We start from the raw sequence: 259,672 nt of genomic DNA, 5'->3' as shown, positions 1-259,672 counted from the left end.
ATATATTCCCTATGAGAGAGAGAGAGAGAGAGAGAGAGAGAGAGAGAGAGAGAGAGAATGCATTAGGAATTTCGGTAAAAATGTATAGCATGTTTACATCATCTGTCAAATAAATTAACTAAGCGGGCAATACATGTTATTTTAATGCATGTGATATAATTCAAGGGCACAAAAACGTTTAATATGCTGTTGGATTCTTGATTTCTGGCAGACGGGATTGGGTAGTACAATTTTCGTTCAGACTAGAACTTTTCCCCTTTCACCTGAAGATACTTTTCTTTACAACTAATATAATGGACATCATGGTGATAGTGAGGATTGCCATAAATCAAAGCAAGGCTATCTTTATCAAGAAGTTTGAATACCGGAATTGTTTGTCCGAAACTGAATCTACCCCCACCCGCAAGATTAAATAGTTTAATGGCAGCTTGCGTAGGTTGAGAGAGAGAGAGAGAGAGAGAGAGAGAGAGAGAGTCAGTCTAGCCAATCTGGTAAAACATGTTGAGAATTGACGAACTGCTTATACAAAATAGTTCACTCAATCCATACATTATTATAGCCGTCAAGCTAGGAAGAATATTTTCACTGGCACGCCTATGTGGTACTCTCTGTTCCACTCGCAGACACTTTATTTCCGGTCAAATCATAGCTGAATCATGATTCTTGTGTGGCGTATCTTTGAAGAGCAGTTAGACTAAAATCTAGGTACTTGTTTGTCTTCAGTTTAAAAAGAGACCATAAACCATGGGAGGAGGGGTTTGAGTGAGGTTATGGGGGCTAACAAATTGAAAAAATGCGAATATTTATAATAAATTACAACACTTGGTCGTTGTTCTTTTGTGTGTGTGCAGTACTTGTTTTTCTTTTGGGGAGTTGTTTTTTGCATGTTTTTTGTTGTTACAGGTGCTTTTCAACGTTTTATGTTGTCAAGAACAACACTGCAGGTCTGACTATGTCTAAACAACTCCTAAACTAAACCAACATTAATAAATGAAACATGAAACTGTGTACATAAATCAGCAATCTTACTCCGTGATCTGACAAGTTTTTAGCACACAGGTAGACTAATCGTGTACGGTAAAATACGATTCAAGGCTAGAGTACATCTACCTAAAAATTACTTCATGAACATTTCAAAAGAATACGTCGGACTACAATATTATGTGAGAAGTTGCCTCTGTCAGTAAAATATATCTGTACAGGTGCGTTTAACGGTATTATTTTGTAAAGAAACCGTGCCGTTTACTGAGGAAGGCTTTTAGCTGAAATACACAAACCCATGTATTGAAGTTTGAGTTATGTATTATAACTGAAAGATGCATTCACATAGTTTACACAGAACAAATGCAAATATTCTGCTGTAGCATACTTTATGACCGATTCACAAACAAGCAAAAACTCCCCAAAAACCTAAGGAAAGAACAAGGTACTGAAAAGGCAAAACAAAAGAAAATGCAGAAAGAAAGAAAAGAAGAAATAGACAAGAAAATGAAAGAAAACTTAATACAAAAAAATAATCAGTATACTCAAGCATCATTATCTTTGTAATCATCTGGCAGTATTTCAGCTCATCGATGTGGTTGGTATCATTATACAAACCTATCCTGCAGAGTACATTTTACGTCAGTCAATTACACCTACCCACCCAAACAGACTGATCTATAGTCATGCTTCTCGGAGCAAACAACGACAAATACAAATTAGTATAGGGTCTACCATCCACTAGGAAAACGTCCCTATATAATCATTATTCCCCAGGTAAATTATTCCCCAAGTCAATTATACTATACCGTATTTACCACTCACCCCCTACATTTCTTTTGAAGATAATCAACCATAAGGGTAAAAACAGATGGCAACCAAAGGTTAAGTGTGAAACGTGAATTACATTGTACGTCAGAACGTTATGTGTCAATGCATAGTTTAGGAATTACCTTGTATTTTGTAACATTGTGTTACAACGCATAGTTTAGGAATTACCTTGTATTTGTTAACATTGTTACAATGCGTATTTTTAATAATTACCGTGTATTTCGTAACATTGTATTACAATACACAATTTAGGAATTGCCGTGTATTTTGAACCATTGTGATACAATACATGTTTTAGGAAGTACCTTGTATTTGTTAACATTATGTTACAATGCGTATTTTTTATAATTGCCGTCTATTTCGTAACATTGTGTTACAATACATAATTTAGGAATTGACGTGTATTTTGAGCCATTGTGATACAATACATAGTTCAGGAAGTACCTCGTATTTCATAACATTATGTTATAATGCATAGTTTAGGATTTACATTTTAGGTCATAACCGTATCTTATATTCAAACTCAGTAAGGCGTCAAGAGACGGTGCCGGACAAAGGATAATGCAATAACACATCTGAAGTAGAAAGCTACCTTAGGGGCAAATAATCATTACTCTTTTTTTTCACCTGTGAAGTTTTATCTAGGTGAAATCTTACGGGGGTGAGCTTGAGGTAGGAAAGGCTGAATTTAAAGCTACCCTTCGATAAAGCTCTGTATTTGTATTTAAAGGACATACTGGCACGGGTTGGAGCATAGTTTTCTATTCAGAAAGAAAACACAACGCTGACATGTGGGAATGGCTAGCTTATGATAATATTTATCCCTAGACAAAATATTTTGTTTTCCCAATGGGTAAAGATAGCCGTGAGGAAAATTGGCTCTCTGACACCAGTCAACAAAGTATGTCACTAATGAGACACATTCTCATGAGGATGTCATCAATGGTACTAAATCTGAAAAAAGGAACTATTTTTTCTGAGAAAATAAATGCCAGGCCACACCCACGTTGCATGGATGAAGCAGCACTGAAAGCCCACGTACGTTTGCCTAAAAATAATTCAAATGAACATTTCGAGCACAGGTTTAAGACAAGTTAGATCTCGATAAGTTAATGAAAAAAAGGAGAAAAGAAAACAAGATGTCTTGCTAGTTGTTTATGTCAGGAAAATATTATAGGTGCACAAGTTTCTAGTCACACTGGGATATGTGCTATATCTTGATAAGGCTTTTATATCATAATATACGAGCCCCGGTATTGAAGTTTTACCTTATATGTTGTAATTGCTGGGTAGATTTAAATAGTTTACCTATGGGATGTGTACATATTCTCAAAAATAAACAATTGCTTTTAAATCAATACCAAGAATGCACAAATCTAACTATTTCATCCTCGACGTTTCTCAATTTTCCTTCTCCTCCTTCTCTTCGACTTTATCTAGACTCCTTTCTTCTTCCACTTTCTCTAGACTCCTTTCTTCTTCCACTTTCTCTAGACTCCTTTCTTCTTCCACTTTCTCTAGACTCCTTTCTTCTTCCACTTTCTCTAGACTTCTTTCTTCTTCCACTTTTTCTAGACTCCTTTCTTCTTCCACTTTCTCTAGACTCCTTTCTTCTTCCACTTTCTCTAGACTCCTTTCTTCTTCCACTTTCTCTAGACTTCTTTCTTTTTCCACTTTCTCTAGACTCCTTTCTTCTTCCACTTTCTTTAGACTCCTTTCTTCTTCCGCTTTCTCTAGACTCCTTTTCCTCTTTTTCAACTTCTCTACCACGCCAACTCTTCTGTCACCTTCAACTGTCTCAGCTACAGCGTCAATCCCGTATCCAACTCTTGAAGAATCGAGACCCAATGGAACCTGAAGTTCTGTGTCCCCTAAAAAGCTTCCTTTTCAAAGCTTTGTCTTTCCTTAGAATCTACCTCTAAGTTTTGTCGCCAAATTACGAGTGGCTAGTAGTGAAGGGGGCCACCATAGGGACAATGGGAATTAGCATTACAGACCCCCCCCCGGGCCAGTATAGGGACTATGTAAATTTAACATGGTAAAAATTGCTGGGCCACTATAGGGACAATGGAATTTAACATGGGAATAGATTTTGGGCTTGTTTAGGGACAAGGAGAATTTAACATGGGAGAAAAAAACTACTTTAGAGACAAGGGAAATTAACATGGGAAATAGATTTTGGGCTTGTTTAGGGACAAGGGGAATTTAACATGGGAGAAAAAAACTACTTTAGGGACAAGGGAAATTTAACATGGGATTTTTTTTAAAAAAAAATTTTTAAAAAAAGGTGTAGGCAATGGAAAGTCAAACTCTTTTCGAGACCTATGAGTGGCCCTGAAAAGGGCCTTTGGGTTTCTTCTGCTTCTAATTTCTTCTATTTCTCCACCAACTTCTTATTTTCTGTCCTACACTCTTTCTCTTCTTTGCTTTCTTTTCTTCCTTTTTTTCTCTCTTCTTTCTTCTTCTCCTCCTCTTCTTTCTTCCTGTTCTCATTTTCTTCTTCTTTTTCAATTTTTTCATTCCATGCTCTTATCCTTATCATTTCCTCTTCATCCTCCTTCTCCTCCTTTATTTCTTTCATCACAGCACTTATCATTTCCTTTACTTTTCTTAAGTTGTTACGCTCCATCTTCACTCGATGGGGGCTATAAGAATAGTGATCCTCGTTTAACCTCACTAACATTTGCTCCATCATACCCAAATTGTCCAGGACGTCTTGCAATGTTTTCATTTTATCAAGCTGGTTCGAAGCCATCTTCTTTTTTATTCTTTGTAGAATGGTTTGAACGACGAATACTGTGGGTTCTTAAAGTGAAAGCGCGGACGTGATGGAAAACATCCCCCTAAAACATAAAATTGATATTACCTAGATCATAACATCCCCTACTTTTCTCATTTCATATGATCTACTATCCACATACGTGAAGCATCAATAAACAAACCCCTAATCTACTATTTACACACGCAAAGCATTAAAATGAAACCCAAATCTACTATCCATACAAACCTACGTCAGCGCTTACAAACACAAACACAAACACTATACAAAAAAGAGTCAGTGTTTATATTCACACTACTCTACCTACACACATTGGCAAATCGATTGTTATTTCTTTTCTAAAGGTTTTGGTAGCCCTGAAAAGGGCTGTTTGTTTTTTTTTGAACTCCATGACACCTGGTTAATGATGGCACCTTCCAGGCCTGGCACCACACACACATCTTCTTCCCCAGTCTCTTTTCACTTTTTTGGGGGGAAGAGCAGAGGCGGGAAAAGTGGCTTCAGAATCCCAATTTTCTGTCTCTGGGATTCTGAAATTTCCTCTCTCCTCTTCTTTGTTTCTTCTCTCCTCCTCTTCTTTGTTTCTTCTCTCCTCCTCTTTCATCCTTCCCTCTTCTACTAGGGCCTCTGCAGCCAGCTCATTCACTATACGCCTGGCATATTCCAGGTGTACATGAAGTTCAAGCAGTTTTGCTAGTCTGGTGTTCATTCTCTTGATCAATCAACAAGGGTAGCTAGACTGCCGAACGAGTTTCAATTTATACTAAAAGCGCGGACGTGATGGAAAACATCCCCCAAAACATAAAATTGATATTACCTAGATCATAACCTATCAAACGCGCGCACCTAAAGGAAACACTCACTCACTTTTTTATACTGTCCATCACTATTCTAAAAAGTTTCATTAATCACTTCAATATACTATTCACATACGCAAAGCAATCCAATCAGACCCCAAATCTACTCTCCTCACACCTCAAACAGCCAAATACATGATCTTAATCTACTATCCACACACACGTACGTGAGCACTTACAAACACACAATCATAAACACAAACACATACACTCACACTATAAAAAAGAGTCAGTGTTTATATTCACACTACTCAACATACACACATTGGCAAATCGATTGTTATTTCTTTTCTAGAGTATTGGGTAGCCCTGAAAAGGGCTGTCTTTTTGTTTGCTATGGCAATCTTTTAGTTTCTAAGAATGCGACGTCCTCTGAGGATAGATTTTCTGACGATAGGTCTGCTTCTTCGGAAAGAGAAGAAGAACTCTTTGGTGTCGATACGACAATTGACAAAGCCTCTGTCAGGTTCAGGTTGTTGTTGCTGCTGCTGCTGCTGCTGTTGTTGCTATTGCTGCTGTCTCTGAAGTCTGTACTTCTCTGTCCATTCTTCTTTCTCCCTGTTCACTTCTTCTCTGAAGAGCTCTTCTATCAGGTCTTCAGTGACTTTTAACATTCTCACATTCTCTATCTCTTCTGGCTTCGGTATCAGACTGTGTCTGACCCTATGCAAATTCACGTAGGCTTCATTTAGCTTAGCTAGTTTGGAGCACATCTTCGTAGGAGAATGAGTCGACAACGGATGGTTAGACTGTAAACTACCCCGGCTTTAAAGTCAAAGCGTGGACGCGAAGGAAAACATCCCTCTACGGTTTTTGAGCCGGAACGTTCAATGAGTGTCATGAGAGAGATAGAGAAAAGTCAAAGAGCATGAATCAAAATTCTTATAGCCAAACAAACCACAAATGCATTTTTTTTTCAAAACACAACATTTTTTATTCAAAATCACTTAACACTAACCAACAACAACTCTAACATTTTTTGACAATAATCCAACAATATAACATCAAACATTTTTTTCAAATGGCAAACATTTTTTTTCAATTAACACTCTACCTTAAACGGGGCTGACAACGTTGTGAATGAAATTGTGATTTCCACTGTTGGAAATCATTAGGCCATTGATGGACACTACGTTTCCTAGCTTGAGACAAAAGATAAGCATAATGGTCACAAAACCATTGATCTACTTTCACATCGTTTATAGAAGAAGAACGAGGATCAAAATGAGTCACTAAATGTTCTAAGGAATAGCCCAGGCTACGATGATGCAGAAAATACACACAATATTGTCCACACACCAAGGAATCTGTGCCTTGTAATTTCACATTATTGAATCGGGTGATCTGAGCATTTCTTCTCATAAAGTCGATGATATCGTCTTCCAAAGGAGGCAATCCGTACGAATCGAAATATTCCACACATCCTTCTTGAGGAAAGTAAACGGCTACCCAGTGGGTTCCTGGGAGATGACTGTCGTCCGTGTTGATCACATAAGCTAGATGGTCTTGAGGTTTGCGATGAGGGAATTCATCTTTAGCACAGACGACAGGATTCCAAGAAGCCGTATACGAACTGTGGTTCAAAAGGTAATAAAGTTCCCAGGTATCCATTTTTTGTCTGTTTTTTTTTCTTCTTTACAGGTAATAATAAGTCATCAATTCGATCCTGACTTTTTGCTTGAAAATGTCTGACAAATAACCGTTTCTTCGTTTCGTCTCCTCACTTTGATTCAGGAGAGCTTCGATACGATTGATCTCTTGAGTGGTTAATGGTGGACAAGAATGTTCACGCAAGTCTTTATACCACTGGTGCAACACGACTTCGTCCGAGATGAAACTCCAAGCTTCGTCCAGATACTCGTCCAATTTTTCTTCTTGTCTCAGCATCAGGCATTTATCGTGTTGAATTTGACTGGGATGATCGTTTTGACATCCATAGCAATCTTTCTTGATCAATTCCGTCATTTTTTCGACCAAGTGTTTGGCAAAACAGGAGACTAAATGGGCTTCTTGTTCTGGCCATCTCGACTTCATCATGACAACTTCTTCGTCTTTGTCTTGGGATTCTCCTTCCACGGTCTCCTCACATTCCATGTCCAAAGTTTCTCCACTAGGTAAAGAGGGATAACAGTCTTCCATTGCTTCTAATAGTCTAGAATGACTTCTCTCAAACTGTTGATTTCTATCGTATTATCGAATTCTGCATACAGGATGACGTTCACTGTCTCTTTCACTTCTTCTGCAAACTGAAGTTCCACGCCAATCTGGCCGGATTTTATAGGGTGGAAATGTCCCTCGTCACTGCCTTGGTCTGAAGTGAAATCGAAAGCCCACAAAGCATAGCCCCCTGCGTAATCGTCGTACGTAATGCTGTGACTGGTGTTGGTCCCTAACTGGCCGGTGGCTTCGTACAGGGACAAGTACGATCTCAAGTAATTCATCTTCGTGTCACTAAAGTCAGGTTCGAAAAGTCTGGTACACAAGGTCTTGCCATTGCGACTGACTTCGATTTTCTTCACCTTAAAGTGTTTAAACTTAAAAGGATTTTTAGTGAAGGCTCCGTTGAAGGCTGAATTCTTGACCATACCAATGATTAAACGTTTGGGTAACTGTCCTTGAAACAGATGATCTTCGAATGGAATATTTTGTCCCAAATCTCCTTTTATAGCAATGTTGACCGTGTTCAAATACGACTTGCTGACAGGCAAATAGTGAGGATGTACAAATTCGCGGTGGACGTGATAAGTGTTTCCACCTTCCTCGTCAGTGACTGTGGCAGAATCCACTTTGAAAGGAATGACACGCAGTAACGGCACGGAGGTGTGTCCCACCACGTTGTACTCCACCACATCGGAGTACACAAACATCAAATGCAGTCCCTGATTCAGTTCTACCGGGAAACGAAAATACCTTGCAAAATGCCCGTTGTTGTCAATGTCTGCTTTCTCAATTTTTTTGGAGTGCTTATCCGTGACCAAATTGAGGTCTCCACCCAAAATGTCATACAATTCAGGGCAAAATTTAATACGTATACTTTTTTCCTCACTTTCAAATTTGATGAGTAGACGGTGAGACAGTTTGTGGTACTCAATGGTGTCACGTTGTTTTAGTCCGGTCAGAACTTTGTCAAATGTTGCATAGAATTTGTCAGCGATGGCCTCCACCAGATGTTGACCACTAAAATAATGGCCTGAGTTAATTTTAAAGTGATAAACGTAAAAAGGAGGAGAAGTGTCACTGCTGCTGCAAGGTATTGGGGTCTTGGGAAGTGATTTATGTTGAGAAGTGGTCGTCATGGTTTGCTGCACTGTTGGGTCCAGAATTTCGACGTCAAAAGTGTTTTGAGTTTCATTGATGTTTTTGATTTGTGTTGGGTAAATCATTTCTACCAAAGCCACTTCCCAACGGGCTTCGTGATCTAATGGGATGGCCTGAGGTAATTTGGCCGTGTAACAGCACAACGTGTTGTGGGGAAACACCTCCATGGAACTGTCACTGGGTAAGGTTAAGTAAAATTGGTTTTGGTGACTCATAATTCCAGAGTTCTGTGGCTGAGGGGTTACTGGACGTCAGAGGCGTGTCTCCGCCCAAAATGGGGTTCTGGTTGTGGTTGTTGTTGGAGTGGTGACTGGCACTGGCACTGGACACAAGGTTTCCGTGGTTCCCGTTCGAAGAGAATTTCAGGGAGGGATTGGGAAGCAGGTAACCGATGCAACTGCTCAATAAAATGGTCCACAATTGTTTGTCTCCTTGTTGCAAACTCAAATTGGCAATGGCTGCCCCGATGACACAATACACCACAAAGATTTGGCAGAAAAAGACGATTTGCGTTTTAGGCACACGTTCTCCACACCACACCCACAAGGGTTGTTTTTGTAAATCTTGCACAGAAGAATTGGGTGAAGGAGTGGTCGACGTAGCTGCGTCTGTGTGAAAGGGCATGATGGTCACTTCTTTTTATAGTCGATGACTTGCGAAGCGTCGATCCAAGAATCAAAACTGGGTGGATATCCTTTCCAACGTACTTTGACTTCTTTGACACGTCGTTTGCCCACTTTACGGGTTCTGCGTTCGAGAATGCTTTCGATGTCGTACACGTCGTCTTCTTTTTTGGTGACACGTTGTAACTCGGGCAAGTAAAACGTTCCTTTGAGCACTTCTCCGTTCATGTCTTCCAATTTATAGACGGCAGGATGACGGCCATGCACTCGTCCAGTGACACGAAACAATTCGGTCGTCCAGTTAGGTAAGTAACCTTTGTCGAAAGTGCGTTTGGTTTTGCCAATGCGCACCCAATCTCCTACGGTCAACTCTCCACTTTTCTTGGGGACAGCCCTCGTCGGGGGCGTACCAAACAGGCGCTCAAACACCAACACTTCGTTGTCGGGAGTCACTTCTTGCGGGGCACGTCCAATGCTTCGATGGTAAGATTGGTTGTACGCTTGCACCAGGTGCGGTAAGATGTCGATGTACTTCAGAGTGTGGTGATGCGTAAAATATTTCCACATGCGTTCTTTCAAAGTGCGTTGAAAACGTTCCACGATGCTGGCTTTGGTTTCGGGATTCTCGGTGGTAAAAAAATGAATGTCACGTTTCTTTAATTCTTTTTGGAAAGCTTGGTCCAGAAATTCGGTACCTTTGTCCGTTTGCCATCGAAGAGGGTGACGACCGCTTTGTTTCAACACCCGTTGCAGGGCTCGCACTAACTCGCTGCTCGATTTGGAAATCAAGGGCACGACCCAGGCAAATTTGGAAAAGACGTCGATGACACAAAACAAATATTTGTAGCCACGATTGCAGCTGGCCAAATGAGAGACATCGGCTAAGTCGGCTTGCCATTGATGATCGATGCCTTCCACTCGGGTGCGACTTCTGGAAAACTTGCGTCGAATGGGTTTGTGTAAAGTGTAGGTAGCTTGTTCTTGTAACCATCGTTGCACTTGAGGTAAACTGAGACTTTTCAGTCGCGTTTTGGCAGCACGATACAATTTTTGAACTCCTGCGTAACCTGCAGGATGGGAGGGATCGTAGTAAATGCTGGCTAAGACTTTTTCCATTTTTTTGTGTTTGTTTGTGTGTTAATAGGTCACCCACTCTTCGGTGATGCTTCTTTGGGTGGGTCGAAAGGGTGGTTTAGAAACGGATTTACGTGTCCGATGGGCTACGGGAGTAGAAGTCGAAGGTAGTGGTGTTGGAGGTGGCAATCAAATGGCTTTGGTCTTCTTTTCTTTTTCACTTCTGGTTTCCCTTCTTTCTTTTTCACTTCTGTCGAAGGAGGAGTGGACATCATCTTTTTAACCCAAGCTTTCATTTCTTCTCGTTGTTGTATGGGGATGCAAGGATGCTGCAATCTTACTCGAAATGGGAGCTGCTGACGGTGTTTGAAACACTTCTCGCATCTCTTCTTCCTCAGGTCTTCGTGGGGTAGCATCTCTGGTGACCGGTGGGGATGGCAATAGTGGTGGTGGTGGTGGTGGTAGTGATGATGGTGCTGGAGTTTTCATCAAGGTCTTAAATTCTTTCAGAGTGGGTAGAGCTGTTTCGTCTAAAGCTTTCTGGTGAGAGAGTTGCAGTCGTTGCAAAGGTTGACCGTACTTTTGCGATTTTTCTGTTTCGGACAAATCTTGGCGATCCATCAAGGACTGCAATTCGTGTTGTAACTGGGACATCTCGCTCAAAGTGGGATTGGGAGGTAAATGCGGGGTGCGTTGTTCTTGCCAACGATGGTATTCTATCCATCGTTTGTAAGGCACTAAAGCTAGTTTTCGTCCTTCCATGGGGTTGTCAGGGGTCGATTCTGAGATCTTGGGGCTTCCGAAGGCCTTTTTATCTTGCTCCCACCAGTCCTCCCAACATGGTTCCTAAGACTCCTTTCAGTAAGGGGCCTAACAAGAGGGGTAAAATGCCTCCACGTTGGACCAACATCTTCTTCTTTTGACGAATGGGAATTTTCTTTTGAACTATTTGGCGAAGAACGTCACGATGTTTGCCTAAGCATTGTTTCTGGTGTTTGGACAAAGGGATCGTGCCTTTCAAGAGTTCAAACAACATTCCCACACGGTATCGATGACCTCTTTGGAGGCTGATTGAATGAGTTTTTTTCGTAGAGGTGGAGAAGCTTTGGACAGGACAGATAACATGTCCCCATGTTTGACTAAACGAGGAGGCAGTCCTTTTCTTTTCTTTCCTTGGGGTTGTTTAGAAGAGGGATGTCTTCTGGAGGGTGACATCTTCAGGAGCACCAAAACACTGATACCTCCGACTTGGTCACAGGCCTTATTTATACTGGAACGCGTCGCCACTGATTGTCTTTACGTCGTATCAACTTCAGGACAGGCATGACACGTCGTGCAGGGGTACGCAACGGACTAAATCGAGCCAGTTCTTGCTTGGACAAATCCAGTAAACTTTGTAACATGCCCGATCTTTCTTCGACTTTGATTTTGGGAGAAGGTACTTTGTGAGCAGCAGCCACTGTCACTAAATTGGAGGGTCCTGCCACTGGGGAAGTTCTTGGGGTCATCAACGGAGAAGTTCTTGGTGTGATCAACGTCTCCAAGTACTCTTCAGTTCTTGGTGTCATCAACGGAGAAGTGGATGAACGTGAGGCTGCCGGAGACGCAGTCACCGCCGTGGCAGGTCGTGGTTTGCGAGTGTAAGGTTGCGTCCTGGCCGAAGTGCCTCTCTTGCGACTAGTTTTCTTCTGTGGGCTTTTCTTTTTCTGGGGACTTTTTCTCTGTTTCTTTTTTTGGGGGGCTTCTTTTCTTTTTCCGGGATGGTGTCTGGTAAGAGGAGGGTCCCGCCACTGGAGAAGTTCTCCTTGGGGACCTGGTCTTTTTCTTCTTCTTGGAGCTTCGTTTGACTTTTTTCTTGGGGAGAAGTTTGGGGGCATTAGGATCCCATCTTAAGAGAGAGCGAATGATGACCCCTCCTAGAGTACCGCTCCCTCCAGGTTTCAAAATGATTTGTTTTTCGGTTTGAGTGTCGATGCGGGGATCGGCCAGTTGGGTCAAAGCGACTTTGTTTCGATCAAAAAAGCGTTTGGTTTGATGAGGAATCTGAATGATTCCTTGGAATAATTGGCGTGCCGTCACCGTGAACGATCGTAAGACTTCTTTGAGACTAGCTTCTAAGACACGAGCTCGTATTTGTGGATTTTTTCTCGACTGATGCCATACAAGGCACGAATCAATTTGACGGGAAGATGCAACTGAAGGGACATCATGTTCAAAATGTGTGTGAGACAGACGAAAAGGGTCTGAGGTTTTTATAGATTTTTTTGTGGAGTGAAATTAAGTCGAGGACGGAGACGTGTACATGACAGGCTCTCCGTCTTGGCACCAGTGGTGAAACAAGTGGGTACGAAATCGCAAATCATCGGGGGGCGTAGGTTTCAAATCGACGAGTAAATAGGCGTGTGGAGTTTGAGTGGCATCGTCGTACGCCTGAGTCAGCCAAGGCGTTCCTAACTGTTTGGCTAAGACTTGCACTTGCGATTTATATCGAGGGCTTTTAAACAAGACCACGTAATGCGCATTGAGACCGATGGTGCGATGGGCTTTACCTTGTTGAAACAAATTTTGGGTGATGTAAATGACACTGGCATTACGGTGATGCCCTTTGCGCGTGAACCATAGTTTAATTTCTTCTTCGTCTTCTCCTAACATGTCATCAAAAATGACCAAATGGGTTTGACGGGAGTCAGAGACGATGCCGTCGTCTTCTTTAGGAATGCCTTCCACAAACACGATGGAATCCCCTTGACTTTCTCGCAAGAGGCTGTACGCCGATTGCCACTCTTTGTAACACCACACGATGCGTTGAGGTGGACGATCGATCAAATGATGTTTATGTTCGATCAAACGTTTGACGAATTCGGTTTTGCCTGAACCGCTAGGTCCGGCAATGAGCATGTTAAAGGGATGGCGAAGATACAAAGCCTCCCAACTGGCATGATCTAAGTGTTCGTCGATGACTTTGACAGTGGAGGAAGAGGGAGCAGAGACAGCAGAAGTAGCCATAGTGTCAGGAATGTCACTTGTGACACGAAAACAAACAAGCCGAGAGTTTATATACTTTTTTCAGAACACGTTTATTGAATGTTTTAAACATGAATACGAATGACAAAAATACATAAAAGCCAAAGGCTTAAGTATAACGATAAAAGGCACATGCAAATCATTAACGTGGAATAAAAACAAGTGTCTGTACAACATGTTTTGGGTAAAGTTCTGACCCGTTCTATAGGGGGTAAGGTCACACAAGTGTCCTCCCGAAAGGGTCTTTCAGGCCTGTCCACGACAGTCCTGTCCTGGGTGACGGGTTCTTCTGGCACCGTCACTAACACTGGTTGCAAAGTAACTTTTTTCCTTGAACAACTCTCGTGCATACTGGGCCACTTCTTGGGTCCAAGCGTCAAAATCCCATTTTTTCCAGGCACGGACATCTGTCCAATGGGGGTGTAAGTCACAAGCTACACACACATCTTCATACACGTCTTGGGTAGCCAAAAGTTGACGAATCTTCTTTTTCCCGTAGAGGTCGAGAAGTATCCAGATGAAATCGTAAGGCTTTGAGCAAAAGGAGGCTCTTGTGAACATTTAAAGGCACCACTTTCATGTTGAATGGGTGGTAAGTACTGTTTATAAAGAGTCCACAAGGAATCGGCTGGTAAACGAAATCCCAGAAAACAAGTCACTAAGACACACACCACTTGTCGACCCAAATTGAATGGATACAGTTCTTGTAATAATCGATGGTAATGATCCACGGTTTGAATATGGTCATTGAGTTCCTTCCGCGGAATCTGTTCAATTACATGCGATAAAAGTCGTGGCATGACTGCCTGTTTTTATAGTCTCTCTGTTTCGGAAAAATACACGACATGTACTTTCTAGCCAGAGATCTTCGTTCTCCAGTGGGGGATTTAAATGTTGCATACTGTAACCGAAACGTCAGAGTTCGTTTAGAAGTTACCTCTTCCGCTAAGTAGATTCCACGTAAAATATGTCGGTAATCCTTTACCTTGTCTTCCTCAATGCGTTGCACTAAGTGAATCTCGAAGTAACCAAAATGATCAACACGTGGATCATCGGGGGCCTGGAAGTATTGAACAAGGTCTGGCCACTGAAACAATTTCTGACGAATCAGTTCTCTTGTACCATTCAGGTACCAGTGGTTAAAAATCTGGTGAAGTAACGGATGCAACTGTTCCTTACGTTTCACTTGTGTTTTGACCAGCTCTCGGTAAATGCGTTCTCTCAACTCCACAGGCAAAGCACGAATGTTCTCTTGTAAAGTATCCATGAATAGTTCAGTCCGTACAATTCACAATCTTCTCCTAGAGCAAAAGTAATCCACATAGTGATTAATTTCTGACCACTGCCATTCAGGGTAACGTCCAAGAATGTCACTGAACTCTTTTGATGTAAACGGTCTAGAGTAATACAATAGGACGAATGCACACTTGACCCAAATAAATCTAACACACTGGTTGACTTTTTTCACTTTCCTCTTGTGAATTTCTCTGCACAAAAGTTCTACAGTGACCCACTGAGATTTCACTCTGGCAAACCCCTGCCAAACTTCCTTGTAAATCTTCTCTTGTAGTTCTTTAGGTAATGATTCAATATCGTTTTTGAAATGAAGTTTAAATACTGGTCTCGGTGATGTCCAACATTTGACTCCTAGCCAAACTGGTTTCTTCTTCGTCAACGACATGGTAAGTTACTTTAATGTTTCGGTCCCACTAAGGGTAAGTAATGACAATTCGGTGACCATCGAGCATGTTCTACGTAGGCCGAATCTTACGGTTCCCAGTGGTGAAGTGACACACCGCAACTGAAGCACTTGACTTTATCTCCTTCGCCCAAGTAGAACAATCCGGCTCTGGCTAATTCTTCGGGGGTCGGTCCTTCCAGATACTTAGACCATTTTCCTTTGAACGATTGAAGACGATTTTCAAAGTCGCAGTATTCCGACAAACGCACAGGAAACGAATATTCGCCTTTCACAGGTTCGTTTCGATGAGGGTTCGGTGACATGGACAGGAGTTTGCTCAGAGCTGGATGACATCCGTAGGGGGGTAGACGTGAAGGTGAACATCCACCTTTAAAACGAAACCCAGTAAAATGTCCAAGAGGACGAACGGCATCGCTTTCGCATCCCTCAGGTTTGGCACGCGCAGCATCACTTTCCATGATAGGGGTAGTGAGAACAAAGTTCCCATGATGCTTTACGGCATCGCTAAGGTCACAACGTACAGCATCGTACCCATCGCAAGACTCACAATCGCATTCCACTTCCGAAGCCCCACACTTGAATTGTGCCTTTCTAAACTTGTTTTGTGTTTCTCTGAAAGTATTCATCTTGTTCGCTTGGTCTTGGTAGTCACAATGAACTATCGATCTTGACCATAGTCCCTTTTTAAACTAGTCGCAATGCAGTCTCAAGCTTGTACATCGTTCCTTTTTTATGTTTTTTATGTCTAGTTTTGGAAGGTACCGTCTCTAAGGTGCCGCCATCATTGTACCGTAGTGTCATGGGTGGAAAGGCCATAGAAAGGTAAGGACAGTGCGGAGACCATCGAGTATGTTCCAGAATAGCTGAATCTTTGTAGATACATAGATCCATTCGTAACTTCAGTCCGCAAGCGAAACACTGTACTTCGTATCCCAATCCTGACTCAGGTCCCAAGTAGACAAATCCTGTTCTAGCTAAAATATGCGAAGAAGGTAATCCTTTCCTATCCGTAGGCCATGCTTGAAACGTGTCCAATTGACGGGCACAATCACAATAGTCAGGCAAAACACCGGAAAATGGTAGGCTTTGAACTTGGAGTTCTCATCGGGTTTCTCACTCGATTCTTGCTGTGGCGAAGTCATCCTTCTGCTGGGTGGCTATCCGCTTACAATCAATGTTTTATACCAACATGTCCATACGGCAAAGTAAAGTGGTTGGGCAGTCGCACTCGCTTCTGGTACACGATTTGATAGACTTTTTCCAAGGGTCGACTGACGATGTGGTGAGTGGGTAAACGTACAATCTTGTTCGGTTGATAGGTGGTCACTTTAAAGTGTTCATCCTCTCCAGATTGCAAGGCTTCTTTCAATACCCCAAAGTTGACCACACGACTGGTACGATAATTCAGAGTCAGTCCTTTCACTTTGCGCTTCGTGTGCACTTCTCCTTGTTTGTCCCGGTATTCGTAGCCGTAATTGTTTGGACCGCCACTGACAAAACTTAGAATCTTGTCGTCAGGATGCTCGTCTGTCCAGGCTCCTAAACGGTCTCCTTCGATGTCAGGGTGCTGTTGACTTGGGTGATGGATGTAAATGCAACTGTCCGTGTCAAAGTACAGGACGCGTTCCCCTAACAGTTCTAAAGCTTCGTACAATTTTAAGCGAGCATGGGCTGTCACGTAAGCCGCAATGATGACATTTCCAAAAGGGTCGTCTTGTACAAAGTCCAGATCTTCTTCGTAATTGACCAAGATCAAATCCTCACGAACGACGTCCACGTGTTTTATGTATTTGGTTTTGTCGTGAATCATCTGGAAGTAGCGGGAAGTTTCTGTCAAATATTCCGTCTTGGGTAAACACGGGCGTTGTGCCATTTTACCCCACAAGCAATTTAACATCACTTTGGCAAACGATCACCTGCCTTCGTTTTTCTCGATGTGGTCTAAAGAGATGCCTTCTTGTTCATAGTATTTCTCTTTGAATTTTATTTGGTCTTCGGGAGTGTGACACCAGGACGGATAGCCGCTGGCTTCTTGCTTCAGTTTCAAAAAGGCATCCTCGTAGTCGGCTAAAATGCCTTTCTGACTGGGGTCACCCTTGTGGTATTGTTGTGTCTTGGGAAAGTGATAAATTTCGTACACTTCTAACAGTTGGTATCCCATGTCCAGAGCTTTGAACAATTCTAGGCTGACCCAGGTTCCCGTCAAAGCCCGTTCTTCCTAGGTGTGCTGACAAGGCTGATCTTGGTTGCACGTTTCGGCACAAGTATGGCACAAAGGAAACATCAGTTTGCCTTGGCAATGGTGAGGTAGCACGGGATGGTACAAGTTAGTGGGAGGCAAGACTTTGCACTTGATCAGACCTTCGTATTGTCGAATGTTTTTCAGGTCGATGTGTTCCGTCAACATTTGTGGGTGTCCTGCAGGAAAGCGACAATATTTGCACACGTAGGGATACAGCGAACACACGTCCAAGTATTTGATTTCTTCTCCTTTCTCTTCGTCGGCTTGGTACAGCAAACAGGTGGCATTGGTCCTTCCTCCGTACAAACTATCCCTCGGGTTCAGCGGGTCCATGAACTGGTAACTTTCCACGATGCGTTTAAACTCGGGATCGGTTTTCAAACGGTGATCGTACTCGTGTTCCCACATTTCCACCACTTGGTTTCCTTGCTGTTCTAACTTTAGGCGTCGCTGACAAGTGGCCTGGTACAAGTCTTCCATGGTTCGTTGTAAAAACTGATTTTTAGTGCCACGGTCAGGGTAACAGACGGGACATCCGTGAAATAAGCAACCGTTAAACTCGTACACGATCTTGGGCTTTTCTAAGTCCCAGCCATCGACCGAATGCGTTCCGATGGTCTTTTCGCCTCCTTTGTTGCGGGCATGCTGAATCCATTTGTCGCACAAGTAATATAACCAGCGTAGGTCTTTGACCGAGTATTGACGTTTGACATAGTTGGTAGTTTGAGGACTGATGACAGCCACGGTGTTTTCAGGCATGAATCTTTGCCGGTACACTAAGGAACACGCTTTGGCAATGGTGCAAGCTTCTTTCAAAGGATCGACCCCTCCGTGTTCCATGAACAGTTCTCGAAATTTTCCACAGCAACGTAGTAAAATGTCCACGTCGGAACAACAATACTTTAACATTTCTTCCTGAAAGTCGAAAGGGTCCAAGGCGTGAGCCTGGTACCAAGCGTAGAAAGCTTCTCGTTGTTCGGTACACATGTTGTCAGGGTCGTAATAGTGAGCCTCAGGCAAATGGGGCAGAACGACGTGTTGATTGGCTTCCGTATTGAAAAAGTGTGGAAAGTACCCTTTAGCCATTTCTGTCATTCCAAATGTTTTAGGCATTCGACTCAAAGGCATGGCCAAATAGCTCATCGAATCTTTAAACTGTACTTGTCCCACTTGAATGAAAATGATTTTGGCTCCGTTCAAATTGACTTTAGGACGCTCAGTGCCTTGTTCCGTATAGTATCTCAAAAGAAACTGTTCATCGTATCCGGAGAAATTATGAGCCATCACCGTGGCATGACGATGACAATCTCCGTAACGTTCGATGTCATCTTGGCTCCAAGTCTTGTCGATGGGGTCTAAGGCCCATTGGGCGAAATCGGCTAGCGTGTTCGGTACCCGAAAGATTTTTTCACGTCCTCCAGGAATCTTGCTGCAGTGAGGGCAATGACTGAAGATAGGTTCTTGAATGCACTTCTCGCACGCTCGATGAGCCACGCAGAAATTAGGAATGTGAATGCCGGTCTCTTGCATGCATTCGAAATCGAAAAAGATGAAATTGCCTTTCTTCTTGTGTCCATCCTCTTTCTCTGGTGGGGGTTGGTATTTTTGCAAGTAGCATTCGTGTTCAAAGTCCACGATGTGGTGACAAATGTGACGTTTTTTCTTTCCTGAACATACGTGTGCCTTGGCATTATTGGTACGTAGGCCTTGTCCACACGTGGGGCACAATCTCAGCAGTTGACAAGCACATTTCTGTTGTGAACCTTGCGTCTTCAAATGTTGTTGGTAACAGGTAGGACTGACAAACGTGCGCAGACAAGTTGAACAATGCACTGGTCCTTCGCTCAGACAGGGTGGAGAGGCCAAACATCCTGAGCATTTCAATCCGCAATGCTTGTGTTGCTCTCGATTATTATAACCATGGTCACATTTCGCACAGTAATATCTGTATCCCAGGAATCCGGTGATACTGGTAATGGTATCGAAATGGTCATCGTGATAATAGACATGAATGTATTTTCCATCCTTAAAGTCTTTCCCTGGAAACAACAGAGGCCCACGCACTTCTTGATGGTACACTTTCAAGGTGTAGCGTGGAGCTAGGTTATCTTGCAATTTTTGCATCTCAGGAATGCCACAGGGTGTGTCTTTGGACAGTCCGGCTTGTTGTAACAGGAGTTCTGCTTCATTTCGTTGTTTGGCTCGGTCCGATTTTCGAATATTCTCCCAGGCTCTTTTCCATTCTACCGTGTCGTTTTTGTTGGCATAGGTTCGTCCCACCACGATAGCCCTGACTAAACACATCTGGTCTTGAGGGTTGTAAATTTGGACGAGGCTACGCTTAACGCTGCGAAGCTCGTTCACCAATAACATCTTTTTGCGTCCAGTCCCTTGAGGAGGAGAGACGTGGGTCATGTCCAGTGTGGCTTTTCCATCGGTGATGTCAAACTGGTCATTGGATTGTTGTACGTGTTGAATTTTGTCCATGACTTTGGAAGCGGTCAATTCTGCAGGGGTGCTAAACTCGATCCAAACAGGGGATTTCAAACCGTCGTGTTGTATGGAGAGTCTCAAGCGATCGTCTTCTTTGGGTTGACATTGTCGCTTGAGTGTGGTGAGCAAAGAATCCCACACCCCGGTGATGAACCCTTCTGCTTTCTCTAACGGTACTTCAGCCTTGAAATCTTTAAACTTCACCGTGTATTTGTAAGCCGTGGTTCTAAATTTTCTAGAGGAGCGCTTTTCCGTCTCTCGAATGGAATAGTACTTTTCAGGGTTGACTAAGGGTGGTGAACTTTGTTTAGAGGGTTCGGATTCTGGTTCACTCATGTCCTCTTCAAAATTACTAGCATGAATTTGTGCCAAGACTTCAGCTCTGGTACGAGGCGATAGATCACGTTTCTGCCTCTTATTTCTTCTTCTTCTTTCTTCTCAAATGAATTGGATCGTTTCATCTTGAGTGCAAAACGTCAAATGACTAAAGTTTAAACACCATAGACTAATTTATAGTCATGGCAGACCAGCGTATATAAAAGGGTGTGTGTCTTGTCCTTTCACTATTCATTTCACTCTCAAACCGAGCACAACGATGGATAAGACTAGCCAAATCGAACGTTTCATCAGAGCTTTGCGAAGGGTCATTAGAAAATTCTCTTCAGACCAGTCGACGGACTACTCTCCTTCCTTTCGAGATAAAAGTCAAGATACTTGCTATATCTGTCAAAAGAAAGGGCATTGGTCTTCAGAGTGTCCAGACCGTCAAAAAAGAAAAACAGGGGCTAGAAAAGACAAACGTCAAGATACCTGTTATTATTGTCAAGGAAAAGGACATTGGTCTCCAGATTGCCCAAAAAAGAAACAAGAGGAGTCAGAAGAAAAGAGGGATTATTCCGAAGAAGAGAGGGATTCTTCAGAAGAAAGCAGCCAGGTAAAGAAAAGGAAACAGGAGAAGAAAAGAAGAAGCAAAGAAAGTGAAGAGGAAGAGGAGGAAAAGACTGTGACGGTGAAGAAATTTAAAAAACAGAGAGACTAAAAAATGAGACAGAAGGAGTGTAAGAACTTTTTTAAAGTGTTCTGTTGTGAATTGTGAATTGGATTGTAACTATTGATAAAATAATAAATTAATTATATAAGGTAAGTGTCTTTGAGTTTTGATTTTGAATAAGAAGCTACACTTACGCACTCATATATACGTACTATAGGGGTTAAATAGTTTTTTTTGTTGATTTTTGATTTATTGGCAATTGAAAGTCTATCTCTTTTCGAGAGACGTGGGTGGCCCTGAAAAGGGCCTTTGGTTTTTGGTGTAGGGGTGAGTTTAAGCAATCAACTTTAACTGCCTTAAGCCTTTGCCACGGCCAAGGCCTACTTCTGGACTGCGTACTGTTGATGATGATGATTTGGTTGAAATCACTAAGGGTGGTACGGTAGGCTTAGTCACAGGGTTGGAGTGTTTAGCTCGGGAAGGTCGTATTCTCTTCGGTCGTAATAAAGAAGTCTGATACATTTGTTTCAGACTTCTTAACTCCGCTAAAATGTCCAACAGTACCGTGACCGTTTGATTTTCACCCTCTTGTTTCTTTGCTGCTACTTCTTCTTCTTGTTGTTTTTTTCTTACCTCTTCTTCCTGCTGCTGTTGCTGTAGGAGAAAAGCTTGTTCCGCTTCCTTTTGTCGTTGTATAAATTTCTCCAATTCTTCTTTCTGTCTCTGTCTAAAATTCTCCAATTGCGGTAATGAAGGTGACGAAGGTTCCGGAACAAATTCTTGCGAGGTAAGAAAATCCACAAAATCCCAATTTACCTCTTCTGAAAGTAAGTCCGGGTTCCCTTGGGTGGTCTCCACTGCTGGTGCACCCCAATGGATCGTTTTCTGAGTTTCCGTCATGTTGAATCACTGTCGCATAGATTGACTGCACACAGGCGCTAGCGAATCTATATAGACCACGTGACGTCACAGACTGCTCTCTTCGGATTGGATGCGGGCTGACTGAATTTTGTAAAGCGTGTTTGGATTGGTCAACAAACTCAATCCGTTTCAATCCTACCTCTACCTATAAATAAGTGCAGTTCACTGCATTGATTCACCTGTTCTCGGTGCCTCAAGATGTGGACCGATGTGCAATCTTCTACGCTTGTGTCTTCAATGATGTTCCGGACGGACATACCCGTGTATGTCCGATCCAAGTGGACAGTTGTCCACAGGACAGACACCAGTCTGTGGATCGTAGGATCTACGTAGAAAGACAAGGATGCCTCAAAAGAGTCATGATTTACGGTCCTACAGTGAGACGCAGCCTAAGGACAAGAAGAAGACCAATGCGGTGCCCTTTATGTTAATGGATACATTAACATAAACCCAAAGGCCCTTTTCAGGGCCACTCATAGGTCTCGAAAAGAGATTCACTTTCCATTGCCTACCCCTTTTAAAAAAAATTTTTTTATAAAAAAATCCCATGTTAAATTCCCCTTGTCCCTAAAGTAGTTTTTTTCTCCCATGTTAAATTCCCCTTGTCCCTAAACAAGCCCAAAATCTATTTCCCATGTTAATTTCCCTTGTCCCTAAAGTAGTTTTTTCTCCCATGTTAAATTCCCCTTGTCCCTAAACAAGCCCAAAATCTATTCCCATGTTAAATTCCATTGACCCTATAGTGGCCCAGCAATTTTTACCATGTTAAATTTACATAGTCCCTATAGTGGCCCGGGGGGGGGGGGGGGCGGTCTGTAATGCTAATTCCCACTGTCCCTATGGTGGCCCCCTTCACTACTGTGGCTTCTTCTCGTAGTAACCCTATTGATCTGCAATCCCTGTAGGCGAGTGTCAAATTTTCTCTTATGAGTTCTGAAAATTATCATTCGGGTCTCAATTATAATCACACACCCATCTCCATTTCGATTGGATATCGATGTGAACCGATCCTATCAAAAGTAGCGGACAATGTCCATCCAGCTGTATGTCAACGTGGGGACGGTTAAGAATACGCCCTGTTCACCACGTGGACTTCTTTTTGATCTTTGGACTAACTTTTAACACCTACGTGTGATAGCTGCAAGAGTTCAAAACTAGCCCTCGGTAATCTTTAGATATCAAACACAAGGCCGCGGTAATATTTCCAAAACAGGTAGATTATAGCTTATACATGACTTCATAGCTGCAGCTTAGCAAACGTGGCAATGACCATATGACTAATTTGACTTTCGTAGACAGGTGTTCAATGCAGTTATATGATCTTATAATAGAATATGCTTTTTTGACAATCCAATGTTTTCTTGTACATATTTCTATTTCTGATGATATTTCGAATAGATGGTTTTAGCTCGATAATCTTTAGACTTTTTGTTTGATGTTTTATTCTCGATAATCTTTAGACTTTTTGTTTGATGTTTTATTTGTAATATTTCTATTCTTTTAATTAAGAAGGATTACATAAAATTTTGGAAGCTGTTTTTAAATGTCATTGAATTCTAATCCCTTGGGTCATTTGGAAAGTGTTCCAGAACTCTTTTTAATCTTTTTTTTTCTGGAAGAAATGTTTGTTTCGTCAATCAGTCTTATGAGCTTCATTATTGCTTAACATGGGATATTATGACACTCATCGCCCACCGTATGTTCTAAACTAAAGGAGTTTTCAGTATTTTAGCAGGTAACTAAAGGAGCATTGTGCATGAATAAATACTAGGCTCAGGTACGAGAAGCCATAATTACTTCGCACAAACACGCCAAACAAAAATTCAAGGTGACCGAGGTGTCAATCTCACCAGTTATATAGAAGTGTTTAAAAGAATTGTCAGTATCATATTATATAGTTCAGCTGATTGTGTAATAACAATACCATTATTTTTATATGCACTGGGACGCTCATTGATAAAAATTCGATTGAACTCCTTTGTGGTTAGATGTTACCATGTATATTATTAATTCTTGTGATGTATATATGTACCTAAATAATGTAAGCAATTAGCATATACTGTGTAGTAGTGTAAGTTGTGATATGCGGAGAAAAACACATCAAAGGAATACGTAAGGAAATAAATATTGAGAAGAGAAACACAATTTGACTAATATCAATATATACAAAAAGGAAATGAAAATGAAGAAATTAAATGTTATGTATAAATAGAAAAAACTAAAAACTAATATATATATATATATATATATATATATATATATATATATATATATATATATATATATATATATACATACATACATACATACATACATACATACATACATACATACATATATATATACTCTGCGCATCGGCTAATTCTACGCAAGATACGTCGTTTCTGTAAGCATTGGATCACGTGCTACTTTGGGTCAAAGATACATTTCGTATCAAGAAAGAACGATCATACTTTAATTAAGAAAAGTGATGTTCATAAAGTGTATAAAAATATCATACAATTCAACTCGAAATGCATATGAAAATATGATTTCTATATGTCAATCTGAAGACTCACTGCATGACCTTCTTAAACCTGAATCATACATATAAATATATTATATAAAAGATGGAAATGTATACCTTACAAAATTCTGCATCTGAATCCAAGTTTCCAATTTTGCAAAAAGTTGTCCCACACGTACAATATCGTCTGCTACCCAACGTGTGAACTTCCGCTAAAATGACATTCTCAAGAAATTCCACGTCGTATAGTCTGTTTCTAAATTCTTTAATAATTCTTCCTTATAAACAAGACTTCCTAAACACATTACATCCTATTCATTGTTGTTTCCCTTCCACATAATAGCTTATTTTTTATAAATGTTTGAACTTTACTAAAAAAATGTTCAAGATTGGTTTAGTTTGCTTAATATCTCTTGCCATTTATTGGCATTGTTACGTCAAATTTTGAAAAACTAGATATAAACCTTACCTAATTACTTGACTGAACAGCTGACAGAAACAATCCAAAGTAATCTATTTCATTTCTATAGACCGATGGATAAACATTACATTTTTTCAAAGCTGAGCGCAGAATAGGCGGACATATCGCGAGTCATGCAAAAGTACAGGGGTGGTATCCCGTGTGTCAAAAATTAATATTATTTTGAACAGAATATTTTGGTGACGACTGTCTCTTTTCAAATGGTAAGCATTGCAGTATTTTATTTTTGTCAATATATATTCTCATCTAGGTGAACAGGTGATCATCTTGCCTTCACTCCCTAACCTTTATTTCCTCGACAATGAGCACGTACCCCATGAAGGATTGAAGAATGTCGCAAGCATAGGCTTTCGTTTGCAGCATACACCCGCAAGATAGTCCAGCAATTAACTCACATCAAATACACATCAATTCCTATTCAAATTACAGAAATCACTACCTGCTAAACATACACCACATAGAGTGAAAAGTGATATCCTCACATTATACATAAACATGCATGATAAAATAAACTGAAATGACATATTGGGAAAGAATAGAATCCTGCAAAGAAGATTGTTTATAATTCGTTATCGTAGTAAGGTTCAAACATGAGTTGGCGGGTTACGGCAAAAATCTCTTCGGCTGTACGTTCCAATCTCTATATTTCCTCGACTACATGGTAAAAATATTGAAAAAATATATTAGGAAATAATACTATCATAGAAATTTTAGAATTTGCAATTCGTTCGAGACAGAGATTCGAGCCCGGGTTCGCAGATTGGGGCAACAATCACCTTCCATGAGAGACTAACCCCATAACCCAATCGACGAAGCGTATATACAAAAAAGGATAGAATATAGTCACTGGTATGGGCTTTGGTGTGTAGCAGACACACTGACAAGAGGACCCTGCGATAAACTCATAACACATTAACTCCGGATTAATATCTCACACGTCAAGGCATATACAGATTAATATTGGTAGGTACAATTATAAACCAGAGAGAGTGGACAGTGTTATCATAGGATCCTACATGAGGATGTTTGATAGTATAGAGTGCATTCATGTACTTTAAAGGATTATTATCAGACAGGGTAGAAAACTTAGAATTCTCTCCTTGCTAAGATTTGAACGCGGGTAGACTTGTTGAAGCAATTGTCATCTTCCCTGCATGCGCAAGCCCCTACACCACATCCCCGAAATAGGATGAAACACAGTCGCTTGTAAAAGTATGATTTTTCATCTAATGCATTGTCACTCGAGATTCCTATGACGGAAACAAGGAATATAGACGCTAATAGAGATAGGTAGAAATATACACTAGACAGAGTGGAGAGTGATATCCTGGACCCTACATGAGTGTCCGTGATATATCGAAATTATATAAGAAAAGTGATATTTTCATACAGGTTATACAATTTTTAATTCGTTCCCTTCTACAATTTGAAGTCAGTTCAGCGGGTTACGTCAACTGTTATCTTGCCTACACGAACCAAACAGTGCACTCCCTCGCCCATGCGCACATCCTTCGAAACGGACGGAAAGTAGTCGCTTGTATACGCATCGGTTTAGAGCAGACACATCCGCAAAGCAACCATTAATTTATCGCGCATCTATTATGCAGTCACTCTGGATTCCTATGACAGATATTAAGGCATATATACATTAGCAGGGTATGGTATAAATATACGACGGAGTCGGAAGTGTTTTCCTTGGAACCTGCAATATAAAGTGAAATTATATGTTTGGAACACATATTAAAATACATGTTAGAATATGTTTGATTAGTTCCTGAGAATGAATAATACTTTAGAGTGAAATGATGCATTGATAAAGAATATTTTCATAACGCTAAGGTTATTTTTAATTCATTCCCTTCTGAAATTTGAATCCGGGTAGCCGGGTTACGGCAACAACTGCGTTCCCTGCATGCACAAAAAGATATTCGCCTTGACTAGAGCATGCATACATACCAGGAAGAGATGGCTTATCATCAATGATACAAGCATCCCTGCTTAGCAGACACAAGAGTATGACAACCCAGCAATTAACTTTAATTCACATTCATTTTGGATTGCTATGACCGAACCAAGGTGTGTATGTACGAATATACACCAGATTGGGTGGAATTAGCAATTCCTGGATATTATACGGGGATATGTGCAAATATAAAGTGAAATCATATATTACAAGTGTATTTACAATATACGAATAAGACGATTTGAATTATAGAAATTATAATTTAAATCTAAAATAATGTTTAACATAATTGACAGTTTGTATCAATCATACCCAACATATAACATTTAAATTCCACGCCCAAAAGAATGTTATTAGTAATGAATGGGGGCAATATACGAACAATGGGGGCTTATAAATGGTTATATCAAATTTAAAGGGAATTTAACATGGATAGGTCTATTTACGGACAAAGGAAATTTAACATAGAGAATTGCGTCTGTATACGGATAATAGGAATTGACGTCACGGTACTGGACACTGGCATCAATGTTGCAAGTAGCTGACCTCAGTCGGGTAGAACGGTGTGGCAAGGGGCTGACCTGAATACATGTTCCTCAAGGGACAAATAGTGACATAGAAAGAGACAGAGACATAATACACTAACGTAGATTGATGTCACGTAGATTGATGAACATCAATCTATCACACATACAAATCGTCAAACATTTCAGGCAATAGAGTATAGATATCTTTTCGAGACAATGGAGTGGTCCTGAAAATGGCCTTTAAGTTTTTTCCTCTTCTAAATTCTGTCTTGTCTTTTTCTTTGCCACCAATGTCTTATTTTCTCCACTACATTCTAGTTCTTCCTATCTTCTTCTCGTCCTTTTCATTCTCCTCATTCTCCTTCTCCTCTCTTTTTGTCTACCCATATCACCTGCCAAACAAATCCATAGTGAGGATAGTGGTAACCTAAACTAAATTTTATGCAAAACAACACACTAATACCATACTTTTTGTGTTTAGGGACATGGTTTGTTTTGCTAAAATAAAAAATAAAAACATATGCAAACACAAACACAAACGTACGCGTGCATACGAACAAACATACACACATAAACGTATGCGCGTACACATGCAAACACATACACACAAACGTAAATGCGCACACATACACACACAGACAAATGTACTCGCTGACACACACACAAAGGTATGCTTCTGCAGGGACAAGGTTTTTTGTTAAGATAAAAAACAAACACGCTCAAACGTACGCGCGCACACATACACACCAACGCGAACACACAAGCGTACGAGCGCACACAGACACAAACACACACACATAATTATATGATTGGCAACTTGATTAGTCTCTTTTTTCTAGTGATCTGGTTAGCTCTGAGAAGGGCTGCTTTTTATACACCAAATACCCCTTTTAATGCTGACACCTTCCAGGTACTACACACGCATCGTCTACTCCAATCATTGTCCCAAAGAATGCTTGCGATTGAAGGCACAGATGGTTGTTGAGTGGCCTCATCATTCCAGTTTTGAGTGATAGTGAATAATTGTTTTCTCTGTCTTCTCCTATGCCAGACCCGGTGATGAGGTCTATTCGGATCCCACTCCTGCCGCTGTCTTTCCAACTCATCCTCCCAGTTTTCTGCCTGGGGGACAGCGGGTCTTGGTAGCTGTGGCTGTGGTTGACGTGGTGGTGGTACTGGTAGTGGTAGACGATGTGTTGGTGTCCTCACCTCAGGCTTGACCTCACACACTGGCCAAGAACACCCATCTATATGCTTGCGTGGAATGGAAATTGACACAGTAGGCAAATTCAAAGACATCGATATCATTACAGAGAAAGAACCAAACCACAATGTAGGATTCAACGACCGACGAAACCAAATCAATGATGGGCAGAGTTTAGAACTGATGGATCGTTTGCTTTTGAACATGTGGCTACAAAGAAGTATTTACTCAACGGGGTTGATGTCCGCTTGAGACTGAATCACAGCAGTACCGCATTCCATTTGATGGCTGATGCTGCCAGTTACAAAACAGTCATCGAAGAAGCCAGACTCTACGTGCGATGCGTGGAAGTGTTACCCAAAGTGGGAAACGACATCAGTCACACTTTGAGTAGAATGACCGCCAAGTATCCAATATGACGAGTGGAAGTGAACACGTTCACCACTGCCTCTGCACTCCGATTCAAGATTGTAGATCATCTGATACAAGGACAGTTACCCAAGCATTTAGTCACTGGCATCGTGAGCAATGCAGCCCTCAACGGAGCCCACATTGAAAATCCTTTCGACGCTGACCCACGTTCCTGTCAAGGCGCGTTCTTCCTGAGTGTGCTGACAAGGCTGGTCTTGGTTGCACGTTTCGGCACACGTACGGCACAGGGGAAACATCAGTTTTCCTCGGCAATGGTTAGGTAAAACAGGATGGTACATATCCACTGGAGGCAAGACTTCACATTTAATCAATCCTTCGTATTGTCGAATGTTGTCCAAGTCGATGAGTTCCGACAGCAATGGTAGTGCCCTGCGTGAAAGAAACAATATTTGCACACGTGTGGATACGATTTCCTCTCCTTTCGTTTCGTAGACGTGGTACAATAAACAGGTGGCATTCGTTCGTCCTCCATACAAACTGTTCCGCGAGTTCAGAGTGTCCACTAACTTGTAACTTTCCACGATGCGTTTAAACTCGGGATCGGTTTTCAAACGGTGATCGTACTTGTGTTCCCACATTTCCACCACTTGGTATCCTTGCTGTTCTAACGTTATAAAAACTGATTTTAGGTGTACCGTTGAGGGTAGCAGATTGCCGTGAAAAAAGCAGTTATTAGTAGTAAAGTGGGGCGATATAGGGCATATGAAAACAAAGAAGGAAAAACACACTGGGACTGTATAGTGACAATAGGAATTGAACATGGGGAATATTGGGTCTGTTTACGGAGAAGGGAAAAGAGGAGTCTGTATAGCGTCTGACGTCACGGTATGGGAGATAGGTAACAATGTTGCAACAATGGTAGGAACAGGTATGCACCGGACTGACCTCAATTGGGAAGAAAGAGGGGGGCTTAGATTTATATAACACATACAAAGGACAACATACAACAGACAAACACTTATACAACATAATAAATAAAAAGATTTGAGGCAAGAAAGCTACTCTTTTCGAGGCCTATGAGTGGCCCTGAAAAATTCCTTCGGGTTCTTCTTCTATTTTCTCCACTTTTTCCACCAGCTCCAGACTTTCCCAAATATTCCTTTCCTCTTCTTCTTCTTCTTCCTGTTTCCAGTCAGGATGGCCTATGGCTCTGAATTTCTCCTGTATCTTAATCCAGTTCTTATTCAATCTATCAAACTCCTCCGTTTTCTTTCTATTGTCTTCTTCCTTTGTCTCCTTTGCCCAGGAATATTTTATCATCTTCACCTCTTCCTGTAGCACTTTTCTCATCATTTCCTTTGCTTTCTTGAGCTGGTCCATTCCCCACATTACAAAAGAGCACTCTGTCCTATGCAGTATGTCTTCCAAAAAACACCCTACTTTCATTGCATGATCAAGAGCTTCCTTCAAGCTACCCATCTTATATACGGAAGTTGAATGAAGCCTCGTAACTATTTGACTTCCTCTTCGATCATGCCCTGAACAAGATCCATGGTTAATTTGAGACTGATCACTTGAATTGTGACAACATCCTTGGTAACGGGATGTCTCCATTCCTTCTCAGGCCTTTTCACTACTTAGGCTACATCCATCATTCAATACCTACAGTCCTTAATTCGTTGAACAGCTATATGCTCATCTTCTTTTATTCTGTGTAGAATGACGCGAATGACGAAAGCTTTGACTTTATATATGTTAAGCATGGACGTGAAGGAAAACATCCCTTACATTCACTTCACATGTTATATCCACACACGGGAAGGAGCAAAACAAAATACAGTTATACTATCCACACACGGGAAGAAGCAAAACCAACAATAAATATACTATCCACACAAGTGAAGAAGCAAAAACTAACCACAAATTTACTATCCACGCACGGGAAGGAGAAAAATGAAAACACAAATATACTGTCCACACACGCGAAGGAGATACTCACACCTACATTATACTATCCACACATGCGAAGAATCAAAAATGAACACAAATATACTATCCACACACGAGAAGGAGAAAATCAAACCGAAATTATACTATCCACACATGCGAAGAAGCAAAAAGCATTATCAAAATATACTATCCATACACGCGAAGAAGCAAAAACAAAAACAAACCCATTTATATCATCCACACAGAAGGAAACTTAAATAACCACATACTCTACTATTACACAAATGTACGCGAGTTCATACAAACACACACACACACACACACACACACACACATACACAGAGGAAAGGAGTGAGTGTTTAGAATCAAACTACTCCACATTCACACAAATTGGCAACTTGAATAGTGTCTCTTTTCTCCTACTCCAATAGTTATCCCAGTTAATACGTGTGGCTGGGATCGCAGAGTGGGGATGATTGGCTTCAGAATCACAAACTTCAGTTTGTGAGACCCTGAAGACTTCCCTATGTCTGTGCCAGAGCCGTGGATGCTGTTATTATATTTGTTGCTCAGATTTTGGTTGTGGTTGTTGTGGTTGTGGCTGTGGCTGTCGTGCTGGTGCTGGTACTACCCGTGGAAGCTTACTCGCCATAGGTTTTACCTCACAACTTTGCCTCATCATGAGGTGAGGTAGGATTTTTTCTTCCTTCTCGTTCTTCTTTTCCCTCTTCTCCTCCTCCTCTAGCCTGGCTTCCTCATCAATCGCCTCCATTGCCAGCTCATCAAAGAGACGCCTGGCATATTCCAAGAGTTCAATCAATTTGCTAATCCTGCTCACCTTCTTTTTGTTGTCTCGTTGACAACGGGTAGCAAGACTGACGAGCATTCCCTTTATATGGGTCAAGCACGGTGGTGAAGGAAAACATCACCTGACACAAAAACGTACAAGGCCATATCATTACCCTAAAGAAACATGGATCGCGCGGACAAAAAAGAAACACACACTCCCATTTGTTTACTGACGAACATTAATTACACATTTTGACAAGCTACTGAAACGAAATGTTTATACACGCACTTCAAACAAAGATAAAGATATAATGTGCTTATAGACGCACTTTTTTCTTATAACTTACTTACATACCATTGCCAATTTAATTAGTATCACTTTTCTAGAGTATTGGGTAACCTTTAAAAAGGGCTGTTTTTTGTGGACAAGGATTGATTGCAAACTTTTATGGTCTAAAATTGAGTCTCCGTCTGGCGGCAGGCTTTCCCAAGAATATGGACTGCTTCTTTGGAAAGAGAAGGAGAACTCTTTGGTATCGACACGGCAGTCAACAAAACCTCTGTCACGTTCCTGCTGCTGCTGCTGTTGTTGCTGCTCTCTCTGCTGTTTCTGAAGTCTGTACTTCTCAGTCCACTATTCTTTCTCCTTGTTTATTTTCTCTCTGAAGAGCCTTTCTATCAAGTCTTCAGTTAATTTTAACTTTTTGACATTCTCTATCTCTTCAGGCTTTGGTATCCGACAAATTGACGTAAGCTTCGTTCAGCTTGGCTAATCTTGAGCACATCTTCATAGGAGGATGAGTCACCAATGGATGGTCAGACTGGAGACTATCCCGCTTTATATGGTTCAAGCGCAGACGCGATCCAAAGCATCCCGACACCTTTTAGAGTCGGAACGCTAAAATAGTTTGATTTGAGGGATAGAGAGAAGTCAAAGAGCATGGTTCATGATACAAATGGCAAACAAAAGACAGAATCCTTTTTTCAAAACACAACATTTTTATTCAAATAACTAACATTCAACAATCAACAATTCTTTTAATTAACAATTCAATCAACAACAAACATTTTTTCAAATAACAATCTATTTTATACAAGGTTTACCCCGTTGTGAACTGAAGTTAGACGTCCACTGTTGGAAGTCATTGGTCCTTTGATGTACACTAAGTTTTATAGCTAAAGACAAAAGATAACCATAATCGTCACAAAACTATCGATCTACTTTCTCATTGTTTTCTAGAGGAGTGACGATCAAAATGACCACTGATGCAACACAGCATCTTCCGAGATGAAACTCCAAGCTTTTTCCAGATACTGGTCCAATTTTCCTTCTTGACTCAGCATTAGACATTTATCGTGTTGAATTTGACTGGGATGATCGTTTTGACATCCATATCAATCTTTCTTGATCAATTCCGTAATTATTTTCTGGCAAGCGATTGACAAAACAGGAGACTAAATGTTGTTCTTGTTCTGGCCATCTGGACTTTATCACTATGTCCTTTTCGTCTTTGTCTTGCAATTCTACTTCCTAGGTCTCCTCCCATTCCATGTCCATAGATTCTCCACTATTCAAAGAGGGGTAACAGTTTTCCATCACTTCTAATAGTCTAGAATGACTTCTCTCAAACTGTTGATTTATATGGTATTATCGAATTCTGCATACAGGATAGCGTTCACCATCTGGGGTAGAGCTTCTGCAAACTGAAGTTCCACACGCAGTTTAACAGATATTATAGGGTGGAAATGTCCCTCGTTACTGCCTTGGTCTGGAGTGAAATCAAAAGCCCACAAAGTGTAACCTCTTGTATAATCATCGTACGAAATGCCGTGGCTGGTGTTGGTCCCTAACTGTCCCGTGGCTTCGTACAGGGACAATTACGACCTCAAGTAATTCTTCTGGGTAAAGTTAGGTTCGAAAGGTCTGGTTACACAAGGCCATGACATCCCGACTGTCTTCTATTTAGGACACTCTGTAGAGCTTAAACTGGAATGGATTTTGATTGTGGTCTCCGTTGAGTGCTGCAGTGCTCACCATGCCAACGATTAAACGTTTGAGTAACTGTCCTTGGAACAGATGTTCTTCGATCTTGGATCTGAGTCCAGAGGCAATGGTGAAAGTTTTCACTTCCACGCGTCGTATCGGATACTTGGCCGTCGTTCTGCTTAAAGTGTGACTGATGTCGTTTCCCGCTTTAGGTAACATTTCCAAACCACGCACGCAGAGCCTGGCTTTTTGTATGATGGTTTTGTATTCGTTAGCCTCAGCCATCAAATGGAATGCGGTACTGCTACGATTCAGTCTCAGACGGATATCCACACCGTTCAGCTAATATTTCTCTTGCAAGCACATGTCCAAATGCAAACGATCCATCAGCTCTAAACTTCGTCCTTGCAGGATTTTCTTTCTACCGTCGTCAAAGCCTACATTGTGAGCATCGTCATCTGCTGTCAGGGCTGTGTCGTTAAATGTGTTCTCACCTGTTGTGTCATACCATGCAAGCATCTAGATGAGTGTTCTTTGTATCTTTTCCGTACGCCAAGGGATTTTCCAGGTAAGCTCGGTAAGGGTAAGTATCCATGCTGCTGCTGACCAGTTTGTTATTCAAGTACAAATCCACTTCACTGAACAAGGAATGCATGCAATTGTTGACGGGAGCTACACTAACATCGGCTCCTGGAGCAGTGTCATCCGTTTAGATCACTTTGACTTCCAGGTACAAGTAACTGTTATTCAGATCAATGTAATCTTCGGGTTGTCCTTTGATTTCAAACTCAAAGGAAGCTGAGTCCGTCAAAGAGGAAACGGGATGAAATTCGACCCATTGGGATTCTCGCATCGTCATCATGGTGGGTGGCATGGCAAACAGATCCAGTTCTGACTTGGAACAGGCGCAAGACTCTCGTTGCATCATTTCTGTTTCAATGATTTAATAATCAAAAACGTCTAAGTCTTGGACGATTCTTCTTTTCTTAGTCTTTCTAGCTTTATGAGTATTAAGGCTTCTGAAGGGGTGTTTTCTTCTTCATGTCTTTCTGCCTTTTCCTTGCTGTGGCACTAGGGAAGCAGGAATGCCTGACTTAGCAGCGTCCAGGGCATTCATAGGTGTTTCTCGTCTGCCCAAAATGTCTTTGCCCATAAGCAGCAAGCCATTTTTACATGTTCTCGAGAATGCTTTTTTGGGGTTTTGTTTGTCAATGATGACATGTTGGAGAAATTCTTTGCTTTGCGTCAATGAGGCATCTTTCAAGTCATGCAATCCTCGTGTCACCATCGGTTTCAAAACCGGGGCCACTGAAAGCAAGGCTGACTTCAACATATCTCCTAAACCGTGTCCTCGCTGTCGAGCAACCCCTCGGTACACTGGATACATGACTTACGAATCGTGAGAGAACCGTTTTCGAAAATGGGGTTTCACCGTGACTTTTCCTTTGGTGAATGAAATATTTTGTCCCAGATCTCCTCTTATAGTAATGTTGACAGTGTCGAAATACGACTTACTGACGGGCAAATAGTTAGGATATACAAATTCACGGTGTACTTGATAGGTATTGCCACTTTCCTGGTGATTGGCCGTGGTACTATCCACTTTGAAAGGAATGACACGCAGTAACGGTACGGAAGTGTGTCCCACCACGTTATACTAAACCACATCGGAGTACACAAAGATCACGTTGAGTCCTTCGTTCAGTTCTACCGGGTTTACAAAACCCCTGTAAAAATCCATATTACTGTTGATCTTGGGACAAATATTCTGTGCTACCATCTGTGGATATCCACCCAAAATTTCAAACAAACGACCATTAAACCTGAGTGACAATGTGTCGGTATCCTGAAATTTGATCATGAGACGACGAGCCACTTTATGATACTGAATCTTAACACAGCTTTTGGCTCTGTTCAGGGCTTTGCCAAAGGCTAAATCGAACCTGTTCGCAAGGGTGTCGACCAAAAAATGTTCACCACTAAAATAATAACCTGAAGGAATTTTCAACGTGTAGATGCTGAAGGATGGATTGCTTGCTGACTTCAGCTAAAGAGGAGGAGGATATCACCGTTGGACGTGAGGTTTTCGGAGACATGGGTTTCCATGATTTCATCAACTGAGGAAGAACGGGTGTCAAATTGGGATGGGTAGGCATCACCTGCAACGGAGAAGTGGAAGAACCTGAGGCTAGAAGAGACGTTGTTGTTGCAGCTCGTGGTTTGCGAATGTAAGGTTGCGTCTTGGCCGAAGTGTCTCTCTTGTGGGTTGAAGCTCTTTACTAGAGAACCGCTCACTTCAGTCTTTTTCGTTTGAGTGTCGATGCGGAGATCGGCCAGTTGTGTCAATGCTACTTTGTTTCTGTCAACAACCGTTTGGATTGATGAGGAATCTGAATGATACCTTGCAGTAATTGACATGCTGTCACCGTAAACCATCGTAAGACTTCTTTGAGACTGGCTTCTAAGACACGAGCACGTATTTGTGAATTTTGTTCGCGACTGATGCCATACAAGGCACGAATCAGTTTGACGGGAAGATGAGTGTGATGGGACGTCATGTTAATGCGTGGGACAGACGAAAAGTGTCCGAGGTTTTTATAGATTTTTTAAGATTAAGTCGACGACGGAGACATGTACAGGACAGGCCCTCCATCTTGATACCAGTGATAACAAAACTAGGTAAGAAATCGTAAATAAGCGTGAGTGGTGGGTTTCAAATCGACGAGTAGACAGGCGTGTGGGTTTGAGTGGCATCGTCGTACGCATGAGTTAGCCAAGGCGTTCCTAACTGTTTGGCTAAGACTTGCAATTGCGATTTATCTCTAGGGTGTTTAAACAAGACCACTTGATGAGCATTCAGACTGATGGTGTTATGGACTTTACTTTGTTGAAACAAATTTTGAGTGATGTAAATGACACTGGCATTATGAATATGCCCTTTGCACGTAAACCACAGTTTAATTTCTTCTTCGTCTTCTCCTAACATGTCATCAAAAATGACCAAATGGGTTTGACGGGAGTCAGAGACGATGCCGTCGTCTTCTTTAGGAATGCCTTCCACAAACACGATGGAATCCCCTTGACTTTCTCGCAAGAGGCTGTACGCCGATTGCCACTCTTTGTAACACCACACGATGCGTTGAGGTGGACGATCGATCAAATGATGTTTATGTTCGATAACACGTTTGACAAATTCGGTTTTGCCTGAACCACTAGGCCCAGAAATTAACATGTTAAAGGGATGGCGAAGATACAAGGCCTCCCAACTGGCACGATCTAAGTGTTCGTCGATGATTTTGAAAGTGAAGGAGGAGGGAGCAGAAACAGCAGAGGTAGACATAGTGCAAGGAATGTCACTTTTGACACGAAGACAGACAAGACAAGAATTTTTTATACTTTTTCAGGACACGTTTATTGATTTTAAAAAAAACACGAAAGACAAAAATGCATAAAAGCCAAATGGTTATGTAAAGCAATAAAATACACATAAAAACTATCAAAGTGGAATAGAAACAGGTCTCTGTAGAACATGTTTTTAGTAACCAATATGTCCTAGGGACAGTGTGTAATGTTCTTACAGCCTCTACTTGGGGTAATGTCACACAAGTGTTCTCCCGGAATAGTCTTTCGAGAATGTCCATGACAGTCCTGTCAAGAAGGGAGTGGTTGTCCTCGGTGACGAGTTCTTCTGGCACTGTCACTAACATAGGTTTAAAAGTGACTTTTTTCCCTTGAACGTTTGAATGGAGGATCACAACTCTTGAGCATAATGGGCCACTTCTTAGAACCAAACCTCAAAACCCCAATTTTTCCACTCACGTACATCTGTCCAATGATGGTGTAAGTCACAAGCTACACACACATCGTCTTACCCATCTTCGGTACCTAAAAGTTGACGAATCTTTTTTTCCCGTAGAGGTCGAGAAGTATCCAGATGAAAACGCAAGACTTTGAACAGAATGAGTCCCATGGACAGTGAAAGGGACCACTTTCATGTTTTATTTATTGGTAAGTACTGTTCGTAAAGAATCCACAAGGAATCGGCTGGTAAACGAAATTCCAGAAAAAAGTCACTAAGACACACACCACACGTTGACCCCAATTGAATGAACACAGTAATCTTCCATTGTCTGAATAGTGTCATTGATTTCCTCCACGGAATCTGTGGTATCAATTCTGATAAAAGTTGTGGCATGGTAGCCTGTTTTTATACCCTCTTTATTCGGAAGCAATAAATGTACTTTCTGCACAGAGATAATCGTACTCCAGTATCGAATCTAGATGGTTCAGTCATTAACATACACGTCAAACATCGTTCAAAAGCTTCCTCTTCAACAAAGTTCACGTTGTGTAAATGATTTTGGTAATCCTCCAACTCTTATTTTGGAATTCGTTGCAGTATGTGTAACTCGTAGTAAACAATATCATTAACATACCGATCTTTCTCGTCCTCGAACAGTTTAACAAGGTCTGACCACTAGAACACTTTCATCTGAATCAGTCCTCTTATAGCATCCAGGTACCACTAGTTTAAACATCGGTGACCTAACGGATGCAATTGTTCTTTACGTTTCACTTGTATTGTGAACCGTTTATGGTAAATGCGTTCTCTCAACTCCACAAGCAAACCCCGAATGTTCTCTTCTAAAGTGTCCATGATCATGTCATACTAAAACCTTCTTTTGTCGGAGGTAATAAGTGTACTTTCCGCACCAAACTGATTGTACTCCAGTAGTTAAACCAAAATGTTTTAGTCTCTAGTTGACACACTACACATCGCAGAGAATTTTCCTCTAGAGACAAAATTCGATCAGAAAAAAGATTTGGGTAATCCACTAACTCTTCCTCTTTGTAGAATGGTCAACATGTAAGTAGTAGGATGAGTAGAAACCAAAGTCTTCTTGTCCTTGTCCAGTTGAACAAGGTCTGACAATTGGAACGTTTTCAAATGAATCAGTCCTCTTACAGCATTCATGTACCAGTGGTTTAAACTCCGGTGATGTAACGGATGCAATTGTTCTTTGCCTTTCACTTGAATTTTGACCAGTTCTCGGTAAATGCGTTATCTCAGCTCCACAGGCAAACTTCGACTGTTCTCTTGTAAGGTATCCATGATCATGTTATACTAAACACTCTTTTGTTGGAGGTAATAAATGTGCTTTGTTAACAGCATCGGTTTTATTTTAGTTCCCTACCAAAATGATTTAGTCACTAACTCACACCACACGTTGTACAGAAGTTTCCTCTTCAAACAACATTTCTTGGGGTAAAAGATTTTGTTAATCCTCTATCTCGTCCGCTGTAACTCGGATCGCCATGTAAGCAGAATCAGTGGCATCAAAATATGCATGACTCTCACGATAATCATCAATGTCCGACCAATGGAACACTTTGAAATGAATCAGTGCTCTGATACCATTCAGGTACCAGTGGTTTAAACATCGGTGACGTAACGGATGAAATTGTTCTTTGAGTTTCACTTGTATTTTGACCAGCTCTCAGTAAATGCGTTCTCTCAACTCCACAGGCAAACCACGGATGTTCTCTTGTAAAGTATCCATTCAGGGATTACTGATATCATCCTACTAAAGATAGGTAGTGACAATACGGGGACCATCGAGCATGTTCCAGGTATGATAAATCTTGTTGTTCCCACTGGTGAAGTGACACACCTCAACTGAAGCACCTGACTTTATCCCCTTCGCTCAAGTAGAAAAGTCCGGTTCTGGCCAATTCTTCGGGGATAGGTCCTTAAAATATTTAGACCATTTTCCTTGGAAGGTTTGAAGACGATTTTCAAAGTCGCAGTATTCAGGCAAACGCACAGGGAACGAATATTCGTCTTTCACATGTTCGTTTTGATGAGGGCAAGGTGTCCTCGATAGGGGTTTGCTCAGTTTTGGATGACATTAGTAGGGTGGCAGACGCAAGGTCTCACGTGTAGTCGACATTTACAATGAAAACCAGTAAAGAGTCCACGATAGCGAGTGACATCACTTTCGCATCCGTCAGGTTTGACTTGCACATCATCCTTTTCCAAGATAGGTGTAGTGGCAGTAGTAGTGATAGCAAAGTTCCCATGATGTTCTACTGCATCGCTCTCATCGCAAGGCACATCAACAAACTCCACTTGAGAATCACCGAACTTGAATGATGTTTGTTTAAAATGATTCATTATTCTCGACTGGTCTTGGTAGTGACAATGAACTATCGATCTTGGACGTTGTCCCGTTTTATATGTTGTCCAATATCGACGTGACCGTGCGGTAAAGTGAGGTGTTTGGGAAGCCACACTCGCTTCTGGTACACGATTTGATACAGCTTTTTCAAGGGTTGACGGACGATTTGTTGAGTGGGTAAACGTACAATCTTGTGCGGTTTGTAGGTGGTCACTTTAAAATTATCATCGTCTCCAGACTGCAAGGCTTCTTTCAATACCCCAATGTTTACCACTCGGCTGGTGCGATAATTGAGAGTCAATCCTTTCACTTTACACTCCGTGTGCACTTCTCCTTGTTTGTCCCGGTATTCGTAGCCGTAATTTTTAGGACCACCACAAGCTTAAACCTTAAAATCTTCTCGTCGGGGTGTTTGTCTGTCCAGGCTCCTAAACGGTCTCCCTCGATGTCAGGGCGACGTTGACCCAGGCGATCAATGTAGGTGCAACTTTCCGTGTCAAAGTACAGGACGCGATCACCTTACAGTTCTAAAGCTTCGTACAATTTTAAAGCGAGCATGAGCTGTCACGTAAGCTGCAATGATGACACTTCCAAATTCGTCAGCTTGTACAAAGTCCAGATCTTCTTCGTAATTAACTAAGATTAAATCTTTACGAACGACGTCTACGTGTTTCATGTATTTGGTTTTGTTATGAATCATCTGAAAGTAGCTGGAAGGTTCTGTCAAATACTCTGTCTTGAGGAAACACGGTCGTTGAGATATTTTGCCCCACAAGCAATTTCACATCACTTTGGCGAACGACCGCCTTCCTTCGTTTTTCTCGATGTGGTCTAAAGTGATGCCTTCTTGCTCCCAGTATTTCTCTTTGAATGTCTTTTGGTTTTCGGCTTCTTTATTCGGTATTTTTGTGTCTTGTGAAAGTGGTAAATTTCGTACACTTGTAACAGTTTATATCTCATGTCCAGAGCTTTAGACAATTCCACACTGACCCACGTTCCCGTCAAGGTGCGTTCTTCCTGAGTGTGCTGACACGGTTGGTCTTGGTTGCACGTTTCCGCACAAGTACGACACAGGGGAAACCTCAGTTTGCCTTGCAATGGTGAGTTAACACGGGATGGTACAAGTCCTTGGGAGCAAGAGTTTGCACTTGATCAATCCTTCGTATTGTCGAATATTGTCCAGGTCAATGTGTTCCGTCAGCAATTGTGGGTACCCTGCAGGAAAGTGATTTGTACACGTAAGGATACAGCGAGCACACGTCCAAGTATTTGATTTCTTCTCCTTTCTCCTCGTTGGCTTGGTAGAGCAAACAGGTGGCATTTGTCCTTCCTCCGTACAAACTGTCCCTCGGGTTTAGTTGATCTATCAACTTGTAACTTTCTATGATACGTTTAAACTCGGGATCGTTTTGACAAGGTGATCGCACAAAACAATGTTTTCCATCACGTTAGCGTTATGGAAGATTTCAACCCCTTTTCAGGCACTATAAGGTGCAACAACACAAAAATAATTGAACAACAATATGCCATGGCAAATAGAAAAACTAGATCACAAATAACAAAATGCAACTCATACACTCATGGTACAAAAGTACTACGCATATAGACACTGTATTATTTTCAACACATATTTTTGGATAAAATTAAAAATTATATAAAGACAGGATTAGAGAATAAAACAAACCATAGAATATTTGACATAGATAGAGCGGTCAATACACGAAAAAGGGGACACAATACAACAGAACACATATAAGCACACAACTCATTGGACTAAAATGACTCTAACATAGTCACTACTCAGCATTAAAATAATAGGGTAAAGGGAAGAAAAACTTCCGTGGGACTTAAATAGTCCCCAGGGTGGATAGTACTCCCCTAGGTTCTAAGTAAGGAAGGATAGAAACCAGGCCCAATGCCAGCCCAGGCATATGGAAGGGAGCATAACCAACCAAACTTTAATGGGATAATTTAAACTCTATCATAAAATGAACAAAACAAAACTAACCATGACTGAAGTTTTATCTTTATTCTTCTTGGAGACAAACAAACTTATAGCACCTTATGGGTGGACAGAGATACACAAAGCACAAAACATCATTAGAAAACCAGGGTGTCACTTCTAAGTCTTAACCAACTAACTGAGTTGGAAGGAGACTAAGAAGTATCAACATAGTAGAATCGTCTACACTCCTGTCATCGATGCTGTTCCTGGACTATCCCAAGTATGTAAAATCGTCATTACCCAGTTCTCCGAAACAATGACCTTTTAAAACGAAGGATCCATGTGGAGAGACAAGGCTGTATGAAGTGAGTCTTAATCTATGGTCGAGAGGTCAGACAAAATTTGAAGTTTAGAAAAAGATCCATGCGATGATCTCTTTGTTAACTAAATGGTGCTAACAAAAGAACCAAAGGTACGTTTCAGGGCCACTCCATTGCATTGAACAGAAGTCTGTACTGTCTTGCCTAAAAAAGTTTTAGTCGATTTTTATGTGTGATTGATTGATGTTCATCACTCTATGTTTGTCTAATATGTCTAGGGTTCTGTCTATGTCTCTATTTGTCCCTAGAGTAACGTGTCTTCAGGTCAGCCCCTCGCCACACCATTCTGCCCGACTGAGGTCAGCCACTTGCAGCATTGTTGCCATTTTCCAGTACCTTGACGTCAATTCCTATTGTGCGTATACAGACCTGATTCCCTATGCTAATTTTCCCTTGTCCGTATATAGACCCTTCCATATTAAATTCCCATTATGTCCGTATATTCGATATAACCATTTTTAACATTAAGCCCCCATTGTCCGTATATCGCGCCCATTCACCACTGTAAATGTCTACATTAAATAATGGTAAAATCATCAGACACATGCTTTATGTGTAGAGATATGATCTAGGTCGATAAAATTCAGCTCAATGAATGATTCAATCTACAAGGAGACCCATACATATGGACAATGTAGAGACAAGCTTTGCTACGTAATATAAATTATTGTCTTGTATGGCATTGACAAGTGCTCTTGGGAAAAGTTGAAGATTTTACGTGGACATGGAGTTTTAGATTTGTAACTGTTCACACATTTGAAGTGTGCATTTTACAAGTCTTTCTATAAAACTTTGTTTGAATAAAATACTTAAGATAAAGGGAGGACAATTTCATTTGTCAACCCCAGATGCCGTCATCATCTTTCGTGGCCTTTTCATCCCATTCCATACAACTCTATGACGTCTAAGAGAATTGCCTCTTCCTATCCAAATGGTAGAGGATCCAGTTGATGCTTCTTCATTATTATGTAATAATCCTTTGAGTAAGCTCGCGCAAACTTAGTTGTGAGTTTATCTATAAAATAAACTTAGGGCAGTAAATGCTTCCGTCTAATATGTCTAGGCTACTTCTGGCAATTATTTTGATTAGTAACATGTAATCAAACACTGGTGTTGTCAGTTTTTTTCTGGTACATTTGTAACAAGTAGCAGATCAGTGTGATGCGACTGCCCTGTCTACTTTCTGACCCTGAACACTATTTCAACCCCCAGACCTCTGGCTATGCATGGATTGCCTAACTTTCATGCTACCAAATAAGTTGGAGTCCATCTTTGAAGAAATGTCATTTATATACGACACAAATGCATATCATAGTCTGTTGGATTAGAGCTAAGACAAGAATTTTTGTTTGCTCACAACTATTTAATGCCTATCAAAGTGAGATTTCATTTAAAATGGTAACCTATAAGAATACCCGTATTATGATAAGGAGTGCAACAAGATGGACCTAGCTACTAAACATTAGCAATGAACACAAACCTAACGTAATTTGTGTTTGCAAATCTCTTAAAAATAAAATCTTTCTTCTTTTCTACTTTCCGTGAATAATCAGCCAACTCAGACACTTACCAGTAAAAGGAACTACCAAATGTGACATGGACCAAAGATTTTAATTTGGCAGCCTTAATGAGAAATAAATCACCATTGACTGCAATCAGTAAAGTTCTGGTTGTTGTTGCTGTAGGGTTTAACGCCATTTTTCAGCACACGATATATATATATATATATATATATATATATATATATATATATATATATATATATATATATATATATATATATATATATATATATATATATATATATATATATATATATATATATATATATATATATATATATATATATATATATATATATATATATATATATATATATATATATATATATATATATATATATATATATATATATATATATATGGCGGCCAGTATTAATGGTGGAGGAAGAACGCGGGAAAACCCCGGAAAGAACCACCGACCCGCGAGAAGCTACTGGCAAGCTTTCTCACATACCCACATTCCGAAACTCGAACCCACGCAGACAGAGGTGAGATGGCAGTGATCCGTAACGGAGAGCGCTTTAGTCCACTCGGCCATTCTCAGCCCCCAGTAAAGTTCTGGACTTGACTGAACAATGATATTGTAATAAATACCTTCATGAACTCATCTAGAGGAATATTTGAGTGGTATTACAAACTATAACCTTGTGGAAGAAATCATTACTATATTATAGGTGGCAATTGTTCGAAACAATGGAACATTAAACAAGTAGGTAGTGCAATAGAGCAAACAGTCTGGTTAAGGAAGCTTTAATACTGCTGGTATTTAGGAATGCTACAAGCTGTTATGACATTAAACCCATCAGAGATATATGTAGTATCTAACTGGAATAACTGGATGTATTAAAGCATGCTCCACTCAATAAAATTTAGCTCAGTATTGTGCTTGCTATGGAAGACACCTGAACTAAACCATTTTATACAGAAGAGGAAGATGGCATGGATTAAGACGAAAGACCAGCAAGAAACAGACGTCTCAAGAAAATATACATGGATTCTGAATCAAAAGTGTCAAATGTCATTTGACAAAGACTCAAAGACTATATAGCTAACAATATTACCTCCACTCTCCACTTAATTTTGGATGATTCCCCTCAGTTGAATTGAACTTCATAGTTGTCAATCATCAGACTTTCAGCCCAATGCCTTACGCAACTCCATGCAAGTAATTGCTACGCCCTCGTGTTTCATTATTGTAAATGCTTCAAGGGTTGAAAAATATCAAAATTTTGCTGCTGCTGCAAAAATCGTATGCATCTTTAGCATTTCCGATATTCTGTGTGTTTGCTTGCAGTGTTCGCTACCATAAAAGTGGCTTACGTTGCAATCTCTGTTTTAGGTGATTTTCCTCCTCTTCTGAGGTGTATATTAGTAACTTTTTAGCTCTGCAACATGCATATATCTTGGTTTTACTGCCATTTTCTTGCTTATAGCTTTTAATTTAGTTCGCTAGTTTTATGTTTCCCATTATATGTTGTTGTAAGCTGCTTCGAACTGACCTGGACTGACATTAATTACATGTGTGCATCCTGTACAGGTGTGCACAGTCGTGCCCATCTTCTTGTTCTTAAAGATTTTTTTAAATGTTTATTCATGGACAACAGGATTACAGTGCTTTTTTTACGAGCCATCATGTATGTATATATTAAAATTGCATGTAATTAAACAATTTAATCTTTTAATATTATTGATTTATATCTACTGAATTTTTTTAATGATATTATGTAATGCTGGTGGCGTGAGTTATTGGGAGTGGGTTGATACACCATTATATAATAGAAATAGGATTGTTAATTAATTATTACATAATTAAATGTATATGTAGGAAGCAGCAGGGAGGGTGAAAAGTCTTTAATTATTCACTCATTTTTCTTCAAATAAAAGCTTCCACGAAAAAATCATTGGGAAAAAGCCTTATTTACCAAAAATAAAGCTTCCCCAAGGATTAAATATATCAGCCACGTTAAGATGAACATCGTTAACAGCACACAAGACAGCCCTCCCTGCTGCTGTATAAGTTAAAATATTTTGTCAAAGCCGATTCGATATCGTGTTAGAGGGTCATGCAAATTTATCGTTATAAATCCATGTGGAGTTAACTGAGCATGACTAAATAAATTTCTGAATTTAATAATATCTATGTCGCCGCTGCACCATGTTTGATGAATATTTCTTAGCGTGTGTGTGTCAACGCCGTTAAAAACAGCCAAAATATTCCAGTTATCCCTGATTACTTTTGGAATCTGCGTATATCATTGAGTAACATAAATAACATCTGTGTTTTTATGTCTTCCTCGAGAAAATATCCTTGCTGGATTGGATTGTTCGTCTAACATCACGTCATCGTATACAACTAAATTATTAATAGCTCCATCAAGATCATCAACTGATGGTGCATCATTTATATCAGTGATAAATTCGATAATATCATTGTGATGTTCATTTAATAATCTCGCATTTTCATTAAAATCTTTTAATACCTCATATCATCACTGATCATCAACCGATGGTGCTACTAAATATAATTTATCATATTTTAACCATCTCATTATCAAATTAAGCAACAAATGTGTTTTTCCACTACCAGATGCTTAACTGGTTCTTGTTCTTTTGTGGCGGGAAAATCAATTACATTCATGATATAATTATACTCATGGATTTATATTGTGTAAAATGTCGTTCGCGTACTCCAACAATTGGCCTAACTAAGGTTGTTACGCGCAATAACAGATCAGCTGCTACAGGTACATGTGCGCGATGTGGCACAAAAAAGTTTAGATTTATATCATCTGGTCAACGAGCGAAGCCAGCCAAAATAAAATTAATTAAAAAAGGAAAGTACCCTGGTCTAAACATCCCGGAGAAAAACACCTTGCAGGATATAATTATTATGGCCCTGGAACTCGACTTGATATTAGACTTGATAATCATGATCAACCAAAATTAAATGAAGATCCGGTAAATGCTATTGATAAAGCGTGTTATGTTCATGATATTGCCTATCGAAGCAATTATTTACAACAAAGGCACCTCGCGGATGTAAAATTGATTCATACATTAAATTCTATTCTTAACAAATCAATCAGGGAAAAATTAGCTAGCTGGTTAATTAATACTGCGATGAAAAGTAAATTAGCGCTAGGTGCTGGTAATTAATATTATGGAATCAGTTTATTATTCTCCAGTTGGATTTTGGAAAGGTAAAGCAGCAATTAGTAAAATTGCTAAGGCTGCAAAAGTGAAAGTTTTTACTGCTGCATCGTGGTTATCCAGGCAGGCAGTATGGCAAATTTATCTGTCGCTGTCTAAACGAATCGAACACGCACATTTTGATGTTAGTGTCCCTAACGAAGTTCATCAAGCTGATATTATGTTTTTACCACATGATATTATTAATCAACAAAATACAAATATGTACTTACCGTAGTTGATATTGCAAGTAGATATAAAGAGGCGGAACCGCTATCAACAAAAACCGCCGTTGACGTCGCAGATGCATTTAATAAAATTTATCAACGAGGACCTCTACGATGGACAAATTTACTTAAGGTTGATCCTGGTAGAGAGTTTTTATGTGCGGTATCATTTTTAATGAAACAAAATAGCGTCAGGATACGACGAGGACTCACTGGAATTCACCGCGATCAAGCAATTGTTGAACGATTCAATAGAACACTCGCTGAGAGGTTATTCGGATATCAGTATGCGAGGGAATTTATTCAGGATATGAGATCATATGAGTGGGTCGAAAGATTACCAGATGTAATATCTGCGATAAATAGTGAAAAAACACGAGCAATGAATATGAGGCCAGCAATCGCGATCACACGCGCGGTTATACCGATACAGCGCCGTGAGTTTTCAACACAGCCAGTATTAGGAAGTATCATCGTGAGATATTTGTATAAACCAGGTGAACTTAAAGTTGGCAGAAAAAGAGCAACAGATCCTATTTGGAGTATCACAACACATAAAATATCCACCGTCACAAGACCTACTGGTAGACCAGTAATTTATGTACTTGATTCACTTGAAGAACTACAATTAGTTCCTGCTGACACTCGATTACCACCTAAATCACTTAAGTAACACGTCGATTACATTCCAAGCACGCCAACGTGAATTTTCTCGTTTATTACCAAGATGATTATTTTTCCTGTCCATGGTAAATTGTCTTGAATCATTTGTTTGATATTTCCGTAACATTATACAATTACAAATTGCGCAGTGATTATTTTGCTGTTGTTTCAACGACATAATAAACTCAACATCTAGATCAAATTCGCGTTTATTTTTTTGTCACTTTGTAGCTGGATAATTTTTTCATTATTATATCGTCATTAAGTTCATCATTAATTATTAACCCGTCTAGGATAATTCGTCTTAATTGAGATATTTTTCTAACCCTAGATACAGATAAATAAACTAAATTTGACCATTCTATGCGATCATCAGCAACCCAAACAACTATATCAGAAATAGTTAATCCCTGTGATGAGTGAATTGTCATTGCATGTCCTACCGTCCACGGAGATTTGTTCATATTTAATGCTTATTCAACGAAATCGATATCAACTGTTAACAATATCATTTAAAACTAAATTATTTTTTCCTTACCCCGGTACATCAACGTCGATATTTTGTCGTTGCGTATCAGCTGGTCGATAACACAACGGCACCGGCAACATTGCAAATTTCTCTCGTTGTAACTGAAATAATTCTCGTTGAAGCGTGTCTCTGACTATTTGTCTACTCGCAACTATCAAATCATTTGGTTTCCACGCAGATAAAAAGTCCTTCATGGATGTTTCTGAAATTACTCCGCGCATAATTTCACATTGAATTTTATTTGGTTGTAATCGAATTAATTTTTTTAATTCACTTAATTGTACATCAAGTGATCTATAATCGGTATCAACATCTTCGTAGTAATCAACAAAATTATTTAGCCAATCATGTGGAGATGTTCCATCAATCGGACTCGGTTGATCATGATCACCGCACATTATTACGGCAGTATTTTTCAGTAATAGCCAGTCGAGAAATATTTTTAATACCTCCAACGAAACAGTACAAATTTCATCCAAAATAATAACTTTATTGATATATTTTCCCCCATTCTAGAAGATGTCCATGTACCACCGCTATATTTGAAAAAAGTATGATAAGTACATGAATTAACTCCTCGCTGCTTCATTTCTCGCGCGAGTCTGTGTGTTGGCATCAACACGATCACGTCAGAATTTCTAAATAATTATATTACTCTCGTCGTTTGACCAGAGCCTACTGGCCCGTTCATGCAGACTGTTTTATATCTAGATACTGGATCATACACAGATGGTTCTAACGATATTTCTGATGTTTCATCGTGATAATAATTATCCCTAGTTTCAACATCAGTTTATCTACAATAATTAAGAATATTTTCGTTTTTAATTCTCCATGAACCCCATGAACCATCACCTGTTTAACCTTCTAACAGCGATGAGTGATTTTTATCGATATAAAACGAGTCAGTAGCTACTCTAACTGCGTCGCAAGGAGATATCTTTATCATCGATAGAAAATTTATAGAAACATAAGCTAACATTGAAGATCTTAAATGAGTATATTGGGGAGATTCTCCGTCAATGTAACTAACAACTGTACCTAATTTACTTCCATCAGATAAATAAATATTTTCTCGATTACAAAGTATGTTTCTCGCGGCGGTATCAGCGATTATAAAATCTAATTCAGCATCATCCATGATTAATCGAGAATGATGTCGTCGATGATCATATGCTCCACCTTGAGTAAATTTACCAATTATTTTTCTACCGAGATCTTTCGCTGTTGTTTCATCGTGTTCCCTCGGCAGCCAAACATTAGTTTGTTTTTTATACGGTATAATTGCTTCACTGACTATCAGTGATGTTAATATTGAACAATCGAGCATATATCTTAACAGCGCTTTTTGAAGCCAACGTCGTTCTGAAAAATGTCTACCAAACCAAACATAACAAATTATATGAAGATTTTTAGCAAATTCAAATGATACTACACGAGCGAATCCTGTCAGAAGAAAATCCGGCAACGGACCATTAATTGATACTCGCGTCATTTCACTTGTTGGATGTCCAAATATCTCAAAATATTTAGCGCACTCACCTATTCCTAAAATCTTCATGGATAACACGCGAGCATATCAGCGGATATCATATCGATGTAATTATATTTAGTATTCCATAAACCGCCATGTCCGTATTCGATAGAACTCATTTGTACATCTTTGAGAAACTCATTTCTTGTTGGTTTCCACAGATTTTTTCCCTAGCAGCGTAAGCAGCAACCGATGGAACAGTAAAACAATTAACTAATAATTGTTCAGAATTTATTGAATATTTTTCTGCTAATTTCTTCATCTCGTCGTGTAATGATTCGTTTCTGTATAATTCACCATTAGGCCTTACAAATTGATCGTATTCTTCTTCGCAGCTTCTAAATAACCACACTGACACTGGATCGGATTTACTTATTTTATAAATAAAATCAAACATTTATGCCCCAGAAAATTCTGGGGAATAAAATTTAACAATACGATCTCGCGGAAATATTGTTACCGCAGATGTCCACGCGTGTGAATTATGATCAATGATTATAATTGGTGCTCCCCGAGATTTATTTACTGACTCAATTAAAATTTCCCCCGACAATGTCTTTACTGTTATTGGAAATTTTAATTTGCTTAATAATCCAGCAACATCATTTATTGGCGCTCCTTCAGCAACTGATGCAGCCCACATGACTAATTTTTTAAGTCTTAAATCTGTTAAACCCGATCCGCGTTTCGTATTTTTTAGATGTTCCATTACTCGCTCAGCTACACAATTTATTCCCAAAGAAAGTTTCATCGGAGCGAGATTTCTAACATCGGATTTATTATTTAGCTGATAAATTCCATAAACAACCGCAGTCGCAGGATAGGATCTTACATAATACGGTTTATCTATGCCGGTTAATAGGCCTGGTCTAGAATCACCGCTCACAATGACAGCTTTTTTCCGCCAATTATAGGATCACGTTTATCACGAATAATCCATACATCATTGTCGGTCATTTATGCAATAAATTTTATTCCAAAGATAAATTTATTGTCACGATGATTAATACCGATATAATCGATTATTTTTTCGCTCGTGCATCATTCATGGTATTATCAATACCACTAGTTTTCCACGTGGACCACACATAAACTGCTCCATCGTCGTAAAACTCTCTCTTTGCACTATCAGTGTCAGTTATGTCGTGTTCGACATCATCGAGGTAAAATAAATTCATGTTATATTTTACACAAATATTTAAATAATAATGAATCAGTGCAAGTGGTTAATGGTCAGTTCGTTGACTTGTAATAAATCATGCAGAGGTGAATTCTGCGGGCAGCATTTACAGTATATTCGTAGAGGCGGTTTAGGACCAACTCAATGCATACAATGTGGTGTTATAATCAGAGGAAAAACTCGTCTGTGTTTAGATTGTGACGCAAAACGTTACAGAGAGCTTAAAAGACATTATGACAAAAAAAAATTAATGACAGTGACATAATCATCAAGTGCGAAGAGGATTATCTAAATAGGTTTTAAAGCAAATCTTGATTTAGACAAATAATAATTACTATATGAGTGAGATATTCACGAAGCATCCAATCATTAAAAACTACGAAGCATCTTGCAATGGCACAGTTAGACATTTCAGAGTAAAAAACCACAGGGTAATGCTGATAAATTTGGTTATCTTAAATTCAGCATCGGAAATAAATGTTATCGATGTCACCGTTTTGTATACGAGTGTTTCTACGGATTAATCAAAGACGGCCTTGTAATTGATTATATTGACGGAGATAAATTAAATAAGAATTTATCTAACTAAGGGCTGTCACACAGAGTGAAAATTGTAGATCAGGAAATACCGGCGGATGTAATGAACCCAAGGCAGTTAAATCAATAAATACGGAGACCAGCGAGGAGATGATATTTCAGTCGATGACCGCTGCTGGTTAATAGTTTGATATTAATTCAGCTTCAGTACGACATGTTGCAGAAAAAATATATAAATCAACTTTTTCTTATCGTTTTGGAGAATGGATCTCGTTTTCTTATATCCCTCTGATACTAGATGATGATAACTAAGATCATTTTAGAAATCAAATTATATTTTTTTTTACTTTTAGAAACATGATATTTAGTATATAATAAATGACGAAATATCAACGATGTAATTGACGCTATTGAAATGTTAAAAATCCGTGGAATAAAAATATCTGATGAATTAATCACTGAAAAAATCATTTCTGACTTTGAAATACTAGCACAGAATAAACACGAAGGGAGATATATTCTACCAGCCGAATATAGATTTATAAAGAGAATTTAATCAGCGATGTATCAATCATTAGCTACCGTGGATGAAACACAAATAAAAGATTTTGTTGAATTGTTTAAGGCAATTGAGAAAATTAGATCGGAATTATCTAGCGAGTACGAGGCAAAAAATAATTAATACCCGCGTGAGGCAACTAAGAAAAATAGTAGATAATGACCAAAAGTAAATTTATTCATTCATTGAATTATTTATTTTTACTGAATTATTTTTTTTAATTTTTTTTACCGAAATTTCAGGTAATTACCTCATCAGAATTGCAAATTGCTTAATTTTGACTACCAAATACCCCATCAGAATTAACAAATCGTGCAATTTGCTTAATTTTGACTACCAAATACCCCGTGAGAATAAAAAAAATCGTGCAAATTGCTTAATTTTGACTACCAAATACCCCATCAGAATTATGAGAATTAAAACAAATGACTATTTTGTTGGTTTTTACTGATTTTTATCTAATTTTTTGTTGATTTTTTTTTCCCAAGTAGAGGGTGGAAATATTCAGGATTTACGAGTAAATTGATACTTAATGCTTTGTTTCTCAAATCTAATAAATTTCCAGACTGATCTGTTAATCTGAAATTCATCCTCGATAACAAGCGATTATAACATCGCAGATAAACAGGATTAATTGGTTCTTTTATGATTAAATATCCAGGAGGTTCTTTCGGTGAAAATGAATAAAGAATAAATCCCTTTTGAGCTTGATTTGATAATGTCGTGTCAGTGCTATAGCTACTTGTTCATTTGTGCACGAACATATTTTTTTTTCAATTATATTAAGAACACCTGCGATTGTTGTTGCCGCGGAAATACAAACTGTCACAGCTACCGGTGCCATCATTGTTACCGCGGATAATATTATTCCTGCTCCAGCAACAGCGGCTGATACTGAATAAACAATTACATCAACGATAACTAGTTGTCGTCGATATTTTTTTACTTTCGCCGTGTATGTGTCAATGATATTTTTTAGCGATAATTGCCACTCACGCGCTTGATTGTATCTGTATTGAGATGCATCACTGGGGGTGTTCATTATTTTATTTTATCTAGTAAATAATTGAGGTGACTCAGATATAAATTCCATGCACTACCAGAATGATGTTGGGTCTGTTATTGCTTTCTTATCAGTTTCTAGCGTAAATGTTTCTTCGACTCCTTTATTTAATAAAACAGTCAAAAATCCGAGAAACCTTTCGCTGGGATGTCGCCAGTCGTATTCTTTAGTGATTATTCTGAATCTTACAGGACTAAAATATGTAACCTGTATACGCCAGTGATCGCTGCGGTGTATTTGAGAGTATTATTTTATGGTGTCCATGTTTATGATCCAGTCGATGTCGTATATACGACGTTGTTGACCTGTGATGAGGTTATTCCAGGTGGAATCTTAATAAAGCTAGTTTTTTCAATAATTCCAGGAATCAGTAATCCAACTACTTCGAATCTCTCAACGATAGTTTTAATATCAGCTAGTTTTTTGTTAATTTCATCAATTTTTATAATAGTTTCGGTAGCAGTTTCATCGGTTTTTCAATTTTCATCGGTTTTTCTAGTAGTTTCATCTTTTTTTCTAATAGTTTCTTGGAGACTAGTAAAATCACTCACGTGATTGTTATACTCGGTCCGTCGAATTATATCATTTAATTTGATATTACTCGCTTTTAATTTTCCGTGTTTATCTTGAAAAATAACAACCTCATCAAGATCTATTCCTGGTAGCGCTAAAAGATTATTAACATCATCCTTTGTTGCATGCTTCGACAAATATACGTCAATGAGTCTTTTTTTAACATTCGCGATAGCAGAGATCTTCCGTATATATCAGCCATTATTTATAAGTGATTGATTTAATTTATCAGATGTGTACTTGTGAACGACTTTATGATATGGTTTAGCTGATTTGGATAATTCATCAAGGACATTAATTGCTTCACCGCCACATATGGGAGGATCGGTTAGTGTTTGTGTTGGTAACGTTGAATACCAAATTGGAGCGTTTAATTGTTTTGCATAATTTAGAAATTCCCGTGGTGGCGCTAACCCGTACGAGTCAAAGTAAATAATTTCACCTTGATTAATCGCTTAAGCAACCCAATGTGTTCCAGGACCAGAACTGTTATCGAGATTTATAATTCCTGTTTCATTACGATTTGGTTGTTCCGGTAGCTGATCCCGCATAAATACTCCTCAGAAGAATTTTATTTTTAATTTTTTTAGCTGCATCAGTTAAATCAAAATTTGACACTGGCGTTAAAAGCGTTTTGGGTACCACGATGGCGGTGTTCCTGGTAGTCGAAGGCCTTTTCCGTACCACGACGGCGGGGTTCCTGGTAGTCTTAGGCCGCGTCCTTTTTTTTACCATATTTCCCTCCTGTTATTTTTTCTGCTATTTTACTACCGGCGTATCCAGCAGCACCTAACGCAGCTGCCTTTGGTGCAGCTAATAACGCTGGTAACGCGGCGAAAAGTGGGAAAAAACCACCTACTTTAATCATATCTTTGATGGCGCTCGGAGAGAGATCAATTTGAATCCCAGTATTTGCCGATTTCGCCTTACTAAAAAATTTTTGTTGAGTTTTAGTTAGTGATAATTTATTTGGACCACCGTTGGAAATTTGATTGTGTTTTAATGTTATTTTTGCTCCACAGATTTATGTTGTCTTTGATTGAAGTTTTTTCACCTGACCCGGAGTCAGTCACACTAACATGATCACATGGCATTTTATAATAAAGCGACTGATTTAAATTAATCTCACATTTTTCCCACTGGAGCATCAATGACTCTCATTCGTCCACCAGTACCTTCGAGAAGCATAGCCTTATCGCTAAGTATAACAGCAATCGGTCTAAAATCAGCAGGACCCGTATTATGTATTTTCGCTTTGAATTGTATATCAATGACGGACTGTCTTACTAAATCAATATGTTCTAGTGAAAAATAATAAATCGGATAAACCGCTATCAACATTTAGATCTCGTCCCATATAACTCATCAAACGATAATATGCACGCGCAACTGAATTATCAGCAAAATTTAGTGATACCTCCCCAGATGGTTCCTGTTGTCCATTTATTCTCAATGATACTTCACTGGCACCAAGAGGATCAAATGCCATCGGATTTCTTTCTTGATTGTTAAATCGTTCATTTTGTTGAAAAGCAATAAAGATGTGTCTTGCCGCAGAAATACCTTGCTGTGATGATATATTCCAAGTAAAAGTATCAGTTACTCTACTAGTGATGTTATCAGTATCTGTTGTTAACCACGATAATATTGATTTACCGTCTTGATCCATAAAGGAAAGTAACTTTTGTTCTTCAACGAGCGATGGAGTCATCACTGGCATCCATAATGTGAGCTAGATAAAACTATTTTACCAGCATTACCAGCCTCTCTCCAGATGGCATCGTTACTATCACCTTTTCGATAAAGAACAACTGTGTGTTTGGCCCTGAAAATTACCTTTTTGATATCTCTACAAAATTCAAAAATCTGAGTAATGGAATTGCACAAGAAAACCTTCTATTATTGCCTGTTAACATCTTTTTGCTCGTAGAAAATCCCAAATTAAAATCATCATTAGCACTTATAACTACTGATTCCACATCAGCGTCAGTAGTGTTATCACCTTTGTTTGGTTTTCTTGCAATATACGGTCTATGATCAGCTTTATTAGTATCATCCATGGCAAACATTATAATTGGACAAGCTGATCTACCATAATTGTCTGAATACTTCGCTAGGCCTATAACCGTTGTAGCAATATCAACATCATTATAAATTGACTCAATTTCATTTCCATCATTCATATATATAGCACCTTTAAATAATGTCATAATACCATTATTAACAAAACCAACTCTGAAACCTTCTGCATATGCGCTATTATCTGTTTTTTACAATTATACCCGCAACCTCAATAAATCCCTCAGACGGCAGAAAATATCTGCTTGTATCATGAACTTGTAGTTCGACTCGTCCAGGTTGATTTGGCATCGCTGCATCATATGAATAATATTGATAATCGCGTACTGATTCATCTTTACGCACCTGTACATCCATGTCGAAAGCTGTGTTGGATATTCGCCTAATCATTTTATTATAAAATGATTATCTTCTAAAACGAAGACCACTTCCCGATATCAGACTCGTATTTGCTCGTTCGGCTTCTCGATTCATCAACTCTGCTAGTTTTTGATTTTCTACACCTTGATTTATCAACTCTGCTAGTTTTTGAATTTCTACACCTTGATTTATCAACGCTGCTAGTTTTTGATTTTCTACACCTTGATTTATCAACTCTGCTAGTTTTTGATTTTCTACACCTTGATTTATCAACTCTGCTAGTTTTTGATTTTCTACACCTTGATTTATCAACGCTGCTAGTTTTTGATTTTCTACACCTTGATTTATCAACGCTGCTGGTTTTTGATTTTCTACACCTTGATTTATCAACGCTGCTGGGTTTTGATTTTCTACACCTTGATTTATCAACGCTGCTAGTTTTTGATTTTCTACACCTTGATTCATCAACGCTGCTAGTTTTTGATTTTCTACACCTTGATTCATCAACGCTGCTAGTTTTTGATTTTCTACACCTTGATTTATCAACGCTGCTAGTTTTTGATTTTCTACACCTTGATTTATCAACGCTGCTAGTTTTTGATTTTCTACACCTTGATTTATCAACGCTGCTAGTTTTTGATTTGCTGCATCATTTATTACCTTACTAACATCACTAGGCATCACAGAGGTGCTAGGCAATTTGACCGGAACAACATCAGCGCTGGTCTTCACCGGACTTTTTTTTCGGCGTATTAAATTTAATATTCTGTCTTTGATGGAATTAAACGCTTTACTAGCAATATTACCAACAGCAGCAGTGGCTTTATCACTAATAAAATCCATAGCCTTCATTGATAGTTGTTCGCGATAGGTCCTGCTTTAGGAGATATCCTCGTGTCAAAACCTTTAACATTATCACCAAATCCACTTCCGTAAGTAATTTCATATACTGGTAACCGCGAATATATTACCCAAACAGGCTTAGGTCTACGGTGGTTTTCGTGTATAATCATTTTATTTAATTATTTATTTATTCAACAACTAGTCGCTGTAATCATCAATAATTTCATCAATGAGATTTCGATAAACACCAATATCCATGATGCCGCCTTGAAATAGTCTTCTGCTGATATCAGTTGCCTCGTTGATTATTTCTGATGAATTATTTCCAGCTCGTTTTCCTCCAATAAGAACTTCTAATCGTGATACATCATTGACAACATTATCAGGACAAATATAATTATTTCCGAAACCACTACCTACAGCGCCAGGTTTATCATCGGGAGATTCTGATTATTGAGGTTTCATTCTAGATTGTTTCATCCTTGCTGATTGCACCTCACCCATAAATTTTTTATACCCCGGATCCAATGCATCAGCTTTCTTTCCCATAGCAGCAACATATACTGCAGGGATCCACTCATTTTTAGTTATTTTATTAACAAATTCTGGTTTTATATATATATATATATATATATATATATATATATATATATATATATATATATATATATATATATATATATATATATATATCTTTGTTCATAATTAAACGCAGCAATATTAATTAAATTTTCTCTATCTTCAAAAGTATCAATAGCTTCATCAGAAAACATTATATCAGGTGATGGTGGTGATTTTTCAGGTTGAGGTATTGTTTTTTGTTGTATTTGCAAAGGTGGAGGAAGTTGACATGAAGATTTTTTTCTTGATCACTTTTCCATTTCTCCACACCTTGAAAAAAAATTTCATGTTCCTGTTCCACTATTTGTAATTTTCGTTTTATTATTTTTTTTTCCTTTTTTCTTCCTTTCTTTCTTGATCAATTTTTTTCTGTAATGTTATTCCCTCATTAAAACCATTATAAATATCGTCACTGATTACCCTGGGAATATTTCGTCTTAATTTATATAACCAATCAGCCCAGGTCTTACGAGTACTGACACTTTTTAAATACTCGGGTTTCAAATATCCGGTTCTATATGGAAAACTTAAATATGCAAATGCACCAAATTCAGCTATATTTTTAGTATTTTCAAATGTAATTTTACTTACCGCAAATGCACCAGTTTCAGTAAAAAATTTTATCAAGAGCAACATGTTCGTCATCAGTAGTATCAACAGGATCAGGTTCAGCTTCAGGTTGAGCTTGAGCTTGAGCTGGAGGTGGAGGTCCAGGTTGAGTTTGAGCTGCAATTTGTTTTAATGCTGAAAGGATACCTTTTTTCTCTCAACAGGATCTTTAATATCTCCCCATATAACTCTTTCAGTGGTTGTTGTGATAGGTTTGAATAACAACTCAGATGACTCCGCAAAACCTTGTTCTGCATCTTCTCGCGCTCGTATTTTTCGTTTGACAGAATCTCTCACGGGAAGATATTTCTTTATTGCTTCTAGTCGTTCTCGTGCTAATCTAGTAGTATATGCTTCTCCAACATCCATTTGTTATTGATATATTACTAATTTTAATTTATGATGATAAAATATTTCACAAATCGGCCTTGACAAAATATTTTAACTTATACAGCAGCATTGAGGGCTCGTCTTGTGTGCTGTTCACGATGTTCATCTTAACGTGGCTGATATATTTAATCTTTAAGGAAGCTTTATTTTTGGTAAATAAGGCTTTTTCCCAACGATTTGCTCTTGGAAGCCTTTATTTGAAGAAAAATGAGTGAATCAATCAAAGAGTGTTCACCCTCCCTGCTGCTGTAGGCATGTGTGTATGTCTGATTCGTAAAGTTAATTATTGTATTGTTTATAGTTGGTACATTAGTTCCAGTGATCTAATGTTTCTTATTATGGGCCTGTAAACGGACTCTCAATAAAACAATTGTTTCTACGTGTATGGTGTGATTAATATGACATCATGCTTTATATGGATGTATCATACCGCCATGACCAATGGGGAAGATTCGATATAAAATGACTTGGTTGTAACTACTGTCTCTTACTGTATAAGGAAAAGAAAAAGAAAATTTATGTTAAACAAACCGATAGAATCAACTTAAAATAAGAAATCTTGAGACGTTTACATCTACCTTTAATTGGTCTAGCAGGTGTTTATGTTGCAGAAAGACGATCTAATCTCAGGAATTATACTACACAGATTAAGTTCCCTTGTCAACATACATTTTGTTGTATGCATTTGATAAGAGAAATATAACCTTCAACCTTTGCAAATTTGATGAATTTTTAAAATACTCATTCATGTATTATTTTATGGACTATTAATGACAGAGTACTATTCGCCATGCTCTTTAATGTAATGACCCTCAGATGGGAAAGAGATATACTCAAATAATAGTAGTGAAAGAAAATGCTTACTAACCTGTATAATTTGATGTGATTTGGGATTGCCGGGACCCTTACCTATTTATAGATGAAAATGTTATTTTCAAAAAATTAAACACTTCAATATTTCAGAAGCAACAATCTTTAAGGTATTTTGTATTTGACCACATATGCTATGACTTTTGTAATAAATAATTTGATTACCTCATGTAAATCAGATTGCCATCCTGGTAGGTCCTGTGTTAGAGCACCTATTGGTTTGAATGGTTGCTAGTTAAAGAATGTTGATGATGGTGAAATAACCTTGATTTTATTCTTAGACCTTTTAAAATTAGTGATACTATTAATCAAAGAGTTTAGTTAATTTTATCTGTTTAGCAAAACGAGCATTGAAAAGTATAGAAATGTACTTAAAAGTATATGTTACAAAAATTGAAACTAGTAAATCTGCCCAATGTTTACATATCCATATTCATCATACTTTGTACTATTCAGCCATTTTGAAACAACTTTATGCAAGTATCTCAGGAAAAAAGAATTATAGAAAGGGTTGGAGGTTTTATGTCAGATCAGGTGATTCAAAAAGTGCACAATAAATTTGCATGTTTCAATTTTGTATCTATTTCTGTGTTGTGTGGAGAGAAACCTGGAATTCTTACATACAGAGACTAAACAAATTATGGCAGTGTTAATTTAATGTATGCATTACATCTGAATAGCCTCTATTCAATACTCTCAGATGGATACCAATTGAAGATTACCTTAATTTCAAGAAACTGCCCTGATTTTTAAGGCCTTAAATAATTCTTACTAGATTATCTTAATGATTTTTTTTTCTCACTTTGTAAGGAACATTTGTACCATGAATACACAAATTTCTCTTGTCATTTCAGCTAAGTCTTTCCATGTCTAAAAAGTGTATATTTAAGGTGGGGATCTGAATGGATTCTGAATGCTGGGTCCCAGGCAATGCATAGCTGAAATGTTAGTTTGAATAAAATAAACTGTCCAATTATGATAACATTCAAAAGATAGAAGGATGCAATAGAGTGAATGAGTACTGGAATTTCTAAGTAAGAGAAACTTTGGAGGTGAATTTAGGCTTCAACCATTCCAGTCTCCAGTGAAGTAGAATTCACTTTGATGAGAAAATAGAAATCTCCATTCCCTAACAATTAACTGTAGCATGTTTCAGTGATTTCAAAATGGAAGAGAGGGTGATGATGTGAGTTAATAACTTATCAAATGCAATATGGGTATCTAATTGACTTCTACTGATTGTATGTATTATGTCCCTTAAACTGTTAAATAAAACAATATAAATCAATTAGTACTAAGTATTTTTATTTAGCTTTGACAAAACATGCCACTATGGCAGTTTATACTGAACAATGTAGAGCAGTAAACAATTTGTTGAATCTGTCATTGTACAATTTATAATTCATTTACAAAACATTTTGTCAATTAGGTTCAATCATGAAATATACTGACCTATATAACATAATCATTAAAAAAGTAGTCCATCTAGCAACAAAACATAAGCACTAAAGCCTTCCTCTTCAGTCAAAAATTCATTTCTCCCCAGTAGTCATGATGAGCTCACTACTAGAGACATTATTTTATCAAATTAAAATGTGATAATTGCTGATAATTAGAACTTGGTATTTCCAATAAGACAAAATGTTTCCAGTAAAATAGGAACATAAATTCCTTAAAATGTAACAGGTATAGATTGTCTGCATCAGAAATTAATAGTAACTATCTGCGAATTTGCCTGGAGGAATACAGCAGCATTTGGCCAAAACCTGTAAAGTGTGTGCCCTCAGAGGTACTCTCAAATGGGCATCCTAGGCTTCAACATTAAAATGACTATTACACAAAAATGTACTAAGTGAATAAAAATTAGAATTATTTGTTCAAAATCAAGAGAAAAGAAATACTCTGACTATATAATTCTTACTGTTTTTTTAACTGCCTAATTTTAACATGGGTACCAAACACAGAATATGTGTTTGGCTATTTGAGAACTCTGATAAAATATATAGGAAGATTATAGTGCATATTACAAAATGAATGGTTAGCAAACAAAAATGTCAGACAAGTAAATAGTGAGAAAACAACTAGGGAATGTTTAATCACACATCATAAAACAATATATGTTCTATTTAAGATCATGAGTTTGGTTTGTCCATATTCAATGATAAACAAACTGTGGAAAGTGAAAATTTTTAAAAATGTTGTATAAAAATCACTAAAATTATTGTAAAAAGGCCAATTAAAATAATTAATGATAAAATAACAAGATATATCACAGTTTGCTTGTACAAATGACAATAAATAAACAAAATAGTTTGTATACAAGTGTAACATTCACTCCAACAGTTATATCAATACAGCTACTTCAATAATTATTAAATTTGTCTTTTTACAAGAAATATGATTCACTATTTCTTGATTCAAATTAATAAATATGTCATGGATGTTTTTTTTCTTCTCATGAAAACCAATAATTTCATAATAAATATAAATTCTTAATAAATATACCAACTCAATAACATCACATATACATATTGCATTTAAGTACTTAGACAAAATCTGCTTGTACCCATTCATTAAAAATGTATTTATATAAAAATTGTCATAATAAACCACTCCCTCATTACGGCCCATCCATGTAAGTAATGGGGTACAATGACTTATAGAATGACTGCCTTATAATGAGGTACTTGATACTACCAACTAATAAAATGGGATCCATGACAATACTCACCTTACAATATAGACTGTGTTAAAATAAAGGGAATTTTAGCAAGGAAGTGTTCTGATATTAGCTTATTCTTCACAATCACTATATTTTCTTACTTACTTCAATATGTTGACAACAAACCTTGTTACACAAAAATGTATGTAAACACTAAGTCTGTTATCATTTACTTAAAGGTTAAGCATGAATTTATGGCTAATAATAAACTTACATGCCTCAGCAGGCATTCAAAAAGCAGATAACTTTTGAACTATTTTGATTTGTGCACATTGTTCTATTTCAAAATTGATGTCTTAGTTAATTTCATAATTTCTATATGAATATAACACGTACTTATAAAGTACTGTAATAACAATATTCATAACGTACATTACATTGTGATCATTCATAAAGTGACTTTCTATTTACATTCAAACTTTCATTTTCTTCATATCAAAACATACTAAGTAAAAATAAGTAAGAGTTGGTTGCTACAGATTTTTATGTAAAGGTGTAAAAATAGTTGCAGTATTACAGTGTTTAAATCAATTCTATCATTTGCAAATTTGATGCAGTAATGATTTAATTTAATTAACTAATATAATTTAATTTAATTAACTAATATAATTTATTTCGTTAAGAATGGCCAGACATTTTTGATTCTAGTGCTGTAAATTCTATTTGGAAAGATCACATAATTTAGATTTTTTTCATAGTATGATAAAAAATCAGTGATTTCATTTAATATACTGCTTGATGGTGAAGTGAAATATATTTTAAATACATATGGATGCCTTGGACATTATTCTATTTTATAAATTCATGCATGGCATTATATGATAAATATACTCATGGATAATATAGAAAAAAATATGAAATGAGTTTATAAAACATTGTTAATGTGATTAAAAGTGTTCAAAAATGATATTCAGAGCAAAATGAAATTCTTGGAATATAATGTATTTCTACAATGTAGTCAATTTCTTTGGTTTTTGTTTCATCAATGACAATGTACTTGATCCTGAGCCTTATTCTTAAATATTCTGTGCAAGAAGCTCAAGTTCAAATTTAAAATGACACTTAAATGTGATAGTTTGAATTCTGCTTGGTGCATTACAGTACATCAACATAAGGAAATTATTTACAACCAATATAATTGAAACATAATTCCTTATTCAAAGGCAAATCATAAAGTGGATCTGGGGTGATTTGATTGTAGGATTCAAACCCAAATCCTTTCATATATGAGTCCACTAAGTTAACCAAGGAACCCCTGTGGCTTCTGGTTCCATTAGCAGCCCTTGATGAAATGCATAAGAATGCCTCAGATCTATTCAAATTCCTGAACTTGCACCATTCTGAAGTTTTGATTACATCTAACTCAGTGAAATTTAGCACTCTTTGACAAAGACATAAGTTAACTTTATTTTAACTTAATTTTAACAAAGTAACAGACTCTCAACTTTGACGTTGAGTAATTGCTTCAATGTTTTGACAATACATGGCCAGACAAAGCAAGAATAACATTTATGTGTTATTAAATGACTGGACCCCTCTATAAACTCCACCTGGTGTCAGCCAGAAAATACTTGCTACTGAAGAAAGCTGTTCCTTACTGTGATCTTACTGACTGTTGGGTCTAGTAGTGTTTGATTTTTACCCTTTTCTTAACACAGGCAGAAAAGACCAATCAAACATATGCTATCTACTTTTGTAGCATTACCGGATGCTTTTAAACATGGCCTTCAAACTGAAAGAAAACTAAATTGGCATTTTGTGTTTAAAAGACTTGAATCTCTTTGTGAGAAAACAATAAACATTAGCTATATTATGATCTGAATTTGCATATAATAAAATTCTGGCGTTTAAGCTTTAATTTTGCAAATCTTCGCAAATTTGCAATTTGTTGTTTACAGATCCATGCCTTCTAAAGTAAACTCAAGATACACACTCACAGAAAACTGTTAAACACTCAGCTCCATAGATACATTGGGCAAAATCTACAAATTTCTCAAGTCACACCCTCCTAGTCAGCTTAGCACCAATCACTGGTAGCATTATGTGCGCTTATCATGGAAAAATTATAGTTTAAAGATATTTATTCATGAAATAACATTTCAATTTATTATGATATAACTGATAAATTTGTAAACTTTACATTAAAGGTACAACTGAAAAGGTATTACTGAAAAAAAAAACCTGATACAATAGTTCAAGCTGTCAGAATTACTGTTAAACATAGTAAATTATAAATCTTCAGATTATGACTTTTCAATAAATATTTAAAGAATATTAAACACAATCTAAAAAAGTAAAACTGGGTAGCAGATACTTGTCCTACTGGATTTATCCTAAGAATATTGAAAATATGTATATGAGCTGAAATGAAAACTGTAAAAAGTGAAAATATGATATAATTTACATTCTTGTTGCAAATACCCATTTAGTTAAAATGTCACAATATACTTGTACATAATCAAATTCCTAACATGGATTTATTATAAATATAAACAATGAAATATTTTACAAAGGAAAACAAATAGCACATACAGAATAAAAGACATAAAAGTCAAAACATGGTTTAAAAAATTTCTTTTAAAGAATAGCAGTTAAACAGCATAAAAAATAACTTGATCACAATATATTAGTCAAGTGTTTACAATAAATGATAAATTTGGAATGTCTGACATGATAGGAAATTAAAATATTTTGAACACTATACACAGTATACTCTTTTATCTAGCTCTTTTTTAAAACAAAAATCTCCAGGTGTGCAAGCAAATCTGAGCAAAAAGTTATCAGCATTTTCTTAAATACTTGAAATTTGCTAATGAAAAAAGATTTATCTGTCCAAAATATCAGATTTTAGAAAATAGTTAGAATTGTTGTGATTGTCAAAGTATACAAAATTAAAGGGAATGGAAATTTAAGGAATATATAGCAAATGTCTCTACACAGAAAAACTAAGCATATATCTATACAAAAAAGAATATATATATATATATATATATATATATATATATATATATATATATATATATATATATATATATATAAATGTGTGTGTCATTTCCTCAATAAGGACAAACAAATAACCCAGAGTTTGTTTCAAATTCAATCTATGTAGCAAGAACCTGTCCACCACAAACACAATTTAGTGGTCATTTGTGTGTCAATTAAAACACATTTCTGTACAAAACAGCCTGTAAACTGAAAACATTGCTGGTAAAGACGGGTGTATAAAACAGTTATAATGAAATATGATCAATACAAGGGTTCACTATAGTGTAGTGTTCAGTCTTTTTCTCAGATAAGTAGGCAATATTGATAATGTGCTAATGCTACTGCCAGCAAGGCGAAGCAAACATGATGCTATATTATTCTAAAGTACTGAACAAGTGGATTTTTAAACATACAGTCAACCCTCTGAATAATGGCCTCCCATGAGAAAAGGCAAAACTGACTTTCAAACATGTTGCATAAGTATTCATGTTTATCTTTCAAAACTGGTTTCTGAAAAAATAATGAGCCTAATATTATTATTATTATGTTATCAACAAATTTTGGAATTTGCACAATTTAACAAAATCATAAAATATGTGTTTAAGTCGTCCTATCCCATTATTTGGTTGCATTCAAGGTTGGTATATCCTACTGACTTTGATCTATTCCAGAAATTAAATCATCATAGACTCTTTTTAAAATAAATCACTGATTATTGCTTGTTTTGTGCTCCATGACAAAACGCTAATTTCACAACTGACAGCTTACACTGGACTGTGAACAAAGGACTGGTTCTTTGGTTGCCTAACTTCTATAAATTCACTTAGAAACAGCTGCTCACACATTAAACAGTACCTGGATTAACACATTAACCCCTAGCGACGAGTTAACGTGGCAAGAGGTAGTAACCTACTGCCAAGCTCTGTAGCGTCAAGGTCATGCATGATACACTAAAGTGGGTGGTATTATAGAAAAGTAGACAGATGTAGCTTCTACAATGATACCAAATAATCTGGAATATCTAGTTGCACTACAAAATACTGATAAAAAAACTTATTTTTTGGACCTGATTTTTTTCTACCCATAATTCACCCGAGGTTGGAATCAAATTTTGTGTCCGGATTTTAGACTTTTTGGTCTTAGATCTAAGGCAAACCGGTATGAACTGCAAACAGACAGATGAACCTTTGCAAAAAGTAGAATAAGATGGTTATTTGGAATAAAGACAGGTCTCAATACAAAAATAATGGCTCCGTTTAGCAAAAAAAAAATAATTAAAAAAATCCAACTTTTAGTCTTCTGCTCATGTGCAAGCCAAATGGCCAATGAAAAATGATGTTACTAAAACAACTAGGTAATATGTTATTGAAAGATCATCTGGGATTTGGTGTTTTTGGATCTATTGAGAAATATCAAGCTACACTGTACCCGTCACACTGGCACAAATGATAACTTCCATTTCTGCTGCAAGAACACAACTACTTTTCCCACTATCCTGAAAACAAATTGTTCTGACCATATACCTAATGATAAAAACTACATTGCTTTCAATCTGACTCACATACACCTTCAAGTCACAATGAGACTGTGACTGGAGCACAGTTTATTCAAATGAGATAAAAAAATGTTTGTACATTGATTCACATGATAATTCTTTAAGCAATGCCTTCCTCAGGTTTTATTGGCACATATATTCTGGTGACTGTGTAAAACTGTGAAAAAACATTATGTGGTAAGGAAACACCTGACTGCTGACCACAGAAAGCAGCTAACCATTATGTATATGATATTTATTAAGAGAATTTGCCACAGGGAAATTATAACAGCAGTTGAGACAAATATACCATAGTACGACCATTTGTACAGTTGTGATTGTACAATCATTTGAATAAATACAAGTTATTTTCATGTTTGCAGTGAAGAAAACCTATGTAATAAGAATCATAAACGAGAAAGGGCAGATCTGTCAAACTCTTGTGCCTGCAAAGATCAAAGAAATTTAGTGCAGGCTTATATGTAAAGAAATGACAAGGAAACATATTGTTTGTGGAAAACTGGACAGAATATGATTAAGGACACAATAATTAATGCAAAAAAAACCCAAAGGACCAGAAGATACAATGCAACTTTTCAGGCTGCGCTCTGGCACAAATTTAGGCAGATGGACCCTAGAATGGCATATATTTAAGACAGATAGGCCCTTGGCACAGATTAAGACAGTTATGCCATAATAAAGGTAAAGGTCTAACTTGAATAAGCAGCAGATTTGCGAACAAAATACAATAATATATTGTGGAATTCAGTAATGCAATGATGTAACTCATGTTAGTAATGGAATGAATTAAAATGATATCTGATTTACATCTAAATGCTTATCTAACATATCTAGAATTTATTAGCATAAAGGTAAATATTTAAAGTTATTATAAGAGTTAATATTTTCATAATAATTAGCAGAAATTTAACAAAGTTCAAATAAACTTCATAAATGACAGAAAAAATCTGCTAAATTGAAGATTCTGTTCTAAAACAGAAAAATTTGGTGAATTGTTCCCATTTTCTGAAATAATTCCATGAAATAAACATATGACAACAATTCTGTTAATCAACCACTGTTAAACAATTCTGTTAATCAAAACTGGTCACTCATGCGCTGTCAAACATGTAGGCTTTAAAGACACTAGCTACCCCATTCTCATACAACAAATACTGTCAAAACCTGCATCAATGGAAACCTCTATGTAAAGGTTTTTAAGTCTCCGTGTGTGCAAACTATAGATAAAACGGGATAGTGGAGGTAAAAACTGGAACCGTTAGGAAGAAATGTTGGGCAGAATCCCATTTGTAGCTGAACCAACTCTATCTCTACTCATCAGCTCCTCTAAGCTCTCTTCTCAGGAATCAACATGTTCCATATCAATGAAGACATCTTATACCTGAAACTGCATTTCAGACAAGTCTACATGCTGTCTCCATCACTCATAAAGCACAAGAAATAGATGTACCAGGTTGCCCAGACAAATTCAGGTAGTGGTGTCTCTTGACCAGTGGCCACCCACTTTTATTGTCAGAATCAAATGAAACTGACAACTGTATTCAGCAGCAGCTTTATAGGATGGCTGTCCATCTAACACATGGACATATAATGGGGTTTTGAGATGGAAATCACATGAATATTTGTTGATTTCTAAATTCAAGACACTGATATTTGTACCAAAATAACAATAAAGTACCTTCTGTTTAACTCAAGTGAGGTCACCATATTTGAGCCCTCATGAATTTTTTCTCATATATTAAGAAATGCATTTGAAAACTTTCAAGACTAAAGCCAGTCGATCATATGATAAGTTAATTTCCATTGTACATACTGATCATTTTGTGGCATGGAATAAATTCTTGCAAACCCTTGAAAAATATCATGCATTCTGAGTTTAGGTTGACAAAGAAAAACAATCTGACTAAACAAAAAACAAGAGAGTTCTTTGATCACAAATGAGAAATCTTGTGCCACAAAAATTAAAATAAACATCAGTTACACATTCTAAAGTGGTGGGAAAATGGAATAGACTGAGAATGATATTTGTACCTAGATTTTATTAAATTGTTTTTTTAAATGTTTTTTTTTTTACTGCAATTAATAATTACTTATAAATATTTCAAATTTTATCATAATGATCCCATAGCATGCATTGATTTTTAAATTAAATATTAAACCTTTAACAATTAATCATGCCTTCCTTGCATGTAATTATCATTTATATTTGTTTGATACCACTCTTGAAAGACCACACATCTTATAAGGACAAAATCCTGCTTCAGAGGAGGGTGATCTTATAAGATGGGAATAGTTGTAACATCAGAGCAACGTGTTCCTGTAAAACTACATACATTTCTGAATAGAAAGAATTGAGAGGAAAAGAAATGTTTGTTAGTATATAATACATGGAAAAAAGAATGTCTATGTAATTATAAAAATGTAGGGATGGTAGATGAAAAAGACAAGTAGGGTAATTTATATCCTGCAACAAAATACACCTGTTCAATAAGGACATTACAATTTAAACTCTATACCAGGGACACATGTCCACAATGGACAAAATCTTAAGGTCCCATGAGTGTCTTCTATATGGGTTTCACTGTATAATGAAAGTATCTACGTAAAATAATTTTTTTAATAACATATTACACTTGTCAGTTTAAAAGTACATTAATTACATATAAACAGTCAATTATAAAAGGTGAGCTTTGCTCATTGGATTGAAATTCATTTCATACTCTAGAAAGGTAAACTTTCTACAAACAACAAGACATATCTACAAATGAAACACATGATCTAAAAATGTATTCCATTAAAATTGTATTTCATTGCACTTACAAAATAGTAAGTTTTCATTTAAAATATGACATTATAACAACACTGATCATACAGAGATGATATGTCTCCTCTGTCACTCTACTTATGTAAAGACCCCTAATAAAATGTCCACCACTCTCAAGTCATATACTACTTAATCTACAATAATTCTAGAGTAACAAACAATACTGAATGCTGAAAATTCTAAGTATGACAAGACACCATTGCAACTAGCTTGACATGTGTACCTAGCTTGGCTGAAATTATTTTAACATTCTGAGTTTTTCTCTGGAAAAGAAAATGTTATGGAGAGACATACAGACACACATATGTGCAAAATGACTGGTAGAGCCACCTGATATTACATACCAAGTGAATAAGTGAATAACAATCTAATGATGAATTGGATATGTATAATTACTCAAGATGTTACAATGTTACATTTTTAACTAGCTGCTTGATTAATGAAGGTTTAAAAAAATTGTTCTCTAGCTATGCTTTAAATGGTTCATTGCACTATGACAAAATTTGGAAGTCCTTGGAAGTTATACTGCAGCTGTATCCTTATGTCCCGATACCCCACTGAAGCTGGACTGGTTCTCCTGACCAACATTTCATAAAATCAGCTTCCATTCCAGTCAATGTCTCATACAACATTTACTGATTTTTCATGCATGCTCTTGATCAGAAAGTCCTTGGAAGTTATTGTTTTATTGCCATTAGAAGGAGGCACCCAACTTTTCGGAAATCAATTTAAGGAAGTAACTATGAGCACCATAGAGTGACAACTTGCTGGAAGCAGTCAACCATGTTGCTGGGTGGCCTGCAGCACCAGCCTGGAAGGAAAACATTATGTGTAGGTTATCTCTTATCTGTAGAAACTCTCAGCCATATACTGAATAAGAATATGGAAAATTAATTTAACTATAACTTAATTTCAGTGAGAAATAAAATAAAAAATTACTGCAGTAATTTAAAAGAATTCAATACAAATGTTCATTATTTTGTTGATATAATAAACAAGACTTAGCTTATAGTAAAGATAAAAATAAAAAACTGGGCATCCTAACAGTAATAAATGCCTCTAAATTCTACACAATAACATCTAGGACACTTTCTCTCCAAAAGCTAGATAAAAGACTGGCTCATCAAGCAATAATTTCAAAAATCTGAGTCAAAGTGGGTCAATAAGTACAGATACTTGATTTGTTTAATACAAACTTTAATCATGAACTTGTGAAATGATCTGTACTAGTGCATAATCCATACCTATATCCATAACTATGATGAAAATCAAATCTGTATAATGTGGAAAAATCCTGAATACAAGTTATGTGATGTTCTGTCAAACACATGATAGTATTTGCTGAATACAATGTATGTGTTGTTCCGTCCAACACAAAATTGTATTTACTGAATACAAAGTATGTGTAGTTCTGTCCAACACATGATGGTATTTAGTGAATAAAAGGTATGTGCTGTTCTGAACAACATATGATGGTATTTACTGAATAAAAAAATATGCGTAGTTCTGTCCAACACATGATGGTATTTACTGAATACAAAGCACGTGCTGTTCTGTCAAACACATGATGGTATTTACCGAATACAAAATATGCGTAGTTCTGTCCAACACATGATGGTATTTACTGAATACAAAGTATGTGCTGTTTTGTCCAACACATGAAGGTATTTATTAAATACAAGGTATGTGCTGTTCTGTCCAACACATGATGGTACTTACTGAATAATAATAATAATAATAATAATAATAATAATAATAATAAGAACTTTGTATAGCGCCTAATCTTTAGAAGCTCTAAGCGCTTTACAACATTAGACAACACCTATAAGATAAAAGACATATAATGATATGATTACAAAAACAAACACCATGAAATTAGAAAACATTGAAAAAAACATGCTGAGAATATTCAAGTAGGAAACATTATTAGGTCTTTAAGTTTGTTCTTGCAGTCGCAGTGAGTTTTGAGATCCGTCTTCAATGTGATTACAGTGTCTTTGTGTCTAAGTTCAGTGTGCAATTCATTCCACGTTGCTGGGCCCTGGAATGCAAAATAATGCTGTCCATATGACTTTGTTTTCATAGTGGGAATAATGATTATATGATTGTCAGAAGAGGAGCATAAGTATCTTGCTGGTGTGTACACATGGGTGAGGTCAGATAGGTATGTTGGTCTAGAGTCTGACAGTGAAACGTAGCACAGAGAACAAATTTTGTGCTTGATTCTCGATCGAATGGATAGCCAATGTAGGGTACAGAGCAGCAGGGAGGTGTGCTCTGATAATAGTACTCTAAGCATGATCCGAGCAGCTGTGTTTTGAACTTTTTGAAGTTTCTGGAGTAGATATTGAGATGAACCAGACAGAATTGAGTTACAATAGTCCAGTCTTGAAAGTACTAATGAACACACAAGTGTTTCAGTGGCATCAACTGACAGATATTTGCAAACTGAGCTGATGCATCTCAGCTCAAGATGTGCAGCCTTGCATATGTTCATGACATGTTGGTGCAATGTGAGAGTACTGTCCTAGTAACACTAGGTTTCATACTGATCGTGTGAATTTAATATTGGTGGTTCTGATATTTATTGTTTGAGGTAAAGGATGTGAATTAGAAAGTCTTTGTGTTGTGATCAGAATGGCCTCAGTTTTATCATCATTCGTCTGCAGCTTGTTACATGTCATCCATGGTTTCACATCAGAAATGCAACTCTCTACACCTTGGATGGTAGTATGAACTTCAGCTGGGTGGCTAGATTTGTATATTTGGGTGTCATCAGCGTACAATTGGTGAGACACTGGATGATAATCCATGACACTTGAGAGCGACTGAGTGTATAGAATGAAGAGAACTGGTCCAACAACAGACCCCTGTGGAACACCACAACATAGATCAACTGGGCGGAAGTGTATTCCATTTGCAGATACAATTTGTGTCCTGTTGACCAAATAGGACTTGAACCACGAGAAGGCTGTATCGTGAATGCCAAATACATGCTGCAGACTGTGAAGTAATATATCATGGTCTATTGTGTCAATTGCTGCAGACAAATCAAGGAGGGTGAGGACTGTAATCTTTCTGCTATCCAACTCAGAGAGAATGTCATTAACTACTTTTAGAAGAGTAGTTTCAGTACTGTGGCAAAGGTGAGATGCAGATTGTACATTGCTAAAAAGTCTTTGAATTTAGATGAGATACAAGCTGGGATAGAACAACCTTTTCTAAGATTTTTTATATGAATGGGAGATTAGAAACTGGGTAGTTCTTTAAATCGTTATGGTTTAGTGTTGGTTTCTTCAGCAGAGGCTTTACAGTGGGAGTTTTGAAAAATGATGGGAATTCCCCAGATGAGAGAGAGGTATTAATAACATCAGTTAGTGAAGGCAATACTGGATCTAAGCACTCAAGCAGCAGTGATGTTGGAATTGGATCAAGTTCACATGACGTTTGGTGCACTCTTCATCAGGATTGTACGTTCAAAATCCATGGAGACAAGTTCAAATGCTGCTAATGGTTGCAGCTAATATTATGTATCACAACTGTATGGTGACGAATCAATTGAAATTGTGGTGTCAAGCTTATCTCTAATAGTTTGTACTTTGTCACGGAAGAAATCTGCAAACATGTCCGGAAGGTCGACTAGAGAGAAGATAGTTGTAAGTGGTGTAGATTTGTTCCTTGACATTAGCTTGTTAGTAATCTCGAAGAGCTCTTTGCAGCTGGAACTATCCATGATCTTAGTAGTGTAGTGGGCTAATTTTGCTGCAAAGACTATATTTGTGACATTCTTCTTAGCAGCTTCATAGATCTGCTTATGAATAGTGAGTCTGGTGGAAAGCCAGAGCCTCTCAGCTTTACAGTGGTCTCTTTTAGCAGTGCAAAGCTGGTCCCTAACACTGCTATACCATGGAGAACACTTTTGAATTGATACTCTGCACTTGGTAGCTGCGGCATGTTTGTCAAACAATGAATGCAGGCAGTTATCAAGTTGTTCTGCGGTAGGAGGTAAGCAAGTTGTTAGGTTAGCTTGGATGTCATGCATTAGTTTGGTTCTATTTCTCATATGGAGGTTTCTTTTAGTAGCAGATAAAGGTGTAGGGTTAGGGACTGATACGTCAAGATGGCATATAATGCAGAGGTGATCTGATGCAAGGTCATGGGATACCAGGGAGGACCGTAGAATGTTATCATCAAGTTTATGAAGAATCCAGTCTAAAATGTGACCATGTTTATGGGTGGGTTGTTTATCTGACTGTTTGAGGTTGAAAATATTAATGGAATCTATGAGTTTTGATGTATTTGAGTTTCCGGGAAAGACAAAGTGAAAGCAGAAACTGCTCCAAAAAGAGAGAGTCAGCCAGCTTGTTTTTTCTACTAGGAGGAGGGCAGTATAGGCAGTAAAAATGGATTGACCTTTGCTCCAGCGTGAGTGTGGTTTGGACTAGTTCAAACGATGTGTGGTCAAAATTGAATGTTGTGGTGTGGTTAAGACGTTTTATGTGATGACAGCAATTCCACCTCCACGAGAATAACGGGGGAACGACTTCATGGAGTAACCAGTGGGTGTTAAATCCGCACACTTGGGCTCATCGCCTGATGTTTTTAGCCATGTTTCTGTCAAGAAAATATGTCATTATTCTGGTCGTTGATAAAATTAACTATTTCTGTGCACTTTTCCTTTGGTCCTACTGACTGGGCATTGAATAATGCAACGCGCAGAGGTATTTCTTGGGCAGTTGACACAAAGGTTGACGAATTAATAGGGGTTTGAATTAGGTTATCTAAATTAATGGTCAATTTTTTTTTTTAAAATTGTTGAGCCGAAATAAGGGAGATAACTGGAATTCTTCCTGTTCTACGCCGGCCAGCCTTGAAACGTTTCTTTTTTGCTTCTGTTTACATTTAGGTAATGATGAATGTAGTCCCAGTTCGTTTAGTCTAGAGCACAATGTAGTGTGGAGAGTCAAGGAGTGAACATTTAAAGCAATTAATGAGGGTCCATCGTAGCATAAACGTGTTGACTGGCGAGTATCACGTGATGGCAGTTTGTTCAAAAGCAGTGGAGCAAGACAGCTGAGAAAAAGTCTAATTGTTCTCATTTCCAAAACAAGTAGATGAGGAAACACATACGAATTTAACAACCAATACATAATGAACACAATAATGAAGATGAAAACAGGCAACAAGCACAAATATCGTGAAGACAGCACTAAAAATAGAACAGCTGCTTCAAGCCAGTTAAGTGATAGTGGTGATCTTGTAATAAACAAAGTATGTGCTGTTCTGTCCAACACATGATGGTATTTACTGAATACAAAATATGCATAGTTCTGTCCAACACATGATGATATTTACTGAATAAAAAATATGCATAGTTCTGTCCAACACATGATGGTATTTACTGAATACAACGGCTGTTTGCTTCTGTCAAAAATATGATGGTATTTACTGAATACAAAGTATGTGCTGTTCTGTGAAACACATGATGGTATTTACTGAATACAAAGTATGTGTAGTTCTGTGAAACACATGATGGTATTTACTGAGCACAAAGTATGTGCTGTTCTGTCCAACACATGATGGCATTTACTGAATACAAAGTATGTGCTGTTCTGTCAAACACATGATGGCATTTACTGAATACAAGGGATGTTTAGTTCTGTCAAAAATATGATGGTATTTACTGAATACAAAGTATGTGCTGTTCTGTGAAACACATGATGGTATTTACTGAGCACAAAGTATATGCTGTTCTGTCAAACACATGATGGTATTTATTGAATACAAAGTATGTGTAGTTCTGTCAAACACATGATGGTATTTACTGAATACAATGTATGTGTAGTTCTGTCAAACACATGATGGTATTTACTGAATACAAAGTATGTGTAGTTCTGTCAAACACATGATGGTATTTACTGAATACAATGTATGTGTAGTTCTGTCAAACACATGATGGTATTTACTGAATACAATGTATGTGTAGTTCTGTCAAACACATGATGGTATTTACTGAATACAAAGTATGTGCTGTTCTGTGAAACACATGATGGTATTTACTGAGCACAAAGTAGATGCTGTTCTGTCAAACACATGATGGTATTTATTGAATACAAAGTATGTGTAGTTCTGTCAAACACATGATGGCATTTAAAGAATACAATGTATGTGTAGTTCTGTCAAACACATGATGGTATTTACTGAATGCAATGTATGTGTAGTTCTGTCAAACACATGATGGTATTTACTGAATACAAAGTATGTTCTTTTCTGTCAAACACATGATGGTATTTACTGAATACAAAGTATGTGCTGTTCTGTCAAAAACAAAATGGATTTACTGAATACCAAGTAGGTGCTGTTCTGTCAAACACATGATGGTATTTACTGAATACAAAGTATGTGTAGTTTTGTCAAACACATCAAGCTATTTGATAACATGGTTGTAATACATAAATTGCCAATGTCATAGCATCATGCCAGGCATGAATATCTTAAACCATTTAATCACACTTCATTGGCAATATTAGCAAGATTGTTTGGCAATACAAAAATACTACTTATACAGTTTGGTGGCTGATGTATCATCTATGTGCAAACTAATGTTAGGGGTTACACTATAAGCTTATATAGGCAACACTGTCACTGTACTTGTCCATGAAAGTTTACATTCAAGAAGCCAGAAAACTAAAGTTGACTTCAACTTGTCAAGAACTAGTGCCTACCATCTCTATTTTCCAAATTCAACCTATTGATATCCTCGACAAAATAGTGAATCCAGCACTTGGTATTTAATTATCAAAATGATGATCTTAAGTTCAAAACAGCAGAGACATGCTTTAAAATTAATTTTAATGGTAACTTTGAGAGTTCTGATTACCTCAGACATACAAATATTTTCAATTTACTTCTACCCCTAGAAATGCAAAACTGTATGACATTCAGTAAAATTAAAGATTTGAACTATATATTGTGATTCTTTTAGACTAAAAGCTACCAATTAATCACTTAATTTGTCCAATATCTCATGAAAATGTGGAATGATATGTTTTGTCTCTGATAAATATTAGTACACTTTTTAAGGGAATGTTGCCTATTTTTGAAAGTTACTGTTTAGTGCTGTTATTAAAATGATTCATTAGTGCTTTCCAATTAAGGAGAGAAAGGTTTTGTTATTTAATGAAGAGCACTGCATATTATGTGTATTTTAAAACTGTTTGACTGACTGAGCCAGTGAAACACAGGGCCTGATGAACTTGTTGTGATAACAATTACATGACCTCTGTCTCATCTGCCTGAAATATTTAGTTCAGCAAGACTGCTGAATGAATATATCAACCTATTTTCCCATTAATCTACCCTAATCAGACAGGAAGGAAAAGCCATTTTGCCTGAAATATGAAGTCTATGAATGTACACTAACTACCTTTAATGAGGAGGAAAATCCATGTATTATGATAACATATAGGAGCTTATTTTGGGCATTAAAATTAAAACTTATAAAGAATAATTTATCTAAACATCTTTAGCAGATCATTATTTCAGAAATATACAAAGTGCATTTAATTGCTGTTAGAAACTAAAGGGAAAAAACTCTGCAAACAGGTTATGTAGTTCTGTACACATCGACTTTATAATTAAAATCCAAACACATTGGGAAAAATTATAATTCTCTGCTGCATACAAATTAACATATAAGATACTCTGTCAGAATCTGCTGCATACAAATTAACATACAAGATACTTTATCAGAATTTACTTATGTCATAATGAGAGATACAAAATCTGCTTGTTAAACTTTGGCATTACATCTAGTAACCAGCTCACACAGAAATACTACGCAGTACTGAGTGTCTCTACATTCATGTGACAGTATAATCATATACTTATGTTCATATACACAGAATGCCAAAGCCTGTAAACTCTTCTTTAGATAATTACTTTACCTAATTAAAACAATTCCATATCTATCAAACTCTAGTAAAAGATTCATTTCCAGCCAATGGTACAAATATAGAAATTATTTACCGTCAATGAGAAATGACGCAAAATATCCTTTTCATCCTGGTAGAGATATACTGTACTTTCCAACCAAGCATTGTCTGTATTTCTTGGGTCATCTGCATATCCCTGGTAAATCTTGATTATAAGATATTAAACGTTAATGAAAATCTCTCATCTTTACAAAACATGCCTTAATTTAAAGCAGTAAATAAAATATGTGAAACTGACAAAATATTATATACAGATCTGTCAGAAAGAAGTGAATACTATGAGGAGTTTCAAAATTAGATGCTAAACTTTGCCAAAAAAATGCTCTGGATTTTCTTTGATCCAAAAAACCCCCCAACTTTTACTAGTACAAAAGAAGGTAAATGTACAAGCTATACTTACAAATAATTACAGCTGGATTATTAAATTTGTGTTAAAAAAAGAATGAAAGCTCAGGGTCAAGGTCATTATTGTGATTAACCATTTCAAAATTAAGATAATTAACCTTGACACACATAAAATAATGCCCCTAATTATGACCACAATATCTAATCAAAACTACAAGTGTAACCAAGTCTTTCCCCCAAAATGTAACTCCACAGTTTACTTGTGAGAATGAGAAAAGGCTGTGTGTTGTTGATGTGATCACTGGTTATCATTGCAAAGATCAAAGATGCGACTATAGCATAAATAAATCCAAAAGTAATTGTATTAAGTGAGACCATCAACAAAGATGAGACCCAGGTGCACCTGAGATCATTCACCTTGCTGGCATCTGCCTACAAGCCATATACAAGAGCTGTTGGTCAAAAGATCTGGCTTAATAGGACACTTTCCGTACAATTTACTTTCATTTCTATCGATTCATTAATTCTGAAATCACTTGTTTAGAGGTTGTTAAATATGTACTACTTCATCATGGCAGATCAGCAAATCTTGTGCAAGAGTTAAAGGCCTATATATTAGATGCTTACTGTCAAATCGATCAGATTACGTCCAGTGGTTTTTGCAAACCTGTCATTTAAAAATAAGTTTTATATGCAATAAAAGAAGGCCACACCAGATGGTGGATTAGCATCATCCACACAAACTTGAAAGTTTTCCATCGGTATGACACCATATGTCACATCTGGTCAAATTATAATGAGTAGTTTTTCTGCAGAAGAAGTTGATGAAAGGTTCGTGCATTCTTTGTATAGCTGACCTTACTGTATGGCACATTTGCACTGATTGCACAAACTTTAAAAGGTCTTGCTTGCAAAGATGCTTTCTGTCAAATTAAGTAAAATTCTGTTGAGCGGAGTAGAGACATTGGTTTTATATTTCTTGTACTGGCAGCTATTTTTGGATAGCAGATCAACATCTTTTGTATAAACCTGAAAGGTTTTCAAGCCAAAGAACTTTCTGTCAAACCTGGTCAAATTCTGTTCAATTTGGTGATAACATCCCTCTTGAGACCCAATTCTTCAGGAAATCTACTACTGTTTTTTGTCAGAATGTTTTGTTTTATATTTCACTTGGTGAAGATAAGGCATTAAAACTGATGCACAACAGATCAGCCATGAATAAAATATTTAATTTTTAAACTAATTACATTCTAATGTGTAACAATATATTATATAAGGTCTTCTTACCAGCTCTCCTTTCCTAAGTAGCTTCTCCATCTGTTTCTTAATTTTCTTTTTCTGCCGCCTGTCTTCTCCTAAAGCACCAAGAGCTTCCTCAGAGAACTTAATTTTCAGATTTTCTGTTGGAAGACGGCCCGGTGCCAGTATACTCTGTAAGAAAGTAATGTATTAGAACAAAAGGTTTTGTAAATCACAAAATGTAAATTTTAATTTCACATACATTAAGTCTTCTACAAAACTAACTTTGCACTTTTCTAGATGACTCACCATACTGATGAAACCCTGAAATATTTTTTAAAAATCATGGTTTGTTTTAGTTTGGTTGTTAAAACAGCAGCTCTCATTGCATGTGGCATTTTCAATGTCATAGAGATGGAGAACATTCTATGTAGAAAAGATATAAAATGAGCAGGCTTGGTTTGAATCTAACAAACACGCACACACAATTATCTTATCCCCACATTTTTTAAAAGAAAAAGTGAGAGTGATGTGATCTGTTTCATTGGAATGTGCATATGTAGGCATATTTTGCTGCATAAATTCCTACTATACCATTTAATATAGAAATAAAACAATAGTCTTTGAATTCTGATAAATGTCCTGCATGCAAAGATTTAACAGAAGAAGAAACACAAGAACATGCCTACATTTATTGACTGAAGCAAAATCTGGGAAAAATATATTATTAAATCTCTAAAATATTATGATTAAAATTACAATTTATCTAAAAAAATATTCCTTTGAATATGGGCCCTCTGACAATGCAATGATAACATTAAGGCTTAAGATAATAATTTCTGGTGTTTGCCGATTCATTAATACAGTGACTATAAACTGTTTTTTGTTTCGGGTACTGAATGGCTTTGGTGCAACACTGAAAACCCACTGACAATAGCACAACATTTTGTAATGGATCATGTTCCCATTGTAGTAAAATCTGTCTTAAGAGACCATTCTTTCTGTCAAACTAAAAATGATTTATTCAGACAGTTGGTTTCTCAGAAAAGGTCACTACACTAGAAAGCAAACTAATGCATAAAGAGCATGGTCTGTGAATAAAGGTCACAGTATCTCGTAATCTCATAGCAGTGGTTTCTCAACTCTGGTTTTACTGTATCATGTACTCATGCAGTTCTCAATTCTTAATGCCAGCAGCTCACTTACTCATTATGTAGTTACTATAATTCAGTAGTTAATGCCATCAATTCATACACTTCCCAGTATTCAGTTGTTAATGCCACTAATCTGATAATTCACCAACTCACCATCTGTGAAGTTACTCATATTTGGTTGTCAACACCAACATCTGACTTGCACTATTTGTGAACTTCTGAATAATTATTGTAATAAATGACCCTATTCACCATAAACATGTACTTCGCCTTAATTTGTATCTAACCCTAAGGAGGACTGGATAATACCACCATCATACTTACCCTTCACAATGAACTAACCATATTTACCTTTACAATGAACATAATTATTTACCCTGTATTATGTACACACAACTACAAAATGCACAGTCTCAGTACTATTGTCACATGGTGTGATGGCATGTCAAGGTCTATGATTGTTGACTGAAATTTCAGTGAACATAATTTATGGGTGCATTATGGGAAAGCACATTTGAGACAACCTTATTTGCCATTGGTCATGTGGATAATGGTAGAATCATAACTCTAAGGTGTTAAGTTGTTTCTTCAAACAAATATGTCAGCAGTACATATACCATCTTGCCCTTCCAGGACAAGAATTGGGACCTTCACTGTCTTTTCACTTGTTTAGCAACAGACAAAGAAAAAGGATGAAAAGCTAGCTGCTTCCAATGATGGCAATCACATGAGAATGACATCCACCTGGATTAAGAGACTGGAACCAAATCATAATAATACCCAATACATAAAACTGTCAAATAAAAATTAATTTAAACTAATAAAGAGTACAAACTTGTTCCAAGCACTCAACAATGAATATCCCCAATATACAACTCAGTTTAAAATTGGGTCAAGTTTCTTAGTAAAACTGTAGCTATTACAGAATTTGTAGAAAGAAAATGAATAAGAATTATACAGGAAAAAAATTAAAATGTTCATTTTACTGGAAACAAACTGCATTCTCCTGTCTGGCAGGCTGTCGCCTTGCTCAATGAGCTAGTATCCATATCAACGCTAACACTGAAAGCAATATATATTGTGCTTACAATTGAGCTTGATGTTGTGGATTTTCTGCAACACTGTAACTAACATTTATTTGCAAAATTAACATTGTAAAGAAGTAATGAAAGATTGATTGAAATTTTCTTAAATATACCTTAATATATATCCTTAATTTTTAAATACTTAATAGTTCGATTCCAAAGATTACAGTGAATGAGATTACAATAGATCTTTGCTGACAAAGGTTTAATTTTTATTATATATCAACTGAAATCTAATCACATAATTCCTGGTCTTTCTTAATTGCAGCCTAATTTGTAATGCAATATTCAGTTTGCTAAACAACAAAATATAATTTTAATGAAAATATGTGTCACTACCAAATCACTGCTTGTGCCTGCAAAACATCATGAGCTCCAAAAATAAAAATAAAAACAGGAAGGAGAAAAATGAATACAACTAATTTATTTGATTACTTTTTAAACTTCAAGCAGAATACTGCAAGGCCTTCAAATAAAGATTCAACAAGCACCTAAGTTTAATTTCTTTGCATGTCAGGTGGTACTCCAACTCAGATAAACACAATAGCACAAAAAAAACCCAATGCTAGTCAGCAAAATTTCTAGATATACTCTGTTAAAACACGAGCACAACCTTACTTCACCATGATATTGTGAATATAGCTTTGTGCATAATAGATAAAAACTATGTTCAAATTTCTTTGTGCAAAAGCCTATACTGATATTTAGTTTGGAGTCTAAATTTACTGAACTGAGCATTCATCTGCAATTCCAGTATACCATACCATTTTCTATGGTACTTGTTTGCATGAAATAAACATTTATGAATAAAACTCCTGTAAAACAATTTGATTTGCACACTAAAATACACAGTAACACAGTCTGACATTTTCTTCATAAAAATGGGGGCAGATAATAGTCAATATTCAATCCTATTCTTTAATAAATATAATAAGTGAACGTCATGATCTGCTAATATATTATACAATGGCAGGTCATAATTTATCTGTGTGTGCTCATTATACATGCACTTCATTACAAATACAAAATGACATATTTTATACAACAGGTATGGACATTGATTCCATTTCATTATTTAATGACAATATTATATTAAAAAAGTTTACTAAAGGTACTTTATGTCTCCCATGACAGCATTATAGACAGCGAGTCAAAATTTTTATTAAATTAGACTGTTTTAAAATCTTACCCTGAAAAGAGTCCTTTTCAAATATTTTCTTTTTGGCCACAGAAAGAATTAAGTCCTGAGACTCAGTTCCATGCTATTTTTGTAAAATAAATCATGCAATAATGATGTATTTTACATATTAATTAAAACATCCAGAAAGGTACTGACAGGTATAATATGATACATCACCATGTTGGCATTTGCAGTATCACAAGACCCAAAGAGCTATTAAAAGATCTGATGAGATGCATCACAATGTAGGTATTTGCAGTATCACAAGACCCAAAGAGTTATTAATAGGTCTGATGAGATGCATCACAATGTTGTCATTTGCAGTATCACAATACCCAAAGAGCTATTAAAAGGTCTGATGAGATGCATCACCATGTTGTCATTTGCAGTATCACAAGACCCAAAGAGCTATTAATAGGTCTGATGAGATGCATCACCATGTTGGCATCTGCAGTATCACAAGACCCAAAGAGCTATGTATAGGTCTGATGACATGCATCACAATGTTGTCATTTGCAGTATCACAAGCTCTAAAGAGAGACTGATAGATCTGATGTGATGCATCACAATGTGGCCATTTACAATATCACAAAATAAAGAGGCTATCTGTAGCATTTGGTTCCACAACATTTATTGCACTGGAGATACTCACCCCAGGTAAAGCCCAAAGCCCAGTGTCCAGCCTTCTAACAGACACAAACTCAAATACTGGCTTGCCATCTTCCATCATCTTCTGACCAGTCTCATCATACTTCCATCTGTGTAAATTAACATTAAATTTTTGATCTGCATTCTACGGCTGTTCCACTTAAACATAATAACCAGGGATGAGAGATATTTATAAAATTGTGCCAGGGTATTCTAATTACTCAAAAGTTTCAAATGAAAATTACTGGTATAGAAAATTCCAAATTACATCTATGGGTGGCTACTCCATTTTGAAACTGCTTTTCCTTGGTCTCATGGATATTTTACTGGAACAGCCTTTATTGAACTCTGATGATAAATATATAGATGAAAAAATGCTATTGTTTTGTTTCTCAAAATATTTAAATAATAGTTAATAATTTATTGAAATATATAAGAAGTAAATACGACATATTTTGTTTCATTTCATACATTAACAAAAGGTTGACTTTTAAAGCCTACAGTTTTCCTATACTATAAAAGAGTAAGTGGGACCCATAATTGCAGACCATGTTTAATACCGAAAATATTCATTGACATAATTATAAAGAGTAGTCAGTCCCTTGTTTGAGGCATTTCACTATTGTGCTAATTTTGATGTTGGAAAGGGTAAATGACAATGTTTCCCTGAGGTATAACCATATCCTGAGGATAAATGTCAATAAAGGTGGTACCTATCTTAACTCTGGAATTTCTCTCTAAAAGAATTTGCTGTCAAGACAGGTAGGTAGCCACTTAAATCTATGTTGATTAAGTCATTCATTATGCCATACCTCTATGTAATATCATAAGTTATATGCCAATTCTTGAGGAAAGCTTCTCTAATAAATGTTTTGAGTTTCACTAAATTGTCAACACCTCTGTGTGGGTTTGAATCTCAGACTCGGCTAACGTGCTAATGTGAGAAAGCCTGCCAGTAGCTTCTTGCTGGTCAGTGGTTCTTCCCGGGGTTTTCTGGGGTTCTTCCTCATCCAGTTATACTGGCCACCAAGTCTAGCCTATACTGTGCTGAAAAATGGCATTAAACCCTACAACAAAAACAACAACAATTGTCAACTGAACTTCTCTGGTATATGAATCAACAATTAAGGTTTGATATAATTTATTTGACTCAATATAACTGAGAAGTTTGTCCTTTATTCTATTTAATATGGTTTTGCAAATACAGCTTGTTTGTGATATGGGGCATTAACTGTTATTTTTAGCATGGTCTTTGCTAGGTTAAGGTATTGATTTCCCTGTTACATCTCACCATTATAAAAATTATGGTGAATAGTCGCCACTTTTACAAATGTTATGGAAGTGTTTGGTAGTGTACTGACAGTATTATCAAATAAGCAGAGAGTGGATATCATATTGTCCTGCTGAAAAGTCAAGGACTTCATTAAGAGAATCTTGCACTTTTTGGACAATGAAAGATTTTTTTAAATATCCAGCATCAGCACAGCTGAAATTTAAAGGACCCTTTTCTTTCAAGAATTGATATGGCATAAGCTTTTAGAACAGTTCTCTTGAAAGGAGCTTTTGGAGAATGTTTCAGCCACTGAAATAAAACTCTCTGGTCTGGTTGTGACCAATTTATCATATTTCATTTGGTCCTTGTTACAGCTGTGTTTATTTTTGCCAGTAATTTTCTGAATCATATTCCACACTGATAAAATAGAAAAGCAAGAGTCAGGTTAGAATCTCCAAGTTTTCTTCTTGGTCTCTATAATGACGCAATAAATTTTAGCTTGGTATATATATATATATATATATATATATATATATATATATATATATATATATCCCATTATAACACTCTAGTCCGGTTACTTAAGTACCGAACAGTGGTAGAGCAAAAAATGATGAAAAATGTTGAGTGTGCTTGTGTGTTGCAGGATATGTGTATGCGTGTGTGTATAAACAAAATGCCAGTCAAATGTATAGTAATACTGCTAATTAATGTAGACTATTTTTGATTTTCACTGCATGGTATTTATATGTTTCATTATGTCCAATAATATTTTAAAAAGTAAATAAAAATAAACCAAACTTTTGACTGCTTTCTTTCAACCCACACTGATGTACATATGACAGATTAGATTGTGAGCAACATTAAAAACAATGATACAAATACCTCATTCTAATAAATATCCTTGCCAGCTATAATTTTTATCAACAGCTGCATTAACTTTAAAGTCATTACAAATGTTGTCCGAAAGAAACATATTTGTTTACAAAAGGTACTAATTCAAATTGAATAAACATTATTCAGTCACATGATGTGCAATTCCAACTGGAAGTATTTTGCAATTTTTGGTTGTTTAAGACTAGATCTTGGGGAGGGGGATACATTTTAGTTTTGCTTTTATTTGTAGCAAAGTCTATGATATTTATTAGCTGCATAATTTTCAAGGGCTCAATACAATGGCTTTCTTGCCAAATTAGCTCTTTCTCAATGCAAATATAGCTTCTGAAACAGCATGGGTTGTTTCTGGTGGGTCTCCTGGTCACTGTCAACAGTGGGCAGTCATTATCAATTTTGATTCAGTGCTAAACGTTCAGCTGAACATCATCAAGTAAGCCAAAATGTCCCCATAGAACAACTTAATCTCTTCAATATCTTTCTCAGTCTGTGAATGACTTGAAATCACAATCCTATTCACAAAATAAGCTTTCATTTTCCTAGACATATCCTTTATGAGATTACATAAATGTATTAATTCACTAATAAATACTGACAAGACTAAACTCACTTTAAAATCTGATTTCACTGGAAAGTGACATTTAATTGTTTGAATTGACCTTATTTGTACTGTAGCTGCATTATGCAATAAACATCTTTCTCTTCAGATCTGCACTGCAAAAGATAAAAGAAAGCAGTGACATGTTCGAAGGACATGTCACCGCTTACCCTTTCTGTGATCTGTTGCCATCCAGGTGGCAATGAACATTGGTTGACAATAAGCTAGTCTTCTGCCTATTCGGTGAGCTACATTACAGAGATCAAGTCAATGATCCACAAGTCTGGCTTTAGTGCTAACTTTAACAGGCAAATTTCGACAGTCATGTGTACTTTAGGCAAATACAATAGTTGATATGGACCAAGGACAATAATTAGAGCCATGGAAAATCTCAGGTGTTCAACAGCCTGTTAGGAATACAATATCTTATTCTGCCTGAATACAACAGTGGTAAATTACATTAAATGGTGGTTGCAAAAACACTGTTAGGTCTAATCAAGTGTAGTAGTTTTTGCTGTAAAGGTTTACAGCTGATAGATGTTGACAAGTTTTTCAAGATTTTAAAAAGTTATACCTTCTATAGATTTGAATTTGGGGTTCATAGTGCTACCATGCTCTATTTGGAATTGTGTCATAACTAAGGACATTGTAACTGAGGAGATTATATAAAAATTGGATTAGTGCTACTATTTGCAAGAACATTTTTCCATTCCCTGACTTTGTCTTTGCAATCATAACAAAACCATGGTCTTGTGGACTCATTTAGCAGTCACTTAAGATTTTTGTTATCCACATAAATATCCTGCAGCCATTTTGTAAATAACAGTATTGTGTTCACTATGGTTTCAAACAGCAACCATGAATTTTGATAAGTAGATGGATTAAATCATATCTTAATTTGCCTTGTTGAGTTTCTGTCACTACCCTTGCCCATAAGGCCTGAGAGTATTGTACTACTATGCACATGCAAATTTACTGGCACAGCGTTCACGTATAACTTACATGGTTGTAGTCATCCAGTCTCACCTTCTAAGGCTGATGGATATCGTTTCTGGAGGCACGTTATGAAAAGGAACTAACAAAATTGTGTTGCTTTGTGTCTGGTATTGGAACAATGCAAGTAGTATGATATTGGAGGGCTAAGACTGCTAATCTTCACAGGGAAATGGGTAAGTTTACAACCTGTGTATTCATTAGATAAGTGGCTTTTCCATATGAAGCATTAATTACAGCACGAACATCTCAAACTTTACACAAATTTTAATCTCTAGAAGTGTATGTACATTTATACAACTGCTGCAGCATCTCATTCACATGGGGTCATCTCTCCTGTTCACATGAGACCACCCCTCTCTTAATGCCACCCATTCATCAAAGAAGTGATAGACTTTTAATAGTCAAACAGAGCAAGTTAAAAAAAACCATCAAAGATGTATAGTTTTACCTAGTAATGACTGGATCCACAGCATGGTTTGGCCCCCAGCGACCCAGACATCCTCGGTTCACAAGTCCTGTACGACCAATTGGATTCATCGGTATTCCATTTTGTAGCTGATAGTTTCCAGCATAGCTAACTCTACTTGTTTTTGTCACAAGGTCAACATTATTGAACTTAAGTACCATACTCCTCTGAACAACAGGGCTAAAAAGAAATATTCCATTAAGGATTAGTATGTTGGCTGCATGCATGATGAAGATAAAGGTTAGGTAACAGGTCATATTATATTTCAGCTACCAACTACACCAGAATATTCATGCAGGATCTCATACAGCAAGAGCAGCATAACTCAAAGATAAATGTATTGACCACTTAGTATTACTTAAATGACTTGCACAATCTAGGAAAGTGGCATTCTCTTTCTGGGAACATCAAAACTCGGAAGAACTGAAAACTTGAGTTCTTACTTTTGTGCTTAATTTTTTACAATGTTTTTACAAGTATTTCTGGTATGTAGCACTAAGAATATATTTTATTTTTTGTAATCCTACACTGATTACTGAAAATACTAGCTGAATAGTCAAGTCCATCTGCAAACAATACAGAACAACGATCCAGATTTGTAGCTCCACAGTGTGCCAGCTGGTCAGTGTCTGTACTGCTGTGCTACAGATTACATACAACAAATTGCAGTGACATAGATCTACTGGCACATTAGGCAATGACAGATCAGGTCTGTGCAGTTTGTAGTGGAACTCAACTTACTAGTAAGTTTATATGGTATATATGAACTTTCTTCCAATAGTTTCTGAGTAGCAGTCTGTGAGATCTTACAAAACAATGTGCAAAAGTTAAGTAAATGTTTTGGGGCAATTTTTCTTCTTCAATATGAATGGAAGCAAATTGCAATCAACTGTCATTTGGGTTAAAAAGCTTAATAATTATGATTATGTTGAATATGTACAGTGAATACTGTACTAATTGTTGTTACACTGTGAAAATGCATGCAATGAATATTAAAGTGTTATTACACTGAATATGCACACAGTGAATATTAAAATGATTATTACACTGTGAATATTGAAATGATTGTTATTACACTATGAATATGCATGCAGTGAATATTAAAATGATTATTACACTGTGAATATTGAAATGATTATTATACTATGAACATGCATGCAGTGAATATTAAAATGATTATTCCACTGTGAATATGCACACAGTGAATATTGAAATGATTGTTATTACACTGTGAATATGCTCATAGTGAATATTAAAATGATTATTACACTGTGAATATGCACATAGTGAATACTGAAATGATTGTTATTATACTATGAATATGTACACAGTGAAAACTGAAATGATTCATATTAGAGTCACCTAATGGTTCACTTGAAATAAAACATATTAAGCAAGCACTTGCAAGGTATGGTCTTTGAGTTCTGATTTTAACTTTTGTTTCAAAAGTCAGTCAAGTATAATACAAGATGGCAGAGGCCTGCATGTTGAATTCATGTTCGAAGTCCTACTTGTAAAACAACTGACCTCATCCTCAGGGTCAAAAGGCTGAGCAAGCATGTCATTAACACAATTTTTCTATGACAGTGATCTTGACCCGAAGGTCAAATAAGTGTGTCAAAGAATGAATTATCTTTGCTTTATAATGACTTATCCCAGGTATCAACAAACTCCATCAAGGGGTTAAAATAAAGATTTAACAAAACAAACTTTATTATCATACAATATTTAATGATTAAAACCGCTCTCAAAACTAACACACATTTTATCAAGGGTAATAAGCCCTATGAATATTGGAGGAAATATCTGGTAACTCTAATTGTAAATCACTAGCTGATAGCTTTATTTAAAAATATTACCTGTTAAATTTAGAGAGTTAAAAATCTGTTGCCCACAATTTATTGGCTACAAGCAAGGGTGGTTGTATAATGAATAATATTATTGCAGATGTAAATTTTTCAGTTAAAATTATTCCAGTTAATCATTAATGAAAGAGCATTCATACTCTCTTACAAAATACTCACATTTGGTAAAGATCCACTTTGTCAGCCCAATTTGGATTATCTGATAGTTCAGGGCTGATGTAGGAAGGTGGGTCATACCCAGGAAATTCAACCTGAAATTAGTTTCAGACTGGTATAAAGAATATGCAAATGCATAATCTAAGTTTGTAAATGTCATATTTGCTTACTATATCACTACAAACAGCATAAATCTAAATCAGCATTGACTAATACATCGATCCCTTGCTATAAGGAAAACATAAATCACAACACAGACCCTGATCTGCCTGTGGACTTTTAAAACAGATCTTGGTCTATTTTGTTTACAGGTGAATTTCATTATACAATAACAGAATTATTCTGTAATAATTTCCTGAAGGAAGGATGTATAGTAGTCTTTCACTTTAAAGACCCTCAGTATACCACTTTACCTCTGAAGAGGTGTATGTATGGTCAAATTTTGTTTTTAATTTTGTTTCCTATTTTGTTTAGCTTTATTTTGGTGTTTGGCTCACTAGAAATTATTGTAATGTGATTCTACACAGTTAACTACTTTTCAGGTCAGGATAATTTAATGTAACTAAAAGTACTTAATTCGTTTCACATGAAGTATTTTAAATGAATTAGGTACTTTTAGCTACATTTAATGGTACTGACCTGAAACTTTACTAAGGTACAGAAATGTGCATATTTATCAAGCTTTTAAAAAAGATGTTTATAATGAAGGCTACTCGAGAGTGATAGAAATGTAATTCAGCTGTCAGCCAAGTGACATAAGGGTTAGCAAAAAAAAGAGAAACCACTTGCTATAAATTTTGATGTTGAACTCGGAAGATGAATCACACCTACTTTATGTGCATGGAGAGTACATTAGATTTTGTACGCTTCTTTAAGATCATAGGAATTCAAAGAGAGATAAAATAGCATAAAGTGAGACAATGAACAAAAATTACGAGTAGGTCTATTCATGTCATGCAAAATTTACGATCTCTGATAGAGCTTTTCATTAAAAAAAGTATAGACTTCAATGCTCTCCCTTTAAATAGGATTATTTTTAACATTTTTGATAAAATATGAAATCTGATATTATCCTTTAATTTAATAAAAACTTTAACCAATGTTTACCAATCTCCAACTCTACCACCACCCCATGATATCATGCACTTACAGATTAGAGTAACAGCTTAAGCAACCTCCTAACATCTACCACTGTCCAGGTACTCACACTGTTCAGAATGTACTACATCTTTATTAGAAACAAGTAAATTGCATGTGGAGTAAAAAGCCAGTATTCACACCATCCATTAATGTATATTACCAATCAATTACATGTGGAGTAACAAGCTGGTACAGTGTATATTACATACAAATCAATTACATGAGGAAAACAAGCTGGTACAGTATATATTAAAAATAAATGAATTACATGTGGATTAACAAGCTGGTACTCACACCATTTATAATGTATATTAAAAACAACTCAATTACCTATGGAGTAACATAGGCACTTGAAAGGTTATTGTAAAGATTGTAAAGTGTAACTCCACATAAGAACAAACTGCTGAGAGATCCAGGCAATGTGGATTCAAATTATATATAGACAAAATAATTCTGTTTATAATAATTTACACTGCCTTTGGATATTATGTTTAAACTGTTGATAATTACATTTATTTTAAAATTTTTAAACTTGCAACTTAATTCACTAATAATTACCTAGACTGTTTTTATGGACAATATGGAGTGTTGTTTTTTCTTTACCCCTTTTTCTTTATCAAAATTCAGTGTTATCTGAAAGCTTCTATTATATTTTAAATATATTACTATAAGTTTGAGAATTAAGAAAGACTGGTCATGTCTTGGTTACATGTTACATATTTGTTCATTTTACCACAACAAATATAAACCTGTACATTAATATTTGGTATGGACTTCCGAGTTTGCAGTATCAGACAGTCTTCCCTTAAATAAAAATAATTAGATAATACTCATTGCATCAAACCTGTTACATCTCTAATGAACTGCATGCAAGTTACTTGGAATATTTACTTGCGTAGGCTTGTTGCTAATGTTCATTCACTCTGCATAATATCAAAATAACTGTTTCAATGGATAAAATTCTGTGGTCACCAGGGCATAACTTGGCAAATCATCAATTGATAAATCCTTGAGCTTCATCTATACGAGTGTTTTATCAGTTGCTGGTCAATTGTTTAGCAGCAGATCAGCAACTATGCTGTAACTTGAGGTCATAACAAGAACAACTTTGAAAACCATGACATTTGGTGTATTATGTTATGGCAGATCTGGGTCTAGCCCATTCACAGATGCTTATCTGGTGCACATGGATAAATACTGTACAGCCTTTAAGACTTACATCCCATGGCACTTTGTCATTGGGGACTTCAAATCGATGGATATTGGATCCTGGGTAAGGGGAGGTGCGAGATCGAGTGTGGACCTTTACTTGTCCCTCCAACATGTGATAAACTAGGGCACGAGCCTCAGCTGCTTTCTTGTCTTCTTGCTTCTTTTCTGTAAAATAGGTATAATTTACAATAAAGCCCATGTAAGTTTCCTCTATACATTGATAATTGTGTTATGAAAACAATATTTCACATGTTATTCGATTTAATAATACTCTTTTTCTAAAGAAACTTCTGTTTGGTTTTGAAACGTGAACAAGAGAACAGTGTTAGAGACCCCCTGGCAAAATCAGGCTAGAAATGATAAATTAATGAATGAAATGACTAAGTTTTGTGCATTTTAATGTTGCTCATGATGCTTTTTATTTTTAAAATTGGCGTTTGGTACAAAATGCTGGGTGGGTAAAGGAAAACTATATATGATCAAAGCTGCCCATCATTATGTTCACGCCTGAGTTACAAGCAATACTGCTTACTAATGTTTTCTGGAATATGCTGTTCACAATGAAGTGTGAAAATGGGCCATACCATTCACAATTGCATGAATATAAGGTATACTCTGTTCAAAATTAAGACTAGATCATGTCAGAGGCAAATCACAACTCCACATAAGATATTTTGTTACTAAATGATCTCGGTAACATAAGGTGGCACTGCACGATTAACCAAGAGTACTGTCGGGCAGCTATATTGCAAGTCTATCATAAGAACATGTATCTTCATAATGCATCTTGAAATTCTATTTGAGTTTATTATTATGTGATATCTGTTGGATATATCATCAATATTTAACACAAAAAACAAACAGCTGAAGAACAGTATTCAGAGTCCAAACATTAGCAAAAACCTTACTTCTCTCTAAGATGACAATGAAATATCTGAATCAGACGTGCGTAGTCATGACACAATGTATCCTAAAATATCTTTATCAAATGGTTCTACGATATTGTTGCAATGTCATCATAAATATTTGACTTATAAAGATGCTTTACTGTCAAAACTGTTGCTCTTAAAACAACCTGGTAAAGTGGCATCACCTGTTTACTACAATACCAACAATCACCAGTAGTTTACACCCCTGACTCATTAGCTAATGCACAATCATAAACTGCTCCATACCGTGACTCACCAAGCTGGCAATTTCATTTGCATATGAAAAGGGTGTCCATTAGATAGTACAAACTTAAGTATGTGGGGGAGTTCCTAATCTGTGTGCTACATATATAAAGATATTTTCTATGCTGTTTACAGTAATGTGTGTCTGTGGTCTATGCTTTTTCCAGTTAAGTGTATATAGTATTATTCTTTTCACAATTAATTACATGGTTAGTGAATGTTCACAATTAAGTGCACTTAGTCTATTCTTTTCACAATTATGATCTTCTACCTCTATATGACCTAAGCATTCTCTGTGTTGATAGATGCATCCAAACAAAATAAAATACCTAGTTTTGAACATCTGGTTTTTTAAAGCTCCAAGTAGAATTTATTTTTCTTCATACCTCTTGTTCACTCATTAACCCTTGGTGCCGTGTTTACGTGTCAGGAGGAGTTAGCCTACTGCCGAGCTCTGTAGCGTCAAGGTCATGTATTGTACACTAAAGTGGGTGGTATTATTGAAAGGTAGACAGATGTAGCTCTACAATGATAACAAGTAATCTGGACGTTCTAGTTGCACTACAAAAAATACAGATGGAAAAACCTAATTTTTGGACACATTTTTTTTTTCACCCAAAAGTTGTCCATGGTTGGAATCTGATTTTGTGTAAAGATTTTAGACATTTTGGCTTCAGATCTAAGACAGACCAGTCTGAACTGCACACAGGTGAACCTTTGCAAAAAGTAGGACAAGGTGGGCATTTGGAATAAAGAGTGGTCTCAATACGAAAATGATGGGTCCATTAAGAAAAAAAAGAAAAAGAATTCCAACTTTTACCCTTCTGATCATGTGCAAGCAAAATACCCAATGAAAAACAATATTTCTAAAACAACTAGGCTTTTGGCTAATGTGACATTTCTTGGAAGTCAATGTATTTGGATGTAATCAGAAATAGCCCCCAAAATGTGTTTCCTACACGCATTTCAGGCGAAAACAACAAAAACCTCCAGGGGTTAATGAGTTAAACTTCTACTGTATTATGCATAAGCTGAACACATTATATTTATCAATAATGCCTTGTATATCGCCGAAAATGGCAAAACCATCTGTTTGCCAAGGCTATAAAATATATCTCTAATTTACACTGGTTGTCATTGATGTGGCTTCTTATTTTTCATGGCTTTAAACAGGTATCTCTTGTAGAAAGTTGTTTACACTGTACTGGATGTGGAATAGGTTTTGGCTTCATGGGTTACAAAAGCACACTACAAGCAGGTTAATGATAAAATTTATTAAATAAATTTCTCCAGTTCAACCATCATATTTACTTTTGCAATTCAGCTAAAATGCATACTATTTTACAAACTTCGTATGATTGGTTTTGCAATCAATAAAAGCTACCTCCAATTCTGTATTTTGTTTCATTTTAGCTTTATCTACAATGGAATTTGGGGCCCGGAGTGGCTGAGTGGTCTAAAGTGCTCTCCGTTATGGATCACTGCCATTTCACCTATGTCTGCATGGGTTTGAGTCTCAGATTCGGCCAATGTGGATATGTGAAAAAGCTTGCCAGTAGCATCTCATGGGTTGGTGGATCATTCCGGGGGTTTTCTCGGGTTCTTCCTCCACCATTAATACTGGCTGCCATGTATAGACTATTGTGTGCTGAAAAGTGACGTAAAACACTACAACAACAACAATGGAATTTCTTCTTGTTTATACCTGAGCTCCCCCCTCCCAGTTACTTAATTTCCATGGTATTACACATCACCTAAGCACATTATATATATATATCAATAATGATTTTAAATTGCCTGAAATGGCTAACCCAAGTGTTTTCCAAGGCTATAAAATATATCTCGAATTGCACAGGTTGCTATTATATGTGGCTTCATATTTTTCGCTGCCTTCATTTAAAAATTGTCTCTAATATTTCTTTGTTTTAAAACATTTGATTTTGTGACAGGAAATATTTTCAGTAAACAGTGTTTATTTTTAAAGCACAATGCTTACACTAGCTGCTAGGAACTGCCATAATTCAAGTCAGTTAAAATTATATTCTATTTTGCATATAATGCTAAAGAATGGGGAGTGGGGTTGTAGGCTGGGAGACAAAGAGAGATGGAGGGGAGAGGATATAACTTGAAACAAATACATTGGGGATATAACTTGAAACAAATACGCTTTTTCCAATTTATAGAAATGAAAGAACAAAGTCTAGAGATGCAGCAAGGTCATTAACATTTTTTGAAATAATGTATTATTGCAATAGAGACCAGTTAAACATTATACTATGAGAACATAAATCAAACGTGTTACTTGGTCCAAATTTGTTATCCACAAACATTATTTTAGTTCTAAGGTGTGTGGTGTTGTTATATTCTCATTCAACAGTTAATGTACATTTTGAAACATTAAAGTGTGAAACTGAACTGTACCGAGTACATGAACAAACTGTCCTGACTGACTGTTGTTGACTCAAGGCAGAAAGCTGCAGTAGCAGGCATAGCGACTGACTTCAAAATAAGAATGTCACTTCTCAGTTAGTACCTGGTGATTCATGTAGATTTGTTTTTAAAAAAAGTCAGGACAAAACAAAACTTGTTTTTAACTGAAATCACTTCATTCATGACATGAATGGCTACTGATAAAGTGCAATAGTCAATACAGCATACACAATTCGGTGCATTTAAACAATTGTTGTACTCTCTCCTAAACAATGTTATTTCTAATGTTTAAGGGTAAAAGTACCAGAAAACCCTTTCAAAGCATACCTCACATATCTATTTTATTGTTATATACAATGCCATGTTATTCTGGCAGAATAAATGTTAGAAAAAATTATGAAATGCATGCCGTAATGTTCAAGTGTTCTTGATTGTACACATGGCTGATATAAACAATATTGCTTTCATTTGTAATCTCTTTTTGAGTTTTAAAATACTGCCTACAAAAATGTCTTTAAAGCGGGTTTTGGAAATTGTATGGGAATAAAAGAGAAACTGACAAATTAACTGATAAATACCACAAGAAATGTTACAAATGCATAGTTTGTAAACTAAGGTAAATGTATGATACTGACCCCAGCCAGGGTAAGGTGTACAGTGTCAAGGTTTCTCGCATCTGGTTGTTTAGTATCTGACTCACAGAGTGAATACAACAGAATCGGTGAGAGGTGTCATACACTACACTACAGCTACAATAAAATCAATGATGGACTTCCACTAGCTTGAGTGGATTTCCACTAGTCAGGGGGAGGCGGGCAATTCACTGGGTTGAGTGGACTTCCACTACTCATAGTGGTCACTAAAGCCCTGCCTCTCTGCCGAACATCCACCAGGTTAAGTGGGAAATCCATAAAACATGATGCATGTACTACATGTTCTAGAATATGTAGGATGATAAATAATATTGCTTAACCAATCAATACCTCCTTTACTGGAAGGTAATACAAACAAAGGAAGTATGCATGAGAAAGACTACTACCAATCTAACAGATGAGTGCTGTTCAGATATGTTACCTCCTCTGTTTGGCAAACAGTGAATTCCTGGTAGTGAACAGATAATGGACAAATTAATTAAAAGCTGGTCATACATAAGACACAAGTCTGCTTCATCATTTCAACTGGAAATATTTCCTTACAACACTGATGCTCCCCCCAATATGGTGCAAATAAAAAACTTTGGGTCAGTGTGCAAGTTCTAGTCAAACAAAGCTTCATTCGTTAAATGTTGATGCAAAAAACACCTTTAAAGATTATCTGAGCAGGTGTGACAATCTGTGATAGAATGGACAGAGACAATGGGTCAAGATAAGTGGGAATAAACAATATACCTCATCAACAGCAAATGACAAAGGCATGCAATCCCACAACAGCAAATACTTCATCTTAACAAAAAATTAGGGGGCCCCAAGTGGCCGAGTGGTCTAAAGCGCTCTCCGTTACGGATCACTGCCATCTCACCTCTGTCTGCGTAGGTTCGAGTCTCGGATTCGGCCAATGTGGGTACGTGAGAAAGCTTGCCAGTAGCTTCTCGAGGGTCGGTGGTTCTTTCCGTGGATTTCTTGGGTTCTTCCGCCACCATCAATACTGGCCGCCATGTATAGCCTATCGTGTGCTGAAAAATGGCATTACATCCTACAACAACAACAAAAAATTAGTATTTGTAAATGTACAATGTTTTCTGGTCCACATCCTCTGTTCATTACTGTAGTTTGCTTTGTTTGCTTTTCAACTTGCCAAGAATTTGTGCTGAAATTCTGATCATGAGGGCAGCATTTCCCTGTGCAACATCAATACAAATGGTTAATTATTACTCTCACATTACCAAGTCACAAAGAAAACACTTTCAACACAAATAAAATCAAATTAAAGAGCAAAACATCCATTTATAATTTTCTGTCATATTTAAAATTTGGTTTGTACCAAGTTTGTAGAGTCCAAAATTTGGTGAATAGTGAAATATTAAAAATAATTTTACCACGTATTAAGTGGTTTGAGCGTATGTCTCAGATGCAGAAGGTCATGGGTTTGAACCCTGGCCAAGTCATACTAGAGAATTATAAAAATGGTACTAACTGCTGCCTTGCATGGCACTCAGCATTAAGAGATCAGAGTTAGGATTGGTAGGCCTAGTGTCAAAATAATGAGATTGTGTGGAAAATGATGCTACACCTCAGCAGCATGATGCCCCAGTGCTGTACAAGACTATATCATTGTAGCAATATGACTAAAATTGTTAAAGCTATCTTAAAAATATTTTTTAAAAACCCACAAGCACAAACATAAATTTTGAAATTAAACCAATACAAAATTAGCAGGTGACTGTAAGCTAATGAGATGAATTCATAAAAACATGTCTGACTTGAACAATGCCAATGAAACCACTAATTTTATGTCATGTGATATATGATAATGAAAATATGTGCTAGGATAATAGTCATATGAGGTAAGAGAGATATGTGTGGAAGGATAACAGTAACAAATATCATGTGATGTAGGATAACAATGATGCACAGTATGATAACAGTCATGTAAATTAGGATAACAATAATGCACAGTATGATATTAAGTCATGTGAACTAGGATAACAGTAATGCATAGTACAATAAGTCATGTGAACTAGGATAACAGTAATGCACAGTAGAATAAGTCATGTGAACTAGGATAACAGTAATGCACAATGCAATAACAGTCATGTGAAGTAGGACAACAGTAATGCATGGCACGCATGTGAGGAAGAAAATACAATTTATAGAATAACATTACCTATGTAACCATATTAATAACAAATACCTAGAAGATGATTATTGATTAATATTATTTATTAATATTCATCATTCTTCTGACAATAACAAGACAATGTGGGTATGTGAGAAAGCTTGCCAGTTAAGCTTCTCATAAGTGGGTGGTTCTTTCCGAGGGTTTCCTGGGTTCTTCATCCACCATTTATAATGGCCACCATGTATAGCCTATCTTGTGCTGAAAAATGGTGTTAAACCCTACAACAGCACAACAATAACAAGAACAGTAATAGTAACAATGGGAAAAAAAATCAAAGAAAAGTACAATACCTTCAACTCTTACATCAGTGACCTCAGGGATTGCCCATTTGGATCCAAGCTGATGTTCTTTGAGTGAATCTACAATCCACTGTAACACTTCAAGTGTGGAATGCAACTGGAAGTAAACAAATTTAGATGACTATCTAATGTTAACTCCCAGATACAGATATTTCACTCATATAGTGTGCTTGCACAATGTTCTTCCATATACAAATTATTAAAGATTTCACTAAAGAATGGCCAAAAAGGAAATGTGATACATATACATTCCATGAAAATTAAATGTACAATAATGAAACTCTCATTCTTCCAAAACAATAAATCAAAATCAATTACATCTATTATTTTCCATTATGAATTTATTTTCACCATGTACTTGTCTTTGAACAGTGCCTAATAGAAAAAACAATTTTGGGTGAAAAATGTTTTTTTTTTTTAATAATACTTACCCAATCATAATATGTTAGTAGGATATATATTACCTTGCAAATCCACCCCCCCCACCCCAATAAAAAAAGAGCTGTAGACATATGTTGGCTTCTTGTAGAATTCAAATAAAAATGCTAAATGTTAGCTTTTGCCAAGAATAAGTCAGATAAGAGTAGTCACCCATGGATAGAGGTGGTGGTGCCAAATGTCATTATTCATCAGTCACTATGGCAGTAATGTCCACTCTTCCAGGTTGTGACTGGAGTGGTCGGGGGGGGGGGAAGTTCCCATATTATGAGCTTGTAAGTTTATTCGAATAAACATATTTTACTCTGAAGTTTGGTTTCTTCTTCAAATACATTATCCATTTGAACCTGTTAGCTGAACAGAACAACACTGGAGGTAGTTACTACTCCTTATCCTAGACTTGGCCCTGGTTTGGGTCTCATGATGTATGTGAAGCAATTTTAAGGCTCATAACGTGTTTCAGCATAAAGCAATGAATCAATACAGCCTTGAGAAGAAACCTGTTGTGTTGCTCACATAGGTTCTATCAAGTCATATTGACCTCTTTGGTACAAAATGTATTTCAAATATAAACTGGAAAATTTTGTATCAGACTCCCATATAATGGCTTGAATGGTGTTAGTCAGGGAACAGATTAGCTCAAATACTATTACTGTATTGACTGCTCACATCTCACTGGATGCACAAAAATTATTTGTATGTTCAACATATAACCCAATGATCAAGGAAACAGCTTGAGTGAAAATAATGTAACAGTCCCTTTCTTCTCTCAGAAGTAACAACAACCTTGATCTCAATCTTCTGCACAGCTCAGTACTGTTCAAAAAAGTTTTCCATGACATACTTTCAACACCATTGGTAAGAAGTCAGTTTCAAGACAAAAGAATAATTTGCTATTAGTGGAAACTTGTTATGAGTAATTAAATGACAAGCTGAATGATCACACAGCTGTAAAGATTCTGTGCTGATGGATAAGGCATCAATTTCACCAATTTTGCCTCCTAAAGCTAAAATGACTAGGAAGCATGTTTTATGTGAAAAATGAGTCAATGAGGCTTTAGACGGTGGTTTGAAGAGTGTTGCTTTTAACCATGTCAGAACCCATGGTAAGTTCCATCTCCAGACATAGGGCCAAGGCCTTCAGTTGAGACAAATCAAAACTAGCCAAAAGGTCAGAGAAGTCTTCTTTCTCGCTTATATATTACATCCATGATTGTGAAACATATCAGAAATCATTAAATGACAGCCCTAGATTGTTATTCTCCTCAAAATGGCATAAGAGGATCAAAGTTAGCTATTTGCGGTACTGAGGCTTTCAAAAGAAGAAAACTGTATCTCTTCTAAGTCTACCAGAGAGAAATTCTTCTCATTGGTTTTCTCTTCATTCCTGCTGATAGGCCTTAAAAGTGATGGGTATCCTTACTGAAGCATCAATCTATCCAACACTTCAATGCAGAAATCTTTCTTTCTGAGTACTTGTTTGATATAAGCTGGGCATGAAGGTTCGGCATTTCTGGATTGGGATGGAAATCATTGATGTGAAGTTGTTTCAACAGGTGAAAATAAGGCAGGATTTTCTTGTGTTGTGAAGGTATGGCAGGATTTTTCTTGGCAATATCCACCACTGATTCAGGAGGTTGTTGATCCATAATTTTTCTCAATCTGAATATATCTGTGTATATTAATCATCCTAGAAATCAGATAAGATACAAAAAAATGTACATGCACTGAAGCTGTTCCTGTCCATTGAAAGGGCAGGGACTGCCTGGGTTGTCAGATATTGGAAGCTAAGCATCCATCTTGTTGCAGAGGTCCACAATGAGAGAAAATTCTACTGAAGATTGAGGGGTGAATGTACTATTCTGTGTTAATTGATTGATTCATATGGGCTGACATACCAAGTTGTTACTGGCCCTGTACACTGGTCAGCCTGAATGTATGGGATTTAATAGCATGTCAGAGGGAAAAAACTGATTCCTGAGTGCCTTTTATAAGTTGTCTTTCAAGAATGAAACTTAAGGAAAAAAACCTTTCGGAAGATAAACCCTTCTGAATAAAACCAAACATAATGTCCTACATGAAAAAATTAAAGAAATATATGTTAAGATTCTTTAAAACGTATATTCAATAAAATAATGTTGTGATGTTGTTGTGATTTGGATTTTTAACGTAGCTTTAACAATTTTTCAGTCATATCGCTACGATGTCTGCAATATGGCAGTTTATAGTGATGTCTAGCACTGGGGCATCATCCCACCCAGTCACATTATCCTGACACTGGGCCGACCAGTCCTAACACTAACCTCTTAATGCTGAGCGCCAAGCGAGGCAGCTGTTAGTACCGTTTTTGTAAGTCTTTAGTATGACTCAGCCGGGGATCAAACCCACGACCTCCCGCATCTGAGGCAGATGCTCTAACCACTAGGCCACCGAAGCAGTTATTCAATAAAATAAAAGATAAAGATAAAATATTAAATCTTTAAAATATCAGGTCAATATTGTTTTAAACATTTTAAAAAAAAAAAAGTTTTCTCTGGTGGTACATCACCTTCAGCTTCTTAAATAAGTTATTTTTTTTAAAAACTCTGTCTCATAGGCTGAAGTCGATTCACTCAATAAGAATATGTTCAACATCATTAAACACTGCCAGCTATACACTCTGGTTACGGTAGTACTAAAGTGCAAAAAGAAGAAATACACACCAATAGAACTAATATTTTCTTTATCAAATTTAATAATTCTTTTCTGAATTGAAAAATAATGAAAGAATACACTGACGTGCATTGGTCAATGTGTTTGCTCATTATCTTTCATTTAAAAAAACATTGAATTTGATAATGAAATAAAGAAAATAAGACTCGTTCTTTTCGCACTTATTTCTTCTTTCCATGAAAAGAAGCTTTTTTTGCTCTTTAGTACCAACACTGATAAAGTTATTGCTGGTATGACCATAAGAAAATGGTCATGTGTGGGGGTGGGGTCTTCATATCCATATTTGCTTGTCATTTTTCTTGTCCTGAGAATTCTTGGTCTCAAACTGAAATGACAATAATAAATTCACAACTGAGGTGGTGTTAGTGACTAGGCTAATAATGACTGCCTTTTTAGAAATCTTCTGTTTGTCCATTAGGAGCAGATTTGACATAAAGAGTCTGAACAACACCCAGTTTAAGATATGTAGGTGTAGTGATTATCTTCAGCCAGCTCAAGTCTTTTTTATGTCCCACAATTAACTCTGCTTCTTATAGCTCTTAGTCAAAGAGATAGAAGAAGAAAAAAACAATTGCATATACAGGTAAAACCAGTTAAGCATTGAATCAGGCTTATGGTGAAATGGATGGAATGAAACAGGATGCAGAATGAGAGAAAACAAAATTAAGACTAAACATGAACAAAATGAATTAAATTTTAAGACAATTATGAATCATCATACAACTGCAAAATGCTGGATCCAGAACAATAAACACTAACTGAAAAACAAAACAATAATGCAAAATTCACTTCATGAATGGATTTGAAAATCTACTTACCTGAATTTTTGACTGCCACTAACTTTCCATGGTTGATGCCCTACTGAATGATAACCTAGGATCAGATCCTTTATCTGATAGACATTTTTTTCTCTACTTTTGAAAGACATGGAAATTGTTCTATGACAACTGATATTAATGCAATGTCATCATCACTGACAGTAAAATATCTATACAATGTTTGCTAGAAAGAAATGAAATAAGAAATACAATTTCCTAAACACTTTTCTGCAACAATATTTTTATATTTATTGCAGTTGTGGTTATATTTTTATTATTGTAAATCTGAAAATGTCTTTTAAATTCTAAGCATTTTCTATTTATTAAAGCACATATTTTTTTTATTAGACCATTTATGAAAGCAATAGTTTTATCGATTTATTACTATTATTTTGACTCTATGGTCTTACACTATGAAAATGTAACATAATTCTTTAAGAAATAGAATGAAAATGTAAGAGGAACTTACAGTATTGTGAATTAAATAAAAAATAATCCTAAAATTTCTATCACAAGTCCCAAAGAATAGCGAGTTCTAAATGAATTTGAGGTCTTCAATGTGATAATGTACCCATAACCTTGATTGTGCTAAAGTGTCAACAGTCTTGATGTATCGCAATGACAATGTCCAGAATGTCTTTGAATCATTTCACAAGAATCCTAAAGTACTGTTTTGTCCAACCAGCACATGATTACTATGTAATTTCAATAAATAAATAAAAAAATCCTCTCAAATTAGACCTAAATACAACATTAAATTCTTCTGCAGACTGAAATTAAAATAAGAACAGGAGTAGGAATTAATAATTGTTCACTTCTTCCTCCTCACATAAATCCCTACATCTCAGTTATGAATCTATTCACAATACATATCTACTTGATCTACCAGTATGTCATATTACCTTGATCCCACCTGACTTATCTTGCAAAATAACCCCACCTAATGTATGTTACAATACTCAATCATACCAATGGAAAATTACCACAAACTGTAAACAGGTTCATTATCAAGGATGGATTTAGAAATCAAATCCATGTAAACAACCTATTTAAGGCTCGAATTATATTAAAATATAATCTATAATCATGGACAACAATTAAGTAACTATGTATTACTAACATGTTTATAAATTATATTACACAATCAATAATCATGGAGATAAGTTAAAAATACAATAAAGATACATATAACATTATCAAAAACAAAAATCCTGACTTTGGTAAATGCATTCCTAATGAAGGAAAATGAAAGGAAATAATGAATGGAGGCAGTAAAAAGATAATTAGAATGCATTTCTGAGACAGGAAAACAATTTTATGGCAAGAGGAAAGTTCAAATGCAAACACAAATGGAATGCACATAGAACACAAATTAACTTTTTTTCCCCAATTTCAGAGATCATATGAACATGATTTAATGTCATGCCAGGTATTATAGGGCCAATTACAAAACCTTCAGGAACATGAAGCCTTCAAAATAAATGCTAATATGTACAGACAGTGACACAGGTAAATGTACCTCTGAAACGACAACAAAATGCAAACAATGAATGAGATAAGAAAAAATGGAATGCATTTCACAGTCAGTTATTTTAAGCTACAAACTCCTTACAAGAGCCCTTTCTGTATTATAATCCAGAATCAAAATTCAGCACCAACCGACAGCTTTTCACCCCTTACAAGCTGAGATCTTATTCTTGTTCAGGCAGACACAAATTAGAGTGGGCCTAACATGACTTAATTATCAACTGATATTTGCAAACTTGCAAAGCAAAATCATACATATATTCAAACTCTGAAGTAGACAATCTGGAACACGTAACTGCTATATTGTCTACTAAGCATATATTTCTGGTTTCATGCTGATGCCAGATGAACTCAAAATAAATGCCCTTCATGTGATCACTTGGGGATGCATCTGAACAATCCTTATTTGAACAAAATGAAATAAGAAATCAAACCTGCTCACAAATACTTTACAGTCATATATTTACACTTATTGCAGTTGCATTTAAATTTCATAATGAATTCAGTGTGGTGGTATCTGAGCTAGTAGAGTGTTAAGACACTTGCCGTTACAGATCACTGACATCTAACCTCTTTTTGCATGGGTTTGAGGCTCAGACAATTTGAGTATGTGATAAAGCCTGCCAGTAGCTTCTTCTGGGTCGGTGGTTCTTCCTGAGGTTTTCTGGGATTATTCCTCCACCAGATATTCTGGCTGTCATGTACACTGCTCCCTCGATAATTCGCACCCAGATAACTCGCGATCCCGCTTATAACGCGGTGTCCGTCTTGGCTCCCGATCTTTTTCTCCAGAGAAAATGTATTTAAAATATCTTTAAAATACGCTGAACGTGATAAGAATTGGTAAATTAAACCTTGATACATTACTCGTTTCATCATCGAAAGTGGTGATTAATGCCCGTAAAAATAGAATCCATATTTTGAAATTTGCAAGTTCTAAATAAGAATTAATTTCAGAGATCTCGAAAAACGCTTAATTACATGTATTTGGAGGCCAATTTTTGATCTGGGATGCAGAAAAACACTGAGATGGGAGTCCTCCGTATGCGTGTAATAGGTGCACGGGAAAATTCAAAGATTTGCCAGTCCTGCTTCAGCCACCTGCTTTGTGGGAAAATGTTTTGATCAGTTAGCTGTGCTGATATTAACAAATACAGAATTCAGTGTCTGAAAGGTTCCTTGATGTACATCCTTGTTGCCATTTTATAAGAGCACATAAAAAAAAGAACATGATGCAATAGCTAGGCAGCTAGTTGAAAGGCTTTGACTGGCGGCCGGGTGAGAAAATGTACTGATATTTAGTGATTGAATTCAGAGGCAGAAAGACCCAGTTTTAAAATCTTAGCAAAACCTCTATTTAAAGATATAATATATTATGTAAGTTTTTATGATAAATAGTTGTGAGTATACTGTAAATAAACAGTCTGGTGAAATAGTGATCAATGAAAACTTCTGGTAAATGCTAACAGGTGGCAACAGAGAATGAAATAAACACCAATTAAACGTCTTCCTGTGTGAAAGCCATGTTCTAATCCTGTAATTCTGTTTCAGTGTAAACATTATAACCACAACATAGTCTGTTCATTGAAAACATGAAAAGAGTCAATCGACCATCACATCGAAACCCGTGAGTACATACTTCTGTGAGAGCCTAATTACATGCCTGCTTTGTTTTGATCAACAACTTGGGGAAGTGTTTGTTGCATTATAAAATAGATTACAAGAGACCTGTTTTGTTTTATCACTTTGTATATGTCTTTTGTATCAAATCAAGCAAGGTAGGCACAAAGAAAAAATTCAAAGGCATGCAAATCGGAGCATAAGGTCTTGTGGTCATACCGTTATCAAAATTCATTTTATTTGACCAATCAAAAATGGTTTCACATTTTTTATGTACTTAAAATCATTAAAGTATATATTATCAATCAGTAATGTGTCTTAATCATTTGTAAATGTGACCATGGAGAGTAAAGGAATCAAGCGAAAGGCATACTCAGTGACTGAAAAGCTGTGCATTATGGATAGGGTTCATAATGGTGAAGCAAGAGCCAAAGTTTGCAATGAACTAAAAATTGCTGAGTCGACACTTCGAGGTTGGCTTAAAGATGAGCAGAAACTTCAGGATTACATACATGTTGTTGATACAGATGATGGGATAAAAAAAAACGAGCACAGACTGCACAAGATACCGAATTAGATGATGCTGTGTACATGTGGTTCACATAGCAACATGAACAAGGTGTTCCCATCTCTGGAACAATTCTAAAGGCTCAAGCAGAGAAAATGGCAAAAATTATGGACAATGAATCACATTTTAGGGCAAGCCAAGGATGGCTTTGGAGATTTCAGTACTGACATGGAATTAAACAGAATTCGTTGTCGGGAGAGATACGCTCAGCGTATCAGGAAGCGGCGTGTAATTATCCAAACCAGCTCAGAGAAATAATCATCAGTGAACAATACACAGAAGATTAAATTTACAACTGTGATGAGGCTGATCTTTGCTACAGAATGATGCCAGACAAAACTCTTGCTTCCAAAGATGACCTGCACAAAAAGGAGGGCTTCAAGCTCAACAAAGAGAGATCAACACTTTTGTTTTGTGTGAACAAAACTGGTACACACAAGATGAAACCATTATGTATTGGCAAATACAAGTCCCCTCGTTGTTTCCATCATATGAACATAAACAGTCTTCCATTTGTATACAGAAACAGTGGAAATGCGTGGATGACTGCGATCATATTTACGGACTGGTTTTTCAAGATGTTTGTACCAGCCGTCAGAAACCACCAGTGATCCAGGGGCATAGAGGAGAAAGCTATACTTTTATTGGATAATTGCCCAGCCCACCCCCCTGCTGATTCACTCATAACAAGTGATAGAAAGATCCGGGTGGAATACCTCCCAAAAAATACAACATCTATAATTCAGCCACTGGATCAAGGAATTATTAGCACTTTTAAACAGAATTACCATCGACTGTTAATACAGTCAATCCTGGACAGTGGAGAAAGTGTTACAACTTTTCTCAAAAGTGTGAATTTAAAAGAGGCTATATTCATGGGTGGTCAGGCTTGGCAATCACTCCTAAGACCATAGAGGGGTGCTGGATTAAGGGTCTTGGAGCTGCCTTCGACGTAAAGCAAAACAGTAACATAGACAGCAACAATTATAGTGATTCTGAAGGTTTCAGTGAAACTGATGTCATTAATGCCAAGGCTGTTTGGGAGAAATTCGTACAGACTCATGGTCCTGAGATGGGCGTTTCTGTTGATGATATGGAGGAGTGGATTTGTGCTGACAATGATTGCCCCACAGCCGAATACATGTCAGATGAAACAATAGTTAATTCAATAACGAACAAATTTGCAGCAGAAGACGATTCTAACTGGAGTACCACAAGTGTTGAAAGTGATGCAGACGCAAATGTTGCACCACCTCCCCCCTCTGCACAAGAAGCAATCAAATCTTTTGATATTGCCATAAGGTGGCTGGAGACCCAAACTGTTGACTACGTAAAACTCATGCAGTTGAGAAATCTGAGGGATTTCGCTCGGCGGCAGAGAAACCAAGGAGTAACACAAAAAAATGAACTGATTTTTCAAAAAGTGAATTGATATTTGTCAAGCGTGACACAAATGGCAAGTATTAACTTGTTCTAATTTACGTTGTTTTAAATCTGTAGACTCATTAAATTCATGTTAGTACTGATTAACCCTTGTTTTTGTTTTCCCTTTTACTTCTATCGCAATCAAATCTATCTATCTATCTATCTATCGTTCGATCGAAAACGATTTCTTGAAAAGCATCAATCTTTTGTATATAAAAAAACGTCTAATTTGGATCAAACAATAAAACTAGAATGTATCCAATTCAACATAAAAATTAGTGATGTAGTACACAATGTGTAAAGTGGTACACATGTTAAATGAACGGAAACCACGTGGAATAATGTTTTCGAAGATCGCCTCAATATACTGTAATTTATCCTGAAATTAATGTTGCTCTATGAGGTAATAATAAAGAAAGTACACCATTATGAAGAGATATTTATTCACAGTTAATCTCAGCACGATTATAAAGTGAGTATTCAACACTATAATCTGCCTACCCTCCCCTTATCTTTCCTTTATGTCGTCGATCACTTTATTGGTTTTGGGCTTATTTTATAGGTCCCTCGATAATTAGCACCTCACTTACAATGCGGTTGATGTTTCTGGACCCCGATGTGCGCGAGTTATCGAGGGAGTGGTGTATAGCCTATCAAGTGCTGAACAATGGCATTAGAATAAACCCACAATAGCAACAACATGAATGATGCTGTCATTTGCATTTATATGTTTGCTATTTCAATAAAGCACATGTGTAACACGACAAAAATATAAATGATACAGCTCTCTACCTTTAACAATAAAAAAAAACCTGCCTAACATTGGTAAATTGATTTGTACTGTTTTGAATTGGATATAATTAACATTTTGTTACGAATCTATTCCACTATATACCCCTCTATTGTTATCTTTATTGGCAAGTTTGAATAACAAGTAATGTGTATGATCGCTGGTCTTAACATCTGCTGTATGGACAATGGCCTCATATAGCACATTGACAGATTTTTATTTCCCTACTGGAAGCCTCGCTGATTTGACCTCTTCTGTTGAATCTTGCCCGCTATCTGGTTTCAACTCCAATAAACATAGCTCTAAGCATCTTTAATTAGCGTGTAAATAACACTGCATAGCCATGTAGTTATTGCAACAATGTATATCGTAGTTAAAACTAGAATGAATTGTTCATTTAGAGGTGCTTATTGATAATGGAATATAGTTGTGTCCTAATATATGTGGATTATCACAATTGTCAGGTAAATGGAAATAGTCTTTTTTCTCTTTGCAAAAGCTACAATTAAAAAGTGTCATGGATAAATATGGTCTTGTACACTGACAAAATTTATCTCTCTATCACACACACAAACACACATGCTCGCATGAGCTAAATTGGTGTTTTTGAATTCTTTATATTTTTTATTGTAATTTGAAATGAGGATGTTGGTGTAAGAATATAAGTAGAGCTTAGTTTCTTGACATGTCCTCAGATCGTTGCATAGACCTAAAAGTATGTCTCTGTTTTTTTTTCCTGACAGCAGACAGAAAAAGAAAACTTGAGACCTACCTGTTGGTCTAATCGTTGCATACAATTTACCAATAGCCCTTTCTTCACTATGGACCGTTGTTTTGATCCAGGGGAAGTAAGTCCGTAAACACAACGGACCGCTTTACCAGTCTAGGGCAGTGTTCTTCTCTAACGTTATAGTACCCGACTATATTAATTTTTTTACCCAACTATATACATTTTGGGATACCTTTAATAACTTCCTACTTGTAATGTAGATATTATATTTGGATTATCTCGGGAGTTTAGCTTGTATACAACTAGAAATATTGAACAAAGTAGGCACTTTTAACAAGTTTTCCGAATGGTGAAATTTGTATACAAAATGGCGGAGTTTGAAAAAGTGAGTGAAGTGTTAGATTTTGAATTATCTGAGGATTTTACCAATTTTGACCAAGTAAAGTTGGATTAAAATGAGAGAAGGCATCTGGAGAGGCAATGGAATGTGCTTGTGGGTGACAGTGATGACGATGAAGAGGACTTTGAAGGTTTTGAACCGGAGGGAGTGTATGCTCCACGTAATTTTGTTTGGTCGAAGTTGGAAAACCTAAGAGATTTGTTTCAGTTTTCTGAGAGAGTTAGACCCACCCGAGTGTTAGATGGCTCCAGGAGAGCTGTGGAATATTTTCAAATATTCTATTCAGGTAAAGGTTTTGGAAACATTGTCCGTCTAATGAATTTAAATGTGACGATCAGACCTGCCAGAGGAGATACAGGTGTGTGGACCGATCTCACCTTGGATGAAATCAAGGCATTTTATGGAATTTTAATTTCTACTTGTTATATACCTGAAAGAAAGATTTGTGTTGCTACTGGAATTATTCATGTGTTCATCTAGGGTCAACTGAACAAGTTTTCTAAGAAGTAAATAGATAATTACTTGTATTTTACCTGTTGTGTTACCTGTTTGCACCTGTATTTTCATATTTGTAATAGATATGCACATTTTAGTCAATTAGTCATAAAATTTGATTTTAAACCTTGATTTTGACACCTAATCCAGCCAGATATCCTTAAAATTAGCAAAGTTATGTTATTTCAAAATCCACAAGTCATTTTGCTTTACAACTCCAAAGTTACTTAGTGCTGAGGACTCTATGCCCCCAAAGTTACTTAGTGATGAAAGGGATAACAATACCCATTCATGTTCAGGCCATCTTAATCATTTTGCCAACAGTATACAACATTACAACTACAAAGAAGTATGCTCTAAATGCAGACGAGCTTGCACACTAAGACATTATGCTCTCTCTCTCTCTCTCAATATAAAACCAAAATAGTTTTGAGTACTTTTATTTTAATTGTAATTGGAATCTTGAGTTGAGAGCAGAATGAGACAGAAAATATATGTTTATTTGTGTGTTTGTACCGTTGGGTTGTTGAGTAGCGTGCATTCTGTAGAACTTGTTCGAGTATGATCCCTTTATGTTTTGGACATGGTCAGCACCACAAAATGATAATTATTTATTTTACATATAATTTTTCGCGCACTGAAATTAATCATTATTTTATTGTGTATGCAAAATTTGATGAAATACAGCAGCAAGATACGCATTCTGGTTGAGTTTCACCCTTCAGGAGGTAGGTATGTGTTAGGTATAGATGTCATAAGTGCAAGCGGCACAATACTACTGCATCTCTGCAATTTGTTCTCTGATGGGTACGCTATTATGTGGAATTCTGGGAGATAATGGATGCTCTTCTAGTGTATTATAATCAGAAAATGTACTTGAAAAAGAAATGAGGCTTTGTTCTATCATAAATTAACTACTTTACTCACCTGTTTCTCCATGTTTTCCACCTTTTTCTCTAAATTTGTCAAAACAGGTTCAATACCAGGGTTGGATTTCTGTTCAGACAGAGACCCATTCTGACTGGAACTTGATTTGGCATCCTCTGTGGTTACATTTCCTGCTAACTGCTGCTCTTGTAGTTCGTCAATTTTGTTCACCAGTTGGCCCAAACTGATTTTAATAATAACAAAAATTAATAAGAAGAAGAAGAATAACAATAATAATAATCATAATAATAATTATAATAAATATGGAAGCAATTTACAGTAAAACTTGATCTGAATGATCTTCGCTATAAATGACCACCAGCCATTTATGACCAGAATCACTATGCATGGATTGATTTTTACTATACAAATCACACTAGGAAGAGCAACTACATGCTTAACACAGCTGAGGGCTGTTCCAGTAAAACATATACCCCCCGGGGGGAAGGCACTTTCAAATTCAACCAACCAACAACAGAAGCAATTAAAAAAAATTATGATCCACTGTCAGATGTGTTTTAATCGAGAAACACTGCCCCCTACAGAAGTACATTTTTTAACATAATTTCTGGCTACGGATTAGTGGGCGGTAGAAGCGATTTTAATATTGGGTTGGGGACAGAAGCGATTTAAATGACAGCTGGCTGGAGGTAATCTACTGAATTCATATACATCATATAATCTACTGCATGTTTTTATTTGTATTCATTCATTATAATCAGTCTTTTGTCCTTTTGTTTGTTTGTCTGTCAGCCAAGTATGTCTCTGATACTGTGAAATCACAGATTTTCATGGTGGCTTATTATCTGTAGATGTCATTGATCAGTCCCTTAATACCTACTAATTTAACATCCATGAATACAGATTTTATAATAGATATTTCTATTCTAATACAGAAATCATGAATTTGTATCCTTACTAAACTCTGTTTCCTAAAGTGATCAATATGTCTTGCTATTTTTCTTTGTTCTCAGGCATGCTGCTTTTGATTAGAATAATAGTTAAATCTTGTATTGCTTTAAATGTGTGGTCAGATTCTATGATTCATTGTTATTATTTTTTCCAATAAATGTTTTGGTAAACTTGTATGATTTGTCAGAAAAAAAAGCAATGATGTCTGTGGAAGTGATGTTGCATCATTTGTCTACTTTTCACTATATCATTTCTTGTAAGAACATCTTTTTCAGTTACCGATGTCTTATTTTTATGCCTTGTTGCAAGACTAATATAAAGTTATTAAAAAATATAGCAAGTCAAACATTTGTATATCATAGACGTAAAAATATGGATGAAAGTCAAAGAATCATTTTCCCCAGAGCACTCATAAAATCAGTCATTGCAGTTAACTATTGTCAACAGCATCATAATCATCACTGATGGCCTAACAGTAACATTCTGCACTTTCAATCCAGTTGTCACAGGTTCTATCTCCCACTTCTAGTCTTTCATATGAGACTTATACCTATGGCCTGAGGGGCTTTCATGGCAGAGTGGTATAAGATGCTTGTCTTGTGATACAGATCTGAGGGGCTTCCATGGCAGTGGTACAAGATGCTTGTCATGTGATTACTTGCCTCCAATATGTAAATGAAAATGTTGCCAGTTACTTGTGGAAGGTCAGTGGTTCTACATAAGTGGTGTTTGGTGTCTCAAAAGGACTTGGATTTTCTTCAGCAGTAAAAGTGGCTGCCATATATAGATTCTCTTCATCTGAAAATGGTGTAAAGGCCATAATGATCTACTGAAACCCCAGAGATCTCATGTCTAAATGACTTCAGCTGTTGGAGATAAACATCAAATCAACAGAGGCTCCATGTGCCCAAGTGTACTAAGGTGCTTGCTTTTACATCACTTAAACATCTCACAGAGTGAGTTTGTGTCACAGATCAACCAGTTTACGTTGGTGGTCGTTCGGGGTTCTTCCTCCACCTAATATATTGTAAAATAAATCACCAAAAAACCCAAAATCAAACCACACTGAATCAACCAACTAATCAACCGTGGCCACAGCAGCAAAGGTACTAGTCAGTCATTTTTGCCACAGCTGTAAGAGTTTATAACTTTTGACTAAAGTAATTTTTGCAGACCTTAGAATATCGTCAATTATGCCTTTCTGACAGTTAACTAAAAGTCATCATCAGTAGGTGCAAATGGATTTTTCATGGTGAGTATACGAGATGGAAAAGTCTTGAGCAATCCTGCATCACACACTGCCAAAAGGTTTACATTTTAGCTCACTTAGATTTTCTCTTAACAATGTTCATTGTTCCAACTAGAACTGTTATAACTTATTCAAGCTATATTCACCAATATCTGATGATATGCATCTGTAATAAATAATTGTAACAAAGTAATAGAATGCATCAATGTTTTTCAATGATGAATTTGAATTTTCAGCAACAACCACAATCAACAAACCAAGAAATAAAATTATTCACACTCTCAGACAGAAGTAGGGTATAATCATAATCTGCCAAAAGTTTTTTAATTTTTTAAATTTGCCAAATATGTTTTCCAATCATACTGATTCAGTGGACATATCACCAGAATGGAAAGAAACAGACCAGAAGGTTAAAATCAATTTGGTACAGCTTTTAAGTAGCTAAATTCATATTGGTTTAGTTAACTGTACACCCTTTATTGTCTTCCTTTTGATGAAATTTCTTACTGAAGCCAAGAAAATAATGTTGCACACATAAAAAAAAGAGGCACACTTCTACTCATTGTTTTTTTTTATACTTCTCAATTTCCAGCCTGTTCTTATGATCTTCTCCCCCCCCCGCACATACTGTTTGTCTTGTTTATGATATGTATCTAAACTTCTCACTTTTCCAACTAATTACTATACAAATGTTCTGTGAATATGCATAACAGTGTGAAACACAATGGGGAGACTAAATCCAAGATTGAAAACCTCTAAATTTCTGGATGTATTCTGCATGGATTCCATATTTCTGCACAAAACTCATGAGTTCAGGACTCTGCACTAATTCAGTTCCCACTGTAAATTTGGTGCAAATACCACGATATTAAAATTCAGTAACTTTAAATTTTGAGTGCTCATGATCAAATTTATATCAGTATAGACACATCTATGATGACAGCTTTTGTGAAGAAGAAAAAACATAACAGCCCCACCATTTTCTGGATCTATACAAATTTGAAATGTGTGCTTTCAATACTGCACCAAAGAGTCAGCTGCTGATTTCAGTAATGAGTCATCCAAACTCGGGTCTGTAAAGGGATGGAAATTATGTTAATAAAACAATGTCCCTCAGTTTTTTCAGTTACAAGAAGGACAAGCTCTCAAAAGATTGCTTTTACTAAAACTTACTTTCATTATCAACCAATCAGGGACAGTCAAACACATATATACTCTATTTTATCTTCACTGATTCTTAGTATGGTTCTCGTTCTTTCACATCTGTAGTGATGAGTCCTTGAACAACTCTCAACGGTTGTTAGCCTTTTTCGACCATGCTGAATGGACACATTGTAAGATAATGTTCAAGTAACAGAAATACCATCGGATAACCAGAGACCAATAAAATTTAATAGTCAAGTTATCTCCTCTGCAGGGATGCTGACAGGATTTCAGGATGTACTCTAAGTTTTCTGCGTGTGTGATCTCCAATGAGGAAGTGGTGGTGGTGGGAATAGCCATTGTTAAATATCTCCCTAACACTTAAATATCTGTCACTCTTTCTTATTGTTCCACTCTGTTACAGCTCTACTGAAATCAAAATTCTTGAAGAGATGTCATCTCTAGTTTTATAGCGATTATTACTGTGATGTCACTGGGCATGGTCACGTGGTTGTGGTGGGGTCTTGGTTGGGATGGCATAAAGGCTATAGGCTTACTCCATATTTGACAGCTAATTATGATGTCAAAAGAATTAAAAAATTTCTAGCAATTTAGTTGGACTCGGATCCTTGATTCATAGTCAATGAACAGGTTCTAAACTTGATGTATTTATTTTGGAGCTCATAATGTTCCTCCATCACATTCAAGTTTTGGATACACCAAAGGTGAAATTGGTGCAGTTGCATACTAAACTACTATTGTGGCTACTTCAAATGTTATTTAATGTGAGACTTTAATGCAAGAACTCATAGCTTCAGTGATTTTGGGGTTAAAAAAAATTAATTTCTTCTCAAACAACTCAATTTGGTGCAGATTACATTGTTTTTTAATGATACGGTGAGAATTCTTGATGTGTAAAAATTGCACAAGAAATGAACATCATGTCAGAAAATTACTACCACTGGGAAAATACTGATAGGAATATACAGAAATAACAATATAATTATTTAAGTAGAATATGTGGTGACAATACAAGCACTAGTTCTACAACTTTGTGCAAAATACATCTTGTACAATTATTCTGTTGTTTCTAACAGCATTGTAATATGGCAGTAATTTCTGTCCACTTTTTACTTTAGTCCCTTGCTGATTAATAGTTTTAGATTTTACAACACTAAGCACATTTTACCTTTTGACAATAACACATCATTACAAATATTTAGAATCCAAGAAAATAGAAGTTACAATTTTATTAAAAGCACTGGTACCAGTAAGACTAAAGGAGATGGTAAAAAAAAAAAGAATCATGACGAACAGATTAGTAGTGTAGTAAAGGACATCAAGTATTTTTTCATCAATTTCATCATCAGTTAATGATACTGCTTAAAAATGTATTGTACTAGATAATATACATTTTTAGTTATCCATTTTGCAATACAAATACCAGATGATGGCTTGGAAATAAGTCCCAAAAGGTCTGCAGAAAATACCACCATGATCAAAATATACATAGGAAGAACGAACACAAACAGGACAAATTTGTATCCATCTTGCTTTGAGTTTACACAGATCAGTCAGTCTCTTATGTTTAATGTCATTTAATTTTTGCACATAGAGAGCATGTACATCATTTGGTCATACATCTGCATGATACAAAAGTTTGTGTTTCTCTTCTTTTGTTGCTCAGTGGTTCTGCCAACTTGAAATCTACACAAAATTATGTTGTATGGGGATTCTCTGATGTTCCCTATGAACATAAATCTGTCAATTGTTTCTGAATTTAATATGATCCTCCTCTTCGGTGTACAAATAGTATTCTGTGCTGTGAACTCCTTTCATTGCCTGCTGTCTGAAACGCATATGCATAACTAGCTTGAACAAGTTACTGTTCTTTATGATTGTGCAATTTTCAACATCTCACATGTATGGCGCCATGGGTATTCTCTCTTGGATATCTCTGTCCCAAAAAGAAAAGTTTTGAACCAGAGGTCTCGTTAGGATTTTAAAACTAAGAGTCCATGGCTCCCAGTTTGGTTTAGAGTTTAATTTCTACATTCTTTAGAACACTGACATAGCTCTTGGTTGTCCATCAGAGTGAGTCTGAATTTTTTCGATCCAAGGAAGGTCTTATTCAAAGGACTAAGCTAGGAATCACACACTTTCTTACACCTGGCTAATGTCCCTTTCAAACTATCGGTTCTAGCAACTTTAGTTCTCTCCTCAATCCTACAATCTTTGTCAGTTTGCCGTTGAACCCCAAAATACTCATTGAAGTCTATGTCTCAACATGTCATGATTCCGAGGTCACGTGCACTGCTTATTCCGTTACACTCAGAAATGAACATAAGAATGAAAGATAAAGTTGTTTATTTGATGTACTGTTATAAATGACCACATGTACATCTCTGGGTATTTCTGCCTCTGAATTCAAGCACTGTAAATATCAGTAGATTTTCCCACCCAGCTGCCAGTCAAAGCCTTTGATCTCGCCGCTTAGCTATTGCAGCATGTTCTTTTGATGTACTCTTATAATGGTGACGGGGGGTGGGGGTGGGGCTTTCAACCACTAAATTATGTCATTGTAAATATCATCACAGCTAACTGACCAACACATTTTCCCACTATACAGGTACACTCAGAAATGAACACAAGAATTAAAGCTAAAGTTGTTTCTTTATTTTATGTACTGTTATAAATGACCACATGTACATCTCTTGGTATTTCTGCCTTTGAATTCAAGCACTGTAAATATCAGTATATTTTCCAACCCAGCTGCCATTCAAAGCCTTTGATCTCGCCGCTTAGCTATTGCAGCATGTTCTTTTGATGTACTCTTATAATGGTGACGACCGGGGGGTGGGGGCTTTCAACCACTAAATTCTGTCATTGTAAATATCATCACAGCTAACTGATCAACACATTTTCAAACTATACAGGTAACTGAAGCAGGACTGGCAAGTCCTTGAATTTTACCGCCCACTTAAATAAAAAAAAATTGGCATCCAAATACGCGTGATTATAAGCATTTCTGAGATCTCTGTCAGTTTTCACTAACATGAACCCTGCCAAAGATTCACTTCCTTGAATCAGTGTTTTGCTGCCTCTTATGCCAGATTTTTCTCTTCCATAATGCTGTATTAGGGTTTTAAGTTCAACATTCCCATAGTCTGCTTGTTTAGACATGGGTATATTTAATAAATGTAACCGGTATATTGTCCATCCAACACGTACATCGGACTCGCACTCAACATCAATTTTAGGCTCAAAATCACACACTGGTATTTCCAGTGACATTTTCCCAATGTCCAACAGACCGATATACATGAAATTTATTGTCATCATAACTATCACCAGCCAGTATTTGCCGACGAAAACTTCGTCTGAAGACATACCGTGTTGTGATTCAACCATTTTGGTTTCCTGTGTGGCCCTTTTTGGAAACACGCATTTGTAAAACTTCCACGATGAAAAAAAGGCTAAAACTCCATAAAATGCTTGTTCCTGGGCCAAAGAACGAATCAAATTTAGTTTAACAGCCATTCATGTCGAACCGAAGTATCCAAATATCTGGATGTCGCATCAGGCAATGTGAGACAGTTGCGGCAGCGTGAATTATGTCGCGAAATGCACTTTTAAAGTTAAATTTTAAAGTTTAATAAAAATTGCATACTGCGCAATGAACATTTTTTTTTTATATCCATGGCGTTGACGTAATTTGCCGAACGCGTACCACTGCTTTAAAAGTACGCAAATTCGTACAAATTACGTGCACTCGCGTGTACTGGCATCATTTTCTGACCCAATGTTTTATTCACGTTAGACCGCTAGGAGAGGGTAGATGTAATTTTAAATATATATTCGTTTTTTTATATTATCTTCTTTCTGACAACCCCACCAGCGATTTCTCATTTTGTTAGCACAACCCACAACAGAAGTGATTTTCCTAACCAACCTTCCACTGTCAGAATCAAAATAGTTCGAAACACATCCTCCTACAGATGTTTTTTTGAAGTGCTGTCCCCGGGGGGGATATATGTTTTACTGGAACAGCCCTGATCATGATGTTTTACACAATATATGTTTCAGCATTGCTGTTAATAACTATCATAAAAATTGGACATGAGCAATAAATACCTTAATATTATCCTTTCTTGTTCACAAATGATACACATACTTTAGCAGGAGGAAAGCAGATAGATGCACATAACAATAAGGAAGAAAAGTTGAGTCTGGTTACTGGATTTGTTAGATTTGTAAGGTAAATAACAGACAGTAAACCAGCCTTAGGTATGTGACACAAATAGCCACTATAGTGCCATTGATAATGGTGCCATTAACACCATCATCATATTAAAATTATTTGATATGGATCTTTCATTTCAAAATGCCTGTTATTAGCCATGTCCTGCAACAAACAATAGGTCTTAAGTTTAGTGGAGGCAAGGTAGATGATATCTTAAGCAAGAATAGTATTTTACTTTAAATTCCACAAATATAACCTGATATAATATCAGTGAATAATGTAATATGCTAGGAGCTGTTTCCAGTGGGTGGCATACTTCATTAATGTATGAGTACAAATATTTCATGTCTAATAAAGTCTGAGACTTTATATGGTACAAAAATAAAATGACTGCATTGCTCAGTGAAACTGTAATGTGATCTTATTAAGTATTTTTTTAATAATGTGATACACCATCAATGACTTGAATATCCAGAAACTAAACAATAATTACTTTTCTCTCTGTATGGACAATTCATGTTCTGATGAAAATGTTCAATTTTCCCAAATATTTTGGCCAGAAAATTATTTTATTGTACACCTACCAATTTTCTACCCAAGAATGAGCCAGAAATTTACCTTCAAATCACCAATCCATGAAAATGATACTGTCATCATCTGATGCTGTGTTACCAGGCTCTTGAACTAGGCTGTAACTATTTTTCCTAATCATCACACACAAGTTAATTCACTTTACTGAGAATGAGAATTGTCCATATCAAGTCTCATAACACACTAAGTAATCACAAGTTGCTGAGCACATCAACTGTGTCTTTATTAATGTTTATTTAAAAAACCTTCACTTAATCTAGGAGATAATGTGGCCAATCAAAAAAGCTTTATGCTCTAATATTCATCTATTCAAGCACCTGTTTTTGAGTATGGGTACTACATTCCTAAGTTTATGGTGTAATATTAATCTATTCAAATGAATGGTTTTGAGTATGGGTACAACTTTCCTAAGTTTATGGTGTAAACTTCATCTATTCCAATGAATGTTTTTGAGTATGGGTACAGCAGTCCTACGTTTATGGTGTAATATTAATCTATTCAAATGAATGGTTTTGGGTATGGGTACAGCAGTCCTAAGTTTATGGTATAATATTAATCTATTCAAATGAACGGTTTTGAGTATGGGTACAGCAGTTCTAAGTTTATGGTGTAATATTAATCTATTCAAATGAACGGTTTTGAGTATGGGTACAGCATTCCTAAGTTTATGGTGTAATATTCATCTATTCAAATGAACGGTTTTGAGTATGGGTACAGCATTCCTAAGTTTATGGTGTAATATTCATCTATTCAAATAATGGTTTTGAGTATGGGTATAACATTTCTAAGTTTATGGCATAAACTTCATCTATTCCAATGAATGGTTTTGAGTATGGGTACAACATTCTAAGTTTATGGTGTAATATTCATCTATTCAAATAATGGTTTTGAATATGGGTACATCATTCCTTAGTTTATGGTCTAATTTTCATCTCTTCCAATTACTGGTTTTGAGTATGGGTACAACATTCCTTAGTTATTGGTCTAATATTCACCTATTCACACATCTGGTTTGGAGTATGCATACAATATTCCTTAGTTTATGGTCTAATATTCATCTGTTCAAACAAGTCTGAACAAGGGTAAACAATTACTAAGCTTTAGGTTCCAGCTTGATTTATTTTTTTTTCACCCAGAGGTCTCGCTAGGATTTTAAAATTTGGAGTCTTAGGATTCCCATTTTGGTAAAAATAGAAATCCCACCAGCACAAGTTGCAGTCCCCTCCAGGGTTTAAGCTAGACTTGAATTTTAGGGAGAAGTGTCTTATCATTTTGGACAGAACAAGTGGAAGTGAGAGCTCAACAGGAAGAAGTGGACTAGAAGCAAGAAATGCAATATGTATTAAGCAAAACAGAAACTACATTGTAATAAATTTTAACTCAGTAATCAGATTATATTACTGTAATTTCAAGTTAGTAAAAATGCTTAATGAACTACTCTTAATTAATTTTTTAAAATTCTTTTATTTATTTATACTTTCTAAAAGATCACATAATAGCACTTTCAATGGTTTTTAAATGTGTTTGAAACAAACACTGTACCATGTACATGAGGGCAAAAACACACACGTCTTCAGTTCATACTGTTTGTCCTCATTTCTTCATTGCAGATAAAACATTACTGTAACTATTCATACATAACACACTAAAATGCAAAAAATTACAGACATGTCTCCTTTATAGTCAGAATATGAACTAAACCCTTCTTTTCTACAGAATCAACACAGATATGAGTGCATCTATTTTTAGAAGGAGAGGTTTTCATTATGTAATCACTATAATATAGCTTCATTATAACAGTCCACTGACAGGAATGCAAATGTATGGTTTATTTATTTGTCTACGTACTTGTAGTAATATTAGGCAATGGTTAAATAGTATCTGCTTTGCTGCTTTTTTCCGCATTTTCACAAATACTTGTCAAGTCATAAAACAACTTAGACCTGACAATGCATCTCACGAATTCCACAACATAGCATTGTCCCATATGTTTCTGAAATACATAATTTGCATTTTAAAGTTAAATCTTTAGTAAAATAATACCTAGGCTTTGCTTTCAATGAATTGTGTATTTTTCTGAATATATTTGCCCAATGAGTTACGAAAACAGACAATGTAATAAACTGGTACATCCTAGTCCTACAATGCAAGACATATCACATGTTGTTCTTGTATAGTGTTATCACCCCAGAACAAAAATATTGGGTTATGTGTCTTACATTGTAGAAATAGGTACATCCTAGACTTAGCGATGTCTACCATTATTTCCTGTTAGGCTACTGGATCACTTGTAGTTTCAAACTAATTTTATGAGGATATAGTGTACATGAGGCAGATAATATAAATCCAGATCACCAATTCTGATCTTAAAACACAAAATGCTATTTACACACTATTGTTAAGTTTTGAAACACAAGTGTGCATGTTTTTATCATCAAAGGATAGCATGCAGAAATTGGGCAGCAATAGTTGCTACCTTACAAAGGAAAGGGTTAATGGTCAATCAGCTATCAAAACACATGCTTGTGAATGGGCAAGAGTTTGTTTGTCAACATAACTGATATCAAAACTAGGCCTAGCTACTGATGCCTTGTTGAATTCATTTCACTACAACACTAAAACTAACTAGGCAAAAGTGGCATCTAAAAAAGTATGGAAATACAAAATACCTCTTTAAAAAAAAGGGTGAAGACATTTTTGCTTTCCTAACAGAAGAAGGTGAAGTTTATATTTTTTAGACAACTTAGTCACCCACTTCACCTGGTAGCGTGACCCCTGGCCCTCCCCAAAAACTATGAACATTAGAAGAACTATTGGTTGCCATTGAGTTCAATTTCTACTTTCTTTATAACAAAGACATATCTCTTGTTTGTCCATCAGAGTGAGACTGAATTTTGGCATCCAAATACGCATGATTTAGCGTTTCCAAGACCTCTGTCAGCTATACAAAATGTAATTGTGTAGGTATGCTATTTGCTAATGAAAATCGTTCCAAAGTTTTAAAAGTATGGTGTATGGAAAATGACACAATCCAGACATTTACATTAATTGCTGCCAAATTTCTATGATGATATCTAATGACTGTAATGCATGTCAAAGTTGTGTAATATGTCTTTATCATCCGACAACTCAGGACTGAGATTTGACAACAACAAAACATTCCAAATTTACCGTGAAGCCGTTGTTCTTAGTCTGTTGTCATTACTATCTTGTTCTGTTATCTCCCTTTTATGATGAAATGAATCAGCAATAACATCTTCCCACTGACGTAGTTCACGTGCATTGGCAAAATGTTTCACTACAAATTAATGGTAGAATATTACAATAAAGGTAAAAATAAGTGCACATATTTTATTTAATATATTTCTACAGATATAAAAACAATGCTGATCCAGTGTTGGCGAGTGATGTATTCAATTTTCCAGTGACCAAAGAAAGATTTGCTTTACAATTTCATATATAAATATATTTATACACATTAAAAATAACATGGCTTTTAAAGTGTTGGTATAAAGCAATTTGATATACTAATACTAATGGTATATCAAATTGTGATCTGCCCACAGCACAATTATACGCATATATTTTCTTGAAAGTGTATGCTCCTGATTATAGGTCTACAGATCAGTGATGAATTTCCACTTATTAATCATTAGTGACGTATGAAAATAATGATAAAAAGTATTAATATTCCCCATTCTCTAATGAACTTTTTAATATGGTACACAAATTTCATCACACTCTTTTCTGCTTTCCGTTCCCCATTCCCTCATGCATAAGGGACAAAATACGAAGAAATCTGGAAAGATAGAGAAAGATAATTTGGGCTTGATGAAAACCTTGAAAGTGAGCTTACACCAAGTAGCCTACAATAATATGGTTGGTCATAATCATGTATGTGTACACTTTCCTTGGGATTTATCTACAGTGTTTATATAATCAATGATACAAAGCTGCAATAGCCAGTCGACAATATATGGTAAATTTCTTGATTATAAGGCACTCATACTGTAATGTATTGAATGCTTTATTGTTGATGTTGTTTATTCAACCTATTATAATGTTCTAAAAATCTATTATTATTAATTAAATATAAAAATGTCAGAGGGCCGCCCTCGTCTCTTTTTCTCTCTGGACTAGTGTAGTGACATTCGGGCAAAACTCAATGAAAAGATACTTGGATTATACCTTGTGTCATAAGATGATGTCTCTGGAACTATGAATGATGGTAAATGTAAAGTCAGACCTACCAAAGTGAGAGAGAGAGAGAGAGAGAGAACACATTTATCGTTGGTAGTAATGTTAATTAAATAATGACTTAGATCAACTGTAAATATATATTAAATATTTTAATTACCTCTTGTTGGTTCATCATTTAACTTAAATGTCTATGCCACACTTATTTTGAAGCTCTGGTATGCAAATGGCTTAGTGTTTGTAGTGCACTACCTTGTTTATTAAAACTACATGTATCTTTCATGTTTAAACATAAGCGTGTCTTATACTGATTTATTCAGTGGGAATAAAAATAGAAACTCAAAAATAAAAACAATCAACTTATCAATAAACAAAGGTAATCATGAATAGCCACAAAAGGCACAAAACTATATTTTGTAGCAGACGTTCTCAAAATGGATGTGCGCAGTTAATTCACTCAGTTAATACACAGTTGCCTGCAGTAAATCTTAACTCTGTTCAGTGGTAAATATGTGTGTATGTATGTGATATAAATAAAATATATGTATAGTATGTATGCGTTATCAATAATATATCACTCATTAATGTTTTTCATTAAAAGGAAACTCAGCAAGCCTTGTTTCCTTTTAGTGAAACATCTATACATCTCATGGTATATCCAGACCTGCGAACATTGAAAAAATTCAAAGTCAGGAATTTGCCCCCAAATCACCATTAACAATCAGGAGGCAGGGTAAAAATCAGGAGGTACAAGAGTAAGGTGCATAGATCATGATAAAGATATTTACTTTTGTTATTTCAGTCCATTGCATTTTGCAGATTTGCATTCCTGCAAAAGTTCATCATTTATTTCTCCTTGGGTATCAAATTTGCTAACAAGAATAGCTTCTGGGGCTGATGCAGACAGGTTGGCTTTATGGCTGGTTTTGTTTTTTTCTGACCACTGAGAATGCTCTCAGCATTGGTGTTGCTGTGCGATATTGAAAGTATCGATAGCATTACTCTCCCAAGGGTTGGAAACAACAGCTGGGCAGATCCATCCTATTTTTCCCCGAGAGCAACCCACTAAAGGATGACTTACTTACTTATTTATGCAAGCATTGCAGATGTGTCTAAACAATCTGTATTATCGTTTAAAGTCCTGGCCTTTTTCTCCAACCGAATCAAAGGAATTAACACTGATGTTCTTCACAGAGAGTTTCAGCTTTATCAAATCTACAATTTTGACACAGAATTGAATGAGGAAAGAGCCATACATCAGTGGCAGATTGCATGATAGGCCTAATGAGTTGATGGATGAAACAAAGCAAACTACTTCTCCCAATCACTCCTATATTTTTGATCCCATTTCTTTTTCTTGACAGGTGAAAAGTCATGTTACTTCCTTTTTTTCTTTTTCACTTCATGCTGAGAAACTTATCCATTATAATGCTGAGATTTACTGATGGTGCTGGATAAAGAGGACCACACTTTGAGACAAACTTTTTGTATTGGCAGATGAGAACCAGAAATCAAGCTGGATATGGTAAAGTACTAAGAAACATACCAGACACAGAAAAAAAGAAAAAGAAACAGGGAAATGGAAAATGATGTTTTTGTAAAAAAAATATACCTTCTGTTTTCCTCAGGGAGCTGAAAAATCGGGACTTTGTTTTTAAATCAGGGGATCGGGAGATAGGTCCATAAATTGGGATTCATCAATCTTTTCATTAGGGTTGGCAGGTCAGTATCTCATTGATACAGTGTACATAGTATGTATATATATATATATATATATATATATATATATATATATATATATATATATATATATATATTCTTTATACATGTTTACACATGCGTGCAAGGAACCAGGCAGTGAGTAATAAAAGATTTAAAGACATTGTTATAAAAGTGTTAATTAAGCATAACTAAAACTTGCAAAGCACACATATTGCATGCAAAATAATATATATAACTGAGATTATCATCTATAGCATAATCCATTGCTTTTATTCAAGTTTGGTGATGACTTCCTTTGATGAAGGGTGCATTGTTTCTATTGCAGACTGTAGACAGCTTGCTTTGAAAATAGGTGCATATATTGCTGCTGTGCTCATAATAAACCAACCTTGGAGAACCAAATAAATGCCTTGTAGAACTAAGGATGGGTTAGAACTAACAGCTTGTCATCATTATTGATTTGAAAACAAAGGATTTTTTTTCAAGTTGGGACCAAGGGCTTCAGTCAATATCAACAATTATTTTTTTAATCTCAACATAGACATAACCATTACAAATTTTGTATTTTTTCTAAGGACCATGGGCATGGGACTTTGATTTCTTGTCGACATAAGTGGTTTGTCGACAAAGGAAATGCTGATATAATTAGACAGGACTGTATTAATATAATTATTCCAGAATCTTCTAACTTGTAAATGTAAATATTACTGTAAAATTTGAAATATTGTGGAGAATTTTTATATTTTTAATAAGGGATATTCACAAAATTAAATAGTATTACTTCATTAAACTTTTTCCTCTCCAAATCATCCATTCACTCCCAAACCACAAAACTGTATCCCCACAAATATATCCAATTCTACAGCATTGTATTTTATTATTACAATAAACGAATCATACGTAAATCAAAGATATCCTGGAATTTTATGGCAAATAGCTATTTCTTGAGAACTAAACATGGATAAACTTACAAAAGGCATTTCTTCTTGGAGGAGGAGAATCTTTTCTACAATAGTGACGACATTTTCGCACAATCAGTCTGATAAGCTGGAAGACATGTACAATAAGGATAAGGGGAGGAGGCAAAAATGGTCGACTGTAATATTCATGAATCAGGCTGTATCGCTGAAAGTACCAATGCATGTCAGTGTTTTCCTGTACCATCTGGAATGTGTAGCTGGAAATGGACAAGAAAAGCTGATTTTCATGGACATATAAATACTGTAAAATCTTGACAAGAAGCACTTAATATCCAAGTAACACTTAGTTATGACATATATCCCCCTCCCTTGTACATGTATTTGTAAAGATTCCTACTCAAACAACCCTATGGTCCAGGATTATCCAATAAGAACAGTCATCTAGTTATGGCATATTCTCCACCCACAGTCACCCAAATACATTAACAATAACAATCAGCATAATTTCGCAGAAATACACAAGCAAGTTATCCTTGCTTTGTGTAGTCTGTATACATTAAATTTAACATACCTGAACATAGCAATCAGCAGATTCAGCAGCAAGATGTTACACATCAAAAAGTACACTCCCATCAGGACTGGTACAAAATATTTTCCAGATACTGTTGGACAGCGATGATATTTCTCATCATCAACCAATGTTTCATTCTTTGTACAATTATCATAACCTTGAAAGATGAAGGAGATTGTTTTATTCATGTTTTTAATGTGATCATATTTGTGCAAATTGAAAAACAAATATTGCATATTTGTATTACACATATATAAATGATAACTGTTACTGCCACGAATATTTAATCTGCAAACATTTTAACACTTGTAACGATTTTGTGACATAATATTTTCAGCAATTTTTTGAGATACAAACAGGCAAATAATTTGTGGATCTTAAATAGATAGTCTGATATAGAGACTTGACAATTATAAAACTTTCATAAGGCAGTCAATATTTTTCCTCAAGAGCAATTTTCAGTAAGATAAAACAAAATATATACTGCTATTGTTGACTTGGCAAAAATGCATTTCAAAAGTTTAGAAGTGTGGTCTGATGCAACAAAGACAACATAATGTTCAACTAAAATGTATGTTACAGATACTTGACCAATTTCAGAAAATGCAGTTTTAATCGGCATGGAGTTTCATGACCTTTTGTATTTGCAATTTTTAAAAATACTAAAGTTTACAGAATATAACATTATTATTCTCCTCACCTGTCCCTGTTTTATTTCTAGCATGTCCAGGTATCTCAGTATTATTTTAATACTTACCTGTTTGGATCTTCAAAAGGGCTGAGCGTCCCCATCATCATAAACATATTTTTTGTGTATTGTATGACATTTCTAGACATTTCTAAAACATAAAAGCTGAAACTTGATCACATGGGTAGATTGTAGCTTTTGAGTTAGCCATGTAAATTTTTTTGCTACATTAATGCATTTTAGGTACCCTGTATAAAGGTATAGTACAAGTCAAATGGGTAATGTATGCACATCTACAGTTACTCATTTTAACTGTTCTTTTAAAATTTAACACTGAATTTATTTAACCAAAGTCTATTCAATCCCGATAACTGAATGCTTTGCATCTTAACTTTCACCAAGAAACTTTCATCGCTATGGACCTTTTCAATGGTAGCCACGTACTAAACTTGGGTCAAAATAAGAGCGTGTTGAATGGAATTAGTCGTCACAATCGAGGGTAGTACGAATTTGTTTATCAATATTCGTTGCTTTCATTGGGACATCACAGCACATGACATTCAATATTAATTGTACTGAATCACACCATTAGGTTCATTTCTTCCAAAAATGTCTACCTACTTCAACACTGATTTTCCCACACGCACCTCTCAGGGCATCTAAATAATGACCTTCCAAAGAAATAAGGATGTATACTAATCCAAATAAAGTGAATTCTTGTCACCCATTACTGAAATAGTCTGTACTGAATGCCTACATGATCCATGTGACTTGTACTATAGCCAAGTTCTCTTAAGACTGTCACTTAAAGCCAATATCTGGATCTGACAACAACAAATTCTGTTTTTACATTCATTGTTACTGTTGCAAAAGTTCCCACTGGTTCAGTACACCTTATGGTAGAATCATAAGGGTTGGCAAGATAGACTGTTGGATAGATAGATGGTTGGATAGATAGATGCCTCATATATGTCAGAGACAGAGATATACCTTCAACTTCATCCAACATGAGCTCTCCATAAATATTCCAGTATGGTCGCCGGAATATAGCTACCAAAGTGTCAAGGTTAAGCTTGCTATTTGGGTACAATATGGCATAGGAAGCAATGGCATAAGCCACAATGAACACCAACAATATCACAACAAAGTAGGTCAGATTATGAACCTGTGAAAAAAAGATAGTATTAAAACTTGTATAACAAAGTTAATTAAATCTTATTTGTAAGAAAAAGATGTTTTATTCACAATGCAACAGATCAAACTTTACCTAAATTCTTCTAATAGAAATTCAATACTAAACTTTGTTTCAATCTATGTTTTACTTAAAAATTTATAGAGATATAGAATTTGTGGTCATCTTCTAAAAGGGTCTGTAAAAAAGTAAAATTCTAACATAAATCAAAATTAACTAACAATCATGTCAAACTAAATATGGCTTCAATCTATGCAGTCCTTAAATAATACTGAGTAAAACTGAATTTTCATAATGAATCAAGACATTATAACATAGTAACATGATCTGACATGACAGAAGATATTATAATATAGGTAACATGATCTGACATGACAGAAGATATAATAACATAGGTAACAAGATCTGATATGACAGAAGATATAATAACATAAGTAACATGATCTGACATGACAGAAGATATTATAACATAGGTAACAAGATCTGACATGACAGAAGATATTATAACATAGGTAACATGATCTGACATGACAGAAGATAACATAAATGGCATTACTGCAATGTTGGCACAGTGAATGTACTTAATGGGTTGCAGATGATCTGTTAAATTCACTTGTGTCATCATTTTGAAAGTCATTTAAGTTCTCAAAAGTTGTTAAAATACAGCTAGCTTAGCCACTGAGTAAGTACTTAATTAGGTTCTCAAAGAACCAATGGCCGGCAATGACTGACTCAACTTATTTCACATTTGAACTGAAGAGAACAGGTCAAATTTAGGATAATTACATTGAAACAAATTATGATAAACTAAAAACATATTTTACTGACACACATTTTACTAAACAAGACATCTTTAATTGTTAAGTGTTTCTTAGCAGTGTCCAATAAAGCAGAAGCAGGTCTAGGGATGAATGTATGCATAACGTTTCATGGTAATATACCTAGTGGTTTAGAAGTAATATATGTTGACAACAAACTTACATTAACAGACTGACAACAGACATCCCAAAAGCTTGCTGGTCTATGACTGTGTTACAATCAGGTTCAAAGGACACACAAACACCAAGTAAGGGCCCCACAACTTGTTTTAAACTCAGGCTAAAATCTACACAAAAACCAAAACCAGTGTTACTTACAGTATCAAGCCCAGCTACATAACTGCCTGCTCACCCACCCTGCTCATTTTAGTAAGGGTTAGAGATAAGGAATTTTAATTAATATGTACTTTTTGGGGTGGTGTGTAAAATTAATTGTAATTATGCAATACTTACCCATAGCTATTGTTTAGCTTTCTTTTCATGCGGAAAGAATGTACTGTCCATTTTGATGTGCATGCATCCTCCCTTAGAGTAAAGAATTATCAGTATGACGCAGTTCCTTGTACAGCTCGCTTGTCACTGGTATGTTATGTGGAAAACAAGCACAGATAACTCATCTTTTTCACAGATGGCTACTACATCAGGACATCAGAGTGGGGTGGGAGGAGGGCATTTGACAATAACCATGGGTAAGTATTACATAATTATAATTAGCTTACCCCTCCCCAAAAAAAACTACATTTTAATAGTAGCAATATATTATCCATGGATAATGTTTAGCTGAATTTTTCAGTAAGGAAGGATGGCTGATCAAAAACAGAAAATGGAAAATACTCACCATTGGTGGTGAGGTCCATGTTAAGGAAGGTTGGTAGTTCTCGGGGCCTGATACTGTGCCATACCAATGGGACCCAGAGAAAAGATTCCGGAACTTTGTTGCATTAATGAGCAGAGGTAAAAGGAGGAAAAGGTAGCATGGGAACACCATAATGCTGCCTTCATGATGTTTTCCAAGGCAGAGATTAAAGTTGGCCCATAAGGTAGCAATGGCTCGAATCTCACAGGCTTCAAGTTTCATAGAGGAAAGGTCTGTATCAGCAAGAGAATGGTATGTTCTTTTGACTGGGCGACAAATCAATCATGAAATAGTGTTAGCTGAAATGTCTACAGAGTCCTTGAGAGGGAGGATAAGATGCTTCCTACCTGTTCTTTTTCCTTTGGTTTCCTTAAGATAGAAATGGAGTGCCCTCATGGGATATAAAAGCCTATTTGTATCATCCAAAGCACAGATCTGAATGAGACTGGGGCTTTCTATTGGTAGTTGAGCTATGAAAGGTAACTGAAAATCACAGTCAACAAAGGGAAATTGAATCATAATTCCCATTAAAATGGAGGGAGCCAGTGTCACTAGATAAGGAATGAGTATCACTTTGTCGTTGCACTGAGGCGAGGGCAGGTAGAAACACAGTCTGGACAGTGAGGTCCTGAAAAGAAGCATCACTCAACGGTTCATAGGGGATTTTGGTTGATGACCATAAAACACAAGAAAGATTCCATCCAGGTGTAAGAGAACACAAGATGGGTCTCTGCAGCTCAGATCTGACTGGCAAGGTGTAAATCCGAACCAATTACTGTGCCTTGTGAGAATTTATGTGTAAGAAATGGCAGCTCTATAGCCCTTGATAGTGGATACAGAACATTTTTTTTTCTCGAAGAGAAACAAAAAACTCTTGAGGTACCTTTGCAATGCTAGGTATACAGCTTTCATTTCTATGTGGTTTATGTAGAGAGATGATTCAGATGGGGTTAAATGCCCCTGCAGAATTATACCTTTTAGTTCTAAATAAGTGCCTTAACCAGAATCTGATGCTTCAGCGAACAGATAGGAGTGGGATTCACGTGCATGCATGCCGATTCCATTTATAAATCTGTCCCAATTCATCCACCACTGCAAATGGTGATGAGATGCTGGTCCTAGAAAGAGCACTGTTGACAGAATATTTGTGAGGTTTCCATCTTGCGAGAAGGAGGAACTGTAGAAGTTGCATATGGAGATGTCATAACAGGTACAGTCGAGCAGACAAAGAAGTTATTGCTCATAGCATCTCTATCAGGGCCAGGATTCAATCCATCTGATTCAGTGGGACTCTAAGTCTCTAAATTCTGGTTTATGAGATTTCATCCCCACATAAACAAAGTGTTGCAATGGAGTGAGTGCCAATTTCTAGTGGCTGGACACAAGGCCCAGTTGTATAAAAAGCATTTGATGATAATGGTCAATCATTTTGAAATTGCAATAATTTTTGGGGAAAATAATTAATCAAATGAAGAATTACACATTTTTTGCTCAAATTAAATAGTGTGAGTTACTTGTATTTGGTGATTAATTGTGTTGATATCTTGTCATTACAGAAAGCAAAATTGAACACTGGATTTGGGACCAAATACATAAACATCTACCAATAGGCATCAATATAATATTTTTTTTAAATATTTGACTCACATACCATACGAATAATCATCACCAGCTTTGGTCCAAGTTCTTTGTGCACAGAAAAAATGTGCAGCAGTCTCACAAAGAACGTAATCAGATTAACTGCGAGGATGACACGGGCAGCTTCTAATGTTTGTTCATGACGAAAACCCCTCAAAATCATTCCTATAACAAACAGCGATATTGAGATGACATCCACTATATTCCAACCATCTGTTATGTAACTAAGGAGTTTTGTCTTCAAGGTCATGGATGATGTTGTAGAGACCTGTTGAATGAGGGAGTTAATTAGAATCATATGAAATGAAAAGATATATATATATATATATATATATATATATATATATAATTAAAAGAGTACTGTGCACTAAAATCATGTAAAATGAAAAGATATATATTGAAAAGGGTACTGTACATGAAGTCTTGAATATGACCATGATCTGGTAAATAACTTTCAAAAGTCTAAACATTATTTTTATTTTTTGCAAACATTTTAGACATCTTCAGGCTATTAACTAATTTAATTTCATTAAGAAGTAAACACCTAATCATGCACTGAGAATGGACTTCTATCTTGTTTTTATAATTGTAACCATGTATACAAATACACAACCACAGTAACTGCGATAATGAAAGCAAATAATTCCTCCAATTATCAGAGCCTGATAGAACACTATATCAAATCATTGTTATTGCCTATAAATAAGAAGGTGTGAACTTGCTTGTTGAGATCATGTTCAAATGAGATAAAACACTACCCTTATGTAAGGGTTTTTGCATAAATGGACTTAAGACTAATGATAACATTATATCATTGTTTCAAACTTGTTTGATGTAAGAGTACCTTACAACCAATGGATTTTAGGCCTATCAGGATCTTTATTCATAAAAATTAATACAGTGATGCATTTCAACCCATTTTGGGATGCTGAATAATACACAGCTTCAAGCCATGTCCAACTGCAAACTGCCCACACCACGATATGCTTCACATGATGCACCAGCAGATCTAGGTTTACGTAGTTTGTTAAGAGCAACATGTGTAACAATCAACATAGACTCTGATCTGACAGCACATTATGTGATGGCAGAATAGGATCTATGCTGTTGGCAGTTGAACTTGAATTATAATGTGAGCCATTTACAGTGGTACTAATCCACATGATCCTTAAGATGCAATGGCTGCATATTGAACAGATTGAGCTACTTGTCTGATCAACATAAAAGAAGAATATTACTTTTGGAAATATAATGCCTAGTATTTTGAACATGGTATCTGAACATAAAACAAGCATTTTTCATTTATGTGGTGGACATAAAAATATCTTTTGAGATAACTGGAGAAAATTTTGTCTCTCATCAGTCATAGCTTTTATTTTTATTTTCAGAGAAATTATTTTCAAGCACCATTTTGAAAGCCAAGTTCAACACAAATTAAAGTGTCAGAAATTAAGTGTGAACACATTGCAAAATGTAAAAGGTATAATTATATGCAACTGGAAACAAACTCAAAAAGATGAATGAAATAAATGGAAATATTGTACACAACATTAAATTTTACTTCAGTACCATGTTCATAACACATAAGAAATCAAGTGGAGTTTGTTGCTAATACAAATTACCAATTTAAAGACCTAATTTTACAATACCATATTTACTTGCCTATGAGTTGAGTCAAACTAAGTAACATAGATCTTGATCTGCATTCACATAATGTGCCTGCAATTTGTGGTCTGTATTGTTTGTTGTACTGATTGCTACTACCAAACTGTACTTATCCAGCTTTGCCAGCATATTATGCACTGGCAGACCTGAGCATGTGCAATCTGCAACTAGATTCAACTTATAAGTGAGTATATATGGTATTTTATACTGTGGAACAATAGGACCATACCTAAACGACATGAATATAAATACCAATGAAACTGTCATATTTGGATATAACACAATTTAATACCTGTGAAAATAAATGAATTGACAGTAAAAGGACATGATGGAAACACTGGTCTGTTTACTGCAGATAAGAAATACTATTAGACATATCCTACTGAAGCTGTTCATTATCTATAACAACTGAAAAGAATCCAAGCTATTAAGCAAAATCCATATCATCACACACACCGAAACTTAAATTGCCATAATAAACAAGATTGATTACTGAAGAGCTTAAATTGATGGGGGTCATTTGAGTAATAATAATAATAATAATAATATTCTATGGAAATTAGCTCATTTAGTCAAAAACTATTCTCCTTAAGCTCTCTTAAGAAAAGAGGATAAATATGTATGACACACAAGAAGCTAATAGTAATTATTAATAAGTTTAACATTTTAGTTTGGTTAACAATGCTTCTGACGAATAATCAACATATAAATCTAAATTAACCATTTTAAATTGCCATTTTATAAATCATAACGAGCCGAGATTTGACAGACCTTCCCCATAAAGCAGAAAAATAATAATTCAGAACTGTAAGTCTTATGCACTTTAATATAGAATACAAGTTTCTGTCTTGATATATTCCTTAATTCTACTGAGTATGTTAGTTTCAGATAATTGCTTTAAATAATATTGTCATCTCACTGAAATATTGTATCTCTAGATTCATCTATAATACAAGTCATAAAGGTCTCTCAGTACTAGTTCAGTAATGGGTGTCATTTTTAAATTTGATTCAACATACCTTTAAATGGCAGTTATTCACTTTATGTTGAATACTGATACATCCATATTCTTTGGAAGGTCATTTGCATACATGTGCCAATAAATATTTTTATGGCAAAATCTACACTGAAGAACATGGACATTCTTGGATGAGGTCAATCTTGTGATCCAGTAAATTCCCAATTGAATATCGCATGCTGTCATGATACAATGAAAGTTACACATCCTGAAAACACTTCGTACTACCCTGTTATTTGTTATGATTAGACCAAACATCCTCTCATTATGGACCTAGTTTAGTGTCTGGTCAGCAATATAAAAGTCCTTAGCAAAAAATACTTTCATCTTTAGTTTTTTTTATGACAGTTCTTGTGCAGAACTTTCAGCAAATAGGATTGAATAGACTTTGGTTAAATTTATTAGTATTAAAGTTCAGAACAACAATTAATATTTACACAGAGAAACCAATCAATGACTGCCTGATCTAGTAATTTTAATTAATTAGTTAAATTTACTGGTAGGAGGATAACAATGATTGGAACAGCTAGATTCTAGAAAATTAGCTATCCAAGAAAATTAGGAATTCAACAAAATTTACCAAAAGGGACAAATAGAATTTGAAAAAGATACAGACAATTATTATACAGCTTCTCATTTTGCTGTAATCTGATTGCCTGAACTGTCATATTAAGCTATTTTTCCTGGCACAATTTTCACCATTACATGCATATACACAATGACAACAGAATTCCACAGGCTAGCCTGAAGTGTAAATAAATATAAGCGTTCTGTTTAACAGTTTCAAATTTCACTGAGTATGCATCATGCAAGGCTTATAAGCATAAGAATATTGAATCCTGTTTTGTAAAATTTGCACTATTTTGTTACCGTGACAGATTTCTGCTAATTTTAAGGCAAGATCCAAAACTATGTTTTAGATAGGGTAAAAACTTCAGTTACAAAGTAACATTATACAATGATTTCAGCTAAGTTACAACCACTGATGCAGAAATCATATGACTTTCGCATAATTTAACAAACAATCTAGACTTAAGTTCCCGCTCTATTGCTGATGCTAATGCAGCACAGCTGGAAAAGCATTGTCTGGCCATTTAAGCTAATAAATCCAAGCTGTACTCAACACTATGCGTACATACCATATTTATACAACATACAATACCTGTTACTATAAAGTACTCAATAATCTGTTGTATATCACATGTAACCTCCAATATGCAGTGCTCTTTGCTATAAAGTACACACTATTGTGTGTACATATCACATGTATTCTCCAATATACGGTATAATACTCAACTGTTTTATAAATCACATGTATTCTCCAACATGCAGTGCTCCTTGCTAAAGAGTACTCAATACTGTTTTATATATCACATATAAAATCCAATATGCAGTGCTCCTTTCTACATAATAGTACTCAATACTGCATTATGTGCCACATTTATTCACCCGTATGCTGTTCCTTGCTAATTATAGTACATGTGTAACAATTCATTGATGTGTCAGCAACATTATATTTTCTGTGATGATATTCAGACTATGCTATACTGACATTACTGTCTTATGACTTGAAAATATGAATTACTTGAGAAATGAAAAAATATTTAAGAGCTTTATGTATTTTTAATGAGATTATTGTAGACTCCAGAGCTGTTTTTTTAGCCATTATTGCCAGACTGGTTCCCCTCCCTAAAAAATTAATTTATTGAGAAATGAAAGCAAACTGAAGAGTTCTGTGTTCTTCTAGTAAAATCATTGATCTAAGCCATGTTATTTTTAAAATAGATCACACAGCTAATTTTGTTAAAGTATATTGTGTTTATTATAAATCAAATTATTACAATAAAATTTCAGTATTGAATTTGTTATCATCAGCTGTAATAACTGGCTGATAGTAAAGTATCCAACACTGATATGTTATTGTTGATAATTATACAATTTGTGTAATAGTTCACAAAAGAATGTTGATAAACACTTTAACTGCTTGCATGTTATATTTTTTTTATTACATACTTATTTTCAATATTTGTTATATTAAAGCTAATATCAGTGTTTCCCTTTACGCACAGTTGTGCGTCAGGGACGCATGCTGGAGATAAATGACACACACATTTTTTTGCTGTGCGTTTTTTTGATGCAAAGGATTTTCATAATATGATCATGATTTATTTAATACCCAATGCATTGGATGATGGATGGCATCATATATACTTCGTGTATAGGCATTGACTGGTTCCCCGCTTTGTTTGCTCCCTGCCTTGCGCTCCTCTATTCGTATAGCAGAGTGCAACGCAGGGAACATAAAAAACAATGAACCAGACTAGCTTAGGCAATGTTATGACGGAGTAGCTTCCCCTAATATCACGAGCTTCTCCATCGAGCTCAGCAAGCTGTCATCTAGATGTTTAACCTCAAGGCTTGTTACACTAGAAAGTGATATCCAGATTAAAACGTTATGCACTAAAAAGCATTAGCGAAGAAAGTGAAAGAAGCAGAACACAAAAGAGTCGCTGTGGATATAATTTTAATGAAAAATGGAGAAAATAATTCGCTTGAATGGAATACGGCACATTATGATTACCGGTGTGATTTCTGATCGCATGATTGCAAAGACTGCAAAAGTGAATAATCCTTTTGTGACAGGATTTTAGAATTTTTAAAAATCTGCCCTCGTTCGCCATAAGATATCTGGAGAACACATTATAACCTAAGACATTATTTCACAACAAAGAAATCAGTAAACTTGCAGAGACAAATGCGTTATTTGGATTACAAAGTCAGCGGGTCATTGCAGATTTTGTTGGTTTTCAACTTTTGCTGTAACAAAAGAAAGATCTTAAAGTTCAAGTGTAACTTATTAGAAAGAGGATGAAGCATTATCCTCCTTGATATTTGGATAAATGTGTTCTAGGATGAAGTACAATGAAACCTATGATAGTACACATTTTATGAAAGGCAGTAAATTAACTCCCATTTGGTTAAAAAGATTTATTTGGCCTTTTGTATTGGCTTATATGTAATGTGTTGGGCAATAATATTGCTTGAGGAGACTGTTAAAAGTATGACTTTAAAAGAAATATTAATTAATAAAATTATTCTTTGAATGGATAATGCATTTGTTTGTTAACTGTGCATGTTGGTGTATTTGTATGTTTAAACAAAGAGAGAGAAAGAGAGAGAGAGAGTATGTTGTGCAAGTTGCAATATCCTATTTCAAGCTGAAAAAGTAATAGTCGTATGAAAATTTGTCAGTACATTTTTGACCCCCACATTTTTAATTTGACCCCCAGTTTTGACACCAAGGAGTTTTTTGTACCCTCAATTTTACACCCCTGGGGGACACACTGTAATATTGACAAAGAAGTAGGCCAAGGACAAAAGTAAAACTTATACAAACTTGTTGCAAAGTTTAGCACTTTACAACAGCAATGTTGATAACACTTTGCAAACTCTATATTGTAATATGTATCATATTGCAATATTAGTATCAATACATAACTGCAGGACACAGTTAATAAAATATATTGCAGATGAAGATTCTGAATGATTCATGGGCAAAACAATTAAGAAGATATACATGAGGTACTAACAAACAGTCAAGATGACTGAAACACACTCCTCCTTGCTTGCCTGCCTACCATTAACCTCAACCCCAGTGAATCTTCATCTCTATTTAACTATGGCGAGAAATGCACACAAGGAAACAAACATAACTAGTGGTCTCTTGCCAAGTATTTTGGGATATAAGGACAGATCCCATGGGAGTTTAACTCCTCAACTTAAGTGCATGTTCAGGCTAAAATTCAGAAGTTAACCATAAATGTGTTTGTGGGTTTGAATTTATGTATTTTGTGAGCAATTACATGTTCATCAGAACTTAAATAAATATTGCACTTAAGGACAGGGCAATATCTTGTCCACTAAAAGGTTTATATTTATTGGGTCTTTAAATTTGCGAGTGCAGCAACCAGAAAATTCTCATTAACTGGTACCTCACAAAACTTGTATATAATGAAATTGAATAAATTCATAGTATTTGATACATTACAAACTGTTTACATTACATTAATAATTAAAAAGGTTTTGCAAATTGCAATCAATATAGTAAATGAATATTGTTCAACTTATTTTTTTTCTTCTTGTTTTTGGTTTAATACAATTTCTCAATGCGTGATAGGCTATATACGGCAGACATTATAATTGGTGGAGGAAGAACCTTGGAAAACCCTGGTAAGATCCCACTGACTGTTGGGAATCTATTGGCAGCATTCTCACATACCCACAATTGCAAACCTTAGACTTGAATCCACATAATCAGAGGTGAGAAGGCAGTGTTTGGAAAAGGTGAATGCCTCAGACCACTCTGCCACCCAGGGCCCTTGTTAAGCCTGAAAGTTTCTTTGATGGAAAAGGTGAATGCCTCAGACCACTCTGCCACCCAGGGCCCTTGTTAAGCCTGAAAGTTTCTTTGATGGAAATTTATTTATAGAAAAATATGTAACTCAAAATATGAATATAATATATAGGACTATAATTTTGAGTTTAAGTTTGCATGTAGGAGGAGTTTTGTGGATACACAACCTGGCCAGGTATCTCTCAAAATGCACTGGGTGAAGAACTGTAATAAATTAATTTGTTTTTGTTTCCCATTTTACTTTATTTTGTTTACTTTATAACTGTTAATTTTTCTTGGTTTATTAGCATTTGCAAGATATGTAAAAACATTGAATTGATCTCAATATCTTGCCAGAACTGTGCATTCTATTTACATTTAAGCAATATCAATCACCTATTTTACCTTTTGATATATATCACCAGAAAATCTCTACATTTCTGATAACAGTCCATTTACAGCAAAAACTTATGAATGCTGCAAATCAGTTGTATTCACTTAGCCCAGTTTGAGATATTTTTTAGTTTTCATAAATAAAAAGAAATTATTAATTTATGCATTTATATGTTAATTTCAGATTTGATAGCTCCAGTCATAAGCAAAGTGTTATTACAACAGCCACAGAAACAGCAATAAATGTACATGCAGGCAGCTAGCATAATATTCTGGTAGACTGTAACTAAAGTGAATTTGTCAATGCCTGTACAGAACATGTCAGTTCCAAGTTTCATACAAAATCAGAATGTTGATCTCTATCCCTTACTAAAAACAATACATTACAAACAAAATATTTTTTTTGGGGGGGCACACATCTTTGCTGATTTGATGCGCAATTCTAGAAGTGGTTTCTCCCTTACAGCAGTTCATATTAGTGTCTAATCTTTCTCGATGGTATCTTTTTCAAAATATTCAGTAGATATGTAATCCTGATGACAAAAGATATATGGCATCTACATACAGGCAAGCACTACTGTTAGTCTCCAATATCAATGCAAATCCTGAAATGTAATGTTTGCTCAAAAGGAAGACATTATAAGTCATTCCCATTAAAAAAAAAAGTAAGGTAGTGAATAAAAAATAGGAATTTAATCATCAAATGAGATATTAGAAATCAGCATGCTTAGTAAATGAATTACTATCTTGTAATAAATCTGTATGGCCATAAAATGTTCAATTTAGACCCAATTCCATTTCTTCCTGTCTTGCTATTCTTTTCCAGAACAGATCACATTAAACTGAAAAATGCAGAAAACAGAAGCATGGTGTCCTGAAGACCAGTTAAAGGGTTATATAAAAATAAAGTATGTACCCAGTTCTAAATAGTCAACATCAAATAAAAAATTTCAAGCGTGACAATAAATTACATGACTGTTTTATCTTCCTCCAGCATATAATATTTCAATAAATTTGTGGCAGCTGAGTTTTCTAAGTAATACTTCTGTATCAATATAAAAAATTCAATTATGATACCAAATTCTACTTCCTTCTCTTGGCTCTTTTATTTCTGAGGGAGAATCTCAAACTAGCCATATGAATATTCAGACCAGTTTTTCTAAAGTAATTAATAATTATTTGAATAATTGTTTAGCATTGACAAGTTCAAGTAAAGTATGCTTCACCAGTTTGTTTTTAAACAAATAATACAAATTCCAGAATAATAAGCATTTAAAACAATTAAAACTTACAAGAGCCTGTTAAAAAAGAAAAAGCAGAAACATATAACTTACTACAGAATAAAGCAAACAAAACATATGGAAATAAAAAGGCAAACTAGACAAATGACTCAAGGAAGTGATTATCTCTTGAAAAGTGCAACATTATGAATAAAATGTAAGTTTGGTTAGAGATGTTTCTGACTACAGATATTAAAGTGAGCAGAGCTAGAGAATATAAAAAACTGAGCAAGATCTTACTGAAATAAATCCATGTGTTTGATTAATTTTGGTCTTTCCAGTTTTATGAAGTTAATGGAGACAATAGGAAATTGATCTTCATGCTCAACACAGGTTTTGTGAAACATGTCTCACTTGTATGACATTATATGATGTACACCCACCCAATACATCTGACTTGCAACAATGTCAACACAAAAAATTTAACAAAGAATCTCAACAATGAAGACATGTTGCTGCTGTTGCCATGCCATGCTTACAATGTTTGGATAAAAATCTAAGTCAACAGTCCAAATATCAAACACAAAAAATCTAATAATAAAGTTTGATAGAAAAATATTAAATACAGCTTTGTGAAATATTTGATCTCACTCTAGTATATTACAAGTTGCTGAGAATGAATGCAATAATAAAATAAAGACTGGTAAAGAAGAATGTGCTGTGTTCTTTCCAGTTTTGCTCTGATGTGTCATCTCTGGCATGGACTTTCTAAATCAATCATAACAAAGAAAGCTGTAAAACAGAATCTTGATTGCTAAAGCTGAAAGAAAAGTGAAGCCTATGTCTTACCATGCTTAATCAGTTGTGATAAAAAAGCAGAGGAGAGAGTCATGTCTTGGTCCTTGGTCAGTTGGTAATTTGTATGCTTTTGCTAACAACTTTACAATGGCTAAATCAATTGCCTTTTAAGATAAAATGCTTGAGAAGCAGAATATCTGTGTGTGTGTGTTTGTTTGTGTGATTTGGAATTTTTCAGTCATATCACTACGATGTCTATAGTACAGTTGTTTATAGTGATGTCTAGCAATGGGGCATCTTGCCAAAGACATGTAGCATGATGTCCAACCCAGTCACATTATCCTGACACCAGGCTGACCAATCCTAACACTAACATCTTAATGATGAGCACCTAGCAAGGCAGTTGTTAGTACCATCTGTATGAGTCTTTGGTATGACTCTGCTGAGGTTTCAATCTGGGGCAGACACTCAAACCACTAGGCCACTGGAGCAGTGAAAAAGCAGAATATAAACTAATAGGAATTGACACAATGTGGAATAGTGCATTATATGTGTGTGATTTGGATTTTTAATGTAGCTTTAACAAATTTTTTAATTATGTCAGTACAATGTCTGCAGTGTGGCACTTTAGAGTGATGTCTAACACTGGGGCATCATGCCACATAAATGTAGCATCATATCCCACCAAGTCACATTATCCTGACACCATGCCGACCTGTCCTAACAATAACCTTTTAATGCTGAGCTCCTAGTGAAGCAGCTGTTAGTACCATTTTTATGTCTTTAGCATGACTTGGCCAAGGTTCAAATCCATGACCTCCTCCCACATCCAAGGCGGATGCTCTAACTACTAGATCATCAGAGCAGTCAGTACACAAGTCTGCGTATAAACAGGATAATCATATTACATTTGTGTTTAAAATTTAAATCTAATAGTGTTAAAACCCTCAAACCAAAACAAAGGAGCATAAAAATTGCCTCAAGATCAAAATTTTTATTTTGTGCCAAATATTTCCTTCTTTAATGTCATCATTCTTCCAGTAAAACAAAACCCCTCTAGTCTGAAAAGCAAAACAAATTTTTGGTCTCCTATTTTCAATTTTAAAGAACCTTTCATCAAAGAAGTCAGCACCAAACTTAAATAAATGCAATGGAATCTGTTGGATTGTTGCCTTTTCCAAAGTAACCAGAAGATGTTTATTATACCATGAAAGTTTCTTTTTGCAGGAAAACATTTATGCTTATGATCACTACCAAAGGCAGCATGAACTCAATTTAAATTTCCAGTCTTTTGAAACCATAGATATCTAGCAGTCAAGTTACTTTTAAATCAAACATGTGTTTATTTCCATATGAATGGCCTCATCATCTGGGTACACTCAGGAAGATGATAGCTGTCTCCAGCTGACCAAAATCAAGGCCAGTTTAAGTACATGTACATCTAGCATGTAATCAACAATAGCCATGTGATACTGGCAATAATATTGTTGTGAACAGTGTTTGTTTTCAATGGAATATAGATTAAATAAGCACCATTTTTTTATATATATGTGCTATTTTGTGTTTTCTAACAGGATGTGATTGATGCAGGAATTTTATGATGTGATCTATACTCGAATTATGGATTTTTTTATATACATGTACAGTACTCAATGGATATCGGAATGTACCACACACAAGTAAGTGGTCAATATACCAATATATTTCAGACTAGTTTTGTTTTCATTTAATCAAAAGCACATATTTTTACCAAAATTGTATTATCCCTTCACCCAGCATCCTCCAAAAGAGAAATAATATAAAGAAAATTTATCGTAAACCTAAGTTAACATAATATACACATCGATTTTTCAAGAATATTTCAATGTAAACTAATAACTATGTAAATCAATAAGCAACTCAAAATGGTTAAAGAGACAAAGCAGCTTTTATGAAAGAAGTGAGAACAGAAATAAAAAGTTTCTTTCATGGATAAATGAATAAAACAACTGAAAGTTTTAACAGCTTCATTAAAATCATTGATAGTTCAAACCTCCAAGAGAGAAAATGATCAGTCTGAGAGGTTTATAATACAAGTTAACGAAGTTAAACAGAAAAGCTATTTAATGGGGCATTTAGTTGAAACTTTAAAGTTTGCTATTTGAATGCAAAAGTCATGTGAATTTAACCAAGTGGACATTTCCACATAGTTTAAAAAGTATAATGCAGTTGGTAAAACACCTGACTTGTAGCTGTTTGGTTTTGAGTTTTGGCCATGTCTTAATGGATGTTTTCAGAACACTTAAGCAAATGTACCTTACTTCAGGTTAATGTATCACATGTTTTGATTATGGCAAAATTACCAGGTAAAAACTAATTTGCACAAACTGTTACCACATTACTCTAACTGGCATTTGATTAAATTTTCACCATGGGTTGCAGAAGTTATTGGTACATAACACAAGAAATGAACTACTTTTTTTTTCACATACCCCTGAATTGTACTTTGACCATACTGGTAACTAAGGCCATAGGGATAATGCCTATGAACGTAGCTTGGTAATTGTCTATTCTGACATCTGATGTATCTGTCACATTAGCCAATCAGACATCAGAACACAAGATTATGTTGTATCCTAGACTAATAGAAATTAAACTGAAGGTATATTATATTTTTGTGACCCATGATATGTTACAGTTCACAAATTTCTTCATGCAGTAAACTCTGCTCAATAAAAAGACACTGCATACATTGTTATATTGGTTAAAGTTATACTTTATTTTTATTGTTGGGCAATGTAATACATTATGTGAAAGTTTTCAGCATAAAGTTGAATCTGTTTACAATATCACATTGCATTATCACAATGAATGTCATATGGTCTCTTCATTTTATGACACACTGCAATGGTAATAACAATATCTGGATTTAGCAATAATCAGTAATGGAAGAAGATGGGGAAAGAACCTGAAATGCCATATATGTAAAGCTTACATCAATATGAAAGAAATGTATGTCTTGTGATTAACTAGAGTATTATATGGTAGTCTGAATAAAAATAATCCTGGACAAGTTTAAGGGGATAAAAATTCAAATTCAGGACTAGTTAATCTAAAGGGTTATAAACGTTATACATACCTGTCTAATCTCCTCAGTGAAAATGGTGAAGACCCACACAATCAGTACAATTTCCTCTGGAGACAAGTCTGGACCAAGCTTGCTGATTAGGATGTAGCTATACAAGCCCAGAAACACCATGTAGGATATCTGAAATAATAGATATATTAATATGTGCAAATCTGACAATTTTGTTGGTGGGAGTTTACAATTGTATTTTTACAGTGGCTCCATGTTGGGAGTTTGCTATTGAATTTTCAGAGCAGTTCTATTTCAAAAGCTTAATTTTAGACAAAACAAATCTTCTTAAACAGGGCACCATAAAATCCATAAAACACTGGCACAATGTTAGGTGCAATGCATGAATTTCATTTACATAACCTAATGCATGCACTTCATGTATTGCATTTCATCATGCATGATGTGAATTAAACTGCAAACAGCCATATTCAGATATGTGTCAGCATAATTTCAGGTCTGCTTTTGCACAGACTGAAAGATTTACCCTTTAGTTTTCTGAGGAAAAAAAACCCTCTAAAATCATCACAAAAAAGATGAGAATGGCAGATGTCGACTAAATGAAAGCAAGACCATTTCTATAAATCATTATTTTTTCAATTTTGATCAGATGCATAATTCATGATAGAGAAATGCAGATGTGCAAATTCCTGTACATACTGGCTATTTCTGTAAGTCATTGCAGACAATTTTCTGCCAGGCATTGTGGGTAAAACTTTATATGTTCATCCCCTATATCAATTAAAAAATTTGTAAATGAGAATCTAATACCAGTCATTCCCATAATAGCTTGTATTGCTTCAGATGAGCATTTAGATTGTTAATACACAGCTTAATAATTATGTTGAGCATGGGTCTGGCTGTCAGGTGTCATAATCACAAGGAAAAACATAACAATTCACCTGGTGTCAAGTTGAGTAAAAATTAGGCATAGCATAATCATGTCAGATTAATGAATGAACTGACATATTATTTGAGACATTTTATTTGAAAATGAAAAAGTTAGAGTTAAGACATGGGACCACATGTTAAACATTTTAGTTTAAAGTATAGAAAGAATTGTTCTTTAGCCTAAAAGCAATAGTCTGCTAAAATGGCAGTTGATTAAAGTCAAGTACAGTGTAACTGATATGATAATATTAAAATTAAATAATGCAATGGCATCGCTGACCATATGTACCCTTATATAATGGACAACCATATATTTGTAACATTAAATGTTGCAAACAATATTTAGCTTTGGTAATGATTTCAGTCCATAGACTTAGTCCTGCTGAGAGGTTTAATAGTATTTGAAATATGCGATGCGCATCAACATGTATGCCTTTATGTTACAGTTTAACTCCAGGAACAAGATATTATAAGCTAGGAACAGAAATAATTGGCCTAGAGATTAGGAAAAATGTTGGAGACTTTATTCTCCTACATTGAATTTCATTTTTAAAAAATCTCATTTAATTAATACAATCATAATCACAAAATGTACACTTACAAATAATATACAGGCTTTTTTTGGGCTCAATCAACAAATTTTTCTTCAAGAATAACTTCTCCACAATTTCAAAACTGATAAGATATGAGGATAGATATTTCACTGAACTAAGGCACAGACTATACTTTTATCCTCAAAGTCTAAACGTGCATTTTGAACATACTCAATTATTTCACTAAATGGTTAATCATTGCTCTGATTCAGATCTGGAGATCATTTCTAGTTTGTTGCAGAACTATAGATTGGTTGAAAATAAGTAAACTTATCAGAGTAATAACACTAGGTCATGTTCTGATTAATGCTGATTTTACAAAATAAAAATTGTAACATTAACATTTCTCAGAAAATTTTATAGTGTTAAAGGCAGCAGAAACAGACTGTTATAACCATATAATGTATTTGACAACAGGAATCAAACAGCCACAGAAAGGTGGCTGTATAGTACTCAGAACTTCTGGTGCATAATGCATGGCAAGTCTGGGTCTATGTTGTTCTTAAAAGTTGTTAACACCCTATGCACTGGAAATTGGGAAATGTACTGAACATACCACATTATGAAAGAAAATAACCACAGGTGCTTGATAGAAAGATGAGAACTTCTCCACTGTATTGAAATTCTTGACATTGACATTTGTTTCATCTCCTGAATCATCCTTAGTCCACCGTCTGAAAGCAAGACAAATGTTTATTACAGTATATGTTTACTGATAAGTCGAGTTCAACTACAAACTGCACAGTGTGTCCAAGAAAGTAAGAAACTAATACTTACAGTAATCAATATATGGATTGTAATCTGTTATAGTTGATCACTGATGACCTACCTGGTAAATAAACAAGAGTCCTACAATGGGATGTGATGCTCAGCTCATTGATCTACATCCTGTAGGATTTCAAGGATAATGGCACACCACATGGTATATTTTATTTTTAAGTAATAACTGTATTATTTCCCTAACCCCACACCCCATCCCAGGCAGTTTGTACATTCCAACTAATTTTAAAAATGAAAAGCCTCAATGATACCAAAAATACATAGACCTTTGCCAGTTCATTTATTAATTTATAATATCTAAACTAAATGTCACCAGGAGTGTCAAGCTGTTTGTTTTTCAAGCCAAATGGGAGTTTCTTTACTATCATCTTATCCATATTTCCATGGGCGAGTCTATTGTTTCATACAATTGAAGTGAGGTAGTTCATCATATTCAATAAGTTCCAATTAATTCATAAAACTTCTGTAGCACTGGGAGTTGTGTCCCTTTGAACCCATGTACATTAGACTTAAACTGCCTGCCCTTTTTATTTTGTTCAGTATTTTTATAGAAGTACTAATATTAGACATTGCAGTCATTGGATGCAGAAGAAGTCACTTTTATCTTTTTATCTTTAATATAAAGTGGGGGAATACTAAAGAAACTGAGGATGGCTGTTAAGCCACTCAGGGACATCATATTTTATCAAGGACTTTGGGATGTATATGTCAGTAACGTTTTATGATAACCCTCCCAATGGTATAGGAGGTGTAGGAATAATACAATGGTGGACGTGTTTGAAGCCACTTAATAATCATCCTGAGGTTTATGCACCTTACTGTGAGATGAAGAAACAAGGTTTAATTCCTGACAGAAGCAGATTCCTTTCACATCACAGTAAAAAAAAATTCAAGATGCATACCAAGCTGATTGTCAGTGAGTCATCTTGCCTACAATGATTCGTTAGAAACCTTAGTAAGACACAATCAAGCAACTCCTGTGATCTTGATATCTAACCCTATAACCACTTTATTCCTTAAAAAAATAATATATGCCAAATCTGATGACGAATTAACAGAAAATGTAGCCTCATCATACAGTTGTAACAAAAGACCATGCCACAAAGATCTTTGATAATTCATCCCCATAAATTATCCATGTACACTGCAGAATCTGGCTGAAGGCCTAAGGATACAAATTTCATTCCCAAAACTTAAATTAACACCAATGATGACCTTGACTTTGACCTCTGGACCTCTACATCTGTCACAGAATGTTATATGCCACTGTAAACATCTCTGATATGTTGGATGACAATTCATGCATTACTACAGTAAATAGTACTGCTAGGTACAAAAAGTTCAACCAATTAACCACCCACTTAAAATTTCAACAAGTGTGACCAAAGATACAGCTGCTGTTTAAAAACAGCTGTTTATTAACTGTAATCAAAAAACTGACAACAACTGGATAAACCTTATGTACTGGCTGTTATGTCTCACCCTTTACTAAATAGGTAAAAGTACCAGTAAAACTACTTACTCCTGCAGGGAAGGATGACTTTGTTTCAAACTCACATTAGTCCTGCCTCTAAGAAGTGGTGGTTTTGACTTCTGTTTCATATGGAACTGTTGAGACAAATAAGTAACCATTCATTTTACGGAAGTCAGGTTTTAGTAAAATTAATGCTTACTGTGCAGTTTTAAATGACATGATTATTATATTATGAATCTATCAAGCTGTCATTATTTTTTTAACTAGGCATATAGTAGTCCTATCCACACATGAAAATTATATACTAGTGCTATATACACACATGAAAATTATATACTAGTGCTATATACACACATGAAAATTATATTGTAGCTTATATACACACAGGAAAATTATATAGTGATGCTATAAACACACATGAAAATTATATACTAGCGCAAGAAAATTATATGCTATGCTATATAAACACAAAAAATTATATACTAGTGTTATATACACACAATAAAATTATATATTTGTGCTATATACACACATGAAAATTATATACTAGTGCTATATACACAGAAGAAAATTGTATATTAGTGCTATATATACAAAAGAAAATTATATACTAGTGCTATATACACACAGGAAAATTATATACAAGTTCTATTTACACACTTGAGAATTATATACAAGTGCCTTATATACACAAGAAAATTTTATACTAGTGTAAAATACACACAAGAAAATTATATAGTAGTGCTATATACACACAATAAAATTATATACAAGTACTATATACACAGAAGAAAATTATATACTAATGCTATATACACACAAGAAAATTATATCGTAGTGCTATCTACACACAAGAAAATTACATAATAGTAAGTGCTATATGCACATATGAAAATAATATACTAGTGCTATATACACATATGAAAATTATATACTAGTACTATATACACACATGAAAATTATATAGTAGTGTTTCACATGAGATAAGACATAACATCATGAGGTCTCCTCATCTGTCTCTTTTTAAATAAAGTAAAAGAAAACTATGCAATCTTAATAACTGCAATAACAATCATATGAAAGAAAGATGCAAACTCAACTAAAAGTACATGATATTTTGAGAAATCATTAGCAATATACAGCCTAGGCAGTGCTGTAAATCAGCTACATGGAAAACTGGTGTGATCAAAGCTGTTTTATTTGAGAAAAAAAATTCACACACCAACCTGCCAACATACATTTCCTTTGCACACTGCACCAGAAGAATCTGACTTCCAATCAGTGCAGATTCAATGAATTTGTAATACTCATTCAGCTATTATTTATGAATGATAAGTAAAGCACACCTGCCTAATCCTTAAGAGGTACAAAAGATATGTAAAACTTCAAAAAGAGTAATGGTAAATGGTATATTATACATCTACACTAATTAGTTGTCCCATATAGGCACTTAACACAGAAACCATTACCTTACTAGACACATCCCATTTTCTTCACAAAAAAAGAAATTCCTAACTTAATATCAAGGCTTATAGATCAGTACTATATCCATTATGTTAAAAGAATCAAAACTGTACACAGAAGTCCAGTAATCTAACAAGTATTACAAAAATCAAAACAACTTAATTTATGAATGTTTTCAATCCAACAGTTATGTATGGTATGCAATGCTCCCTCTCACCCCCCAGAAATTGCACCATCTCTCAGGGCATCAGTTAGAATAAAAATGGTACAATAAGTATGACCTGTGACCTTTTCACCTCAGATTATATAAGTTTCTTTATTACCTTAATAAAAACTATCAACAAAGATTAATCAAGGAATCTGCTGTGCAAAATATAAGCACATACAGTATCTTACATAATAAATTAATAGAGTTCAATCATGGAGATGCGATCTGCAAAAGCAGGAAAAAACTATGGTGATGCTGTTCCATAGCATCTAGCAGTGCAGTAGATACTCAGTAGATATGTGTGCATCTCTTGTGTATGGCCCCGCATGGGCATGAGTGACAGCATTAAAAAAAAACCACAGATTGCTTGTAGCAAAAAGTTATTTGATAATTTAAAAATGAAACAATGTTGTGCGAATTGATGTAATTTGGGGAATACAAGCATTTGTAAAAGACAACTTGACTGATGAAATGAAGCACTGGTAAGGAAACCCAAATAAGGTCTCATCAATATAAACCTGCATACAAAATGTGGATCCAACATTTACCACCCTATCTCCATGAAACAATAATAACTCAATGAACATACTAATATTGGAAGCTGACAATCAAATTCTGCTTAAGTTCTATCAGTACAGGGTGGCATACAAATGTTTTTGAAATCCATAATAAGTTAGGGGACTATTGTGTGGAAACAGAAATGTGTCAGTCCAACAATCAGGGACTACACCTCTAACACCTGATGATGCTAACTAAATGCTGAAAAATTAAATGAAATAAAGATATCATAAAATATGAAGGGACATACTGTGCTGTGGTTTCATAAAAATCTACCTGTATACTAAATTTGGTTCGAATCCAATATTAATCATGAGCCGCTGTGCAGAAATGAAGGTGGGCGAGTCTGAAAATCAGGGGCTATAACTCTGATACAATGATGACAGAGAATGTTGAAAAGAAATCCACTGAGGTGTCATGCAAATCTGAGGACTTACTCAGTAGAAGCAAAAACTAAGTGGGTCTGCCAATCAGGGGTTATAACTCTGCATAACAATAACTAGAACCCTGAAAATCAAATTCATCCAAGGTCTCACCAATATCCAGATAAATACACCCCAAATATAAATCTGCTGAATGATAAATATAACCAAATCAAGCAAATTTAGTCCAGGCCTCATGAATGGCAAATCTGGTTAAAATCCAATAATAATTATCAAATTATTTGTGTGGGAACAAAAGTGGGATGGATGGCTGAATGAAATAGATGACAGTTGGACAGACCCAATTTAAAATTTTGAAATGTGGGGGACAAAAAGCCCCCACTGTAGCTAAGAAGATTTTAGTATTCTCAGTAGTCAATGTAAATAGTAATTATTCAAACAATGACATGCTAATCTCTGTGACAGGTCATACAAGACATAATAACAAGAGCATTCTTTTCCATGAGATGAAAGTTAAATATAATGAGTTGACATAAACAAGAGAGGTTTTATTTCAAAATCATTTGTTCTTAAATTCTATTTCAGCTTTTTAAACAGATTTATCTTTCAAAAAAGTTGGCAAATTTGCAGGATTGAATGTTTATATTGACAAATCAAATTATTACTAATTATTGATATCCAAGTTGTACCAGACTGTTACGCTCTTGGTGATGATCAACAATATTATATTAATACCAGACTGTTACGCTCTTGGTGATGATCAACAATATTATATTAATACCAGACTGTTACGCTCTTGGTGATGATCAACAATATTATATTAATACCGGACTGTTACGCTCTTGGTGATGATCAACAATATTATATTAATACCAGACTCTCTTGGTGATGATCAACAATATTATATTAATACCGGACTGTTACGCTCTTGGTGATGATCAACAGTATTATATTAATACCAGACTGTTACGCTCTTGGTGATGATCAACAATATTATATTAATACCAGACTATTACGCTCTTGGTGATGATCAACAATATTATATTAATACCAGACTGTTACGCTCTTGGTGATGATCAAAAATATATTAATACCAGGTTACCATATAAAATTTACAAACATAATTTTTCTGGTTACAAAGAAGCCTTAGTTACTTATTGTCAAGAGTGTCAATTTTCATGTTTTGAAAAAAAATGACATTTTCATAAGTATTTAATTCTGTGGAGTCTGGATTAGGTCATTTTGTTTCTATAGAAGAATACTTGTTCTTAGGTCTTTACAGTTGTGGTCAGTAGCAACCAAAGCCTACAAAACTTGGAACTTGTGAAAAATAGTGACTTAACAGTACCTCTACACTGCTGCGAGTCGTTTGAGCAGGAGCAAGTTCACCCTCTTCCTTCCCCTTAAACTTTGCTAGCAGCGGAATCAGTAGTGGAATGGCAATGCATATCAGCAACTGAAAATGAAAATGAAATGCCATATCTAAGTATGTATACTATACAATCATAAATAAAATAAGGAAAATGTTCACCATGATCAACCACCAGACAAGGCACCTGTATACAACACTTTAGCTATTCACTTGTACATGTATCATAATTAGAAGCTATACAGATACTGATCTGACATCACACAGTGCAGCAGTAGATTATGTTCTATCTGCTCACTTGTATCATAATTAGAACAAACTAAAACATACCCTGATCTGCCATCGCATAGTGCATCAACAGATTACAATCTAACTGTTTACTTGTACAAGTATTATAATTTGATTGAACTATATAGACCATGGTCAGCCATCACACAATGTATCAGAAGATTAGGTTCTAGAGATTTACTTACCGGTACATTATAACTGAAAAAAACTAGAGACCCTTATTTGCCATCACACATTGCATCAGCAGGTTACATTCTAGCTGTTTACTTCTATAATAATTAGAACTGCATAACAGACTCAAGTCTGTCATCACAGTGCATCAGTAGATAGGGATACACTTTTATTACAGATTGTACAAACTTCCAGGCTGTACATTTTCTGAGGTTTACTTGAAAATTTGACAAATCATCCTTGGACGTCCGAGGTTTTACCGATATTTTGTCCAAGGTTTTATGAACAACCCTTGGAAATGACCTCGTACATTAAAAAGACACCTAATATACCTTGAATCACTGACCCCAATAAGCAATCACAAGCTGCATCAGTATATTGCATTGTATCTGTTTACTTCTATCACAGTTAGATCAGCAAAGACTCTGACCTGTCATCACACAGTGCATTAGCAGGTAGGGTTACAGCTGTTCACTTGTATAATAAATAGTTCAAACTACAAAGACCTTGATCTGCCATTACACAGAGCATCTGCAGATCTATCTTTTCACTTACATAAGTATTTCAAATAGAAAGAAACAAAACAAACTGATCTGCCATCACACAGTGCATCAGCAGACTGTGTTCAAGCTGTTTACTTAGTATCATAATTAGAACAAACCACATAAACCACAAGTGGCTGAGTGGTCTAAGGCACTCACTATTACAGATCATTGCCATCTCACCTCTGTCTGTGTGGGTTCGTGTCTCAGGTTCAGCCAATGTGGGTATGTGAGAAAGCTTGCCAGTTGCTTCTCATGGGTCAGTGGTTCTTTCTGGGATTTTCCCAGTTTCTTTCTCCACCATTTATGCTGGCCACCATGTATAGCCTATATTGTGCTGAAAAATGGCATTAAAGCCTACAACAACAACAACAACAGTTGTTAACTAAAATGCATCATAATTAGAACAATTTAACTACACAGACACTGATCTGTCATCATTTTGTGGATCGGTAGATAATATTCTAGTTGCCTGGTTATATATTAATTAGAACAAAACTATAAAGACCATGCTCTGCATCACAGTGCATCAGCAGCATATCATGTTCTACCTGTTCATTGGTATAAATACTTAAAACAGCACAGACCCTGATTTGACAGCTCAGTGCATTATAGTTAGGATAAACTTTATTAAATGCTCATTTTTTCTCTGTCAACTTTACATTATCAAAATCGTGCAGTATTTTACAATAGTGCACTCAAGTGCACTTCATATTGCACTCACATTCATGACATGTTTTTCCAATACTGTATTAGGAACTACTTTGTAAACAAATCATGTACACTCATGGTGTAGATGCTTTACATTTTGGTTGATTAAATTTGTTTCTGAATGAACTAAAGCAGATATTTTGTGGACAGCCACATACCAGCTGCTGTGCTACATTCTGCATTACCTTTTATGATACAATGTTCTGGATTTAGGCTAGCGATAGCTGCCAGACAGTCATAAAATTGCTGGGTCCCTACAAATAACATGCAAGTGACAAGGTATAAACTGCCTTCTTTAGCTGGTAACAAGAATGGCAGAAAATATACTTACAATTTTACATCCTGAATTTCCTCAAAATGTACTTTCTTTAAGTTCTGCAAATCCGAATTACATTAGCCATGTCATGGGTTCTCAAGCTTGATTACACATTTCGAAATTATACTGTAATTTTGACTATATTCCAAGTGCAATTACATTTTCCTTACTGCGCTCAAAATGAAAGACTTCATATTTTTCCCATATTATGATTTCAAACATTCAATCACAGAAAATAAACACTTGTAGATGTCAACATGCTGCTCCCCCACTGCTGAAATCAGATGTACTTCATGTAGAATTGACACATATAAATCCAGTCATTATCATGAAATTAAGCCTAATTGCAAAAATTGCCAAAATCTATTCATTCCAGGCTAAATGGAAAAGTTGTTGCAATGCGCATTCATTTATAATATGACTCTAAATTTCAATTTTAAGTAGACCAAAATGCCATTTTCTTTCGAAAGTGATGTCTAGTGCACAATTAAGTTCATATTTATTTGGGCTGAGTTATGTGTGCATTAATAATGTTGTTGCTGTGTACAGATGAATCTGTGCTTGTGTATTTAGTTTGGAATACAGCATAAATTCAGTTACTTTGTTTCTTAAAGTGTATTTTTGTTTATATACTTAAACCTTAGGTAAAATAAGAAAATGAGCATATAATAAAAAGATTACTGCAATTGTATGGGAAAATATGAACTCGTTTTGTTGGTCGTGCAGTATTCCATCAAAAAAATTTGTTCATATTTTCCCATACAGTAACAATAATAATAATAATAATAATAATAATAATAATAATGACTGTATTTAAAGAGGGTAACACAATTAGCTAAGAACTAATCTACCTTGAGGCTCTCATACAAAGGAATTTATTTATTTTGGCTGCATCTCTGAAGCCACTGGATATATTGGGTTTGGAAGAAAGAAAATAGAGTAGGCATTTCTAATCTCAGCTGGAATAATGTTCCAGAGCAGAGTTCCAGAGTACTAGAAACTTTTTTAAAAATAACTCCTGATTTGGTTTGGGAATTTTATACTGTTTGGTAGACATGGATCACACGTGGGGAGTATTACCAGGTAGCCTATGCTGGAATAGTGATTGGAAATTTTCAGGAGCACTATTATGAGATATCCTGTACATTAATTTGGCTTTTCTCAAACGGATTCGATCTTTAATAGGTAATATTTTTAACTTACCAGCTATATTTTCCTTGCTTTCTTTCTGGATCGATATTAGCCCAAATGCTCTTTTCTGAAGATGTGCCAGCTTTGCTATGTTTTTATCATTTGAATTACCTTATACTGCATTACAGTAGTCTAAATAGGGTTGTATGTAACTGTTATAAAAGTTTTCTGTGCCTTTCAGGGACAAAATGTCTTATCTACTGAGAAGCCATAAACTTGAATTGACTTTTTTACTGATATGTTTGATATGTTCAGTGCATGATAGGTTATTATCAACCAGAATACCAAGTTTTTGAGTCTATCATGACAGACCATTTGCAAATTTTTATCCTTCCATGTCATAGTTCATCACTATCAAGATTTGACCTTATTTGCCGTGTTGTGATAATATTTTAGTTTTACCAGTATTTACCACCATGCCATTGCATGTGCACCAGTTTTCCAATTTGTTTACGCCATTCTGTAAAGAAATTTCGAGTTCATGCTTTGTGTTTTGGATGCCTGACAACGTTGTGTCATCTGCACAGAGATCTGTAGATGATATTGAGTCTCTTAGTAGAAGTGGTAGGGTACAGTATCTGTAACTGAATCAAGACTTTTAAAATAGAGTTGTATGCTGATCAAATTTGGGAATAGCAATGTTGGTAAAAGCTTCTGAAGAAACAGGGCTTTATAACAAACAGATAAATGTATGCACTGTTTAAAATACTGCAGCCTTATTCAAAATACATGGGGTTCTTTGCATTTCAGTCTGCCCATGATATAAAGCAGTCTAATTATTCCTGGTACAATTAGATGTAATTATTGATGACAATGCTGATGTTGCAGGGAAAGAATTACATGTATATTTTTATGTACTTTCAAAATAAAATAGACATGTTTATCATGCACTTATGAACAATTTAATATCATCGTGCAAGTTGCTGCAGGCATCTCATTCTATTTATAAGAATAGTCTCCTCAACCAATATACAGCAAAAGTCACACTGATACAGACATAATATTCTATTTATAACAATAAGTATCCTCGACCAATATACAGCCAAAGTCAAATTGGTAAACACATCTCATTCTATTTATACCAATAAGTCTCCTCCAATAATATACAGCCAAAGTCAAATTGGTGAGTACCGTCAATGTCTAACAGACACAAATACTTAAGTTCTGACTGGCAATTGAATTGATTGCATCAGAAATCCACAAGTTTAAACCAGTATTGCAGTCAAACAGTTGTGATTAAACATATTGTGAAGGGATGTAAACTGCCTGCCTGTTCCTTGATATTATGACTGTGTCAGACTTTGATTGTTCAAACCATTTCAACTTTGCTGTAAACATGTTGTATTGTTTTCACTGACCCTAATAGTGCCATTTTCCTGTGTCATATCTCCCATCCAGATGCTATTGAAGAGATCCTGGCATGCAGTTTGAGAGATAAACCGTTTGTTTTCTGCCTTCACAGCAATTAGAATACAGGTTGTTTTCCCCCACTGTGGCAACTCCCGGATCAGCAGGCCCTGTGCTTTTATCTCGTCTGTACTATAGCATTCTTTCAAAACTCCAATTGCTAAATTCATGAACTCACTATAAATTTAGAAGAAAAAAAAATCATGTTGAATTAACGGAATGATTAAATGGTAATTCAAAACATGAGGTCTTAGTAATTGTGAATTCAATGCACAAAATGTTCTACCTAGATATATGTCTATACACCCATCAATATAGTGCAACTCAAAAAAGCTTGTGTTTTTTAATGCAACAGTAAAGTTTCAAGTCAAACAAGAGTAATCACTCAGTTTAGTGTATCAGAAAAAGTTACAATTCACATTTAAACTAGTTCTTCCCAATATTCACATATCAAATTTTATTTTTACTGTGCAGAAATAAAATGTGACATGACAGGACAAACAGTAATAAAGAATAATGGAAACTTAGTAACTGCTACAACGAAACGTTCCTGACACTTGCAGAGTTAGCTTTTGTGGTGGAGGAAATATAAACCAACAGTAAACAATCAAGGACAATGCACATATGTGCTGACACAAACTGAGTACATTCAGGTAATGGAGTTTAAATTCAAGACTGCTGAGCATGAAATGAAGACCAGGTCATTACCAAATTTTCAAGACAAATACAGTGAGATTTTGTCTATAAAGCACTAAAGTCACAAAACTATCTGTGCACAAAAACTTAATTTTTAATGACTCATGCTGCTAGTTAGAAACTATCCAACTCTCTTAATATCACTGTCATTTGGCATGTATGGAGAGATACCAATAATAAAATAACACTAGGTTTTTTTTTCATTTTCATTACTAGTGAAGTTACATAAGATAATATTTAATACAACTTTCATGTTCAGACTGTTTAGCGACTATGGAGCCCAAACCCCCAAGGAAACATAACAGCTATAAACCAATTTTTTTGTAACTATTTCTTTTTGCTATACTTACCTGATCAAAATGCATTAGTAGTATAACCACTACCTTGCTAATCCATCCCTCACAAGCTTGTGTTAAGTTGCTAATCACACAAGTGTCATCTCCCCTGTGATAGAAGGATTGCATAATCCTATGCATATACTGGTATCAATTATTACTGGAACAGATGTGTACACTCTACTAGGTTCTAATGTAACTGGGGGAAAGTAAGACCATAATATGATCAGGTATTATCAAAGCTTATTTCATTCCAAAAACTGGTCTCTTCTTCAAATGAATTGAATTACTCAATTATAATTCATTATGAGAATAGGCATGACAAAGGTGGAGCAAGTTACATTAAATTATCCAATCTCTGGTCCCCTGTTGCATGCATAACAGCTTCAGATCTTGTTAAAAATAAGAACTAGAATTAACATTTAGACATGCCTGGACACAGCTTGTTGGGAAAATGCTTTCCCATGCAAATCCAGCACACACCTAGTGGTCATGTCACTGAAGCTACTGAACAGCTCAGGTAGTCTGTTTTGCAACTGCTATAGGCTACACAAGATAAAACATATATTTTTGGATAAAAAGTCTCAAAGATAAAAACTACACCTACATCTCAAGGTCTGGATGATGTCAGGTGAGCAACACTTATGCTTGAATGCTATGCTAGTGGCTACAGTACTAACTTCATGAGCTTAAATGCACAATAAACTCATTTGGTCCTTGGTTATGTTTTTCATAAACCGAGTAAATAACCATCATACTAGGATGATACTGTCAGAGCTGGGACATGATCCTTTACTTCTTTTGGAGGAAGAACATGAATGAGATCTTCCTCTTCTCACTGGATTGCTTCCCTTCATGTACAATTTCAAAACTGGGTTCTGTAGACACCCCTGAAGCAAAGAACTTGACAAGGCAAAAGGTTCTTACAATAAAGGACTGATTCCCCATGAGTAGCTACTTGTTTTGTTTAGTTATGAAGTAAAATTAAACCATCACATCAAAAGTGAAGATAATTTGGATCAACCAATAAGATCAGTGTCTCATCTACTCTACTATGAAGTGGATTTTGACAGAGAGATGAGTCCGGGAGGTTCTAACTAGGTAATTTGCAGACAGTTCACAAATATGCCAAACCCAAGAGATGTATCAGCATAATTTTTGCTAATACAAGCAATGAATGATGAAGCACATTTATTTTTCAGTATGTCCCAAGTCTAGTTAGTTTGCATATTAAGCTGCCATTTGTAGCATTCGTAAGCATAAACTTTTTTCCTGCAAAAAGGAAACTTTCACGAGACAGTAAACGTGTTCCAGTCACGTTGATAAAGAAAATATCCAGCAAACTCCATTGCTTTTATTTAAGTTTGGTACTCACTTCCTTTGAAAAAAGGTTCTTGGTTTTTATTGAAGATTGTAGTCAGCTTTCTTTGATGAAGGGTGCATGCGTTTTTGAAGTTACCGCTAAAGGACAGCTTTGAAGAACCAAACAAATGCCTGTTTCTTATTGTGGTGGCAACATCAAATAATTGTATTGAATGACTGAGACTGATATTTTCCCCTTTGCTTAGTATGTTTTCATAACAATCTGTGCTTCGACTATTTCATTTGTGTACATTTTTAAAAAACAACTTGTCCTTCACTTGTTTGATCATAGTTACTGTTCCTCCCTGAAGTAAGATCTTGGTTTTTGTAGGTTTTCTTTTGTTTCTTATACACACATCCAACATAAATTTTTAAAAAAAAGAGTCAACGGTGGATAGAGACGTAGGTATTCTGGTCTGATGACAGAGATCACTACAGAAAATGTGAGTGAAAAGAAGAGGATATAACACACAGTATTCACGCTAGATGTCAACATAAATGGATTATGATATAATAATGCACTGTTAAGATGGTTTGTCAATATGGACAAAGAATTTAATTATGTGACAATATATAAATTCCAGTGCATTTTATAACAAGTTTGCAGATTCCTTTCATGGTGCTTCTGAATTTCTCCACTCCAAGCCAATGGATGTATATACAAATTTAAACAGCCGCCAAGGTGGCCAATCAATTTTTTTTGCCATATGGTATATTTTGCCACCAATAAAGAAAATAAAAGTCAGTATATGACATTGGCAAAGCCCTGCGCGATCGCTGAATAAACTTTTTACACATTTTTTTGGTCCTTTTAAGAAGAAAAAATTATTTTTTCATGAACGAGAAAATACATATAAAATTTCTGGAGCCACATTATGATTGTCTTGTATTATTCATACACGATCTCTTCCCCAAAATGATAATAAACTTTTTACATTTTTTCTGTACTTTTAAAAAAGATTTTTTTTGTGTACGAGTAAAATACATGTATATGAAACTTTGTGAGCCACACCACGACCATGTTATATCTGAATTCATGTTATAACGAAGCAAGCCTTGGTGGGGGTCACACTGTGGTTGGCACCTATGAGTTTGCATTGAAAACCAAAATGTTTATTTAACAGGTTTGAATAGAATGACTAGGAAACAGATTTTGTTAGGACAAGTACAAGCATAGGTTTATTGTTGTTATAGGGTTTAACACCATTTTTCAGCACAAGATAGGCTATACATGGGGGCCAGTATAAATAGTGGAGGAAGAACTGGGGAAGACCCCGGAGAGAATCACTGACCCATAAGTAGCTACTGGCAAGCTTTCTCACATACCCACTATGGCCAAGCCTGAGACTCGAACCCATGCAGATAGAGATGAGATGGCAGTAATAAGTACACACTCCACTAGCATCCTGAAATTGAGATTGAATCTGCAAGAGAATGCTTGCCAAAAGTTAAGTGAGGTTCTCCCATTTGCTAAGATGTGCCCTCATGTATCCCAAATTTGGGTTTGCTTTATCCAGTGGGCAACGGTTTGGTTGCCATATGTCCAAGAAAATCATTTGTAATGGTCTCAAAAATAGATGGTCCAATATGATGACATCTGTTGCTGTAGTGAGAAGACCCAACAGAGGAAGAAATTCTAGGACTTATCCCATGTGAGAATAAAAGGCACAATCAAGATGATTTTCAAGGCATGTTCTTGAGGAAGACAGGTCCTGCTCACATGTGTTTTGAATTCCATATCCAAGTAGGTAAAATTTTGAGATAGGACAATACTGACTATGGCAATGCATTAGCAAAACAGGGGGTTTCAAGTCTTCAATCTAGAATATAACTCACCTGGAACTTTTGCATAATGTTGTCCAGGTAATTGGAAATCACAGACATGGAACTTGCTCTGAAGTGTAACAGGACACTGTACATAATTCCTGGGAAGACCTGGGAATAAAATCTTGACCAAAGGGTGATTGGAGCAGTCTAAGATCATGCATCATTTGAATTTGGGCAACAAAATTGCAGAATGGAGTACATTAGACTGGTTCTCAGCGTACAAATCTTGAAGGACTAAACTAATTCTGAACTCCATATCCTTTATGGTGCTGAGAACCAGTCTAATGTATCCATTCTGAATTTTGTTGCCCAAATTAAAATGATGCATGATCTTAGACTGCTGACCAATTGTATTAATGACCTTTGGTACTATGAATATTATGGACTAAAATTCTGGTATGTTGGTATTTGAAGTCTCTGCAGTCCATTTTGTGGCACATCCATTTTTTGCTGCAGAACAATAGCTATAAATGGATCTCTGGAGACCCTTATAAGATAATTTTTAAGACCTACATATCACATGAACAGGGTCATTTCCATTCTGTCATGACATGTTTGAGTTTTTCCCCCTCACCAAGATGTGCAAAAATTCAACATGAGTAACAAGTAATTCTTTGAGATGGAGACTGACAGGTATACAACAACCGAGACAGAACTGATCATTATCTCCCCAATTTTTGTCATCAGTGGTCCTCACAAATTATGATCTTGATTGAGGAAGTGTATCCAGTTTGGCATAGTGCCCTGTTAAGGGGGGGGGGGTAATCCAGTTTATGTGGTCCCTATTCTCAAACAAGGGCAAAGCTCTAGGACGTTGGGCATGTGCCGGGTTTGCTTCTTTGGCAGCCTGTTGCTGAACTTTCTCTACATGACTATAGAAGAACAGGTTTGATGATAGTTTGTTGATGATGGTGTAAGAGTGGTACTGAACATCTGGAATTGAAACATTGCTGTAGATAGTGCCTGTTCATGACAGAGCTGAGGCAGGTACCTTAACTGTCTGTTGGTGGTTCATAATCATACTTTTGGGACTCTGGTATTGGATAGTTCATTTTCTTGATGTCAAAGCTGGAATATGCCCAAAGTCACAGTCAGAGCCATTGCCAAGATAACAATTACAGTTGTCAAGAACTATCTGTGAAATGAAGGCTGGACTGAATATAATGGGAATATATAACATTATAACTGCTTCTGGAACATGCAGTTGTAGGTTGAGAGCTGGTGTTATCTGTAGCCAATGGCCATCTAATGCTAAAACCTGGTACTGGCTATTCCTGGAAAGACCACCATATCCTGTACTGAGATGTACCAGAATGTCCATCACTACTCCAAACAGACTATTGTACCAAGACTTTACTGGCTTTAGAAGGACAGCTAAAAAGACTTGTTATGGTCATGGAGAAGATAGTAGTTCTTTGACTGTATGTAAAATTAGTGATGATTTGGCCTGCCTCACATTTTCGACCAGTGCAGTTTCTGCCTTGAACATCTGAACTAACAAGAGGCTATTTACTGGGGCGGATCAGTAATGATAGTGGAGGAGTCCACATCTAATGGTACATTTCCTTCATCTCTCACTTGCCTAATATATTTGTTTCAGTTGCCCATACTTTTTCTTATGATTGTGTGCATACGTTGCAAGTATCACACAAACCGCATCCCATGCAAATGAGATGGGTACCATGGTAGTGTAATGTAACTGGTAGTATTGTAATTATATGCAAGTTTAACATGTGTCTACCCCATGCATGTTTGCTTGCATAATGTGTTCGAACATTTAATTATAGAGATAAAAAAACATGGCATTTATAGGTGAAATCAGTCAAGCATAATGTGAAGTTATCATTTATATTACTCAAACTACCATATATATTCGTGTATAAAAACATGCATGACCCACATATAAGCTGACCCTCAACTCTGAGACATCACAAGATGCATGAGGTAAGTTCTAAATGCATTTATTTAGGTAAACTTATATTAACAAACATCACATGTATACTTATCTCGAGGTTGGTGTGCATGATTATTAGAAAGAAATGGTACAAACTTGTTTGAAAAGTAATTGATTTAATTTTCTGTTTTCTTATTGTTTCTGCCTAATTTAGATTTGTGTATAATTTGATCGAACCATGACAAGAATTTAGCACTCGTGAGTCGCTGTAACACTACCTCTCCCTTTTGACTTGATTATAGTTTGCATATGCATTATTGCATTGGACATTTGATATCAGTGCACCAGCAATTACGTTTTTACTTTGCCTTGAAATTGTAAATACCTAACTCATTAAAATATAATCCCAGTATGACAACACAATGAACAACAGTATGGTTCAATTCAACACTCACAATTAGGCTACTGAACATATTTACATAATGGTGCCACCACATGTCATCATCTATTAAACCAGCAAGAGAGAAATGTTTGCAAGATTCGATTGATAGTGTTGAAGACTTGGGATGTTTGCTGCATTCCACCCCCCACCCCCAGCCCCGATGTTAAGTGTTTACATCCCAATCACAAAGCTGTCGTCTATTCAAGTTGGTGTGACCAGGTTAGACACTTTCCTTATAGAGCTGATCCCGGCACGTCATCTTTGAATGAAGATGTTGACTTTTGTCTCTGAGTAAAGGGTTCTGTTTCAGGATGAGATAATTTTTTTTTTTATTTCATTAACTGTTAGATAGGAAACGCATAAGACTTGTATAGATTTTTTATATTCTACAACAGCCCAGTCAAAAACGTCTTTACGTTTGATATTATAACTGAGCACTAATAATTTTAACACCTAGAACCATAATAACAATGGATGAACCTCCAACTAAAGGTGACAAATTTTAAGGCTGGAGAAAATAATTATTGTAACTGAAAGAAGTGAAAAAAGAGCAGACCACTCACAAAAAAGCAGTTTAAATGTTGGTATAATAACTTTAGGCTGTTATAAAGGAAAATGAGTGATTCAGAAATGATTTCATATGCTAAAATATGTGATCTTCAAATGTGATTTCATGTTTAATGATAGAAGTATATCTTTACTGCTATATAATTTTGTTTTTAGATGAATGCATACATTATTTTAGCAAGAACTATTATTAAAGAATAGAATATATGTACAGTGATTGTGGTTCTTTTTCTTGAAATTGTTCTGAAATTGGACCTTGGAAACTGGTCCTTTTGTACAAACCTGCTATGAGAGACCACCTGTCTTGAGAGACCGCTTTTTGTTGGCAGAAGGGGTGGTCTCTCATAACAGGTTTTACTGTATACTTTACATGTCCAAAGAAATAATATGTTAATGTTTGTCTATAGCATGCCCAGTGGGTTAGGAGGAGAAATAAAAATATACATTTTCTACCTGGCTGCTGTGGAAGCCAAAAGATCACTGGGTAAGCAAATAATAAATCACTTTCGAAAATTTGGTACAAAAATGTCATAAGAAAAAGCACTGATAAAGACTGGTGTGATGGTTTTCCAGGACAAGTTAAAAATAAATTTAAATTTTAATTGCTATGGGAGTGTAATACTTGCTGGGAAAGTCGCCAGAAACTTATTCAAATAAAGAATCCAACAAAATTTTGATTCAAGTTGTCCCAAAGTTTTGGAGCAGATGACAAATATGTAGACGTTAGGGACATACATGTCAGACAATTCACAACAGACACAAGGCTTTTCATTAAGTTCAAAATGAACTAATATAATAAGCTAATGCATACGATCTCACCTGGTATTTGCTTTGATTTGTGCAAGCAATTCTGTGTCGTCAGTTCGATCTGACAAGGCATGTAATAATGCATTTGCCACCAGTGCTCCTGCTATAGCATCCTGTAAAGATCAATATAAAAAATTATGCAGCCATTCATTCTGCATTCAAAATGTGGGCATACAAAGTTGACTGATTTATTTTGAGGGGAAGATTATAATTAAGACAAAAATTCCTCTCTGTATGTATCATTATTTATATTGCTCTGAATGAGTAAATGCAATTTCTTAAACCAAACTTCATGTTTTATTTCTCAACTAAGAAAAAAGTTTCCTCTTCTGTATTACTCAAGAACCTAACAGAATCACATGTTTTCAGTCAATATACAGAATACAGAATGCAGCATCATTTGTTTCCTCAGTGCAGCCTAGATTAAAAATAAGTATAAAAACACACCATGGTGTCAATTAGTGTAATATTACATGATGAAAAAGATAAAACAGTAATAACTTATCTTGGAGGCTGTACCTCAGAACTGATATTTAAAGTCAGTTGGTATTCAGGGTGTGATGTAAAAATATCAACCAAATGAAGCAAACAGCAAAACTCTAGTCTTGTTACAAACTTCAGCAAGAGATAATCAGCTTACAAAATAATGATTCCTGTGTCAGTGAGAAAACTATTACCTTTCCATGCAGCCAAAACAATTTTGCCATCTCCTGTCGGGTTGTTAGGACTGACCAAATAAACAATTCCTGTGCAGGGTCATCAAAGTCAGGGTATTTTTTCATGGCCATTTGCTCTTTAAAAGAAAAAATTATATTCATTGTACAATTTTCTACTAGTCTTTATTTATTATTCTTAAATGGTTGACTAGTGCAGTATGAAAACACTTTTTGCATCCAAGAGCTCCAGGTCTAAATTTCACCCCCAACAACTGAGTCTGGACTTTAATACACACAGAACTGTAATCCAATTGCAAAGTATGACTTAATACATTATTAATACTGTCCAAACTAGGGGTGAAACAATTCATCGATATATCAATACTTTTGCTGAAATGATACACATATTGATACAAGAGATGGTGAATTGATACAAAACGATGCTTACCATACGCATGTTAATTTAGTCTTAAGCAGTCATGAATAATTATTATTGGTTGCCTTGTTATTCTTTGAAATTATAATCCATCTGAAACAGCATTTGCAGTCACAGGCACTCATGTTTATCAATAAAAATGAAAATAATTATTTGAGAATACCCAATTGCTGTCTACAAGTTAACATAAAGTGACATTGTTCGTAATCTGCACCCCCCCACTTCATGCTAATTATCTTAACCCAGAAGTATGTTCAGCATCTACTATACATTCCAAACTTGTTCCATGTGTCTAACAAAGTACTTTACTCATCATTTATTAGTCACTTTCAAGCTAAGTTTCAACTTTTAATTGTATATTGACTCTGGCCAATTTGAAAACAATGCTACTGGGGTGTTGCACATTGAAATATGTTACATTTAATTCTCATTGGTTATTATTGCTTGCTCTGCTCCAGGTTAAACAATATCCACCAATAAAAAATCAATGTAGCTTATTCACTGTGTGACAAACAGGAAGTATTGGCAGAGCAACAGAGAGACTTGGCAGGAAAGTCATTAGATATGTCAAGTACTTAAGTGGAGATGCTGTCAGGGTGTGTCTTTGCGCAAAGCGTGGAAAATTGTACGAATTTGTGTGCTTGGAGAACAGTGAAATGTGAAAACCCCTGAAATTTGTTGAAAGTCCCACACAAGAAAATGTGAATGGTGATGTATACAATTTGTATTTAACTGTTCTTGTCAAAAATTCTGTTTTTCAGGTAGCAACTGTTCCACGTCTTTTTCAAGCAAGATATGAATGGTTGTGATATTAAATTTGATTAAAACATTGTGCCCAGGAATAAAAATTATAGTGTAGCTGGAACCATTCATAAAAAACTTTTTACAAATGCATGTTTAAAATACGAACTACCTAGGAAAGCCAAATGTGTGATTTCCGGTGCGGTTCATTACGATTACTTTTGGCAAATACTTGCTGATGATAGTGATGATGACAAATTTTTTTAAAGTTATGATGTATATTAGATTACTGGAGCTAGGAAAGCATTACTGGAGGCACCAGTGAGTGATTTTGACCCTAAAATGGTGTTAAATAAGAGTCAGATGTTCACGCTGGATGGAGAAAAAAAACAGGTGGCATGATCCTTTCAGTGATATTTTGAAATTAAATAGCAGAATACTGAGCCTAATTAAAATACAGACAATTTAAAAGTATTCTGCAATTTTTATTTTTTTAACATATCAAATTCGCCCTGTGGATCATATGCTACAAAACTATATACATGTATCCATATCAGGTTTAAGATAAATTGAATAAAATATGGGTTAAAAAATGCAATTAAGAAGAGCAGACATTTATTTTAATACCTCTGTCTGCACAAGCATTGACGGACTAAATACCCGTATACAGCATTATGGAACAGATAAGAAATTAGCATTTGGCATAATAGTCAGTACACTACTGATTTAACAAAGGAAGTTCATGTTAGAGAAAAATCCAAAAGATAATATCTGTGATCTCTGGAAAATTGTATATAACAGTCACAAAGATCAGTTTCCCAACATATTCAAGCTGACAAAGCTAGCTATGTACATCCCCTTCAGAAAGAAGCACAGAACAATACTGATACAAAGAAAACGAGCAGAGTATGTTCAGAATTAATTAACAGATTAATGCTTATACAACTAGACATCTGTCAAAGAGGTTGATTTCAGCAGAGCTATAAGAAAGAAGAGCAGGAAGAAGGAGAGACAGATATTGAAGTTTAGATAAATACTGACCTATGACCATTTAATAATGACTTTATTTAAAGAGAGTAACACAATTCACTACAAACTAATCTACCTTGAAGCCCTCATACAAAGGAATTTATTTATTTTAGCTGCATCTCTGAAGCCACTGAATATATTGGGTTTGGAAGAAAGAAAATAGAGTGGGCATTTCTAATCTCAACTGGAATACTATTCCAGAGTAGAGTTCCAGATTAGTGGAAAGATTTGTTAAATAATTCCTTATTTGGTTTGGGAATTTTATACTGTTGGTAGACATAATATCGCAGGTGGAGAGTATTGCCAGGTAGCCTATACTGGAATAGTGATTGTAAATATTCAGGAGCACTATTATTGGATATCCTGTGCATTAAATTGGCTTTTCTCAAATGGATTCAGTCTTTAATAGGTAATATTTTAAACTAATGCCGGCTAAATTTTCCTTGCTTTCTTGCTGGATTGATATTAGCCAGAATTCTCTTTTTTGAATATGTGCCAGCTTAATGCCATGTTGTTATCATTTGAAATACCCCATACTGTATTACAGTAGTCTAAATAGGGTTGTATGTAACTGTCATAAAATAGTTTTCTGTGCTTTTCAGGGAGAAAATGTCTTAACCTACTGAGAAGCCATAAACTTGAATTGACTTTATTACTCATATGTTTGATATGTTCAGTCCATGGTAGGTTATTATCTACCAAAATACCAAGTAGTCTATCATGACAGACCATTAGCAAATTTTTATCATTCCATGTCAGACAGTTCAGTCCATGGTAGGCTATTATCTAGCAGAACACCAAGTAGTCTATCATGACAGATCATTTGCAAATTTGTATCATTCCATGTCAGACATAGTTCATAACTATCAAGATTTGTCCTTCTGTACCATGTTGAGATAAGTCACATTTTAGTTTTACCAGTATTTACCACCATGCCATTACATGTACACCAGTTTGTTTAGGGCATCCTGTAAAGAAATTTTGAGTTCATGCTTTGTGGTTTGGATGTCTGACAATGTTGTCATCTGCTTAGAGATCTGTAGATGATATTGAGTGCCTTAGTAAAAGTGGTAAGTCATTAATAAATAAAATCAATAGTAATGGACCTAGAACTGAGCCTTGTGGTACTCTGTACCTAATTGTTCCAGGTTCAGACTGAACATTATTTATATAAACGTGTTCTCTCACTTAAGTATGAAGTAAACCATCTAACTGTGCTTTCATCACATTACAAGATTTTCAGTTTCTTCAAAAGGATTTCATGATCCACCATATCAAAAGCTTTCCTGAAATCTACAAATACAGATCCTATTATTCTACCCTGGTCAAGTGCTTGAAGCCATTTATCAGTTTGGGAGATCAAGGCAATCTCACATGAATGTTTCTGTCTAAAGCCTGATTGATTAGGGTGTAACAGCACATATTTGGTTAAATCGAGAGAGTGGTGTACTTACTCTGATGCTTATTCCTATCAAATAAATCCAGGTACAAGGATGCATTCTTTCAGCCATTGTGGACAGCCATTTCAGTTCTTTGAAGGAAGACAGTACCCAATGAAATGTTGAACAAAGGGTACAACTTAAAAGAAGCGTAACTGGCAGCTCAATCAAATTCAGCATTCCTCAGATACTGTCTTCAACTAACTTAAACAGTGTTCTAGAATAGAACCGTGCACTGGAGAAAAACCTAGTTTCTAGTTTTCTTTGATAAAAGCACACATTATTCATAATTTTTTGGCCCCATTCTAACTTTTTGTGTAATATTATGCCTACACAGATTCAATACTTTTGTGAAAAAGTTTCAAATTTAGTGGAATTTTCACCATCGGAATTTCATAGATACAAATCTGAAATAAGTTAAGATATCACCCATACATAAACAGTGCATTCACCATTTAAATTACTAAAACAATGTGCTAACCAATTTAATATCAGTCAACAGTACTAACTTGACTCTGATGAAAGTATAGATTCTGTAAAAGCCTCAGCTGCCAAAGCCAGTCCCTTTTTCACCCATTTCTTATCCTTACAGCTTTTGGTTCCATTCATATACATCTCTGCATCAATAGTGGCATATCTGTCATCTGAGATGTAATGTGGAACATAGTAGTCACCAAGTAAATCTTGTATCAGCAGCCCCACATCCTTCAGAGTGATTGTCTTCTTGGACTGTTCAAAACAAAATTTTATATTAAAAAGTCAGAATTGCATAATTTTAATCATAATTACAGTCAACCTCAGATACAAAAAACTAATCAGGTCTTTCAGAAAGAAAAATAAATCAGTGTTCCTGAACTTTATTTTTTATATCTGCAAAGATGCTGATGATTCATTGTAATTTAAACTTAAAACTCACTTGACTTGTTGAGCGTTTAATACCAGTCAAGTAAAAAACAAACTGGCCTAAGTAAATGAGAACATCCCAGTCAACATAAAATTTGTTCTTGTGAAGTAGTTCATGAGGTGATATTTTCTATTCCTTATTTCTGCATATTTGAAGTTTCAGAATTTGAAATTTTAGTAATTTAAACAAATGTTTGCAAAGGACAAACTTTGGGATCTGAAAGATCTTTTCTTGAAACAAAAACAATCGCTTTCAACAAAGTTTAAATCAAGGCTGACTGTATGAGTTGCACACAAGTGTTCTAAGGTCTATGTCTCAAAGTTTAGAAAATAAATCACATGCAAGTGTTCTAAGGTGTCTGTCTCAACGTTGACCATACAAGTCAAATACAAATATTTGATCTATGTCTCTAGGTTTACAACATAAATCACATGCAAGTGTTCTAAGGTCTATGTCTCTAGGTTTACAACATAAATCACATGCAAGTGTTCTAAGGTCTATGTAACAACGTTGACCATACAAGTCAATTACAAATATGTGATCTATGTCTCTAGGTTTACAACATAAATCACACGCAAGTGTTCTAAGGTCTATGTATCTATGTTTACAACATAAATCACATGCAAGTGCTCTAATGTCTATGCCTCAAGGTTGACCATACAAGTCAAATACAAGTGTTATATGGTCTATCAAACCTAAAAACCTTCTTATGATTCAGCCATCTTTATATTAATTTTCATAAAAAATTAAAATATCCAAATGTACCTTAACACTGATGATGTCAGCAATTAAACCTACTAATATCCAAACTACAAAAACCAACAAAAAGAATCAAGTTAACACCATCCCACCACTCTTAGACATCCTTATTACTCTCAGATTTTGTGCTACCTGTACTTTTTACAAGCTGCTTGGTGACAGTGTGTCTGTATATAAGGGTTCTGTTGTGCGCAATGTTCAAGCAGTAGTAGCCGCCATTATCAAAATAAAGGATCAATTTGTGGTTTTCTCGCAAGGACAGAAAGCAGTAGAAATAAAGCAATGATTTTTCAAATTAGCAGGTATGTATTCTTTTTCTTTACTTACACACTAGAAAACTTAATGCATAATCATAGTCACTGTCTGGCAACAGAACTTAGATATAAATAACATGTTGTGAACAATGTGCTCTGCCATTTTCATTTATGTTACTGTTATTAATTGTGTACATGGAGAAATTTATGTTGCAATGTAACTCAATTTAAAGCGAACATTAATAATGCATTAGTCATTTGTTATTTTAATTCCCAAAAATTTAAAAGAAAATATTTAATTTCTTTATAATTGCTACTGTTCTGCAAACGCATTTCAGCAAGGATTTTGAAACTAATGAACTAAGCATCTTCCTTTATTGTACAGACTGGTACAGAGTGTTTCCTGTTTCAGTCTTTTAAAATAATTCACAAATGGATCATCTCAAACTATAGAAAACAACTTTAATGCATGATTAATAAAAACAACATTAATTATTATCAATCATTGAAGATTTAAATATTTAACCTATATTATAAATGTTTGAAATTGCAGGTTTTGTATAAAATCAAACACATAATATGTAATATATAATTTATAATTTCTCAATTTATACTTGACACCAAAAGTAAAAAAAATAGTGTTGTATTAATTTATACAAATTAGAAATAAATCTAGTTCATTATATCTCATATAGAAGGAAACTTAAAAACTTGTATTTCTTATATTTGAAGAAGAAAAAAAATATCACAAACATTTCTCATGCATAGTTCTTATTTGTTTAAATATTAATAACTATTTCCAAATATTTATCCATTTACTTTTAATATAACAATAATAACTGTATTTCCATCCAATTATTTTCACATTTTCTCTTCATGGTCTCATTCATAATGAAATATAACAATATTAAGAAAGGCTATCTATTCTTACACACAGGCATACACACATATACCATACCAGAAGAAAATACAACTTCACTGTGTATATAATTATTTTAATTTTCTTAACAAAATTACCAAATGTAATTGGATAAGTTGATGGCACTTTCTTCAAGATTCAATCACCAAAGGAAAATGAAGCAGATTATTTATGCAGAAAAGGATTTCATTCTTTGAATGTCCAGGAATGAAATGTTTCTCCATTTTATTTTGTCTTTAAACAGATGGAATATTTATGTGTATGAGAAGCCAATGTAACAACATATTATAGTGCATGGGAATATGACCCCTTTCCTATCTTTAACAAAACATGGCATTATCACAGATTATAGAAATAAAATATAACTTAATTTTAAAACCACCATTCAAATCAATAAATCAACCTAAATATTATCAACAGGTGAATAATTTCACTTGAACCATTTTATGATGATTTCTGCATAATGATTCAAACATACACGTACGTCAGTTACAGCAGGTTCAAATGGGTACATTTTTTGGGAGGTGGGGTAAACTTTTGTGTTTCAATAACATTACAAATAGCACCATACTTCATAAGCTTGTAAGAGAAAACTTTGTTTTCCAGATGATGTGATGCCTGGTTTAGGATCACAAGTTCTGTAGCCAGATGGTGAGGAATATATATATATATATATATATATATATATATATATATATATATATATATATATATATATATATATATACATACATACTCAACACATGGTTATGTTAAACAAACATTTAGCTGCATTACACTGTAACTGAACAATGAATTCATATTCATAAGTACTTAGCTGAACATTAGAAGATGTATTAAAAATGAGAATTTAAAACAACTTGAATTGTAATGAAAGTTATTCAAAAGCTATATCTGCTGTCATATATTAAAGATGACATTAATCATAAAAGCTATTAAAGAAATCAAATTCAGTCTGCATATTAATAGATAGTAAAGAAAAGTTATGATGTACATAAGATTTAGTAATGAAGCTGGCAAAAAGAAAAGTTTATGTAGTCTGAGTCTAGAAATAACCCTATAAGTCGTTAATTCCATGTGTGAAATCCTAACTTTTTCAACAGTATTTTTTATTTTGAAAGAAAAATTTATATTTGTTTCATTTACATGATGTGATGAAAAAACAGTCAACTGCAGTCGATGACAAACCTGCAGATGGATTTTGTGTCAGTTATTACATTTGTCACATGTATAGAGATACTTGCATTTATCAAATTTATTCTTGCAAGCAACAGTAATTGCTTAAAGAGGTGTTTACATAAATTTATGTAAGACATCGGTCTTTCAACAATTTTCAAATGAGAAAACTAGTTTTTCGTAGTTTAATTTCATGCATAAACAGTATTCTCTTCACCCTAAAACCGGACCAACATAATTTTTCTACATTATCATAATCATTATTTTACCTTCATAATTAAAACAACTTAATAACACTGAGTTCTTTGAACAATGAATGCTGTATTTAGTTGGATAAAAGATTCTGCCAACAGTATTATTTTAAAGAGTCTTTTAAACCTTTCAAACACTAACATTACTTTCGTTGCTAGGGCAACCAAAGTAAATTTATAATTATTTATCATTTTCAGTATGATTAGTATTTGTTCCTTATCAATGTGAATATAATTATATTTTATATGGAGAAAAGTTTTTAATAACAGCTACATAAATGTTGCATCATCTAAATATTGTAACATACTGAAATGTAGAGAGACTGCTCTAGTGGCGTAGTGGTTAGAGCAGCCGCTCGGATGCGGGAGGTTGTGGGATCTATCCCCGGCCAAGTCATACCAAAGAATTACAAAAGTGGTACTAACAGCTGCCTCGCTTGGCGCTCAGCGTTAAGAGGTTAGTGTTAGGACAGGTCAGCCTGGTGTCAGGATAATGTGACTGAGTGGGACATCATGCTACATGTCTGCGGCATGATGCCTCAGTGCTAGACATCATTATAAACTGCCACACTGCAGACATCGTAGTGATATGACTGAATTTTTTTTAAAGCTACATTAAAAATCCAAATCACACACACACACACAAATGTAGAGACATATTTGAAAGTAAAGTTTTAATTATCTATCATAGGCCTAAAAGTAATGAACTGAGGATATGTGACATGTAGAAAAAAATGAAATGTCCATTCACACATTTAGAATAACTATATTTGATGGAAAAGTATGCATTATATTTGATTTTTCTGGTAAAAAATTACTTTTCCACAAATTTTCTCTATTTGGTTGCTATGGTAACCATGAATACACATCAATTTCACCAACATTTTAAATGTTTGCAATTTGCATGCATATATGCATCACTATGTATAATTTCACAGTAATCTGATTTTTAATAATAGTTCTCAGATGTTATGTAAATTTAGCCCAGAAAGTCTGTATTGTTCTGAAACAATTCAGCATGCACAGATGGTACAGTTAGAAACAAATCAGCACTGGTTTCAAGGTCAAGCAAAACAGCACAGCACTACCAGGGTTAATAAGAGTATTTCTTGCTGTTTATCTCGTGTCTTTATTTTTGTGCAGTGATCATATCTCCCATGATGGATGCCATGATTATTGATATTGGAAATGCGTGATAGGCACTTGCACCTTTTCATACCTCTTTGCTAAAAAGCGTCAAAATGACATAACATGTTGAGTGACTCAAATAAAATAATCGACTTGAGAGTGAAGTTTTCGAACTCAGTGGAGAATACCTAGAAAGCAACTCCTGATCCACTTTTGGGACCAAAATACTCAGTGGAGTAAATACTCCAACTCCAAATATCGTGTTCCAACTCGAGTTTCAGATGCTTTTGAGATCTTGGGGCCTGGTTTCCCAAATGTTTAAGAAAACTCAGGTTTTTTTTTCTATTTTAAATAAGATTTTTCCTGTTTGCATTAATAACTTGTGATTTAAGTTTTATTTTTTATTATCAATTTCCAACTGAGCTCTCCAAGTTCATCAACTTAAAGAGAAAAACATTGACATTACATACCTCTTCATTCTTTTTTTGCCACATCTTCTTGAATAAAATCTTTAACAAACTTCTTGAGGAGACCTACAGAGAAGCATGAAGTAAATACATTAATTATAAAGGACAATATCTACAAAAACAGCACATCATACAAATCAGCTAATTATGCAAAAGGTCATAGGTCAGATTAATGCAAAATGTTTGTGACATGGACATAATCAGTGTCAATGGAATAAGATCAAGCCTCTGTACATCACATGAAACATCAGATGTGGGATGTGTATCAATTTAGAAAGTTGCATAAATATCTGCAGCAGTTATGTTTGTTACAATTCCCTGTAACCTTCCACAAATCTGCACAGAACCAATTTAACAATTTATAATGCAAAATTATTCATAAGTTCATATTTTGCCATTCAAAAAGTATATTTGGTTCTGATATTTGCACCTTGTTCACTAAGTGTTACACATGCATCCAATGTTTATTTAAATTACTGAAGAAATAATACTATTATGTGATTACTGATAACTGTCAAAATCTGACTATATGAGCCCTACAAATTTTCATTAATATTATGAGAAGAAACAATATTAAACCAAATATAAGTGAAATTATATAGAAAGCAAGTTTTAAAGTAAACTATGTTTCTTCAAGAATACTTACCTGATCACATTAACATTAGAAATATAAGACTGCTACTTCCCTAATCCACCCCCAACTAAATCACAAAAATTGTTCATAAAGTTTTCTGTCTGTGTCAGACAAAAGGCAATAACTCTTTGCCATTACTGTCATAAACAACATACTCTGCTGACTTGTAACAATCACCAGTTGCCAGTTTGCCATAAAAACTGAAATATGTAAATACCAATTATCCTGATTGGATGATTGTGATAGAAGACGTGATATGATTGGCTAATATACATGTGCGACTTCAGCTGCTGAGCATTCTTTTCCCCACAAACAAAAGAACACGCAAATGGTAAAAACCTCAAACAAAGAACGTGAACTCCAATGGAATGAACAGATGAGAATATTTTCAATATCATTTCTTTTAAGTCAATCAAATTGCAGGAAAGAGATCATGAAGAATATGAAGGAAATGATTTGGTGAGAGCAAAATTAGGAGGAAAAGCACACCAGCCAGGATCATCAAATTCCGGTGAGTATCTTGAGCATTCATGATTATTTCAGTGGAAGTTATATGGATATTTTATTGGTTTTTATATGTGTCATATTAGTTCTAACCAACCAAATGAGGAATGATTTTTTCAGACTCAATTTAGAGTTGCTCTTCAAATTTTTTGAAAATCACTAAACATTATTCTGCTTCCTTATCATACACCCTGCTTTTGATCTCAATACAAGATGAGTACTTGCATCTGCAATAGGAATTTAGATGTTCGGTATCATTCTCTGTTTTGTGACATCACTATTTCTATGATCTGATATAATTTGGTAAATTAAAAAATATAAAAAAAACTAAGATGGAAAAGACATTAAGTGGTGACTTCTGCAGCAATGTTAAAGATCCAGATAGTAATCAGATGGAACATCTCAAGCTGCAGTTGGAAACATTCAGTAGTGACAATGGGTTGGACTTGATTAAATTATTGACCATGAAGAGCTTCACAAAAGAACAGTTATCCATCAGGTCAATCTCAGGGAAAAAGATCAGTAAAATCAGGAGAAACCCCAAATAGAGCCCATTGATGACAAAAGTTAAATATGCTTGAATGGTTGGTTGAACACAATTGCCCCAATATCTCTCAAAATAATTTCAAAGAAAAATAACAGAATACATAAAAAATGCTGCACAAAGTATAAAAAAGGAACATTGCTTGTCAATTTCATGTCCTTTGTTACATATTAGAAATTTATCTGAAATTAAAGACCATTTTTAAGTTATTGTGTTGCATTTTATACCGTTTTAAAACCACACCTTCACATTATTTCATAATTCAGAATGAGTGTGTGTGTGTGTGATTAGGATTTTTAACATAGCTTTAATAATTTTTCAGTCATATCACTACAATGCCTGCAGTGTCACAGTTTATAGTGATGTCTAGCATTGGGGCATCCTGCCGCAGACATGTAGTGTGATGTCCCACCCAGTCACGTTATCCTGACACAAGGCCAACCAGTCCTAACACTAACCTCTTAATGCTGAGCACCTAGCGAGGCAGCTGTTAGTACCATATTTGTAAGTCTTTGGTATGCCGTGGCCAGAGTTCGAACCCACAACCTACCTCTTCCGAGGCAGATGCTCTAACCAAAGTGGTGATTTAGAATGAAAGTTTACTCCATACATTTTTGACTTTGTTCATAATCAATTTTTTTATGGGAACTGTTTATGAAAATTCACGAATCATCCATGAGAAACTTTGTTCATCATAGTTCATGAGTATGTTCATGCACTTGTTCATGAATGATGATGACCCAGTTTGTGAACTTTGATGAACTGTTCACCAATTCAGTTCATGCAATGATCTGTTCAAGAACAGTTTGTGAAAAGTTGGTTCATGAACAGTTCATGAATTCAGAATTTCATGAATTGACCATTTTCAGTTCATGCATATTCATGAACAGTGCATGAACCTTTTTATGAACTTTCATGAATGGTCCATAAACCCAGTTCCTGAATAATTCTTGAACAGTTCATGCCAGTTCTTGAATTGTTCATGATCATTTCACAGGGGCTTTTAATAGCTCCACCTTGCAGCACCACTTTCCTTTGGTGGCCCCATAATTTTTAGTTTGAAATATCCCGATTGAATGTTCATAAATCTTGCTTGTCAGAACTTTCCCCTCATTCCATTCACATATTTGATTGTGTTATTAGATCAGAACTGTGATTTTACTTTTCTCCAGAAGTCACTTGAATCATACAAAAGCTTGCTGAGCATTTAATAATAAGTCAGGGTCCATGCTAATACCTGTACAAAAGTACTTTTCCAGCAAGAATTAGTGAAGTTAGTGAAAATAAGGTCAAGTGGGTAATGTAAGTTAGTCACTTCAGACATATGTTTCTTTGCATGTTTTCATGTCAATTTAATAAAATGATGACAAATATTATTAAAAGTTTGTAAAAATTATTAAAATTACTCTTATTTTGCATTGTTAACATAAATTGGCAACATTTAACTTAGGTTATAGTAAAAAATTGTCAAACTCTTTCATAACAGAAGCCCTATTTTCATCTGAGTGTTTACAAGACACATGGTTGGATAAAATGTTTCATTTTAATAATAATTGGCCGGGCTATGCCCAATGAGTAATAAGGCAATAGAGGACAAAAAAGAAAATCAATTTTTCACATGTTTTCCAAGGTTCCTGTGTGAAGTTTAGGTAGGAAGTTTGTAATAGTAATTTATTTCTGGTATTTATGATCATCATATCATCATCAAAAGTGACTGCAGTGAGTGGTATAAAGCGCTAGCCTTTACCTAACACTGCCATCTCATATCTGGCTGTGTGTGTTTGAGTCTCAGACTCAGCCAATGTGGGTATGTGAGAAAGTTGCCAGTAGTGTCTCATGGGTTGGTGGTTCTTGCTCTACCGGTTATACTGGTTGCCATATACAGCCTACCTTGCACTGAGAAATGACATTAAACCCAAACAACAATATCAACAAGAACAACTGCAGAATACAGGATTTCTTTTTTAAATGTGCTTTTCTCTTTACAGACACAAAAGTCATCATTTTACTTTTGTTATTAATGCATTGTATTGGTCAAAGCAAAGTGTGATAGGGGTAATGTCATGAAGTCAGTGCAAAGCAAAAAAGACTTTGCCTTTTGGGCCTGTTGGTTGAAATGACAGGCTCTATATCAGGGGTCTCAAACACGTGGCCCCACATGTGGCCAGCTAAGCCGTATCGTGTGGACCACAAAATGATTGGCATCACAAGGTGTCATGAGAGATAATGAAGGTGGTGTGGCCCTAGGGCCATCAAAAATGCCCTCATGCAGCCCTAAGAGTGGTTTGAGTTCGAGACCCCTGCTCTAGGGTGACCATTTTGCCTGACTCATAACCAGAGAGGACCATGTAAGTTTTGGGATTTGCCGGCATGCATTCTTTTCAAAAAGCTGACAAAAGAAGAGACAGTTTCCCATTTTCATACTACAGTGATGGATATTTATTCCTTTCATAATCAAAAACTTATGAATAGTTGTTTTGGATAGTTCATAAAATATATCCTTAATGGCTGATACAAATATTTTGTGCTTGAACTGGTTATATTCAACATACGGCCAGATTTTTGTTTGCATGGTAGGTATGCTTGGTCTAGTATGAAACACAAAATTACTTTGACTACTCTACTTCTTATTAACTAAATTAAGCTTTTTTATGACATTCTAATTCATCCTTTTTATATTGAAAATAGAGTATAGTTTTAAATAGTGTTCAGTATTCTAGTTTATTGACTGCTTGGTAAATGTACTACAGAGATTTCAACCCTTCAAAAAAACACTTTAATTTGATGAAACTAAACAATGGTGCAATATGAGCATGGGATACCTTTATACCAAAAACACATTTAAGTCAAAATCAGAATGACTATAACACAGCCTTAATTTATAGTAAATTAGATGAATAAACATATAAATTTGTTTTATTTTAGGGACTTGCAATAAAAAATATATTTATATAGAGAGAACACAAGAACAACAGCTACACCATTTACTATTGCTAATATTGAAAATGACAATATATCTACAAAAAAGGGAACAAAATTATATAATTACTGGTTATTTTAGTATAAAACATTGATTTTGTCTGCTATTAAAGGATATCTACAAATAGAGTGTAATAAAAATTATTAGTCATTTTGCAATGAAAAATTCCTAATTCTAGGGATGCAGGCCTCAAAATGGTATTATTGCAATCATCCCTGTAATAGTCTTTACAAATATATTCTTACCAAGTTTTATGAGGATGGCAAACAATAAGCATAGGGTATGGTGTACTAAATACAAAATACTGAACCTATGTTTGAATAATCTTAAAAGATTATAGCATTAACTGATGAAACACAAAAATGAAACCAAAACAGTGAAGCATGAAATATGGGTCACAGTCGCCAACATTTGAGATGAAGGTGTAGTACTCATCAAAAGATGCATTCTCCATCAAGTTTGTAATGATTTTAGCCTCAACAGGATGGCCACAAAGTGCAAAAACAATTAGGTAGTCAAAAATTACAGTGACTATCTTTTGATTAAGAATGAGGTACTAAAAGTGAGATGCATACAATGAGGTACTAAAAGGGAGATGCATACAGTCATCTAGTTTAAGTGTGGAATATTGGTCACATATTGATGAAATACTTTTGTGTTGAGGGTGTAGAAACAACATGCATCCCCTCTTCAATTTTCAAGATTCCAGGTACAAAAGTATATAAAAAGTGTACAAAAAGTTTTATCACTAAGAATATGTATACACAAAGTTTGCAACCTCCAAGTAATGTTGGTGCCATGAAACCTATTCCAAACTCATACCTAGAACCCAAGGAGACAAAAATTGGTTCTAATACAGTGAAAATTTACATAGGTATATGCAACAGTTCCCCATTCTGGGAGTAGTTCTCTCAATGTCTCCCCCAGGGGTGTCAAATTAAGGTTCATAAAAAAAAAATTGGTGTCAGAACTGGGGGTCAAATAAAAAATGTGGGGTCAAAAATGTACTGACAAACTTTCATCTGACCCATACTTTTTCAGCTTGAAATAGGATATTGCAACTTGCACAGCATACTCTCTCTCTAAAACTACAAATGAACCAACATGCACGATTAACAAATACACTGTCCTTTCAAAGAATAATTTTATTCATTTTTCTTTTAGCTTAAAGTTGTACTTTTAACATTCTCATTATAATCTTTTTTTGTAGCAATATTATAGACCAACACAGTACAAATAAGCCAATACAAAACGCTTTTTAACCAAATGGCAGTTAATTTACTAATGGATGTGCCATTCCAGTCAAGGAAATTATTTTCTCCATTTTCTATTAAAGTTAGATACACAGTAAGACTCTTTTGTGTTCTGCTTCTTTCACTTTCTTTGCTAACAATTCTTAGTGCTTGCTGTTTTAATCTGGAGATCACTTTCTAGTGCAAAAAGCATTGAGGTTAAACATGTAGATGACAGCATGCTGAGATCAATGGAAATCATGAGAGCTCGCGAGATATGGGGAAGCACTTCTGTCATAACATTGCCTATGCTAGTATGGTTCCCTGTTTTGTGTGCACCCTGTGTTGCACTCTGCTATATGAATAGTGGAGTGTAAAGCAGGAAGCACACAAAGTTGGGAACCAGTCTATGCCTCTGCTGGAAGCATACACAATGCCATCCCTCATCCAAAGCATTTGATATTAAATAAATCCTGATCACATTATGCGAAGAATGCTTTATGTCAGAAAAACGCACTGCAGCAAAATGTGTGCATCAATTTTCTCCAGTGTGCATCCCCTGATGCACAAATGTGCGAATGTGCATAAAGGGAAACAATGAGTTCTCTTCTACTTCACAGAGGTCAGCTAAGGATCTTTCATCCCTTCTATTAGAAATCATAGATCTTAAATAGCTTGACTTAAGTTATCTCCTTTGAATTTGTTAACCTTTTAATATCTCCAAAGGCATACAATGAATTTTCTTACATTTTTTCCTGTTGTTTATGTCAAGTTGCATTCTTTAATTTGATGATATTTACGACAAGACTTTTAAATTATAGTTTTATAATGTAAGACATTGACCTTGATATTTATGATTAAAGTGGGTCAAAGTTTACAACCTGAATTTCAACATAATTTATCCTATATACTATGCAAATGAGTGATATTAATTGTTAATTGTTATCCTGCGCACTTCGAAGGACAATAATAAAAGAAACTTTGAAATCAGGTAACAGTGTTTTTTTGTTTTTCACATAGAATTTAATATTTTGCAGTGCCAAATATTCTGAAAATCGAGAACTAGTCATAATGGATATAAGTTTTTTATTCATCTGGCCCTTGAAAATTTTCAATCCCAAAATTTTGTTACACAATAATCAGCTCAACTTTTATTAATCAATATTTTTCTCCATAATTATTCTCACACCTACAAAAAGTAAAACTGTCAACAACAAAAAAACCACCAAAACAGTACAACATGATGTCCCAGAAAGTTTATGCAGTTTATAAACAATGTACAGTATACTAAAAAGCTTACATTGTTGTACAACAGTATCAGTCTTTTGATTGTCAGGAACTCCTTGAGACTGACGCCATTATCTAAAAATAGCTCCACAAAATTCACTCTGTTCAGCTGTATGGCAGACAGCATAATGTCATCTAGGCTGCCAGTCTGAAGAAACAAACAAAATCATAACTGTACTGTATATTTAACGATCTGTTTTTTAGAGAGCTTAGAAAGATAACATGTAACATGTTTAGCTTGCTACAAGAAATGTTTACATGGCCCTGTTATTCATTACAGGTTAATGGATCAAGTAGTGATGGATTATGATACATGTTTACATTCATTTTTAGAGAAAGACTTTACCTGTACAAAATGTGTAAAGAGAAGCTGCACAGAAAAAGCACATCAACACATGAATTTAAGGTTAATAAATTACTTTAATTGCTAAAAGTTTATTGTGATTAGAAGTTTGCAAGTTTAATAAATGTTGTATAATCACACTCAAAATTTTATTGACTCACATCTGGAAGGTAATGTTAATAAGAGTAGTGCTGATTTAGTTCATCAGGATAAATTTGTTAAAATCTATATGCACTTGAAAATTATATTGCACAATAACAAGCATTTTCCATAGCAAAATACTGTGAATTCAAGACTTCTTTTGTGTACAAATTTAGTGAAATATCTAACTTTAGGAAAAATAAACAACAACAGCAATGTACCGGTAGCTGTTGCACAATGGGCATACTGGTATGGAGCAAATTACAAACTTTTATACTGAAAATACACTGAATTTACAACATTTCAAATAAATGCTAAAATGTTACACCTATTGTTATATATTCACATAAATAGATGTTATATTATTTAGATTGTACAACTAAACAGGAGCTTTGATAATAAAGGTAAAATGTTGGCTTCACAGGAAGTCAATCAAAACTCTGCAAAAAGCAAAAGACTAACCGTCCATCTTTTGTCATCAGTAAAAATTTCACTCTTGGCAATATCAATCCTGTTCCAGGCTAAAGCTAGTTTCAGCTGATCCATCACATGGTTCTTGTTGGCTGAAGGAAATCAAAATTGTCAGGTAAGGCAGACATGCAAGTAAGCAATATATACTACAGAATCTATTTGGTTGACTCAGTCCATTGCGTTGTGGAGGGTGGTGGGAAGAGAAAACAGCACTAACACTTATTATAAGGACTTCAAAATTTTCTTTTTCTCTGCATGAAATAATACAAATTTGTAGTGTCTATCTGATCATTGACTGTGTTGCATATCTGCACTTATATGTGGCAGTTTATTAGGCAGATAGATGGATAAGTAGGTAGGTATGACATATTTTTGCCACTCGTGGAAATCGCTGCCTTTAAGATATCCTGGACCTGGATATGAATATGAACCTCCTATCACCTGACCAGGTCCTATATGATTTCTTATCATCTATGTCTAATTTATCCTCATCTGACCAGGTCTAGAATGATGTATTTTATCATCGGAAGAGGTCTAGAATAACTTCTTGTCATTGGCCAGGTCAAACATGATATTAGATATTTAAGTTCATTCATGATGGACAGATAACAAGTAGTAAAATTTAATGATCCAAAAACAATTAGAAGAAAACAGAATAAATCTGAAGAAAACAATTTATAAGTCTGGACTTCAATCATTAGTTTTCATACCTGGATGTTTGCTAGATTCTGAGTCAGAGCTTTGAAATTGTTTAGGGCACCAGTCAATGATAAAACAATTATGAATTTGAAGTAAATTCTGTGATTCTATTTCTCTTTGGTTCTTCAATTGCCAGCTATCTAAATAAATGCATGAGTAAGGTTTAAAATCATCAAACAGAGAGCACATGTCAATAACACTGTTGCTTGCACCATGTGACTACCATGCTGAGATGTGCTTACTACTTGCTGAATATACTTTCTCAAGGTTGCTGCAACAGGTTTCTAGCAATTATTTGTGGAATAGATATGTTATGTGTCCTTTCGTTTTTCTACAAATACTATATGACCTTCATGTAATATTTTTGAATATTTTTTACAACATTGGAAAAGAGGTTTTCACAGGTATCATGTGACTAATAGACCTCTGATGTCACGGACAGGTTGCATTTGTTGGGCAGTCACATGAGCAATGCAAGTGATGAATACACTAGGTCAAATTTCATCATCCCTGTAGTTTCATCTCATATGTTTAGCAGATTAAACACAAATGCAATATGCACAATTACTGAGAAAATAAATTATCTTCCTCTCAGTTTGATGATCTATGGATTGATGTAAGGTCTATTAAGTTTGCAAGGCCCACTAGTAAACAGCTAACCTATACTATGTAACAGAATTCCAACTTTTTGATAAGCAATGCGTTCTGACCCCATACCCCAACATAAATGTCAAAATATCTAAAATGGGGTGGGAAGGGTCAGAAGAAACCTGGACCAGGCTGAATGCACAAGTTTTTGCCTCTCATCATCTTACTTATTTAAGCCGGTTCTGGTTTGATATCAATTGCATCATATGCCAAAAATCACCAGCTGGCACAGTTGTAAAATATTTGTGGACCAATCATGCATATTTTATAAATGAAAGAAACCCACCCGGTATATTATTTTAATTGTAGTGTCATCTGACCCTCCCACACGATCATTTCTGTAATAGTCCTAACTAACACAAGCTAACACAATCTATCCAAACTGAAGAAAAATATTTAAAGATGTGTCATACTTGCTTATCTCACATTGAATGTAAGTTACAAAACTTACTACAGATATAGCTTTATACAGTTCTGCAAGGTATCACCACACGCACAAAACAGATCAGCCATTACTGCATCCTATTGTTGTTTCTAATAAAATCATTAGAATTTATTCTCTGATACTTCATTGACATATATTAAACTCTGAAAATATTACTATTATTTAATAGGAAGTAGCTTTAAAACCAAAACAGAAAATAAAATATTTACTGAATTCAGGGTCTTGGCTTTGATGATGAAATAACTAACAGGTTTCATTCATTCAGTTCCCGAATAGTCTACTGCACTAAACAGTCCCATCATTTCAACTAAAACGCATCTATTTCCAAAAATGTAATTAAATGCATGTGAACTTTTTCATTTGCTGTGTCCAAGCTCAACACAAATACTACAGACTTAGTGTAGGAGAAATTATACCTTCTGCATTAGCTTTCATTAAAAATGTAGACAATTTATGAGAATATATATAAAGCAGCTGTTCACAACTTCAAGTCATGACACAAATCAGGGTCACAGTGGGTCCTCAGCATGGTAGCAAAGGATCACCAGAACAAATCCTTTTCTTAGTTTTTTTAATGCTGAAAAGTACACTGAGAGTAAGGGGGTTCTGTGGGTGGTCAATTTAGGGTCACAGCCAAAATAAAATGATGGGAGCCACTGATATATATGAACTTAATTAGTACTACTGTATGATGCCTCTAACACAAAATTAGAATATGGTAATAATAATAACAATGACAATGTTTTGCCACCATAAATATGACACTAAATTCTAGTGATCTGTCAATGTGTGAAAACAATTACATTTAAATTTCAAGAACACATACCTTTCAGCAATGCTTTAAGCATGGCTACGTCAATGTCTCGAGCACCAGTACCAGAATCCAACTCAAATATATGAATCAGTTCAGACTTGGCAAGACAGTCCTTGATTCGCTGCATATTAATATCAATATCTTGATCTGGACAGAACTTGATTTCCTTCATTTGTTTGTGAATTTCAGTTTCCAGGCTTGGACTCAAATGCTTCTCAGTTCTGTTGAAATAAATTTAACACATGCCTAACAAATACTAATTCACTGTTACAACTTTTCCAGTTTTTGAGAAACAAATGCATAAAACTGATTGAATTAATTATTACCTATTTTATATAAATGTTTTGCATAACTTAAGACATTTATCAAGGAAAATGTCATATTTATTACCAAATGGATAATTCTGCTGACAAAAGTAGAGTATACAATATATCACCATTGCTATTTCTGCTTTGTTATTGTATACTGACAGGCTACTCTTCCTTCTGATATAATGGTCATCGCAAAATGAGTCATGCCCTAAAAGTCATAGGTAGCTTTCAGTTAATAAAACTAATGGTGAAATCCTATAATTGTTGTAGGGTTTAATGCCATTTTTCAGCACAAGATAGACTATACATGGTGGCCAGTATAACTGCTGGGGGAAGAACTCTGGAAATCCCTGGGAAGAATCACTGACCCACAGGAAGCTACTGGCAAGCTTTCTCAAGTACCTATGTTAGCCGAGCCTCAGACTTGAACCCATGCGGACAGAGGTGAGATGGCAGTGATAAGGAAAGGTGAGCGTTGTAGACCAATAGGAAACCCAGGGGCCTCCAGTGAAATCCTGTATTCATTTTGTCTACTACATTATTAAATCCATAATAAATCAGAAATTCATTTTGGTGAATATATTCAACAGGACATTTATTTACGGTAGGTAATATCACTTTAAATGTTTTCTAAAAAAAGGCTGGAAATACTGAATCATGGAGTAATGACTTGTCCTATAACCACTAATAATGCTGATTGTCCTGTTTGATGATCCAAATCCTTATATCAAATGTGCATGTAGCAAAGATTCTGAAAACATTGTTGTCATTGGTGACATCATTTGTGCAACAATGTGTTCAATATAACTGCTGGACACTTGAATGCCCCATCTGTTTTATTTTAACACACATGTACTTTCATACACTTATTATTGCTTTAAAAAATGATAAGTCCTGTGTGCACTTATTACCTCTATCTGAATTATTTTATAAATGCATTTACTATCCTGATTTTACCGCATATAATAGAAGCTGTGGTGGCAGAGTGGTTAGAATCTCAGACTCACAACCAGAAGGATGCAGGTTTGAATCCCAACCAGATCAGACTGGATTGGCCATGAGCAGTGTGTCCCTGGGTAAGGCACTTTACTCCAGCTGACTCAGAATGATATATTCTTTCATATATTGATGTGCAATTGGATACAAATAATTTACAGCATAACAGGTAATCATTCATCTGCAATGACAGCTTGTATTCATAAACTTACATTTTGATGCTTACTCCCTGCTTATCTTTAGCATCAACGTCAACCGTTTCTGCATATTTGAAGGCATATGATAATATGTCTGCTGCTCTTCCAGATCCCTGAAATACAAAAAACTTAAAAATGTAGATTGTCTCCTTAAGATTGTGTATATACCATGTATTATACTCTTCTTATAGCTGCCTTGACCATTATTCTAATATAAATGTATCTCATATAAACATATATGCAAATTTTTATTAACTAATACAAACAAAAGTTAATTCTTTTAAAAATACAAAATGCTTTCAGATTTTGTTGTACTTTATCATATTCACTGAATGATGATCATGGTATAGTCACTTGGCATTAATATTCAGGGAGAATAGAATTCATAATACTGACAATTACCACATGACCTTGGTGTGGCATTCCATAAACAAGTCATATTTTAGTATACACCACACTCTGGATAAAAATGAATCCCATCACACTCAAGCAATCAGTACATTCCAATTTCATTATATCCTAGGAAATTACTTGGCATAAACACTGGAAATGATATTGTCGCATGATTTTTAAAATTCAGTATTTGATTATACCAAATTTTGTTATAAATAGAGTTTACTGTAACTTTCATCATGTCATGAAGTTACCAAACTAGGCAAAAGAATCATGTAGCATAAAAAGTGCATAACATCAAAAAACCTGAATTATACCTCTCAGCCTTAGGTTGTCGCTTTCATTAGTGAATTACTCAATTACCTCATTAGTTTTGTCATTCACAAAGTTAACCTGCTTTAATTTATACTTGTTTCATGAGACATATCCAAAAGTTAGTTAAAAATGTAACTCTTTGCTCACAAGACTTGCAACAGATAGAAAGCTCAGTACCTCTCCCACTCACCAATTAATAAATTCTAATGATAATTCCTCACATTAGCTAATTTTGTCCCACCAAATCTTAACTGTCACCTGTTGTGTTAAGCATCGCTGATTGTTAGGATGCATGCTGTTCTAATTATTAGACATATATTTAGATATGATTAAAATTTGATAGTCTTAAACTAAGCAATAAAAAATAGCAAAATCCAACTAGTTTTGTAAAATTCAACAAATAATTTATTTCCCAAGAATAAGAAGTGAAAATTTTTAAAAAACCTTACAGTAATGTGAATTAAATCCCAAATAGTTGAAAAAGCACTATCACCAGTCCTAATGAATAAAGTCCTAATTAAAATCAAGTTGTTTTTGAATTAAGATCCAGTACCAAAGGCGTTAATGTGCATGTAGTCATGAGTTCATGATTGTACTAGTGTGTTGATGTACAGTTTTCCAATTAATCATAATAAAATAATCCAAGATGTCATTGTCTATTCACTATGATTCCAAATTAATGTTTCTGTCAAAGAATATCACTGACAAGCACTTTGTATTTCCAGTGAATAAATATTTTAAAAATTAAATTCCAGGTCAAATTAAATACTGAACACAACAATACAAATTATTCTGCATCAAGATCTTACTGCAGGAATGTATAATTTCTAAAGTTAACAAGATTATATAATAAACCTAAGACACAAAAGAGCCAGGATGTAGGACAAAAGTTAATTTCCAGAACAATCCAAGCTATAATTAAGCAAGGTCTGTTAATAAAATTATAATAAAGAACATGGTAACCATAATGACCTCAACTCAGACCAAGATAATGATCCTAATATTTAACCCACACTCTTACAAAATATTAACTATGCATTATTTGTTTACCAAAATAAAAGCATCAGTGTCTCTAGTCAAAAGCAGCATAAACTTACCTTTGGACAAGGTCAAGTCCAAATATACAGATATACAATTATTCACAGCATATAATGAACCTAAAAAAACCTAACAAACAATGCAAATTACATATATGTAGAAATTAATTTGTAATATATTTCTTAAAATTTCATTATCAACCCAAATTGTGTCTCTTAAAAACATAATAGTATCTGCAATAGAATAAACTGGTTTCAATTACAAAATTTCGGCAAATCAACAGTCATCATTACCTTGGTTCTTGCAATTTATCAAGTGCAAATTTAAACATCAATTAAAAACTTAATAGTAATACACTCTTGACAGTTTGGATGTCACTGTTACATTGTCTTTGAGGTACAGAACACTGGAGAAAATAGGGAAACCAGTGAAGCTGGATTGTCAAATACAAACCCTTTCACATGTTAGAATCAAGGATAGTTTAAAAGACCACATGTATAAAGTCATATATTACTCTTACAATAAACACATTTTTAATTGTCATCTGTTCTTTATATTTGTTCACTGATCATACCCCATCCCCCCAACCTGCCAAACCAGCATTTGCTATAATTTGCATAAGGTTCTAAACAGTTGTAGGAGGTTTTTGAGACTCAAATAGCAGACTTTGTGGTCTCAAGAAAAGGCTGTGTGTGTGAACCACAGAAGCGATGTTGTAGAATAGAGAATTAGTTATCTATTTATACAAGGCTATATAAAATGACTGGAAAATATGCAATGGCCAAATTAGTTACCTGGTCAGTTCTTGGAATTTCTACTAGCAGATTACAACTGTGTTTCTACATTGTGCCTTCATGAAAAGATCACAGTGTCATAAAGCTCAAACCTTACCATTTAATTTACCAAAATAATAATGTTTAATAGTTTCATGAATATATATGTGGAGTAAAATCCAACTTCAAAAATCTTTGCCATTGTACACAAGTCAATAATCTTTAACTAGGTGACTTCAACTGTTTCAATCAACAATTATCTCTGATTTATCTAACTTCTAAGGAATGGGGATTTTCCACTCTGTGAACTTTACCTAATAAATTACCTAAATCAACTTTCCTCTAGTGAAGCTTAAAATATCAGCAGCAAAAAATCACTCTAGTTATTGTCAGTCAATAAAATAAGATGTGGAATGGGAGTTATCTCTCACTGCATTTATCGTTAGTCATATCTATGACAACAAGCTAAATAAACTTGACTGGGGTGATAGCATACCATATGAATTAACTTCAAAGCTATGTGAATCTTAAAATATGCCACATATTATGGACATATTTCACAATGATAAAAATGGTCTCTCTCTCTCTCTCATTTTTATTTATGTATATATTAGTGTTTTTATAAAGATGATTTTTTGAGGTGGTTTGGTTAGTAAAAATCTTGTTTCTTTTTGTGTGGCACGTATGAAACTGGACTGGGCCAACATGAAAATGCAAAATATTCAGCATAATATTAAGAAAGATTTAAAAACCGGTCCTCACTGTATTAAATATCATAATCTTAGTCAACTAAAATAGGAAAAGTATGTACATCATCTTTATTCACACAAAATTTGCACCCAAATGTAATCAATGTTGACCTAGGTTGACCATGACTATAATTCAACAGCTGACCAGGATTTATGCTGTTTGCTTGAAATTATTAGTAGAACAAACACCATGTGCCATGGCAGATCTGGACATATGTTATTCACATATGAATCAGCATGGTAAATAAATATGATAATTTAAACATTCAGTTTTCTGTATACCTTAACTATGACTGCCGGTGTATTTTGCATGAGAGCATTTTGAACTGTCTCCAATGTACCGGGTCCTCCCTCTAGAACCAGTATTACTATAGGCACTGACACGGCATCTGAAATGGAAGGTAAATGGAAAATGAATTCAAAATTCAATATAAAAGGTTTACATGACTTAAATAAATTCTAATATACTTAGGCCTAGCTGAGGACACCTTACTTTGCACCAATCCTGGACTTCATGATGCTTGTCCCTGATGTTAGAGCTAACATCCATCATATTTTATATCTAACAGAACTTGCAGTTTGATCAAAGCTGGAGTTTTCCAACACAGAATAATCCTCAGAAGAACAAGAAACTTCACACTGATGTTCTCCAACCATTTATGAATGTATTCACAGTGTGATGAGGTATTAAGTCTATTGCCATCATAAGACTCATAAAGCTGGGTGTAAAATAAGAATACATAACTTAGCTATTGCAGTTAACACAGCTCGACTCACTGGATCATGTTTATTTTGCTTACAAACTTGCTTCTTCAGACAGAGGTAGTTTGATCAAATAAACATTTTTATCTCTTAATTTCATTTTAAAATTCCTATTCATTCAGTTTATCTTAACCATTATAAGGCTATATAGTTCTGTAGCACATGATCCTGCTAGGCTAAAATGTTTAGAAAGGAAATGCAAATTTTGAAGAAAAAAAACATTGGCATCATAACTATCATCAATCAGTATTTGCCAAATGAAATCATAACCTGAAAATGAATCCTGCTGAGAATCAGTGATTTTTAGTTTTCTGGGTAACTTAAATTTTAAACATGCATTTGTAAAACTTCCTTAATGCAAGGTTCAAACTGTAACATAATGCTTGTTCCAGGACCCAATGTGCCAATCAAATTTAGTTTAACAACCATCATGTCAAGCTGAAGAACCCTAAAGTGTAAACAGCTGCCAACCTGAAAAAAGACAGATGTTATGAGCAGCACTATAATGACACATTTAAGAGTGAATGGTTTAAAAAAAAATTGTATAGTGTGCAGTGTACATTTTCATAAGTGTGACTTTAAACTAATTTGATAAAGTTCTCGTGCATCACTGCTCTCCATGTACAAGAATTCAAACAAATTTTGTGTGATTTGCATAATCGCATGCCCTGGCAGAATCTGGCAGAATCGCATGCCCTGGCAGAATCTCTGAGTTTATTGTTGATGTAATAAACTTTTGAAGTGTGGCATATTGATAGAAGAGAAAAAGTCGTTTTAACAAGCTTATATTTGACATTTAATGGTCCCAATGAAATTAATATCAGATGTGTGAAATACTGAGGGAAAAGCTTATATTTGTCATTAAATGGTCCCGATGAAATTAATATCTGATGGGTGGAATACTGAGGGAAAAGCTTATATCTGACATTAAATGGTCCCAATGAAATTAATATCTGATGGGTGGAATACTGAGGGAAAAGCTTATATCTGACATTAAATGGTCCTAATGAAATTAATATCTGATGGGTGGAATACTGAGAAAAGCTTATATCTGACATTAAATGGTTCGAGTGCAATCAACTTTAGGTAATGAAGTGTTTTCTAAATTTGTATTCCACAAACTACAAAAGGTATTATTTTATTAAATACTATCATCAGTATTATTATTATTATTGTAATTTTTTCAATGACTGACATGATATATGCAATTTCAACATTTTATCATACATCAATGATGTGACCTCATTGACTTTTATGTGATGTGATGACATTTTTATGGGTATCATGCAGTTATAAGGCATTTAAACTATTCTGAAACAAAGTAAATTTCAAAGTTTTTAAACTAAATCTTATATTAAAAAATAAAAGACCTTATTGCAATGCATTTATAATTATATATTTATTACTTTCACATAAGGATCATTCTAACTTGTGATTGGCTGAACAGGTCATAAGTGCTCAAGGTAATACAGTAAAATGGTTTCCTACAAGTTACTTCAGTTATACAAAATGATATCATGCTCGCATGGTATATTAGAAGATCTCTGGTATACAAGTTACAAAACAATTATGGACTTCTGTTTTGCTCAATGCATTTATTTGATTGACTGTGAAATATATGTTTTATAATTCAATAAAACAATGTCAATATATATTTTAGAGTTAAAAAAAACAACATATTGAACTCAAAAATAGCCCGTAACTGTACATTATTATTATTATTATTATTATTATTATTATTATTATACATATCTCTTATAATTGTATGTCTATGAAGTGCAACTAACTGTGACAAGTATAGAGAATGTGCTGGCAGATCAGACCTGGATATTAAATAACTGAACATGAGTTTGAGATTGGGTTTCCAGTGTCAGCCAATCAGAAATAACCTTTCAAAAGTAAGTCATTTATGACTGGTTAAAACAAAACCTCAGGTTAAAATGCAAGCACAAGAAGTTTCATGATTTTCAGATCACGGTTTAAGCTGTTTGCTTATAATCACTGGTAGATCCTTGAATCAGCCAGTGCATTATATGATGGCAGATCTGTATCATCACTATTTACAACTGGACACTCATACTACACAGGAAAATATGAAATATCAAGCTAAACTGCATTACCCTCTCCTGTGTCGGTTTGCATTTCGGATATTTCCCGCTCCAGCTCAGCACGAAAAGGGATCTCAGTTGCGAACTTGTGCTGGGTCCCATTATCCACCAAGATAAAGTGGCTGTGATTTGGGTCCAGAAAACTCTCCTTTGAATTCAGGTTCTCCTCAATACGGTATCCTGCTGGCCAGGACCCCTATATGAAAATATAGTCACAAGTTCTAAAACAAATTCCTCTTTTCTAAACTGATATTTGCATTTTTGCCTGAATTTGTCCTCATTTCTGTATGTCATTTAGACATGTTGCACATAAGACTATAACATTTAAATTCTCATTTATTTTTCTCAATGATAAGATAAGAAGGTCTGCGTATTAAATTTGGTGGAAAACTGGGTGTGAACTTATTATCAAACAAAGCTAAGAAGGATCCTATAGTTTCTAAAGAAAAAAATTCATTGTGTTTGTTGGGTCTTTCAATCTCTGGCTAGTAGTGATTGGAATCATGGATTTAGGACCACAAGGTCCCAGGATTGATTCAACTTTGCTCAATTGCTCGCTTTAAAGATGAATTCACAATATTTCTAAAAGGCAGCTTTGCAAAGTGATTAGAATGATGGAATTAGGATTTGAAAGGTCCCAAGTTCGAGTTCCTGCAATATCAATGTTGTATGATCTTCATCAAGGCAATCAACCTTGCTGGCTTGTGCCAGTCCAGCTGTAATGGGGTAATGGATTTTTTGTGCATATGCGTGTTGTGTGTTTGTGTGAGTGTGAGTGTGTGCTTCTGCGATTCATCAACTATTTTAAAGCTGACACTAAATTTTCATGGTTCAAAGATCTTTTGCATCTCAATCCAGGCCTGGATCAGATTCTTTATACTGACAATTTTTCACCCCTTATAAATCATGACATAGTTTTTGTCAAGGCAGAGTTTTTGTCAAGGCAGGCATACAAAATGCCATTAATGTGATGACCAAATCACTTGTAATTATATTTGTGCAATCTGTACATGAACAATACAAAACAAAAAATAAAATTTGCTAACAAATGCACAACAACCATAATTTTCCAATTTTTTACAGCTGCTGTGGTTATTTTTTAATTTATAATATATTCAATGTCCTTTGTATTTTATGCATTACTAATTCATCAAAGCACACTTTAAATAAGACAACATATGAGTTATTTCCCTTGACAGTAACACTCTTGAAAACAGAAGACCTAAGTCTGTAAATGCACCTCCAAACTAGCAAAACCAAATGAAAACAATAGATAAGAGTGATAAATGCAAAATGTGAATGCATTTCAGTCCCCATAAACAACAAAACTCCGTAAATATGCCAACTACAACACCATGGACTGGAAATATGTTCAAAAAAAAACAAGCAAACTACACCTGAATGCCTCAGAAATGACAAAACTTAATCAAATGGAGAGAATGACAAAGGTATATTCATATGCCCCTACAACAAATATATCCCAGAGGTAATGCTACCAGGCAAAGTGGGCAACTAAGTCACCAATAAAGTGTAAACTTTGCTTTCTTCTGTTAGAAAAGGGGAACAACTTTGCCCAGTGATTTGTTAGCTTTACACTGAGTGACATTAGTTTATGACTTTTAAGATGCTTCCCTGACCTAGCCAGGTATTTCCAGTGTTGTGTTGTAGCCCGAGGTGAAATATTTTGCATGCATCAAATAGCTGGTGTCAACTGTACCAACAAAGAAATTCTTGCACATTCACATGCATTGGTTTTAGAAGCTGACTGACCATTAACCATTCTCCAACCAAGTTATCATGGCCTGGTTTCTCAATTGATCATCAAACCAAATCAAATTTGTTCTTCAAAACATAAACATCAATATTTAAATATAAATTTGTGTTTATAAGAATAGAAAACCACTTTCAAGTGTTTTTTTAAAAGATTTTAACTGCTGGGATTGCAATTTTTCTTCACAAAATCAGTTTGAAACCCTAAGTGGTGCTGCTTAGGTGCAATAATGGCTGGCATCACTGTGTCTAGGTAATAGCTCTTCATTAGATTTTGTTTTTGTAAAATCAATGGGCAAATAAATTAGAAAATACACAATTCACAGAAAGCAAAGTCTAAATAGTATGAGATGGAAGATTTAGATTAACAGTATAAGTATGCAGGTCAGAAATGTACTGGACTATGATATGTTGCAGAATTTGAAAAGTGCTTTAAGGTCAAGGTTGTTTTCTGACATTGTTTATTTCTGTGAAATCATTAGAAAGCTGTGAAGCAAATAATCTCTAGACAATACACAATTTTACTGCAAGTATGTATAGACAAATACTAAAACAATAAATCAGTTATCCTATCATTGGATTGCTGTATTAGAGTGAATGGTTCAATTACAAAAATCCCACTTTCTAAAACTAGATGAACCCACATGACATCCATAGAACCATATTTATTCTTGGCTGTATCGATTCAATTGGAAAGAAGGATCTAGTTCATTTATATATTGACTTCAATGCTTCAGTTTGCTGTCAATGAACAGCAACATTTTAACAGCAAAGATGAAATCAGGATGAATATTATGGTGTGAAGAAACTTGTGCATGTGCTCCCATGTACATGTTATAAGGGTTATCTCAGACTAGACGGAATAGTTTAAAAACTTTGACTTTCACAGAAAAGTTTTAGAAAATAAAAATAAAATATTCTTGTTTAGTTGATTAAGCATTTTACCAACTTGCAGTTATAATATTGTATCAGCTGAAATTAATTACAATATATAGTTTATACTGTGCTCTTTTATAGTCATATGGCCAAAACACAACGTACACGTCTTCATCCAAACATTCACAATGCATATACGTCTCCATCCAAATATTCCCTTTCAAGTATGAATACACTGCATGTGAATATGACATATTTATATATTTACAAAATGTGTTCATAATATAAATAAAACAGAGAATTTTCTACTTTAAGACAGTATTGCTTAAAACCAATGATAAATGCAAATATGCAAACTGAGAAATAGAAGACATAGCAAAAATAAGAGAAACAAAGCACATACATGAATACAATATATATATATATATATATATATATATATATATATATATATATATATATATATATATATATGTATGTATATATATATATATATATATATATATATATATATATATATATATATATATATATATATATATAACATGGCTTTAAAGTGTTGGTATAAAGCAATTTGTTATACCAACAGTATTGGTATATCAAATTATGATCCATGCATGGTGCAATAATATGAATATATCAAAATCGTTGCACAATATGCTATCTAACCTACAGATCATGGATTTATTTCCACTTATTAATCATTAGTAACGTATGAAAATAACAATAAAAAATACTAATAATCCCCATTTTCAAAATTAATTTAACATGGTATACAATTAAATAATAATCATTTCTGCTTTTCTTTTTTTCTCCCCTCCAACCTCTCTCTCATGCATCAGGGACAAAATATGCAGAATCAGGAGTGAGCGAGAAAGAATTTGGGCTGGATGAAAGCCTTGAAACTGTACTGAGACCAAGGAAACTACAAGAATCTGGTTCACTGGAATGCTCTGGGTACACTTTCATTGGTAGTAATCTAGTGTCACATAATCAATGATACAAAGTTGTAACAGCCTGTCGACACTATATACAGCAAATTTCTTGGTTATGAGGCACACATACTGTAATGTATTTTAATGCTTTTTGACGTTCTTGTTTTTGGGAGGGGTTTTGTTTCTTAAACCTATAATAAAGTTCTAAGAAAAGGATTATAATTAATTAAATATGAAGAGGTCCAAAGGCAACCCCTCCCTTTATATCACTGTGCTGATTGGTCAGGCAAGCAGACTAATCAAACAACAGAGAAACATAGGGATTGCCAATAACAAAAATGCCCTTATGGTTATTCTACCATAATCCCCAAATCACACACACCTCTCTCTTTCTCTCTCTCTCTCTCTCTCTCTGTTTTTTTGGTCTGCCAGCACACCAGTTTTACCACATCGTCTCTCTTTTGCTCTCTCACTCTCTGTTGCTTGGTCTGTCTAAATATCACATTTTACCACAGAGACAGAGAGAGAGAATAGAAATCATGTTATGGTTGGTAGTAACAATAATTAAGCATAGTAATGATTCACATCAACTGTAAATACCTTTTAATATTTTCATTACCTCTTGCTGGTTCGTTATTATTCTAACTTATTTCTAATCCATACTCATTTCCATACATTGGTCAATATGTAAATTGAGTGTATAATGCTCATGACGCTAACCATGTGTTTGTGGTGCTCTGCTTTCCTCTTTAAAATCATCTTTCATGCTTATATCACAAGTGTGTCTAATATTTATTTAATCAGTAAGAATGAAAATACAACCTCAAGAAAGAAAAAAAGCAACTTTTAATCAATTTTCAAAAGGGATTGTGAATAGCCACAAAAGGCATTGAACTACATTTTGTAGAAGACACACTGGGCAGGGATGTGAAGAGTTCATTCACTTGGTCAACACACATCTGCCTGTAAACAATCTTAACTCCTCTGAAAGGAAAGCATGCATATCTGTATGTCACATAAATAAATATATGTAAAAATTTTCATTATAAGGAAACTCAGCAAGCCTTATTTCCTTTTAATGAAAAATGTATACATCTTGTGGTATATCAATGATACAGCATACATACTATATATATATATATATATATATATATATATATATATATATATATATATATATATATATATGTGTGTGTGTGTGTGTGTTTGTGTGTGTGTGTGTGTGTGTGTGTGTGTGTGTGTGTAGTGTTTCTGGCTTTGTGCCAACTTTTCCCCCTGTTTAGCTCTCACTTCTCCATATTCTATTCTGTCCAAATGGAGAAGTCACTTCTCCCTAAAATTCAAGTCTATCTTGATCCCTGATATCCATTTCACAACTTATGGTAAGCCATAAAGATGCTAAATTCTCAATCATCCCACCTCTTTATTTATCAGGGCATCTCTGTTCTGAATGACTCCCCATGGAGCTATACCAATGGCAACAACAGGTTTCTGATTTGAAGTGGTCAAACCATAATCTTTAACTGCCTCCCCTACATGTTTCATCACACCAGCATGGGTGCCTCCAGTTATGATCCAGGCCCCTGAAAAAAAATAGTTGATGGTTGTTATGCAACACATATATAATTTTTTTAAAAACACTAGGCACAAAAATATACAATTTAGGTTGACAAATTTGTATTACTTTAAATTATGATTAGTAATTGAAATTAGTAATTACTAACAGCAATATAACATATACAACAGACAATATATAACTTCCCAAAAGAACCCTTTTAACCTAGTATCTGTCAGCTTTGCTTTAGGAAGTAAATCATTTATACAGCATACTGACTGAACATTATGTATATTGCAGGAACCTCAAACCCATGCAGACACAGGTGGGATGTCTATGAGGGCAAGAACCTCAGACCACTCAGTCACCCAGGGTTCCATTCTAATTTCCCACTGGCAAATTTCCTATATAAATGTCCTGTATGTAATTGTCACCTGCCTTCTACATTCAGCAGCCAGGTGTTTCCTAATCAAACCATGGTTTCTCCTTGCATTAAGGAGCCATTAGAGCATATGTACATTTACCATTCAGTCTGAAAATTTAATTTTTGCTTCATTTGGAAGGCATTGCTTGGACAAAGGAATAACAGGTAAATGAATACACAATCATTTCTTATCTCACTTGTAATCGTAACTCCAGTCATGTTGATAGTATACTAAGGGATGCAGTTTTTATCATAAGGTTAGAGGGTCAAAGCAATTTATTTGCTGGATGGTGAGAAAAGTTTTGTTATCACAGCAGAAATGGAAAATGACCTTTGTGGCAGTGTGACAGTTATAGTCAGATACCTTCATATATTTGCCTATGAATTAAATCTATCCCTCAAGAAAAAAGTTTGTCTTTGAGAAGGATACAAGTTACATTAGTTTTTTTATACGAGTTAAGGGTTATTCAATATTCAAAACATGTAAGTAAAGGCAGAGGGAGTTTTAGTCCCTGGGTCACAATAAATAGTCATATATGGCTTCTGTTGATTTTCCATGTATCACAGGCTTCTCAAATAAATCGACTGTCTTTTGATCTTGGTAAACTGAGCAATTGACTAATCCAGATATTGTTTTGATAGCATGAACAAAATAAGACTGGTGTATATTTTTAAGTCAGTGATGATTCTTTTAAATGATATGGATTAAAGTGAGCAGGATACAGTAATCTTGTATGGAACATAAATTTAGGATAGAACATACACCTGTAATTTTCATTTTGTTGCAAAGTGCACATGAAACAATCTAAATAATAACAATAATAATAATAATAATGATAATATAAATAATAATAATCAAATCATGATGTCTGGTGCAATGGTTTGTCTTCAAAATCCAATTTTAAAAGGTGAACACATGTACAGCAGTCATCTATATACAATGGCCAGTTTTGCTTTTTCCCATGAATGGCAGATTTTATATACAGTGGGACCCCGCTATAACACGGTAGTTGGGAGCCATAGAATCCATGTTATGAACCGAGCCGTATTATATCCAACCAAGTCAGTTAGCTGAAAAAAAAATGTACCCCCCCAAAAACAAAAACCCCCAAAAATGGGGGGGGGGGTAATAAATGCGGACGGTAAAAAAATATGTGCTTCATCGGCACAGTTGCTATCTTGAATTAATGCATATTAAATGAGAAATACACCTGTAGTGAAAAGAGAGAAGGCATCATATGATAGTTTACTTTATTTAGAGAACCATGAATTGGAACATATATGTGAATACTGTTTTAAGTGTTTATATATAAATGTCTAATGTATAGCATGATCAGAGTATCAACGCAGTGTACTCACCTGCGAACCTCATCATATACATTGAATCCACAATACAAGTGATTCCATCGAAAATATTCATTAATTTTGTAACAGGTCTTATTGGTCTGAATTCAGAGGAAAGACATAGCACAATCAGGTAACGAATGACGAAGCACATTTACTCTGAAGTACGTTCGAAGTCGGTAAAAGTTAGTTTGCGTTTTAAGCCGCCGTTGGCATAAACTTTTTCCCTACAAAAAGTAAATTTGCACAGCACAGTTAAAGTGTTCCAGTCACGTTGGAAAATTCAAAAATCCATCAGATTCTATCACTTTTATTTAAGTCTGGTACTGACTTCCTTTGAAGAAAACTTCTTTGCTGTTATTGAAAGAGTGTAGTCGGCTTTCTTTGATGAAGGGTGCATGCGCTTTTAAAGTTGCCGCTAAAGAACAGCTTTGGAGAACCAAACGAATGCCCATTTCTTATTGTGGCCGCCACATCAAATAATTGTATTGCATGATTGAGACAGGGATTTTTTCCATTTGCTGAGTATGTTTTCATAACAGTCGGTGCTTCAAAGGTAATCTGTTTCCTTTGAAATTTCAGCAAACTGTTTTATCTGGATACATTTTTAAAAGGAATTGGCCGTCATTTATACTATTCTAGTTACTGTCCCTCCATGCCTACTGAATAAGCCAATAAGAATTTTTTTTATATTTTTTTTTACATTTGTGGTAGCAGCATGATGCTGCCTTCTATGCATGCATCTGAAAATTAACAAAGGGTCAACGGACGATAGAGACGCAGGTGTTCTGATGACATGGATTATTACAGAAAACATGAGTGTTCTGAAGGATCTAATTATGAGTGAAAAGAAGAGGAATTTTACTTACCATCCACACACAAATACCAGTCTTTGTAAATATATTAATTACTAGCGAGCAGCCGAAAATCCGATGAAAGACGATTACGACAGAATGCCTCGTCCAGTTGATCTCCGTTACCAGAAATGTCAACAACAAAAAATCGGATATTTCACAACATACAGAACTCATGCTAGATGTCAGGATAAGCGGATTATGATATAACAATGCACTGTTTAGATGGTTTGTCAGTATAGATAAAGAAATTGTTTATGTAACAATAGATACATTTCAGTGCATTTTATATCTAGTTTGCGGCTTCCTTTCATGGGGCCTCTGAATTTCTGCACTCTAAACCAATGGTTGTATATAAAAGTTTAAACAGCCAACAATGTCGCCAACAAATAAAAAAGCCACATGGTATGTTTTGCAGCCAATAAGGAAAAACAGTCCAAGTTTGCGACACAGCATGTCAGTTTTTTTGTGATGAAACGTAATTTAATATTTTCTATCCTCTTTGAATAAGACAAGGAAAATTCAGTACTAGAGATGCATTAATATGCAGATATCCTTGCAGAAACAAAAATAATGGAACCCCCTGAACTAATGTATTTTGTATTATTTTTAACCAAAACCCCAGCCAGAACTTACTGGCAGATTCTAACATTCTCTCTCATGCCTTTTATTTGAGACAATGAACGAGACCTTAGCAAGTATGAGAATAAAGTGTTTGTAAAATAATGTTACATTAAAACAATCAAACAGGATCAAACTAAAATCTGCCAGAAAGCGCAAACATGAAATATTTATTCATACATTTTTAATCCTAACCTGTGCTACGTGCTGCCTTCATCAGACCACGTCGGAATACATCTCGTAAGCGAGATTTCATACTGAAGTTTTTTGCACCACCAGTCACAGAAATGAGCAAGTTCGGTTTTTCCATTCCCCACACATTCATCATCAGCTTCAACATGGTGGGCATATCAGTCCGTCGGTCAACACGGACAAACTGTAAAATTTAAGAAGATAAATTATTGGGCGATGTGTTTGTGCTTGCTTGTTTATATGTCAAACAAAGTTGAGTGTATTGTTCAAGTCTGCAAAACTATGAACTTCTAATAGTCAGAATGTATTTTACTGTGATATCTACCTGGAAACAGGTATACGATCAATCTAAAATTATCTCAACAGTTATTATTTCTATATGTTAACTACTATTACTATAATAGCTTTTATGTCAAACAAATTTTGACTGATTTGAGAGAAAGTCTGATTTGACAAGTACTTGGTTATTTTTGGCTGCAAACCAATCCCCTACATAATCTGCATTATTCCAGTTTTACATGAGTAATCACATGGTAAGCTATTACATGTATACATGTGTGTTTGGATCTCTCTCTCTTGATATATATATATATATATATATATATATATATATATATATATACACACACACACACACACTGAAAAGAGCAAATACACCATCAAAATAAGACTGAATCAAGTTATCTTCATATAAATGCATATGTACCTGGACTTTTTAGACTATAAATATATTTGGCTTTATATATAATTATGGAAATTGAATTATTTTGTTTTTGCTGATAAGGAAGGTAAAAACTTGCCAGTATATGATAAATCTTACTTTTCCAATATTTCCTCCAAACCCAACAAATTCAATCTCCCCAAAGGCATCAGTAGGTACAGTTACTGTGTGTCTTTGAAAATCCCATTTTAATTTGGGTGCACTGCTCTCCACTTCTCGTTTTGGGCGACTAAAGGCAACTTGTTCATGGCCATATTTGTCATCCTTGTCATACCCACACTGACAAATGCTGGAAAAAAGTACATATTACGCAAAGTGACATGATATGTACATGTATGCTTGTATTGGGGTTCAACAGCATGTCAGCATCAACAGTGGCCTTATATAGTGCTAATTAAAGGTAAAATTATAAAAATGAATACATAAATTGCAGAAGAAACCATAGAAAGATAAACTATTCCAAAATAAATGCAAACAGATACATATAGTTTATATAAGCCCTTTTCTGAGGTTTAACCATACATATCTCCATTATACAATGGACACCCATTTTTAAAGAAAAACGTACAATATTATAGACTTTGTTTTCATCTGACACCTAGTTTCACAAATAAGTCAATATTTTTAATGAAAATTCTATTCATGCACAGTGGCAGTGATTTTATAAGTGCCATACAAAATTCTGTATAATCTAGTGGTAATACTGGGATCTCAAGATGTATACAGTGCCTACAAAATTAATATGGAATCTCAAGATGTCTACAGTCTTTTAGAATGAAGTGAGGATTTCAGGATGGATTCTTCTGCAATTTCAAGTAAAATAGATCTAAAATTGGATCTTTTCTGTTAAAAAAGTGTATTTTTGTTAAGTCTACATTTGTAGAGTGTTTCAAACTTGGCCCATGCAGTCAGCCTTCTTTCTTTTCTGTATGTGTTACTGGCTCATTGATAGTAAAGTTAATGTTTCTTAGAGAGATTGGGAAGTAGTCACTGCTGTGAAGGTCAACAGTGACCTTCCAATCATAATAGAAAAGAAGAGAACAAATTGTCAGACTAATGCATGTATATGTATCCATTCCCAGATGAAATATGTATGCAGTTTGGTATTATATAGACACAGACTGTGTCAAGAAATGAAATCTACCTTTTTGCCTCTGTCATTTATGTACTTCGATCCCCAAAAAATGTTAAAGACTTGGAAATCCCTGAGAAGAACAAATGGGGCAGGAAACTGTTGAATGAGGTTGTCTAATACATTTGGTAATAAGTTGGTGTTGTTGTCTAACACATTTGGTAATAAGTTGGTGTTGTTGTCTAATACATTTGGTAATAAGTTGGTGTTGTTGTCTAATACATTTGGTAATAAGTTGGTGTTGTTGTCTAATACATTTGGTAATAAGTTGGTGTTGTTGTCTAATACATTTGGTAATAAGTTGGTGTTGTTGTCTAATACATTTGGTAATAAGTTGGTGTTGTTGTCTAATACATTTGGTAATAAGTTGGTGTTGTTGTCTAATACATTTGGTAATAAGTTGATGTTGTTGTCTAATACATTTGGTAATAAGTTGGTATTTAATGTTATATAAATGGAACAAAATTTAATCACTCAATGAAAAGTGACACTTGCAGAAATGGCTTGTAAATTTATGTTCAAGGGAATGGCATTATGAGGGGCCCTATTGTTCACAACAACGAAAGCTCCCCCTGCAGCCCTGTCAATGTTTTAGAGTCAGTTCAAAGAGGAATAATTCTCAAGAGTGATGTTGTCTGTATCTGTTAGAAAGATTCCCTGCAGGTGCAGCACTGCAGGGTCATGTTCATTTAAAAGCAGAGGAATATCATTGAAGTTGGTTTTAAGTTCTCGACAATTACGAAATTGTACAGTGATGTTTTTCATTATGAATTAAATTTATACCTCAACTGTGACTGTAAAAATCAAATTTTTGCTACCTTGAGCAATGTTGGTGTGTTGAAGGCAAGTATGATGGTATTGGTATATTCCTGCAAATTTCTTCCACATTTGACATGGATTCGAAGAATGGCACTGATACATTGGGTCTTTGTGTGCTCAATGATTTCCAATGACTGACTCCCCCCACCTCATGGCAACAAATCACAACCTTTGATGAATTCAGAAAGCGCATGGGCAAAAGAGGTTACTGGTATATCAAAGAAAGTTTAGATTTTTTAATGTTCCCAGTCTGTCCTCTTCACTCACACTCCATAAGCAAGCTACAAGATGTTATTTTATTTAACAGTTCTGGTGTGTTGACTACAATAAGTGACTTCTTTTCGACTATAAATTGTGATAGTGTAGCAAGCAGTCTTGTAGTGATTCTGGATTGAAAGAAAATGAAGAATGAAAGTCATGTAAGTCTGGTAACCTTTTGGATCTCTTAAGCTGCTTTTTAAAATTTTCCGTTATGTTTTCTGTTCATCACCCATGCTCACCTGCCCACCATAAATCCCAACAAGGGGACACTTCTCAAGTGCCAGGGATACACAGGAGGTATACACAGTAAAGATACCTCCTGACTGACTTGTTAAGCCACCACTTTGTAGGAAGCCTTCTGAGAGGGGGAAAAAAGAAGTAAAACATAGGAGTAGACTGTAGGGACAATAGTGGTATCAAGAGAGATAAAAGGAAAGAAGATAACAAGAAAGTGAGAGAAGTAAGAACTCCTAGTGCTTCATGTGACCTGACAATTTGTCAATTTTTAAATTTTTACAAGTGCAGGTGAAAAAGGATACAAGACAGCAAGAGGGTAAATGAAGAAATCAATTGCCAAAACATGATAACACCTCAACATTTGATGACTAGGGGTTAAGGGATAAAAAATACTTTTTAAACAAATATGTAGTACAAACCCACCAATGGGCAAGTTTACCTTCTATTTCAGTTACATTTCATTTGCCATTGAAATACATATAGACTTCATTTTCATTAAATTTGTTTGGATTCCAATCACAATTGTAATCAATACTTTTATTTATCAGGTCTCAAAAAAGCATAATGCTTTTTGCATTCATCACTTCCATTTATTGTCTCCTTTTGCTTTCACTCATTTGGAACAAATGGTAACACATTTACAGAAAGTGAATTTTTAGGTATGTTAAAGGAAGGAAACTAGTGTTTTTATATCCTGCCTAATTAAAAGTGTGCTTTAATAAAATAGGAAATGCATAAACTTCCCCAACCACATACAAAAACCATACTGAATTTACAATAAATTAGAATAGAATTACAACTGCAACAAGTGCAAAACTCTAACAATTGTCAGCAAAATTTTATATCTGCCTTCATTTTCTTCATATAAAGATATACATCGAAGGTGATCATATTATTCTATCAAAGCTGGTTGTTTTCTGCCTGACTGAAGCAAATAAAATGTCATGGCTTAAAATGGCTGAAAAGTTATCCAGGGCCAAATTAAAAAATGTGTGTCATTATGGTTACCCAACTCTTTCCTTCCAACCTTAAAAATTTTGCAGATAAATATTTGTTTTAAACAATTATGAAATGAAAACAAATTGTTAATAAATTAAAGTCACCATTCAAAGTGACATAACTACAACAGATGTATCATTCAGGATGGAAATAATACAGGCTTTTTAGCTTCTGCTTTATTTAAATGAGCCCAAAGAAAAAAGGGAATTTAGAAAAGTTTACCACCCTTATTTTTGCTTAAAATGTAACTAGACCACACACGTTTGTTTTAAATTTGGGCTTGTTAATGTTAAAACTCTGATTCTGGATTTTCATCTGTATCAGGCTGAAAATTATTTTAAAATCCATCCATTAAATGCCACTTCAAACTTTTCTGTTTGTGTATAGCTGTCATTGCTATGCATTTTGAATTTATATTCTCATCTTTTTCTTCTCCAAATACTTCCATCATTTCATTTGCATTCTTTCTGCATTTCAGTGTCATTCATTCTTCATTAAAACAGGCCTCCAATTATTCTTTTCAGACAAGTTCTTTCCCCAAAATCATAACCAAACTATATCTAAGGTACAATCTGAATGGAACTTAAAATAAATTGGGATTGATATAAGTTTGATTCAGTGAAAAATAACAAATCAGAAAAATATGTCACTGAAAATGCTATAGTAAATAGTTCAAAGTATGTGTGCTTAATATGGAAATACAAAATGAACATTCATATTACATGACCAATCTGTCATTAATATAAACTGTTTATGTAATAAAATACTATAATACAATGCAAAGAAACAGAGTGATCTTACTTTTTCTCTTCAGAGGGCATATAATATGAGCATTTCCGCATCTTGATGTGATTTTTTATCCATGTGACCTCATTGTTCTGAAAGTAATAAAATTCAAATTAGTATATGAAAAGAAGAAAAAAAACATAAAACATACAACAGAAGTCCCAAGATGGTGCCAATCCCCACCACTGCTCTCCTGTTCAATACAATAAATTTAATCATTTGTTTAAGAATATAATATGGATGGCATGTGTAATATTATAACTGAAAACATCCAGATGTCCATGATCCATAATAAATAGGAAATATAATTAAAACTAATGCAGAATGTTTTGTTCCAAAATCATTCTAGTGGCTGTGGAAACCAAGCCAGTCTACATATGAGGCTCACAAATCCCAAAATTATTAGAATGGGATTTTGCATTTGTTTTTATTAATTGCCTCCAAAGACAAATAACAAGAAAATTAAGAAAAGTGGGCATAAATTGATAATTTCACCTTTCTTTTGCACTGGTCACCATAAAAATTATTCAAAACACCCATGCTCAAAGACTAAAAAATTAGCACTAGCTGTTAGTTAATCATTATTTATTCCACTGTCAAGCTGTGTATGTTTGAATGACCATTATAATTACATGACAATGTTGGGAAGAATCTGGGGGTCTAACCTTATCTCACTACAAAGTGACCGGGGTCACTGTCAGCCTGATACTTTACTATAAAATTTACTATGTTGCTTGTAAAAATTCAAACTGTTAAAACTTCACTATTTCACTTCCACTTATTATCAAATGTTTGCAATGAACCAGATATAATTACTCTTTTGTAACTTAAGTGGTAAAATATTGTAAGGCAAACTTATTATTGTACTAATTATTATGCATATTTATCTTTGATTTGGGACTTGTTAATTGTTGTTTAAGAAATATGTTTAAACTAAAGTGTCACTAAAATAAATCACCATACCACAAGCATTTTGATCAGCTGATGCTGCTTTCTATCAAATACCATTAACATTTTGGACCCAAAAAACACAATTCTGGGAGAAATCAAAGTAATTAGAGTGATTTTCTTTGGAACTAAAATCTACAAAACAATGGTGCCAATTCATGAATAGTAAGAATATACGAAGATTTTTCAGGCATCCATTTCTACAGTTCCTTCATTAATTGTTCAGAATGTTTCAGCAAAACATCAGAAAAAGAAAAAACTGTATAAATAAAATTTCTGCATGAATATTTACAGTAAAAATTCATTATGTTTTTATAAATATTCAGCAAAATTAAGCAAATCTTTTTCAGATGGCAGCTAAACATGCTTGTATAGCAGTATAGCACCTATAATCAACTGGCAGATCAAACACTCTTGATATTCCATTACACAATTCCTAAAACCAATACAGTTTGCATCTGAAATGCTTGTAACAGCAAATAACTAGCATTCAATAAACAAATGAGATCTTGATAAATGTGTATTGACTCAATACACAAGTGTTTTGTTTGCCCTTTCTACTCCTGGAAACTAATTGTATAATTACTGGCACGAACTTAAAGTATAAAGAAGTAATTTGACAATTTATTGGCAAGCAGTAAAAATACAAATGGGAAAGTATTGTCACAGCCCATTTTATCAGTACTTAATTTAGCACAAACAGTAAATATCTGAAAATAAATCTAAGATCTATTTACAGACCTAACATCCTGGGGATCAATCAAAATGTGTTCTCTATTAATAGATTTTCATAATATAGTTGTCCCGCACTGCAATGGCCTAGCAAGAAATTCTGGGCCACCCTGTAATACTTAATTTTGTAGCCCCCTCCCAATACAAAAAAAGTTGTTGGATGGAAATTTTAGTCCACCAGTGGACTTGGCCCAGCCTGCAGTTTTGGCTGGATGCATGTACAGTTGCAATACCACTGCCTCACTATAATGCTGTTCATGGGAGCCATAAAACTGTACAGCCTTGTAAGTGATGTCACCTTAAGTTTAGGTTGCCTCAATACATAAAAAAATAATGTATATACTCACTTATAAGTCAAGTCCAACTGCAAACTACAAAGATCCAGATCTGCTGTTACATAATGCTATGACAGATCTAGATCTTTGTTGTTTGTAGTTTGACCTGACATATAAGCAAGTACATATGGTACATTCAGCAAACAAGAAACCCAAGTGGAGCTGAGATCATCCAAAATTTATAACTTTCCACCAGATTTATTAACTGAAATAAGTCGTATCAGCAACAGTTACAAGTTTAGAATTTTATCATGTTTAATTTTAAATATTTCATTGTTGTTTAATGCCATTTTTCAGTACACAATATGCTATACATAGTGGCCAGTATAACTGGTGGAGGAAGAACCCAGGAAAACCCAGGTAAGAACCACTGACCCATGCAAACCTACTAGCAAACTTTCTCATACCAGCATTAACTGAGGCAGAGATCCTAACCCAAATGGACAGAGATGAGATGGCAGTGACTGGTAAAGGTGGGCACTTTCGACTACTCAGGCCCCTAAAATATTCTGAGATTAAATAATGCAAACCCAAAACACGGAAATAAATCTTCCAACTTTGATTGATTTCACACAAATTAGCCACAATAATGCAACATTCATCTGTGTGTGCATGTGTGTGTAAATTGCTTCATGGGGAGGATATGAGTGAGCATGCACAACCACATACTGCAGATACACCTTGTAAACAAAGAAAAATTATATTTATTACTTGGGGAATAAATTATGTTGATTGTTATCATTTTTTTGTCTTATTTAAGCTATTAATTTTATATTCAGCAAGCTGTTTCAAATCTGGGTATTCAAACCATAAAATCATAAAACAACTGCTTTATATAAGTGAAGTCATCTTTATACTGAGATAGGCACAAATTCAGCCAAAAATTAGGATCCATGATCAGATCCATCTTATATAAGGAATGGTGCTGTACCAAGATGAATTATAAAGATGGACAACTGTATTGTACTTGCTCATGCAGGCACACACCCAACAAGAAACTGTGTATAGCCAGGTCTGCCATGTATTTTTGGGATGAATTTCGTTTTTGGGCAGGAGGAACAATTGCAAACAATTTCTCCACCTCTTTCAAATCATAGTAAGGCACTGTAAATTTGCTTCATAGAATCACACTATTTTGACTCACTGAGTGTGCACACCTATCTTTAAGAAAGGAGGATCCAGAGAATTACACACCAATATCAATTCTACCTGTATTATCAAAAGTATTTGCAAAGCATGTAGCTATTCAGGTCTATATATTTTTTGAAACATACTCTCTATTTCGTAAAGCACAATCAGGATCTAGAAAGTACCACTCGTGCCAAATAGAACTTACCAAATTAATTGATATTTGGCTGAAGGAAATGGATAATGGATATATCACTGGGATTGTTTTCCTTGACTTCAAGAAAGTTTTTGATTTTGCTTATCATGAAATTCTGCTGCAAAAGTTACAGGTTCGACAATCCTTCTTTAAACTGGTTTAGATCATACCGAAACCAAAGGTCTCAACAAGTAAGCATTGGCAATATTAGCTCTCAAACTCGCACCATTCATTCAGGGGTCCCTCAAGGTTCAGTTTTAGGCCCTCTCCTCATCCTTATTTATATCAATGATCTACCATTAAATAATGAATCCACAAATACAGATTTGTTTGCAGATGATGCAACCTTGTATAAATCTAGTTCTCATCATACTGAAGTTTATCCAAATGAGGTTAAAGTCAGATCTTATTAGAGTCCAAAAACTGGGCACAACAAACGGGGACATCACAAAAGCTATACAAGTCAGGGAACCCAGAACTTATTTTCTCTTGCAATAAATAATCACCCGTTAGAAAATGTCAAACATGAAAAGCTTGTAGGTCACTGTCCGTTGATAATAATTTATTATGGGACAACCATATTGATAAGCTTTTTAAAACACTGTCATCCAAAATTGCCCCACTCAGCAGAATCAAGAAATATTTACCTATGGAAACTCACAATCAATACTATGAGTCATAGATTCTTCTAACAATGGGGAAACTGTACTAAATCTGAGCTTGACAGGATTTATAAACTTCAGAAACGAGCAGCACACATAACTGTAGATGCATCTATTGATCATACCTCCTCAAAAGCATTGTTTACAGAACTCAGTTGGTTCACAATATATGACAGGATAGATTTTCAAAAGGCAGGTCTTTTATATAAATGTCTACATCGAACTGCACCAGAGTATCTTCAGGACTTATTCAGGCCTTTTTCAACACAATATCAGTTGAAATCAATATCACATGGAAACCTTCTAGCATCAAAACCAAGAACACAGCAATTTAAAAAGAGCTTCCAATACTTTGGTATAATTATGTAGAACAAGCTTCCACTACATGTAAAATCTGCTGAAAATATTACAGCATTTAAGAAGAGATATCATGAGCATGAGTGTGTTTCTAATAGATAATGGAATTTAGTATTTTCATACAAAACATGTTAAAATACACAGTAATTATTGCTACCTTCATATAATGTGCATTATTATACTCTCCTTAACAGGGCCTCAAGGGAGAATAGTCCTTGAATAATGATTCACCCTTTATAGATAAAGCATTATTATTATTATTATTACAGCATAATATGATACTGTAAAACCTTTTTTGAGAGACTGTCCCATATGCTAACAAAAACTCTAAAGACAGATGATCCTTCAATAGAGATCATCACATTATTGATGCGATTTTAATAATATTTCCTTTATGAGGAAGTGGGAATTTGTGCATAATTAAGCTGAACTGAGAATACAGTCAGGTCTCAGATTACAAATGAGTGTCATTCTTAAGGATGTTCTTAACTTGATTTAGTATGCAAGTCAGAGTTTGTATGTAAATGTTCATGTCCATTAATAAAACATATGCAAAAAATAATGCTTTATAACTTTACCAAAAATAAGCCTTAATCTCATTAAGAATGATAACATAGTAAGATACAGTAAATTGCAAAGCAAAACCAATCCATATAAACAATTTTAAGAAAATTTAAATATCATGGCAACTCTACCTTATGCGTAAACATTAATAGTTTTGGTAAATTAGACTCGCGCATCATGGAGCTGGAAAAGTTGCTACAGGTGGTTTTACAATTCATGTGAAGAATTGATGCAATGAAGTCCAAACAGATGCTTTCTTTTTTCTTCATAAATTTCTTTGTAACACCAAAGAGCTTTGGTAACACCACTATAATACACACCGGTGAATCTCTTGGCATTAGGATATTGCTCTTCAAATTTTACCATTTCTGCAAACAGATGAAAGGCATCAGCTATTGAAACTTTGAATTGCCTTGGTTCCGGAGTTTAGATATCACTTTTGGTTTCTTCTTATTCTAACATGTGGGATTTGATCTCCACCAGGTCTTCATTGCTGAGTTCCAGTGCATGTGATTATATCAACGCTGTGACATCATGCTCATTAACTTCTAAATTAAGTTGCATCTCAGTGCACAACATTCTTCCATGCTTCAGTGGTACTGTCCTCAGAAAAACCCTTCAAACTGTTTTCAGAATGATGGCATAACTTTTTTCCAAACATGATTCATATTTGATACCTTGCCCTCACCCCAAGAATTGGCCATGTTTTTTATGGCGCCTTAATTGAGTATGACTTCCAAAACTCCTTCAATTTTTTTTCTTCACTTTCAATTCCTTGAACAAACGGGGAAATGTACATCATAAATAATAGGTCTTGAAAGATCTAATCACCCCCTGGTTTATTGGTTGAATCAGATGTATTGAAGGGTAAAAATACAACTTTAACATTTGGATGGACATCATCTAATGTTGCTGGATTGCCAGGGGCATTATCAAGCACTAAAAGTACCTCAAAATGGAGATTCTTAGAGATACAGTAACATTCAACCTCTGGCACAAAAAGATTTACAAACCAGTCTAAGAACATAACCCATGCCTTCTTGCTGGTGTTCCAAATGACTGGTAATGCTGCTTTCAAAACGCTTTAAAGTGCATGCCAATTTTTGCTGTGGTAAACCAGCAAGGGCTTCAATTTAAAATCACCAGCTGCATTACGCCCAAACAATAAGGTTAGCTGTTCTTTACTTGCTTTACAGCCTGGCTTTGACTTTCTTCTGTTGCAATATTTGTGCGGTCAGGCATTTTTTCCCAAACTAAACCTGTTTCTTCTACACAAACACTTGTTCAGCACAATAACCCCCCTCTCTTATAATTTCAGCCAAAACATCAAGAAATTCACTCACTGCAGTCACATCTGCTCTTAAACTATCTGCTTCCGCTGCCATCTTATGATGATGTAAATTAGCTCTCACTTTGACACCATGCACTAAACTGTGCTCTCCATGAACTACCTTTAAGTCTTCAAAAGCATTCTAGCCTTTTCTTGAATCAAGTTCTGACTGATCAGCATACACCATTGATTCAGGTCCTCAATTCAAATCATTAACAATCTTTCCATTTCAATAAGCAAACCTCTATGCTGCTTAGTAATGATCATAGATTTCATTGGTGCCGATCCTTTAACATGTTCCATAATACGGACTTTGTGCTGAATAACTGTAACGATCAAAGCTCGACTATAGCCTAAATCCTTACCAACTTGCAATGGTGCTTCTCCTCTTTCTGCACACTTTATTATTCAACATTCCTATCCATTGTTATTTGTTTCACTTTCTTAGCATCAATATCATTTCCACTGCATATACGCTTTGGAGGCATTATCTAAAAAAGCCATTCTTAAAAATAAGATGATCAAATGCCAATTGAAAGTCACTAATAATTAATATAAACTGAAACATATTTCAGATTGCTAGGATACCGCTATGTCTCATGATTTGCTAACAAAAGGGAGATAATACGGTTTTATTTAATTTACCCCATTTCCACTCCCATAATCTAATTGCACTTCTACTGCTTCATCATGATGCTGTATGCTGGCTCTACTGACTTTCTCATCATTTTTACCCAGCTGCTGGGGCTGAAGCCTATCCTGGGGAATTTCAGTCTCTATAGGGCCAACTTTTGCTGCCATGGTCAGGAAGTAGAATCTTGTCTCTTTTCTACATGGTTTTCCTGGAAAGAAACAGAGGTAACATTTGTGAATTAAAGACCTTGAAAATACAACAATAGCTAAACAACACTTTCAAAAAGACTTTTAGCCCTGGACACTCTTTACACATTTTAATATACATGTAATAAGTAATAGTAATTATATTTAATCCAATCTGAAGGATAATGATGCTTGTCTAAGAAACATATCACATGTAACAATTTTAAAAACTTAATAAAATTTTAAGTCTGTGCATCATGTAAAAGATAAAATGTATCTACCATTTGCTTCCTTCATTACTGTACATGGTCACTGTGACAGATAGGATACTCTACTGTATATCCATCCAGGTATACTGACAGCATCCCTCTGTCTATCATATTATCTACTGGCAAACCTATCATGAGACTATATAATTGTGCTGTTTGTGGCCGGGGTTAAATACGCAAAGCTGCTGAAAGTATTGGTTCTTCTTATTCTGATTTAAAAATATGAGTCTTTTATGTGGTAGCAGCTGTCATCCATTCATCTATTTTATTCTTCAACCCTACATAGTACCATAATATCATAACAGCAAATACAATATTCCTAGAGGTAGATCATGGTTATTTTTTTTGCTCTAAGTGGGTCTGATTCTGAGTAGAAGCATGTTCACTTTGCTGTTTGTCTTTTTTATTGACAGTGTACTGTTCCATCTGCAAAGGGAGGTTTGACTGAATCCTTCCAAACTCCCTTCTAAGTGTCACTGTAGTGTTCAAAATACTGGACTGAGTTGTGTAATTATTCCTTATGAAAAGCTGACATGGTATGTACTTGGCATCGTCTAATTGGCATATATTTAGGTTGAGATTATTTTCAGATCAGGAATTGCATGTATGTACTAAAAACATTTACCTAAATCAAAACTGTTTTCACTTTCCTCACATTATTTTTTTCCTTTAAACAAGACTGAGGTGTCTGTCCTGATGTATTTCATACATCATCAAATCTTATAAACATATATGTATTGTATAGCTCCATGTATATATATATATATATATATATACATTGATTTATTTTGATGGGCATCAATTTTTGTGGTTTAGCAAAATATTCCATTTTCACTGACACAAATCCATGGTTATGTCTTCAGAAATAGCCTTACTGCATAAGTTTTTTAACTCTAATTACTGTGGAAATATCAAGCTCCGATAAAATTTTACTCAAGAAACATGTTCATTTTCAGTAATCTATAAACATGGTGGATACATTTTACCAGACCTTCAACAGTACTCATCATATAAATGTGAATTCACAGTAATCTATTAAATAAGCAAGAATATAATACAGGTCTTAATTCATTGACATATGTGATTTTAATCTGCATAAATTTTGCGCTGATGTGATTTCATATGAATTTTTGTTGATTTAATCTTTTTAGTGAAGACTAAACCATAATGAAATTGTTTGTCCAAACCCCCAACAATTAGGATTCATAAACAGCTAAACTGAATGGTATAAAAATTAACTGAATTACATATTTTTCAATGAAACTTAAAAGAGAACAAAACAAATTGAGATTCGTGACTTCGAGTTATACAACCACTCTTGGGAACACAACCAACGTGTTAAGCCAGGGATTAGTTGTGTGCATCGTGTTCTTCATACACTCAAGAAATAAATGTGAATTCACAGTAATCTATTAAATATGCATGTAAATTAGTTTACCTAGCTCTGCTCATTTGCTGATGTGCTCAACATGCAAATGTGAATTTACATTAATCTATTAAATATACATGTAAATTAGTTTACCTAGTTCTGCTCATTTGCTGATGTGTTCAACATACAAATGTGAATTTACATTAATCTATTAAATATACATGTAAATTAGTTTACCTAGCTCTGCTCATTTGCTGATGTGCTCAACATGCAAATGTGAATTTACATTAATCTATTAAATATACATGTAAATTAGTTTACCTAGTTCTGCTCATTTGCTGATGTGCTCAACATACAAATGTGAATTTACATTAATCTATTAAATATACATGTATTTTATATACCAGATGCTGTTCACATACTCAACAAATAAATGAGAATTCACAGCAATCTATTAAATATACAGGTACATATTTTACCAATCAGTACTGCTCTTGTACTCAACAAATAATAATAATAATGCTCTATTTATAGAGGGTGACTCATTAGTCAAGGACTATTCTCCCTTGAGGCCCTCTTAAGGAGAGTATAACAATGCACATTATATGAAGATGGCAATAATTACTGTTTATTTTAACATGTTTGGTGTTAAAATACTAAATTCCATTTTCCATATAAATAATAATAATAATAATAATAATAATAATAAATAATAAATAAATTCACATTCATTAACCTATTAAACACAATAGGATACAGTGCTGCTCATGTAGCTAGCTAGTAAATGTGAGCTCAGAGCACTCCATTAAATATACATATGCAGAATGTTCCCGAGGGGTGCAAGATTAAGAGTCAAAATCCCTATGGTGTCAGAACTGTGGGTCAGATGGGTACAAGAAAAATTTCGGTGTCAAAACTGCAGATCAAATTAAAAACAGATATTTATATTTGTGTTCCTTTTTACTATCATAAAGATGCAACTCTAAACAATCTTAATTATTTTTATAATTTTCTTTTCTTAGCTCATTTTGTCCTGAATATGAATAGGTCGTATTATGTAACTTTATCCTGAACGTGGCTACGGACATAATCTATTACATATCTGTACTGCCTTGGCAGAAACATGTTATACATCACAGATTATAAGTTGTGTACTTCATCAACAAATTAGGAACTTATCAAAGCACATCTATGCAGTGAGATCTTATAAAAATATGGCTGGAAAAGCACTTGTCTGACACAAAATCAATCAATAATATCACAGATGATAACCTGAATGTTAACTCCATGTTAATATATATATATGCATATATTTTACCCAGTGCTAATGTACTCAAAAACTAAATGCACTTTTACAGGAATCTGATATACAAATTTATATTAACCCAGTGCCCAAAAACTCACTGAATCAAGTTAATTCACAGTAATCTATTAATACACATGTAAATATATAATTACCCAGTGCATAACTCAAATGTGCAAACAAAAGCTCTAGGATAAATCAATCAACCTGTCCATCTGAAAATATGATGGCAATTTCTCTTAATTACTTTATTATTGCCCATTATAATCAAGCATTTATGAGTTTCAAAGTACATGTACATGTAATTGTTTTCTCTGTCAAGTAATTTCTGCCAAGATGTGCATTATCAGAGCCATGCTATAACAATTTCATTTGACACCATAAGAAAAAAATGCCACAACAAACCTACATTTCTAAGAGATCAAATTTTCCACAATTTTCCCTACATCAAATTTAAGGGCATACAGTGTATACTGATACCTCCATTATCCAAAGTTAGAATGTTCACATTTTGTGAGTACACTAGACAATGTCCTTCTCCTATTCAATTCAACCCCATTCAGAATGAACACAGAAGACAAAATAGATTGATTAGTTTTAAAACAAGGATAAAATGAACTGATATAAGTGTACCTGAGGATCAATAAATTCATAACTGCTTCTTCTGAGCCAATGCAGTAATCCATTAAATGCATCTTTTACTGTACTGGGATTTTACCCCGGTAACTGTTAAATTACCACATATACTAGCATACAAGTTATATCCAACTGTAAACATCATAGATCTGTAAATGCCATCGTATAATATGCCAGCAGATCCAGATCCATGCAGTTTGTTATCTATGATTAAACATAAGAACAAGCAACATCAACCCTGATATACCACTACATTCTGTGATGGCAGATACAGATCAGCACTATTTGATGGTTAGTAAACATGGGTATATAAGTGTCAACCAGGATGTTAAGTTCTTAAATCCAAAGGAATTCAAGTTCCTGAATGGCTCAGTTTCAAGATTAATTTTAATGGAATTTACAAGTAACCATACACACCTAAAAATAACACATACTAAGCTGAAAACAAACAAAATATCTAGGATCTGCACTTTAACATAATAATGCAAAAAGCAGACTAGGCCCCATTTTTAGTAAATTACTCAAAACTTCTGAAATTTAGCTGTATTATATTCCTTTATAATGATAGTTCCAATGCAAGCAATATTAATGTGACTCTCATAAGCACAGATTCTCCAGAGGATTCAAGATATCTCAATAGTTTTAAAAACTGAAAAGTACATGAAAACATTTTTTATTCTTAAAACAAAAACCTCTGGAATTCCTCAAATTTCAGGAATTTCTCAGTCCTCAAAATTTCATCAAAGAATAAGCTAGATTCTTCTCTGAGCAGGATTGAAGATATTTATGGCTGCACTGTAATCCCTGATGACTGCCAAAAGTTCAGTTAAAAATGCATGATTACCACAATAGAAATAATATAGATATTCAAAACTATCAGTCTGAGGTGTTTAATGAAACTTAAGCTCCAGCATTATTTTACGTGAAAATCATAAGTTGATGCTTAACAGCATGGGTCTAACTCTAGTGATCCCTGTACATGATATAACAGTGATCTGGATTGGTGCTATTTCAATTTGGGTGCATGATCTGTATGGGCATAGAAGGTAACATGCACATATCCAAGATTTACTGATAAGCATAACATGCTTTTTTAAAACTGATTCAAGTTACACTGAGGAGGTCTCAAGATCTACACTTTCAATCTAAATAAACATACATGTACACATTCTCCAAGGAGATTTATGGATCTGAGGACTTTATGGATACATTTCTTCTCACAACCACATGTTGTGCCGAATGCATGAGAAAAGTTCTAAATGAACAAAATATAAAAATATAATTCAGTCTAATTGTATCGTTAATATTAAATTTCACAGAACATGCTTAAATTTCTGCTTTACTTCAGTGGAAATTGCCCAAATCATTTGTTTTACCCCAACTACAACTTACCAGGTATATTTTATGCTTTTCAATGCATTAAAAGCAAGCTTTGTCATAATGGTTGATGAAATGTCTACTTGAGTATTCAAGTTTCCCCTCTTCAAAAATAAGATTAATACAACTGTAGCAAAGTATCCCTGCACTTTTTTCAAAGCATGCAGTGGGGCGTGATACAATTCTGACAATAGTGATCCATCACTGTAGCCTCAATACAAATTTAATGGCCCCTCATATAAAAAGAATCTAGAGCAGTACAACACTGTCTCTGATGTAACATGGATATCATTATGGTTTTTCACAATAGTGCAATGCAATCTAAATAAGATCCCATATATAACATGGCTATGATTATAGTTCCAACTATAAGGCACTGCAATATACACATAATCCCTCATAAAACAAATTGTAGACATGATTATGGTTCCATTCTATAAGGCACTGCAATATATATATATATATATATATATATATATATATATATATATATATATATATATAAACATACTACCTCATAAAAAATAGATGATTATGGTTCCTTAATATAAAGCATTGCCATATAAACATAATCCCTCATATAACAAGGATATGATTATGATTCCTCACTAAAATTCACCTCAGAATAAATATTGTCCCCGACTACAAAAAACAACAACACAATATTGTGGAATTACAAACAAAGCATATTGAAAATAACTGAAGGTAAAGAAATATTGTCAATTAATTCTTTTTCTTGCAGTTGAAAGAGGTGAGTTTTACAGCCATGCTGATGATAACATTGTATCTAAGTTCATGAGACAATTCATTCCCGTAACTAGGCCTGGATATGCAAAAGAATGCTGTCCATCAGACCAGTTTTAACACTGGGAATAATGAGAATATGTTTCAGATGAGTGTAAGTGTCTGGATGGACTGCACACAATGTGAGATTAGATGGGTATTTCAGACTAGACAGTCATCAAAATAATGCAGAGTGAAGAGATTTTGTTTGGTTCTTGATTGAATAAGCAGCCAGTGGCATACCAAGCCAGGTGGGTGGGTGGGAGGTGGGGGGATTTCTTGGTTCTTAGTACACTAAGGGCATACCTTAAACCAGTGTTTTCAACTTATTGATGTTTTTCTGCAATAGGTATTGAGATGAACCTGATAGAAAAGTATATAAAAGTCAGCTCTAGAAAGTAATAAGGAACACAAAGGCATTTTAGAGGCACCAATACAAAAAGATGTGAACATAGCTGATGCATCTCGGCTTCATCTATGCAGCCACTTAAATAATGTGTTCATTATATATATATATATATATATATATATATATATATATATATATATATATATATATAAATATATATATGTGTGCGTGTGTCAGTGTGTGTGTGTGTGTGTGTGCAACCATGTCAATCAAGAGAATGCCGCAATAAAAATCAAATCTTGATCTAGTTCTTCTAACCTTTGGGTAACTTTTTTTAATTTACAAGATTATAACAAAAAAATATATCAGCAAATTTGTAAAATAGTTTTATTATTTCTAGATCAGAATTGGGCTCAGTCTTCCTTGACCTTTCTTTTCGAGGTGATTATACTCCATGTCATAATATTTACAGATGCTTTCAGTTTTAAGTTATAATGCATTGAAATGTCAGTCAAGGTAACTACATGTACTTTGATATGTTCATTATAGATTGTAAAATGGATTGAGAAATTAAAATTTATGATCAAGATTTATTACTAACAAATTTATTGATCTTTGCATAAAAATTAAACATTCATTATTTAAGGGTAAAATCCTAAATAAAGAAAAGTGCAGGAAGATTCTTGTAATGTGACCAGTTTCTATAATAAAGTACAGTATTTACTCCACAACATTTGTATCCATTGTCTGCATTATTTGAAATGAAACAATTCCAAGTGATACATTAATCTGCATGTACCATCATCTCTATCCATAATAAAGTCTTCTACTTCAAAGTGAAACAAAATTTATTAAAGGCAGCCCACTCAGGGATCAATACCTTGACAAATTTATGCTCATTTGGCATGACAGCATTTGTTCATTTCAGATTTCAATCTAGGCAAAGCTATGAAACTTCTGACAAAGCAATACATCTTTAACTTTTTTAATGAGCAATTATTGACATACTGACTGCACAATCACCAGACCAACGACACATGAAACAACAAATACGCAAGATTTTATCTGTTTTAATGCAGTACTAGACCTTGATTAAGCTATCTTTGTCCCACAGTGATGATGAGTATATTAGAATTTGTAATCTTCAGTGAACACGGGCAGTTAAGGTTGGGAAACTGTCCCCTGGGCTTGCTAAAGGTTCAACACTGAAAATGTCTAAATGATTATTTCTGTGGCTTAGCACTTTATTTGCTTGCAAAATGTAAGCATGCATTTGGTTTTCTTTTCTTTCAAAGTATAGTTATTGACAAAAGGTCAGAACATATCAGCATTTTTTTTCATGAGTGACAAGGGTTCCAATTCTGATTATAAGTCAGAAAACTTCAATACATATTGTTTTTACATGTCAAATGTATAGTGATATGAATTTTCTCTTTATCTTGAAAATCAGAAGCATAAATTTCAAATCACTTGCTTGTCTTGATCTTACACATCTTGGTATTAACAATGCCAATCGCATTAAAACAAAATACGAAAGACACTGTCAAATTCTAAGACCTTCAAGTCAAACCTCAATTCTTATCATTGGTCAGTTATAAATGTAACAAGTCTATGACAAATGTTGCTGAAATATTAACAATATACAGTACAACTTCAACAAGTTCAGGAGTTTAAGTCGATATTTTAGGTCCATAATTTTTCATGATATGGCATTATGAGAACATGTTTCAGTCATTCAATCTGCCTGAGATCAGAGACATGAAAATATGATAAAGAGGAACCAATAGTTATTCAAGTTACCCAGAGTTTCTTATGGACTCTAAGAAAAATAAACAATCAGCATATAAAAATATAAATGAATTCATAGACTCAGCAGGACTTAGGAACAAAATATAATTACTATCCCCACAAAACCAAAAGACCCAGTAACTAGCTAAATAAATTTAGAAGCCCCCACATAAATACCCATAACATATCATTCAATTTTATAAATATATTAATAAATAATTCACTTAAAAAGCACCTATCAAAAACTAAGGAAACCGAAAAATCAGATGTCCTAGATGTCCTTAACGAACCGAGTAATCAGCTAGGACTACAGTCATAGATGTCCTTAACGAACCGTGTAATCGGCTAGGACTCTGGTCTCTTGCTAAATAAAGTATAAATAACATTCGATCTCTAAAAACATTAATAAATAAATAACTTAAAGAGGCATTATCTAAAAACTTATAAATAACATAACGTAGGAAGCACACCCTAAACACCTCAACTAGTAATACCATAATAACCTTGAAAATCTCTCTTCATACATAATTTCTACTAATAACGTCTATAAATAGCATAGAACATCCCCCCTTTTTAGAACATTTTAAAACAACAACAAAAAAACCCGCAAGAAACACCAGGCAAATGCAACATGAAACCAGCGATGTGAAGCAACCAGGACCATTCCCGAGCTCTCCTTCCCACTAATGACAGCCAACCATTCAACTGTAAGGGACCTTTATGGACCCACAGATTGAGGCCAAACTATCAGGGTTCCCTGAACCCATAAAAGCCTGGGGGAGGTGGCACCATTCCCTTCCTCAGGAACAACTAGCAGGCTGCGATGCAGTCAGAAAAAAAGTGGCACATGCACAATTGTGAGCACGCCACTATAATTAAACTCAACAACAAAAATGAGATCAGAGAAATGTTACACTGGAACTGAAAGAGTCATTTCAGTTAGATGCAATAATAAACATGAGAACATCTTAGAGGGAACTGATAGCCATTTGAATTACCTGAGATCACAGACATGACAACATGTTATAGTGGACACGATAGAGTCATTCGTTTCATCTGAGACCACAGCCATGAAAACATATTACAGTTGCAATTATATAGTCAATACAGTAGTGATGATACATCCACTCTGCTGCTAAAATCACAGTTGAGATGGTCAGGTTATGTCACCAGGATATCACAAGAGCAACCATAAAGAAGACCCACTGCAAACTCAAAGGAAGGACAGCAATTGCAGGGTGGTCAGAAGAACTGCTTCAAAAGATTCCATCAAGACATCCTTGAAAGATTTCAACACTGACCCTGAGTCTTGGGAAGATCTCATGCAGGACTGTTTCACCTGGCTGAGTCTCATCCATACTGGAGCTATAGATTTTGAATGGAGAAGAACTGCATGGGCAATGCAGAAGTATGAGCAATGTCAATCTCAGAAAAGCAGCACATCCTCTGTTGATCAAGCAGACCAAATAATCTCATGTACTCACAGAAACTAAACCAGTCAGTGTCTCTTCAGACTCAAAGGATGAACAACATAGTCAATCCAGTTATTGCAGATAACTTGCATAAGAACATGTCACAGTGAAAGTGATCAAGTCATCTGAATTATCTGAGATCAAAGATGTAAGAACATCTTACAGTGGAAATGACTGAGTCATTTGACTTATATACATTAGATAACAGGCACAATCGAGAACATGTTACAGTAGAACTGATCAAGTCATTTGATTTACTCAAGATACCAGGCATCAGCAAATGTTACAATGAACAAACTGAGTCAACCAAATTATCTGAGATCACAGGCATATGAATGTTATAATGGAATGGACTGAATCATTGAACTTACATGAGATAACAGGCATTAGAGAACTTTGTTACAGCATAAATGAGTCAGTAATTTGAAAAATGACTGATTATTAATCAATTAAACATTTTAGCTAGGGTCTAATTGTTATTAATCAAAGTTTTTGTAATAGGACTTAAATTTTTAGAATTCTTGTTTGTTATAATTCTTTAAATAAAAAGAAATTATCAAAATTGTGTTTATTTAATATTAAAAGGAACATGGTAATTAAAAAAATTATCAAAATTGTGTTTATTTCTTTACAACAAGAACAGGTAAAATAGGTATAATCATTTATCATGTAAAAGGTGTAATGACTAGATAGCTACATAATTAGAACCACATAATCATTAGATGATGAATATAATAAGTATTAACAGCAGTTTTGTATAGTATTGCCCAGAAATTCTAGAATTTTCAACTTTGAACCAAAGGTACAACAGAAAAGGTTGCTTCAGTTCCTTGCAATGGAAGCAGTGGAGGACAACACTAAACAGATATGAGGGGCTTGAATTGCCACCCATCTACACCATTCTCCTTGTCTTATGTGTCCATTATAAATCATGTGATCAATATCAATGGCTGATGAAGGTTATGTGATCTTGCCAAAAATTTAAACTCTTAAGATATTTATGCACTGAGCATGGGAAACTACTAATTATTTTGAACTGAAGAGTTTTAACATGTTGACAGGTAATACAAATAGGTACAACTGAATCATTCCATCAACATTCAGAGCAAGACTTACAATTTTATATTCTTATGAAGAAATACCATCACATTCATATTTTTGGGTTTGCACTTTTGTTATAAGATTGCCAGCTAAGCTGAAAATCAACTAGTTGCTGGCACCACAATGAACTTTTTGTCAACTTTCAAAATTCTTTTAAAGTAAATTGTATATTTTAAAAAAAAGAAGTTTTTTTTTCTCAAGATCATGTACTAGTGTCTTTTACTAAACACTGAACATTATTGCAAAATCAGTTTTAGATTGTGTTTATTTGCCAGACCCTCTCCCTTTTTCTGGACACCAAAGCAGGTCCTAACTTTCAGCCATTTCTTTTTCCCTGTATTGTATATTTAATTTAGGTAATTGTTTTTTTTTAATTTAAAAAAAAGAAGTTATTTTACATACTATTGTATTGTAACTTTGTATGCTGGACATGACCTTTTCCAAAACTGAGATCATTTCTGCTTGACCTGATTGACCTTTTTTAATTTCATTTTATGTCAACTACTAATACATAGCTAAATTATTATGTGGGCTTAATATTAGGATCATTATTGATAGAAAAAGTAAATATGTTTACTTGGGTCTAAGTTTTGGAATTTCCTAAGTGTAATCCAGGTTATGTTTTTGATTCTGTAAACATCAGGATCATTCTAGGCTATTTTTCATTAAGTAATTTTTTTTTTTCGAAAATGCTAATTGTGACCTGAGGTAAAGTAGAGAACTATATAATCTTGTTATTGTGAGGACTTGGTCATTTGTTCTTAAACATCTAGCACTTTCAAGTTGTATTATGTTGTGTCCAGCTGAGATGAAACATTTTCTTCAAATTATTGAATTCAAGTGATTATTTTCTCTGGAAATACAGAAGTGATCTGATAAAATTCTTGGATAAAGATATTCACTAGAATTTATACTGAATTCAAACATTGTATTATATTACTGTGATTCAACAACAGAATGTTGACACATCAACACTATAAGCTATAACAGACATGTCATCACCTTCAGGACTTCAAATTACTAGGATTAATGTCTGTAATTCTTTGATTATTTTGGTACTTAATTCATAATAATGTAGTTCATTTTTCTCATTTTCACTTTGTGTTCTAGGGAAATAAAATATTTGTTAAATTTTACAAAAGCTTATTGTCTTTCACTCTTTTCTGTTACTTATTTTAAGAACATTGACTCATAACAGAAATTTGGGCACTCATCCTTGGGATATGAATTTTGCTAAAATATTTCTGAAACTTTGTTTCTGAAATTCTGATTAACTTTGTCTTGAAGTTTTCTAAATACCATGTATTATTCACATTGTAGAAATCTTTAGAGAAATCAACAAGCTTTTTACAATAAAATCTAAAGTAGAGAACTTTGTTTTGAATCCTACCCAGGAGTGGTTATAAATTAAAAAAATGGAATCACAGCTAACAAAGTTGGAATTAATGAGAGTTAAGACAGGTTCAGTTTCAGGTAGAAATGATGAAGATGCAAAATGAGAGAGAGAGAGAGAGAGAGAGAGAGAGAGAGAGAGAGAGAGAGAGAAAGAGATTGAGAGAGAGATAACAGCAGAATGGAAAAAGGAAAGACAAATAAATGCAAAGGGAAAAAGAAAAAAATGAATTTCAGTTTAGATTACAAGAATTAGAACTGGCAAGTGGAAAGCACTTCCCCACTTTTGATGCTTTAGAAATATCTAGTACCCCCTTTTCAGGAAAAAGAAATAGATCAATATTTTGTTCATTTTGAAATGACCAAGAGAGCATTGGACTCTATTATTACAATGTGTACTTACTTGTATTGGCAAAGCTCGTGATATTTACATTTCACTGTCACTACAGTAGAGTTCTGATTATGATGTGGCTAAGGAATATATTTTGAAGGGTTATGAGCTGGTACCTGAGACTTATCAATAAGGTTTTAGAAATTCTAGAATGTCAACTATCCAGACCTATGTTGAATTTGCATGGGAAAAATCAAAATAATTTGATAGGTGGCACTCTTCAAATAAGGTTAATAGAAAATCTCAGACAACTCATATTACACATATTAATTCAGCTCCTTTTTCTGAGTATTGTGTTTAGTAATCACAACCCCCTCACTTTCATCAGCAAAATGAAAGAAAAAAAACTTGAGATTATTGAGGTGGAGTTTGATATTGCAAGAATATAATACTGACATCAGGCACATTAAGGGAAAAGACAATTTTATAGCAGATGCACTTTCACATGTATAGAAATATATTGTTTCATGTATACTTTGTGACATTGATAAGATTTCATCTAATGTAAAAACAAATTACATGCATATTTTACTTACAGTAAATAGAAAGCTTTACTGTGTAAATCTTTCTTTTTCTTTATGAGGGGAACTGTCATGTATATTTTTGTTTGTTTGTTAGTTTTAAAAAAAAATTATTATTTCATTACATGCCACTGTAATGTAACATTGTATGCTGAACTTGACCTTTTCCAAAATTGAGTTCATTTCTGCCTGACCTGAATTTCATTTTAGGTAAACTACAAATACATAGCTAAATTATTCTCTGTCTGTGTGAGCTTAATATCAGGATCATTATTAATAAAAGAAGTAAATATGTTTATTTGTGTCTAAGTTTTGGAATTTTCTAAGTGTAATCCAGGTTAGGTTTTTGATTTTGTAAACATCAATGCTATAATAGACATATCATCACCTTCAGTTTCTGGATTTCTTTGGGACTTTTACTGAATCATATTCAAAACTTTAAATTAATAGGATTTGTGTCTGTAATTCTTGGATTATTTTGGGATTTAATTTACAATACTGTAAGTTCTTTTGTCTCATTTTCACTTTGTTTTCTAGGGAAATAAATTATTTGTTAAATTTTACAAAAGCTTGTAGTCCTTCATTCTTTTCTGTTATTTATATTAAGAGCATATACTTGTAACTTTCCAGGAAAGTCAGAAAGTTCAGTTTCACTTCTGCTTACCATTTTTTAAGAGGGTTGCTTATATCACAGCAAAATTATATTTCAAAAATGGATAAAAAAAAACATGAATGAAACAAAATATTGTTCATGCTGTCAATAATTTAGCATAGTCTTAGCCTACCATGTTGCAGGTGATTATTAGCAGTGATCATTAACTTATTTAATAGACTGTTCCTTCTAGAAATCATTATTATTATTAAGAATGGTTGCTAACTGAAAGAATTCTGGATCATTCAATCTAGCTTTAAACAATATGTCTGGTTCAGAATATATATATATCTTTTGGGAGTTTAATTGTTCCATTTGTCAATCTTTGATAAGTTTCTGTCTGTCATTTGATAATAAATTTTTTTCACACTGAGTCATACCTGTGCAATACATAGCAACAGTGACTAGATTTTAAGACTGTACTTGAACAACTTATTGTTGGTTAATGTCTTTTTTTATTAGTCTATATATTCACATCGATCTAAAAATCATGTACTGTACATAATATACATGTAAAGCAGAACAATAACAATTGTATATTAGGTCAATTACTTCCCCAGGTATCCAATAGGTAGTGACATCACAAACCTTGCCTGACAAATCTCTTTATATTGTGTTTTACTATGGATCTTTGCTTCTCACCCACAACAAATGATGATGCCCCCAACAATGAAGAGCAACATCTTTTAAGGCAGGGGGAAGGAAAATACATTGCCTGGGAGCATAGGAAAACTAAAAAGTAATGACAGGCAACATTTTTTTCCTGATGTGAAAGCCTAGCTGGGCAAGTAAATTCAGATTATTAAAAACTTATATTGCTGACAATGATGACAAACATTTAACCATTACACCAGTTCTTGAGGTGTTTACATATATACAGCATGATAACCAATTATCTCCATGTAATACTTTCTTGTGTTCATTGTTATTGGTACAGGGCCATACCAAACTACAGGTGTGGAATGTTCATTATATGTTAATTAGCATAAAGTCAACACTGGAATACCACCTCTGAGGTGAATCCTTCAAGGAACAAAACTCAGGAACGTTTTCCTTTCATCAAAACACTGATATTTATTCTTTGACATGCACACAGAGGGCCCTTGAACTTATTTTCTTATATAACTACATGGTAACCTATTTAATTCAAATGGAACAAGTAGAAAAAACAGGAAATCAACTTTGAAAAATATCATTGCAGGCAGCAAGAATTAACCACATTAAAAATTTATAAATAAAATCTTACTTACTATCACTCGCAAAATTATAAACAAATGCAGATTGGTATTTTAAAATAACAATGGAGTAATTACTGAAATTGTACAGGCACTAAACAATCTTCCAATGCTGATGTATCATGAAAGACTAAAGCAAACTGTTTGTTTGTATTACCTCTGACTTCATCACTCTCAATGTATTGGCGAAATCAGAAATACAAATGAAGTTCTTACTATCCCCCTTTGCATTTACACTATGACATCAAATAGATAATAACTTTCCCATCTACTGTATGAAAGTCTATTGGTACAATACTATATATTTTATTTTAAGAGCTAGATATGCATATAAACTGTCATCCTGTGCTTACATTAATACTCATTTTTGACTAAACCGCAAAAACCTATCCTCTGATTTAACACATACGTAGCTCAGACCTTGACCTTCTCAGCACAAAGGTTCAACTGCATTTCAAACTGGCCCCATACACTTCAACAAAGGACAACCTGGACCCACTGGTACAGAAAAATCAGATTATTACTTTCAGACAACTCAGGGCAAATGACAGCAAAACAAAGGAATGAAACAAATTGGTCCCAGTTCCATACTCAATAACATTGTTCCAATTGATAAAAGAATATCAGAAAAGTTGTAATGAATTATATAACCTTGGTAATTCAGTTAATGCAACTACCAGCACATTAAGCCATTAAAAACATATATGGTACTCATTCATTATACATGTATAAACATATGTAAAGTGGCGCTCTACAGTTTCATATTTTGCATAAGGTTAGAATTTTAAAGAAAATGAATTTCCCCAACTTTCCTCACTGATTTACTATTCAAAAAAGACCTTGTATGTCTTAGGCATAGTTCAATGAACCTTTAATTCCCTTTATTTTGGTGTATGATTGACGGGTGTAATATGGGTTATAGAGTATACAGCTTGGCCTTACTCCAGATGTGCACCAGTCTCAAAAAAGTGCTAGCTCCACTTGGTCATTTCACTTACTGAAATTCAGAGGTAAATTGTATAAAAAAGAGGCCATAACTTTTTTTACATTTCATATATTTGTTAAATCATTCAGTGCACTTTAGAAGCTGGTATTGACTAGTCTGGCAAAATTCATGTTCCCTATTTTAATAGCTGATAGTGTACTTTAGACTAATTCAGGCTGCATTTTAGCACAAGGGAAAAGTCATTTTAGTTAGCAGTGTGCTTGGATCATGTACAATTTCCAAAAGTACAATATCCAAAGAAATGTCAGCCACATTACATTTAAGTAGCAAGGAGGTATGCCCACATTCTCTCCATTGTGCATGTTTTAAATGTAAATAACTTCACCATACATACGTCACTCTCTCAAAATTACATAATAACTGGTTAGCACCCCGGCCAGTTTGTTCCAGATTAATGATACAAAAAATGAAAATGATGCAGCAAACAGGTCTTCACAAGCCCACTAGTCAAATGATTACCTGTATGAGCCATAGTATACCACCATGTCGGCCTATTCTGCACGTCGGGTAATTCTGCGCAACAATATGTCATTTCTGTAAACATTTGATCACGTGCTAATTTGGGTCAAAAATCCATTTTGTATCCAGAAAGAAGAATCGTACATTAATTAAGAAAAGTGATACTCATAAAGTGTACAAATATATCCCACATTTAGACTCAAAATGCATATAAAAATATGATTTCTAAATGGCAACGTGAAGACCCACTCCACAACCTTCTTGAACCTGTAACCCTCAAATTCGATTTACAATGCATCTTTTAGAATCATACAAATAAATACATTATATAAAAGATGAAAATGTGTACCTTAAAACAAAACTGTATTTTAATCCAAGTTTCCGATTTTGCAAGAAGCCGTCCAACACATACAAAATTGTCTGCTACCCAACATGCCTACTTGCCGCTAAAACATAAATTCTCAACAAATTCCCCAGCGTATAGTCTGTTTCTAAATTCTGCAGTAATTTTTTCCCCATCAACAAGACATTGTAAACACATTACATCCTATTTGTTGTTGTTTCTCTTCCACGTAATAGCTTATTTTTCATAAAATGTTGAACTTTACTAACATTTTTTACAAGATGGGTTTAGTTTGCTTAAAGGTCACTGACCATACTCCAACATTTTCCTATTTATTTCAGATTTGCATTACATGATTAAAAATAGTTATACTCGCACACAAAAATAAAAAAATTATCAAGGGCAGAGAAGAAATAATAATTACTCGAAATAGAAGTATACAACTCTGTTACTTCCCCTTAGTTATGATTTCCCACCTATAGAGGATGCAACCGGAAATGACGTACATTTATCCCTACAAGACAAAGTACATGCTTCTTGTTGTGGAAAAATTAAACACTATAAACTATGGATAGGGTATATTTTAGATGAAACTAATGAAAACTAATTTACTGTTCAGTCTTATATCGGTATGCGTGCACGTCGCACTAGATTTTGCTGGAATACTTATATTGAGAATGTCGTTGTGCAGATGCATATATTTGTTAGCATAAAGAAAATGTATATAAATATTTTAATTAGAACAAGCAAGATATGTCAGTTTGTGTTTTCTCTCATAAATATGTACGTTACGAAGTATAATTATTTTCTTTCAAAGAATATCAAAATAGTTTGTTTAAATTTAGTTTTTTTTTCTTCCTAAAACCTATCTTACATATCATCTACTTTTTTGTAGAAGAAACAGAACGTACTAACTATTGTTAAGTTTGTCCGAATTGTATCTCGAGTTGGGCTGAATTGTCTTTGGGCCAAATTTACTATAATCCGGCATAAATGATACAACTTTCCCATCCCTCCCCTATTCGATCCCACAGATTAAATACACTTTTTTTCCGGTAAACATGGTTTTTGGAAAAAGAAAGAACGTTTTTTCCCATCATCTCTCTTTTGGTTACATTCATACACTACACAGTGCACCATATTTGCTTACAAAAACACGATCGTACACTATATCACATAGACATTTAAATGGGGAAATTAAGCACTTGAATGGCTAGGTTGAATAGAAGGGATAAATGTATGTCATATCCAGTTTTAGCACACAGAAAATACCGATTGTTTACAGAGATTGCTGAATAATTTTTTCATTTTATAAAGCAGAGTTTTAAGTCTAATTACACATTTTTATGGTGTGCATATACAACAAATGCGTTTTGTTTATAACTATAATAATATCACACGTTTGTAGAATATATGTGGCTGGTGACCTTTAATATCTCTTGGCATTTATTGACATTTTTACGTTAATTTTGTAAAACTCGCTATAAACCTGACCTAATTACTCGACTGAACTGCTGACAGAAACAGTCCAAAGTAATATATTTCATTCCAATAGCAAGATGAATAAACATTACATCTTTTCAAAGATATGTGCAGAATAGGCCGACATATCGCGAGTCAGGAAAACAGTGGGGTGGTATCTCCTATGTCCAAAATTAATATTCTGGTGACAATTGCATCTTTTCAAACGGTAAGCATTGTTGTATTTTATTTTTGTCAATCGCTCGAATTCGTCATGCGTTTTTTTTTTAATATTGGAAACGAAAAGCTTAGGTACGCAGAAATACCCGACAGCAGTGTATATGTATGCAAGTAAACTGAAATCTGTATATGAAATGTTGAAATAATTTGCAGCAATAGGCAAGCCAAGGTAAATGAGGGTCAGTATAATAAAAAAAATCTTGATAAATTGTTTAAATCTATTTGGATCAAATTATACAGCTAGATCTATAGTCTGACTCTACATCCCCTTTTGTTTGTACCCCACTACCGATTTCAAAAACACGAACATTTAATGTGATAAAGAGTGATTAGAACTAAGTCAAATGAATCATTTATTTATAATTTCTAACTCAACTGTGACCAGAATGGCAATAATGCTGGCATCCCCTGCACCATTTCATGCTTAACTGACTTTCCATACTAACATGGCGCCATATTGGGTACACTATAGGCTAGTTTATTTCCATCAGACAACATAATGATGTAGTTCATCCTGTTCGGCAACTGCTGAATAATTGCATAAATTACATAATGTTGAGAGTTTGGAATTATATCCCTCTGCATACATGAACATAGAAATTAAATCGCTTGTTAAATCCACATGAAAAGCAAAATTTTTAGCTTTCATTATTTTTTATTTGCTTGATTTTACATTGTAAATATTGGAAGCAGACGACTTATGTATGTACATCTTTAGTCGTAATACACCCCTTTGCTGAAAATGGACTTATCCAGAAACTGGAAATGGATCCGAGCATAATCAGTCTATTACACTGAAAACTTCCATTAAGCATTAAACGCGCATAAGATGACAGTGTTAGAGCCACTCTACTCAGGTTAGAAACTATTATTCAATGAATAAACTGACTAAGTTCCTTGCACTTTTTATCACATTAAAGGTTTCCATTATTTAAATTGGTAGAAGGGTACAAACAAACGGGTCTGTATTATCAGACTATAGACTGCAACAAAATATCAGTTTAGAAAGCTAGTTATACGCTGACATCATATTTCTCCATCATGCCACATATCTTGATCTAGCAGTAAATGTCCCAAATCAAGCAGTAAATGTCCCAAAATCGGTAACAAATTACGTGACTGATATTCAGACTTCCGATTCCCTCCAATAACACATACAAATCTAGCAGTAAATGTCCCAATGTCTGTAACAAAGTATCTATGTTCAAAGGACGTGTTTAAGGAAGACGACCTGAATAACCATTTCTAGGCCATCTCCTATAGTTACTCGATGGAGGAAGTAATATAAATTAATAAAAGTGTCTCGAGTAACATATTTACGAAAAGCAATGTTAAAAAAGTATTAAATAATGTTGAACTTTTATGGCGTGAAAGATGTCGTCTGCTAGCAGAGACGCCATTTTTTAAAATTTAAATATCACGTTTTGATTGAAATAAATTGGTATACATGTACTAGCCTGGATACCAAACATGATGCTAATTTTCATACAGATTAATGAACGAGGAGTATTTTGGTTTTTATTAAAGTTAGTTCTCCTTTCTTACACATAGCCCCACCCCTTAATTCCGATTAACACAGTACGCAGTATTTATGTCAATTTTAAAAGCGCAGGTGTGCTATTACATTACCTGTTTCTGAAACTGAATCTTTCCTGTTGTTTCTGGAACAGCTCAAACATCAAATGTCTTGAAAAAATTACATTTTGTCCTTATAAAATAACGGTGTACACCTAAACTGATATCTTTTATGAAATATGTAATGTTGCTCCGAAACACGGATAAACTTCCGCTAACCTCTTGGTCCTTCGACGCCCGAGATCTCTTAGCAACATCTAATGTGTGAAGAGCAGGATGTATGTACCGGCTAAATCTAAGAAGCTACAAATATCCGGAAACTGAATTGAAAATAATAATAATAATAATAATAATAATAATAATAATAATAAACTTGTTTTAATAGAGTAAGATTATTTAATTTATTCACTTAACAATTAACATTTGGAAAAAATATAATGAAAGGATAGCATTTACGCGATTACCCTTTGTTGAAAACAAAAAAAAGGAAACACTGCAATTGTTAAAACATTTAAAAAAGGTTCACATTCCTTCTACTCAAACATAATACTATACACGTATTTCAGACTTAGACAATACAGATAATATATGCTTGATAACACTGTATAAGATGACACTGGTATAATCAAGCAGTTAGGGCTAAAATTTGTTCCAATTAAGTAACTGTAAAGAATGAGTTCTCCTGCAACTTTAGTTCCTTAACTTCGACCGTGGTCCAACCTATTTCTTTACTCTCCATTCGGTATATAGGTTACCAACTGAAAATCTAAATTTCATATATATATAACTTTGATTTCTAAATTATATAAATGTGTGTGTGTGTGTGTGTGTGTGTGTGTGTGTGTTTTAGATTTTTAACACAGCTGTAACAATTTTAGTCATATCGCTCCGATGTTTGCAGTGTGGCAGTTCATAGTGATGTCTAGCAATAAGGTATCATGCAGCAGACATGTAGCATCATGTCCCACCTAGTCACATTATCTTGACACTAGTCCGACCAGTCCTAGTAATAACATCTTAATGATAAGGGTCAAACAGTTACTAGAACCTTTCTATAAGTCTTTGGTATGACTCTGTCAGGGTTCGAACACGCGACCTTTAGCATCCGAAGTGGACGATCTAACCACTTAGGCCACCAGAGCAGTCAAATTATAAAAAAGACAGTGGTTTTGCGAGTGTCAAATTCCACTTCCATAACGAGTGAGTTCTCGTGCAACTCGAGTTATTACCTTCGATTTCGTTTCTTCCTTTTCTTGAGGTAAGAGCTAGACTCCTGACCGTGTGGATTAGGATGGTGTTGCATGCGAATTAGTCGACATATGCCTTTGCTCGCTTTATGGATTAGATTTCTGCTTAGAATTAAATTCAGTTAAATATATATCTCAAGTACTTTTAATGATAACCCTCTCTCTCTCTCTCTCTCTCTCTCTCTCTCTCCATTCGCATACTAACGCCATGTTAGAAAACTCGTTTCAAACATTTAATAAATAACGCGCCATAGCGTTTATGCATTATGCATTTAAACCACAGCTTCTCTTTTAATAATAATAATACTAATAATAATAATAATAACAACAACAACAATAATAATAATAATAATAATAATAATAATAATAATAATAATATTTTGCTTGAAATAAACGTCATTTTATCCAGTATGACTGTTCTGTTAGAAATGGAAAACATTTCAAAATGTAAAATTGTTAGTCTACAGATAAGCATTTTCGCACTGCATTAAAGATGTTATATGTTTATGTTCATGTGTTATTTTGTCGTATTACCATTTCTGAATTTATGTAACATGCATCACAGGCATTTGGCTTATTTACAACTCGAATTTTTGTTGTCGTTGTTGTTTGTTTTCGGGTTGTTGTTTGTTTTGGGTTTTTTTACCGGGGGGGGGGGGGCTTTTGTGTTTACCAGTGGTTACTGATGTGCATTCACATTAGAGATGCTTTACATTATGTTTTGTTTTGGATGGACTAAGCCTGATGTAAAGTGTTTTGACTAGAGGCTTTGGTTAGCTTTATTGGGCTATGAGAGCGAAATATCTTGCCTGTCGTGGTAGCCGAACCATTACTCCTGAGTAGGAGGGACCAGCGCGTTAAACTCTGAGCTACTTCGTCTCTGTTAATTTTAATATCCCTGTGTGACAGCAGAGGAAGAAACCGTGATTGAGTTGTCCATTTATAATGTAATTTATCATTTTAAGTCTATCTGATGAGGGTCTACAGAAAGATTTGCATTTTGATGAAGAATGATGTGCTGGGTATTTGACTTTTATTTATTTAACTTGTTCTTAAACAAACAATTTATTAATTATAATCATATTTTTTAAAAAAATGTTTGTTAAATGGATTTCATGTAAGTAGTGTAATGTTCTTGTATGGTTCAAAATACAATGACCCAGTATTTATACTCTTTACTCCTTGAAGCCGTTGTGTGTGTGTGTGTGTGTGTGTGTGAGAGAGAGAGAGAGAGAGAGAGAGAGAGAGAGAGAGAGCATTTAGTTGGATACTCTAGTATGGGAAAGACTATTCGTCTGTGACTTAGGCAAGATAATTTCATGGTATATGTATGCATTGTATTCAAAATGAAAACCGCAATATCATCGAATGCATAATTTCTTATGCAACTTGACACCCTTTTGAATGAGTCACTTTATTTTTGTCACTGTGTAATTCTGTAAACATTTATGGACACCTCTCCGATAATTAGTTCTGAGCCTCTTCAATAACTAGCTATGATACTCTGCGATCCCTTTATGGAGACCTCTTTTGTGCCAAAAGTTATAAACGTTTTTGTATCTGTATATTTTCCACTATAGTCTCATGTTGTGGACATTTAAAAAACATTAAAAGACACACACACACACACACACACACACACATATACATACATACATACATACATACATACATACATACATACATACATACATACATATATTTCAATAGGATAACGCTACAAAATTACAAAAATAATTTAAGATTTTTGTCAGCCTATCCAAAAGACTCATAGCATGGGTTGTTATTAAGGATGTAGATTTATAAGGGTACTTTTCAGGTTAAAAATATCCTTTATTTAGCATATCCTTTGCTCTGCCAATGTTGTCTCTGCTTCGGTAAAGGAATAACCAGAGATTGTAACAAGTCCAAAATAAGTGAATTCGATATGTCTATGTAAAATACCACCTTTTCTAAAATTCATGACTAGTATTTTTTACTGTATTCACCAGAAAAAATGATAATGTCATCTGAGTAAAAAACAAAATTGAAACATAGCAATATTAATAACTTCAATAAAATATATGGCAATTATTCCTCTTAAGCAGTTATAAATATTGAAAAACAAAATGGTGATACGCATTTAGCTTGCCGGATACCAAGAATACAAGGTAACTCCACAGCTAACATATTATTGACTTTGCATTGTCATACATCAATTTCATAATATCTGAAACATTTCCCCATAAACCAAGCTTTATCAATTGATACCGTACTTTATCAATTACTATGTTATCACACGCATTAATGAAATCAAAGAGCGCACAAATAAAAGTTTTACATTGATAAATAATATAATCCCATGTAAAATAAAAGTATTACCTGTGAAAATCAGAACTCAGAAGGTTTTATACATCTATAATTATCAATATCATCTAAATTGCTATTTAAATGCAACAATATAACTAGGCCTTCAGACCGCATTTCTATAAAGTTTATACTTTTCAATACAGCATTAAATAAATTACAGAATGTTTGAAAAAGTCTATAATTACCATAGTTAGGAAATTCAATACTAAATATAACTGGACCAGCACTTAATAATGTAAATCCTTTTCTGGTTCGTGAATGGAAAAAACTACACGTAGTTCGTTACACGCTAAGCTCTCGTTAAACATATATTTCATTAAAGTGTAAAATGTCTTCAACCGGTATTTTTTTAAGAAAAGTGATCATGGGCGGTTTCTGACCTTAAATGTGTGGAGATCTCCGACTCTGAATTGGCTTGTCCAAAATTGTTTTGTCGCATGGTGCTGATTGTAAGGTGAAGGATGACAGTGCCAGATTACCCATTAAGCACACTAAGCATGTATTTAGGGAGTATGCGCATTGTTGTGTTGAGCTGGACGTCAGTTAGTTTGGTATTGGACAATCAAGTCCAAACAGGAGCGCAGTAATCGGCTGTCGAATAACAAATTGTCAGTGTGATTATTTGAGTGTATGAGCACTCGTGCACCAAGCTGAGCCAGCCAGTTTGCTTAGTAGACTGTTTCGAGTGCTCCGTTTTGCTGAAGTTTTCTTCAGATAGTTGTGGTATGTCAGTGATCTGTCCAAAGTCACACCAAGGTATGATGGTATCGGGTTCTGTTGTATGTGCTGCCCAGTGAGGAGGATGCAACAATCACGGTTCTTCAGTTGCATTATTGAGGTGGAAGACGCTGGAGGCTGTCCTTATGCTTGGCTGTAGGAACAATTTCTTGAAGAAGTCCATCATTTCCTCCAGATCCTTGTTCTGTACCTCCTCAAACTCAGTAAACGGGCGACTTTGGGTCCCGAGAACAATGTCATCTGCGTACATAAACTTGCACGACTGTGTTTCAGGTAAGTCATTGATATAAACATTTAACAGACTTGGCGAAAGTACAGACATCTGTAGGGGTCTATTAGTTTGACGTCTCCACGAGCTGCAGCCCTCTCGGATGTGCACTCTGCAGCGCCTGTCGCGAAGGAACAGTTCGATAGTCTCAACGATCCAGTGAGGCAATACTCTGGAAATCTTCAACAACAGCCCTGCATGACAAACCGTGTCATATACCGCTGTTAGATCAAGGAAAACAACTCTAGTTTAAAAGATTCCTCTTACAACAGTTTTCAAACAAACGTAGTCATGACATGGACTTGATCGCAAGTGTTGCGCCCATGTCTGAAGCCTACCTGCTCAACAGTTGTGATGCTCTCAGGCGATCCATTACCTGAAAACAGACTGAAAGCAAGGGAATGACCGATAGCTCGCCACATTATGGGGATCTTTGCCAGGCTTACGGATCGCAATAATCTTTGCCTGGCGCCACACAGTGGGCATGCACTTTTCCCTAACGACCCGGGTGTATAAAGCGGCAAGCATTAACTTTGCTTCGGGCCAATATTCTTCAGCAACTCAGGCAGGATGTTGTCATATCCTGATTTGCCTGATTTGATCTTGCACACTACCTTTTAAAGTTCTGCTGTTGTAAATGTCCCTGGAGAATTTTGATTTAGTTCATCTGACGGCAGTATTGTCGCCACTCAACGTATGTCCTGTTTCTTCAGGGGTACTTTTGCCACTTTTAGTAAATGGCTAGCAACATCATCTGGTTTGACAACAGGGTGAACTTGAAATGGTAGTTGCTGAGTGGTGCCAAGTCGGAGAATCAAGCTCTAGCAATTCCGGCTGGAGTGTGTGAAGTTGAGTTGCCCTGTAGTTTGTATCCATCGAGTGCGCCTGGCAGTATCCAGGGATTCAATCGGGTGATCTGCTATGTCTGGGTCTCAAGATGCTTCATAATCCTTGAGAAGTATGGCGAGCCTGCCACTCTTCATCCAAACAGTATGCATAGACTGGACGACGGCCACGAGGGATAGCCTCAGTGGCTACACTGAATGTGGCCCTTTGGAGGGGGTGGTAAGTTTCCGGATTGGAATGCAGCAAGATGGTATAGTGATTATGCTCCGCTCCAATATGTCACTGACTTCGTCTAGTCTGTTTTGCGGAACTTCCAACGCCACTGTGGAGAGCTGTGTTTAGTCCGAAGTTGAAGTCCAATATTGATGGTATTGGTCAGTGCTGACTGAGGCAAAATAGCAAAACTGAGGTTTCCAACTGTATTTCCAAGTTAGAAAACCACACTATTGTACACCATACCACTACTAGTCATTTCAGTAAGCTGTTATTTTCACTACACTTCAGTACTGCTATATTCATTTCACTATTATGTAGTTTCATAAAGTAAAATCAGCTTGTTTAGTCACGTGGTAAATATAATAAAAAAATATGTGCTCATATTACAAATAAAACTCATGAAACCCGTAAAATATTATAGATATATTGATCACCAAGCCAAGTATAAATTATTCGGCGTGTATCGTGAACTGCATTTGAATGAGCACTCTTGTCAGATTTGGTATATGTGTAATATATTGAGAGGGGGTGTGGAGGGTACAACCCCTGGTTCACACTCTGGATGGTTGGGTTAGGAATGATTGCAAGCCAGGAAAGGTGGTTGGGTGTCACGTTTGCTTAGCCCCAGTCCGTAAGTAGTGTATAAACTAAATATTATTACAAGCCACGTTTGATGTCTAAAATTTGCCTCAGAGGCTAGAGTTAATCTCTAACGCAAGGTTACAGTGCCCAGAGAGAAGAACCGGCATCTATGATCGGAACAGGCGTTAGATTGAGCGACGTCCCACATATATACGTACTAGGTACGTACTACCTATCAGTACGTCGCGGATTTGCAAAACGAATTCGAGGAAGTCTGTTCCCTCGCACACGAGAACTTCAAGCGATCGAAGTCGGGTCAGTCGAAGCATTACAACAAGCGATTGAAACCACGGCAGTATGAAGTAAGAGCGGACAAGGTGTTGTTGATGTTGCCACAAGAACACAACAAACTGCAAGTTTCTTGGATAGAGCCGTACGTCGTAACCGGGAAGGTCGGAGGTCAAACTTATCAGATACGGCTACCGAATAAGGAGAAGCTATACCATGCCGTTCGGAGTCCAGAATGCACCCAGCATCTACACTAGAATGATATGGAAGTTGCTGAAGGCCATGAGCGATAGGGGTGTTCACAACGTCAGTGATGATCTCTTTCTATCCACAGAGACATTGGGTGAGCACCTCACCGTGCTAGCTCACGTCTTGGAGCGGCTACGTCAGGTGGGATTGACGGCTCGCTCTTCCAAATGTCACATTGGGTTCCGGACGTTGGACTATTTGGAACACACCCTGGGTCAATGCACGCTGTCCCAAGAGAAGTGGAAGGTGGAGCAACGAAAAACGCTGCACGACCCACCACGAAAACTGAGATGAGGTTATTCCTGGGATTGGCCGGGTATTACCAGATGTATGTGGCCAATTTCAGTGCGATTGCAAGGCTGTTGTCTGACCTGACCAAGAAACGGGTCTCGAGTAAAGTTATTTGGACGGATACGTGTGAGCACGCTTTCCTAACGCTGAAGGATAGACTGACATCCGACGTCGTTGTCCGTCTACCGGATCTATCCAACGGCTTCGTGGTCCTCATTGATGCGTATGACATGGGCCTGGGAGCAGTACTACTTCAAGAGCACGAAGGGACGCTTTTTCCCGTCGCTTACGGCGGTCGGAAACTGTCTGCTGCGAGAAGATTTATTCCGTATCGGAGAGGGAATCCCTAGGAATCGTATTCGGGATATCACAGCTAGAGTGGTACTTATACGGGGGAAGTTCATATTGGAGACCGACCACCAACCCCTCGCCTATCTCGCGCAGACGAAATTGTCGAATGGACCCTTGATGCGTTGGTCGATGTTCTTACAGCAGTACCAGATGCAGATCAGATACGTGACAGGAACAGAGAACGTAGGCATCAATTTCATGAGCATATCATTGATCGCTCTGTAGATAAATTTGTGTTGTGTGTATATTCGTGTCCCTACTCAGCATGTGGCGTCGTTATGATTTTGTTTCTTTTATTGCTTGAAGTAACGCACATTTGCACTTTGGGGAATAAAATCCCGATTTTATTCTCAAGCGTGGGGTGTGTGTGTCATGTTTACTTAGCCCCAGTTTGTAAGTCGTGTATAAACTAAGATACTATTGCAAGCCATGTTTTATGTCTAAACATTTACGCAGGCTGGAGTTAATCTCGTACGCAAGGTAACCGTGACCAGAGAAACGATCCGGCATCTTGGAGAGGCACAGGTGTTAGATCGAGCGACTTCCCCACCTATGTGTTACAGCTTTGTCCTAAGATGAGAGGAACCCGCGACGGAGCGGGACGTGGTCTAATTCAATTCCCGCGTAGACAGACAGTGAGAAGGACATTATCCGCTAAGTTTGATTTCATCGGGTCAAACCGAAACCCAATCGGAATTGTGATAACAATTTTGATTTGAAGTATAGCTTCTAACTAGCAAACGAACATTTAGTCTCTCCTAGGAAGGTTGCTGAGCAATGTAAGGGTTACCCTGAGGAAGACACTCGTAATTTTGCGGTAAAACTTAGAGAGGAGATTCTAAGGTAAGACAAAGCTTCATAAAGGTCAGTAAGTTATTTGCTCGATTTTTGACGAAGCGATTGGCAACCAATGTAGCTCGTAAGAGCGCACTCTAAGGGTTGATGTATACATTTTGTTACAGCCTTTTGGTTTTATGTGCCTTTTGCGTACTATTTCATTTTCATTTTTCATCATTTCCATTTTTCTTTTATTTTCATTTTGCAAATTTTGATTTTGTCAGTTGCAGAATATTTAGTCCGCACCTGACCTATTGATTTGTCACTTCTGCAAATTTTAAAATTTCAATTTCATGTTTTCTTTTTAATTATTTTATTTTGTAATTTTTGTGGCTTGGTTAGTTGCATAAATCTGTAACACCTGACCTTTTGATTTTGCCATTTCAACAACGTTTAGTGGTGAGAAATTCACTGAGTTAAGTTCACTTGAATTTATCAGTGAGCTCTATTCGCATACATTCTGTGCATATGATTATCTTCACATCAAGTAGTATGGATAACATACCAAAACAAATCATGTACGAAAGGAGCAAAATTACAGGAATATTTTGCAGTTATGGTAGAGAACGGGAATGGAAGAGAATACTTAGTTGCAGACCACTCTAAAGGTTGTCAACTTCTGGACTTCGGGACAGTGAATGTTTGCCCCCGATAGTCAAACACTCTAACTGCCCTTAAAATGAAGTGAATAGCAATACACAAGATTGAAGGGATACAAAACGGTGGGCAAAGCAAGTTTGTGATCTGCCCAAATCATTTTGACTCTCCCGTGGTGGGCTTTGACGACATAGAAGTCAAAGCACTAAAAGCTACGGTATCAAACGCACCTTCAATAATACGAGAGGTAGAACCAAAAACCGTGAAATATTCATCTCAGGGCTCCCTCTAGAAGTTGACAACAAAAGTTTAGTAAAGAAAATTTAACATAAATTCAAAGTTAAAGACGAAAAAATAACCGTGGTATGAGGCTATCAAACCCTCAAAAAGGCGTGAGAATACTCACAATGGCCAAAGAAAATTCGGCGAAGATACCCACATTCTTATATGTGGTAGATATTTTTTTATTGAAATCCTGGTACAGAGGATATGAGCTAGAAAGAGCATGCCCTAGATGTAAAAATACTGGCCATGCACCAAAGGACTGTTTGGAACCTTACGTACCTGGCACATATGCTGCGGCAGCAGCACTAGCTGTTGAACCCACACAAATGGTAATCTCCTCGGCACTTATTGAACAGGATACCCCAAGTGAGGCTATACATGTTCAAGAAGCCCAAACTGAGGCAAAGAATGACCAGGAAACCAATGACCCAAACTATGTCTATGATGGGACCTACCAAATAACTACAACTACAAGTTTTGACACAACAGACGCAAACCGCATCCAAGCCCAAAGTGACACAACGGGATCTCTTGGGATGAAAGACCTCGAATGGGAGGACTTTGCTACCCCTAGAAAAACTTGTAAGTCTGTGTTATTTGAAAACGAAGGGTACAAAACAAAAATAACAAACCCTTACTACCACCTCCATGTGGAGGAGGAGGAGGAAACTCAAGGACACGAAACAGAAGATGGGCCGGTCGATATGATCGGGCTGAAACCCCTCACCTCAACACAGGCCCAAAAGAAAGAAAAGAAAACTGACAAATTCATCCCAGAGCCCCTTCCTAGAAGAGAAAATGAGTGGGAATGAGCTTGTCATAAACACGACCCAACAAACCATCATTCCACCGCAAAGGACAATGATCATGACATGACAAAACAAGCAAAAAGTAAACAAACAAATGACACGGACAAAGACAATGAATTGGTAAAATACAATTTTGAATTGAGCACGGACGAAACAGACACATAAAATGAAAATGATTCCAACTCAATACTCGAAGAAATAACAGAGGAGGAAATTCAGAGATCTAAACAAGCTCTGGAAATAGACCAGAGCTTTCCAAAAATATAAGAATAATTTGACTATAGACAATCTATATATATTCTAACACAATTTTGAATAGGAACATTTTTATTAAGTGATGCGGCACTTGGTAAAGTGTAGCAAACATGGATGGAATAAACGTCCAAATTGCGACAATCAATAGCAATGGAACAGACAAAGAAACAGTAGACAGATTAACCAAAGAAACGAACTTTGACGTGATTTTGCTACAAGAAACTCATTACACTGGAATTAAAATACCTTCTGGAAGACAAACTAAATTCAGTAGATATTTTTAGTGATTATATTAATGAAGACACCAGAGGAGGGGTGGCCATAATAATAAAACAACAAGGCTTAAGTTGGAAATTAATGGATGCAGGAGATACTTTTAAGGGACGCTTATTACATATTAAGACATATCACTGTCATATAATCAACGTATACGTCCCAGCTAACAGAAGTAAAAACAAGCTTTTATTGAAAACGTATTCAACTATCTGTTAATTTTGTCTATATAAAATTTGATTTTAGGCGGGGGGGGGGGGATTTTAGATGGGTAGGTGACGAAATTGATAGGACAACAGTGAATGATAAACTTTTTATATCTGAAATGTTAAACTTATTTAACAAACACAATTCATATGATATATATATAGGAAATTAAATATAGTTCGACGCGAAAACACGTATGAATACAAACATGGACACGGAAGCAGGATAAATAGTTTTTACGGAACAAATTTCAATCCATCGATATAAAAAATCTCTATAATATCTGATTTTAAATTATCTGATCACAATACGGTTTATATAGAATTAAAAATTAGGAATAGGTGTAAGTAGGGTCCTGGACAGTGGAAATTAAACAAAAGAATATTAAACGATGCAGAATTTGTGGATATAATAAAAAATGTAACTGAAGTTTTTAAAAATGATGGAACTGTGGACATAATAAAACAATGGGATATCTTAAAAGACACAATAAAAAAGAAAGCAATCCAGTATTCTAATACAAGGGCAGACTAACTAAAGAAAGATAAAAACCAACTAAAAATAACCTTAGGTATAACAACAAATGAGGAAAATAATTGCACAAACAAATAAAATACATCAAAGAAGAAGAAACTCAACGGAAAATAATCAGGACAGGGAAATTTACCGAAATATATATTTTAAAAAAGCCCATAGCTTATACAAACTGGAAGAATTAAGGAAAGGAGGGAAAACAGAAAAAATAGAGATGGAAATTTAACATATACAGAAAACTCCAATATCCTAAATAGTATCTACTTATTTTATAAAAATATATATGCCACACAAGCTATTGATCCTGACACAATCGGCAACTACCTAAATAAAGACGAATGTGAGATGATATCAACAGAACATAAGAACATATGTGATGATGTCATCTCCGATGAAGAAATATCAAAGATATTGCTGCACCTACAAAGAAGAAATCACCAGGGAAGGACGGTCTTACCGCAGAATTCTAACAAACATTTCAATGTGAAGTAACTCTGATCGTAAATACTTTGTACAATACTATTTTCTAAAGCAAAATGAAGCAGATGTCAAAATCAATGCGGAAGGGAATAAGAACAATTATTTATAAGGGGAATGGTGATAGAGAGGATATTACAAACTGGAGGCCAATTTCGCTTTTAAACACAGATTACAAAATTTTAAGCAGAACATTAACCTATAGAGTAAAGACTGGATTAGGAAAAATCATAAATGTAAATCAAAATTGAGGGAGAAAAGGGAGGGACATACAATGTAACATTTTAAATATAAAAACAATAATTGATTATATAAACGAAACAGGATCGAAAGGTGCCATGGTACTTTTCGATCAAGAAATAGCTTTTGACCTGATTCCTGGAAATTGGTGGAATGACAAATAAGCGTTTAGGCACTCTGATGTCATGGCACTGTAATAACACAAACTCATTATACAAGCAACATCGGAAAAAACAATTAAGTTATATTCAAGAAACCTGACTGAGAATGATAAATCGACATTAATAGCATACTTTAATTTGATAGCGTCCATTCAAATTATTCTTTCATCCAGTCTTTGTTTCATCAACTAATTAGAGAGTGATAATCATTGTCATTTAATTGCCACTGATGAACTTATTTATCGTCGCTCACTGTAGTGTATAGCTCCATTTTTCCAGGAAAACACAGCATTAAGTTGGATGACAGTCAGATTGCCTCTGGTAATTTCAAGAAAGTCTTCAAAAGATTTCCTATCAAAAATGCCACAAAAGGCATCAGAACATGCATTAGCTTTTGGTGCGTGGCTTCATCTTTCAATATTTTTGCTTATTTTCTATTCTTATGTTCTGCAACTTGTTAAATTAAAGACAACATGTACTGTACTTTGTGATGTATCTATTCTTGAGCAATATGCTACAACATATGAAACGCTCTTAAAGAGTGTGTAAAGATATAACATTTGTTTGCTGATGATGGTGTTGCAATTGTGAGTTTGAAACAGACGTGTATGTGTTTAAATTAAATGTCCATCATTAGATTTATTCACAGAATTTGTGTTTATTGACTGTATATGCAGTATTTAAATCACACCTTCCAGGAACTGCCCAATTATTTTGTCTTTAACAGCATGAGCTTTCGATGATATGTACTTGAATTTTGTCTATGCCTAGCTATAGGCTTATGGGAAATAGTACTTAGACCACTTCTTGTAAACGGAGCAAGGTACGAACAAAGCGGACATTCAGTACTCTGAAATCAAGTTATTGTATACAACTATTACATCGAGGCAATTTTCTTATTTCAATAATCATACAATTCTTTCGGTACATTTTTGAAGCTTTTATTTGTTATATTGTAGACTTTATTGATATGCATCCTTTCCACCTTCAGTCCATCTTTAGTATCTATGAATGACACTTGGTACTGAAATCTAACAACTATTAAAACATGTTTCCGTTTGAAGAAATTATAATAAAGATTTTAAATTCGTATCATCTGCTGTTGACGAAGATGACACATCATTGGCCCAGATCAGTATCCTCATGTATACTTTACAGGAGATTCGTACTCGTCCTAATGAGCTGGAAAAATACATTGACAACTATTTGCAACGATTCGATTTAAACGCAAGATACAACAAAAATACATTATAGAGTGCTAATGATATTTCACTAATATGTCAATAATGCTGATTCTAGAGAGAAACCTTTATGAACAACAAATTCATTGTGGATAAAAAGCAGATTTGGATATCACAAATTCTGTGTGTAGTATTTCATCGAATTCGGTTGGACATAGTTTCGCACGGACATGAATCACGACTGACTTGCGAAGGTGGTCCAATGATTTACACATACTCGTTTTTGTTTTTTGTCATTCTAAGTTAAAACGTAGAAACACCATTTTCACTTGCTTCTTATGTGACAGTTTTCTTCACGACCTCATTCCAATCTCACCGTCATCATATACAAATATGTATGGTAAGCCATTGTTTGCAAAACAAATGCAAAAGTTTGTTCCCATTTGGTGGAAGCAGGTTTCAAAGTATTTACTTTTACGGCAAGATTCGTTTTATGACAATATGGTCTTATATTAAGTAAGAGAACAAAGTCCAAACCGAAATTCAGCAAATACCCCTTTTCCCTAGAAAAAAAGTGGAAGTTTAAAAATAACTTACAGTATTGTGAATTAAATCCTAAATACTAATAAAGCTTCTGTTACAAATGCAAATGTATGAAGTTCCAATGTAATGCCATTGGTGATCCAAAAAAATTCCAATATTAAATGTATTGATGTCTCCATAATACAGAATGTGCTAGAGTGCGAATGGCCTTTAATGTGTCGATGTGTTAATAGTCTTTTGATGTGTCGCAATATTATAAACCGAAATACCCTTGGCTGAATTCACTATAATTCCAAATGAATGTCTGAGTCTAAGAAGATTATTGAAGACTTTGTACATCCATTTAATAGTAATTTAAATACATTAATCCAACAATTATAAACGAAACAACAACAAGGCATATTCTGCTTCTGATGTTAACGCAAGATTTAATACTTTTCCATGTAAACACAATTATATAGAAAGTATAACAGTCTGATATTTTGCAGATATTGTAACGTACAGGCGTCATTGTGACACATGGCTAGATTGAATTAATGTATGCGATTTGGCACTGAATTATTTCCATGACAGGGTGCAAGGATACGTTAATGTTCTGGTGTGGACATGATTGATTTAACGTTCTCTTGATAATTATGCCACGTCAAGACAAAATGAATTGGGTTCAAATATCGAAATTGCCAAGATTTAAATGATGTAGAAGCAACGTTTTTACTTGCTGTAATATTTGATATAACTTAAACCTTTGCAGAAATTGGTTCATTAATCTCAAAAAGACGTTAAATCCTGGATGGGCGTGTGTTAATTTTAACAGGTAAATAAATCTATGATCCTGATTTGGATTTGGGGCGTGTTTCTATGTGAAGTTTTATAAATGATATTACACAGCAACATTCGTCAGTCTAAATTTACTGCGGAAGGCAAAACGTCTTGACTCCGAGGCAAGTAGAGAGCATTTTTCTTGTGATGGAAGGGTCCAATGGAGGAGTATTGGAAGTCTTGAGAGACGATTCTGTAGGAGTGGAGAAGGGAGCAAATTACAGTATTTTAGTTTCGTCGAATGTTTATTTGATAGGAGTCTGATGATAATTGCTTGAATTTATTAAGCTTAGTTTAATAGAATTTGTAATTGAAATGATTCTGAAGATTATTCCTTAGTTTATTTGTCTTACTTTTGCGCAGTTTTTCTGTGGTAAGAGTCTTGAAATAATTGTTTGAATTTATTTGTTTAAATGTCTGTAACTTGTTGGTTTTGTCATCCTTATCTAGGGGATGATCGGCAACGGTGGTTGTACCCGGATCGAGTACATAAGAACATAAAACATAAAATTTATAGATGGAATAAATGAAGATCTGGGCAGAGATGTGTGATAGAACAACAAGAGCCCCGTATGCAGTATTTAACAATTAATTTTTTTATAACAAAATGATACTGAACATGGCATTTGAATGATACCGTTTTCTTAAAAAATAATTACCAAGTTGATAAAATTCAATTAGCCGTTCTGTTCAAACCTGACAAATATCATCATGAAATCGAGTGACGGATCGAACTCAATTTCCCAGCATGCCTGGATAACGTGAATGCTTGCCAGTCACTCCAAATTCAACGTTGGTGAAAGGTTGAAGTATTTCTTTTTTTCCTCTCTTGCTATCCAGCTCGTTTTCGAACTATCAATCGTTATTTGGCGGTCTTCTCTCTTTTCCCACTGTTAAGGTGCGTATATGGAACTATTTCCTTTTCAAAACAAATAAATAGGTACCTAAATAATTGTCAGGTTTTTACTTCCAACATCGATTATTATTCCTCTTACGTTTCGTCAGATATCGTCATATCACGATGCAATAGAAACAATGGATAATATTGATCTGCAGGTTACAGCTTTATACAATATAAGCACAGTTTAGTACCGACGATTACTCTATCTCTATAATGAATACATGGAATCCCTAATTGAACTACGCTATAACCTAGACATAATAAATCCGTAGGTCCTGTCGTGAGCTGCATAGTATATATTCTCGGCTAAATGAATTCACAAAGTAATTAGACAAATGAATGAATTCAATTCACTATATGTCTCAACTAAACTATTCGTTAATTAACAATCCATCGGCGTGAATATCAAATAACCAATAAATTACTGAATTCTTAGAGTACATAATTCACATGATTTGGAAAAGATGAATTCACACTATTCTCGCAAATTCTTATCAAAAGTAATGCATGAAATTCCTGGAATACATTTTATTTAAGACAACCATGCCCACAAATTGAAACAACTATTGTCAAGTTCAGATCCGGATAATTAATTTACGAATTAAAAAGAAATATATTAAAAAAGACTCATACTAAAGAAAAGATTGTATGAAATTGATAGAAATACCTTGTGCTATTCGAGACTCGCTTGCTTCTACGTCATAGAATCACCTCTGTACCTTTTTGAATCCGGGTCTTTCAAACTCGTCCAGACCCCTATCGCTCAGAAAATTTATATAGCGAGATAATACGTGTCAACCTCCCGGAGCACAAGACACCCCTTCATTAGAAACATGGTCTGTTTAACGTGGTGATGTGTAATACTTAAAACATGTAATTTCGTATGGCAAACATTTCTAAAGTTGAGCAATTTAGGGACGCAGTACTACAAAGACGGAAGTGCGATCTTTCTTTGGACTTGCAGAGTATTATCGTATGAATATTGCTAACTTTCGTGCTATTAATGACCCATTGACCGACTTGACCCGAGAAAGTCGTTCGGACAGACGCGTCCTTTTATAATTATTCAGTCTCTGAGAGCGAATGTTTGGCAGTTATTTTGGGGATATCTAAATTCCAACGATATTTGTACCGACCAACGCTTATTTTGGAAACTGACTACATCCACTTGCCTGTTTAGCTCAAGCTAAGTTGACAAATGGACGATTAATGAACTGGTCATATTTCTAAAGCAGTACCTCGACAGGGTACGCAATGGTAAGGGGAGCTAGAATGTAGGAGCTGATCGTTTAAGTAGACTGGATGATTTTGAGGTGACGGTTTCAACTGAGGACGTATAGATGACGTAGATTACAGCTCCAAAATGTGAAGATCAAAAATGGTTTTACTCTTCGAGGGGGTAGGCCTATGTAGTAGTTACTTTTTGTAGATGACATGCAGTCCAATAGCCACGGTAAGCGAGATACATAACAATTAAATTTGACGAACGGGTTAGGCAATGTATTCAATATTTGGCCTGGGGTGGGTTTAATGTCCCTGTTTATGGTATAATTTTTAGTTTCAATTTTGATAACGTGTAGTCACACGGGCGAGACAAGGTGAATTTGAGATCGAAGCATCAAAAAACGAAAACGTCTAAGTTGAGACAATGCAGACACAATTTTGAGCCATTTCATATATGTGTCATTCAATGAAAGTTTCCGGAAATCGTTATTAATAAGGGAGAATTAGTATAACTTTAATGGTTATTTATCAATTATTAATAATAACGGCGTTTAGATTAATTAAGCCTGACTGACTAAGCTAAATAAAGGTAAGGTTAACGTGCTTTCGCTGATTGGGTGGTCTAGGTAGGTTAGTTTTCTAAATACTACATGACACTTAGGTGGTTATGCGTTATGCCCCTTTTGTCTAGGTCGTAAAACATTTTTCAGGAGAGTTACATGATCCTCCAAAGTAGCTGTCTATAATAGCAATTCGTCCATCAAGTTCGACACTCCAGTCCGCCTTAACTGTTCGGGTGAAGACACTTGGCGCATTGTGGTCGGCGAATGACAAGACTACCCATTGGTACGTCCCATCTGGAGTTGCAGCGGCAAGTCTTGCTCTGCCTTCAATTCGGACTAGACTGCTCCAATACCCCTATGACAGATCAATTTTCGAAACATATTTCGCGTTGGTTACTCCGGCAAATGTAGACTCAGGATCAGGAAACATTTATACTTGATTCAACAGCAGAGTGTCAGTTACTTCAGACCAGAAATCATCTCGGAATAAAATCAAGAAGGATACCAAGAAAAGAAACGGTACTACTCCACAAAGAAAAAGAGGTTCTTTTGAAGACTTCTCCCATATGGACATCATATTCTTGTGGTTAGAGCGTCCGCCTCGGATGAGGAAGGTCGTGGGTTCGATCCCCGGCCGAGTCATACCAAAGACTTACAAAAATGGTACTAACAGCTGCCTCGCTTGGCGCTCAGCATTAAGAGGTTAGTGTTAGGACTGGTCGGCCTGGTGTCAGGATAATGTGACTGGGTGGGACATCACGCTACATGTCTGAGACATGATGTCCCAGTGCTAGACGTCACTAAAAACTGCCAAACTGCAGACATCATAGCGATATGACTGAAAAATTGTTAAAGCTACGTTAAAAATCCAAATCACACACACACACACACACACACACACACACACACACACATTTAAATGAGTCTTGTTTTTTTTTCTCCTCTTTCATCTGTTGTTAGTGCGGATGACACTAAAAAGTCCATCGCCAAAAGCTAAAAAACAGTGTTAGACAGAACTGATATGTTACGCTCTATGCTGGATTTGCTGGATTTGTCCAAACAAGACTCTCGCTATATAGTACATTGACAATGGTTTCATCGTCTCGTCGTATAGTGTCCAAGGCCAAGATTGTATGACATATACACAACAAAAGGACGCGAGTTGAAGCTTGCTCAGGTGATACATCGTTTATATCGACACACTGTTCTCCATCAAGATTCCTAACCATGGGGCAAAATGGCAGCTCCAAATATTGGGATGTATTATCGTCACTTACCAAACCAAATAAATCGGTGCAACGAGAGATATTTAAGAAGGCTCCTAAAATTCGATAGCCTATGAAAGTGTTTTTTAAAGGTGTGGAAACCAAAAGTTCCCTTGACAAGGGTGTAGAAGACTACGTAGTCATATGGTGCGAAAGATGATGCAAAATAAATTTAATTCCGTCGAAAATAGTGCACAGTTAAGAAGGAAGTTTTATTTCCGCACTGATAGCTAATTTATTGACCAAAGTATCTGCTCACCATCTAAGAAAGGATAGCTGGTCCTCTTTGGTGAGTAATGTCGACGTGCAAATCAACTGATATTGTATGATGATCATGTAATATTAAATTTACACAATTTTTTTTACATAATAAATAAAGCCTATGGTCTTCTTTACCAGACAGAACTTATACGGATAAATCAATTTAATTATATTTGAGACACAAGACTTTTTCTTACCTCAAAGTACTTGGAGAAATTACATCTATTTGACAGAAGGTTTTGAGAGATTTAAACCTGGATCATGTTTGCAAATAAAAACAAGATTGAAAGATTGGAACACTTTATGAATCTATGTCAATTTCCATCTTGGAATTTGATATTATGATCACACCGATCATGGATTATTAGGACCATGTCACCTTTGGCTTTAAATATACTTTCCACTCAGTACTTATTGATTGATCTATGTTTGAGGAAATTTTGTTCCTTTCTTAGTGTTCTTGTATGATGGTATCACATACCATTATGCTGCTTTTGTTACAGATCTAGTAGCAAAACTGAACTGTACTACATATTTTGCAGCATATCTTTAAATTTAGTATTAACCTAATTTTCAAAAATGCTCACTCATTCACAATACTTTTAGAAATTACGATGCGTTATATTTCGTTAATTTGATTTATATGTTGAGAAGAAATATATTAGAAACCATCATATACATTTGAAAATAATTGATCACCTTCAAGGTCACAAAATGATATGCTACAATTTCCTACTGGATTCAAGGGAAATAAATCCTACAACTATTTCAGCAAGAGACTTTATGATTAAAATAAAACATTAACATTTTAACAGAGAAGAACAATGTTTTCGTTCGTCATAAATGCATATAAAATAATTAAAAACTCATTTACAAATATTTAGTGCTGATTGCGTGACCCGAAAGTTTTCTAATTATTTCTGTTTTTTCTGTTCTTTCCTTGGGTGGACAGTGTAATTATATAGACACTACTCTCTTTAATTCTGGTTTAATGTATTTGAGATGCTAAATAGGTAGCTAATTACAGTGCACCTTGAAAAGTCAGACCGTTCGATCTGTGTGGAAGTCTGGCAGGATCACTAATCTGTTCTTTTTTTCCGGACTATACTACTGAAAATGGCAAGGTTTCCACTTTAATTTGAGTGCAGGTTTAAAAATTAGTTATGTAACTTATGTAACATCTAAGTACTCGTAAGTCTCATTAACCGAAATGTAAGCTAAGCTAATCGTTTTGAGACATATACGTACGTTACAAATGTTTGTAACGAACACAAAATAATGCTCAAAAGTTACACAACCCCAACTCCTTCTGTAAACCCTATTTTAGTTTCACAGATATAGGGTGGTGATAATATACTGACCAGAACTTTCGATAATGTTTCGGAATATCTCCTTTAGTTTCATAGAGAGATGATGGTAATACTATACTGACCAGAACTTTCGATAATGTTTCGGAATCTCTCCTATAGATTCATAGATATAGGGTGGTGCTAACATACTAACCAATAAGCTCATTTAAGCGTTCTGTTGGTCATCAGAACATGACGACACGGTGCTAGATTTGCTGACCTACTAGCAATTACGCTCATACATCGATATATGCTTTATGATGTAATAGAGCATTTGTGTATCGTTTCTTGCTAATCAAATAAAATTGTACAATAATGACATTTGAATGGACTTTTGGACCTGTTCTGGACAGTGCATATACCATTGCAAATTCTTGTTGTCTTTTCAATATGCAAATACTTGTAGATATTCGTTCATGTCAGATTTACTGATCTCCAAGCTAGATGTTACAAAACCAACATATTGGATTTAAGAATGAGCCAAGAATGTTCTGTATTGATGTCGCTGTCTTCTATTTTGTACTAATACCATTAAATAACATTATTTTATTCCAACAAGAATTAAAAATTTATTTAGGTTTCCGTATTTATGGATGTGTTTCGATTGACTTATGATAAGATTTGATATACTTGTCATCGGGGCTTGCGAATGTAGTCATTGTATATATTTATTGACTTAAATTGGCTTGTAGTTTGTGCCTTTTTAAGTTGTTTGTTTTATGTTAAGGCATGGCCTATCCAGCCATTCAACTTTTGGTTGTCTGGCCCAAGGCATTGTACCTTAGCCAACAACAATGCCTCAAAGATAATAAGGTCGCGGCAACGGTGAATGTATTTATTTGACATAGATATTCATCTAGAGTATAACGTTTTAACCACAACATATATTTTAGTGATAAGTTTGACGATTTTAATTTTAGGAAACATTGGCGTGTTGTATGCAGTAGCCACCTTCTTGTCTCATGGTGATGGTCACAATAAGGGAAGGTAATATCTTGACCTGCGTATTTGTGGAAAGTGTAGCTAATGAATCCCTTAAGATATTGTACGTGGCTGAGTGGGAATTGTTACCGTTTCGATTAATTTTTAGAAAAGTCTGATACATATGCTGAAACGCCATATGGAAGTTGGTGTTGTGACATCTGATTTAAATGTCGAGTTATGGAGTAATGTTACAAATGTGGACAAGAGAGAGAGAGAGAGAGAGAGAGAGAGAGAGAGAGAGAGAGAGAGATTAAGGATATCCGGAACACTGTGTGAGACAAGTGTCAAATGTTGATGAGTGAGTTGATTAGTGAATATTGAACTGCAGTGAAAATATCACATTACCTAAGATAACTAGGAAAGACAAGAACAACGGACTGTCAGCTAGGAAGACAGTGAAAACATAACATGTAAAATACACCCTTATTATGCTTAAAACCCATCAAAAGATGGAATAACGTGGTCACTCATTCCAAAAGTGAACTGAATATAGAAATTTGGTTAGTTACAGTACCCAACTGGAAAGGGGAGACAACACCATCGGTGTAACTACAATTGCATTCGGGTTTGCTTCCCCTGGTAAGCAGACGATCGAAACTCGAAATGGATTTGAATGTCAATCACCGTTAATATAATCAAAGCTCTGGAGCTGGGATTATCTTTAAACGACGCAGACAACAGGTGTATTGTGTGGCTTTTCGATGTTTATGGATGAACGGCTAAGGACACAACAATAGGAATGTTGAGAACGATTCATTTTATACATATAACTAATCAGATCATAATTATTTTATATAATATCTCCATTTGTTTCTCAGTACTAATCTTTTTGTTGTGTCCAAATGATAATAAATTATATCTTATTCTACAGAAGCTTCAAAGTTAAAAGTTGAACTCACAGTGAAGTTCTTGTCACATGATTTCAAGCACGAGTTTTGGAGAGGCTGGACGATAAACAAAGCACTGTACATTGTGTCACAGGTTTCACTTCCGGGGCATCATCATTGCCTCGTTACTCACTGTGTACTGTCGCCGAAATAAATATAGACAAGCACACCATAATACTCAAGTTCTAAAGAATAAACAAATACCTTTAAATCAACACCAAAAATGCCTAAATCTAAATCTCGTATTACCACCAAAAAGAGACAGGACAAAGTGCTCTGAAATAGACTGGGACTACATTAGGCACCTGAGCTAATTATAGTGATCTGATTTCATATCAGCCGAACAACCGGAAACCAAACTAACCAAAAGTGTTTGGTTCTCAGGCTTGATAACATATGATGCATTCAGAAAAGAATGGAACATATGCGAATATAACCACATTGACTACAATCAGACATCGAGGCAAATGTAAAAAAAAACTTGGTACAACGAAAAAACAAATAAAATAATTTGGCTGCTGGAGGTGATAAACTGAATTGATTCCTTATAATTTAATTAGAAATAGAATATTTCTAGTAGGCAATGTTGTATAGAGCTTTGTGAATCGTTTGGTACAAACTACGCTTTTATAACTATCTACCTGTACGATAAGAAAATGTCATTAAACTTTAAACATTAGTTACACATTAATATACCGCATAGTTTGGAGAAACCTTATCCAGATGGAAGCCTCGTGATAAAATAATCAAGTACCTAGCTCAAACAACGAACAATTACACATTTCTCTTTTGTATCAATCCCGATCTTATTCCCCGCTATCTTCAAACTCTACTGTCCCCTTCTTTATCACCCTGCGTTGTCTTCACCTATCATGCCCCCATTATGTTCATAATTAGCTTGGGCCAGGTGCACCGTGACATTAGATATCCACCGTATCTTTTATACATTGAATGTTGCCTGTGTGTTTTTGACAACGGCTGCCTGTTGCTGACCCAGCATCCTAATCAGTATGGGTGAAAATAATGGCCAAGTTTACTCTAAAACGGTGTAGGAAATGTATCCAGTCCAGTATTTAAGAATACTCTAAAGCATTACAAAACTTCCTTTCAGCAAAATATAAACAATAGCAAACTTGAAGAAAGAAGAATACTTCATGTAAATAAGTGTGATTATTTACTGTGGATATCCTGATTTGAAATGAAAAGTCTCTAGAAAATCGTTGAACTCTATTGAACGTTCATTAATCATTTTCCGAATATTGCTGGTATGTTTTGCCTTTGTTTTTAAATTTCCTTTTTTGTGAGTATATTTTATCATGTGCCTCCGTCTCTAGAAACTGGTGAGATGTTTGCATACGCACATGGTCCGAAACAGATGATTAGGGTGGAATGATTCGGGTGAGGGAGACAGATTATTAAGTATGAAAATCTGGTTATTTTTTAAACACATAAATTATTTGTTTGTAAACAAAATGGAACAAAATCTGTAGTTCTGTTTTAATAATTATTTAAAAGCGTAAAGGTCTTTAACTGTTCTGGGTTTAAGTCTGTGTTTTTGTGCGTGGTGAGGTGGGTGTGATGAGGATTGGACAGTGACTGGGGCTGCACATTCATGGGTCTGTCACTAATTATACAACATAACAAAGCACTATTTGACTTAGAGGTTCTTAAGAATACTGTATATTTAATGCCACCTGATTGTTTTCGAAATAAATTGATTCTGCTTTCTAAAGTATGTTTATTCCCTGTCCTGCTGATGTTGCTTGGGTTATTGAATTAAAAAACGAATTATTTCTATAGCATCTTTTATTGTGATATTATCATCGCTGGCATCCACTACATTAGTAGGAGAATCGATGTTTTTGTCATTATGTATATAGAAGAGATTATTTTGTCTTTAACCATGTACGTAATTACCAGTTTAATTTTATGTAGGACACTCTTTCGGTTACAGTTTTGATAACATCCCTTATGTTTTAACGAAGCCTTTATTCAATTCACACCATAATTTGGGAATAATTCATGGTGAGGCTTTTTACTTCTTCTGATTTCAATTATTCCATGACTATCACTTGGTGTTATTGGTTGTAGTGGTGGTTGTGATAATTCTGCTATACTTCTTATTCACACACACACACACACACACACACACACACACACACACGAGAATATTGCACATGAAATGTATCATGTAATATTTTTAATAGTATCAAGGACATTAAATACAATGACGCATATTTAAAAAAATATTTCTTACACGATACCAACAATATTAACAAGGTTAATATTACTTACATTTGCAGTGAATCTTAAAGTCTCGTATTATATCTGGGAACGTAGAGTTGCATGCTTTGACCTGGTTATGGGTGACACATGTATAATCTCTTCATTGATAGCGTACAATTACATTTTATAATCTGGTCATCGTAGGAATTCATCAGACCATAAAAACAATAAACTTTCTTTGTTACGAATGCTTTCAGGTCACAAAAGTTACAAATTATATAGATATCTGCATTTTTGATACAGTGTTAAATGGAGCCATTACGAATAGCACGATCTTAATCAAGACACTATTACGTTATGAACACAGCGAAATAAATTCATTAACTCAGGAATCGCGATAGTTCGTGACACCAATGCGTTGGAGTTTCAAAATAAAAATGTTACTTACATTAGTGTTTCTAACAAAAGGAAGGCCTAAATTTGAACATAGTCATGTGGCGACAACTATTCTTTAGAAGCTGATATTCTGAAATTACTTCATGCAATTAAAACGATAACTCGATAAATAATGTAGGGTTTGGTTTGAGAGAGACGTCTTAAACCTTCACTACGAATATTAACAGAACGTTTGTCTGTAGCACACAGCTAGAACATCAACTTTGCTTGAATTCTGTACCTACCCGTACCCATCACAAAATGCAAAATATAAATGCGATCGACTTACACCACATTGTAATCAGACATCACGTCCACCACCCGAAAAAGGCAACAATGTTGACATTTGTACTCGAGCTAGTTTGCCGATTGTTGAATTACTTGAATTACAATCGGTTCCTGTCACTTTAAGAAACTACTTGAAGATTAACTCAAATGTATTAAATATTATATTCACCAATCTCGCTTAGTGTGTACGTGGTGGATAAATAAATGTGGAAAAATGGAAAAAGAAGGATCGATACAAATAAGTTTAATATTAAATATAAATATATATGTCAGCGTAATACATATTTCAGTGTAATACATATTTCCGTGTAATACCTATTTCAGTGTAGTACCTATTTCGGTTTAATACCTATTTATATGTAATACATATTTCAGTGTAATACATATTTCAGTGTAGTACCTATTTCAATGTATTACCTATTTCTGTGTAGTACATATTTCAGTGTAATACATATCTCAGTGTAATACCTTTTCAGTGTAATACATATTTCAGTGTAATACATATTTCGGTGTAACACATTTTTCAGTTTAATACATATTTCAGTGTAATACTTATTTCTGTGTAATACATATTTCGGTGTAATACATATTTCAGTGTAATACATATTTATATATAATACATATTTCAGTGCAATACATATTTCGGTGTAATACCCATTTCTGTGTAATGCATATATCAGTGTAACACTCATTTCAGTGTAAAACCTATTTCGGTGTAATGCATATTTCGGTGCAAGACATATTTCAGTGTAATACCTATTTCGGTGTAATACATATTTCAGTGCAATACATATTTCGATGTAATACATATTTCAGTATAATGCGTAACTCAGTGTAATACTTATTTTGATGTAATACATATTTCAGTGTAATACATATTTCAGTGTGAAACCTATCTCTGTGTAATACATATTTCAGTGTAATACCTATTTATGTGTAATAAATATTTCAGTGTAATACCTATTTATGTGTAATAAATATTTCAGTGTAATACATGTTTGAATTGAATACATATTTCAGTTTAATACCTATTTTGGTATAAAACATGTCAGTGTTTTACATAGCTCAATGTAATGCATATTTCAGTGTAACACATATTTCAGTGTAACATATATTTCAGTGTAAAACATATTTCGGTG

General features: G+C 35.1%; 1 protein-coding gene across 1 annotated transcript; it reads right to left on the bottom strand.

Moving 5' to 3' along the window:
- Positions 1–60,795: 60,795 nt before the first annotated feature.
- On the bottom strand, positions 60,796–233,698 carry LOC149791814 (transient receptor potential cation channel subfamily M member-like 2). The gene is made up of 35 exons (XM_089969476.1): positions 233,562–233,698; positions 213,612–213,808; positions 206,730–206,806; positions 202,580–202,769; positions 201,763–201,943; positions 198,189–198,352; positions 193,201–193,384; positions 190,601–190,707; positions 187,066–187,163; positions 185,559–185,767; positions 182,932–183,032; positions 181,999–182,133; positions 174,808–174,870; positions 169,456–169,675; positions 165,323–165,438; positions 164,658–164,758; positions 156,667–156,892; positions 152,069–152,176; positions 148,156–148,241; positions 146,410–146,527; positions 144,373–144,501; positions 131,781–132,035; positions 128,254–128,428; positions 126,576–126,732; positions 126,056–126,261; positions 122,337–122,463; positions 111,028–111,211; positions 98,569–98,674; positions 91,846–92,003; positions 89,490–89,581; positions 87,448–87,645; positions 83,243–83,348; positions 79,220–79,363; positions 77,622–77,732; positions 60,796–70,404 (listed from the first exon to the last, which is right to left on the bottom strand). Exons 2-35 carry the CDS (start codon positions 213,765–213,767, stop codon positions 70,288–70,290), a joined length of 4,905 nt encoding a protein of 1,634 aa, XP_089825602.1. The 5' UTR covers positions 213,768–213,808; positions 233,562–233,698; the 3' UTR covers positions 60,796–70,287.
- Between the last annotated feature and the right edge of the window lie 25,974 nt (positions 233,699–259,672).

Source organism: Sinohyriopsis cumingii, chromosome 9 (assembly GCF_028554795.1).
Source record: "Sinohyriopsis cumingii isolate HCF-2022 chromosome 9, ASM2855479v2, whole genome shotgun sequence".
NCBI classification, from domain to species: Eukaryota; Metazoa; Mollusca; class Bivalvia; order Unionida; family Unionidae; genus Sinohyriopsis; species Sinohyriopsis cumingii.
The sequence above is the reverse complement of the archived record's forward strand: the minus strand, read 5'-3'. Positions and strand labels throughout refer to the sequence as shown.

Excerpts from the sequence above, each read along its gene's own strand:
- LOC149791814 (XM_089969476.1), bottom strand. The coding sequence starts at position 213,767 with ATGGCAGCAAAAGTTGGCCCTATAGAGACTGAAATTCCCCAGGATAGG. Across the intron at positions 193,385-198,188 it reads ATGCCCTGATAAATAAAGAG|GGGTCCTGGCCAGCAGGATA; the intron begins GTGGGATGATTG and ends ATTTTCATATAG. Across the intron at positions 190,708-193,200 it reads GCAAACCGACACAGGAGAGG|ATGCCGTGTCAGTGCCTATA; the intron begins GTAATGCAGTTT and ends CTTCCATTTCAG.